Source organism: Notamacropus eugenii, chromosome 2 (assembly GCF_028372415.1).
Source record: "Notamacropus eugenii isolate mMacEug1 chromosome 2, mMacEug1.pri_v2, whole genome shotgun sequence".
NCBI lineage: Eukaryota > Metazoa > Chordata > Mammalia > Diprotodontia > Macropodidae > Notamacropus > Notamacropus eugenii.
Window position 1 is genome coordinate 257,435,938 of NC_092873.1, and position 288,358 is coordinate 257,724,295.

At 36.0% G+C, this 288,358-nt stretch overlaps 1 protein-coding gene and 1 long non-coding RNA gene across 12 annotated transcripts; one reads left to right on the plus strand and one right to left on the minus strand.

Annotated features, from left to right (window-relative positions):
- The first annotated feature begins 27,145 nt into the window (after nt 1-27,145).
- QKI (QKI, KH domain containing RNA binding) lies at nt 27,146-238,269 on the plus strand. 11 transcript variants are annotated; one of them, XM_072637713.1, is made up of 8 exons: nt 27,146-28,611; nt 87,732-87,874; nt 121,517-121,633; nt 153,556-153,699; nt 201,815-201,902; nt 203,260-203,553; nt 206,507-206,581; nt 237,847-238,264. In XM_072637713.1, exons 1-8 carry the CDS (start codon nt 28,470-28,472, stop codon nt 237,867-237,869), a joined length of 1,026 nt encoding a protein of 341 aa, XP_072493814.1. In that variant the 5' UTR covers nt 27,146-28,469; the 3' UTR covers nt 237,870-238,264. The 11 variants fall into 11 exon arrangements, with proteins under 11 accessions (XP_072493814.1, XP_072493822.1, XP_072493823.1 ...); XM_072637716.1 differs by having other exon boundaries at nt 27,617-28,611; nt 203,281-203,553; XM_072637714.1 differs by lacking the exon at nt 237,847-238,264 and adding an exon at nt 210,530-216,712 and having other exon boundaries at nt 27,621-28,611.
- Nucleotides 221,968-233,920, minus strand: LOC140522371 (uncharacterized). The gene is made up of 2 exons (XR_011973319.1): nt 233,682-233,920; nt 221,968-223,733 (listed from the first exon to the last, which is right to left on the minus strand). It is a non-coding gene; the product is annotated as an uncharacterized lncRNA (long non-coding RNA).
- Nucleotides 238,270-288,358: the final 50,089 nt, after the last annotated feature.

Genomic DNA, 288,358 nt, shown 5'->3' on the forward strand with positions numbered 1-288,358 from the left:
TTAAAAACATAAACATTATACTATATTTGCAGATCTGCATAGGGAGGGGATGCAGCTCTGCAGTGGTTTTCTCATGAGATCTGGTCCCAAGTATGTGAGTAGTCTGACTCCTGTATATGTTTGCACATCTATATTATATCTACGTGCATAATACTTATATGTATATTAACTCTACGAATGGATATTATGGTATCTTGTTTTGCTCCCACAAAAGTTATTGGGAGATAATCAAGAGCTATGGGGAAGTTTGTTTATTTTATTTTACTAAGACAATGACCATCCTGGGTCAGGGGGACTAAGAAGGTTAGACTGGAAAAAGTGGTTCAAGTCTGAGGGATCATACCCCTAGTCACAAGTATTTTCATGACCACGCCTACACAATCTGCATAAAGAAGGAATGTAGGAATTTGAGGGATTTGACTAACCCTAACTCTAACAGGAAGGACAGAACTATATAACCTCACTCCTGCTTCTGTAACAGTATGGGTGTTCCTAGTGAGCACCACACTGCTTTCTTGAGAGAAGAGTAATAAATGTATTCCACTGTTCACTCTGTTTCTGAGTTCTTTCAGTGAGAAGGGCTTTGCTGCATTAAGCGCTTTTCTGGATCTTCCTAAGGGCATGCTACCAGGGAAGCAGTGGACACAGAAGCTAGTCCAGGCTAACTCCCTGACCCTGCCTAGGAAGTCCTGTGATCCTTACAACTGGGTTTCTCACATTAACTTTGGGTGCAGACCTTGATTTTTTTTATTGTAGGGAGTTCCCTACACTGCACATGCAAATACACATATACATATATGTGTATAGCTATACGTCTATATAGACATATTACCTATAATAGATACAGATACACACACACACACACAAACACACACACAAGAAGTTACCTATAGGTGATTCTAAATTATAATAAAACAAAACAAAACTCAACCAGAATTGGTTCCTTTTTGGTAGGGGGCTGGCACATTTTGGGTACTAAATTCTACTTTTATGACAAAAAAATGACTTTGCAGATATTCTTTTAATGTCTTCCCTCATTTCTGGGGTGGAGAGAATGCTGCAAGGAATTCTTTCTCTTCAGTGTGTGTGTGTGCGCGCGCGCGTGCGTGCGGGTGTGTGTGTGTGTGTGTGTGTGTGTGTGTGTGTGTGTGTGTGTGTGTGTAAACTCTGCCCTTCTTGATCTTTTCAGAGCAAGATGGAGAGAAACAAGTTAAATATAACTTAAATCTACAGTTCATAAATATGAATAAAATCTAGAGTTAAATCTTACTACCCATTTAAAGATCTACAAAGGAACCTAAATGGCACTGCTGAATATATTTTTTTTCTTTTTAATAGAAAAACTACAATTTTTAAACCTTATGCTCTAGTGCAAAGATGTGAGAGTTTTAAGCAAGGCCTTCTATATCTCTGTATTCACTAGACAATAAAAAGGGAGGGGAGAGGAGAGAGATTGGAAGGATGACTGTTTCTGACAATGTGATATTAAAGCCGTTAATATGTCTGCAAGTCCATTCCGGTATGCTAATATAATATATTATTGCGTCTATTAAAGAATCATAAAGGTTGCCTATATTTAAAGAAGATTTACATTCCAAACCACATTTGCTAGAATTCCATTTATGCACATTTCAGGCCAAATTTCCCTTAAAATAGAATTTAGCCAGGCTAATGAAAAAGTAACTAAAAACCACTAAAAAATACAAATGGAGGGGGAGGGGAGAAAAAAATAGATGCATTCAGTGCCATAAAGCCTTTAACAACTTTTCCCATGATAAATAATCTGTAAGAAAGGTATATTTCTAAAGCATTGTTCTAAAAAAGAATTCTGGGTTCCATTTGTTAGCCCTTGGTCCCCAGATAAACTATTTCTGCATAATATTGGATCTCTGTCCTCAATTCTTTTCATCAGTGAAAAGAGTCAAGCAGCTCACACGCTGTGGGCCAGCTCTCATTTTTCAATTACCATGCTTTATTTCAAATTTGTTCTGACTTGAAACAAGAGTTACATTTGCAGCTCCGGAAAGCAAAGATGAAACTTTGTTCCTTCTTTTGTGCGGAGCTGTACAATTTATTTTTCTCTTGGCAACAGATTTTAAATCTCTCTGCCTTTCTCACTCTTTTTCTTCTTTTTCATGGGAACTGTTTGGTGAGTGCCGACACTCTGGCTGACAAAGCTTTGTGGGTTTTTTCCTTTGCCTGGTTTCTGTGTCTGTGTGTGCAGGCATGCATTCATTAACGTAATTCCTCAACATCCAACAAGGGCGCATCATAAACCAGGGAGAAGAAAAGACTCATAAATATTTAGATCCTCCACCTACCTTCCAAACTCTAGAGAAAAAGAGTATTTAGTAAGAACTGGTCTGAGTTCATCTACATGTGAATGGAGAAGCAGGACAAAAGGATGAAAAGGTGATGGAAACTCGAATACAAACCCTATAGTCTCCAGGGGGTCATTCATCTTGTTCTTGTCAATACAATCTCAGTCTTACTGCTTGGCTGTTTTCTGCGCATGACCAAACAGGGCAGTTTTTCAAAGACTATATGTATGCTTTCTTCTATCATGTAATCTTTTTAGAGGATGAGAAAAATGCTTTCAATTTTAGATTTAACTGACTTGGTCCATCTTCTTAGCTACTGTTTCTGTACTTAGCGAATTATATAAATTTAGATGATATAAAAGTATAAGGAAGATCACATTTTCTCATGCTGATATCTTATAGGAATGTTTTCTTGAAGCTGAGATTCCTAAACTTTCATTTCAAGGGGAGATGATAGGAATGAGAAATCCTAGAAATAAAATAAGAATAGAAAAGGTTTTTTCTAAGTCTGCTTTCACTGATGTCTGACTAGCACCAGGAATACAAACACTGTGTTCAACAGTTCTTTGGGGAGAGAAAACTGAGTGGTATAGTCTTATTTAGCAAGGATTGGGAGGAAAAATTAAACATATTTTCATAATTCCCCACTTTAATAATATAAGGATTTGTTAATCACCTACATATGGTCTTAAATGTTGATGTTTTTTGCAGAATTCATCTTAATAAATGCTAAATGAGTGAATAGATAGATATGAAAACTTTAAAACAAATGCTTGGTTGTATTTTACAATGCTTTCATGCAATAAAAACATGCATCTCATGAAGAAATATTCTACAAAATAATTAGAGATATGCAGCATTCTACAACAGAACTGATAAACCCGTTGAGACAAAAACTTGAGTTTTCTCAGTGAGAAGAAACTATATGAATACTTGCATTAAATTGATGCAAGGTTTTTAACCTTGAGGTTTTAATGAAGATCTAACAACTATTGCTGTTATAACGAAGTGGTTCTTTAATCACAAAGGCCATTTGCAGACCTAAGATAAGTGTGTACATATGCATGTTTACATAAATATGTACTAACTGCAATGTTATCAATAACATTCTGGTAATACAAATTAAATTAAGAGGAAAAACGTCGATAAGCACAGGAGGGAAAATCCCAAATCCTATCCAATGGCCTATTTATTTCAAGCTAAATTTGATACAGTACAATTGTAACATAAAAGAAGAATTTGGACAGTCCCTTGGAGTTTGTTGTAGAATTGGAGACACATTTTTTTAGTTTTATATAAGAGTAAATACCATGAGACAAATGTTATCTGTGAAACTATATGACAGTGACATCCTTCTGGTTTTTCTAGTAACTTAACCTTTTGGCCCAAGATATATATATCATAATGCTCTAGCATTGAAATAAGATTTTGTATATTGCCTCATTACAATGCTATTTGAATTAAGTTAAGGAAGCAAGATTACAAGTTTTATGAATTTCCTATATAGGAATTTGAGAGATATAGATACTCTGTTGTGATACTCTTTTCAGCATAAAAGATATAAGGTTCTCCATATTAACAGAAGGATGAATATTAATTCCTTCCCACTCAGTTGAGCAATTTGTTAGAGCCTACCAGATTATGGAAGCTTGTTTTGCATCTGAGGATCAAGATAGAGAAAGTAAAGTCAGAATTAACTAGCATGTGATTATTTCCCTAGCTCTCCCTGTGGACCTCATATCTGATTCATGAAGGAGAAGAAAGGCTATTGTACTACTGTTGTTGGCCTATTACACCAATTGCTCTTGCACTTGTGGGTGGCTGCTAGAGATAATCGCGTGAGGCTGTATTCTTATTATACCTCATGAGCACCCTTCAATATTCTTCTAATGAACAATAAGTTAGTAAGAACAATTAGCTCTTATCAAAGAAATCCACTAAACTAACATAGTAAAAAGAATGTCTACAAAATATTGCCGCCATAAACCTGGGGCACATCTTCCCACAAATATATACAGCATTCATGGGAAGAACAGGTTCCAACTGACGGGGATGAAGGGTGGGGGAAGAAGAATGTGGGGAACAGAAAGTTTTGGAGAAAGAAACTTACCTAATGGAAAGTAGTTACTCAGATGACCAAGTTATGGGGTCTACCCTGATCTTAGCCTTAAAGGGGCTTTTGAGAAGAGGCAGGAAATCATTGTAAGCAAGAAGATTCCAGAGAGAAACCATTACAAGTTGACAGGTATAGGGCTAGCCCAGAAATAATGATGTGCCTGACCTGAGGATAATGGATGCAGTTAGAGCAATGATAACCACCACCATAACCCCCATGAAAGTTAGGAAACATTTTCCTAAAAGCTATTAAAACTCTCATCAAGATTTAATTGTCTCAGGAAACACCAGCTAAGCCATTGATTTAGCTTTATAGTAGTCTGGGTTTGCAAAACAAACAAAAAACTATGAGAAACTAATGTTCATCACTTGGGCATAGGACCAACAGCATGAACAACCTTGGGAAATTGTGTTCAGCTCAATCAGTGCTTCTTCCTGGATGAGTTTCTCCTCCCTAATCTGAATGTCCTTTCCTTACTATGACTAAGTAAAGTTTTTGTCAATTGATGGATGGATTACGAATCTTGGTTATTCCAATATAGAAACTAAATTACTAGACCCAGTTCATGATGATGGGTCTGGTCTGGGTGAGACTTACATACTAGATAACATTGAATTGCTGAATCAATCTAGAACCAAGGGAAGAATCCCCATCCCCATCCCCAACCCCACTATTCCCTTTTCAGGGGCAAGTTTAATGTACTCCCTACTTTGATCTATCCAAGCCATGATGCTTCAAAGATAGCTGGGGTGGAGGCCACCCATGGAAGTTTCAGTCTTTTTCTAAATGTTGACTTTTCACTTTTAAGTCTAAAATATGACCTAGCCTGTTGGCCAACAAAACACAAAACTGTTATCTTTCAAATAATGTGGAAATACATGTATGAAAAACTGAGAAGAAAGACTCTCTTTTTGGAGATGAGAGATGTTTCCAGCTAGAGTCAGACTGGTGACTAAGGCCAACAGAAGCAAAGTTGATAGACTAGTGTTTTACTTTCATAAACTCATAGAAATATATGGGACCATTCCTAGATTTGTTTTCTGTCCCTTTGTGAGAGAAATTAGGAACTCACAAAGCCCATAGGCAGGGATTGAGTAGCTTCTTTTTATCTTAAAGATCTGGGCAGTTTGTCATTTTTGCAAAATACCAATGGTGCCTCCAAAGAAACTGACCTCTGGAAAAGGAAGGAGGAAAGGAAGTCAAAATACACTGCACAATGCAAGTATGTATGTAATAGCTTAATAGAAAGGGCTTCAAGTAAGCATGTAACACTATTCTGGCAAATAATGCCACCGTGCCTAAACTCATTCACAAATTTCTTAACAGCTGGACGTTAGAAGAAAATGATAGACACATCTAGAAATCAATGTTCAAAACATTCAAACAGAAAGTAACACATTTCCCCAGGGTGTTCTCTGAAGAAAGGGAAGTTTATGAGGTAGGGTCTATGCATCACTGCATCACTGGATGCAGGGTTTTGAACAATTTTCTTGTGGAAGTATTGAAACTCACCCCCATCTCAATTACTGTGATCACAGAAGACCCAGGCACTTCCAGTGTTGAGAAATTTGCCTATAATTATACCATAATCTATGACTAAGTTATTGATCTATTGGAGAGGATTATAGGGTTTGGGCCATTGGATGAAGGCAGATGATACCATACAGGAAACATTCTGTGATTATTAAAAGAATAAGACATGCCTATGGACCCATGTACAAAAACAACAGTCATTCATTCCAGCAGTGAATCAGTTCAGCAGTGAAGGATTCCAGAGTTGGAACCAGACTCCTGAGCCAAAATTGCTCTTGGGGTAAGCTCTCCCTCTCTTTCCACCATTGACTATGTTATATTATCAGAGAGACTGAACCAGTAGCAGAAAGTGCATCTCCCTAAGATTACAGAGACTAAGACCAATAGGAGGCAAGACATTCAGCCAAGAGCAGAACGACACACCAAGAACAAATAGATGCTAAAAGACAGTGACCAGAGGAGGAAGGTAGGTCCTTGGACCAGAAATCAATGTAGACTAAGACTTCCAAGCCAGAAATCGTGAGTGATCCCTTTGCCACATATGTATCCCATACCTTGTGCCTGATTACCATGTCTCAGCTCATTCCTCTCATGAACCTGGATTTATTTGTGAGAGATTGTGCCACAGGCTTTTCGGAGAATTGTTTAGTACTGATGGAGTCCTAATAGAGCTGCCCCCAGCCCCAAGAGTCTAACTGCATTATAGGCCCACTGTACCTACCTATCCTCCACACCAATATCCTAGCTTCTTCATACAGGCCTCACTGCTCACAAGAACAATAGGTGTGTCCTTGAAACTCATAGTTCTCATGCAGACAGCAGGTCTGCCTCTGCCATTGCCTCTACCCAGCTATGACCCCCAGACCCATTCCTACAGAAACAGGTATTCTCTTATATTCAATCACAGTCACATCATCCATCAAGTCCAAGACAGGACCACAATACCTAACTATCTATCTTGACCAGACAGGACCACAATAGCTCGCCAATTGGAGGGCGGCATGGCCAGAATGTTTAACCACCAAACCATGAATGGGACCCTTCCTCCATTACTTAATCCCTTAACAAACTCCTCATGCCTTTTTAATATTAATCATATTCCTATATTCTACGTAAGTTTCTGTTACATAGTTGCATCTTTGCCTCCTCCTTCTGAAGTTGCTGGTTCCTCTTGGAACTTAGCCCGCTTAATGAGAGGTATCAATCTCAATAAATGCCTATATCTGGATTAGAGGTGGACTGACTCTGAATTCTTTGAGATGGTTCCACCCCAACACATTATGAAATCTCAACAATTGTCAGTGTCCCTGGATTTCAACCTCAGCAGTTTTTGACTGGTCCCAGTAGTACCACCTGTTCTTACTGTTGCTCATTTAGTTGTTTTAGCCATGTCTGACTCTTTGTGACCCATTTGGGGTTTTTTTGGCAAAGATACTAGAGTGCTTTGCCATTTCCTTCTCTAGCTCATTTTAGAAATGAAGAAACAGGCTAACAGATGACTTGTCCAACGTCACATAGCTAATATCCGAGGTCAGATTTGCATACTTGATTGCAGGCCCAGAGTTATAGCCGCTATACCATCTCGCTATCCCATTCTAACTCCACTATCTTAAATATCTTGGTTAAGTGATAATTGTATCTTTTCACTGATTGTTACTGGAAAACACAGTGGTGTTCATGAATGACACTATTTAAAATCTGACCCTCTCATAGAGATTCCTAAAAACCCTACAAGTAGCAGCCAACCATCCTCTGGCAGCCCTAATTTGTGAGTGTAAGTGCCTAGTTGGGGGAGTTGACTCAGAAGGATGAGTACTCTTAAAAGCTAGACATGCACCTTTTATACCATTTAAACTACCCCCCCCCCCCAATATCCCCCTCAATTAAAAAAAAATCTTAAGAAACTATGTATCTAATCAAGCAAGATGTTCTCAGACCTGGTAGATTATAACAACTATCCTGGTCCTAAATTTTAACATGATTAGTATGTTTTTGTAGAATTATAAATGGGAGGCAGCTAAGTGGCACAGTGGATGGAACACTGACCCTGCAGTCAGGAGGATTTGAGTTCAAATCCAGTCTCAGAAATTTGACACTTACTAGTTGTGACCCTGGATAAGTCACTTAACCCTCTTTGCCAAACCCATACACAAAATTGTAAATGGGCCCTAAATAAAAAGTGAAATAGCTCTCATGGCCAGTTTTTGAATCTAATCAACACCTTGTTGGTCCTCCTGATGTGAAAGGGAGCTAGCTATATGTTGGAAATTAAAGTTTTGGAAGAGAGAAAATCATTCCTCCTTCCTTCTCAAGGGCAATTGTCTCTGGAGTCTTTCAGGGTTGGATTTATCCAATACTTCATTGACTGATATTGAAACGCAAAAGTCCCAATTGGTTGAATGCATACATGCATATATCCAGAGGTGTGTTTGATTTAGCCAATCGTGAGACATTTCTTGAATGGCATCATCTGTTTCCATCCAGTGACCCAAAGCCATGAGCCTTTCAAACTGATTAAGGACTCAGTCAGACCTATTTTACTTTTCATCGGTTCCAATGCAATGTTTGAGACTTCTGTGATTACATTAATTGTGACTGAAATGGAAATTCCAACCACTATATGTATGAAGATCAAGGCTGAGATGACGGCGCTAACACAAAAGATAAATAATAATTATAAATTTCAAATTGTGCACACTGTATAAGGAAAAGAAAGTTACATTAAAATATCAGCAAAGTGTCACAACCAGAAAGGTCAATTCTGTTCTTATTAAAGGAGTTTCTTCTAGAAGACACACAGGCCACTTAGTAACTGTTGCTGTTTCCCTTCCAGCCTAAGGTCTTTCTTTTCCTTATCTCACTAAAGGGGACATGCCCTGGCAATTTCTTAAACAGGTCTATTCAATGAATGTGTGTTTCCTCACCCTAAGTGAGTACCTGCATAGACCTTGACCTAAAGGGGCCCAGGTCTCCCAGTGCATCCTGGGCCATCTCCAGTCATCCTGAGGAATATCTGGTCACTGGATTCAGATGGCTCTGGAGGAGAAGTGAGGCTGGTGACCTGCACAGCCTTCCCTCACTCAAGACAAACTCAAGCGCAAGTCATGTCATCATATGGTATGGTCTTCTTCGGCAGTGAAGGATGAACACAACACAGGCCACAGTATATCCAACGATGTTAAATATACATAAACTAAGTACATTAAGCAAATGCTCTAACAATAAGCTACCATATAAAAGTAATTATTACTTCTTAGACTTGAGGACGCTGCTACTTCCTCTCTCTAATATTAGGCAAGTCACTTCCACCCACCTGGGCTTCAGTTTTGTTAGTTACAAAGTAAGGGGATTAGAACAGATGACAATCCCTTCTACTCTAAAACCTAAGCTGGTTTGAATGGAGAAGTTGAATGGGAGAAAATGCTAGTTTTGACAATGACTAAAAATAAAATGGAAGGAAGGCATCAGGTAAGCTTTTACTCCACTGAGGACTGGCAGGGGGTGTGTGTATGTGGGATGGGGAAAGGGGGAGAGGAACTCTCTGAGAGGGAGCTACAGCAAGGGTATGGTCTGTACTATTAAGGAGACTGAATTCAGAGGCTATGACTCTACTTTGAAGAAAGCTCCTGGGATGGGGGAAGGGAAAGCTGAATTTCCATCATTAGACTGAAGTCATTGTACTACAATTCCATTTTGCTTATAATTTGTGTAAAAAGTTACAGAGGAAAATAAAATCAAAACCTTGATTATCAATCTTGCTCTAACTTGAGTTTAAACTTCATTTCAAGTTCCCCCAAGGACAAAGTGATGTATTATTGCGTCTTTTGTTTTTTCCCATAACATGAGACCATATAATGCTAATATATCACTGCATTTCTACCAGATGTAATGGAAGGGGGTGTTGATGGGAGGGTGTGATCTATTATATATGCATGTAAAATATGTCAACTGTGAAACCATATTGGGAGTTATAGCATTACTTATTTAAAATTTCTTTCTCTTCCTTTTCTCTGCTCCCACAAAATATCCAGGAAAATGTTAACATAGGATATAGAAGTCACTCATTCTCCCCACCCTGGACTTCTTAAAGCCAGGTCTCTTTTAAAGGTTAGAGGTGCAGCCTAGAGTAGACAGGTCTGGGTTTGGATGGGAGGGATCTGCCATTTGTTCTGGGCCAATATCAACTTGGCATATATTTTTGGGAAGTTGGGGAGGAAAATAGGCCACTATGAGGGATCACACATACTACAAAGTACTTAGAGCAGTATTCTTCAGGAGATAAGAATATTGGATTCATCAGAAAGATCTGGGTTCCCCTTTCATAGATATAATACCTTAGGCAAATCATTAAACTTATATGTGTCTTGGCCATCTCCTTAGGACTTTTCTGCTCCACCTTCCATCCCTGAAGGTAATCAATAAATTAAAATAAAGTAATTACACTAATTTTCAATGAACCATATGTTAAAGAAGTCTTATTATGATTATTTTTTGATAGCCATATATCATATAAGTGTGTATGTCCTTTCTTCAGTGAGCTAGAATGAGTTCTTTCAAAGCAGGGACCATTTTGTTTACTTCTTTTACATTCTTTATGGTATAAAGTGGAGTGCTAAACTCATATGGTGTTAAATAAATGATCCTTGAAAGGATATGAAACCAAATGTGATTCCTGAACACAACATGTGTATGAAGGTCAGAGATATCCTTTGGAGAATCTTACCTGACATTGGCTTGATAGAAACCATGACTGTTAAGAAAACTCCTTGGATTCTTCATCAGAATTAGAGTATATTATCATGGAGTATATTTCATTTATATATGAACCTAAAGACTTGTGAATTAGGAAATCTTTTGACCTTAGAAATATTGTAGTCAAATGATAAATTATGCCCATTACCTCATATACACACAGGCTTCTTGAAAACAGAGGTATATTTTTCTTATAAATGGTATTAAATATATTGGCTTCTTTGAGTAGATTTTAGATTAATATGCTTAGACAACTTTATTAAGTCATGGCAACTGCTTCCACACCATAGTCACACAGAAAAGTCATGTATGCACCCAGATAGAAAATGGATTTAAAGCAGTAAGAGACTTTAGAGATATCATTATTATTTACTTCAGTGTCTCCCATTCCATGGGCTTTAGAAGGTCTTCAGTTATTATAAGGAGTATCTCAATTAATATGTGCACCAAGCATTAGCATGTTGACCTTTAAATCCAACAAAATATGCAGAATGACTCATTTAATAGATGCTATAGACAGAATAAATGTGCATCTATGTATTTATATATATATGTATGTATGTGTGTATATATATATGCATATATATGTATACACACACACACACATAAACGCATTGTCATTTTGATTTTTATTTAGGTCCAACAAGAAATACAAGGTGACTCTGCATAACGGATTGTAGATAAAGTATTTTGCACATATATACATATATATTGATTCATATCTGTGATTTAATAATTTTTCAAATGTATATACAGAGTACTGTGAGTAAACTGAGACCCAGGGGGAATGAAATGACTAGACAAGATTGTAAGGGCGGATTAAATATTAGAGCCAGGATTTGAACTTAAGTTTCATATTCAGTACTCTTTCCACTATGTCACCAACCCCATCCCACCCCCACCTCCCTGCCACCCCATATCTCTGATAGGGGTGGGGTTATGCTTTTGTAAGATTATTGGAGTCTGGGAACAATTAAAATCTTGGAAGATGAAAAAAAAAGGGAAAAAGGTGAGGAGGTGGGGAAGGTACCTTTGATGGGAATGGATCTGAAACCCTAAAAAGAAAAGACCATGTCTTTGGGATCTGGACCCCCAAAAGGAAAAACCCATGGACTTTCCCACATTCCATCTAGACCTCTTCTCTGTTCCCAGACTACTTGGTCACTCCTTGATCACATCCAGATCTTCCCACAGTTTTCTGTATAAAAGAAAGATCAATCTTGCCTCCATTAAAGTGCTTAGATTCCAAATGGCCCACTTGCATTGGTGTTACAAATGCTCAGATTCTTAAAGTCTGGGTGCATTTTCAAAATCTCATCCACCCCAACCCATGTTCTAATAAACCTTGTCTCTGACTGAAAGAAGGCTTGGGGTTAATTCATTTGAGGCAGGACCCATGTTGTTTGCCTGTGAATTTTAGAGTTCCCAATATAGACCTTAATACCTTGAGTTCCAGGGTCTGCACATAGCCTCTAGATCCAAAGGAAAAAGGCCCCAGAAAGGAAGTCTCAAGAAAAATGTACCAGAAGTTGTCCTAAAAGGCCTAATTATCCCCAGAGTTCCAAAGGTTTCGAGTTCCCTCTTCTCAAACAAAGAAGACAAAAAGGGAAGGCTAACTTCTGTTTTCCAGTTTTATATTGCCTTCAGTTTTCACACTGCTTTCTAATCTTTTGTAGTTCTGGCTCACATTAGATCTTTAACTTCTTCAGAGTTAAAATGATAGACACTCTCTAAATAAGACACTTTCAGGGGTGAGAAAGTTTGGATCAAAGGACGGCACTTGAGGACCTAGAGGGCCCTAGGTTCCCCACCCCTGCTCTAAGTGTTAGAATATATAACCTCTGGGGAAGGGGAAGACCACAGAGAACTGCAGTTTCTTAATCACTTTACTTAAGGATGTGGAAAGGGAAAGATGAATTAACTTCAGTATGATCGAATTTCTAAAAGGATTACATCTCTTTCTTGTTATATCCATGCTTACCTCTTGAGGTGACTAGAGAGGAAGAGAGGGGGTACAGGTCATGACCAGGATTTCATCTCCTATACCCGATGGGTTTAGCAAAAAGGAATGGCTTATATTTAAAGTTTTTAAAGCTTCCCTCTCAAGAAGCACATCAAGTAGGCAGGGCTAGTACTATTAACCTCTCTGGAGGTGAATAGGATCTTCCTTCAAAGGTCCTTTGTAGCTGATTTGAATATTCGCATAACTCAGAATAGTTTAGTCATTCACATCTACTCTTGGAACAATATTGCTGTTACTGTATACAATGTTATCTTAGTTCTACTAATTTTATTCTTCATTATTTCAGGCAAGTCTTTTCATGTTTTTCTAAAATCAGCCTGTGCTCATTATTTCTTACAGCACAGTAATATTCCATCACATTATACACCTCAACTTATTTATCCATTCCCCAATTGATGAACATCCCCTCAATTTCTAGTTTTTTGCCATCACAAAAGAACTGGTACAAATATTTTAGAACCTAGGGGTTTTTTTCTTCTTTTTCCCTGATCTCTTTGGGAAATAGAAATAATAGCAGTATTAGTTCTATAGTAGTAAGAGTTTTATAACTCTTTGGCCATAATTCCAGATTGCTCTCCAAAATGGATCACTCCATAGTTCCACCAACTGTGTATTAGTGTCCAAATTTTCCACATGCCCTCCAATATTTGTCATTTCTCCCTTCTATCATTTTAGGCAGTCTGATAGTGTACAAAATGGTTATCTCAAAGTTGTTTTAATTTGCATTTCTCTAATCAATAATGATCTAAAGCATTTTTATATGACAACATATTTGATTTATTCCTCTAAAAACTGCCTATTCATATCCTTTATCAACTGGGGAATGACTCATATTTTTATAGATTTGACAAAGTTCTCTACATATTTGAGATATGAGGTTTTTACCTGAGAAACTGTCTATAAAATCACTCCCTCCCCACCCCCCCCCCCCGCCAATTTTCTGCTTTCCTTCTAATCTTGGTTACAATGGTTTTATTCGTACAAAAATTTCAAGTTCTCTATTTTATATCTCACAATGCTCTTTCTTGTTTATTCATAAATTCTTCCCCATGGGTAAACATGGTATTTCCCTTTATGTCTAGGTTGCATATCCATTTTTTGTTGCGTATCCATTTTGACCTTACCTTGGTAAAAGTGGTATAAGATATTGGTCAATACCGAGTTTCTACTAGACTGTTTTTCAGTTTTGCAACAACTTTTTACCAATGAATTCTTACCTTAACGCTTAAATCTTTAACCTTATCAATCACAAGATTACTATAATAATTTACTATTGCATATTATGTATTTATTCTATTCCACTGACTCACCATGCTATTTGTTAGCCAGGACCAGATAATTTTGATAATTACTGCCTTATAATACAGTTTAAGATCTGGCACTGTTAGACTTTCTTCCTTTACATTTTCCCCCCATTAATTTCTTTGATGTTTTTGAACTTTTTTGAACATTCTTACAAATTAATTTTATTATTTTTTTCTAGATCAATAAAGTAATGTTTGGTAACTTACTTAGAATAGCTCTGAATAAGCAGATTTACGTAGAATTCTCATTTTTATTATAATGGTTTAGCCCACCTATGAAGAATTAATATTTCTCCAGTTATTTGAATTTGACTTTGTTTTATAATTACATTTATATAGTTTCTGGGTTTGTCTTGGCAGATATACTCCCAGGTATTTTATATTTATTTTTTATTTTATTTTTAAATAATATTTATTTTTCCCCAATTATAAAAGCATTTTAAAACATTCAACAAAAAATTTTGAGTTCAAATTCTCTCCCTCCCTTCCTTTCCCCATCCTTGAGACAGTAAAGCAATCAACTGTAGGCTATGCAAGTGCAATCATGTAAAATGTGTTTCCACATTAGTTATTTTGTGAAAGAAAATTTGAACCCAGCTCCCAAGAAAAAAGAAAAAAGTGAAAAATTGTATACTTCAGTCTGTATTCAGACTCCATCAGTTTTTTCTCTGCATTTGTTATTGTGAGTTCTTTGGGATCATTCACAGTTGTTCATCATACAGTATTGCTCATTCTATTCTTCTTCAGTATATGCAAATTCTTCCAGGTTTTTCAGAAACCATCCTGCTCATCATCTTTATAGCACAATTGTATTCTATTTTACTTTCAACTCTGTTTGAGATCGTGATTGTTACCCCTGCTTTTTTTCCACATCAGTTGAAGCATAATAAATTCTACCCCAGCCCTTTATTTTTACTTTATGTATTTCTCATTTTTAAATGTGTTTCTTGTAAACATAATGTTGGCTTCTGGTTTTTTATCCATTCTGCTATCCATTTCTGTTTTATGAGTGAGTTCATCCCATTTTTATTCACAATTATAACTAGTGGTTGTTTATTTCCCTTCCTGCAATTTTTCTTGTTTATACTTTTCTCACTTTTTACATAATCCCCACCCCTTAGAAACCTAATTTGCCTCTGACCATTGTCTTACTACTTCATGCACCCTTCTAAAAGTTTCTCCCTTATTCTATCTCATTGTTCTATTTCTTAATCCCCACACTTTTCTAAGAGTCCCTCCCTTATCCCATCCTCTTGCCTTACTATTTCTCTGTAAGAATAGTTGTATGCCCTACCAAATGTATGTTATTCCCTCATTAACCCAGTTCTGATGAGAATAAGTTTCTTGCACTACCTGCCCTCCATACTTTGAGGCATTATTTGAGTTATTTATAGGGGAGTTTTAGAGAGCTATGTAGTTTCCTGCCTTATTCTTCCATCTTCTTGGAATCTTAAATTAGGCATACCCTGTCTTCTTTGAATTTGATGCCCATCCCAGTCAGGACTGGTTTGTTAGCACTTGGAATAGAAAGAGATGATCATCATCAGTTAGCACGGGATCATTAATAAGTCACATCATCCTTGACTTAATTCAAATTTTTTGGAGCTGGTTTTTAGGCTAGCATATGAGGGTAAAGCCAGAGATACAGAAGAACTGTATTTTAGCAGAGACCTTGAAACAGTCTCTTATTATGTCCTAGTAGATAAGATGAGGTGTGAGCATAGAGAGTATAGTGAGGTATACTCATGGCTATTTGAATGTAAGGTAGAATCTTGATGAATGAATTATTACCATCCTGGAAATTGATATTAAAAGGACTACTTTGATTTATTTAGGTCATTGTTCTGTATGTAACTTATAATGTTAAGAGAATGAGATCCATATTTATGTACTGTTATCAGGGGGAAGGGTAAGAATGTGGAACAAGACATGCTGTGCATTTGGGCAAGCCACTTGTAAAGGAAAGTGAAGAGTACAGTCTGGAGTATGAGAGGAAGATCCTCATTTTCCCTAGCCTTGAGCAGCTTACCTAGAATAGGGAACTATTCTTCCACAGTTGTTTCTTGTACTCCTCAGCTGGAAGCAGGATTTAGGCACAATGCTGAGGTCTCAGGTCAGTCTGAGATGAAATATTATCATACAATTTGAAAGCCAGAAAGAGTCTGAGCAATCAACTAATCAAATCCCTTTACTTTATGGATAAGGATCACTGAAATTTACAGAGGTAGACAGTATGATCCAGGTATGTATGACTAACTTCCTGAGGGCAGGGACTATTTAATTTTTTGTCTTTATATTCCTAGAGCCTAGAACAGTACACTACACAAAACAGGTATTTAATAAATGGTTACTGAACTGAATGTGTCAAGGAATTCAGGCTTCCTGACTTCCCTGGTCAGTGCTCCGTCTACAAAACCCACTCCTTGTAGATTATTTACATATACACTGCACAAACAAATGCAACAGTGCATTTGTCCCTTTGTATCCTCATGTCAAAATTCCTGCGAAGGTGCAAAAAGCTGGCAAAACCCCTGCCTTCCCCCTTCCTTCTCCACTTTAGATAAATACAGATAAACATACACTGCTTCTAAACCATAAATCATAGCTTGATATGCACTATATGTTTGCTGCAAAAATTCAGGACTGCTACTCGTAAAAAAACAAACTAGCAAATGCTTAACCAGTTTTATGGGATTTTGATCTGTTACATTGTTTAGATTCAAGAGAACAATGCCTTTTTATAGGATTTTGAAATTCTGTATATAGGGGTCCGCTAAGGTATCATTATGATTTTATACTTTTAAAATGAATAAAGATAATATAGGAATTATTTGTTAGTAGCACTGAGTGCCAAGTATATGAGAATAGATACACGAGGTACCATTCTTCATCATATTCTTAATCGTCTATATTGAGACTCTTAGAAGTATAGGTCTTTCTGCTGTATGTTTTGGTTTTGTGTCTTTTTTTCACATTAGAAATTATTTAATATCATTAAAAAATAACATGAGAATTAAAGGACCTGGGTGGAACTGTTTCACTGTATAAAATTCGGTTTTCTGTGAATCAGGCATTGTGACCTGAGTAAATGTTGAAACACAGTTGACTAGAGATGGTAAAGTCTGGGTCTAATATTTGACTAGTGTGGCATATATATAAATGGGCCACCACTCTCTCTCCATCACTTTAAGTTACCACCCAGAGGAGAGAGGCTGTAGGAAGAAACGGGTGATAGTGTTACAAACAGGCCAGTTGGTAAAGAGGCTGAAGGCTCGGAGCTGAGTGGAACGGATAAAGCTGACAGCCAGCATTGCTTCAAACTCCCTCTGATACTACTTTCCATCTTTTCATCCTTTACTTCTTACCTTAAATACCTTTTGACTTTTATTGCCTCCCATTTTCCCCTTTACTCCTTCAAATCTCCACCTGGCCAGAAAAAAAGGAGCTAGTCCTTGGGAAAGCCACATCCTATGGCTGTCCCTGCTTCCTTTTGCATTTTCACACCACCACTGAAATCTAGTCTCACACTCTAAATATAGGGCACACATTGCAAAACTGCTACACAAAAAATAAGTGCTACTCATTTTACTATGCTACATTTTATTTCCATGTTAAAATGATGCTTACTACCAATAAGCCAAGTAACAAATACTAGAAATCAATGTCAGTTAATCAAGTTGTCTGATCCAGACCTATAAAACTTAATGAAAGCAAACTTTTACAGAGAGAGTGAGACTGAGTAATTAAAAATAGGTGAAGACTGACAGAAACAAATTATGTGGTATCAGTAATACTTGTGTAGTTCATATAAGGGGAAACATCTAGGTACACAGATCTGGGGACAAAAATCATTTGCATCTATAAGTCCTGGCATAATTTTTAAGACACATCACATCACTTTTTTTTTCAAGCTTTTGAATAAACTTGTATTTTATTCACCACAATAAGATCTATGCATATCAGAAAAATACTAAAATGTATAGGTAAGACATTGATTCCTACTATAGAAGTTATATTTGCTTATTTCTTATACCAAATATAATGAGATGGCTGGTGCTGCTTTGCATTTTATTTTGGAGCTAAATAAAGATTAAATGGCAATACTTGGTACGCATGTGAATTTTCTTTTAACAAAATAGATTTTATATAAATCTTTTATTTTTTATATCAACTATGTTTCCCACTGCCTCTTCCCATTACCGATTCTAGAAGAGCTATCCCTTAAAGTAAGTAAGAAAAAAATAAAAATAAGTTCAGCAAACTAACCACCACATAGGAAATGTCTGACATTAGTACTGCATATCTATGGTATCTTCTACATTTTCTTTGGGTTGAGGTTTGGTCATTATCATTTTGAAGCATTGTTTCAATTTTCATCATTCTTTCCAATTACATCATTGGAGTTGTCAAGTATATGGTGTGTTCTTCAAATCAGTTCTCATAGATTTTTTCATGCTTTTCTGTATATGTCTTATCATAAAACACATCAATATTCTATTACATTGTTACATCCCTTTATAAGTAACATTTCATACTATCAATCAATAAATACATTAAGAGTTGATCACAGTCTTCCAGGAGCTTGCAGTCTAGTTGGAAAGAAAGGCATTAAACCATGAATATCTGCAATATTGCAGTGAACAGATGGGCTCATCATTGTGGGTATGCTGTTTAAAAATTGCAGTTCCTCTATGCCATCTCATCCTATACAACTCATTTGTCTCCTCCCTTAAGACCATGAGGATGTGTATGCCATGTGTTGTAAACCTTCTTGCTTGTTTGTTTGAACATTATGTGGGTACCAGTTCAGCTCTTCCTGTTATCTTTAGCTTCTGAATATCTCTTTCATGACTTCTTGTGTGCAAGTTGTCATATAATGTGACCTATTTTTGCCCACTGCACTTCTCTCTATTGCCCTTTGAGTCAACCAGAACATTGTGTCACAAGTGGGACTTGAATCAAGGAGTCTTCATGACTAAAGTTCAATGTCCAAATACATACTCCCTCTATAGTGTAATAAAAAGAATAGTAAAGAATGCCAAAAATTCCTTTATATATTCAAATAAAATGACATCATTTTCTTAGGATAACAATATTTGAAACTTAATTTCTAAAGTACAAATTCTATTTTGAAACTTGAAATGTCTGAGGCCTTAGTTCAGGGATCTTATAGGTAGGTGTTTCAGTTTAAGAACTCATACCATTTAATGTGCTATCAAAAAGTAATGACTTAAAACACTAAATGTTAATGACAGATCTGGTTTAAATATTATTGTAACATAGGTTCCCTCAGTAAAAGAAATTTAACTGAGGTAAATTAAGGGTACTGAATTAGTTGTGAAGAGGAAAATAGGGCTATGTGGGCAAAAATTTTAAAAAGCCTTCATTAATCCAGGAAAATTGAATAAAACATTTTATATTCAGAAGGAGGTTATACTTTGGAAGGACAGAAATCATTATGTCAAATAATGGGGCAAAAGTACTGTTAATAGAAAGAACTTGGCTTTGAATCCTCAGTTCTGCAACTTACACCATATGTGTGACCATAGGCAAGTAATTTCATCTTTCTGGGCCTCAATATTCTAAGCTGTAAAAAGATCACATGATTTATTACAACTAGAATCAAGTCAAGGAATTATTAAGCATTATGGGTCAGGCATTGTGCTAAGTACTGGGAATACAATGAACATTCTTTTATTCTCAAATCTATTAAGCATTTTTCTGAATCCATATTAGCAACTGAGAATTTTACAGAGTTCAATCATATTTTGTGCTGCCTGTTTTTTGTTTTTGTTTTTCAACCACAGCATGTTCCCTTTCCTTTAGACCTTCTTGAGGTCACGGATTTTTTTTTTAATTTTCAAATATCACAATGGTTCATATATATTAAGTGCTTAATAAATATCTAACAAGAATAACACAGAAAAACATATGATAAGATTTGGGTCCACATCAGTAGAGGGAGTAGCCTCACTGATGAAGTAAAAGGATTCACCAAAAGATTTAATTTCTGCATTATTTTTGATGATAAAGTGCTACTAAGAAAAAAATGCCAAATTTTGGTATTTTTGTTTCTTTTTTTCAATACTATAAATTATGTCCTAAGACTTGCTTTGCTCATGCTATTTATTTTATGTAAAGGTCTCTTTTGAAGTAGCTGGTGGTACCATGAATAGCATACTGGGCTTGAAGTCAGGAAGACCTGAGTTCAAAGTTGACTTCAGACATTTCCTAGTTGCATGACCCTGATCAAGTTACTTAGTCCTTGCCTCAGATTCCTCAATTGCAAAATGGGATAATATATAAGTGACTGGGTTGTTGTGATTGGCACAAAGTAAGGACTGAATAAATGCTTATTTTCCTCCTCCTATTCCCCTAAAGGAATCAGGGATTTCCTATTTATAAAAAGATAAAGAGTGAAGCTTTTGTTATTTTAATTCAGTTACTTCAGGTTCACAAAAATGGAATACCAATGGGCTATGTTAGCAAAAAATAAGCTTCTAACGGAAAATCTTGTACTGCTAAGGGCTGGAAGTCACTGAAGCAATTCATAACTACAAGTGAACTCACTCCATCGATAGCAGTATCCTCAGACAATGACATAGGCTGGTCCTTGCCCAAGTCTGGAATAAAGTAATGTATACAGACTGATAAAGATAAGGAAGTGGACAAATTCAAAATTTTCACCTTGGTTTGCTTTTCTTGAAAAAGCTATGCATGAGAGTTGGTTACAGCTTTTTGGTCATCTTGAAGGTAGAATCAGGGAGCAGCTAGGTGGTGAAGCAGATAGAGCAGCAAATCTGAGCTCAGACACTTGACACTTACTAATTCTGTGACCCTTGGCAAGTTACTCAACCCTCCTGATTGCCTCTACAATCAGACTGACAAGTTGGTTGGATGTTCAGAAATTACTTTTTAACATGGCTGAAAAACATGGCATAACTGACTCAAAAAATATCAATTCATGGGCTGTATCTAGATCTACACATGGCTTTTATTCATGGAGGAACTGAAAATATTTGCTATGACCTTTTACTTTCTTAGTGTACTAAATACAAGAAATGAAGTGGGAAGGTTAATGGCATATATAAAAGGAGGGCCAATGCAAATATTCTGTGCCAGATTAATTTCTTTTTAATTTTAGTGATTTGAAAAAATAATTTGCAGTGCTTGAAAATATTGATTTGTGCATATAAATCATACATATGATTTTAGCATTTGTAGTGGGTGTTCAAGAAACTAGATTGATCTTAATGACCAACTCAATTTTGGATTAAAAAAAACTATTTTATATAATAAAACCTCTTCCCCACAAGCATAAAAAAATTATTTACTAAATCGGGAATGAAAATAAAATGCAAGCAAGGATTTCTATTAGTTTCTTTATGTATTTGATATCCATTACAGTTGATGAAATATTTTATTTCACATCTTCTTGACCACCAAATCAGGAACTGATGAAATGCTACTAATTCAACAAAAAGGGGATCTTATTTTCTAAAATACAATTTAGGGCATTTTGTTTATCCTCAGAAAGGAGGTTAATATGAACTAAAATCACAGTTTAACATAACAGGTTGAACTACCAAAGTATTCTTTTGCTTTTCTCTTCTCTTTGTAATAATGTAATATTTTAATGTGTGGTCATCAGGAAAGAAATGGTGACTCATACTCATGGTAAATTCTTTATACACTGCATCAAAGGTGGTAGTATCTGTTTTTTATTCTTTACAACGTATACTGATCCAATGAGACCCCTGAAGCAGGAAAGGACCTAGAAATCACCTAATCTAATATCCTCATACAGATATGGATATTGTGGCCTAGAGAATGGGTTTATGAGAGAAATTAAACCCAAGGTCACAAAACTCAGTGTCAGAACTAGACTTTAGAAACCAAATCTCCTATTAGTACATATTTCTCTCAATTTAATAATCATTTTATTAGGCCTCAACGATATGCCAGGAACTCTGCTAGTCAATGGGGATACAAAATACAAGAAACAGTCCATATCTTCAAAGAGCTTCAATTCTCCTGAGAAGAAACATCAAGCAGACAGATATGAAAATGATATGAATTCTAAGTAATTTGGGGGGTGAGGAGGGATATCAACCACTAGTACAAAGTAAAAGATCTCTGGTAGTACACTACACTTGAGTTGAAGGGGATCAGGGATTTTGAGAGGGAGAGCATTACAGGAGTGGGAAATGGAATATCATGTACATAGAACTAATTGGCTGCAGCGTAGCATAAGTATAATGTGAACTCACTCTAGAAAACTGGGCTGGAGACAAACTGCGAAGAGCTTACTTGCATGCTTAACAGAGAAGTTTGTCTTTTATCCTAAAGGGTTAAAGAAGCCACTAAGTTTCTTGAATGACAAAGTCAGACTTGGAATATCAGTTTGATAGTTTTGTGGAAGATGAATTGGAGGCAAGGAGATGAATTTGAAGACTATTAGAATATTCCAAATAAGAGGTGAGAAGGGCCAGAACAAGGAGTCAGAGGTAAGAGATTTTGTGGTAGAAGAATATACTCAGCACTTGACTACTTAGTTATGGGAGGAGGAGTAACGTGGAAGAGAGTAAATAGTTGAGGATGACTCCAAAGTTGCCAACATTGATTATTATCTTTAGGTTCCACAGGACATAGTTTTGTATAACCTCAAATCAATCAACATTCGTGTAACATCAACCAATCAACAAACATTTCCTTAAACACCTATGTGCCAGGTGCTAGGTAACCTGGATGCAAATGCAGAGATTAGTACCTGCCCTAAATGGTGGCAAATCTTAACTCTCTGAAGGTGGATTTTTTTTTTTACACAACTCAAGGTCATTCAGTGCCCAGTCTCAGAATTCATAAGACATCAAGTAGTCTGGCTGGTTTTCAGTTAAAAAAATGTAAAGTAATGATTACCCTTTCTAGGCTGACTCAGCCTAGAAACTGTCTGAAGACAATTCTCAAATAGGGGTCTAGTTCTCCTGAATGACTCATCTTTTTGAGATTTACCCTGTATGGCAGACTTTGAGAATGGCAACGGTAGCATTACTTCATAGTCATATCTTCAGTTGTTATTCACATAGATGGTAGTAAGTTATGCTGGTTGGTTAGGATTTGCAATAGTCCAGAGGTGATGAGTTGTGCCTTGGATAAAGACCAACTGGAAGTCCTTCATGAATATCCTACAAGAAAACTGTAGCTGGCAAGGCACTAGGAAAAGGTTAGTAAAATTGCAACAGCAGTGAGCTGGAATCTGGGTTCTATTTCCACATCTGCTGCTCACTTGACTAGGACCTGGGGCAAGTCACCTCACCTGTCTGGGGTTTAGTTTCCTCTTCTGCAAAATGAAAGGATTGGGTAGATGATCTCTTTAAGTCCTTTCCAGTTCCAATATGCTATGAGTTGGTATCTTTGACTTCTCCTTGATGCACAGCTTTTATACATAGAAAGCTCAATCAATATTTGTTAAATAAATGATAACCCTTAGTCATTTCCCCCTAAAACATAAATAACCAATATTAACTAATGTTAGACACCTTAAAAAAATCTCTCACTAAGACATCAACCACCTATCAACTAAACTTGGAAATGTGGAAGAATACAACAAAAGAAAACACATTAAAATTCTAGCATTGAGAGGGTCATATTTTTTCTTATGTTACAGTGGTAGTACTTGAGGATGAATGGCAAGAATAAGAATAGTAACTGGATCTGCAATTTCATTTGAATAAGAGAACTTCTTATGAGGGAACTCTTACCAGTGCAAGTTGTTACTTTATCAGCCATGAATAGTCTTACAGTTGCCAGGAACTTTCAGAGGTAGAGTGATTTGCCCATGGTCTTATGGTTAAAGCTGGAAATTGAACTCAGGTCTTCCTGTATCCAAGGCCAACTCTGGTAAGGCACAATAGTTCTCAATTTTAAGAAGGGTGATAAAGTAATTTGTTACTAGATAAAATAATTTATCATCAATAATTAACTTCCTATCCTAATCCTGCTAGACTAGGATCAGCATACAGAAGCTAAATATAAATGAAGGTTTGGCTTATAAACTCACAACTTTTTGATCAAAAACTGTAACTGTGCATCCAGAGAAAGAACAATGGAATGGGAATGCAGAATGGAGCAAAATATTTTCTCTGTGTTATATTTTATTTTGTTTTTTCTCATGGTTTCTCCCATTTGTTTTGATTCTTCTAAGCAACATGACTAATATGAAAATGTATTTAATAAGAATGTATGTGTAGAACCCATATAAGATTGCATGCCATCTTGAGGAGGGAAGGGAGAAAATTTAAAACTTAAGAAAGTGATTGTTAAAAACAAATAATTTAATTAAAATATATTTTGATAACTGGTTTTCAATATTAAACAAAAAACTATAACTGGATCATTTGGCCCAAATCTTAACTGGGTTATTAAAAAGGTGGTATTATTATTATTATCTGCTTTCAAAGATATCTACAAGTCTTTAAAAATTGGGGGAAAGATTAAGTATTTGAAAATCAAATTTAACTAGTTTACCAAGCTGATTTCAGCAAATAAAATAGCTTGATTAAAAAACAAACCAACTACAGACTTTTAAAGGGAAAACACATCAACAGAATAGTCAAGAAAGTAGACAAATTTGAAATGCAATTCATTTGATACTTATTACCCAAAATTTAAATGTGAAAGTACCTTGTGATTTTCAAATTTAATTGAAATAAATGTTACAGTTCAAATGTTACATAATGAACATTATGTGAAATAATACATGCTAACACTATAAGAAGACCAAGTAATTCATCCAAATTAAATGTAACTCTGGAATGGTCAATTTAAAGTCTCTATTTTATTTTTTAAATACTATGTAAACTAAAAGTGATTTGTAATAAAACATAGTTTCAAATTAAGATACCTTTCCTATGATACCTAACCTAGAAGCAGAAAGAGAACTTCAACATTATATTCTATGTCCTTTTGTTCAAATATACTTGAAAATGTTTAAAATCTGTGGAATTTTATAATAGGAGTTCAGACAGCCCCTTGTTCTGTTGCAGTTATCTTTGAGAGGTTTGTAAATATAAAATGCTGTTTTGCAATTCAAAATCCCTACCACGCTTTACTGGATTATCTCAGTGGCACTTTTTATTACTAAATGCTGATGCCATTATAAAACAATAAATTCCAACCACTGTATTTACAATGCCATAACATTCCATTTATTATATAACTGCTGTACTGATACTTTTGTATGCTACATTATTGACTTTCAGAGTAACGGAAAAATGCACAGATCTCTCTTCTCCCTAAAGAAGGACTTCCTTACTGCCTGGACAAGATGATATTAAGTAGTAATGATACTGTGTGAATCGCAACAAAGATCTTTTCTTCCATCCACCATTGTTTCCTACGCAGTTTGCCTATTTATTGTCATTTTAAACTTATGCTATGCTCAGCCTAGTGGGTGTGTGCACACGTGTAGAGGGATTGCTCGTCTACCAGTAACCTCTATTCTTAATTTTTATTCTTTTTTGCACTTCAGCTTTGGGATGAAGAGAAAGTGAGCAAAAACCGCCAAACAAACCCCTAAGTAATCCAAATGTAAAAACCAAATTGGCGGGGCTTCATAAAGGCAGCGAATGCCAGGGCAGAGACCACAACCAAGAAAGGCTCACGAGTAAACAATTTATTTGCACAGAGGATGAATACGTCGCAGTACAAAACGCTAGTTACGAGTGCGTGGAGGAAACGAGTCAGCTTCTCCCTCTCCGTCCCCGGGAGGGTCCCAGGGCCGGCGGGACTGGGGTCCGGGGCTGGGAGAGGGAAGCTGCAGCACGACAGACGGCCTGACGCAACCAGAGTCAAGAGCCGGACAAGGGAGTGGGAGCAGCGGGACGCTCAGAGCCTAACTGGCCTCTCGGTGAGAGGCTGGGGCAGGGAGCCGAAGGGGGGGGTCGGGTCCAAGGTGCGCCGGGCCCCGGCCTGGACTGCGGAGGGTCGGCCCAGGCGAACCCCACCCCAAGCAGCCAGCAGTTTAGCCAGAACCGTTTACCCTCCGATCCCAGTCAAGAGACGAAACGATCCCCGCGAGCTTCAGCCAGGCACGAGCACCTGCCCGAGACACCCGAGTCAGCGGAGAGACCGACTCCACTCACCTCATCCCACGCAGGCGCATAAATTAGAGAGCCCCACCCCATTCTCTCCCATCCTACACACCCCCACTCCCTTAGTTTTCTCCAACTCGGACAGTAGGAGGGGCCGAGCAAGACCCCACGAAAGGGGCGTGACCAACCAGCTACCAAATCCTTTCCTCAGTAGCCGTCGGCTCCTTGCTGCGCACGCGCCTTCGGACCTTACAGTGACGTGCGCAGACCACGTGACGCCCACCCCGACGGGCCCCCAGCGAAGCAAGGGGAGTGTTTCTTTTGAGGAGAGACGAAAATTTTTTTTAAAGTATAATAAAAACAGGACGCCGACTAGCGAGCTCGTGCACGCGCTTAGCTAGGCTGGGGGAGGAGGGGCAGGGCGACGACGCTGGCGCGGCGGATTCCGCAGGAAATTCCTCCGTCGGAGTGCGCGAGACGCCCCCCTGCACTACGCGACCACAAAGGTCTACGCTCGCAAGTCCGGGGTGTCCACAAATAGCTTAACGCGCGCGCGCGAGGCAGAGAGCGCGCCAAAGGCTAGGAAGCAGGCCTGCGGGCGGGCTGGGACGAGTGTCAAGCGAGAGACGTGGGAGCGGCGTTTACGCCGTGTGGAGAAAGGGCACTCACAAATAAATGTGAGGAACCTATAAGATGCTGACAAATGCCACCCCCCTCCAACCCCCGTGCACTCTGCCCAGCGGGAAAACACATAGCTTCTTACTCCTACATGCACACTTCCCTGTTGTTCATGCCGGGCGGGCGCAGGAGTGGGCCCAGTTCGCAGCGGCCTCGGGGGAGAGCTTCGGCACTACCCGACAGACGGCTAGACGGACGGGTTGAGAGGGCCGGGGCGGTACCGGCACTTTCATTTTTTTCGTTAGGAAACACCCCGCTGCACAGCGTACAGAAGGCGACGTACCTCTTTCACCCAATCTGCACTACCCCCCTCGTCCCTGTCCCCGCGTGGAGGAAGGGGGGACGCGGCGAGGCTTGCGTGTGTGGGGGAACCCCGCCTCCCCCTCCCGAGTTCCGCGCCTCGCGCTCGGACCCCCAGGCTCGACCTCGGCGGGGCTGCGCCGCGTGCCCTTCCCTCTCCCCTTCTTTCCTTCCCTCCCTCTCCCCAATCCCCTTCCCACCCCAAATTCCTCTTTTTCTACCCCTCCCATCCCCCGGGGGAGAGGGAGGCGCTGATTACAACTCTGAGGCCCAGAACAGAGAGGGCAGAAAGGGGTGAGCCGGAGGGCGAGAGGGAAGGGAGGAGCGGGAGCGTGAGGGTGTAGGGAAAACGCAGACCGAGTCTCGGATTAACGGCCGCTTTCCCCTCCCCCTCCCTTCTCCCCTTCGCCCCGCCCCGCCCGGGTCTCCTCGCCGCTCCCCCTCCCCTTCCTCCCCCTCCCCTCGAGTGTCTTTCCCCCCCCTTCCTCCTCCCCCTCCCCTCCCCTTCCTCTCTCCCCTCCCCCTGCCGTCGCCGCCGCCGCCGCCGCTGCTGCTGCCGCCGCTGCTGGCAGCACCGCCTGAACTGAAGCGAACTCCACAGCCAAGTGAGTGAGGAGGAGGAAGAGGAGGAGAAGGAGGAGGAGGAGGAGGAGGAAGGGGAGGAGGAGGAGGAGCGGGAGAGTCAGTGCGCGGCGGCGGCAGCGGCAGAGGCGGCAGCGTCGGGGACCAGCCCAGAGAGACCCCGAGCCCGCGGCAGAGGCGGCGGCGGAGCAGGCAGCAGCAGCCGGAGAGGAACACCAAGCGAGCAGCCCCAGCGGCGGCGGCGGCAGCGGCAGCGGCAGCAACCACAAGCCCGGCGGTAGCGGCGGCGGCGGCAGCCGCTCCTCCTCCTCCTCCCAGCGAAAGCGGTTCCCCCAGCGCCCAGAGCGGGGCCCCGCGGAGATAACCCCTCCTCCCCCCGACCCCGCCGGCACTCGGGAGGGGACGGGCTGAGCTGGGCAGCGGAGGCAGCCCCGGGAGCGGCGAGCGGAGGGAGGAGGAGGAGGACGAGGACCAGGCGGCTCCGGGACCCGCGTCGTGGGAGCAGCGGCCGCGGGAGGCAAAAGTGCCTGCGGGGGGTGGGGGGGGCAGAGCGGGCGGTTCGGTTTCCTGCGCTGTGGGGACAGTCGGCTTCCCCCCCTGCCCCCCGTCTCTTCCTCCCCTTCCTCCCGTCCCCTTCCTTCCCCGCAGCGGGCGAAGATTGCAGACCCTCCCGGAGCAGCCCCCGGCTTCTTGGGGCTCGCCCCCCCGCCCCCGGCGCCCCCCTTTTCTTCCGTGGCGGCGGGCGGTGTGAGCTGCGGGGCTTGGAATATGGTCGGGGAAATGGAAACGAAGGAGAAGCCCAAGCCGACCCCCGATTACCTGATGCAGCTGATGAACGACAAGAAGCTCATGAGCAGCCTGCCCAACTTCTGCGGGATCTTCAACCACCTCGAGCGGCTGCTGGACGAAGGTAAAAGGCTCCCCAGCCTCCAGTCCTAGTGCCTGGCATTGGCCTCGGGGGCACCCCCCCCCCCCGGGGCCGGGGGGCGACTTGGGAGAGCGCGGCGTCCGGCCGAGGCCCAGGGCCCGCCTGCCCCGAGGAGCTTGGCTGGAGCGGCGTGGAGGCAGCTTTTGGGAGGGCGGGGTCCCCGGAGAGCCGGGCGGCGGGGCCTGACGGAGCGGGCTGGGCTCGGGAAGCGCCTGCGGAGCTTTGGCAAACTTGGTTTGGCGGACCAGGGGGGTCGCTCCCCGCCCTTGCCAGGGAGTCCGCGCCCCCCACCTCCCCCTTCTTTTGGGGAAGGGAAAAGCGCAGGGCTGCCGACCCCGTCAGACCCCTCACTCGGCCGCCCTCGCGACTTGGAGTCTGAGTGTTAGAAAAGAGCGAAAGCGAGCAGCGTGCCCTTAGAGCCGGAGCCCTTGATCCCCAGAAAGCGGCCGCTCGTGGCCCCTCGGCCGCCGAGCTCTTGCCCTCCCTCCCAGTCTTTTCGGAGCCGATTCTTCTGCCCGCTCCTCCCCTCGCCTTCCTCTGCCTTGTGGAATTCCGTTTAGTCTGAGGAGCTCGCAAATGTTCCGAGAGAAGTTGCCCAGCGGGCTTTCTTTGTTTATACTCGCACATAAACGCCACCGGACAGGGGCTAATTTGACTGAAGGGAGGACAAAGTGACCACTGAGCATTGTGTCCTTTTTGATTTGAGGAAGCGAAACCCATCCGAGTTTAACTTCACTTTTTGGGGGGGGGGGAGACTGCCGGACGAGAGGTGAAGATGACGTGCCCGGAGGCGTTGGGCAGCCGCGGGCAGCTTGGGGGCCGAAGCCGGAGTTAGGGACCCGGAGAAGGGCGCTGGCGAGCGCCACTTGGGAGCTTTGGTTTGTCTGGTGGAGGGTTAGGGTCAAGAGGAGAGAAGGGCAGTGTGGGGTGCCGTGTGGAAACCGAGAAGCAGGCGTTGGTGGGGAAGAAACTTGACCAGTTATTTAGAGATGACTGAAAATCAGATAACATCGGGGAAGGCTGGCTTTTTCAGGAATATCTCGGAAATGTTTCATAAATATCTCAGGTTTATCTAAATTTATATAAAGTATCCTACTAAGGAGTGGGTTGGGGGGAGCGGCTGGGGAGGAAACCCCGTCAGTTCTGAGTGTCACTAAAGAACAAAAGACCGGAAATGTCTGGTGATAAAAATGGGTAAAGAAGAATCTGAAAGGCCTCCGTAGTTCAGGAAATCATGGAATTACAATCCATTCTAATAACTCAGGGTTTTTTTGTTTAAATTTTTTAAAAAGCCGACATTCTAATCGGCCTTTTTCATGTAAATAGAAGCATTTTATCTATGAATGTTTCGAAGTACCGGAAAAGTTAAACTGTCCCTTTAAGTATTTCTGCTTTTTCCTATTTGTGTTGGCAGTTGAGTGGAAGAATTGTGGAGGCAGAAAACTTTCTGGAATGTCCCAAAAAAAAAAAGTTTCAGAACTCTTAAATTGAGTCTTTCCAAATGTGAGCACTAAGGGGCGCTAGTTATTTTTTTTCTTGAGGAATGATAACTGCGGAATTGATAAAATTTTCAATAATCTTTTTTCTAAATTGATTTGTTGAACTTTTGAAAATCCACTACGCATGTACATGTAAATGTTTCATATAGATAGTTGGTAAAAGATTTTATGAAAACTCAAACACTTTTGGTACGAATTAAAATAGTCTGTTGAGATTTTGACCTGGCAAATTGAAAGATTAAGTTTGCGATTTCAGGAATGGATTTTCTGGCAGTGGTGCATATTTTACACGAGCTATAGTTTAGGAGGAATCAAGTACCTCATGGCAGTTAAAGAGATGTAAAAAGAAATAAAAATAATCTAAGACAAAGTCATGCCAGTATTTTGTGATTCCTAGCTAGTGATTTCATGTTAAACATTCAAACTCAATTTATAACCTTTAAAACGGAATATTGAACACAATTACTCAAGGAATATTTCTGAAAACATTCTATATTGTGCCTAACAGGAAAAAACCCGAAAATGCTAATAGAACTTGCATTTTAATGAGTTTAGAATCAAAACTCAAAAGCTTTCCTTCAATCTATTAAGCCTTTAATCTTTGCTGAATCATAAGCAATACAATTAACTATTGCTTGTTAACCCTCTTTAAATCTGAAAAAAAAAGTTTGGGTACTGAAAATAAACTCAGAGAAACAAAGTTTACCTTTTCTTCTTCCATTTTTCCTGAGTTGAGAATGGTAACAAACACTGGGTTTTTTCTTTTAATTTTAAAGGTTGAATACCACGAATTTATCTTTAAAAATGATCTTCCTTTCCAATGTTTACTAAAATAGTAATCCTCACATTTAATCCTAAGATATCACTTTGAATATATTGTGAGTTACAATTTCTTCAGATCCCCAATGTAAAGATTTCATTTACATGGTAACTAGGATGTTTGAAATGGACAGCGTAATATCTAGGAAGTTAAATTGTTTTTTATCAGTCCAGCCCAAATCTGCCAGAAAGGGGGCTTTTCTTTAATGTGGAATGAACACTTTCTTGCAGTTGTTGGAAATGGTAAACTTAACCTGAATCTAAATTTATTTTTTTTCTGAGTGGAAATTGATAAGTTCATATACTATGCATATCAATCTTAACTACTTCTGAAGTACTTAAAATTTTTTTTTCTGCCAAAATACTTAATTGCAACTTTAGGCAGTTCTTGTTTCTTTTGATGTGTTTTTTAAATTGTTTCAAACAAATTATATTTTGTCAAGACTCTGTGGTTAGAATTTATTCCTACCTTTGTTCCCAAAACAAATTTTTCATATGCAGAATGCTTTTTTGTTTTTGTTGAGTTTTATAAATAAATATACTAGTTGAGGAGTATTGTGTGATTTTTCTTGACTTGTATAGAAAAATCTTGCAATAGAGCACTAAACATTTTAATTTTTAATCTTAAAATTCCTATGAATATTTTAAGATTGCTTAGCTGTTTTGACAGTATATATATTTAATAATAGTCACTCAATTATATAACTAATTATGGAAAACGACACCCTTAAGAAAAACTTACAAGTTTATTTTGCATTAATTTATATTTTTTTATATTGTTTATAAAATACTATGTAGAATTTGGATACCTGGCAATTTATTCATAAATAGTACTGTTGAAACTTAGTGGTCAGATTGATTCAACCTAGAGGTGCAATGTATGGCTTCAAGGAGGATGAATTTTCAAATTACTATACACTGAAAATTATTTGGGTCTAAGTATATTTGGAACAGCTATAAAATTAGAAAAATAATGTGTATGTCTTGTTGGCCGAGTCATTGATGTAGTTTTCAAGTGGAAAGGGAATGTATCAGTCCATTAGGAACACTAATTGGTGATAAAATTTAAAACATTTACTTTTGTGTGGAAGACCTTGAAAACAATGAAAACATGCTAATATAAAGTTTTATATTAATGAACTGTATTGGAGAGCAACATCAGATTGGCGGAATAAAACATAGAAAAGAGGCAACTATTGACTTTTGTTTATAGAGGGCAAAGGAAAAGCCACTAATTGACAACTAATTTTTTATCCATCATGCTATTTTGGTGAGTTAAAAACTGCTGACAACCATAGAAAAAACCATTTACATATGATAGGAAATGTATAGCCTCTAATAATCTTCTAATATTTGATTATTTGAAAGTGTTTATGCACTTATGTGTCATAAGAGTACATAGAAGAGTACATAGAAGGAAAGAAATAGAATCAACTTAATTCTAATTTTTTAAGTGTCTTTTATATGTAAAGTGATATAAGTATTGGGGGGCATAAAGACAAATGATAAAATCCATCCTATACTAGACTTATTTGAACATTGTTTAATTTTTATTTATCAGTGTTTTTCAAATTGAATATCCTTCTGACTTAGTATACCAGTTTGAATTGAATTTTTTTCCCCATTGAAAAGAAGTGAACACAATTTGTACTTGAGTGGTGTTCTCAGTTTCCATTTAATTTGTATTTTAATGTTCCATTGATAGTGCTTCCTTTTTAAATATTTGAATTGCACTGTCATATAATTCATCAAAACTATTTTAAGTTGTTAATGCATCTTATCACAATTACACTTGGTATTTAATCAAGTAATTCTTAGTATTATAAATGATGGTTATGTAATACAACAATATTTTAATCCTCTTGAAATTCTATTAAGAGACATTGCTATCCACCTCCATGTAACCATTACACAAAATTTTGGTTGTTAGTATTCAAGGGATTTATTTATGTATGTATATACGTATATATACACACATGTGCTTTCATGTATATATATATATACATAAGCTCTCAGAAGAGAAAAATGAAAATCAAAGGCATGGGAATCTACTTTTGCACTTGAAAATAATAACTTGTGATAAAGATGTAACTGAAGTTAAAAAATCTTTTTAGGAACTAAGATTTTGTTTTTATACAAAAAAACTTTAAAAATTATAGTAAGAGGAAGAATAGTAACCTATTAAGTTGTAAAAAAATGATATTTTCCTTGTTACCCAGGAGGTGTCAGCAGCTGTATAGAAAGTGATAATGGAAAGCGAAATGCTTTGACAGAATTTTTTTGATCTTAGAGGTTATGTTAATTCAAAATATTTGAAATTAAAGTTTTTAACTCCCCCATGTAAAACAAAAACTGCATGTAGACTACCCATATGAACTAGTGAGACTGAATTAGGATATCTGCCTTCCTATTGATGAACTTAAGTGATTGTTACTTTGAGGGACTAGTAAAAATTGATCACCCTATATTTACATAACATAATTGGAATAATAGCAAAGGAATAGGGTCACTTATAGGTGAGAAGATTGGTTTTTTTGCAATATGACGTAAAGAATAATGATCTGCATTAAAAATAGTCACTAATTTCACCTGTAAAGGATTTTTGGTGCTTGTCTTTTGGCTGATAGGGTTGACATCTGAAGCTGACTATGTACAACAGGAATTTACTACAGAAATAGATTTTAACAAAAAATGCCCTCTTCTAACCTAATTAAACATAATTCAGAAATTTCTTATTGTGGTCACCATATCTTCTTGCCTCATAACTTATTTTCATATCTTCATTTTTAAAGAGATCTACCCCAGTGGAGTTCATATTATTATTGAATGATGAAAAATGTCTTTTATGTAAAGAAAAAACCAACGAAATAAACAGGTTAAGTATTTTGTGACATGATGATTTGATCAGTGAATTTCAAGGGACAGTATTAGATAAGCTGAATTTGTGGTTTAGTCTAGTTCATTCATTCATTCATTTACTTCAGAAAAACTGACTTGGTGCATCTACAATGCAAAAGCTTCCCCATTGGGTGGGCATCAGAGAATGTAGTTAAATTGTATTTGGTTTTATTAATGCATGACTAATATTTTTTAAACCAATTAATTATGTAACTTTCTGCTAATGAATGGCATGTGGGTTGTTTTGGAAAATTTTCATTTTGAAGGATAAGGAAGGAGACTTCTCACATTTTAAAATTTACATAACTGCAGACAGTCTCACTAATGGAACAATGACGGATTATGGACCTCGATTCTTTTTGAATATGAATGTGTGTGCAAATTAAAAAAAAAAATTGAGTCTTTAGGGAATATTTATACCACCAGTAAAACAGCTTATGATTTTCATCTCCATAAGTAACTTTCAATTAGTAGAAACTAATTATTTTCCAATGTAAATCTCTCTATATCAGTAACCAAAAATATGTTGGTTACAACTAGCTGGTTTATCTATGTTCAAATTTGACCTTTTTTTTTTTTTTTTTTAATAAGTAGAAAACAAGAAATAGTATTCTGGCTCAATCAGATGCTGATGAATTGTACAGGAAATTCTTCACAGTAGTTAAATAACATGTTTCTTTGGGTGCTCACTATATTGGCCAAAATGAATTCTAAAACAATATTAGTTTAGTTTGGTTTTCTGTATTTCTATAGGATATTTTGTTTAAAATGTTAATTTTAACAGATGTATTATTTTTAGGAAAATTCTGAAATGACATTAAATATTTCAGACTTTTTGAGAGTTCAATTTATATACATTGTTGCTGGCAGTGAAGAATGGTGACAATACTGTTCTGGAAGTTGGGGCATTCTATCTTAAAAAAATGGCCCAGAAAAGGCGCCAATGTAATCTTATCACCTAATTTTGTTCGTTGAAAATATGCTTACTTCATGAAACTTTTTTAAAAAAATTCAGAACCCACTCCACTTTAATCAGTTTTGAGTTTTTGAGTGCCTATTGCATATTTGTTACAGAGCTAAGAAGCAAAATAGTTTCTGTTGTCAAAAAATTTGTTTAGATAAAGTAAGTTAATTTGGTACAAGTTTTATATTCCAGATAGTAAACCAGCCTGTCTCAAAGTAGGAGTAATGAACTCCCAGAGTTGGCATAGAGCTTGACTTTCCCTGGCTTTTTGGGTTACGTGGCTGTAAAACAATCTGATCTATAACATGGGCTTCATACCAGGTCCCTGTAGTCTTCATGTAGAATGAGTTAAGGTGCATTTCAAATGTGTTGAGTTTAGAAGTTAGATGTTCAGTTTCACAGGCATTCTTTACCTAAAGTGTAAAAGACACTATGCTATGTTCATGGAATACAAAGATAAAAATGAAATAGTCCTTGACTTTCAGGGTGCTAGAAATTGCTTCTACAGGGAAATTTAAGGACATGACATATACATAGAGAAATCAATATGAAGTGTTCTAAGGGAGAGGATATTAAGAAACTAAGATAGGAAATCAGGAAAGTCTTCTTAGAGGACGTGGAACCTCACCCTGAGCATGGAAAGAAGGTAGTGGTGATAAAGTTTATTCCAGGTTTGCTTGGAGAGCTTGTGTGATGATATGAAGTTGGAATGCCAAATTCAGGGAACAACCAATAGATTAGTTTGTCTTCAATATCTTGTGTGTGAAGGAGAATAGTATGAAATAAGTCTGGAAAAGGTAGGTAGGAACCAGATTATGGAGGACTTTAAATGCCATATGTGCAACTCCGCATATTTCTTCTTTCCTTCTAGAGGTAGTAGGGCTACACTGATTGGGGGAGTGATATCCTCAGGCCTTTAGAAAACTTGTTAATTGGCGAACAGATTGGAGGACTATTTAAGATATTTCATTAATTCATGGGAGAGCTAAAAAGGGTCTGAATTAGGATGATAGTAGTGTTAATGTAGAAAAGGGGACAAATGTGAGAGATGTTGTAGAGTTATGGTTAGTAAGATTTGGCAACTGGTCTCTGGATTGGGAGAGAGGAAGAAGGAAGAATGAAGGACAATGAGGTATAGAACAAGGGCTACTGAAAGGATGATGTTGCTCTCAGTGGAGATTTTCAAGTTGTTCAGCCATTTTTGACCCTATATGGAGTTTTCTTGGCAAAGATACAGGAGTGATTTACCATTTTCTTCTTTAGCCTATTTTACAGAAGAGGAGACTGAGTCAAAATAGGATTAAGTGCCTTGCCCAGAATCACATAGTATCTGAGACAAGATTTGAACTCTCCAGGTTGGTACTCTGTCCACTGTACCACCTAGCTACCCCTTTCAGCAGAGATAAGAAAATGTACATGATTGGGGAATTTAGATAGGAAGATTAGGGTTCTTTTTTTTTTTTTTTCTTCCACTTTTCAATTTGAGATGCTGGACATGGAGGTATGGGCTTGGAGTCAGAGGACCTGAGTTTGAATCCAGTTAGCCTAGTTTATATTCTATGCTTCTCTTTCTTCTGTAAAATCCACCTACTTCACAGGGTGGTTGTGAGGAAGGAAAGCTCTTTATGACCTTTAGCCTCTCATGTCAGTGAGTTAGTAGCCTTTTTTTCCCCCGATTTTCTGACCTTAAGTCTTTGTCCAGTGGATGATAAGTAAAATATTCCAGTGTGCTAGGAGAATTTACTATTGTTGTTGGAAATGCAAAAATACAAATTATTTGTTTCATAAGTTTGATTTAATCGGATTTTTTTAATTGGATTTTGATATTTTAAAAAAAAATATCATGTGTATTTGTTAATGGAAGTTTTTTATCAGACATGAAAATTTTTTGGTTTGAATTTTTCTTTAGTAAGTATGGAGAGAAATGTGGGGAGAGAAATCTGATAGGATGAATGGTGCTAAAGGCAGTGTTGCAAAATGGAAATAACATGTAACTGGGAGTCGAGTACTAAGTTCCAGTTGTTGTGCTTCTCTCCCTCCCCCCCCCTCCCCCAAGTTAATAGTGATTTAGTCTTGGGCAAGTCACTTTAACCTGAGGGTCAGTTTATTCACTCATAAAATGTGAGTGCATACTTCATAGGATTATTTATACCCCAGAAAAAATGTTTTCAGAAATGCTTTGAATACTATAAAACATAATTTAAAAGTAAGGTAGTTTTATGATGATTAATAATCAGTTATTGTGAGAATGAGGAAAGGTAGAGGAAAGGCATGGTATTTTTGAAGGGCTAATTTGACTTACAGCCAGAAAACTTTGTTTAAGATCCTTGTACCAGCACTGCTTAAATTCTCTGGTACTTAGTTTCCTCATCTTAAACGATGGGCTTGTATCTATCTGTGATGTCATTTTTTTACCTTTGATTTGAGAGATCATTATTGTCCTGATTTTTTGAAAGTAGCATTTTGTTCGGTCTCTTCTCAAAATTGAAAGGAAAAATTGTGAATTACACAAACTTTTAAAAACAGATTTCTCTAACCTGAATTACGTAACAAATCTAAACTCCAAAGATACAATTATTTTTTAAAAACTTGATTTGTTTAAAAGCATTGGTTCAAAATTCAGCTGTGAACTGTAGAAAGTCATGTTGGCTTTAACAAATCTCAGAGGAAATAAATAGATTGCACTATTTAATTGAAATGTATACTAACCTGCAGTTTAGTATACTTGTTGAAAATTTTTTCTCTAAAAGTCTTTTAATATTTTTTTAATAAAAATCTTTAAAAATACTTTTATTTGGTTCCCTTTCTTCCATAGTAGTTTAGGTAAAAAATTATTTGAGGGGTCTTGATTCTCGTAAATAAAAACATTTCTAGGAAATGCAAATTAGGATTATTTGCTTTACAAAAGGCTTCAGCTAAGAATTCCTTTAACATCTTGTTGTGTCCTATCTCTCCCACCCCGTTTGCAAGACTAATTGATTTTAACTATTTTTTTAGTAACATCTATTCCATAAAAAATCCCCTGCTGGGGTATCCATTACTTCACATGTGTAGAAAGTTAATTTGTTTCTATTTAGAAATGGTGCTTTATACATTTATCAGGGTATGATTCTTGCTTATTGTCTCTCGTATTTTGAGAAGTTTGATGTTAGTCAATACAATAGAATGTTTTAATTTGGCCGTTTGACGTAGATTAGAATTTGGTATTTGTCTTGGCCTCTCTTGGACTCCATTTAAACATGTTTAATTAAAGTACTCTAGTAATGGTAGTTCACTATGAGCCTTAGTTTCCTTGTCTACAAAATGGAAATGATATTTGGGTAGCTAGATGGAACACTGGATAGAGAGCACTGGATCTGAAGTCAGGAAGATTTCAAACGCAGCCTTGGACATTTCCTAGCTGTGTGACCCTGGGCAAGTCATTTAACTTCTGCCTCATTTTCCTCATCTGTAAAATAGCAGCTACCTCACAAGGTCATTGTAAAGATCAAATAACATAATATTTGTAAAGTGCTTAGCAAATTGCTTGGTACATAGCAGGTGCTTAATAAATTCTTGTTTGGTGCTTAATAGATTCTTGTTTACTTCATCATCTACTTTATGGGCTTTTTTGCTGTCAAGGGTTTTGTAAACCTTAAAGCACTATACGTATGTTAGTAATTAATAATAAAGATAAAATTGTATAGTGTTTTATAGACTTATATTTTCCTTACAGGAAGCCTCTGAAGAAAGATATGGTTATATTATCCCTTTTTTCCCAATGAGGAAACTGAGGCTCAGTGGTTCATTTACTCAGAGTTTTTCAACTTAGTTGAGTTGTGACTCAAATCCAGGTATTTTTGACTTTTAGTTGAGGACTCTCTTCCATGCTATCTCTAAAAATAGTTTTACTTGTAAAGTGGTTCCATGTCATGGCATCCAAAGTCAGGGTTATAAATAACATCTAGGGATCATAGGATTTAAAGCTGGATAAAAGTAGCGGTCATATAGTCCATCGCCTTCATTTTGTAAATAAAATGAAGCCAGAATAATTAGCCCAAGGTTGGAGTTAGTAGCAGAGAAGGGGATTCAAACCCAGGTCTTCTGAAGTTCAGTACTTTTAATGCTACATTGCCATCTAATGTAGGGTTGCAAACTTTTGTATACAAAGGGGGACTGGTAGTGAAACTCCCTGTATACTCCTTAGGTATGTATGTGTCTGCATGTGTGTGTGACAGACACACACATACCTATATATGCTGCTAATGGCAAAACAGGCTATTTAGTATAGAGTACTGAAGGGGTGCGGATAGCAAAGTGCTATGCTGCCAGACTTTAGAAATATCAGTATGATAGCAGTAGTATCTGGTGGTCTATGCTGTTTTAATTTCGACTGGGTCTGACTTAGTGACAGATCATTGACTAGTTGACATCGGCATTCTCTGAAACTAATTTTGTAGTTTATAATGTTTTAGAAAACTTTATATATAATAATTGTTAAGTTTTAAGACTAGAAACCAAATAACATTATAGTATAAAACCTTGATCTTCATAAACTCTTATCTGAAGAGTTGTAGGGACTTTAAGCTATTCTATAAAAGATAAATAGAAGTGTTATTGAAATATGAGACAGCTACTTTGATGGAAGTGGAAAAACAACTTTTTGAATTATATGGGGAAAATTAAAGTTACTTTATGAAGTAAAGCCAATGACTTGATAATTCTTTAATATAGAATGCTCCAAGAGAAAGATTCACCTTAGGCTTCTGAGTGTCTGTGTATCACATTTTTGCTCATTCATTATAATACAGTAGGGAAACCGAAGGATAGAGTCTTGGGTATTGTTTACACTCAGATAATATAGTATATTAAACCTAGCCTGTATTTTATGTACTTATTACTTGTTATTATCTAGTTATTTATGTATTGATTATTCATGAGGAAACTTAGTTACAGATGGACAGTTTAATGCCCATTTAGACTGCTAGGTTGTGTAGAGTTTTAATATTGTTAAGTGTCTGAAGTCCAAAGGTATACTTGCATCAGCCTCAGATTAACATAGGATGAATAACAGAGCAATTTGTCAGCTAGGCAGCCCTGAAAAGTGTCAGCAAGAAGACTGATAATGATGAATTGGATCGAAATGGGTGCTGCAGTAGATAGCTGCTAGATCCCATTTCTGAGGCCAAAACCTTCAGGAATGACATCTGATGTGTAGGTATTTGCACAGTAATTAAATGAGGAACTATAGTTCTTTGCTTGCCTGAATAGAACAGTAACATATACGTTTTACCATGTAAGAGTTTACAAATGTTTAGTAGCATAAAGTAGCAGATAAACAACATACAATGTTTACAACAGGAAGGAATTTTCACTTTGGGAAGCCATGTCTGCATCCAGTGTTGGGTAAATTGGCACTATGTACTTGTCATATTTGAAATCTCCAAATTTTAAAAACTTAAATTAGTAGTGTTTTTGGATAATAGCTGTAGCCATGGGGCTTATCATTGCAAAAGTTTCAGTTAAATATTTTTTGTATCTTTTGCACTACCTACATTTTCCAATGTATCCACACAACTCTAACCACCCTTCCCCCCACCCCAGACCTTAAGAGTCTTCCATTATAACAAAGAAGAAAAAGGAAGAGTGAAACTAATCTATGCATCTAAAAAACCTGATTTTCACATGTAGTGTTTCATATCCTAGTTTCTTGCCTCTGCAGAGAAGTCAGAGGAGAGATGTGGGAAAGGTAAGATGCCTTATCATATGTCTTCTTTGGGGTTGCATTTGCCTTTTGTAATTTTTTTCAACCTTCACTGATACTATATTTAATCAGTAACATACATAGTCATCGGAAGTTTATGCAGAAAAGATTCAAGGATATTTGTACTGATTGGTTTTTTCAGCCACCTAAAGTCTTACTGTCCTGTCTTCTCAGAAGTTAAACATCATATTTGTTAATACCAGGGAAACCAGACCTACCTGTAACTGTAGGTTGGGTTCTGACAATCATCCAGTCAACAATCATTTATTTAGTGTCTGCTATGTACCAGACACTGTGCTAAGTTCCGGGAAACAGAAAATGGCAACAACAAACTCCCGTAGAGAAACCAAAACCCATCACACCAATCCCTGCTCTCAAGGAGCTCATAGTCTAATACTTGGGGTGCCTGTTGACCCTTCTGGTTATAGGTAGTGCTGTTTGATAACAAGAAGGCATTTGATCATTGTGATTTTGCATCTTGAGACCAACATAGAGTCCACTCCAAAAAAAATAGCACATCATCTGGTCAACAATCAAGTAAAATTCTTGTTTTGCTTTTTTTGTCCACAGAGAACTCATGAATCCATCTGTGAAGGTATAGATTAATTGAGAACTAGGTCAGCAGAGGGAAGCATTCACACATGTGGCCACCCTCTTTGGTGTGATAATTTTTGAACAGGGTCATTGTTATTGTATTTTCCTGCCTTTGTATAGTACTTCATACTGATGTCCTTTGAGACTGGTTATAGGCCACTTCCCTCTTCTGTTTTCTTTTCTCCCCATAGCCCATGGACTTGATCCCTTCTCTTAGTCCATGGACTCGATCCCTTAGTTTGCTGGTAGTGCTTATTCTGTCATCTCAGTTTCTCTTGTAAGTCCCCAGGAAAATGGTATTACAAATTATCAATCTTATCCCCTACTGTATCTCATAAGAACATCTTTCTCCTTTTAAAAGTGTTTTCTTTGGCTTTTTAAGTTAGTAATTATAGGGAAATGCTTAGCTAAGTAACAGAATAATGTCAAAGTTAAAAAGTGCAAGATACCAAATCCCATAGTAGTTGGTATTACAGGTCTCTTTTGGAAGGAAAGATGTGAATGAAACCCTCTTGGTCTTTCTGGACTCCTCTTATGACTCGTTTTTCCTATTCTTTTCCTTGTTTTAAAAGGACAAAGAAGGAAAAGCTTTGATTTAGTGAGCAGAGATTTATTATCCTTATCAAAATGTAGCCACTTAAGTGCATAGCTTGAGTGTTTACTCCTTGTCATCCCAGCCCTGTGTAGGTTAGAGGTGAGAACGATCTATTCAGGCTCCTAATCTGAAACATTGATGTAGTACCTGGTGAGTTTCTTAGTACCCTCCAAAACCCTGTCTCCCTCTGTTATGGATTGGATTGCCAGCGCAACCCGGAAGGCCATGGGCTTTGTTGTCCCTTGTATTCTGTTGTGGTTGTGGCACTTGTACCCTATACTACAATTTTTGCCTTATGTGACTGAGAGATCATCTCCTCTTCTGTATTTTGAATTTTCTTGCATTTACCTTTTAGTTAGTCTCCTTTGCCTTTTTGGGGGTTTTAGCTTCAGTTCTACCATTTTATTTGGATGTTTGGTTAGGGAAGCACTTCCTTAACCTAGCCATGAAGGTGCTTAATTTGGGTTTCATACCATATTGCAAGTGACCTTGACTTTGCTTCCTATATTTCTCTGGGAAATTTTATGGCTTCAGCTCCTGGAACTTCTGACTCATCGTAATCCTGCAGCATTTTTAAAAAGTGCCTGCTATATGCTAAGTACCTAACTAGTATAGTGGGAGATAAGAAAGACAAAAGCCAAACAGGGGACAGGGGTTTAGTTATATACTAAGGCACTAGCATCTGGAGGGATCAGGAAAGGCTTTCTGTAGAAAGTTGTGCTTGAGCTGAGTTTTGAAGAACTCTGGATTATAAGAAGCAAAAGTGAAGAAGTACATTTCAGGCCAGTGTGATAAAGTACAGAGATGAAGAACATTGTGAAAAACATTTTTAAAAGAATAGTTTGATTAGGCACGAAGGAGAGTAATGTATCATAAGGTTGGAGAGGGAGGTCAAAGCCAAGTTATGAAAATCTTTAAATGCCAAGGAGAGGAGTTCACGCTGAATTCTTCTTTGAGGTGATATGGCATAGGATCCTCCTAGAGTTTGAGTTGGGAGTTGGCATAGTTACATCTTTGCTTTAGAAAAAAATCACTTTTGCAGCTTGGTAGAGGATAGATTGGAGAGGAGAGAGTCAAGGTGGGGGAAGGAACTAGGAACATATGGTAGTAGTCTAGAAAAGAGAGGATGAGACTTCAAACTAAGCTGTATGAATAGGATAGGGATATATAGGAAAGATACCATAGGGATAGAAATGACAAGATTTGGCATCTGCTTGGATATGTAGGGTGAGGTTGAATGAGGAGTCTTCAGTATAAAAAAAATAGAAAATTTGAGGTGGGGGTAAGATAAGGCAGGTGTGCAGCTAGTGAAGTACTTAATTGTTCGAGTATAGAAGGTACAGTCGTCTATATTTTTTAGTATAATGGAGTTGGAGGAAGCTCCCAGATGGATATTTAGTGTATTAATGAATTTTATTTATGCCAAAATCTCTTACCTGGTTCATCCTGTGTCTAATAACCTTTAATGGCAAATACCTAAAGTTCCAGTAGATGGGGTTGTTAATTCATGAAAGGGAATTTTTTCATGAGTAAAATGAATTATACTCCCTATTTTTCAGAATAGAAAGGCAGCATTTCTCTGAAAAGTAAGGGACAGGTCTTCTCCAGAAGTGACTGTGAGTTTATTAATTTATATGATGCTCAGGATAGTACAATTATAGTCTCTTTTATTAACTTTAGTAGTTTTAAGTGCACTTATGGTACAGTGGAATGTGTCCTATGTTTTGACCTAGGACTCAGGTGACCTGAATTGTAGTTTCAGATGTCAAGATATGACTGATTCTGGGCAATTTACTCAGTTTCCCTGGTGTGTGTGTGTGTATTAGAGTTTGAAGGGATTTTTAGAAAGTCCCTTAATCTAACCCCTTCATTTTTACACATGAGGAAACTGAGGTCTAGAGAAAGGAAGTGACTTGATATGCTGATTATGATTAGTAGGTAGCCAAGTTGGGAACTTGAACCTAGGTCATATGACTTCAAATCTAACATTCTTTTCATGATGTCATATGATCTTGATGGCTTCTTTTAGTTCTAAATTTTTAGATTTCCTTGATCCTAAGAGGAAAAACCAAGGTTTTAAGTATCACAGAATCCTACTTCAACCCATACCTGTACAAGAATTTACTCTATAAAATATCTTTCTTACCCTGACCCTCAAGTGATCACTTAGCCATGTTAAAGACTTTTTGTAAGGTTGAAAACCTATTTCCAGGTGGTACATTGGATACTTCTAATCATCAGGCTGTTTAATCTTTTTATCCTATTTATATTGATACTTTCTTGCTTTTATGTCAGTTTCTTTTCCAAATATTATACAAGGAATCAATTTAGAAAAAACAGGCTGATGGAGGAGCATTATCTGTATCTGAACGTGTACATGTGTACATGTGTGTATATATATATATGTCTCACTTCTGTAAATGGAGAGAGAGGAGGCTCATTTTCTCAGTTCTTATCCAAAGTCATTCAGTCTTGGTCTTTAGAAAGCATGACACTCACAGTTTTCTTTTTACTTCATTGTCATGATGTGTATCGTTTTCCCTGACTACTGACTTTATTCTGCATCAGTTCTTCGTAGTGAAAATTTATTATATCTCAGTATGTACTCAATTGACAGGTACTGTGTTAGCCACTGAGAAATATAAAACAGGAAAAAATTTGTACTTTCAAGGAACTTACATTCAAATGGGGGAAATAGAAAGTTCATGTATAAGTATGTATAGAATAACTCAAAAGAAGAGAAGTAGTACATAAAGTTCATTGCAAAAAACTTGGGAAGGGAAGTGTACTAGCAGATTTGGAGCTTTGGAGAAGCTTCAAGGTAGAAGAAAATGGTGCTTTAGCTGATCTAACTTATTTTGTTATGATTATGTAGTGCAGTTTGTTTAGCCGTTCTTCAGTCGGTGGGCACAGTTCTTTGGTAATACAAAAAGTGCTACTACAAATATTTTGGTGCATAATTTAATCTTTCTTTTCTGTCCTTGTCCTCTTTGGGGAAATATGTCTGGCAGTGAGTGTGATATGGATTAAAATGTAGGGACATCTTAATCACCTTTTAAAAGTGTAATGGCTTTCTACAATGGTGGGAACAACTCACAGCTCCACCAATGGTGTTACAGTACCTGTCTTTCAAAATGGACTCTATTTTTTTGTCATTTTTACCAATTTTCTAGGGGTGAGATGAAACCTCAGAGTTCTGTGGGTTTGCACCCATTCCTTCTCCTTCCATATCAGATTGAAATGTGTTTGATTTGAAATTTGTTTTGAAGAGAGTATGCTTTCAGTCTGTCTAGTTATATTAATGCTATTACTAGTACATAAGTTTTAAAGTTTTTTGAGATTTAAACTTACCCCGCAACAACTCTCTGAAGGTAAATAGTCGTTAATAGTATTTTCCTTTTATATATGTGGAAACTCAGACTCAAAAAGATTAAATGACTGGTCAGTATCTGGATAGCTAATAAAACAGTATTCAAACCTGGGTCTCCTAATTCAAAAGTTGAATAAATGCTTTTTGTTCTGTACAGCAAGCTTATATTAGACTTGAAGTTTTTTGCTACATATGGAGTTAATTTGTTGGACATTGTTGCACTGTTACTAATGTGGTGATGAAGTGTTTTTATTAAATATTTTTCTATGTTATGTTTATAACATATATTCTCTCATTGAAGTGAAATTTGAAAATGTTACTTTTTGTGGTAGTTTGCTAACTTGAAATGAGGAAAATTCTCCTTCAGGGTTGTTGAGGGAGGAGTAATAGTAATGAATCCAGTGACTTTTTCAATCTTTAACATTCTTGGCATCTGTACTAATTTAAAGTGTTGACCACCCTCTCTGGAGTTTCCTAACATTGCTCTCTTTTGACTTTCCTTCATTTTCAGACTTTTCTTTATCAGTCTCATTTAGCTGCATATTCTCTCTCTATATCTTGCTGCTGTAAGTGACCACTAAAACTCTGTCCTAGTCCTGTCTCCTTACACTCAATGTGTGATCTCATCTTCCCTTGGGTTCAGTGATCAGCTGTATATAAAGCAGCCCCAGTCTTCTGTTTTGAATTTCATTCCTGTATCACCAGCTGCCTCTTAGACATTTTTCAAATTGGACATCTCTAAAGCATCAGACTCTGTCAAAGGCATTACCATCCTTTTAGACACTCATTGATTCTTCTCTGTCACCCTATATATAGCTGATAAGATGTTAACTCTCTTGTTTCTGTCTTTGTAATATCTTTTGAACCCATCTCCTTTGCATTACTAAGCCAGCTACCATGCTCATTCAGGCCCTCATCATTTCTCACCTGAATTATTCGGACAATATAGAAATCACTGTTAAGGTAAATAGAAGAGGGAGGTAATAGTCTAATATGAAGAATGAATGACTTAAAGATCCTGATCCTGTAACCTGATGATCATTTCCCCCTTTTCTGTTTACAACATTTTCATGAACTCTTGAGGTAGAGGGCATAGAAGAACACTAACCTCTTCCAGTATTGCTCATTACAACTGCCGTAGTCAGTGGAAGTCTGATTGCTCCTTATCCCAACAATACAGAAAATTAACCTCTCTTCCTCATTGACGCCCCCTGTTTCATTCTCTAGAAGTATACCAAAATTCCTAAAACAGAAATCTTACCATGCCCCTCAGCTGTCATTTCTAGGATCAAATACAAACTCCTCTGTTTAACATTTAAAGCCTCTTTCAGTCTGTCTCCAACCTCTCTCCAGTCTTCTCATATAAATATTATATTTCTGAACATTCTACAGTCTATCCAAAGTGACCTTTTTGCTGATCTTTACACAAGATACTCCATCTCCTCCTCCTATACTTTGCAGAGGCTGTCCTCCCATTCTTGGATGCATTTTCACCTCTTAAAATAGTAGTTTCTTTCAAAGCTCAGCTAACATACCACCTCCTGCATAGACCTTTCCTATCCCATTTCTTCCCCCCAACTCTGAGAGCCTCTCCTGAACAAATTTTCTTCTTTTTATAGTATTCCTATATGTGTTTGTTGTTCTCCCTGACAAAATATAAGCTCCCTAAGGGCGGAAAATTACGTTTTTTTTTAAGTTTAATTCTTGTTTAAAAATTATTTTTTGTTTTCAGCATTCACTTATGTAAGATTTTTGAAGTTTAAATTTTCTCACCTTCCTTCTTCCTCCTCCCCAAGACTGTGTGCAATGTGATTTAGGTTCTACATATACATTGATATTAAACATTTTCACATTAGTCATGTTGTAAAGAAGAATTAGAACTAATGGGAGGAACTATGAGAAGGAAGAAACAAAACAAAATAACAAAAAAAGAGCAAATACTATGTTTCCATCTGCATTCAGACTCCAGAGTTCTATCTCTGGTTGTGGATAGCATTTTTCATCATGGGTCTTCTTGGAGGAATTACTTGTTTTTTGTCTTAGCAGCATAGTGTTTGACTCTTAGTAGATACTTGAGAAAATGCTTTGTGATTGATTGACAACAAATTCTAAGCATAAAAAGATGATTCATCAAGTGAGCGTGATGAAATTACATTATTATTTCCCCTAAATACTAGGGAAGATCCATACTTAAATGATAAAGAAGAAAAGGAGTTACCACAGCATTTTTTATTGGTCCTTAATGCAATTTCTTATTTGAAGACAGTCTTAAAAGAAAAGGCAAGTTTAAAAAAAAACAAAACTTGGGGCTGGAATAGTTTTTCCCTCCCATTTTATGCGGTGTTTTTGAGTATTAAAATGTTTTTCTTTCTAGCAATCTTTAAAATGCATATTTAAAATATGCTGATTTTTTAATATGATTTCATTGATACTAGATAGTTTCAGAAGTTTGGTATTCTTATTGTGAAAAGCATTGAGCTGCTAAGTAATTGGAGCTGGAGCTTGGAAGTAACATACTGTTTGCACTAAAGTTCAGTTGAAATCAATTTGCCAGGCTGCATTGCAGTGGAAAAGTAGTTGATTCAAATGTGACATGCGTTGTATTTAACTCTGTTAGAGTGGTTAATGGTATATTACTAATAGAATCAGCATTCATACTTCATCTATAGATAAAAGCACTGCTCTTGGTGTTATGACAGATACAAAACATAGAGGCTCTATCTCTAAGGACTTTGTGATTTAGTTGAGATAAAATATGTGTTTGAGAAGTTACAGTGTAAGGCAGTATAGGATAAAAATTAATTAAAATGGAATTCACATTCTAAAGGAGTTTAGCTGAGACCTTTTTGGTTGTGGCTATTAAAGTATTTTTCGTGGAGAAATTGATGGTTTGATTTGGAAAGTCAGATGGGTGAGAGAAGGGAGGAGGAGTGGTGGGTGGTAAGAAAGGAAGTAGAATGTAAGTAAGCTTCTTGAAAGCAGGTACTTTTTCATTTTGTCTTTGTAGCATGTGAGTGAGAGGGAAGCAACAAGCATTTATTTAGCACCTATTATGTTCCAGGCACTATGCTAATAATAAAAATTTTAGAAATACCTCATTTAATCCTCACAACAATCTTGTGAGATAGGTTCTCTTATTTTCCTCACTATCCATTTGAGGAAACTGAAGGCAGACAGGTTGAGTGACTTACCCAAGATCACATAGCTAGTATCCAAGGCCAAATTTGAACTCGGTTCTTCTTGGCTCCAGGCTCATACTCTGTCCACTGTGCCATGTAGCTTCCTTACTTAGCTCCTAGTAGGCACTACATATATTATTGTCAGATTGGATTGGGAAGGGTATGTAAATTTGAGGAAGAAGGGTATGTAAAATTTGGGAAAGAACATAATCAAAGGTTAGGATGTGGGTATGAGCATAGAATATTGGGAGTTGGAAGGATAGTAAAACCATATAATCTGGCTAGGCTAGGTTGAAAATTCATGTAAGGGGAAGTATGGTTTGAGATGAACCTGCAAAAGTAGAATGGAACCATATTGTAGAGAGCTTCAAATGCTGGCAGTTTTATTTCTGTGGGAAAATAGAGATCCACTGATTGCTTCTTGTATGTTGGATGAAAAGCAGGATGATTAATTTACAGGAAGACTTGATGCAGAGTGATCTATTAGCTGGCTATTATAATAGTTTAAGTCTCATTGTTGGTGTGAGTAAAAACCTGAGCTGGGATTGTAGAAATGGGAAGGAAGAAGAAACACATGTGAAGCATTGTAAAGGAATAATAAACTGGACTTGGTGACTGATTGCTCACTTTTCCCTTGTCTGTCATAGCCAAAAAAATTTTCAGGTTTTAAAGCTGGGCGACTAAAGAATGGTTCGTTAACGTAGGGTAGTTTGGAAGGATAGTCACTTTTGCTTGGATGCTGATGACTTCATAAAGAGGAAATAGGTAACAAGCAGTAGGAAGTGCCTGCTAGAGAAAGATTTGGAATTAATTTCTTCTCTATATATGAAGACTTACTTATAAGTGCATCTTATATGGTAGCTAAAATTAATAATCTAGTTACCCGTAATTGTTTAAGTGAATAACAAAGTAGAATTCCAGTCCACAATCATTTATGGAATGTTTTCTACGTATCAGAAACCATGTTAAATCCTAGTGAAAAGAAGAAGAGCAAAAACAGTCTTGAATTTCCCAAGGAGTTGCCATTCTAATAGGGGAGAGAACAGGTAAATAATATTTTTATGCAAAATATGTAGGTTGTAAATGGAAAGCAGTTTAAGGGGGAAAGGAATGGCATGGAGGAGAAAGGGAACCAAGAAGAGTTTCCTGTAGAATATGGGTTTTGAGCTGAGCATTCAAGGAAGCCAGGGAAGCTCGGAGTTGACAGTGAGGAGGGGAGAGCATTTTAGGCATGGGAGACAGACAGTACAGTAAATACATGGAATTGGAAGACTGTCTTGTGCGGAACAGCAAGTTGGATTTGAACCCAGGTCCTCTGGTATTATAGCTGGCTGTGGAGCCAGGAATACTTGAGTTTAAATACCAGTTCTTGCACATAATTACTCTGGGACTCTGGGCAAGTCATTTAACCCTTCAGCACACTAGGCAATTTTAAAAAATTAACACTTTTATTTCATTAACTGTTTCCCAATTACATACAAAAAAATTTATTGGTAATATTCATTTCTTAAAATTTTTAGTTCCAGATTTGCTCCCTCTTGCCCATCTACCCCAATATGACATTGATTATACATGTGAAGTCAATGCAAAACACATTTCCATATTAACAACATTACTAAAGAAAACACAAAAAACAAGAAAAATTCAAAAAAAGCATAATCTGCACTTGGAGTCCCATCTGTTCTCTCTCTGGCGGTGGTTAGCAATTTTCATCATGGGTCCTTTGGAATTGTCTTGGATTATTGTCTTGCTCAGAGTAGCTGAGTCATCATTATGATACTGCTGTTACTGTGTACAGTGTTCTCTTGGTTGTGCTTACTTCACTTTTCATGAGTTTATGTAAGTCTTTCCAGGTTTTTTCTGAAACCATTCTGCTTGTCATTTCTTATTAGCACAGTAGTATTTCATCGGTTATATACTACGACTTGTTTAGCCATTCCCCAATTGATGGGCATCCCCTCAGTTTCCAGTTCTTTAGGCAATTCTTTTAACCTTTTTTAAAAATTACTTTTTAACGTTGTGGACCCCAGTGGAAATCTTGTCATGTCTTTGGATGCTTTCTCAGATTATTTTTAAATGCATAAAATAAAACACAAAATTAGAACCAATTAACTTGAAATTTAGTTGTCAGAATGGTTTTTTAAGTTGAACCCCAAACCGTAAGTTAGAGAAGATGCCAGATTGAATTTGTAGTGGGATTTTGCTCATCTGGGAGTTCACTATAATAATAAAATTACAAGTCTTAACACTCCACATTTCATTCCACTGCACCACTACTGGATGATTTGTAACCTAAGAATTCTTGGTGTAGGTTTTGGTCTGGACTTGTGATTTTATTGGTGTAGGAAATGTCTGATAATGAAACCCTGACCCTTTCAGATCTGTCTTTTTGCAATATGTCGTTTTAAATACTTGCTTTGGGATATTACAGAGATTAGGAGATGTTCCCAGGGCTCACTTTCCATTCTTTGATCTGCTGCCTCTGGTGGTAGTTAGGAGGAGAGAAATATGGGAGTGGGGGAAACTGCTTGGCTGGACAGCAGGGGGAAAAGGAGAAAAAAGTGAACAGTGGAATTTGGGGGCCATATTTATGGTCCAGTGAGGCAGCTTGGCATCATTGATGGAAGGTCTCTTTGGGAGTCGCAAATAAGTAGAGTATTTGTGAAGCACCTCTTTGTGCATTCTGCCTTATGTTGTGGAGATATAAAGGAAAGTGAAAACATTTCTACCTTCAGGGATCTTCTATTAGAGAAGACAACATGTTCTTACACAAACAAGTTTATATAAAATATGAGTCATGGAACAATGGTGTGACTTCCTTGATAGAGGGAATTCTTGTGGAGGAACTTTTTTCACCCACTGCAGCTGAGTACCTTCTCTACAAATGGTTAGTAGAGCAGAGGTGTCAAACTTATGGGCATGTGGTGAGTGCACCCCCAAGTTATTTACAGCAGATGGATTATAGCAAAATTACTAAACATTTTTCCATTTTAAACCTCATTTTCTCCTAAAGAGGAAAGTAAATAGGTAGGAATTCTTTATTATAATATTGTCATTTTGGTGTTGGGTAGAAAGTATTTTTTAATTAAAACACAATCAAAAAGGTACTGCAAAAGGCTAATAATGTTACCCTTACCTAGTTGGGTCAGGCAGTAGAATTCCACCAGAAATGGAACTGATAAAAAAGAAGAAAAAATATTGGTTTATCAAGCTTTAATAACATTTCTCCAAGAAGAGCCTCAAACTTCTGTAGAGTTGAGTAGAAGCCTGTGTAATGGGTTGCTGTTCATTCATACTTTTTTTATTGCTGTTTTGAAAACCACTGATCTTGTCATTTTTCATTATAGACTTTATTTTCAGTTCCCTTTTAATTTTTGCTATCTATTGAACACTTCAGATTTATAATATTATAGAACAGGACAACTTGTTGACTTGTGCTGAATAAAATTAGAAGAAAAACAAGTTTTTCCTGTTCCTATTTATCCAATACAGCGTCTGATATTTATAAACTCTTTAAGACCAGGCTAGATAATAAGCATTTATTAAGCCCTGTGTGCCTAGAACTGATCTAATAAGCCTTGGGGTTTATCGAAAAGAAAGACAGTCATTTCACATTCTAGTGGAAGAAGACCACTCATAAAAGGGAGCTGAGGTAGGTAGGAATGGGGGGAGGGGAAGAAGTTGCCTGGACGAGGTGGACAAAGTACTTGCAGAACCTGGAGCATCTGAAATCCAGATATCTGGGGAGGGAAGCATGGCCAACCTGAGGAGGGATCCCAAAGCAATTTACCAGTGGAAGAAGGATTCCTCTTCCCTACTTGTTGGTTTCCCCGTATTCTAGGTTGTAAAGGCATCTGAGTGATAGTGATAAATATCCTGTTTAGAAGCACCTCTAGGAGGGGGTAAAAGAAAAAGCTTAGTTGAACTTCTGTAATAAGAGTGTTGTTGTGTTTGTCCTTTGTTTTCAGAGAGGGCCATGATGTCAGGGAGATCATGACATGTCTTGCAGTTGACTTTGATTTGAGTTAGGGAGGGCTGTGTGAGGTCACCAGCCTCACTTTCTTCACCAGAGGCATCTGGGTCCAGTGGCCAGATATTCAGCAGGAGGACTGGAGATGGTCCAGAATGGAGTGGGAGATCCTGGCCTTTCCAGATACTCAATTAGAGTGAGGTAATTATTCAGGGAATAGGCGTCTTTCAAGGGATGGCCCCTTTAATTAGGGAAAAAGAAAAAAAAATCTAGCTTGGAGGGGAAGACCCTTAAGGTTGTTCCAAAGAGAAAGAGTTACCATTGACATTCATTCTAAGCCAGGAGGGCCCAAAATACAGCCATTAAGTGGGGATTGGGCAGAGTAAGGCCTGTTTGTATTTACCTAGTTATTTCATATTGCTTATTATAATTTTTAAGATACCCCACCCTTGGTCTTATTGAAATTCCATTGTTTTCTGATCACTTCCTAAATTTTTGGATATCATGTTGAATTCTAACATCATCTTTGTTGATATTAGACATTTTGTCATTAATTGTTAAAGTTAATGTGCATCCTTTCTTTAGTCATTCAGGATTGGTTATTATTGAAAATAGTATGAATGACTTAGGGCTCAAGACCATCCCCTCAAGGACGGAGCCAAATTCACACATTGCTGGCTACCCAGTGATAACTTTTAGAATGAGCTAATAATCGATACAAACTAATTTATGGAGCCTTTCTCAGGGATTTCTGACTTCAGGTCCAGCACTCTATCCACTACACCATCCCCTTGAGAGAAGGGGCTGTTTTGCGATTATCTTATATGTGCTGCATTAATATTTTTGCAGATGGGATTTTTAAAAATTATATAAAGCTGCTGTGATTAATAAAATAAAAAATTTATAAAAGCATTGATATGGAGCTTAGCACAGTGTCTGACCTAGAATCGGGAAGACCTGGGTTAAAATCTAACCGTAGATATTTACTAGCTGTGTGACTTTGGTCAAGTCATTTAACCTGTGTTTGCCTCAGTTTCCTTATCTGTAAAACCAGCACCTAATTCCCCAGCATTGTAAAGATCAAATGAGATAATAATTGAAAAGTTCTTAGCACAGTGCCTGGAATATAGTAGGTGTTATATAAATAATGGCTCTTATTTTGGGTGGTAGTAGTAGTAGCAGTAGTAGTAGTAGTAGTAGTGGGAAGAGGTACTTAATAAATGGTTATCCACTATTTTCTGTATTTTCTGTAGTAGACTAAGCAATAGATAAATGTAAATCAACTGGCAAGAGGTTTTTGTATTTTAAAGAGGTCTTTATATTCAAATATTGGTGGATCCAGTATATACCCCTCTCCCACCCCTCTTTTAAACAGATGAAGAAATTAAGGAACAGAGGTAATTTGTTATAAGCTTATAGGCGGTAAGTAGTAGAGCTGGATTTTTTTACTCTGGTCCTGACTTCAAAGCTTTCTTAACATTAAAAAGCAAAAGTTTGAGAAATCACTTTTGTAGACGTGCCTATGTGTTAGCGATTACTGGAATTCAGAGAAGAGTTAATGGAAAAAATAATAGTGTGTGATGTCAGTAGGATGACTGGGCTTGAACCCCTGCTCTTGCTTAGTTTCTTTCTTGGTTCTTGGGCAAACTATCTGCCTGGAGCTTATTTTCTTCATCCTTAATGATCAGCTGGTTTGGCTAGTTAAAACTCTTTTTAGCCCAGAATTCTGTAATCTGGGTCATAAAACAGTTTGGAGAGAGAATATAGCTTGACACAGTGGGGTTTATTTGCTGAGCAGAATGGTGGGTAGATACTGCCATATAATGGGAAATATTTAGATAGTTCTGGTTGAGTTCAATTATAGACCCAACATTTAATGGTAAAAGTAGGAATTGAAGTAGTTTCCTTTTTTAACAAAGATTTCTTCAGAATTCTGGATTTGGAATTAGAGAGCCCTGGTTTACCATTTTCTTCTGAGATAACTGGACCAACTAGTTAAGGGTCCTCCTTCTGGTTCTATATTCTGTAATCCTATGTCAAGTTTATTCAGCACTTATTATGTGCCAAGCATTATGCTAAGTGGTAGGGATACGGAATAAGGTGAAACAAACAAATACAAACTAAACCAACAAAGTCCCTGCTCCCAAGTAGCTCTGAGAGACAAGATAGATGCAAATAACTATATACAAATAAGGTACATACTGCATAAATTGGAGATAATCAACAGCAGGAATGTACTAGAAGTAAGAAAGACTTCTTTTAAAAGATGGGCTTTGAGCCGAAACTTGAAGGAAGCCAGGGAAACCAGCAGTCGGAGATGAGATAGAAGAGAATTCTAGGTATGGAGGACAGTCAGTGAAAAAGAAAGGAGTGTCCAGAGAGTTGGAGTGTTTGAGGAACAGTAAGGAGGCTAGTGTCATTGTATCTCAGAGTATTCTTTTGTTAGGAGGAAGGTTAAAGAAGACTGAAAAGAAGGTGTGTTAGGTTTTGAAGAGCTCTTAACCCCAAATAGAAAGTTTAATATTTGATCCTGGAGGTGTAATAGGTTTATAGTTTCTGAGAGTTAATCAAGTGTGGGTAAAATGCACAGGAGATGTTTTTTTATTGCTTGACATCCCATCTGCAAAAGCTTTTCTGATATGAGATATAGGAATGTACTTTATCTAAGGTCAGCTATGATAGTTTGTAGTATGCCTCAACATAATTCCCCTTTATATAACTAAGCAAAATACTTATCTTTTTATTTTTACCTTTATATATTTTCTTATTCAGGAACTAACTTTAGAGTCGGACTTAGAATCTGAGTTCAAGGTCTTCCTTTGATCTATCCTGGCTTTATAAAGACCAAGAATTAGGCACTTAACCTCTTGGTGACCCCAGGTTGTTCTCTCAGACTATAGACTATAAAATCTGTAGTTGCCAATCTGCTTTGATAGATGTATTTTATTCACCTAGATAACCATGAAATCATGGGTTCAAACAAAAAAAATTTTTTTTTTTACTTGTGTTTGGTTATAAGTCATTCCTCCGACCTACTGATTTAATTGTCCTGTTTTGTTATCCTAACAAAAATGAGGTCATTTTTGACCTGGTTTTATTCGTTGTGAATCCTTCCTAGTTCCTTGTGCTTTCTTTCTTTTTTTTTTCATGTGCTCAGAAACCATGAGTTTAATAATCTCACTTTCATATTGTTTACTTTATACTTTTAGGAATCTACCTTATTCTTCTCGGAGTACTAGAAGAATTTTCTACTTCATCTTCTAATATGTACCCTGTTCTCCTTTGATTGTTTATAGAATTCTGACCATATAGTTTTTGCTTCTACTCTCCAAATTCTTTCAGTACCCTGAAGCAGAGAACCTGTCTGTGTCTGGGAATTTGAACTTATTAAAAGTATCTAGGTCCTTACCTATCTTGGGCTTTGATTATTTTATAGTCAGACTTTACAATACAGACTCCAGTATATTAGACTTAGAATGTGAGCTGTAACACCTTAGCCCTGAAAAGTACTTTGTATGCTTTTCTTTTTAGCTGACTTCTTCATATTTTTTGATAAGTATAAATATTTGTGAAAAAATTATATTAGTTGAATTTTGAACTACTCTGAACTTTCTTAAGAGATTTTTTATTTTGTTGGTTTGAGAATTCCCTACACTGATGAAGTCTTGTGCCCCTTTTATGACTTAATAGACTTATCATCAGGAATTGTGACCAAACATAACTGAACTTTGCCAGTCTGGTGATTCACCTGTAGTTAGGTGGGGCAGTGGGTAGAGCTCTGGTCCTGCAATAAGGAAGACCTGAGTTCAGACAGGGCCTGAGACATTTAATAGCAGAGAGATACTGGGCAAATCACCTAACTCTTGTTTGCTTCTGTTTCCTCATCTGTAAAATGAAAACATAGCATCTATAACTTTGGGTTATTGTGAGGATCAAATGAGATAATATTTGGGTTTTTTTTTTAAATTTAATTTTACTATTTTTTAAATGTTTTACAATCACTGCCATAAAATTAAGATTTTATCCCCCCCCCACCTACCCCCCTCTCTCCCCATGACAGCATACAATTCTGCACAGGTTCTACATATACTTTCATATTGAGTACGTTTTCACTATAGTCATGCTATGTAGTCGAACTAAAATAAATGGAAGAAATCATATAACAAATCAAAACATAATACACAAAAACACACACACACACAAACATGATCTGCTACATTCTGCGAATGACTTCCATATTTCTTTCCCTGAGTGTGGAAGGCACTTTGCCTTAGAGAACCACCATTGGGATTTTTTTTTTTTTTAATAAGTTCTTGTGTTATTATGAAATTCCAAGTCTACCGGAAAAAACTCTCACACACTGGGGTCGTTGCTGTGCACAAAGTTCTCCTGGTTCTGCTCCTTTCACTCAGCATCAGATCATATAAGTCCTTCCAGGCCTCTCTGAAATCTTCTTGTTCATCATTTCTTATGGCACAATAGTACTCCATTACATTCATATACCATAATTTATTCAGCCATTCCCCAATTGATGGGCATCCCCTTGACTTCCAGTTTTTGGCAACTACAAAGAATGTTGCTATAAATATTTTTGTACATGTGGGACCCTTTCCCATTTTTATGATCTCTTGGGGATACAGTCCTAGTAGCAATATTGCTGGGTCAAAGGGTATGTACATTTTTGTAGCCCTTTGGGCATAGTTCCAAATTGCTCTCCAGAATGGTTGGATGAGCTTACAGCTCCACCAACAACGAATTAGTGTTCCAACTCTCCCACATCCTCTCCAGCATTTATCATTTTCTTGTTCTGTCATGTTTGCCAATCTTATAGGTGTGATGTGGTACCTCAGAGTTGTTTTGATTTGCATCTCTCTAATCAATAATGATTCAGAGCATTTTTTCATATGATTATAGATATCTTTAATTTCTTCCTCTGAAAATTGCCTGTTCATATCCTTTGACCATTTATCAATTGGGGAACGACTTGTATTGTTATACATTTGAGCCAGTTCTCTGTATATTCTAGAAATGAGGCCTTTATCCCCAAGCTTAGCCGTAAAAATTCTTTCCCAATTTACTACATCCCTCCAAATTTTGGTTGCATTGGGTTTGGTTGTGCAAAACCTTTTCAGTTTAATGTAATCAAAATTATCCATCTTGTATTTCATAATGCTTTCTATCTCTTCTTTAGTAAAAAATTCTTCCCTTCTCCACAAATCTGATAAATACACTATTCCTTGTTCTTCTAGTTTATTCATGGTATCAATCTTTATACCTAAATCATGTACCCATTTGGACTTTATTCTTGTGTAGGGTGTCAGGCATGGGTCTATGCCTAATTTCCACCATACTGTTATCCAGTTTTCCCAGCAATTTTTGTCGAACAGTGAGTTCTTATCCCAGAAGCTGGGGTCCTTGGATTTATCAAACAGGAGGTTGCTATATTCCTTGCCTACTGTGTCTTGAGTGCCAAGTCTATTCCACTTGTCTACCTCTCTGTTTCTTAGCCAATACCAAGTGGTTTTGATAATTGCTGCTTTATAGTAGGAGATAATATTTATTATTAACTTAGCATAGTACCTGACACACAATAAGTTCTATGTAAATATTAGCTATTAGTATTAATGAACTTGTCCAGGCCACAAAACAAAGTTATGGTCCATTCTTAGGCTCATATTTGAAAGCCTTTTCAACTGGGTAGAATGAGTGTGAGCTAGATTTTTGCCAGATTATGTAAGTCATCCATAAAAGAGCTACCTAACACAGCCTTTGAACATTCCATGTCACTAGTCTATCTGTTACATGTCTCACAGTACATGAACAACTCACTTCTTTTTCTGATCATACATTCTGGCCATTTTTGAAAATGTAATTTTTAAAAAAAATTTTTATAGAAGCCCATTTTTTGTAAAATACTGCAGTATTTAAGCCTGTCTTATGTTTCCATTACCCTTTTACTCAACTATGATTTTGTATAAACACATAAATTACTGATTTTCCATTTTTCATGACTGTCACTGGAATAGTATTGGCATTAAAAAAGATGGATTTTTGTGTCATGTAACAGAATAAGGTTGTTGGGGGGAGGGGGAGCTGTACAAGAAGATTCACATTCAATCTAGCCTATTCTCATATTCAGTTTTTGACCTGGTACCTTATTCCTGTTCAAGATCAGATGTCAGATGAAAGTTTACAAAGCTGATTTACATATATGTACCTATATATACACATGTATATATTAGTAAAAGATTTTTTGTGTCATGGCTAGAAAAATTTGAAGATTATAGTTCAATTAGATGGTCTCAGAACTGGTGGGATGGCCAGATTCAAATAATAGTTGTTAATAGTCTTGTGTCATTTTAGCAGGAAGGGTCTTTATTAATTGTGATAGAGATCAGTACTTACTTCTGTGTTGCCCTTTTTTTTTATAAACAATGACTTGGATAAAATCATAGACAACAGTAATTATCCAATTTGACACAGGGTTTATAAGGATAAATAACTGTAAGGGGCAGAGTCAAGATCCAAAAAGATCTTGAAAGGTTGGGATATTGGATCAAATCTAAGAAGATGAAATTCAATAAGATAAATGTAAAATCTTTCCATTGGTTTCAAAAATCAACTTTACATATTTAGCTAGGCGAGGAATATGGGAAAAGACATTTCATTTGGGGGAGAGATAGGTGTTATGAGGATTGATGTGATGTTGAACAGAAAAAAGTTGCTACAACTGTGCCCTTGCCAGGGTATTTGTTATCTGTGAGTGGAATTACAGTTGATTGTGGACATTGCCCTTGATGTAGGTAAAGAATAGTCAACTTTATCCTAGAATATGATGGGGAGCCCTCTAAAGTCTTTGTTCAAATTGTTAGTGCTAAACTCAAAGAAGGGTTGTTATGGGGCTCAAATAACATGGTATATATGTAAAGTGCTTTATAAGCCTCAAGTATTGTATGTCAGCTATTATCTGAAAACAATTTTAGTATGATTAATCAGGAGTATGGGTAGTCTGGTTTGGGAAAGGCAAAAAAAAACCCTTAGTGATACAGTTTTAAAGTACGTCAGCTGTGAGTTTCAAGTCTGAATTTGTAGCATTGTTTAAAAAACAATGCATATCTTATAATTTTTCTAATTTTATCACCACAATAACCATGTAAGAAAAGTACTATAGACTTTATTCTCCATATTTTTATAGATGTGGAAATTGCCCCTCTTGAGAGTTTTAAGCAACTTGCCACACAATTTGGAATTCCTGAAGGCAGGGTTGCCATTCTAGTCCTAACTGAGTCTAGCGCAATTTCCAGTATTTATGTATTTCCAGTACACACACTGCAAAAAAGGAATAACAAAACTTGATGACTGGAATTAAAGATGACTCATATTTTGAACTTTTTGATTTCGGAAGAATAATACCAATTGTAAGTTAGGAGAAGGAGCTAGCTGGACAGAAACTATTTTGGTTTTGTAGTTTTTGAGTTATGAGTTTTGAAATGATTTTGGAATTTAGATAGTTGGAGATAGGGGACTAGGTTCAGTGGAAAAAGTCAGAAATGGAGAAATTTGCTTCAGTTGAATACAGGTGATGGTTTAAGCTGTGACATTTGATAAATTTTCCAAGGGAATATAAACAAAGAAAAAGCTTGAGGATTGAATACTTGAGAATTCTCACAAGGCTGAGAAGGAAGAAGCAGGAGGAAAAATAGCTAATAAATGATACAGAAGGGGCAATCAAAGCTATGAATAAGGAATATACACAGAGTTCTGAGGTCTAAAAGAAAAGATTTTTTTCATGGGATATGTTATTATTCGTAGTGTTAAATGAACTAGAACATAGACTGTAAAAGGGTCTTTGGGAGTAAAGTTTCCTTACAGGCAATAGAAGAGTCAGATTTGGAAGATATTAAAGAATGAATGAATAATGAGGAAGTAAATATAGACCAAATAGAAGAAATTGATATAGTTCAGAGGTGGAGAACCTGCAGCCTCGGAGACCCTCTTCGTCCTCAAGTAAAGCCCATTGACTGAATCCATAAAACTTCTAGGGTCTAGAATGTGGCCTCGAGGCTTCAAGTTCCCCACCCCTGGTATTTTTGTTAATGAAATAAAGAAAAGGTGTAGGAGAGGATAATCATTCTTCTTTAAGGAAAAAACAGGACAACCCTCCTCAACTCAACCCAGTGGCACTCCTCACTCCCTTTGGAAAAAAGCTGGGAACCAATGGGAGAAATTCAATTCAGCAAACATTTAAGTATCTCCTCAGTTAAAAAAAAAAAAAAAGCAAACAGTTTCTTCTAGGGGTTTACTCTCTAGATGAGTAGAGAGCCAAAAGATTACAACAGAGACTACATTGTAGACAGTGATAATGCTACAACTGTGACTTATGATTATAGCTACTGATGACTACAACTATTATTGGCTACTATGACTGCTGCTGCTATAACAACGATGACTAGAACTACCATGACTATTACCTACTTTTTTTGCCCTGTTTCCACACTTTGTTTTATCATTTACTTCATTGCTCTTTATTTTAAAATTTATTTTTGACAGTGTTTTTTTTTAAAAAACATTTTGAGTTCTAAAATCTCCCTCTCTGTGGTCCCCCCACCATTTCTTACTTCCACTTCATATTCATAAAGGATACTATTTAGGTCATACTAGTAAGGTTTGATGGTTTTCCCTGCTTTCTTCAGTTTGTCTGAATTTTACAATGAGAAGCTCTTGATATGAGCCACAGGCAGTCCTAGATGAATCATACAGAACTGCATCTTTGGCTTCAAAATATACAATCGATATGTCTCCAACATTGACCTTCTGGTTATTCCATATTTAGAGTTGTTTTTCGAGTTGTTGGAAAAGAGTGCTTACTGTGACCAATGAGTTATCTCAACAAAACTGGTTTTCAGTGAGGAGAAGAACTAGAGACCAAATTGCCAACATTTTACTGTATTATGGAAAAAGCAAGGGAATGCCAGAAAAAGTCTTCTTCTGTTTCAGTGACTACATTACAGTCTTTGACTGTGTGGATCACAGCAAAATGTAGAAAATCCTCAAAGAGATGGGAGTACCAAATCATCTTATTTTCTCCTGAGAAGTCTTGTAGGTAGGCCAAGAAGCCTTTGGCCTTTGGTTAGAACCAAACACGAACAACTGAGTGGTTTAAGACTGGGAAAGGAGTACAACAAGGCTGCATATTGTCATTTATTTAATTCATATGTGGAGTACGTTATGCTGAATGCCAGACTGGACAAATCTAAAACTAGAATTAAGATTTCTGGGAGAATTATCACAATCTCACAAATGCAGTTGATACCACCCTGATGGTAGAAAGTGAAGACTTTAAAGAAGTTTCTTGATGAGAGTGAAAGAGGAGAGTGTTAAAGCTGGCTTGAAGCTTAAAAAAATTACCATCTTGGCAACTGGTCCTATCACTTCCTGGCAAATAGAGGGAAGAGAAACGGCAACATTGTGAGATTGTATGTTCTTGGACTCAAGGATCACTGGAGATAGCAACTGGAGCCATGAAAGACTCTTGCTCCTTAAAAGAAAAGCTTTGGTAAATCTGGACAACATACTAAAAAGCAAAGATATCACCTTACCAACAAAGGTCTGTATAGTCAAAGCTTTGGTTTTGCCTGTAGTCACATATGGTTGTGAGAGTTGGACTATAAGGAAAGCTGAGTAATGCACTTTCAAATTGTGATGCAGGGGAAGACTTTTGAGAAGTCTCTTGGACAACAAGAAGATCAAATCAGTCAATATTTAATGAAATTTGAAATAGGCTATTCACTGGAAGATGAAATACTAAAGCTGAAATGTAAATACTTTGGCTACATGGTAGAAAGATGGGACTCACTGGAAAAGATTCTGATATTGGGAAAGATTGAAATCAAAAGGAAAAGGAGATGGCAGAGAATGCAAACAAAACACCCCTAGGGTAAAAAACGTTGCATGGGTAAAAATTCTTGTTGTCACAATTACATGATAATATAACAATAATTATATTTTGATATTTTTGGTATTTATAATATATATAGCATAGTAATATAGAACATAATATATAATATAAAATAACAGTATAACAACAATACAATTTTGTTATTCAGGATATGCAAAATTTATTTTTTTATACACACACATCTATACACATCATAAGCTGTTCTCTAGTAGATAAGGTGGTAAAAGTATTTGAACAATTTTCTTTTTTTTGAGTGGTGAAAAAAATTTTACATCTTTTTCAATATTGTTCTAATATTATTTGTTTCAATTTGATTTGCTTTGCAATTTTATATATTTTATTTTATACATTTAAAACACATTGAGAGAGAGGTCTAGGATACACACACACACACACACACACACACACACACACACACTCTCTCTCTCTCAGAATAAGAAAACCTCTGACTAGAGTAAAAAACTTTCATCAAACTGGACAAATATTTTATAGATTTGTACAAGGACATGAACAAGAAACACACTGCATAAGGATTACAGTCCACTTCAGGGTAGACAATATATGTGACATCCAGAGAAATATTACACATAGACACAAATATTGATTCCTTTCCTCTAATCTTTTACTTTTCATATGTTGTGTTCTGTTTTTGCATTTCATTATAGTCATTTCTTAGAAATAGATATTAAGTTCCTTTAAGGCAGGAGCCAAATCACATTTATCTGAATTTCTCTCATATAGTCTTTCATAGTACTAACTATATATATGTAGCAGGTATTCCATAAATATTTGTTAATTGAGTTTTCTCTTTTTGTCAAAAAAAAGTTGTAAAAACATGTTAGAAGTTAAGACTAGCAATTTTGGGGGGACTGATTAGATTTTGTCAGATTCTTCATGATTCCACTTGTGGTTGTCTTAGCAAAGATACTGAAATGTTTTGCCATTTCCTTCTCCAGTTCATTTTACAGATGAGGAAACAGAGACAAATAGGGTTATATGACTTGCCCAGGCTCACACAGCTACTAAGTGTCTGAGGTTGAATATGAACTCAGGTCCTCCTCATTCCATGACCAGCACTATGCCACCTAGCTGCCCAAGACTAACAATTATCAGAGATAAAAAAGATTTTTTTTTCATTAATCTGCTATTCTTGCTACATGACTACTAATCCATCAGTGAGGTATACATTTTCTTTTTTTTTTTTAAATTGAACTATTTTATTTGTTTTCAGTGTTTGCAAATCACTTCCATATATCTTAGATTTTTTCCACTCCCTTCTCCTTATTCCCCCCTCTCTTCCCACTCCCTCTCTGAGATAGCATGCAATCTTATATAGGTTCTATATGTACATTCCTATTAAATACATGTTATATAGAATAATTAAAATGAATGGGAGAAACCATAAAACAAAACATAATACAAAAGAAAATGGTCTGTATCTACCTGGGATTCAGTTCTATAATTCTTTCTCTGGATGTGGAAGGCATTTTGCCTCAAGAGTCCATTGGAAATTTTTTAAGTCCATGCATTTCAATGAAATACCAAGTCTGCTTGAAAAATTCCTCACACACTGTGGTTGTTGCTGTGTACAAAGTTCTCCTGGTTCTGCTCCTTTCACTCAGTATCAGTTGATATAAGTCTTTCCAGGATTCTCTGAAGTCTTCCTGCTCATCATTTCTTATAGCACAAATAGTATTCCATTACATTCATATTCCACAACTTGCTCAGCTATTCCCCAATTTATGGGCATTTCCTTGATTTCTAGTTCTTGACCACCATAAAAAGAGCTGCTATAAATATTTTTGTACATGTGGGAACCTTTCTCATTTCTGTGATCTCTTTGGGATATAATGCCAGAAGCAATATTGCTGGGTCAAAGGGTATGCACATTTTTGTAGCCTTTTGGACATAGTTCCAAATTGCTCTCCAGAATGGTTGGATCAACTCACAGCTCCACCAACAATGAATTAGTGTTCCAGCTCTCCCACATCTTCTCCAACATTTATCATCAGCCTTTTTTGTCATGTTTGTCATCATCCAATCTGATAGGTGTGATGTGGTACCTCAGAGTTGTTTTGATTTGTATCTCTCTAATCAATAGTGATTTAGAGCATTTTTTCATATGTTTATAGATAGCTTTAATTTCTTCCTCTGAAAGTTCTCTGTTCATATCCTTTGACCATTTATCAATTGGGTAATGACTTGTATTCTTGTACATTTGACTCAGTTCTCTCTATATTTTAGAAATGAAGCCTTTATCACAGACACTAGTTGCAAAAATTCTTTCCCATTTTTCTGCTTCCCTCCTAATCTTGGTTGCATTGGGTTTGTTTGTACAAAAACTTTTCAATTTAATGTAATCAAAAGTATCCATTTTGTACTTCATAATTGAACAATTTTCAAAAAGAATTATAAACTATTAACCATGTGAAAGAATGATCCAAATCACTAATAATAAGTGAAATATAAATCCAAATGTCTCTGAGGATCAACCCCTATATGCTGCCAGCTGGCAAAGATGACATAATATGGAAATACTCAATTTTGGAGGGGTATAGGAAGATAGTCACACCAACGCATTGTTGATGGATCTGTGAATCAGTGCAATCGTTTTGGATGCAAATAAAAGTACTAAAATGTTCATACATCTTTTGACCCAGAGATTCCCTTGCCAGGTTATTATACTCTAGCAAAAGTAAGTAGATAGATCTCAATTTATTGGGGAATGGATAAAATTTTGGGGCATGAAATGAAAAGGCCCCCCCATACAGATGAATAGTAGACACCACGCACCAGGCTAGTCAAACATCACTGCATTGTTGACCACTTAGTGCTCTCAAAGCTTGATGGAGAAGACCATTTGGTTCAGGATTCTGAACCCAAGAACCTTAGGAATAGCAATACTGTAGTCCATTAATTTCAGCTATAATCCTTGAAAGCAACTCCTGTGGCAGTGCAGTCTTGAAATAACTTCTACAATTTCACAGGCATAATTAAACAAGTCCTAGAAATGAAAATCTGCCACCAAAGTTGTCCTTGTTGGTGTTTATGATTCATAAGGTCATATCAGCTTCTTAAGTTGAAGCACTTATGAATAGAAGTTACATTAAGGAGGAATTGCCATCTTTTGCTACTGCATGCTATTGGGTTTTTACCTCTGACTTGCAATTGAAACAATACATAAATCTTGTCTCCCATATTAGCTTCTTGAGAGAAGAGACCTTTCTATTTGTATCCCCAGCCCTTTGCATAGGGATTTGCACATTTAATAAATGCTTCATTCATTCATGAATATGATGGAATATTACTGTGTTGTAAGAAATAACAGATGTGGTGAATATTGGGAAGTATGAAAAGATCTGCATGAAGAAATGCAGAGTGAGCTAAGAGCTAAGAAAACAATGTACTTAATGACTACTACAATGTAAATGGAATGAACTACCCACTAAAAAAATTGAAGGTGAATATTATAAAATTATGAAGAACAAGCATAGCTTTGTAAAAGAAAAATACAGAGGTGGGAGATCTAAAGTGTTGCTTATCACGTATCTATTAAGACTTTTTTTATGCATTGATAAGGCTGCCAGAATTTATAGTAATGTCAAAATACAAAAAAAGACATCAAGAAAAAATAAGTGAAAACAGCAAAAATAACTTGCCCCGGGGTTACACAGTTAGTAACTAGCAGAGGCTTAGATTTAAATGTAGGCTGAGATATGAACCAATGTCTTGTGACTACAAATCCCACATTGACTACATTATTGTGGATATTTTTTTTCTAATGGTTTAGCTTTTCATTGGTAAGGTACATTGGGTTGAACAAATGCTGTTTTTCTAAAGGAGTCTATTGCTTTATATAATGAGTGATATAAGAGAAATGGTTATGAGGTAATTATTTCCTTACATTTTGAGTGGAAGAATAATTTAGTATTTCTTACTGTTAAGTACTCATAAATATGTTTGCCCTCGTCATATCTTTGCTGGCAGAGTTGTTGTGAGGATAAAATGAGATAATATTTGAAAATAATTACCCCAATGCCTGGCACATAATAAGTACTATTTAAATGTTTGATTTTCTTCTTCATCATCTTCACCCATAATTTTTAACCTTAGGTGAATGGTATTGACCATTCTTGGTACTATTACATTTTTTCTTAGCCTAAAGAAACTACTTGATCATGCTACATTTATGACTAGCTTCAAGATTTTTGCTGTCTTTATCCCTTTGCCTAGATTCCGCAATTATACCAGTATTGCAATTTAACAATTTGTTAGGAAGGAGCTGCTTGGAAATTCCATACATGTAGTATATCATAAAGTCCAATTGGAAAATTCCTGAGATTCTCGCTTAATCTTTTTTAAGGCAAGTATAGTTCCTTATCACCAAATTTACTAGGAATAGAAGATATTTATATTTATTTCTTGCTGTTGTGGGGAAGGGAGGACTATAACCAAGAACATGGCAAAACACTTTGAAAAAAAAGTATGTATGAAGGGACTTTTGGATGTCCTAAACAGTGATTTTCATAACTTTCATGAAAATAATACATGATTTATGAATTATTGAAGTAATTTTAAGTTTAATAAATTTATTATGCCTTGCTTGGTGTATCTCCAAAAATGCTCTCTATTTTTCTTACGAAAATCCTGTTTCTCAGTAAGCAAGGTGAAGTCAGGTAGAAGCCTTCTATAAACATATCAGTAGTATACTTCATCCTTTTTTTCTCCTATTGGAGCTTTTCCCAGATGTTTAACGTTAAACTATAAAACAAACCCAGCACTTTCAATACTGTAATGAGTAAAAAGAGTTCAATCTCTGTCAAAATGATTATTTTTATTTTTTGTTGAAATATGGAAATCTGGAATATAATGATTGCTGAAATCTATGTTTTGGCAGCTCAGGTGGTGTCAGTAATCATTGTCTTTTTGTTCTTGTTGTTACATGATTTTTGTTTATGGAGCTTGTAAAACAATAATATGTTTAGGCTTTTATCCTAAAACTTCAAATAAAAGATACTACTACTTGTGAAAAATTTAGTTTCTTTAATAAAGGTGCGTGATTTTAGATGATTCTTCCATGAGTGATAGGTCTCCATATCAGGCTGGAGAAGCTAATGTCTGAATGGATGGGATGGTTGCTTTAGAACAATACTGCTGTTAGCAATGAAAAATGCCTTCCTTACAATTCTTGTGCAGTAGGCCATGGAGTGCAACACATTTTTGTAATAAAGGTGATGAATTTAATCGCAAACTGGCAGCCAAATGGAAATTGCAGACCTTGATACTGGGAGAAAATTGCCTATAAAGCAACTCTTGAGAGAGCAGGCTTTAAATTTATCCACCCATTTCGACATTGAGGAGAACATAGGAATCACAGGGTATTTTGCTTGGCCTGCTTAAGTTCAGATGAATGACACTTCACTCTTATTTAAGAACTGGAGATAGAGATAGTTGCTTTAAAAAATGACGTTGTTATTTAAGTTCTACCCATAAAATCTTTAAAAATTCATTCTTATATTTTATTGAATTTTCTAGAGTTATTTGTACCTTTCCCTGCATCAGATCCTAATATGCATAGGAATCTGCAATCTCTTATTTTTCATAGTGTGGGTTCATAGCCTCAATGCAATTTGGGTGAGGGACAAAACACTTAACAAGTGAAGGGTACCAATAATGCAGTAGATAGCTAATAAAATATTACTTTGTTAGGTTTTTGTGCTTTTGAAAAGGATGTTAATGTTAACATTTAATCATTGGATGAGGAAAAAAGAAATGTTTCACAACAAGAGTTAAACTTGACTATTATGGAGGGAGATCTTGATTTACGTTGACCTTTTAGACCTATATAATATCTTATGATAGCCTGTCATTTCTTAGAAATATATTGAAGTCCTTTATCTTGATCCTGGATTTTGGCTGTCATGGCTGATAAGAGGCCTCTGTTTCATCATCTATAAAATCAGGAGGTTGGACTATATGCCCTATAAGGCTACTTCTATCTACAAAGCGGGGTAACTTAATGTTGGGAAATCTTTCCATTAGCAGCTAAAGTGATCTGGTATCAAATGAGATGAAGCTTAGAGAATTTTTTAGGGACAACCAAAATCATCAGATCCTCTAGCATTAATTGGAATAGCCAAGATTATCAAAGCTTAGCCTTAATGGAAATTGTTTTAATACTTTGACATTTAAAATTGAGCACAAATACCTTTCTAAAGGTCTTGTAAAACAAATTATAGGAATAATGACATTAGCTATTTGAATGTAAAGGTCTTGAGGACAATTTAATAGGTTGGTACAATTACTATATCAAAATGATTACTTCTTGAGGGAGTTCTCTTGACATAAAATGTTCTCTTTTGCTAGGCATTGAGTTATCTTGTTAATTGTGTTGCCCTGGCACATACAAAGTGGGGTGTTATGTTCTACTATGGTTGTCATCATCATCATCATTATTGTATCCTTAGCACTTAACAGTACCTGGCGTGTAATAGGCACTTAATAAATGTTTGAGTTAGTGACTGACTGTAGCATTCTATAGAATAGTTTGTTCTGCTATACCATAGAAATTTCATTAGATTCAACTGACAAAAGTTTAACACAAACAATAAGCAATCCTGTTTTCTTGGGCTACTACAGTCGTTATATTCTCTTTGAATGGTTAGTTAATTCACTTAGTAGGACAGCTATTGGAACAGTTAATTTGGATATTTGAACCTCCACTGTTTTAACAACTCACAAGTTTCATATTACTTAGCCACAGAGCGCATAGCTTTGGCTTTGTTTTGTCTCTTTAGATCTAGCTGCAGGATCCTCCAGCAGTGGTTTTGTTCTCTTGGGAGAATCTGTGTAGTTACAGATATCAGTTCTCACTGGGCTTAACCCTGACTGGAGCTCTGGAATCAGGAAATTATCCACAGGGTTGTTAATATCCCATTTCTCAGGACTACCTGAGAATGGTGATTGTCTTAAGCTCAGGGAAGATGGCAGAAGGCAAACAGAGCCTCTCAGCCTTGCTCAGACAAATGCCAATTACTTTTGCCAAGTGCTTGTGGCTGCCATTGCCATTGGCAGGCAGAAATGGGAAAAACATCCCACTCTCTTGGTGGGAAGTGCAAGAAATGAGGAGAGAAGCAGAATCAGTATATGTAAACTATTACTGGTTTGCATATATATATATATTTATACAGTAAACCATTGGAAATATTACAGCGTTATCTAAGTAGTGGTGGTAGTAGTTGTAATTGAGCGTGTCATCTTCTTAGAGACCAAAGAGTGATCTCTTTTCTGATTTGATTACTAGACATTTTGGGTACACACCTCTAGTTCAAGGAAACAGAACAATTAGGACTTACTCAGGCAAATGTATCTCAGCAAGAATTTAGTGTCCCAGCTATAAAACAATCATTCTGCTTTTTCCTACCTGTAAATCAATTTCCAGTCATCAATTCATCTGCAGAGAAGCTCTGTCCCCTTCCTTTTTTTCTACCTTTCTTTTTCTCTTTTCCTTCTCATTTCCTTTCCTTGTCCCTTTTTGATTTCTGGTTTTTTACTCTGTTTTTCCTTCCCTCTCTGACTTGGAGTCAGGTTAACTTGAGTTCAAATTGTGCATCACACATCTAGTTCTTGAATATCTTGATAGGTAGATTTTAATATAACTAATTTCCTTTGTTTTTATATTCCGTCTTTCCAATTTAAAAACAATATTTTGGGAAAAAAAAAAGTTCTATAGGCTTCACCAGACTGCCATAGTGGTCCATGAAACAAAAAACTTCATAATAACCCCTGTTATAGGAAAAAAAGAGAACAGTAGTCAGTTGAAAACACTGACCAGCAAGATTGACTTTGAAAGTAACATCAAATTTCTTAATATGTACTTAAAAAACAATCTATTCATAACATATTTAGTCCTTCCAAGTGAAATCTATTTTTCTGTTCTACTTTGTACCTCAACATGTTGGTTGTACAATTATCTTTATTTTGTTATCTATTATTGCTCTCCTTCCCCTTTCCCCTTCTGCACATTTCTCTAACCCCCTGCTTCCCCAAATCCCCTAAAACTAAAAAGCAAAACACTGTGGTATGCACAGTCAAGCAAAAACAAATCTTCATGTTTATTGGCCACATCCAAAAATGTGTCTCCTCATTTTGCATCTTGAATTAGTTTTTCTTTCTGCAGGTGAGTAGTGTATCTTAATTACCATTTCTTTGGAAATATCATTGGTCTTTGCATTGATCACAGGTTTTACTTTCAGACTTTGCTTTTTACAGTTTTGTTGCTATTTTATACATTGTTCTTCTGGTTCTTTGCATAAGTTCATACAAAGCTTCCTAGATTTCTCTGAAGCTGTCTTTTTTGTTACCATCAATCCTTGACTAATTGATGGGCACCCACTTCTACAAACAGTTTAAGTAGTTTTGCACATATATGTCCTTTTTCTCCTTTGATTTTTTTTGGGGAAGGTGGTGTTGCAGGCCCAACTTGTATATGACATGACCTTTTTATATCTAGGTTTTGGAGTTAATTTTGCTGTATGGTGTTAGATATTGATTGAAAGTTTTCTGCTTTCCAGTTTCTCCTTACAATTTTTGTTGAATAGTGAATCCTTGCCCTAAAAATTGAGGTTTTTCCCTTACCAACTTCTGTGCTCAGTGTCTTCTGAATTGGGAAAAAGGAAGGGAATAAGCATTTACTTAAATTTACTGTGTTGTGTGCCAGACACTCTGCTAGTAATTTTACAGATTGTTTCTCATTGGATTGTGTTTCACTGATTCTTTTTTTTTTAAGCCACTCATTTTGACGATTCTTTCTAGAATAGTTTCTATATCTGACAGTGGTAGGCCCTCTTCCCAGTTTCCCTATTTTTCTTGAGTATCTTGACCTTTTCTTTCCTCCCGATGAATTTTCCTATTATTTTGTCTAGCTCTCTAAAGTAATTCTTTGGTAGTTAGATTGGTATGTCCTTGAATAAATAATACACTTAGGCGATGTTTTCAATTAGTATCTCCACTTATTTAAATCTGTCTTTATTTCTGAAAGGTGTTCTATAGTTGTATTCATAGTTGGCTGTATGCATCTTGGTAGGTGAATTTCTACTTATGTTACACATTCTACAGTTATTTTAATGGAACTTCTCTATTTCTTCCTGCTGAATGATTTTGGTAATACAGGGGTAAAAAACCAACCCCGAATTATGTGCTTAATTTTATAGCTTGATATTTTGTCAAAGTTACTGATTTTTTTCGCTTAATTTTTTAGTTGACTATATAGAGTTCTCAGTGTAGACCATCATATCTCCAAAAAGTGATAATTGGTGGTGAGAAGTATTATTCCTTTACTCTTAATCTTATTGTTTATTTCCATGTGTGTACATTACTGATCCCTGGTTTTAGAAAAATACTATCTCACTGATTTTATTTTTATTTTATTGCTGTAACCTCTTTATGAATATTTTATTCCCTATTTTGTGTTAATGTTCATTACGTATGTTATTAGTCTAGAATTTTCCCCTTGTGCTTTGTCTCTGCCTGTTTTAGGTCTCAATACCATATTTGTATCTTAGAGGGAATTTGGTGTAAGATCCCTTACTTTTATAGTACACCTGAGTTTTTATTTTTAACTATGTACTGAAGTTTGTCTTTTTTATCTGACTTGCTTGAAATGCCATTTGTTTTTCTAAGGATCTTGCAGGGTAAGTTACTTTTGGTTGTAGACCTTTATATTTTGCATTTTTGATACTGTATTTCAAAGCTTTTGTGTCCTTAATAGTAGTAACTGCCTATACTTGTGAGCGTTTTCTTGGTACTTGATATCTTTACTCACTGTTTGCAATATTTTTCTTTAACCTGGAAGCTCTGGATTTTGATTGACTATGCTATTTCATAGAGTTTTCATGTGAGGATTTCTTTTGGAAAGTGACTAGATTCTTCCTAGTTTCCCCTTACCCTTTGATTTAATAGTTCTAGGTAGTTTTCATTTATAATTTCTTAAAATATGATACCTATTAGAATGATGGTGATGATTCTCAACTTCTTTCATCAACCTGTTTTCCAGGATAGTTATTTTTGATAGTAGATACCTTACATTTTCTTCTGTTGTTTTTTTCCCTCTCAGTAGTTTGATTTTGTTCTAATATTTCCTGATGTCTCATAGTGCTGTTGAGTTCCTTTTACTCCATTCTAACTTACATGGGTAACACTCTCTTCTTAACTGTTTGTTACCCTTCTAGTTCTTTCCTTTGGAGCTCGTATTTTTGCTTATAATTTTATGTTTTATCTAAAGAGATACTTATTTTGTTGTTAAAGAGATTAAAGAATTATAAGGAAAAATAAGAAATAAAGATTTCTTCCCAGTAATTTTGCAGTCCTTGTGGCTCAGCCAATCCTCCTCCCCTTCTGAAGCCCCACTTTACATTGTTATGGAATTACTTTCTTCTGGGTCCCTCATAATATGCCTTCAAAATGTTCAGTGTCTTAGACTGTTTACTTATCTCCAGCCTCAGCACTGGATGCAGGGCTTTGTATCAGGGGTATACTCTTATCTTTTTACACATTATTGGATGAGTTGGTCATGTTCCTGTTTAGTACTGATATAATAGCTAATAATGATAATAATAAGCAACTAGTGTTTATGTGGTCACTACTATGTGCCAGGCACAGTGCTAAGCACTTTGCAGAGACTGCATCTGTTGCTAAAACAGCTGTAGGAAATAGGAGTTGTCAGTATCTACATTTTGTTGTTAAGGAAACTGAGGGTAATAGAGGTTAAGTGACTTTCCCAAGGTCACACAATTATTAAGTGTCAGGACAGATTAGAACTAATTTCTAACTGCATTCTCAGCATTCTTATCTCACTGTTCTATCTGGCAGTTCTGTTGTTGTTCTGTCTTTTCAGTCATGTCCAACTCTTCATAAAAATTCTGGGGTTTTCTTGACAAAGATGCTGGTTTGCTGTTTCCTTCTCTAGTTCATTTTACAGATGAGGAACCTAAGGTAAACAGGGTGAAGTGACTTCCCCAGGGCCACACAGTAAGTCTCTGAGGTCAGATTTGAACTTAGATTTTCCTGACTCCAGGCCCAGCACTCTATCTACTGTGCCACCTACCTAGCTGCCCTAGTGGATAGTAGTTATCTGAGCCTCAGCCACTGACTTCTACCTTCCTGTTGTTTCAGAGCTTAGAGTGCTGACAGATTTCAGTCTCCCTCCATCATTCGTGTTCAGAGTGCTAAACGTTCATGCCTTTCCTGAGTTTCTGAGATTGATGGGGGTCTGGGCCCTAGTCAGAGCAGTCAGAATACTTGACATTTCTTCTATTTCCTGATCTCTAAGTACTTATTCTAGACTTCCTACCTTCTAAAACAAGAGTATTGGGGACTTATACTCTATGAACATCAAGACCAGAGTGCTGCTTGCCTCCAGTCCTTGGTGTAGGGTCTGTCCAGGTTGCTCTGAGCTTCATGCCTCTGAGATTGAGAATGCTTTATAGCCTTCACCTATTTCTCCATCATCTCTGGTTGAATTGATGGGCTGTCGTGGTGGGGAGCGTTTCTGCTTGCTTCTGGCTTACTTTTTTCAGCTCTGGGCTTGGTAAAGGTGCTGTACTTTAGTTTCTCTTTGGGAATTATTTAGTGTGGTGACATGTGCCTGCTAGAAAGCTAGGTTTGAAGAATGACATTATAAATTGGTTAAATATAACTTGCAATACACAAGAAGGAAGGATGGACCTTGGTTTTGTAGTGCGGAGACTTGAGGTCCTGTGTAGGTTCTCTGCCTACTTACCAAGGTAGTAGCTGGAAGACCTTCAGTCATTCACTTCTGTGGGCCTTAGATTTCAAATCAGTTATAAAATATGGTGAGTTTGGTCTCTAAGTTCTTCTTAATAATAGCATTTTGTGATAATACTAGATTTTCTAAATCTAGTTTTGGATTTTATCGACTTGACAAACTTCCTTGTAAAGCACCTTTTTTTTTTTTTTAACACAAAGGCATTAAAGTGAAAAATTAGTTTTAAGAAATCGAGATAATATGTTAGCCATGCTAAAGTAACACTCATAGGTATTGTAATATAAAGATATTTGAAGGTATTGTAATATAAAGCTTTTGTTCTTTTTCTTGAATGCCACTAAAATCTAGATTCTTATTTTTTGTAATCTAAGAGAAACTATAACTCAGTTTATTTTCATTTCTACTTAGTTCCCTACATGTTTTGTTATAAAGTTGTCTTGAATATTGTATAGTGGATTACTTAATACGGCTTTTAAAAAAATTCTTAGCTTTTTTTACATGTAGGTATTTTTTAGTACACCTATGATTCTTAGTTTACATTTACACTTTTGTTTAATGTTGATATTCAGATAAACCTGCCTTGCATACATACATGGTTTAGATTTCTCTCAGTGGATTTAAATACTAACTGGATTAGATGAGAATTGTTGAAAATTTCAGTAATTATTTTAGTTGTTGGTGTTTTTTTACAGACTTTTAAGCATGAATATTAATCTTTTACAGAAGCTATATCTAACTCCACCTCTGTTATCCCCATCAACTTATCTGTGTAAATGTCTAATAGTCCTCAATCTTTTTTTTTGTTTGTTCTTGAAACATAATGCCTGGTACATAGTAGTTTTCTAATAAATGCTTTTTTTGATTGGATTGGCATTAAAAAGTTTGTCTTTTGTCTCTGAGAGAAATTGGGGCTCAGGAAAATAGCTGGTTTTCTCAAAAGCGGTGGAGCCTATACATAGAGTAAAAATAAAGGGTTGTAAAATTTGTTATGGTTCAGCTGATGCAAAAAAAAGGAATAAACATGATCTCAACCAAAGTTAAAGCTGAAATAGATTTAATTAAAAGGGATAATAAACTACATTATGATAAAAGGTACCATAGATAATGAAGTAATATCAATACAAAACTTATATGCCTGAAATGCTATATTATTCAGATTTTTGAAGGAAAAGCTAAATGAATTAAAGGTAGAAATAGGTAACAAAAGTATAATAGTAAGGTACTTCAACTCTCCCCTCTTAGAACTAGATCAATCTAACCAAAAAATAAGAAGTCAAGGAGATGAATAAAATCTTAGTTTGAGCTAAATGTAATAGATACCTGGAGAGAACTGAACAAGAATAGAAAGAAATAAACCCTTTTCTCAGCAGTATGTGGTACCTTTACAAAAATTGACCATATGTTAGGGCAGGAAATCTTTATTCTTTAGTTAAATGTAGAAAAGCAGAAATGTTTTGTTATTTTCTATTCAGATAATAATGTAATAAAAATTGTATTTAGTAGGGGACCTTGAAACAGTTTAAGGAAGGAGTGGACTACAGAACAAGTCATAGGAACAAATAATTTTATTAAACAGAATGCAAATGTAGGAAAAACTATGGAATTCAGCAAAAGCAGTAATCAGAGGAAAATTTATATCCCTAAATGCTTACATCATAAAATACAGCAGACCAATGAATTGGGTATGCAATTTTAAAAAACTAGAAATAGAACAAATTAAGAATCCTCATTTAAATACCAAATTGAAAATCCTAAAAATTAAAGGTGTGATAAATAAAATTAACTGTAAGAAAATCATTGAATTAATAAATAAAACTAAGCAATGGTTTTAAGAAAAAATCAGAGTAGGAAGCCAAATCACTAGTATAAAAAATGAAAAGGGTGAATATACCACTATAGACAATGAAATCAAAACAGTTACTAGGAGTTATTTTGCCCGCTTATATGCCAATAAATTTAACAATTTAAATGAAATGGGGAAATATTTTAAAAAATAAACTATACATCAACAGAAGAGGAAATAAAGTATCTAAAAAAACCTACTTTAGAAAAAGAAATTAAACAGGTTATAAATGAGCTTCCTAAGAAAAAAGCATCAGGACTAGATGGATTTACAAGTGAATTCTGCTTTAACTACTTTAAAGATCAACTAATTCCAACATTAAATAATTTGGAATGATAGTTTTACCAAACTCTTGTTATGATAGAAATATGTTGTAGATACCTAAACCAGGGAAAGCAAAAACAGAAAGAAAATTATAAACCATTTTCACTAATATGGGCATAATGGAATGTGGATATAAAAATCCTAAATAAAATACTAGCAAGGAGACTACAATATACCACAAAGATTATACATTGTGACCACGTGGGATTCAAACCAGGACTGCAGGGATGCTTTAAAAGAAACTGTTAACATAATGTAACTGATTATATCAGTAGCAAAATTAGCAAAAATCATAGAATTATCAGTAGGTAAAGAGAAAACTTTTGATAAAGTACAGTGCTTGTTCCTTTTAAAAACACTTAAAAATATAAATTAATTTTTTTCTTCAAGTGATAAGCATCTGCACGAAACCATCAGCAAGCATTATTTGTAATGAAGATAAGCTAGGAGCCTTCCCAAGTAATATTTGGAGTGGAACAAGGATGTCCATTTTCGCTAAGTTATTTAATATTATATTAGAAATGCTAGCAATAGCAATAATAGAAGAAAAAGAAATTGAAGGAATCAGAATGATCACTGAGGAAATAAAACTATCTTTTTTTTTTTTTTTGTGGAGGTTGTGATGATATACTTGGAAAATCCTAGAGATTCAACTAAAAAGCTAGTTGAAACAATTTTAGTGAAGTAGCGGGCTATAAAATAAACCCACATAAGTCATCAGCATTTCTCTACATTACTAATAAAACTCTGCAACAGATAGTAAGAAATAACCCATTTAAAATAATTGTAGATAGCATAAAGTACCTGGGAGTACTTTACAAACCCAGGAACTAAATCAACATAAGTATAAAATAACTTTTATACAAATAGTGTCATATTTAAACAATTGGAGAAATATTTGTTCATGAATGGGCAGAGCCATTATAATAAAAATGACAATTCTACCTAAATTAACCTACTTATTCCATTGCCAACCCAATTAAATGATCGAATTTTGTTTTATTGAGCTAAAAAAAAAATAACAATGTATTTGGAAGAACAAAAGGCCAAGAATATCAAAGGAATTAAATGAAAAAAAAAGGAAAGGAAGGAAGTTTAGTAGTGCCAAATCTTAAACAGTTTTCTAAGGTTGTAATTATCAAAACTACCCCACACTGACTAAGAAATACAAAGGTGGATCAGTGGAATAGAGTAGACATATAATATACTGTAGTAAATGATAGTAGTAATCTTGTGTTTGATTTAAGCTCATAGAATAAGAATATATTATTGGGTTAAAAAATTGTTGGAAAGCAGCCTAGCAGAAATTGCATATATATATTTGCAAATAGCCCAAGCAACTATTTATTAAGATAAGGTCAAAGTGGATACATGACCTAAAAGTATAAAGGGAGATATCATTAGTAAATTAGAACTTGGAACATATTACCTTTCAGGCTTATGGGTAGGAGGAGAATTTATGAATGAACAAAAGGATAAAGAGCATTGTGAGATAAAGAAAAAAATGTTCTAAGATATTCTACATCATTATTGATTAGAAAAATGCAAATTGAAACTTTTGAGATTTCATCTCACACCTATGTTGGAAGGCATATGAAAAAATTGGGGCACTGATACACTGTGGAAATGTGAACAGATGTAATCATTTTGGAGAGTGATCTGGAATTAAGCTCAAAGAGTTATAAAACTGCATATACCCTTTGACCCAGCAATACCACCATTAGGTTTGTTTCCCAAGGTGATTAGGGAAAAATGAAAAGAACTTGTATGTTCTAAAATATTTATAGTAGCTCTCTTCATGGTAACAAAGAACTGGAAATCAAGGGCATGCCCATAAATTGAGGAGTGGCTAAACAAATTGTGCTGTATGTTTGGGATGGAATACTACTGTGTAGCAAGAAATGATGAGCAAGGGTTGTTTTTGGAGAAACTTGGAAAGACCTTCATGAAATAATGAAAAGTGAAATGAGCAGAACCAAGAGAATATTGTATACAGTGATAGCAATATTGTTCAAAGAGTAAATGTGAATGACTTAAGTTATTCTGAGTATTATAAATACTCAAATCAACTGCAAAAGACCTATGAAGGAACATGCTGTTCAACTCCAGAGAAAGAACTATCTATCTGTGTCAAATGTTAGTCTTCTTTACTGTGGGATTAGAAGGAAGGGAAAGAGACAGTTTGAAACTTAAAATGTAATTTAAGAAAAGTAATTTAGCCTACTCTTCTGACTAATGCTGAGCAGACACCATTCTTAGTGTCTGTGTAAGATAAATTGTATAAAGACCCAGATATTTATATGTACGTCTATTGATAGAGAAGCACTTGAGCTTTTTCTTACAACTACCTATGATAGTGTAGATATAATATGCATCCTTCATCCCCTTTTTTCCTGTGGGTATGGTTAGGTCAAAATGAATCTATGGTCCAGGTCTCTGCAGTATTCCTGGTTTTGATGAAATCAACACAGTGTCAATTGCAAGTAGAAACATCTTTAAAAAAGGAGTTTTTAAGGTGGGAGTATGTCATGGAACTGGGGTTTAGTGGTTAGGTTTTAGAGGGTCTCTGAGCCTAGATAGGGGAGAAAATTAGTTTTATTTTTAGTAACCTCTAACTGAAATATATGAATATAAATAACAAACCCTTACCCTGAAAAGGGATATATGAATTTTACCAGACTGCCAAAAAAGATCCCAAGACACGGGATGAAGAACTTTTGATCTGTACATTGGGAATCCTTATCTTGGACCATTCCCCATTATAATGTTTATTAGCATACGTCTTCTTGTTTTATACTTCGATTGGTACAAATCAGTAGTTTGTCCCAGAAGTTTATCCCAGTGCTATTTTTCAAGAACCTTCATATAATTCTGACTTACGTTGGAGACTCTTTGTTGGAAGAGAGCCTTGATCTAAATATAGTTTTTTAGTGGTTTTTTTAATACCACAGGGTTTCATTTAAAAGATTCCTGTCATTCACTTCCTCCAATAGTAAGTGCATTTGTTGGTCCTTGTACAATTTTTTCCCTTTCGAGTACCACCAACCAAGTTAACTGTTTATAGATGGTCTAAGAATTATGATATGTAAACATTTTTCCTCCTAGTTTGATGTTTTTACATGGAGTTGAGGACCTTAGTGTTATTTTAATGGGTTTAATGAGTTGAATGGGTTGCGTTTTAATCCCATTGTTTTACAAAGTTAAAAACAAAATCCCTTATTCTACTAATCTAGGCCCTCCACGATTTGGCTGCAACAGATCAACCTTTGTGTTGGGAGTAAGAGCCTGATCCTTTCCTCCATGCAAATTAGACTAATTTGAAAGTCCTGAAAGATGACAAAGTGCCCCGCCCCCCCATTTGATTGGTCCAGGAGATCAAGGCTCAAATCTGAACACGTGCTAGAGTGTCCTTGTCAGCTAAGGAAATAAAAAGTCCCACGTGTGTGTAATGAGGACCTTTCAGAGGTGGCCTAAGTTGACCTAAGATCCCATGATGTGTTGCTAACTCTGCCTACTCTGATCAGAGGTCATAAAAAGTAGGATAGGTAGAGGTGTGGCAGCTGCATCTAACCAAACTAAGCATTGAAGCTAAGTGTCGCCTTGTTCTTATTGAATATCCTTTTAATGCTGTACTAGGTAGACCTCTTTTGAGTGATTCATTTCTTTCAACATGAAATAACCAAGTACCTTCCTGAACCAGGCCTACTCATCACAACATTACTTTCTTTTTGTATACTGTAGATTCTAGCCAGACTGGAGAGTTGGCTGTTTCTGTTTCCTTGGAACAGACTACATATCCCTATCTTTTGAAATCCTTTCTTTTCTGAGGCCCAGTTCATGTGATGACTTCTTTATGATGATTTCTAGGTAATTCCTTTCCTCACCAAATGTCTCATTCCTCTCTCTTTTTTTTCCCTATGGTGAACTTGTAGTTATTTTAGTAGATTTCTTATTCTATTAGACTGTTCAGATTCTTGGAAGTTGTCAACTGTCTTTTTCATCTGTGTAGCACTTGCACCTTGCATGGTGCCTTGAATAGAGTATTGATATTTAGTAAATGCTTGTTGAATTATGTTATGGAAATTTTGCTTAGGAAAATAAATAAAATTGATGGTGCTCTCATTTTGTACAAGATTGACATAGCCTCCTTTCAGAGACTAATGCACAAACACTAGGCAAAGTTAAATTTTCTGTATAGTTGTGGTGTTCACACACACACACACACACACACACTATAAATACAAGTATTTTGCTTTTTAGCACACTTACCTTGCCTTTGAATATGAGATATGGAGAATGAACAGCTATATTATGTACAAGTGGAATTTAATAAAATAGAGCTGAATATTTCCTAGTTCTTAGGAGTTGTAACTAAGAGTGTATCTGCATGGAAATAAGTGCAGGAACTTGGTGGGTTTTTTTTTAATTAAGAAAAATACAGTAAAAATAAGGATTATTTTATTTATGCCAAATTGATTTTTAATAATATTTTAGGGAGACTTCTTTTCTATAAAAGGTTCTTTTTTCCCCCCCATGTTTATTTCCCTTGGGTGTTGGGCACAGTGTATTATTTATTATTACACATTTTCTGAAGGCGTTGTGTGAATCAGGACTTGTGGTTTCATTGATACAGGAAATTGCTATGCTGTCTTTGGCCCTTGAATTTCTTATTCCAGTGTCTCTTTATCATTCTTGCCTTAACAAACTTCTACCCTGGTTTACTACTTACTATCCATCTCCTTTGTTCATTCTTATGTTCCTGAATGGAACCAGAGGAAGTCATGCAACCCTGCTGATGGGCCATTACAAATTTTTGTGGTATCTAGTCTCAACTAGACCCTCAGTGCATTAAGACAGTTCTAGTACTCCTTTCTAATCAATTTTTCTGTCTTGCTCATCTCCATAGGCATTCCAAGCCTTGCCTGTTCTCCTCAAGCCTCTCATGTCAGCTTTCCCCCATCATCTTTTAGCAGAGTGCCTTTGCATTCTACTTTTGAGAGGCCAGTGGATCTTTCTCCCTTATATTCCCTCTTTCAGGGAATAAACTTGAAATGTACTTTGTACCCTACAAACCGCTTCCTATAGTTTCTGCCTTTAGGCCTAATAGGTTCTTAAATATAAAATGAGGGAAATTAGGAACTACAAAAAAAAAAAGTGCATTAGATATCTCCATGGTTATCAGTCACATAAATTGACCTTACATTCATTTATAAGGGGGCGTCTATGTGGTGTGGTGGATAGAGCACAGGCCTGGAGTCAGAAAGACTGGAGTTGCACAGGAAAGGCGTAATTTTCATCATAAAGCAGACATAAAAATCAGGTAGATCACATGTGTATTTCAGTACCCTTTGTGGTGTTATATGTTTTTAAACCTTGAAACAGGGCATATGGGTAGTGCAGTGAACCTAGAGTCAGTCAGACATCTTCATGAGTTCAATTCCAGCTTCAGATACTGACTAGCTTTTATCACCCTAGGCAAGTCACTTAACCTTATTTGCCTCAGTTTTCTCATTTGTAAAATGAGTTGAAGGAAGTGGCAAACCACTTCAGTATCTTTGCCAAGAAAATCTCCAAAGAGGGGTCACAAAAACTCAAACAACTGAAACGACTGAACAAGAGCAGTATTTATTTATAAACTTAGTGGAATGACACTGAGTTTGTAAGTGCTCCTTATAAGAGGTCAGCATGATGCAATGGAGAGATCGTTGACTTGGGAATTAAGAGAACTAGGTTCCTAAATCTTTCCCCTTCTACTTCACTAAATTTCCTTGAGGCTTAAGACAAGATGAACTCTTATCTCTATTTGACTATTTTTCTCTTGTTTCCCTTGTTACTCCCTTACTTTATCCTTATCCCTCAGTGCTGGCTACTATTTCTAGTCACATTGTATCTGAAACTATGTTTCCAAGATATAATTCCGCATTGAGACCCAGTTTCTTAATTCTGATCCTATTCAGTTTCCTTGAGGCTAGGAACAGATGAATCTCCTTTCTCTATTTGATGGTTATCCTTTTCTGACTTTATTTTTCACTTGTGTCCCTGTAACATATCATTTCCTATACTTACCCTCGTTTTTAAATGCTCGCTTGTTACATTCCTTCTGGATTTCTGTAATGACCTGAACTTAGAATTTAAATTCTTAGAATTTAGTATTTTGTAGTGTAGGTACGCATGCATGGTTACATGTATCGTCCTTTTATGACTGAGCTTTATGAACACATAAATTCATGTCTTAAACTTACAGGCAGGCTGGCCAGCTATGGAGTTCTAGAGACTTCAGTGATTCTGACCTTTTTTAAAGTTCTAGTTTTTTGCCTGTCCTGGACCTTAGCTAAGGCCACCTAATCATCACTTTGGCCTTGAAAGGGCCACAAGTTATTAGTTCTTCTACCTGCCCTGTGTGCCGACTTAAAATGATCTAGTCTAGGGGCCCTCCCAGTGAATTTGCTAGCTATTTGTGGTGTGTGGGTTTTGGGGTTTTGAGGGAGAAGGAGTTGTCTCCTGATCTTCAACCTCAATACTTGGAAAGTAGAGGGATTCCCTGAATCACCAGTAAAATGCTTCTGACACTGAAATATCTGGTACTGCAGTTACTTAATAAATGCCTATTGATTGACTGAGGAAATCCTAAGTATGAGCCACTAAGGAACAAGCAAATATTTTTAAGAAAAGCAACAAAACTGTCAGCATCTAGGATCCAAAAGCTATCCCTGATTTTAAGTCAGTGTGTGAGTCAGTGCACAAAGTACCATAGTTTAGAAGTTCCCAACCAAATTTTTTTAGCCAATTATCTTCTCAATGTTATGTGGGGGTTTTTTTGTTTCTTTTGGAATTTGGTAATTCAAGAAAAAAACAATCTAAAGGTTCAGCGTTAGGGAAGTGGCTAAATGAAATGCAGCAAAATAATATTTTGGTCCTGTTTAGCTTAGAGAAGAGTAAACTTGGCAGAGAGGATACAGTGTCTTTGATATTTCAAGGTGTAATATTGGGAGAGGGAATAGATTTGTTATGTTTGCTCTTTGTGTAGCCCTTTAGCTACAAGGTGTTTTTCAATCATATCTGACTCTTCATGATCCCATTTGGGTTTTTATTTTTGTTTGTTTGTTTTGTTTTGTTTTTTGGCCAAGATACTGGAATGGTCTGCCGTTTCCTTCTCCAGGTCATTTTACAGGTGAGGAAACTGTGGCAAACAGCAAGTAAGAATTAGAGGCCCAGATTTGATTAAAGAAAATGAGTCTCCTAACTCAGGCCCAGCACTCTTATCTACTGCACCACCTAGCAATCCTTTTTTCTAAATGTACTTTCCTACATTGTACATGTGTACAGATAGGTACAGTGTATTTTTAATTGTCAAGTACCTCATAATAGATGGCATTTAGTAGACCAGGATCGTAATAGTCATTTACATAATGTTTTCTGTGTTGCAAAATGCGGAATACACTCAAATTTGATCCTCATCACAACTCTTAAGAGGTAGGTCTTATAGGTGTTGTTTTCTTTTATGAAGTAGTCCTTATCCTGTTTTCAAGAAGTTTATATTCCGCCAGGCGCATTGGCAAGGAGGGCAGCACAGTTTTTGGCAAGGGGTATATTAGGAAAGACTTCATGAATAATGTTGAATTTGAGTTGAGTTGCTTGTGATTTCTCCCCTAATTATTCCTCCATGGGATTCAGACTGGACTGGATTGATTAGTTTATGAAGAGACTTGAGACAGAGGAGACAAAATAGGAAGACAGGAGAACTGTGATGAAGAACTGAATTTAGAGTGGTGTCTGGTAAGTGTGTCATATTTGAAGAATGTGGAGATTGAAATGACAAGCATAATTGATTATTCTATGTGGACTAAGGAGAATGAGCACAGGGTTTGCAAAGATGGAGAAATAATAGATACCACCTTGATTGAAGATTATTAGCCGTATGTGTCTGTATTCAGATCGGAATGGGGAAGCTTTGGCTATTCTCATTCATATGGTTTTTAGATCCTGATTATAGTGTTATTCTCAAAGTCCCAAGCAGTTCTCTCCCAGGTCCTACCAAGCTTTTGAGTAAAGGTTTTTAGTACAGGTTTCATTATGCAATACATGCCTACTGGGTGCATTTTTTGGAGACATCATCTTTCAAAGGTATTATATACTGTAAGAAGTAGAAGGATTATAATATGAGAGTATACTGAGAACACTGAAGATGAAAAAGTTCTGATAGACTGTCATGTCATGATTCATAGTCACTAGAATATAATGCTCTTTGAGGGGGAGCTTTATCTTTATTTTGTTATCCTTACATCATCTAATCTGATTACATGGTAGGTACTCAATAAATTTGGTGAATGATTGAAGTTATTTCTGTTCTTGTCCTAAATCCATTCATTGAGTAATGAATACCATTGTTTCTTTATAGTATCCCTCTTTCTCTAAGGCTATGCAGTTCTTTTTGTTAATAAAATCATGTGAACTCTAGTATTGATTTTATTATTCCTGAATTTTTATATGAGGAAACTAAAGTCCATTGAGGTGAAGTATTTTTTTTTACATCATTGGCACCAGCAATTATGTTTTGGTCTTTCTTTATCCTCCAGATCTAGCTTTTTTTTTTTTTTTTTTTTACCCCTACTTCACCTTTTGCGTTGAGAATTGTAGACAAAAGGATTTGAAGCTAGGTGGTGCTTTGGGTAGAGTACTGAACAGTGAGTGAGACAGACTTGAATTCAAATTCTGAGTTAGACACTTCCTAGCTGTGTAAAACCTCAGCCAAGTCACTTAACCTCTCTCTGTCTCAATTTCCTTAATTGAAAAATGGATAGATTTTTGAATATGAGAGCATTTGACAGCAGCAGATGATTTTATGTGGAGTGTAGTTTAAGAATTTGAATTTGAATTGGATGGCCTTGAGTTCATCTTTCATGAGTGTGGAAAAGTTGGGGCAGAGCATGTGAGTAATACACAGAATACAGAAATAACAGTAAAATAAAAGGATAGACAACCAGAATTAAAGCCTGGTGATACAGATTGATATAAATTTGCATGGTAGAGGGCTGAGGAGGTCTACTACTTTATAATGTTAACGTGCTCAAGCTAGATAGAGGAGGCAAGTGAAGCGAAAAGAAATGGGAATGGGAAACCTGGCATGAGGGAAGTCTGAGTGTGAAAGAGACTCATTTCAGTTAAGGGGAATATGAAAGTTGAAAGGAAAGGGGTTGTGGTTGTGGTTGAGGGCAAATCAGAGTTCAGTTTTGTCTCCTGTGTATGCTCCTAACTGGACTTAATCCACCATGTGAAAGAAACCTTCACAGCTGAAGTTCTGCCCAACCTGAAAGCTCCCTGGGTTTCTTATACTGAAAGTACCCTGTCTCTGATTGGCATCTCCCAGTATCTCCATTTTGAGGAGGATGCCCAGCCCAGCCTTGTCTTCATTCCTCTCTGAAGTTGAATGCTTTACCCAAAGGACTTTTTCTGTCATATCCTGAGGGAGGGTTCTTTCCATTTCTTTCCCCTTCCCTTACCTTCAGCTGTCCTTTGTGTGTAGTTCTACCCTGGAGGGGTAGAGGTGGGAGTGGGGTGGGGGGGGGGGAGGGGAGGCCCACCTCACTCCACATTGTAGACTCTAGGGTAGTTAGGTAGTCTGACCCTGGAGTCAGGAAGACCTGAGTTAAAAATCTGACCTATGACAGTTGCTGGGCAAGTAACTTAACTCTTCCCCCCCCCTCCCGCACCCCAAAGAAAAAAGAAAAAGGGTAAGTTCTTTGAGGACAGAAACTGTCTTCTGTCTGTCTCATAGTAAGCACTTAATAGATGCTTACTCAATGGTTGACTTCAGGGTTTTTTTTTTTTTTTGAAGTATAACACTTCCAAATCAATTCTTTTATGGCATAGTTGAAGGAAAGAGAATTGGAGGTAAAGAGTTTGAAGAAATGAGTATGTTAATTAGATGGCTCCATATTGGATCTTGTATATTCACCTCTACATTAGTATTTTTGCTTTTATCTTTTTGATGCTTTTGTGGGATAACCACAGCTACATATACATGTGTACAGGTAAAAAATTCAGTTTTAGCAATTTTAGAACATCTGCATCTAATTATATTTTAAGTGTTGTCTAAAACAGGGTCTCTTAAACTTTTTCCACTTGTGACTCCTTCAGGATCATATGGGGTCGTGACCCACAGTTTAATATATATAAATATGTAATATTTAAGTTCTATAATACAAATTTTAGTTTTGCAAAAAAAAAAAAAGTTGTTAGCTTAATGAAACAGATTTTAAATTATTGAAAAATTTAAAATGTCATAAAATATGTAATGGTTATTGTTCTCAGTACTATTATTATTAGAACTCATTTCATGTTAATGTATACTTCGTTTTTAAGCTTCTCTTGCATGGTTTTAGATTCCATGATCTTTCTCTTGGAATTCTTATCTTCCAAATAAAGTTGGCTTTATGAATTGTGAATTCCTTGCAAGAACAGGAGCTATTGATATGTTATGTAATTTTTAATTCATTGAATAACCAGATTAATAAAGTAGTGTTGTTTTTATAAGACCTGGAAACAGATCATTTAATTTAAGTTCTACCTTTGCTAGATGAGAAAACTAAGGCCTAATTTAGTGAAGTAGAAATGACTGGAACCCAGGTATTCTAAATTGTAGTCCAGTGTTATTTCTACACAAACTATCCTCCTGTATTCTGGGTTGTGCAGATAATTTTGTACAGAATTAATCTTGAAGATATTTTGCTAAATGGATTTCTTTGTGCTCACACATTGCACACAGTCATTCATACCAGAATGATGAAACTTCATGAAACAGAACCAACTTAGTTATCACATGAGCTGATTTATAGAAGTACTGAGAAAGCCTTGTAATGAGGTAGACTCATTTATAATGCTATCCCCATTGCAATCTCAAGGGTATTATTGAAATAATATATTAATAGTTCTGCCCATAAACTTAGTATTGTTATTCCATTTAAAACATGTTCAGAGTATAGTGCTATTGAATAAGATAAAGCCTTACCCGCTCTCCACCAGCTGATTGGCTTAATTTCTGATTTCCCAAAAGGCTACTCTATTTATCGAATTTTGCTAGAATCAGGCATTGTTGATAGTTTTTATATTCTAACAACTCTGAAAGACTGAAGAAGACTGTTAGTGGAAGCGGCTTTTGTTAAAGAGGTGATGTACTAGAGGTACAGAATGAGAGGAGCCTATCCAGACTTGCCCTATGTGTTGATTTGTTTTAGTTAATTGAATTTATTTATTAAAAGAAGAACATCTTTGGGTGTGGGGAGGGGAAGGGTGAATTAGTGGTTAAGTAAAGAAGGACAAAAGAAGATAACAAAGGCACTGCTAATAGGATGGTATTTTGTTATTACCTTGTGAAATTTAATATTAAATATTAAAAAATATAAATTGTATATAACAAGTTGATATATGTCTATATATAAACATGCTGCGTTGGTTGTGTTGACAATGGTTAAATTTGTTAAAATTAAATACATTTTTCTTTAACTAGCAAATATTTTGGTCACTGATAAATGTTTTTATTGTTTTATTTTTACCCTTAACAGAAATTAGCAGAGTACGAAAAGACATGTATAATGACACGTTAAATGGGAGTACAGAGAAAAGGAGTGCAGAGCTCCCCGATGCTGTGGGACCTATCGTTCAGTTGCAAGAGAAGCTCTATGTGCCTGTAAAAGAATACCCTGATGTAAGTAGCAACTTGTCTATTGCATCATCTTCTCAGTTTGATTTCCTTGTGGGGAGATAACACTATCAAGAAACTTACCACTATGCCACAATTATATTCAATATCCATATAAGCTTTGGAGAATAGAAATGTGGATGGTTTGAAATGGTAGTTAATGAAAGATTTTTTAATTTACCTTTATAATTTCATTTTTCTTTATTTTGGTTATACATGTGTCTGATGTTTTAGACATTTATGTCATACCAAATAAGGGAGTCACATTTTGGAGAAATGATTTACAACTAGGAATAGTTGGGAATAAATCTTTTCTTTTCTTCTTGCTCAGTTCTTAATTCTGTCTTGCCACCCGCTTAGTCTCGTAGATAGAAAGTTTTTTTTTTATTTATTTACTTGTTTTCAATTTTCAACAGTCACTTTCATAAGTTTAAAATTTTCTCCCCCTCCTTCCTCAAGATGACCTGGGTTCTACGCATACATTCTTATTAAACACAGAATAGAAATCATTTCCTTACATTTAGACAATTTTTTTTTTTTTTGTCTAAAGAGAGTTGAAATGGAGAGTTGGAATATTTGGTTTTTTTCTGTGTGTAAAGTCAGACAAAGGAATTGATTTTATTTGTGAATACCTGAATATGGAATATGTAAGTTCTTAACAGATCAGTACCAATTACATCACTGAACCAGAAAGCAAATCTTTTCCCAGTACAGATGATCTGAAATTGTTTTGTGAATATTTTAAAGTGTGAAGATGGTGCATGACTTCTGGCAAGAAATTCACAGACTTCCTTTTCAGGATGACTTTGAATGGATACAAAATTTGTGGTAAAAAATTTGAGCAATGTGCCTTAAGATAACCCTTAGAAGTAATCATTAGCTAATTTAAGAATGGTACAACTTGATCATCAAATGTATTTAATATCTGTGAAGGAATATGAAAAAATATTTCATGTTTAGTTCATGTAAAAGGATATAAAAAATTTTAGAACATTTATCCTTTGAAGTAATCCCTACAATGACAGAATAGCAGGCATTACTTCAAGGAAAATATGTTTTAAGAGTTTCTGTGGAAATGTGATCTTGTGAGTTTTACTGAAATTTTAATATTTTTGACATCTTAATTTAGCTATCTATTATGGACAGTTAGGTGGGACAGTGTGCTAAGCCTGGAGTCAGGAGGACCTGAATTCAAATTCAGCCTTAGATACTTTCTAATTGTGTGACGCTGGACAAGTCACTTAAACTGTGTTTGCCTTAATTTCCTTATTTGTAATATGAAAATGATAATAATACCTACTTCCAGTGCTGTTGTGAGGCTCAAATGAGATGATATTTGTATAGAGCTTAATACAGTGCTTGGCACATAGCACTACATAAAATCTAGCTGTAATTTTTATTAGACATTTGTGATAACTTGGCCCAATTTAATTGTGCTCAAAATTTTAACCTTTCATTCTTGAAAATTGCGGTAAAAGAGACTAATAAATACATACATACATACATACATACATACAAGAGCTAAAATGAGGTCTGTATGGTAGTGTAGCTATGAAGGAGAGGTACTAGAATCAATCAGTATTTGAGGTAAGAATGAAAGAAGTTTTTGTGAAACCCCAGTTGTAGATGTGGGGACTAAAAAATAAGAGAAGCCCTATAAAATTGTTTTGAGCACTTTACCGCTTTCAACTTAAATTTAAGATTGTGAAACTTGATCATGTTACATTCAGTGTATAAAAAATGTAAGTTGTCACAATTCTTCTTAATAAAAAAGGGGGTCATTCTATGAATTATTACTTCTTAATGAGACAGACAAGAGTCAAAGATTGTTCTAAGGTTTCCCATCTATTAAGTTATTCAGCCACCTAAAGTTTCCTTCACTCCTTCTACCCCTTTCAATACTGTTGATAAAGTTTTGGAAGATGACATCTGAAATTGTATCTTGCAGCTTTGAGATTTTGAGATGTGAAATTAGTGTCATGGAATCTAAATTAGAAAGGGTGAAGGAGGAGGTGGTAAAATTCTGTAAGTAAAATAAGAATGGGGAATGAGAAGAGACATTGATTGGGAAGGCAGTGTAGTTGTTGTAATAGTAGAAAAAGCATTGAATTTAGAGTCAGAGAATAATCTGGGTTTGAATCCCATTTATGTGATAGTACACAAGGCACTTGACTTCTTTGGGATCCAGTTCCTCATCTTATGCGTTGAATGGACTGGACAAGCTCTGAACAGCTTTTCCAACTCTAAATCAGTAATCCTGTGATAACATTGAAGAGAGTAGTTTCATTAGATTTGACCGGATTTCTAGAAGCTCAATTGCCTGTCATTGAAGACTGAAGAGATAGTCAAGGAGTTTATTCTTCCTTGAGTTTTCATAGAGAAGAGAATGATAGCTTCAGAAGTTAGGCATTCTAATCATTTATTTGTTCTGTAAGAGTAGTTTTTCAAAGATGAAAAGATACATATAGAAAGCTATGTACATTTTTTTTTTTTAATTGTGAGCCAGCAGAGGAGACTCTTGGGGAAACAGCAGTTGATATCATTCAAAAGGTAAATCAGGTTCTAGAGTTCTTTGGGACTACAGACAAGAGAGGGTGGTTGAGACCTGGCTGGGACTGAGAAATGCATTCAAGGATTTTGTGCTGGTAGGAGGCATCAGTCATCTTTGTCCTCTTCTCTAACCCCTAAATTTTTTGGAACTATCCTGTGAAAGCTATCCTGGTGTACTAGGGCTAGACCAGATTCTCCTCATTTTTGACAAGAGGGAAGATTAAGAAAAGAGTCACCACCAGGGGGGCGGAGCCAAGATGGCGGAGTAGAAAGACGCACATACACATAGCTCCGAACCCACAACCCACAGAACGGCTAGAGGGGACCAACTCACGGTGAATTCTGCATCCAGAGGCCACGGAATATTGGAGTGAGGGAGATTTCTGTTCCGGAGAGACCTGCAAACCTCTCACGGGGGGAACTTCGTGCCGTGGACTGGGCGCCGGGACTGGGAGCTGAGTGAAGCCCTGCAGCAGCCGCGACACTGTGAGGAAAAGATCCGAGCGGGCTACAGAGACGGGATCTCCAGTGGCCACGCGGGTCCCTCCACCCACAGAGGGACCTGCAAACCTCTCACAAAAGGTCCGTCGCGCTGCAGACGCGGAGCCCAGCCCAGACCTGCGGCGGCCGGGGCTCTGAGAGGTACAGATCCGAGCAGGCTTCAGGGATGGGATCTCCAGCGGCGGCACAAGCCCCCCCACCCACAGGTGACGAGGGTCGGTGAGAGAGTCTCTTTGGTGGGTCGAGAGGGGAGTGGGGTGCCCCCATGGCTCAGGCCCCCCGGGAGATAGAAGCTGAGAGGCGGCTGCAGACAGGGGCTCCCCAAGCAGGCGGGAGCCTGGATCCATTGTGGAAGGTCTGTGCATAAACCCCCTGAGGGAACTGTGCCTGAGAGGCGGCCCTGCCCCGACCTGACCACCTGAACTTAATTCTCACACTGAATAGCAGCCCTGCCACCGCCAAAAGCCCTAAGGCGGGAAGCAGCATTTGAATCTCAGTCCCCAAACGCTGGCTGGGAGGATCAGGAGGTGAGGTGGGTGTGAGGAGAATATTCAGAGGTCAAGCCACTGGCTGGGGAGAATGCCCAGAAAAGGGAAAAGAAATAAAACTATTGAAGGGTACTTTCTCGGAAAAAAGACAATTCCTCCCTTCCTTTCTGATGAGGAAGAACAATGCTTACCATCAGGCAAAGACACAGAAATCAAGGCTTCTGTGCCCCAGCCCACCCAATGGGCTCAGGCCATGGAAGAGCTCAAAAAGAATTTTGAAAATCAAGTTAGAGAGGTGGAGGAAAAACTGGGAAGAGAAATGAGAGGGATGAAAGAGAAGCATGAAAAGCAGATCAGCTCCCTGCTAAAGGAGAACCAAAAAAATGTTGAAGAAATTAACACCTTGAAAACTAGCCTAACTCAATTGGCAAAAGAGGTTCAAAAGGCCAATGAGAAGAATGCTTTCAAAAGCAGAATTAGCCAAATGGAAAAGGAGATTCAAAAGCTCACTGAAGAAAATAGATCTTTCAAAACTGGAATGGCACAGATGGAGGCTAATGACTTTATGCAAAACCAAGAAATCACAGATCAAAGAGAGAAGAATGGAAAAATGGAAGATAATGTGAAATATCTCATTGGAAAAACAACAGACCTGGAAAATAGATCCAGGAGAGATAATTTAAAAATTATGGGACTACCTGAAAGCCATGATCAAAAGAAGAGCCTAGACATCATCTTTCATGAAATTATCAAGGAAAACTGCCCTGAGATTCTAGAACCAGAGGGCAAAATAAATATTCAAGGAATCCACAGAACACCGCCTGAAAGAGATCCAAAAAGAGAAACTCCTAGGAACATTGTGGCCAAATTCCAGAATTCCCAGGTGAAAGAGAAAATATTGCAAGCAGCTAGAAAGAAACAATTCAAGTATTGTGGAAATACAATCAGGATAACACAAGATCTAGCAGCTTCTACGTTAAGGGATTGAAGGGAATGGAATGGGATATTCCAGAAGTCAAAGGAACTAGGACTAAAACCAAGAATCACCTACCCAGCAAAACTGAGTATAATACTTCAGGAGAAAAAATGGTCTTTCAATGAAATAGAGGATTTTCAAATTTTCTTGATGAAAAGACCAGAGCTGAAAAGAAAATTTGACTTTCTAACACAAGAATGAAGAGAACCATGAAAAGGTGAACAGCAAAGAGAAGTCATAAGGGACTTACTAAAGTTGAACTGTTTACATTCCTACATGGAAAGACAATATTTGTAACTCTTGAAACATTTCAGTATCTGGGTACTGGGTGGGAGTACGCACACACACACATGCACACACGCACACATACATAGAGACAGAGTGCACAGAGTGAATTGAAGAGGATGGGATCATATCTTAAAAAAAAAATGAAATCAAGCAGTGAGAGAGAAATATTGGGAAGAGAAAGGGAGAAGTTGAATGGGGCAAATTATCTCTCATAAAAGAGGCAAGCAAAAGACTTATTAGTGGAGGGATAAAGAGGGGAGGCAAGAGAAAAACATGAGGTCTACTCTCATCACATTCCACGAAAGGAAAGAATAAAATGCACACTCATTTTGATAGGAAAACCTATCTCATAATACAGGAGAGTGGGGGACAGGGGCACAAGCAGGGTCGGGGGGAGGATGGAAGGGAGGGCATGGGGAGGAGAATGCAATCCGAGGTCAACACTCATGGGGAGGGAAAGGATCATAAGAGAATAGAAGTAATGGGGGACAGGATAGGATGGAGGGAAATATAGTTAGTCCTATACAACACAACTAGTATGGGAATCATTTGCAAAACTACACAGATTTGGCCTATATTGAATTGCTTGTCTTCCAAGGGGAAGGGGTGGATAGGGAGGGAGCTAAAGAAGTTGGAACTCAAAGTGTTAGGACCAAATGTAATGTTCTTACCACTGGGAAATAAGAAATACAGGTTAAGGGGTTAAGAAAGCTATCTGGCCCTACAGGACAAAAGAGAAGACAGAGACAAGGGCAGGGAGGGAGGATAGAGGAGAGAGCAGATTGGACACAGGGGCAACTAGAATGCTTGGGTTTGGGGGGGGGAGAGGGGATAAAAGGGGAGAAAATTTGTAACCCAAAATTTTGTGAAAATAAATGTTAAAAGTTAAATAAAAATTAAAAAAAAGAAAAGAAAAGAGTCACCACCTAGGGAAAAGTTTTTGCCATTATAAATTGGAATTCAATTAATTTTCTAATGCTATTACTGTACTTTGATTTTACCAGCAATAAACTTTAAGTATGAGATAGTGTATATAAAACATTTAACAAACCTTAAAGTGCTATCAGCACCATCATCACTGTTATATAGCATTTTTGTAGCCTTTTCTGGGAACATAAAAATTGTTTATATTAATTTTGAGCATCAATCAATTGATGAATGACCTTTTGGAAAATAGTTTCTAGTAACTTGATAATTATTGGGAATTTCAAATCATCAATTATTATTATTGGCAAGTATATGCTATATAACTAGAAAAGACATTAGAGATTGAAAAGGGAAGGAAAGGAAAAGTAATAAACATTTATAGAGAGTCTACTATGTTCCACTATGCTAAACATTTTATAAATATTTTCTCATTATATCCTTACAACAACTTAGCAAGGTGTAGGTGCTTATTACCCCCATTTTACAGTTGAAGAAGCTAAGGCAAACAGTTTAAATGACTTGCCTAGGATTGCATGACTAGTGAATATCTCAGGCTGGATTAGAAAGAAGGTCCTTCTGGCTTTAGTGCTATATCTACTCTGCCTGAGGCCTAGAGAGAATAACTGACTTATCCAGTCACTAAGTAATGTTGCAGAGCCATGGTCTGAATCTAGAGTTGTGTGATTTCAAATCTGATTTCTGAAAAATCCATAACACCATACTGTCACTTTTAATCTGTTATTTTAATAGTATAATTGAATTGAGGCTGTAAAACTTTGAACAACAATCCCGTAAGTTCTGCAAATAGAATGAATTCCCTCAGTAGGGGAAGAGGTGGGAATAAGCATTCATATGGAGCCTACTATGTGCCACTATGCCATGTAATTTACAAATATTTCACTTAGTTGTCCTAACAACACTGTGAGATGTGCTAGTATTATTATTATTGTTCTACAGTTGGGGAAACTGAGGCAATCTGGTTAAGTGTTTTGTAGTTAATATAGTTAAGTGTCTGAGGCCAGATTTGAATTAAAGTCTTGTCTCCCCATAGTATTCATTTTGCCATTAGCTTCCTCAGAAAGAAAGAACTTCTCTCTAATTGGAGTTATTAAAATAAAGGCTGAATGACCACTTGTTGGGTATGATGTAGAAGGGATTCTTGATTATGTTTCATTTATCTAGATAGCCTTGGAAATTCCTTGGTCTCTGTGACAGAACTGAATCATAGCTCAGTCATCCACAAAATTGCATAGGTTGAGAACCCTTAGAAATCAAATTCAAAGCAGATTCATAACAGGTAGGTTAATTTATAAAATGTAATATTCATGTGAGTCATATAGAACCTTTGATTTGGAAAGGAACTTAGAATTAGTAAGTTTTCTCAATACAAGAATTTCTTTCTTGCATTTCTGGTTGGACTATTCAGCCTCTTCCAAGATGTTTCACTCTTTAGAATCCATTCAACAAATAAATAAAATTAAAAGTCACCAATAAGTAAATGTTATATTGTTATTTCATCTTCACTGGAGTTTAGATAAAAAACAGTTCTAAGATAAGACATTGTCTTTCTGGAGGGTTTTTTTTTTTTAATAGTAGATGAAATGCTTTTTTTTAATTTAAATATTTAAAAATTAGATATAAGCTCATCTTTTAAAAAAAAAAATTCACTGAAAGAATCCTTGGATCAACTCCCATTCCGGAACAAGATTTGAAGATTGATGCATACCTCAGCTTGGTCCCATGTAACCATTCTTGAAGGTTTTTATATTTTGAAAGTTTTTTTGTCCCACACAATAATCTTAAGATTATTTCAGTTGGTTACTACAATGACCACTAAAAAACTTATTAATGTATCCATATTATGTCAAGCAGATTGAGGGCAATGGTTTTGTCTAAGATCTGGTACAGTGTATTTATTGAGTCCTCAAGGATCTTTTGAGGCACATAATTATAGTATGTAGATGTGTTGAGATTTTATGAAATATAATTCTATTCTTGGATGGTTTTGATTTCTTCTGCTAGGTTTATTTATTTTTCATACATGTTAAATTTTCACAATCTATAGTGAAATTCTTATAGTTTTTACTGTTTCCTGTCATCTAAATTAAGTTCATGTTCCTTAAAGATATGCCCTTTCTGTAGTTGATGATGGAAATGATGTAGAGTTGAATCACTATTACAGATTTGCTTCTGTAAAACAAATTAATGGATTTATTTGGTTTAACTATTTGTTTACATGCTTGTGACATCTTGGTTAACTTCATATGGATATTGGCCATGGAAGGCTTACCTTTCACTTTAAATCTTGTATCTTAGGTCTTTATTAGAAACCAGTTGGAAGTAAAACAATTTTCATAATTTTTGGACACATCTAATGGTGTGTACCTATTGTATACCTTTACTGCTTCTTGATGAAATACCTCCTTTTTCCAGAATTTTTTCTGTATTAAATGTGTTCTTTTTGATGAACAAGTATTAATTTTTCTCATTTTATTAGGATTATGAACTGCTGTTTATGAATATTACACATCATTTCCATTACCATAATCTTTTTATCTTTTCTTGATGGATTTCAGATAGAAATGGTCCGTGGATGTGTTAGGGTCTTGCTGTTTTATGTTTACTTTTCAAATGAAGTGTTTTTTTTGTAGTGAAATAAAAGGATATCAGGATGTAAGCTCATCCTCCCTGAAAACTTTCTTAGTAAAACTTGAGGAGTAAATAGGATAATAAGGTCATTACATGCCTCTTTCAGTTCCCACATGATTTTGTTTTCCGTTAGACTATGTATATTTTGAAAATTTTTGTTCCATATAACTTAGAGACTATGAACATTTGGTATAGTAGTATCTATTAAAAATACTGTTCTTAAGGATTTGGATCAATTTTGCATTTAGTTAATAGTGATAATGTTCTTGTTCCACTACAGCTTTTCATTGAGTTCTTAGATACTTTAAGGTATAATTGTAGATACTAGCAGTGTGACCTTGGGAAAGTCACTTCAACTCTGTCCCAGTTTTCTCATCTGTACAATGGAAATAATAACAATATGTCCCTCACAGAAATCAATTTGAATTTTACACACACACACACACACACACACACACACTTGCAGACATCTATCTGTGTTTTCATGTGCAAATAAATCAACAAGTATTTTATGAAATGCCCATTTAGGGGTTAGGCACTGGGAATATGTACAGATAGTGAAAGTGTTTTCTTGCAGCTTTCTTTACATTATGTATCTTGGTAGGAGTTCAGTAGGTGCAAAATTTTTGCAGCCTTGAGTCATATTGCACAGTTTCTGCCAATTCTTTCCATAATCTTATTGGTCACTAAGTCTTAGCTTCATAAGGATAACATTTTGGGGGGGAGGAAGTGGAGGGGGTTGGGGAGGGGGTGTGAGACAGTGAACTGGTTCTGAATTGCGTCATACACCTTTCGTTTTTGACAAATCCTCATGACTCACCCACTCACTCTTTGGCAACATGGTATTGACTGTGTTCACGTGGATACATGAAAAACCTAACCCTGTGCACCTGTAACTATTGTTCATTCACCATCTAATCTTCTATTTTAAGAATTTTAATTTTTAGAATCTTTATTCATTTTGGCAGGGAGCTAAAATCTTTATGTAATTGCGTTGTGCTTCTTTAAAATTGTTTAGGTGTTTTTCAAACCTGTTATGGTCTGATTTTCAGTTTGATCAGTATACCTTAAGATTAGTATTGCATAAGACTTACTTAATGTGTGTTTTTATCATTTAACTTCGATTTCAGAATGTCATTCATCACCTTCAGCCATAGCCTAGTCCTTGATTGCCTTTATGTTTGATGCATTAAAGAATTTGTACATGTACCTTCATCCATTGGTTCACTGCTGCCTCTGGATTCATGCTTGAAGTCCTTTAATCACTCTTTTCTTGGTGTACGTTGCAGATTTTATACTCATCAAATTTATGTTTTCATGTCATATCATTGAAGAAGATGTCAATGAGAGGAAAATGCTATTTGATATTTTTCAGTGGAAAAAATTTTTCAGCCATATAGATCATGTAGATAGTAAGAAATTTATATTTGAATCCTTTGATTTAGAAACTATACTTAGTTCTTTTTAGGAGAGATGCTACTGAGATTTAACCATAAGCAGAGCCATGATCAATTTGATATCTTTTTGAAAAATGTCATGTTTGGTATCATTTGTTCTTAATATTATGTTGGTGATATATTTTAAATAGAGAACAGTTTTCTATGTGTATATTCAACATTCTTGCTGTACTCAATTCGTTTTATATAATTGTAATACATGAATAAGACATGCATCAAAGACTTTGTGATAGTCCATAAAGGTAATGTTATAGTGTTTTTGGGTGATTTTTTCAGTTGTTACATAACAGAATTATGTTATCCTGTATATATCTGAGATTTTTTGGTATAGTTCTTTTTGCTAAAAAGTAAAATATTTTTAAAATAAAATTGTTTTTGTTTATTTTTGTTGTTTTTTGTTTTGGTGAGGCAATTGGCATTCACACTAGTCCGTGTCAAGTGTCTAAGGCTGAAATTGAATTCAGGTCCCTCTGACTCCAGGACCAGTGCTCTTTCTACTGCGCCACTGAGCTGCCTTTGTTACCCAAATTTTGGCAATAAATTTGTGATGCCTTTTGAAAAGAGAGTTTATTCATCTGTGTGTAAGCTCATGAAGTTGTTGTTGCCATCATTGTCACTTAAGGGTAATGTGTTGCTTGGAAATTTATCAATTAGGGTCCAACTTACATTAGTTGGGGAAAATTTCCAGGATGAAGTAGGCTTAGGTACAAGTATTAGAGTATTAGGGGGAAGGGTGTTCATGATTCAGTTGTCTTCTCACTATAGAACTTAACTCAGAATCTGTGGTCTTCTTTCTGGGGTACATTCCTTTGCTTGGTGGCCTCCCTTCTCCACTTGATGAATTTCACCCTCTCCCTTCCCCCCCCCCAGCCTCCTAAGCTTGACATCCTTCATTCCTTTCATTGGCTCAGCATCTAACTCTCCAAACTTCACCATCATTTTCCCTTCCTCCACCTTATAGTCTTTACTTAATTAAGATTTTAAGCTCCTTGAAAGCAAGGACTCTTTCTGCTTGTCTTCGTATTCTCAGCACTTACCGCAGTGTGTGGCATGTATAAATGTTTCATAAATAGTGGTGGCTGCTTGTTGCTGATTCTCTTATTGCTGTTTGTTGAGCAAAGATGCAGAGGTGGTCAAGGGAGTGTCTTTAGATTTCATAGAATCACAGAATTGTAGGATTGGGAGGGACGTGAGTGTTCATCTAGTCCAGCCTATACCTTAAAAAGAAACTCCATCCATTTCAATACACCTAACAAGTAGTATCCTAAATGGTCTTGTTAATCAGCATCCTATTTAATTACTGTATTGTGACATCCCTGATGATTTGAAATATATCTAATGTGGCAATGAGGCCAAGTTTTGGATCAGACCCCTGAATGAATTTGGATCAGTTTATCATTAATTATATATTAAAACCACAAATGTGCAGCTCTCATTTTGAGAAAGGCCCTTCCTAAGTAGAAGAAAAATTTATTTATATTCTAGTTTATTGCAATTCTTTTTTCTTTTACAAAGCAGTAATTTTATTTGCAGTATAAACATTTGTAACCAATTTGCTTGTTAAATAGGGTTTTTTTTCCAATTAAAATTTTTTTTAGTTCCAAAATCTCTCCCTTTGCCCTGACCCCCAACCATTAAGAAGGCAAGAATTATGCTACTATTATGATTATGATGTCATGCAAAACGTTTCCACATTAGCAAGATTGGGGGGAGGAGCAAGAAAGATAAAGAAAGTGAAAAAAAATGCTTTCATATGCAGTCATCTTTTTTTTTTCTGGAGATGGATAGCATTTTTCATCATGAGTCCTTTGGAATTATGGGTAATTATATTAATCAGAGAAGCTGTCTTTCACAGTTGATTTTTATTAAATTTTTGCTAGTACTGTGCACAGTGTTCTCATTGTTCTCTTCCTTTTGTATCAGTTACACAGAAGACTGTGTAAGTCTTCTCAGGTTTTTCTGAAATCATCCCCTTCATCATTTTTTATAGCACAGTAATATTCCACCATAATCATAGACCACAACTTATTCAGCCATTCCCCAATTTATGAGCAGCTCTGCAGTGTCCAAATCTTTGCCACCACACACACATGCACACACAGCTGCTATAAATGTTTTTTGTACATTTAATTTTCCTTTTTCTTTGTTCTCTTCCAAATGCAGATCTTGTGTTGACATTGCTGGGTCAAAGGTTATGCAGTTGTTTTTTTTTTTATAACCCTTTAGGTAGAGTTCCAAATTTTTAAACAGGTTTTTGTTTCCTCTTCAGAACCTCTCTGGGAAGCCTTCCCGGTGTTAACTTTTTCCACCTCACTGACTTGATTCTTACAGTTTTTTCCCAATGTCACACCTTGTATGTGATGACATTTTCATTTCATGGGTTCAGTTTCCCTCCTCTTTGTCAGAAATAGTTTCTATAAGTGATCCATTGCCTGATTTTTCAAAGCACAACTAGATTAATTTCTTATTTTTAATATTTGTGATTTGCCCAACATTTGATATGTTTAAGCATGTGGTCATAGAAATCACTTGAAGAACCAGAATATGATTTTTAAAAAATAAAATAAAACTCCCAACACATTAATTTTTTTAGTAATCCTTTGAACATTTAATCAGAGACACTTTTTGATACCTTTAGCTGTAATCGTTTGGAAAAACCCATCATTTTCTGATTTGTTATTTGTACTTTATTTTAATACATTCATAATAAGAACTTTATCTTTAATGTAAAGTTTTATAAAGGCAAATGGAAACAACATACCTTAATTCATATCTTGTGGGAGAAGCCTGTGATTTTTATTTAAAATAAAATATAGCATTGACAAATAGCAGGAGTCACATATTGTGACTATGTCTTTTAAGCCCTATCCTTTGAAATTAACATACCACTTTGCAGACTTATAATTGTCGAGCCAAAGAGAAGGTCTGCACTTAAATAGGGGGTTAATGAATGTTTTTTTCTCTCTTCTTTTGGCCTTTAGAGTTGCACTTAGCTTAGGCTGTTTGAAATGATTTTCTCTGAAAGTGTTGTGACATTGTTTTAATTGAATGAAGCTGCAGAACTGGCATGATAAATCAACACAGAATGAATTCTAATGCCATGCAAACGATATTAACTTGGAAATTGGTTGCAGTAGACAAAGCAGCTGCTGTGATTAATTTTTTTTTCATTCCCTGCTTAAACCATTTTAAAAAAGATGACCTTGACAGTTTCTATTGTGATAATATTAGAATCTTAGTGGTATGTATTTTTTTAAGAACTGATTCTTTATTGGTCCTTCAGCAGCATGTACTACTTCTTTTTTGAATTTGTAAAATTACTTTTTAATGCCACATACTTTGTTTTTTTATGGTAATTTCTTAGGGTAATTCTGATTATATGACTTGTATCATCTCATAGTTTTCTCTGTTTTTCCTCATCCAAAATGCTTTTTCTATAGGATCTTAATATTTTGACATAAAAAGGAGTATCATTAAGTTTTAGTATGTGTTTTTGGGGCAAAGGATTTTAGATCAGAGAGAGATACGTATGTATTCCTTTCTCTACAAAGCATTTATTTTACCACTTTTGCATTATACCATGTACTTATACATTTGTTTTCTAGACAATCTATTGTAGCATATGCTTCCACATATCGGACTTTTTTACTATTTCCTAAAATTGATAAATGAATGTCATATCTCATTACAACAAACAACATTACAAAATGATGTCTTTATAGGAGAACCTTTACCAAGCCTCAGCTGATATTATTTGAAGCTTTATTTATTGCAACAAAATTCAATATAAGCAATTCCCTGACTTACAAAGCTGAATTCAGCTTAGCAATACAGCAAGTGTTTATGAAATCCTGTGTTGCCCTGTGGTTAAAATCATCACTCCTTCCTCCTGCCATCAGTTCTTATGGGTGGTAAAACAAGGAAACTTGCATGGTCATTTCTTTAGTCCTCATTTTGTAGCTTTGGAAACTCTTAATTGTATTGTTTTCATACTGCCTACCCTTGGTTTTTTAGCCATCACATGATCCTCTTTCTTTCTCTGCTGACTTTCCATATTTTCTCATGTGATTTAATTAGTAAGATCTGATCAAGAAATTGATAGAATCTACTCACCTTATTCTCTGTAAAGACTTTGGTGGGCCAGCTGCAGTCATTTTCAATGTGGTCTTTTGTAGCTGCTTAAGAGTACTGCAATACTATATGAAAATGTGTTCAGTGAAATGATTCTTATCACAAAGGTGACCCTGCCAGATCTTTTATTTTGCCTTTTTGGGCTATTGATGATTTTGGAGTGGAGATCAAAGAGAAATTGGTGCTTTACATATAATCTGTGAATCAGCTGCATAGAATAGTAATTAAGCCTGTGGGAATTAATGAGATTATTAAGTGAGATTATATGGAGAGAGAAACAAAAGGAATTGGGACAGGACTTTTGGAATCATCCACAGGTAAGACTCAATAGTGATATGGAAGATGAGGTAGCAAAGGAAACTGAGGAAGCAGGTAGGAGAGAGTAGTATCACGAAAACTTGTAGTGGGGTATGAATCTACTCATTTGACCAAACAACAATCTTTTATTAAGTGCCTACAAAAAATGAAATAGTCCCCACTTTCAAGGAGCTTATATTCTATTGGGAGATGAAAAATATTTGCAGAATAAATATAAATGCAAAATAGTGAAATATAAAGTAGCTGGGAACAGGAGAAGATACTAGTTGTATAAGATCAGGAAACACTTTGTGTATAAAGTGGTAATTGAGCAACATCTTAAAGGAATAAGGAGGTTCTTTTAGACAGTGGTGAAGGATGTAGGCCATTCCTGGAAGGCCAGTGCAAAGACATGGGGGAAAGAGATGAAGATCCTGGAAAGAAAGAAGTTGAATCTCATTCAAGGACTTTTTTCTGTTTTATCCTGAAGGCAAATTGGGAACCACTGAAATTGATAAAATAGGGAAGTAATATTGTCAAATTTACACTGAAGAAAAACCATGGGCTCTAGAGGTAGGACAGCCCATCAGGAAGTTTTTCAAAACCTGTAAAGAAAGAAGAGGATAAGGAAACTATGGTGGTGATAGTTGCATGAGGAGAGAGAAAGCATGGAAAATGTTACATGCATAGAAATGTCAAGATTGCTTGATAACTAATTAGATATTGGGAGGTGAGGAAAAGTGAGGAGTAAAATGTAACCCTAAGTTTGCAAACCTGAGAAGTTGGAAGGATACTGGCTCTTTCAACAAAAATAGAAACTTTCAGGCTGAGGGGTGGGTTTAAGGGGCAAATGAGGTTTTTTTTTTTTTGTTTTTTTTTTAAAGATATATTGAGTTTAAGTTCATGTTACTTCTGGAAATCTTTCATTGATAAGAATTTGTGTTTCAAAATTGCTGACAGTGTTGTTACTCATATATTCATTGTTTTGGTTCTTGTCTCTTCAATCTTAACCAGTTCCTACAAGTTTTTCAAGATTTTACGGAAACTGTTCTTTTCATCAGAAGTGTTAACCATAGGAAACAAAATAAAATGTATTTGAGAAACATTTAACAATAAATAAAATACGATAGAACATAGATAATGTTGTGGTTTTCTAAGTCAGTGTGCAACCTGCAGGAATCCTTATGTACTCCTATTTGCATTTGAGTTTGATACCTCTTTTCATCATTTCTTATGTGCAATAATAATCCTTTTTTTCATATATTTATTCCATTTTATTCATATACTATTGGGGACTCATTTTGTTTCTAGTTCTTTGCTACAACAAGGACCTGCTCTTAATATTCTTGTATTATTAGTCTTTTTTTCACCTTCTTTGAAATCTTTGGGGTATAGCTCTTATAATGGTAATTCCAGTTCAAAGGATGTGCCCTTAGGTGACCTGAGGACAAATTTCAAATTGCTTTCTAGAATAGTTAAACCAGTTTACATCTGTGTGAACCTATGTGCCTGGCTACCCATAGTGCTTCCAATTGTAATTTTCCTTTTTTTTTTGGTAATTTTTATGATCTTTAATGTGAATTTTAAACTTAGAGTTGTGTTAATTGTTTAATTATCAGTGATTTGGAGCCTAGCCTGATAGACTGATTTTTTTTTTTCCCCTTTGGAAAGCTGCCTATTCATATCATTTTATCTTTTGTGGAATCCAAAATAATTTTCCTTAGGCACTGGTCATGATTGCTTCTTGTCGTTGCTAGTATTAAATATAAACCCCTCTGTTTAGCTTTTAAAACTGCAAAACATGACTCCCGCATACCTTTTCAGCCTCAGTAGAAATTAGTTCTCTTCCTATAATCTGATATAACCAGACTTTGTATGTTCCTCACATAACATTTCTATCTCCTCTCTTGGTGCCTTTGTACTCACTGTTGTTTTTCTTTTCCTTTCTAATTAAATTTATGTATTTTCAGTTTTCAACATTCATTTACACAAAATTTTGAATTTCAAATTTTCTCCCCATCTTCCCCCTTTACCTTCCCCAGGACAGCATGTATTCTGATTACCCTTTCCTCCAATCTGCCCTCCCTTCTATCAATGTCCCCCCACTCCCATTCCCTTTTCTTCTCTTCTGTTTTCCTGTAGGGCAAGAAAGATTTCTAGACCTTATTGCCTTATATATCTTATTTCCTAGTTGCATGTAAAAACAATTTCTAACATTCATTTTTTCCACATTCTTTCCCTTCCCCCCCCTCCACCCACCCTCATTGAGAGGGCAAGCAATTTGATATAGGTTATACATGTGTAGTGATGCAAAACAGTTCCATAACAGTCATGTAAAAAACTAACTACATTTCCCTCTATCCTGTCCTATCTTTCATTTATTCTGTTCTTTCCTTTGACCTGGCCCCCTACAAAAGTGTTTGCTTCCAATTACCCCTTCCCCCAATCTCTGTGCCTTCTATTAGCTCTCCTTCCCCCCGCTTTCATGTAGGGTAATTGAGTGTGTATGTTACTCCCTCCTGAAGCCAAATCCAGTGAAAATAAGGCCCACCTTCCCCTTCTTCCCCTCCATTGTAAAAGTTTTTTTTCTTCTTTTATGTGCGATGATTTACTACATTCTACCTCTCCCTTTCTCTTTGTCCCAGTACATTTCTCTCAACACAAAAAATATCTTTTTTAGATATCATCCCTTCATATTCAGCTCACCCTGTGTCCTCTCTCTCTCTTTAGATCTAGATATATGTGTATATATATGTGTATGTATATGTATATGTGTGTGTGTATGTATATATGTATATTCTCCTTTCAACTACCCTAATACTGAGACAGGTGTGAGTTACAACTATTCCTACATTTTTCCATGTAGGAATGAACAGTTCAACTTTCAAAGTCCCTTATGGTTTCTCTTTCCCGTTCATGCTTCACTTGATTCTTATGTTTGAAAGCCAGTTTTTGTATTCAGCTCTGGTCTTTTCAACAAAAATGTTTGGAAGTCCTCTATTTCATTGAAATTCCATTTTTTCACCTGAAGTATTATACTCAGTTTTGCTGGGTAGGTGATTCTTGGTTTTAGTCCTACCTCCTTTAAACTTTGGAATATCATATTCCAAGTTCTCTGATCCCTTAGAGAAGCTCCTAAATCCTGTGTTATGCTGATTGTGTTTCCACAATACTTGAATTGTTTTTCTGGCTGCTTGTAATATTTTTTCTTTGACCTGGGAACTCTGAAATTTAGCTACAATATTCCTAGGAATTTTCCTTTTGGGATCTCTTTCAGGAGGTGATCAGTGGATTTTTTCCATTTCTATTTTACCCTCTGGTTCTAGAATATCAGAACAGTTTTCTTTGATAATTTCTTGAAAGGTGAAATCTAGGCTGTTTTTCATAATGACTGTGAGGTCGTTCAATAATTTTAAAAATATTTCTTCTGGATCCATTTTCCAGGTCAGTTGTTTTTCCAGAGATATTTCCCATTGTCTTCTCTATTTTTTTTTAATCTTTTGGTTTTGTTTTATAATTTCTTGATTTCTCAAAATCATTAGCTTCCATTTGCTCCATTCTAATTCTTAAGGAATTATTTTCTTCAGTGAGCTTTTGGACCTCTTTTTGGCACATTCTGCTTTTGTAAAAGCAAGCAGCCTGACGTCCACAGGAGGGCCTGCTATCACAAGTTCTTTGATCTGCTTTCTTCTTGAAAGCAACTTTCAAGGGGTCACCTTAATCAAGCCCATGCATCATTCACATATTTTAGGGGAAAAAGTCAACATCCTGAACTTCAGAGAAAATACAGAGAAATCAAAATCAATAGACATGACTTCCAACTGTCTGAAATAAGCAATACATGTGTTACAGATGAGCAGACAGATCCAGCTGTCTGAACATACATGGAAAAAAGCACAACATCTGGGTTTTCAAAGCCAGGGGCCTCCTTAGCTGTTTCTGAGTCTTATTTGGCCAGACATTTCCAATGAGTAAACCACCAAAGTAAAACCTCACCTCAGAGTACATCACAATCCTTGAGGACCAGCACCTCCTTAGGAAAGTAGCAAAAGGCGTGGGCCTTCCTATAAATCTTATCTAATCAAACTCCCCTTAATGGGCAGGCCCATTAATGGGTGGGGAAGATCTCATTAAGAAGCAAAATTATATTAATAATAAGCAAAAATGCATTATCAATACAACTTTTTAAGGCATTATTCTCCTCATTGGCTTTTTGGACCTCTTTTGCCATTTGGGTTAGTCTAATTTTAAAGGTGTTATTTTCTTCAGCATTTTTTGCATCTCCTTTAGCAAACTTTGACTTTTTTTTTTTATTAAATTACTCTCATTTCTCTTCCTAGTTTTGCCTCTACTTTTCTTACTGATTTTCAAAATCTTTTTTGAACTCTTCCATAGCCTGAGACTAATTCATATTTTTCTTGGAGGCTTTGGATGCAGGAGATTTGAGTTTGCTGTCTTCTTCAGGTTATGTTTTGATCTTCCTCGTAACCAGTGATGTAAGAAAATACCTCTTCACTGAGAAAGTAAGAATCTATAGTCTGTTTTTTCCCCCGTTTGCTCATTTTCCCAGCCAATTACTTGACTTTTGAACTCTTTGTTAAGTGGAGGGCTCCAGAAAGAGCCTCTGCTTTGGCATTGCCTGCTGCTATAGCACATATAGCTCCTATCTCAGCCAAGTGAGAGCCAGAAAAAGTTGGCCTTCCTCTTGACCTTCAAAAACTGTCTTTGGCATTTGTGGATTGAGAAGTCTGGAAATTGCCCTAGCTGCCAGCAATTCAGTCCCCTCAGGACTGCTCTGCCCAGTCTGTGTGGATGCAGCCTACTGTAATGATTGAGTAGAGAAATGACTGGGTCAAATCTGTGTTCAGTTACTGAGAATAAATGGATTGCCTTACTATAGGGCAATTAACAAACTCATTTGTTGCTTAATTTGGTAACATAATTTTGGGTATCAAGGTTGTGCAGTGAATAGCATACCATGTCTGGAGTCAAGAAGATTCATCTTCCTGAGTCAGACACTTAACTAGACGTGTGACCTAGGTAAGTCATATAATCCTCAGTTTCCTCATCTGTAAAATGAATTGGAGAAGGAAATGGCAAACTATTCCAGCATCCTTGCCAGGAAAACCCCAAACAGGGTTGCAAAGAAGCAGACACAACTGAAGACTGAACAAACTTAATATTTATGGTGTACTGAGTCAGCACAGTTTGTGTAGCTTCCTTTGATTTAGTTCATCACGGTCAAAATAGGAATGAGGAGGCTGATTTGAAAGTATATAGGGCCTTGAGTTTGGCAATGGATGAATGGTTAGTAGGTGTGACCTGGATGAAGATCCACCAAAGGGGACTGAGAAGGAATTGTCAAACGGGAAAATCAGAAGAGAGCATTATATCAGGAAAACCTAGAGAGTACAGAGTATTTAGGAAAAGAGTGGTTGACAGTGTCTGAGACTGTAGAGGTTAAAAAACATTAGTATTGAGAAAAAAGGCAATTAGACTGGGCAATTAAGATATCATTGGTAATTTTGGAGAGCGCAGTTTCTGTTGAATGATGAGGTGAAGCCAGTCTATGGAGTAATTTAGTGAGAGGAGAGGAAGTAGAGATGGGTAACAGGGAAGAATCCAAAAGTTTATTCAGAGTGGAGAAATTTGCTGGAAAAGATGAGATGGAATGGGGGATCCAGGTTGAATCTAGTAGAGGGGTTTGTCTTTGCAAGGAGAATGAGCACTTCTTTGTTTGAAAAAGGGGTATATAGGAGGAGCTAGTGGGGGAAGATTTCCAAGTAATTGGGAGATGAGGGTAGAAAAGAAAGCTCTTTGGAAATGACTTTGGTGTTGTGGGATTTTTTTGTTTATTTGATTTTGGTTCTTTTGAAGTATGAGATGACCTCAGATTAGAGGATGGGGGGGTAGAAGATGCTTAAATAGGAATGAAAAAATATGGAATAGTGAATGAATTTTTCTTTTTATTAAAATTGACTTGTACTAAATATGCATGTCAGGCAAAACAAATTGTGTTTGTCAATGCATTAGTCTTATTGTTATTTTATAAATTGTTCTTCTGGTTCAGCTTACTTCACTTTGTATTGGTTCATGCAGGCTGTCCCAGGTTTCTCTGAAACCTCCCTTCAGTTCTTATGGAACCATACTGTTCCTTTCCATTTACATGTAACTTATTCATCCATTTCCCCCTCAACAATTGTCATTTTCTTTCTTTTTTTTTTTTTAAAGTCTTCACCAATCTGATAGATGTGAAATAGAATCTGAGTTGCTTGAATTTGCATTTATTCAATTATTAATGATTGGGAGCTTTAGAAATATGTTTGCTCTTAATTTGGATTTCTTGGAGAATTGCCTATTCATATCCTTTGAAGGAAAAGATAGTCCCTTATCTCAAGTAGTTACTGATCTTGATGAGGGAGAAATTCAAAACAATTGTGTGCAAACATGATATATGTTTGTATGTATCTCATGGTTCCTCAACTTACTTATTGAGGATAAAATAAAAATAATCAACAGAGGAAAGGGGCTGATATTAAGGATGGTTCTTGTGAAACAGATTTTTAGGTTGCACTTGAAGGAAACCAGGAGACACAGTCGATGAGGGAGGGATTTCCAAGACATTAGGGGAAAATATAGAGTTGGGTGTGTTTTATATTTATTCAGAAACAACAAGGCAGCCAGGGACATTGTACTGAAGAACACCTGAGTGTGAAATTTAAGAAGACTAGAACATTGGGGACAGCAGGATTTTGAACCACCAGATGATTTTATGTTTGATCCTGAATGTCATAGGGAACCACTAGAGTTTAATGATTAGAGAATGACATTGTCAGTCTATGCTGTACAGGAAGACCACTTTGTTAGCTGAGTTGAAGTCTCACTGCAGTGACTAGAGAATTGTCTGTCAGTGAAACCAGTCAGGAGACTTTACAGTAATCTGGTCTTCAGGTCAGGAAGGCCTACTTTATGGTGTTGGCAGTGTCAGTAAAAAAAAAAGGAGTATATGTGAGAGATGTTACAAATGTTAAAAAAAAAAAAATCACAGTACTTAACAACAGATTTTTGGATATAAGTGTTGTGATAGAGTCAAATATGAAACTTAGATTGTGAGACTTAGTAAACATCAAGGATAGTAGTACCCCTGACAATAATTGGGGACTTAGGGCTTGAGAAGAAAGATGAGTTCAGTTTGGGATATGTTGACTTGAAGATGTTCATGGTACTACATCCAGTTTGAGATGTCCACTAAGCAGTTGGAGATGCAAGACTGGAGACCAGCAGAGAAGTTAGGGCTAAATGAGTAGATTTGAGAACCATAAGCCTAGAGATGATAATTGATTCCATGGGGGCTAATGAGCTAGTGAAGAGGACATAATACAGAGCCCTAGGGGATTTTCACCATTAGTAGACATGATCTAGATCACCCACAACCCCTTCAAACTTCTTAATTCATGGGCTGCAACCCCATATAGGTCCTAGATAAAGAAATAATTGTGAGCAGAATGAAACAGGGAATGGAAATAGTTTGACAGATGGGAAGAGAACCAGAGGGGAGCACTGACAGGAAGAGAGTATTAAAGAGAGGAAGAGAGTGCTCCATAGAATCAGAAGCTTCAGAGGGGTCAAGGAGGGTTAACTCATTAGATTTAGCAATTAAGAGATCTTTAGTGACTTTGAAGAGAGATTTGAATGATGAGGGCATGATCTCAATGATGAGACTGAAGAGAGTTTCATCCAGTTAGAGGAGAGGAAGTAGAGATAATAAGATGACCTTTTCAAGGAATTTAGACTGAAAAGGAAGCAGAAGATAGAAGACAGTAGCCAGTGGAGATGAGTGGACCAGCTGTAGGATTTTTGAGAATGAGGCCTTTTTGTAGGTAGTAGGGAAGCAGCCAGTAGAACAGGAACAATTGAAGATAAATGAATGAGTAGGGATGATGAAGGAGACAATCTTCTGGAGAAAACAGGATGTAATGAGGTCCTTTTGCTTATAGAGAGATTGACCTTGGCAAGGAGAAGGCCTCTTAATGTGAAACTGGTAAAGGAGTAGATAATGGAAGTAAGGAACAGAGAAAAAGAAGGTGCTCTCAGTAAATGGCCTTAAATGAGACATGGTTCTCAGCTGGCAGTGGGTGGGTGGGGAAGGATTGAGGAGGGATGAAAAGGTTTGGAAAAGCAATTTTGGTGAGTTGGATTCACTTAGGGAGTAAGATTGCTTTGCTGCAGTGTGGGCTTAGTTGAGAATATGTAACATAAATTAGTATTGGATCTGGTCAGCAGGGGTTGGGTTTTTTTTGTTTGTTTGGTTGGTTTTTTGGTAGCTTTTGGCAGCACATGAGAAGAAGCAAAGATAGCAGATGGTCAGAATGATCTAAAGCTGATCCTTGGTAGTGCAAGATGTTTAGTAGGATAAATGGCAAGCTACTTAAGTAGAGTTGAAGTGATTCGCAACGAGGTCTTTCTAAGAAAGGAAGGGGAGAGTAGCCATTGCCGGCTTGGGAAGGAACTCTAAGGGGTTGAAGAGGGAATATGGTATTAAGAATAAGGTTTGGAGTGTCAAGATAAAGAGAGAGGTGGAATGACAGCACATTGTGATCAGGGAATTTCAGTGTTCGTGAAGATGGAAGTGGCGCATTTGTTATTTGTAGGTGTTGGCAGGATCAGGGATATGATCATGTCTGTTGCTGGGGTGGATTGGAGTAGGTACTGGAAAATAAGTTGAGGAATTACGAGATTATGCTGTTAGAGGACATTTGAAATATATGTGTTGAAGGTCCCCCAGTATGAGGACAGAAGTCGGGTAGGAGAGACTTTTATTATTTTTTATGACCTTTTTTATCTGTTAGGTTTTCATCTGCAATAGGATAAGATTGTGGTTTCTTTTTAGCAGATCTGGACAGTTTTCATTTATAATTTCTCGAGATGTACCCAGGCATTTTGGGCATCATGATTTTTCATTAGTATGTTACCTTCTCTGCCCTGTTTCCAACACTTGCTTATTTCTTATGGAATCATGGATATTTGTTTTCTGCTGTTGGGTCCATTCATGTTTGAAGGAGTTTAATTTTTGAGTAAATTTAATACCTTTCATTCTAAGGTATTAATTCTGCTCACAATTATTTCCCTCCTAGCTGCCATTTCATTATCCTTCTGTTTTGTATTTATGTTGTATTCCAGAAGTCTTAGTTTTAAAGCTGTTGCTTAAAAGACTTTTAAGGATACCCTGTGTCATTTCATTTCTTCCAGTTCCTCCTGTATGGCATAGACATTTTTTCTGAGGCTCTCCTTGTTTGACTTGTTAGCATATGACTTTTTTGGTGTTTACTACTGGGACTTAAGTGATTCCATAAGATTTCTAGATTGTTTAAGTCCCAGTGGTAAAACTTTTTCTTCTGTTTACTCATAATCTAATCCTTGGTTTCTTGACTTGGAGTGTGACTTGAATCACATTTTGAAGTAGACAGGGACTTTTTCATCCTGGTTTTGGTAGCTAAGAATAAGCTTCACTTGCAGGAATTGTTGGGTTTGGACTTAGTCTCCTATTGACTTGATTTATGTTTTCAGCCTTGGTTCCATCTCCTTCGAGCTTATAGTTGTTTTCATTTTCTTTAACATTGCTTCTTCTGTTGTATTTTTAGAGCTTTACTTTGGAGTATTTGGGATGGGGATCCGAACTCAGATCTTAACATACCACCATCTTTCCCACCATCCCCCCATTCAGTGCTATATGAAATATGTCTTTTAGAAATTAGCATCTAGGTAACTTGTTGCATTAACAGGTATTTTCTTTAAAAAATACCTTTAAAAAATACTGTTGGCTCTTTTGAAAGTAAACATAAAATAAATGATTATGGAAGAGAGCTTATAGTTAATGACCTCACCTTTTTATATATAAACATTCTCAGCTTGCGGGGAGGAGGTGGTGGCGGAGAGGTGGTGATGATGAGAGGTTTGAGGAAGAATGGAAAGGTTTTGAAGGATAGGTTAGTGAATTGATAAAGAAGGTATAGTAAAATTGCATAGCAGCAGTGAAGGCCCAGTTGTAGTGAACCTAGTTAGATCAGTTGTGTGATTTTTCTTCATTTTCATTCATCATTCTGTTACTTTCATGTATTGATTTGTTTAGCCATTCTACAATTGATGGGTAGGCATCCTACTAGTATGTACTTTTTTGTCACCACAAAAAGATTTACTATAAATATTTTTGTTCCTATTTGTTCTTCTTTGATCTTTTTGGAGTATATACTGAGTAGTAGTATCATTGGGTCAAAGAATATACATATTTAGTAACTTGGGGCATAGTTCCAAGTTGTTTTTCAGAAAGGTTGAGCTATTTTGTTAAAAAATGTCTTCTTATTCAGAGCAAGCTGCCAATTCATGATGTCATCCCTGAGTTGAATTTTCTTCACTTTTTAAATGGATCTATTTGTATACTTTTTTCCATTAGTACAGATTATAACTGTTCAACACAGTACTTTATGCAATATTCTTTTTGTTTTCATGACAAGTTTTTCATGCAGAATGTACCCGATGCACTGGAGCCATTCCTGAGTCTTTTAATGTTTTGTAACTAACATGTTAACTCTTAGACTCTGTTGCTTCCTCTGTATGATCTGCTTGCCTCCATATTTGGTCATATATTTGAAAGCATCTTATTGTACTACATGAATTGTAAACCATTGTTGATAATAAAATGTGGCCTATTTATACCCAATCAAGTGCCTTCTCATTACCCTTTCTGTTGCTTGCCATTTTTCTATGATTATGAGGTTCAGTGATTTGCAGCATCACCAGGATAATATTGGTGGTATTGAAAAACTGAATTTTTAGTCAGAGAACTTGGATACAGTTCTTTGGTCTGTTACTTCTTTCTTGTATGACCGTGGACAAGACATAGCACATCTTAATGCTTTAGGTCCCTTACCTTTAATAAAGTTTTATTAGAAAATTCTTAAAGGCCATTTCTGACTATAAGTTAGGTAATTCTCATACTGGCTTTTGATTTGCTTTACAGCCTGGAATCATTTATAGTGTGGTACAGTTTCCTAAATGCGTTTCATTTTGATTTCTTCTTCCATCCTGGACCCCCTTCATTGCTCATGTACAAGTGCCTGTCTAAAATGAACTCAATGGGTTGTTTTTATAAAATCTTTTATTGAAACTTTTTTTTTACATTACTCTTTTTTTTTTTTATGTTCTCAACAAATAAGCAATTCAGTCTGTAAAGGGCAGAAAGGAGGGATTACATATGAAATGACTTTAGTTACATATATTTGGATTTTTTTTGTAAAGTATAATGTAATTCCCTAGTAAACAAAACTGCTCTTTGTTTGTTCTGTTTTGGATTTCTCTCTTAAAAAGATTTCTTTGATGTTCTTTAGTAATTTTTTTTTTTGCATCATTCTTGTTGTCTACAACTTCCCCTCATCTCCCACTAGAATAGTTCACTTTTAATAAAATATAGTCAAATACTATCACATTGGTCATGCCTTAAAATACATGTATCATTCTGGTCTTTTGACTCTGCCAAAAGATAGGAAGTGTATTACCTCATCAAGCTTCTTGAAGTCATGATTGAACACTGCATTGGTCAGAATATTTTTCCTCTACATTATTGAATTCATTTTACAAATTATTATGGTTAGGTTTACTTTACATCAGTTCATTCAAGTCTTTTCCCAGGTTTCTTTGAATTTATCATAACCTTTTAAAAAAATCCTTTACCACAATTAGTTCAGCTAATTGATGGGCACCCATTTTGTTTTTTGTTTCTAATTCTTTGCTGCAACAATAACTGTGGCTGTATGCACATATGTTTTATGGTTATGCATATATATGTATGGGGGCATCTAGGTGGTGCAGTGGCCAGAGTACCAGGCCTGGAGTCAGAAAGACTTATCTTCTTGAGTTCAAAGCTGGCCTTAAATGCTTACACAGGTAGACCCTGGGCAAGTCACTTTGCCCTGTTTGCCTCAGTTTTCTCGTCTGTAAATTGAGCTGGAGAAGGAAATGGTAAACCACTCGAATATCTTTGCCAAGAAAACCCCAAATGGGGTCACAAAGAGGTGGACACAACGGAAGAGACTGAACAGTAACAAAATATACTTATACCTAAGCACATACACACAAATAGATCTTTTTTTTACTTGTATGTATGAATTCCCCCGGTCCCCGTCGTCCCCCCCCCCCCCCCCTTTTTTTTTTTTTTTTTTTTGGCCTTTGACTTCTTTGGCTCATATATGTAGTAAATGGATCTCTGGGACCATGGGTTTGCAATTTAGTTCCAAGTTGCTTTCTAAAATGGTTGGATCAGTTCACAAATTCAGCAGAGTGGTTTAGTATGACTTTAACAACTGACATTTTCTTTAATCTTGGCCAATCTGATAGATAGGAGGTAGACACTCAGAATTGTTTTAATTTTGTTTTTTTTTAATTCGTGATTTAGATCTTGATAGTTTTGCATTTCTTCTTTTGGAAATAATTTATTCATTACATTTGGCCATTTATCTGTTGAGGAATGTTTTTTTCTATATCTGTATCAATTTTCAGTACATTTTGAATATCACACTTGTATCAGAGAAATTTGTTTCCCTTTTAACTCTAAATGCATGGATTTAATGATGTAAAACCATACATTTCATATAATCAAAATTTGCCATTTTATCCTTTATGATTATATCTGTCTTTTCTATTGTTAAAAAATCTTGTGCCATCTATACTAATGTGATTTTGCAAAGACTTGTCTCTGTGGATCCTCCTATGGTATTGTGCCACCCAGAGTAAGTAAGTAGAAGGGAAGCTTACACTATTAGCCATCTGTGTAGTCACAGTTAATCATTGCTCATTGTGTAAATCATCCCCCTGTTTATTTCACTCTGTGTAAGTTCATACATATCTTCCCAAGATTCCCTGAAGGATTCATGGTTGCTAATTAAGGGAGAATAATATTCTGTTATATTCTTATTTTATTTTCAGGTAATCCCACACAATTTAGTGCCATCCCCTTTGTTTCTAGGTCTTTGATACTTAGCAAAGGTACACACGTGCGTGTCTGTGTCTGTGTGTGTAACCTTTATGCTTTATGGGTTGCCTTTCCACATCTATATTCTGTAAAATAGATATTCTTTATAAAATTTAAGATCTCTGAGGGATTATTTACATTTTTTTTCTATTTCTTCTGTGCCTTAATAATAAATACTTGTGAATTGGTTTGTTTGCTTTGTTTCTAAGGTAAACAACTAGGCCAGTGTGGGTTTTGGATAGTCATGGATTCATAGAGGAGGCTCTATCATCTTTCTGTCAGTAGGCAATCCTACAGTTTCCAGTATGGCTGTGGCAAATACTTTAGGGAAGCATTTTGATGCTTGTAATCAGAAAATTGTTGAACCAAGTGATCCCTCTAATTGTATAGCAGTTATGTAAATTTTAAAGTGTATGTGTGTGTATATATGTTTATGTATATATGCACATTTGTATCTATAGATATAGATATAAATATATTGGGAGTCCAGGACACTTGAGTTCCAAATTTGCCTCTGATTTTTAGTGACTTTGTGACAAAGGATAAATCACTTAACTTCCTTTCTTAAAAGAAAATGTGGATAATAACACTTAATGCTATCTTCCTCACCAGATTATTCTGAGGTTCAAATGAGAGAAGCCCTCCAAAGCATTTTGCAAGCTTTAAAGAGCTATTGTAAATGGCATTTATTATTAATTATTGTCTTTTTTGCTGTCAATCAAAGCTTTCTGTTCTGTAGATCTCTCATTTGTGTTATTTTTTTTAAAATGTCTGCTATAAAGGAGAATCTTTGAAAGAAAACCTGCCTGATCTCTTCTAATATTTTCATCAAGAATATCAGGAAATGTTAAATAATATAAAAAAGTAGGCATTTGAGTTGGTCACATTTTAATAATAATTTTATGACCTGTTCTTTCAGAATTTTTTACTCTTTGATGTACTTTGACATTGGTTTCAGTGCTCTTAAAATTGTGCTCCTTATGGTTATTTTCATATATATTTGATCATGCTATTTATACTTCCTAACTTTACTGTCTTTAGTGCTGTTGATACTTTTTCCTGTAGTACCTTGTATACTGAGATAATAGCATTGAATTTCAGTAGTTGCGTTATTGCTAATGGGAAAATAGATCACCTTTGGTAATGCTTGTCTGTTACTTTTTACATACTATTTGTTCTGGTTATTTTTGAAATTGTCAGAATGATTAGGCTTAACTAAGGTCTCATGCTTTAATGTTTGTTTGTTTTCTTTACTCTTTTTTGAGGTTAAGGTATTCAAAATAAGTGAATATGCCTTTCTTAAGCCCCTGCTATCTGCAGTACAAACTGTGTGGTGCACTGTGCTAAGTGATAGAGTTACAGAAAAAAGATAAAAGGTAGTCCTTGCCTTCAAGGAGTTCACAATCTAACGAGAATAGTCTTAATTTGCTTTCTTCCATCCCTTTTTGTACATGAACTCGTGCTCAAAACTATTGTTCTTCACTGGTATCTTTCCGCTTGGAGAGGAAGGTCCAGTGTTGATTAGATGAGAAGATTTTTTAGAGGATTTTTGCCTCCTTGAGATTATTAAGCATTTTAGAATCTTAAATAATAAGCTAAAAACAAGTCAACTCAGTGTCTATAGTTTCAGTTGTGATCATATTCTTTCTTAATTTAATATTTATTTTGATCATTGCAGTGTTGATGATCTTTCTTTACATAAAAAGAGTATTTTGAAATGATTTCCCCAATTGGTAAGTTGTCTGTTAAAGCACATTTACTTGTTTGAAGTTATATTGAATGTGGCTATCATACCAACCTAGCTACATTCATCCTTAGGTCAATTCACCCTTAATTTTGCCATTAGGTAAATGCTCTGGCTGTGACTTTACATGAAATAAACATTCAAAATGGCTCTTATCATTCTGTGACTTCTTTCCCATTCTACAGTTATAGTGGTATAGAAAACAATTAATTATACTAAAGATCACAGTTTTAAATCACCTACAAAATTAACTATTGCTCTCAATGTAGCCTTCATTGTCCTACCAATACATTTTTATAGGCACAATTGAATCCTTTAGCAATCTCACTTGAAATTAATTCAGAAGAAATAAGAAAAGTTGCCGCTTACTGGATGATACTTACAGTCGATTTGGTGAGGAGAGTAGTTTGGGAGTTGTTACGCTAGTGGTGTTGGGAGAGGCAGCCTCTTGTAGAGACAAGAGCTCTGTACTTGGAATCAGAGGGACCTGAGTTTGAAACTACCTATAAACACTATGTGTATTGTGTGGCCATAGGTAGATTACTTAACCTCCCAGCTTCAACTTGCTTTGTATACCTTACAGGGTTGTTTTTAATATTAAATGATATGTAAGTACTTTTACATATCTAAAAGTGTTAGAGGGATTGGGAAAGGGGGAGATAAGAGATAGGAGGATATAAAGAGAAGTCAAAAGCTGTGATTTCCTTGTTATAGGGAACTACCCATGAGAAAGCAAATGTTTTCTGCCAGTGCTGTTTCATGCTGGCTCTGCATCTTACAATCTTAGAAATCTTCCTTAAAGCACTGACAAGTTTCCTGTCTTGCCTTGAGTTACATACCAGTGTGTGAAATATTGGACTTGGAACTCATCTTCCAGGTTACAGAGATTTGGAATCCATGAAGTTTGCTTTCTCACCCATTATTATTTAAAGGACGTCACCCATTATTATTTTTTATTGGCTTTATAGTGTGTCCATGGTCAAGGGAAAAAATCCCACCTTACATTTACAGTGAACATAAAGAGATTTCCATAAACCTAGCCTCTGTACTTGTACTTTCTGTACTTGTAACTTATAGAACAATGTGTTATAGGCAGTGGGGAAAAAACAGAAATTACATGAAGATTCTCTACAGTAAGTGAATATATGCCTTAATACAATGAATTAATTCATAGTACTCTAAGAATAATGATGTTTATAGTGCTTCATAATTTGCTGAGTTCTTTACCTGTTTTATATTATTTCAGAATTACCTTGGATAATATTTAGGACACAAATTGTTATCTCCATTACCATATGAGATAATTGAGGCTTATAGAGGTTAAGTTTCTTTCTAAAGGTCAGTTTGATTCTTTGGATCTTCCATGTTGTCATTTTGAGTACTTCTTCTAATGGTGGGGATTGAAAACCAAGCCCAGGTCTTTTCATTTGTTCTCATTTTGTACGTGTCCCCTCCACAGGGAGAGAATACATATCATATATCATATCATATTATATTCTTTTTAGTTACATTAAACATTACTTATGTTAAACAGTGAACGCCTATGTTCTTTATACCTTTCAGTCGTGTGACTCTAAATGTTCTGTTGTTGGATATCATTTGGAAAAGCCTACTTATTTCTTTCTTGTTTTAATTAATGAAAACCCTACTGCATGCTGATTTTTTTTCTCTCTTAATTTTTGTTAAGATGGGAATGTGATCATTATGTTTCAGTAGATATTGACATCTTTATGATCACTTTTTGTTAATAATATGTAAGATTATCTCTTTTGATGATCCTCTTTTTCCTGTATTGCCCTCAGAATTGTACTGCTTCCAACATTGACCTCCTTTTTTTAGTCCATCTGCTCTTCACATTAGGGACTGTTCTGTGGTGACTCTGACGTTACTGATGGACTTGCTCATGTGGGTCACACAGACTATAAATATCTGTGCCATAACTTGAACCCATACTTTCTAATTCCAAATTTAGTTAACTGCATTGCACATCTCCTCTTTTATTGTTCCTAAAGAGAAATAAGGTTACATAGAATTTTTTTTAATATCAAAATAGAATAAATTACAACTATTAACTTTTTTTTGTCTATTGTTAACCATTTTTCCCCTCAAATTTCATTACCATTGTTTTTCAGTTTAATAGCTTACCCTTTTAAATTTTTATCCTTTTTGACAAATCTCTTACATTGGGGTGTTTTCAGTTCATTAGTATTTTTATGGGCTTTCTATTACTTGTTATAAAAGCACCAAACAAAAAATTGTACGTAGGTTCAAAAAGCTAATAATCTACTCTGGATATATAGACTACTACATATGCACTGATAAGTGCAAGATAATTTAATTTGAGGCTTCATTAAGCAGTAATACTCTAGAAGATCAGGAAAGGAAGACTGTATAGATAGTGGTTAACGAGTTGAGCCTTGAAGGAAATTAGGATTCTAAAAGGCAAGGACAAAGAAGGGAATGCATTCTAAACATGTTGGGATAGCCTTTGCAAAGACATGGAGGCAATACATAACATGACAAATTTGAAGAGTAGTGAAGAGGCCAGTTTGACTGGAATGTAGACTGTGGATAGGAATAATGTCTTAAATAATAAATCTATAAAGGAAGATGAAGCCTGACTGAAGGCATTTAAATAGCAGGAGTTTATCTTTCTTAAGGTAATAGTGAGCCATTCAAGGTGTTGCATAGTCTGAACAGCATTTTAGAAAATTACTTTGATAGTGCTGTGGAGAATGGATAGAAGAGATAATACTCTATAAGCAGTAAATAAAATTATGTTGTTGCTGTACTTTTTTGGGGAATGGAGGCTGTCTGGGTTGTGACTTGCCCAGTTAGTAAGTGTCTGAGGCTGTATTTGAGCTCAGGTCCTCCAAACTTCAGGGCTGGTGCTCTATGTGCTATGCTACCTAGCTGTCTCTGTTGCTGTACTTTGGAAGAAAAATGATGATTGGGGTAGTGGCCATGTAAGAAGAGTAAATGAAACTGATATGAAAGACAGATACAGAAAATGGACAAGAGTTGTATCTTTTGAATATGTTTGGGGGTGGGGAGGATGGAGTTAGTAGAATGGAGAGTAAATGATAACTCCTATAAGCCTGAGTGATGAGAAGGATGGTTGGTATCCTCAGAAATAAGTATGGAGAGACACGTTCAAGGAGGAACACCTTAAATTCTGTTTGGGGTATTTTAATTTTGAAATGGCTGAAGGATAGTCATAGAGGTGCTTAACTGGTAGATGACGAGGGACTAGAATTCAAGAGAAAGATTAGGACAAGATACATGGAGGGAGAAGTCTTTTGCATGAAGATAATCAGTGTGACAGGTGTGTGTGTCTTTTAGTGTGCTCGCTAGCCATGATAAGTGAGATTGAAGTGAGTAATTTTTGAGAATGTGAGAGATGTAGAATTGTTTGTAGGCAGTGGGTAGGAAACCTTTTCGTAGGGAAAGAAAAATTACAATTGGGTAGGGCGTTAAAAGTGAGTACAATACACCAAAGCAAATGGGGGATTGGGATCAAAGCTGCATGTAGGAGTTGCTGTGAAATGATGAGGGCAGAAGTTCTCTGTGAATAGCTCAATTTTTAAAGTAGGAGTCTAGTGTTCTCCGCTGAGAGAGGGAAGAATGAATGCCTTGGTTTGAAATAGCTGCTCTGATGTGTAAGGAAAGCACACCTAATAGAGAAGTGCAAAAAAATTGCTTTGCCTAACGTGAAGGCCCCGTTGTGATAATACAATAAATTTGTTGTGAAACAAATCAAATCCCACACCCCCTTTTGTGTATGTGTGTATGTGTGTGTGTGTGTGTGTGTGTGTGTGTGTGTGTGTGTGTAATATATACATACATGCATACATGTACTGTGCACCAGCAGTCAATATGGTCCTTATTTCTTTTGGAAAAATTTATGCTTTAAAAATTAGCTGTAGTTTTGAAATGACTTCCTATAACCTTATAACTCTTACTACTTGATACTTATTCCCATTTTCTTCCTGTATAATTTTATGTTGCCATTCCTTCTTCTGGGTGCATATTTCCAGCATCACTTTCCTGGTTCGATGTGCCCTTAAGAGTAATCCTCTATGACGCCTTCTTTGGCTATTACCTACCCAATAACCTCTCAGTAATTTATTGTACTCACTATTGCCCTGTGCAGTGCTGTAAAGTACTTAACTATAGTCTGCCTTAAGTGCCCCAGTTAGAATGTCAGCTCCTTCAGGACAGGGAATGTATCCTGTGTTTGTTTTCTATTGCCCCATTGTTGATTATTAGAACACGACACCAGTACTACAAGTATCTGTGATTTCTGTGATGCTACTACCCTTCAATACTAATTGTAACCTTTGCATCATTACTTACTAAATGTTCTTCTGTGAAAAAAAGAATTAGAGAAATACAGTAGAATCTTTGTTATCTTAGTCATGAACTGAAGGGATTTTTCAAGGTCAAAAATGATTTCCTTGTTCAATTTTCTGACAGGGTAAAAGGAAGAATCATAAGGATTTTAAGATAAAGTTATTTTGCATTGTTCCTAATCATTACTTTATAGTAAAATCCTAACTAGTTTTGTGAGTAAGATACAAAGACAAAAGGGTAACTGGATAATTTCTGTATTGCAGTTTAACTTTGTTGGAAGAATCCTTGGGCCCAGAGGACTAACAGCCAAACAGCTGGAGGCAGAAACAGGATGCAAAATAATGGTCCGAGGAAAAGGGTCAATGAGGGATAAAAAAAAGGTAAGTCTTTGAAAAGGGATGTAAATGAGGAACGTGTACACACGTGCACTCCTACCTTTTTTACTTTTGACCTTTTCTGAATGATAGTTGATTGCACATTGCTTTTATAAGGTGTTTAAAAATTAGTCAATAAAAGGTAAAATATTTTGAAGTGATAATCATTTTTTCAATATGATCATATTCTTATGATCATAAGAACCTTCCAGATTAAATGTTTATTTTTTCTATTAGCCATAGACAACATAATTTTCACTGTCATCCTATTTACTTAACTTTGGTATTTAAGTTAGCAATTGCAAACCTGGAGAATTAGTCAGGATGTTATGTGTATGTCTAAAAAATGTGGAGTTGAGAGTCTGAGACATTACTTTTCTGCTGCCAAGGCTGGCATGAGAAAAACTATGTGGTTTTGGATAGCTTATCAAAGCACTTTGTATACAGTCCCATGGATATACAATAAAAAAAACAGTTACCCAGATGCAAGTCCTTCTATTTGTCACTTAGTACTTGTCATTGAGAATACTAAAGGATTTACCTTTAGGGTGATTGAGAAGATAGTGATTTCAAGGCCTTACAGTATTATTTTAAAAGTGAGTTATTCTTTACTTTTCAATCTCATTGAATGTTTCCTTTTATCTCCATGTTTATTTTTTACTGCATTTTGATCAGTGTTATCTAGGAAGCTCAAGGGCAAGTAATTGAAAATAAAAAGTGTTATATGGTCTTCCAAGAACAGTGATACATGTACAAAAACTCAGAATTAGCTGGGTATAAGAAGGAAATGTAAACAAAATAGCATTTATTTTTTAAGATTGTATTAGGGTCAAGTGGATAGAACTGTTACTGGGAAGTTAGAGATGGGAACTAATTGATATAGAAAGAAAGCAGCATGGTTCACCTCAGTTCTTGCCTTGCTTCTGTTTTCCTTGCTAAGGGCAATAATCTTTGGACTGAGAAGGTGAAAACAAATTTGGCTAATATAGGGAGTTAATACCTAAAACAGGTAAAGAGATGAGATAATAAGTATTTATGGGGGGTTCAAGTCACCTGATCCAGGAGAACTATGTACTAAAAATATTGATAGATGTGATTACCAAGCTACTAGTATTAGGAATTAGAGAAGGGCAAATTCGAATGTAACATTCGAAAAGGAAAAGAATCAGGTCAGCAACTCAATGAATCTCTGCAACTCTCGGCTAAGGAATCTGACTTTGATTCTTGGCAAAATTCCAAATTTAGTAGATAAAACAAATGATTTGGAGTTTGAATGGATCTTAGATATCGACTGTTTAAACCAATTCATTTTATAGGTGAGAAAACCTGAGGGTAGATAGGTTGTTAAATGCTTAAGGTCATATCAAAAGTAAATAGCATAGTTGGATTTTGAATCTAGTTCACTTAACTCCAAAGCCTGTGCTCTTTCTGGTACACCATGCTGTTATCCTGAATACGGTCATGTCTCTCCTCAAAATGCCTTTAAAAGTTTTACAGTGAATTCCTTTACATCCTTTAAGACTCAGCTTAAAGTGGGGATTAGAACTGTTCTAAGTAGCCTTCCTTAACATCCTCAAACTAGTGGTGCTCCTTTCTAAAAGTTTTTCATTATACATATAGTTTTATTTTAAAAGAAATGCAGCTTTGTTGTTAAGAATACCCTACAGCCCCTTCATGTCATAGTAAACAGGTTCATGAAGTACTGTGGCCACAGAAAAAGGTTGTATCACCTTGAGGCCAACTTTGTAGACAGAAGATTCTCTAAATCTGGCTAGGCTGGTTCTTATATAACATCCCATGGCTAGATAGTTATTTGAATTCTTCCTACTTTTATACTTCTCTGGAATAGCTTTTGAGAACTTAATGTCACCTCTACATCATAATGATAGAATGGAGCAGACGTGGGAGAAGGGAGTGTGTTTGCATGCTGTGCGTGCCCGTGAGCGCATGCCTCCCTATATTATCTCTTCAAACTTTTGATTTTCAACTACAGGAAAATAATATTAAGTTGTATTTCTTAGATTCCTTATTGAAAGATAGGTTTATTCTAATGATGAAAGCAAAGTTCTTGAACGTTTACACATAGTAAAAGTATACAGTATATGTATGAAGAAAGATATTATTTTTTCAAAAATTGAAGACTGACAAATTATTGTCGTGTGATATATTTTAAGACACGATTTTTCTATTTTGGTACCTTTTTTGTACACTTTTAAGTATTCTCTTTTGGAATGAGTGTGGTCTTTACTTATTTGTTGTAGACTCGCTGTTGGGTTTCAGAAAAATCTATTATTTTGTAAATGACATTTAATACACAGTGCAAGAGTTTAATATTAAGTTACTTAAAGAATCCGTGATTTCTTCTGTCATCCTCCCTATGATACACTTTGCAATACTTTTATTGCAAATTATTGTGGTGAAGAAATATTACTTATTTGTGGTTATCTTAGGTGAAGATTCCTTCTGAACTTAGCTATATTAATTTCTGAATTCTTATTCAAAACCTTTCCAGTTTGTTATTACTAGGTAAGGATCATTACTGTGCAGACATTATGATAGAACTTTAATGGAAGCCATAGATGTAATAAAAATGTAGATTACATTTTAATTTGTGTCAAAATATTGCCTCTTTTTACATAGCTATTTGCACTTGTCTACCCCTTACGTTCCTTTGGTATCCCTAGCACTTAATTGGGAAGGTAAGTGGTACAATAGCACTGGGCCTGGTGTCAGGAACACCTGAGTTCAAATTCAGCCTTAGACACAAGGTAAACGATCCTGGATAAATCATTTAACTCTTGCCTCAGTTTTCTCATCTGTAAAACGACCAAACTCCTTTAGCATCTTTGACAAGAACACCCCAAATGGAGTCAAGAAGAGTTGAACACTACTGAAAGGACCAAACAACAACTTAAAACTTAACGCTGTACCTGGCACTCAGTAGTCATTTAAATGCTGGTTAATCTACTGAGTCTTTAGACTTTTGAATCTTTTCTCATTTTTATTTTTGTTTTTGACCTAAATTCCAAGCTTGAACGTTTCAAAACAAAACAACAAAGTGAATCTGTGTGCATGTTTGTGACAGAATAATGCCTTCTACAACTTAAAACTTAGTCATCACAATTCTTAGCCAAGTCACCTTGGTTCATACTTTAGTAAATATAGTTGCAAATTTTGTTGTGCATTATAAACATTATAAATAGAGCCAAAGATATAGGATTCTGCCATTAGTTGTTTGGATACCATTCTGGAAAAGAAACTTTAAAAGATAGATGTGAAGGAGAAAAAGTGCTTTTTTAAAGTGAGGCCAGATAATTGAAGCATGGCTCAAGAGTGACAAAGGAAATACAATTGTGAATTTGCCTAAAACTTAAGGCAACCAGAACATTAGTCTTAATTTATTGACAAAGTATCTTAATTAATATTAATAATAGTTATTAAAATTGTGTCAGTGCAGTTATGTGAGGAAGAGATTATGAAGATAATTTTGACCAACACCCGGCTATCTTATTTTTTTAAGTACATTGAAAACTTGAGAAATGTATAAATCTTAAATACACTGAGTCCTTGAGAAGAAACTATAATTCCTGTGCATTTGTTCACCTTTGCTCTTATTTTTAGAGTTTACCTAGTAAAGTATCACTAATAGCTTTTATATTGTTATTGTTACACTCATTAATTCTATATTGTGTACACTTTAATTATTAAAAATTATTAAATTCATGATGAAAATGTGAATGTCTAATCCAGAGGCTTTTAACCTGGGGTCTATGAATTTGTTTTTTGAAAAGATGTTTTGAAAACTATTAACACAAAGGGAGCGGCAAGTTTCTTTTGTAGTACCATTGTATTTTATTTCATCTCCTTTAAAAACATTCTCAGAAGTCCATAATACGCTTTATCAGACTGCTGTGCATGACACAAAAAAGTTTAACAACCTAGCAGATAAATTCAGTTTAGCAAGTATTTATTGATCAGCTTTATTATACCAAGCATTGTGCTTTGAAACAAAATGACTTAGTAAGAAATCTATATCTATTTAAATAAAAGTTGAGAGATCATTTTATGAAAGTAGTGGTATAATAAAATATTAAAACTAATAAATTTATTTCATTTTACACTTGTGATTGTATTTATAAAGAAACATTTCCTAGAGGAAGTCCTTTCCTCTCCTCAATTTATCTATATCCCAGTCTTTACAATACCATGTCAAGGCCAACCTCTGAGGCATTTTCCATCCCTTATAGATTCTAATTCCTTTTGAATTCATAGCAGTCTGTTACATTTTCTAGGAAATCAGCATGTTCTCCTTTTTATTAATATTTATCTTTTTAAGTGTACATGCTGTCTCCTTAATTAGATTAAAAGTTCATTAAGCTTTGAATTATACTTTTGAATTATACTTTTTGTATCCCTTATAGTGCCTTGCACCATAGCAGGCATTGTAAATATTTGTCCCTTAAAAAAATTTTTTTGCACAGCAGTTCTCAAACATGTTAGCTTCTGGATACCTTTATATTCTTAAAAATCATTGAGCACCTCTCAGGAATAAAGTCCCAAGACTAGCCTCTTATTCACTGCCCTCCCAAGTCCTGTTCCTTACCTGTAATTCCAGAGTTATCCTCATTCCTCTACTATGGAACTTGGAATTTAGCCAAACCAAACTGTTGTGTTTGTCTTTTCTCCCATTGCTAATGATTTATACCCTTAAAGACACAAAAGAGAGGTCATATAAAGCTGCATTCTCTAATCTTTCCCTGCTCAAAGTTCCTATATTTCTTTGTACCTCCCTAAATTTATATATTTTTTTATTATACTTATGTCACTTTTCAGTGGTTTTATTTTTTTCAATTACATATTTTAAAACAATCTTCCTTAAAATACTATAATGTCCTTGAATATAGAGATTGTATTTATGCCTCCCATATCAACTAGCAGAGAAGTTAATCTCTTGTCCAATTCTGCTCTGCAAATTCCTTTACATTTTAAAACCTGCTTTCTCTCTGTTTTTACACATATTAATTTCCCCTTTATTACAGAGATTTTGAGCTAAATGTTTTAACAATTGTCTGCCTATTAAAAGTTTTTTGTTATGCCTGTCTTGATCTTTAAGACAAAGTAGGACATGCATAATTTAGGTTTTGATATTTAGCCTGGGTATTCAATAATTGGCTATTTCTTAGCTCCCTCAGATAAATTATAGATATTAATTCAGTTTTATGTGTTAAATAGGAAGATACAGGTCTGTTCAAATCATGATGAATTGTCTGTAAATGTAGGAGACATAACTGCTGAAAGAGATGAGGAAAATATTGTTAACAGTTCCTGTGGCAGGTCGTTGTGACTCACGCACACTATTTTTAAGATCATAATATTGGTCACTCTTTAAATTCACTGTGACTTGTTCTCTCAGTGCTTTTTCTTAGATATTTTTTTCACTACTCTAGTATAATTTATTAGGAAAGAAGTGTTTTCTTTAGTTTGGGACTAACTCGTAGCAAAGTCCTTTCTGTATTTCTTATTACTATACCTTTTTGAATGAAATTGAGAATGAATCTATTTTTAATTCAACTTTTTGAAATGTTATTGTTTAATGAAATTGCAGGGTACTTCTAAATTTATTGACGATTATGTAAGACTATGTTCAAAGATAAGAACAATGAGAAATACCCTCTTTTGCTTATGACTATCACATAAATATAGGGTACATCTGGAAATACTGGTTTTAGATACTTTTTGAAGAATTGGAATACGATTAAAACTTGTATTTAAATTCTCAAAAACTTTAAAAGATATATTTGTCTAAAATTGGAAATGTTTCATATAAAAATGTACTTTTATGTCATCTTTAATTGTACTTTTCCTTTCTAGGACTATTCTAAGCTTTCTACAGCTAACTTCTATATTATATATAGAAGTTCTCTTGTAAATTGTTGAACTAAGCAAAATCACTCTGCTGGTGGGTGTGAGATTTAAATATATCGTTATAATCTTGAAGGAAGGTTTTGGTTCAGGAATTTGCAGTGTTCTTGTGGAACAATTTAAAAATGCAGGTGAATTTCACTTAAAACTACTATGCACAGTCAAAATTAGAACCTAGATTGAGGACAAGGTTTTTTACATTTTGCTATTTCCAAAGCCTTTTCCTTTTGAATAGGATTTACTGAAGCTATCAGTGCAATAAAATCACAGGTCCAGTCCCTGCCTTTTATTTTTTGTTTCCTTGTGTTTTTGTTCTGAATATATTCCTTGCACTCCCCCAACCAGTAACCCGTCCACTTTAATGAAAGGGAATTAAATTACAGGAAAATAAAGAATTCAGAAAAACTAACCAGCAAATTAGTGTTGTCTTACTACTTAAGTAATATTCCATATTCTTAGCTGTCTTCCTAGGCATGTGATACAGGCAAGGGAATCATTTTCTCCACTCTTTTTCAGAGTCATTATCATATTATTATATCACATTATGCAATATGAATTTTAAGAGCAGAGGGCAAAGGTTTTCCTTTTATTATTGAGATGGTCATAACATGCTTTTCCTCGTACTGCTTCCTTTACTCCCTATCACTTTTATGTCTTCCAATTCTTTTTTTAATTTAAGGTGTGGTAAAGCAGAAAAATTGCTAGCTTCCATGTCAAAGGACTCAGATTTAAATCCTGCTGTCATGTATTACAGGAATATAGTGTGAATATAGTCATTTAACTTCCCTGTATCTCAGTTTACTCATCCATAAAACAGGTCAGATTAGATGACTTCTAAGGTGCCTTCTAACTCTGTGATCCTATATATCTTCCTGTGTGTCATTTCTGATAATACAATAAATATTCCATTACAAACGTGTAACAATTTGTTTAATAATTCACTTCAATGGGAAGTCTTTATTAAAGATCTAATGTTAATTCATTCCAATTTTATTAACTTTGAGAATTCTTAATTATACAAAAGAGATGGGGTAAAAATCCACATTACTCTTAAGGGGGGCATGGGATTGGAATTAACCATGGATGTATTTCTCTCTAGTTGGAAAGTCAACAATCTGAGTGCATCACTGTGAATTACAGAATTGGATTATATGCTTATAGACCAGCAAGGCAGATGTTCCATATATTTGACTGAGAAATAGAATAGATGGCACTTAGGAAAATGCATAATTCTTTAAAGTATCCCAAGTTGTTTCCCATTACTAAAAGCTACACTTTAAACAAAAGAGTTATCCTGGTGTCTGGAGAAAATGAGGAAGAAGGCCTTCACCAAGTTGAGTGTTAGGAGGACATGAACAGAAGTTGCTGGGGAAAGACTTACTTTTCATCATCAAAGGAAACATAAAAATCAAGTAGATCACATGTGTATTTGAGTATTCCTTGTCATATTATGTAGTTTTAAACCTTGGAACAGTGCAGCTAGGGGGTGCAGTGCTGGACTCATTTTCCTGAGTTCAAATCTCAGCCTTGGTCACTTACTAATTGTGTCATCCTTTGCAAGTCACTTAACCCTATTTGCCACATTTTCCTCCTCTTTAAAATAAACTGGGGAAGGGAATGGCCAAGCATTTCAGGATCTCTGCCAAGAAAATCCCGAGTGGAGTGACAAAGAGTCAGACACTACTAAACAACAACAAAAGAACAACCCACCTTGCAACACCCCAATCTCCATTGTTGTGGAAGCAACGGAAAGGTGTACTATGATCTGTAAGCCTGTGTACAATTAGTGAGGTAAGGGATATTTTAAAGAAAAATATGTACCGCTTAGCAGGTTGGACCAGTCAGACTGGTCTAAGACTCAAGTGCTGCACTTGAAAGGACTTAGAAGTAGTCCTCCAAAAAAAGTTGTATAGTTTTTCTGTGTTGGCTTAATAAAAGAATATGGACAAAAACTTCATACAGCGAGAAATTGTGCAGTGAAGGAATACCTACACCATTGATTTTTGTTTTTCAGTCATTTCCAACACTTAGTGACCCCATTTGGCATTTTCTTGGCAAAAAGGTACTCAAATGGTTCATCATTTCCTTCTTCAACTGATTTTATAGATGTAAAACAGATGCAAAAGGGGCTAATTGACTTTCTGAGGGTCACAAGTGTCTGAGGTCAGATTTGAACTCAGGAAGACTTAGGTGCTCTATCTACTATGCTACCTAGCTGTCCACATCACTGATTACCATGCTTCTTTACCATATATAACATTGACAGATTCCATTTGTAATTTATAGAAGCTTCAAATAACATTTTTTTCCTGTGCTATTTTCAACCTTTAAAAAGAATTATCCACAGTGGGTAATAATATGAAAATAAAGATCATATGTATTTATATATACTGCAAATGTAGAACATATCAGAGTAGATCTCTATAGAGGAAAAATGTTATTAGTGGTGATATTAGAAATTTAGTAAAAACCTGAGAATGTAGAAATTTGCTCCTACTTTTTAGAAAGTAAATATATTAAAATAATGGCTTTGAAAAGGAGAATGTAATCAAAAATGATTGGAAAACCTTCGTTTCATCCTTGAATTAATTTATTCAAAGTAACTTGTAAAACTTAAAACTAATTTACTCTGTTGTAGATCTAATACTAGGATTGGTTAATTATCCATCTATATCTAATGAAATGAGCTGTGATTTTTATTGAAAAGGGAGAATCCATTTTTATCACTAGTTTCTATTAATGAGCCTTTTAAAACTGTCTTGATTAGATTTTAGTCTGTTTAGTTAAGGAATATTAAAGCACCTTGTAGTTGTTATTGACTATAACAGATTTTGTTTTTAAAAGTTTTAATCTTCTCATCTGACAGAAATCAGTGGTTGAATGTTACTTATTTTATTTTTGTATAATTACACTGTCAACTGATTTTTTTCTTCTAAATTTTTTATTAAGGAATTTTCATTGGAAAAGATTTTCTTAATCATCAAGGATGACAAAAATCGAGCATTTTCATATAGTCCACAAGCCATTTTATTTTCAACAATTTCATTGAGTAGTCATGTTGTTTTTCCCATTTTTGTCTAGAGCCCTGAAAAATACTGCTTTTAAAGCAGTATTCTTGTTGATCTTTCATGGTGATATGACATATTTCATACTTTTATTTCTATTTGTAAGGTAGGAAATTATCTTTATTACTTTCCATATGCATGCAAAACTTTGAATGTGTTTGTCTATATATTTCATTTGAAAATTACTCTTCATCAATTAAATCTTTTGTTTTTCCAAATACAAGATGAAATTTGTGATTAAGTATTTTTTTATGTATTTAGATTTTACCATATAATATACTCAGCAATACAGAGAAACACTGATATAGTCATACTACTTAAAAAGCAACTTATACCTAGGATTTGTTATTTGAAGTTTCCCTTGGCACCCAGTTGTGTTCATGTGCTGTTCCATTTCTTATCACCTGACATATGACATGTCATTTAAAGTAATGCAGTCATATTAGTCAATGGCATTGAAATTGTTGTATTGAGTTGTGGTTGTGGCTTATGTATTCCAAGTCTCTCTCCTTGACTTAAGGGTACCTAATTTACAAACATGTAAATCAGACCTGCACAACTTGGTAGTAGGTGGAGGCCAAAATTAAAATAGGCTAAACTTCTTTGGCCATACATAGGTTAGAATAGAGACAGACTGACATGGTTGGTTGCCACAGGTCACATGAAAAACAGTAGAGTGTGGAGTGGCAACCCTACATTTTTCTCAGGCTCCCTGAAATCCTTTGGCATGCTGCTTACCTATGTTATTCCTGTATTGTGCAGGCCTGATGTAAATCCACGTTTTCTTCTTAGTTCTTACTGATGCTCAGGGTCACAACCAAGCCCTTGTCACGTGAAATAAATTGTGTTTTTTCTGCTTCTGCGTTTACCCATACATTTCATATATGTCTTTTCTCTTTACTTATATACCCACAACCCTAGTTCAGGCCCTCATAAAGTATTTACAAATGAGAAAACTGAGGTTTAGTGACTTGCCCGAAGTCACACAGTGTGAGGCTGAATTTGAACTCAGGGAACTTGAGTATTCTGTACTCCAGGCCTGGCAACCTCTCCATTTTGCCACCTAGCTACCTAAGATGCTCTCTGAGAAGAGATTTGAGTTCAGTTCTTCCTGATTCCTAGACTGTGTTCTGTCACCAGATTACTTGGAACTATCAAAAAATTCAGTATGAGAACCCAGTGAGATTTTTTTTTTTTAAGCATAGAAATGACATTAAAGAAAAAATGAACATCACTGTATAGACCATGACACCTTTCCATCTGTCTTATAGCTGAATGCCTACATGCCTTGTCTTCCCCATTAATTAGAATGTGAGCTCCTTGAAAGTGGGGACTGTACTGCTTTTCTGGTTTCATCCCTAGTGCTTCAGATAACATTCCCTCTAAATTTCCTATGATTCATTAATCATGACTCTTGAGTCTAAGCATTTTAGTTAGGATCATAAGTTCTTAGATTTAGAGCTGTAGATCTACTCATGTTCCAGATAACAAAGCTAATTCTCAAGAGTTGAAAGTACTTGCTCAAGGTCACCAAGGTATTAAGTGGCAGTGGCAGGATTAGGTCCCAACTCCTGACTTCATACCCAGCCGTCTTGTATTGCACTAGTTAACTAACTAGTAGTTTGCTTAACCATAGTAACGTTAAACAAGTCAGTTTGATTTGCAGTAACAAGTTTAAAGAAAAGTTTGAACAGACTTTGAAACTAACAGGCCAAATTGTGATCAGTAGCAAATTGAAATGGCCTTAATTTCCTGCTATTGGCTAGTATTTAAGGGAATGTTATTTTCTTTTGCAAATATCTCTACAAAGAATAGCATTCATCGACTTTAGCCTGATTCCTGGTAATGAAAGCTGGCTCAGGATAAATATTTTTGTAGGTAAGAATAAACGGTCTTCTGGGGGGGAAATTCTGATTGCGATTATAGCAGAAAACATTAATTCAGAAACTAAATGGATCTCCCCTGTGAAAGTTAGCCTTATTAAATATTCATTATTAATTTTCTATATTATGCTGGTATATTTGAACAGTATCATTTTATTTCACACAAAAGACTTTGGGATATGTTTCTTTCAATTTGCCAAGAAGGCAATGTAACACTTGACCAGAAACAAATAATATCAAAATTCTCCTGATAATCCTGTCCCTTATATTTCTCATAAGACATATACTTCTAAGAGTTTTTCAGGGTTGTGTGTTTTTAAAAAAGAAGGCATGTTTTAGCTGGAGCTGTTTTCTAGACAATAGCTGTTTAATGAACTGCTTATGTGTATAGTAGAAGAGAATGGGCCTGATTGCTCACAATCTGAAGTTTGAAAATGCATTTTTCCGATCTCATCCATTTGCATATCTAATTGCTATGTAATCAAAACTAAGTGAACTGTAGCTACTTGAAACTATAAAATGAAAGGCAATCATCTTTACAGGGGGAAAAACCCACTTACATGCACACTAGCCTCAATATTAGCATTATATTCTGCTTGTTTTTAATTACAGGTGTCTGACTGAGCAGTAAATTTATGCTTGTGTATTAAAGAAGTGAATGTGACCCTGAAACATCAGCTTTGCTTTGTTGTACCAGAGCACAGGGATTGAAAGAAGTTAGCTGAGTTGTGTATTTTGGTGATAAGGAATTGTGCCAGGATGGCTGTTAATAATTACCTTCTTTGTTTGATATGGAAAATAGTGGTTCCATACTTTTCTTCTTACCAGTGACAGTGCTCAATTAAAACTTGCCTTAAACAGTGATAATATTCTCGTTTATCTGCTCAGGAACATGTGAGGTGAAGAAAACACAGGTGTCTCCCCCCTCTTGTTGTGTTGTGTCCCCCCGTCCTCCTCCTTCCCCTTGCAAGCAAGCATCCTTGTTTTCAGTCAGTCCTGTGAGAGTAAAAAATTGTTAACCATAGGGTATGTGTTTTATGCTTTAGTAGCTGTTAAATATTTTTTAAAATTATTTTTATTGTTATTCCTGTTTCAGAAAATTACTCTTATATAAAAAGAGAGGAGTGGGAGAGAAAAAATTCTTTAGAGTAGTTTTTGGAAGCTCTATAGGGACTGATTATCACCTAGATAATCTACAGGCCCACTCAAAAGGTTCACTTAGCTTTTCTGATACCACATGGAGTTTGTGAATTATTGAAAATGCTAACAAGTTTTTGAGTCATTTTAGAGCCAAAGAGCTATGTGATACCTCATTATTTTTTTTTCTATGTATAAAATTGTGTATATACCATCATTTATTTTTGATTTCTGAATACCTAACCCATAGTGATTGACTCAAAAGTAGAATGAGTGAATAAAATGTTCAGACACTTTCAGAGTTTAATACTGTCACTTTAAAGAATGCCCAATTTTAATGCATTCATTGACATATAAATTACTTTAAATTAAGTGAGAAAATATGGAAAGTATTTTATAAACCTTACAATCAACAAAGTAAATAGAACACTGAATTTGGAGTCTGGAACATATAAGTTCAAATCCTGCCTTAGGTACTCCTATAACTCTAAATAAATCACTTAACCACTCTCTTGGCCTCAGTTTCCCCATCTGTAAAAGACAGAGAAAATAACAGCACCAGCTTCAGAGTAGTTTTGAAGACCAAATGAGTTAATCTGTAAAATGCTAAATAAATGATAAGCATTATGATTTATGAAAATTTCAGAATTTTGACAACCATCTTCCACTCGATAAAAATAATTCAGCATTTTTAAGGTATTCCATTTATAATTTGGATATATTGACAGCTATTGTCTAATTCAGGTAAATATTTTTTGATATAAAGTAAAATCTCAGCAAAATTAGCATTTTTGCCTCTCTTCTAGTCCTGCCATGCATGCTGTGGTGTTTAACATGTTCACAGTTTTAAAAATCAATTTTTAGCCATAGAATTAAGAGTCATCTAGCTTAAACATTTACTTTGAAAAATCCAGAAATCCCAGAATGAGAAACATGGGTAGATGTGGCGGGCATGTGTGTGTATAATGTCATAAACCTGGATGCATATGAATGAAAGCAAAATTAGTTAATTTTAGAGGGAGAAGGAAAATCAGAAAGCTCAAACTCAGTTATCTACATGAAGAAAGTTAGAAATAGTGACTTTTTTATGGTCCTATAACTAATAAGTGTAAAACCTAGGATGGAGTTCCATGACTTTTCACTCCAACTCAAATGTTCCTTTCATCAATTACCTTCCTGTCAGTAGGTGAGGAAGTAAGTGATTGTTTCTGATTTAGCTAAACTTTTAATAGGCAAGATCCCTTATTTATAAGTACTTAACATTTTATTTTTTCAAATGAACATCTTTTTCCCTTCAGTATGAACATTAGGGATCAAGATAGTAAATGTTTAAGTGGTCAGTACATTTTGTAAAACGTAATCAAGCTATATTTCTTCTTCAGTCTCTCATAAATTAATGGCCCTATTAGTATGAACTACACAGATAAACGTGAGTACGGAAATTCAGACTAGTTTTGGCAGTCAGTAGGGAGAAAATGACTCATTAAAAATTAATAAAACTTAAAAAGTCTTTCCAATTTCACAATTTTACCTGTGGCAGGGGAAGGGGGACTTTTATAGCTCTTCCTCCACCCCCTTCCCCAATCTGCCAGGTTTGTCACTTTAATCAGGGATTAAAATCTATTTATATCTGTCGGACTCTTAAATTCTCTAAGAGCAGGTGGTAGAGGGGTGGATTTACAAACAGGTCAGATACCCATCCCACAAGAACAAGTGGTGTCCAGAGAGAGAATCTGAAAGCTTTTCCACTTTCTTTTGTGGGAAGTGCTAAAAATGGAAATTTTTATTCTAGCAGTGGTTAGAATTTTTTTGCAGGACTGATAGTGAATTGGGTAGGAAGTGTCTTACAGAAATCCAAGTCAATTATCATATTACCTAAATCATTCATGTTTTAAGAGTTGTTTTACACCCTACCACCATTAATTCTCCTTATAACTTCAGTTGGCTTTTATTGATTTCTAATTTAAAAAGAAAAATAGATTCTTTTGAATAATTCATTATTATGGGCCATCAGATCTTTCCTTATATCTCAGCCTACAAATATTGTTGTATAATCTTTCTGGTAAAAACTTTTTTGAGAGGGAGTGGTTATGTACGCCTTAGAAGTATTTTTATATGCAACAGTAGGAGCTAGTCATAATTGATTTTGATACTATGCTTGAATTATTTTGATAGTCAAAATATACCCAGGGATAATTTTTTTTAAAAGAAAAGAGGATTTTACTGACTTAATTATTTGGTGTTTTAAATGGTAAATGTGATTTATTCCCCTTCATTTTTTACATTTTATGGCATATTTATTTTAGTGTCATTAATATCAAAGTTACTTTAATAGTTACTTTTTAATTTACTTTAATACATAAGTGTCATAACTTTACAGTTATTTTCCCTAAATTCCTTTTGTTCATTCATACTGCTTCCTTTTTTTCTCTTGTGTGGTCATAATGTAAATCAATAGTGACCAGAGAATCATAGAATGAGAGATGGAAGGAAATGTAAAGGCCATCTATGTAGCCAATTTGCTATAGGGGAAGAAACCTGGGCAAAGAGAAGTCAACTAACCTGCCTGGGATCACACTATTCAAAATAATTCCAAAGTACAGTCCCATATTCGCTGTATTACTGTTCCTTTTCCCTCAATTCTGGTAATGAGAATTAACATCATCTTCAGATATTAATAATGAAGATCATTCATATTTTGAACTTGTCATGAAGAATTGAGTATTAGTGAGGGTATGTGCCTGTATGAAAATATAAGATCTTATCTATGTTGTAAATTGCTGTCTTTTTTACTTTTTTCCATATCCCTTTTCTTCTTTTTGCTGAAATTTTATGATCCTTTATTGATACTCTTTTTCAAATCTGTTACTTCCAACCAATCTACTTACTTCCTCCCTTCAAGTAAAAGCCCTTTCTTAAAACAGTATATGTGTATAAAAGCCTCATCTCATTCCACATAAATGTGTGTGCGTGCAAATCAAGATAAGAGTAGTGTATAACAATAAATATGTGATTCCCTTTCTAATTCTATCAATTCTTTAACTGTAAGTGGATAATATGTATCATTATTCTTTATAAATCTTCATAATCCAGTGATTTTAGTCAAGATCCGGAGGTCTTTTCATAGTTTTATTTTTTTTTCTTCCTCACATTATTTTGATTATTATATAAGTTCTTATTCTGGTCATTTCACTCTTCATCACATCACACAAAATTTATATCCTATTCCTCTTCTATTACATTTTATATTATCTATTGAAAGTCTTGTCAGATTTCTTCATATTCTACATACTTAGGAGTCTCATGGCATTATAGTGAGTGCATTATTGCATGTTCCACAAGCACATCCCTGTTTCTGTACGTTGATTGTTTTTCATTATTCTTTTTTTTTTTTAAAAAATTGCATATAGTGCTACAGAAGGATGACCTCCAACAGTCAACTTTAGTAGTTCTTCACTAAATCATCCTAATACAAGTATCAGAATGTAATTTACTTTTGTTGTAATATATCATATCAGCCTAAAATGTTTTTTGACTTACAGCAATTTTTTTGTAAGTTACAGTTTTCCTTTCTTTTATATTTTCTTATTGCTTGTTTAAGAGAAACTACTTAAAATATCTTATGATAAAATCAATTATATATATATATAATATCCTTATAAAATTAATTTATAATAAACTGAACTAGAGTTTCATGAACTAGGTTTCTTTTCTCCCCTCTCCCCAATTATTAAGAAAAATAGATTCCAGGAGAATATAATGTCAAGGATTAATTTAAATTTTTTTTTTTTTTTTTAGGATATAGCCTTGTACTACCTGCACTACCTACCTCCAGCAATTTTTCAGTGATCACCTGATCTAGGGCAAAATTTCTATCCATTAAAATGAGATTAAAAAAACATATATAACCAGGTATATGGTAACATTTTAAGTAATGAGAGGAATAAAGATGGTAATGATTAATTTAGGTTTAAGTAGAAAATTCTGTTAAGCAAAACAATCCAGTCCCAGAATAGTTACAGTAATCAAGGTTACATTTCACTATGGCTTAGTGACTAAAATGTTCATGCCACAAGGGTGGATGAATGTAAGCCAACAAATTAGTCTTATAACTTTACCAAGGTGAAAGCAGTATAATTTATTACAGTATGTAGTTTCTTGTAAGTGATCAATAGGTGGTCTAAATTAAAATAAGGAGAACATTTTGTATAATATGTTACAATCTTATTTATCCAACATAGTATTTAGGAATTTTCTGTATGATAGATTTTATAGTTTGAATAGTTTCTTTCATGTAATAGACCAATTTTCACATGGTTTATCAGTAGCTTCATCTTTTAAATACCATAGCAAGCAATGAGTTGGCTTGCTTATAAATTACAGAAACTCAAATTCCAGAATCAGAAGATCACTGTGGCCATCCATTTCCACTTGAAATACTTGAAAAAAAATTCCTTCTACAGCATTCAGAAAACATAGTCGACCAACTTTTGCCTGAAGACCTCCAACTAATAGGAAACTATTAATTTCTGAAACTATGCATTTTCAGTGTTGGACCTTGGGAAAGTTTTATCAAAAAGGTTTTAAACGTTATCCAGAACTACTTTAAGGTACTCTAGAAGAGCCAACATGTTTTAGCAAAAAGAGCTTTGAATTTAGAGACAGAAGACCTGGGATTCAAATCCTGATTCTTGTTCATTTTTAATATGATCTTAGGCAAATCACTTCCTCACTTTTTCCTCATTTATAAAGTGAAATTGTACTAGATAATATGTAAGATCCCTCCTAGCTCTGTTAATTAGTAGTTCTTCTAATGGAGTTAAAAATAACCCAGTGTTTGTCATTTATAGGTTCTTTTAACCTATTATTGTGACACGGTTATATCCAAATGTTATGTAATATTGTAAATAAAATATTCAAATGATATGACTTACGATTATTTGTCTAATTTGTCACTTGTGAAAATACAGCAGAAGATATTTTCTTTCCAATTCATTGCACATTTGGAGATAAGTTAAAATGGAACAAGAGCTTATCGTTTAATAGAATGATGTAACAGACGTAAGTAATTAAAATGTAAGGTGATATTTAAGTTCATAACAGATGTGCATACAAAATTGTGTATGGGGTTCAAGGGGAAAGTTATGGGTAATTAAACTTTTTTTTTTCAGATTTATAAATCAAGGCTCAGAAGTTGTGACTTGTTTCAAGGTCACACAGGATCATAGATATCAAGTTGGAAGGGACCTTAGAGGCCCTGGGGCTTGAAGAGATTTTGACTTGCTCAAGTCACACAAGTAGGAATTAGGAACCAAATTCAAGCCCAGGTCCTTTGATTCCAAATCCATTGATAAGTATAATACTACTAAGCTAGGACTCAAATTAATTTCTTCTGATTTCATGTTAGGTTTTTTTCTCCACTTCACTCTATAGCATCTCTTGATAGCTGTATGATTATAGATTCTTAAATATAGAGATGTGACAGTGTGTAGAGCTAGGGGCTATGCTTCTGACTTGAGTGGAGTAGGGTACCTCTCCATATGCACAGACACGAAGAGGTTCACCTGTCTTGCTCTTTTATTCTTAGAATTTGACTAGGGCATTGAGAGATTAAAGTGCCTCTTTCAGGGTCACATGACCCAGGATCACCTGCCTTTGAAGTGAGTTCTCTCTTCATTACAGTTTGCTGTTATAGTGACAGAGAATAGAATTGAAATTTATTTTTAAAAATTTAGGGAGGGAATCAAACTGTGCTTTATCTTTCATCATCAATGTTAACAGCCTAAAACATACAGCTTTGTTATGCATATAACACATAAGGTTTCTACAGCCTTGTGAATGTGTTGTGAATGTAGCATCATGGAGAGAGTGCTGGACTTGAAATCAGAAATACTTACGATCAAGTTCTTCATCTTACAGTTTAGTAGTCAATAAATGTTTATTAAGTGGTCACTCTGTGCTGAACACTGGGTTTACAAAAGAGGCAGAAAAACCCCAGTCCTTTTCCTCAAGGAGCTAACACAGTCTAATGACATTTCAGGATACTTAGCTACATTGTCCTGGGTGAGTCATTTAACCTCTATAGTCTTCATCTGCAAAAAAAGAGGGGATTCAGTTAGATGTCCTCTTAAGTCCCTTAATGCTTTATCAAGTTTACCAGATCTATCCCTTGATAAAAATCTGATTTGTTGATAAGTACCATTTTTCATCATGTATATCTTACAGGATATTATAATATCATTCAATCACTTTATTAAGTACTTAATTATGCCAGGGATTGTGCTAAGTCCCAAGGATCTAAAAAAAGAAAAAATAATTTCAGTGCCCTCAAAGAGCTTACAGCCTACTATATAGACATTATAAAATGGTGGATAAACTCAGAGGGATGGTACTAGGATTGTCAGAAAGTTTAAAGTGATATCAGGAAAGGTCTGTGCAGAGTTTGGGATTGGAGCTGAGTTCTAAGGGAAGCCAGAAGGTAGAAGTGAAGTGAGGAGAGGAGAAGACCACTGATGGAGGACAGCCAGGGAATCAGAAGATGGATCAAGGAACTTGGACAATGTATATGGATCGTAAAGTGTAAAAAGACGAGAAAGGTAGGAATGTTGAACCAGAACATTTTATATTTGGTCTTGAGGTAATGAGGAGCCATTAAATATTTTTGGGCTTCAGATCTGTGCTTTAGAAAAATAACTTGGGTAGCTCAGTGGAAGATGGCTTGGAGTAGGAAGATATTTGAAACAGAGCAGACCAAAGAGCATTGTAAAAGTCCTGGTTGTGAGAGGTGATAAAACATGCCTTAGAATTGTTATGTATAAAGGGCATAAGACTATGAGCTTGGTACAGTATTAGGAAATTAACCCCCATAGTAGTTTTTTAGGTTTTTTTGTTTTGTTTTATCTTAAAGTTCCAAAACCTTTTTCCTGTAAGTCAATTCAAAAGATCTGTTTTTATTTGGCACAGACAGAAATATAGTTAAATTATAGTTTCAAAATGAGCCATGAATGAATGAATTACGATATTTTCTTTCCCATTTTATAATGATCAGATATTTTCCAAAGTGTGAGAATTACTTACTGAACCAGGAGTCATTATCTTCTTTCTTTATCTCTAAACCTTTTCTTGACCAGTTAGTATGGTCCTGCCATTCATTATAAACATTACTGCATCCTTGAAGCTTGGGACTGAGATTGTGTTGTCCCTAATGATGTTAGCTTTTTAGAATTAAGTTTCACTTGTTCCTGATGCAATTATAGATCCTCTATAAACAGATAACTCTCTTTATCTCCCTCCTTCAGCACCTCCCCTGCCTTCTCCTAGAGGGGGAATTTCTTCGTTTGGGGGTTTCCTGCACCAAAGAAATCCTTCCCCTGTATCTCATCCATTTCCTTTTCCCTTGTGTGCAGAAGCTTAGTAGGTTTATCAATACATAGTGTAGACTTTTTTAGAGCTGAATTGGACTTTAAGAGATCATTTAAATCATTTGATTTTACAGATGAGAAAACTTGGATTCAGAAAGGCTTAAATAACTTTCCCACAATCTAACTGGCAGAATTGGGGCTCGAACCCAACTATTTTGACCTGGTCCTACAGTACTCTTTCCATTACATCAAAAACCACGATAGAATAAACAAAGGCCATAATCCCTTCCTCTCTGCCAGGGTTTCTTAGAAAGCACCCCTGACACATGAAAAATCTTAAAGTATTAAACAATAGAATGGAAAAGAAAATATCTTGAACAATAATACAAAACAAATAAGTTATCCTAGGTGAATAAGTTATGCAATTGCAAAGATAGTTTAGTGCTACTTTATAAATGAGAATTTGGATGCTCTGTAAAAATGAGAGGTCATCTTTATGCCATTATGTTTTAGTATTTAGGAAAAAATGTCATGTTCCTCTGTCAGAATTTAGAATTGATGAAGCAAGAAGTATACATACATATGTGACAAAAGGGCATTATGAAATTTATTGGATAGAAATGTCATGTTCATTTCTGTGTTTTGGAAAATTATTCAAAATGAAAAATTTTAGTTAAAACTATAAATAATTACAACATTTTTATATCTAATTCTAGTGGTAGTTTTCCCTTCAAAGGAAAATTCAGTCAGAAGTAGCATAATGTAAGAATCGTCCTATGAAAATTTCAAACAAAATTTCTGAGTTCCTTAAATGTTAAAAGATTTTGGCTAATTTCTGTCATAAGTTAGTTATTTTATATAAATAGTAATGCTGTGGGGGAAGTGGGACAATTTCTATTGTAATTATGAACATTCACTATCTTGAAATTGTTTCTAAGAAGACCATCTAATCTGAAAAGATTCATATATTTGATAATTTTTTGTCTTATGTACATTATGGAAAATAAAAACAAAGTCAGTACTTTGTCATAGAATTCCTTTGTTATTCAACAGTCAGCAATGAAAATGTTGGGGTTTTGTTTGTTTTCTTCATACCATCTGGATGCTTAAGTAAAGGTTTCATTAGGAAAGGAATCTTCAATCCTGTTATGCTTTAACACACTGGAAAACAGTTTCTGCATACATTTAATGCATTAGAGTTCGGGTGGGATTTATTTATTTTTTTTTAGAGTAGAAACTTCCTCCATAAATGCAAATTGACCATTCATTTCTAAACTATATAACTATTACAACCTAATAATTTGCTGTTACTAAGTTGCCTGGGCCCTTCAGAGGTTAATTGACTAGCCCAGAGTTTGTTTAAGTCATCAGTAGGACTAAAATGTGTCTATGCCATTCCTGACTTATATGAATCTTCTCTGTCTCCCTGTCATAATATCTCTTTTTGCAAAATAATTTTCAGTTATAAAAATTCTCTGCATCAAGAAATTACAGCGATCTGGGAGCTTTTTTGTGTGTATGTTTTTTGAAGGGAAGAGGTAAAAAAAGTATGAGAAGTTTTCTATTACTGTATAGTTTTCCTTGGACAGCTTGCTAACTCAGCCTAGCCTTTATAAAGGAAAACTTGAGGATTTTAGAAAATTTCACTGTCAAGCATGATGCCTTATACATCGGCATTTAACAAATGTTTGCGAATTGATTGAGATTATATCAATTACACTTGCATCAAGCATGTACTTAAAATTAATTTTAAAATGAGAACTAAACTTTTTGCAAATGTTCTATCAAGTGCTATCAGTATTGCTTGATGTATTACATATTAATACTACATATTGCTATATTAATGTTAATTCATATTAATATATTACTATTATTTGATAAACATGTATTGGTACATAAAAGAAGATAATTATGAGATAAAATTTGTAAAGCACTTAGCAAACTGCCCAGCAGATACACATAATCTATCTCTCTCTGTCCTCTCTCATTTATAAGAATTGTTTAAGGTATAAGTGGCAGAAACCAGAAGAAACCTGAACAAAAAATGAAAAATACCCTATGTATATATTTTTTTAAATTTTGTTTTTAACGTAATCAGTAACAACAATAATAATAGCTAGCATTTTGTATAATATGTACTGTGTGCAGGCACTATGCCAAACCCTTTACAAATACTTTGATCTTCACAACAAACCTGGGAGACAGATGCTATTCTCCCCATTTACAGATGAGGAAATTGAGACAGTTAAGTGATTTGCCTAGGTTCACACTGTTGATAAATGTCTGAGTCTGGATTTCAGTCCTCCTGACTCCAGACCCAGGGCTCTATCCACTGTGCTCCTAATTGTTCTCTTTGCTTCTAGTTTTTGCAATTCATTTGTCCATAGAACTGTCATAATCAACAATAATAATCAAAAAAAGAGTACTAAGGACCCAATCTGACGATCTTTCTCTCTTCTTGGGAATCTTTAGTGAACTTTGCTTTTGCTTCTTAGGATTAAATAAAGACTACTCAGTTTGGTGTTGATGGCCCTTCTCTTTGGCCCCAATCTGTCTTTCTGGACTTTGCACATGGCTTCATTTTGTTTGGTATTAAAACTGTCCTACTTATTTTCCCTTAATTTGCCAGAGGCAGACTCACATTGATGACTTTTAACTGCTAGTCATCTCAACCTCTGAGAATCTGTAAGGTTACTTGAGAGTTTTTTCATTTGCTACCTTTTTGAGTAAGTTTTATATAATTACCTCAGTTATTAATATTTTTGCTCTCCAATAAAATGTAATCTCCCTATGAGGAAAACTTTTTTTGTTTGTCTTTGTTACTTCAGGGAAGCCCTTATTGCTGGTTGCATTTAATTTGATTTTTGTTTTTTTATTTTATTTTATTTTTGATTTTAATTTTATTTTAATTTGATTAGACTATAGGCAGAACTATATTACAGCAAGTTTTATCATCAGTATGTAGATTACAAAGGATATCTCCTTTCTGGTGCCTGTACCATATTTGTTATGAGGTCAATGCGCGCGCGTGCGTGCGTGCGTGCGTGCGTGTGTGTGTGTGTGTATTTATCTTAACAATAGATAGGAAATTATTATTCTTTTATTTTCCTTTTTTGTAAATTTTTAAAATTTTAATCTTAAATACAAAATGAGAAAGGGAAAAAAATGGCATGTAGACCATAAGAGAGAATTCAACATAAAACAATAGCTTTCTATGTCAGGAAAACTTAATATAATAAATACTGTATATTGTTTTCAAAGTCACCCAGTTTTTCTTTGCTTTTTTGTTGGTTCTTTTGGTTTTTTTGCTATGTACTTTTTACTTCACTTTTTTTTACCCTCCTTCTCCCCTACCCAACCTAAAGAAGGCTACAATTAAGCATGGATATATGTACATATACATAGATATCTTTAAACATCTACAATTTATATGTACTTATGTAGTCTCATACACATATGTGTAAGACCATACTGTGCTTATTTCCTCCTATTATCTGTTTCTCTGAAGATGGATAGCATTTCATTCATAAGTCCAATCTTTCCATGTTTTTCTAAATCAATCAACTCATCATTTTCTATAACACAGCAATATTTCAATCCAGTCACATCCTATCTGAGAGATTGTTTATGAAAGTTTTTTCCCCTCAGTTTTTTGCATTCCTTCTATTCTTGGCTACATGGTTTTTATTTATACAAGAAAATTTTAATTTAAAACAATTGAAACTCTTTGTACCCTCAAAACGGGTTTGATGGTGCTGAATTTACATCCTTTACAACATTTTTCCCCCCGATTTTCTTTGAAGTGCCCGACCTTTTGTTCTTTCAAATGAATTGTTACTTTTTCTAACTCGGTGAAATTATTTTTTTAGTAATTTAGTTGAGATGACATTGAATAGATGGATTAGTTAGGTAAAATTGTCATTAAAAATTATATTGGCTTAACCTACCTGTGAATAGTAAATATTTCTTCAGTTATTTAGAACTGAATTTATTTGCATAAAAAGTATTTTATATTCATATAGTTCCTAGGTCTATTTTGACAGGTATTTAGTCAATGTTTTATCGTGTCTAGGTATTTTAAATGGTCTAAAACAATATTGCTGACAGTGCAGTTTTTCTGTTTTTCACTTTTTATGAACTCCACTTTAACTTTAATTTTATCTGAGATCATGAAACTGTCCCTGCATTTTTTACATACCAAATTTGACTCCTGTTCTTTATTTTATCTTTGTGTGCATCACACTCATTTTTATAATATTTCCTAAAAGCAGCATAATGTTGAATTCAAAATTTTAATCTGTTACCCATTTCCATTTTATGGGTAAGTTCATCCCAATCAAATTCTAAGGTATAATTACTTACCTCTTCTGTATTTTCCTCCTTCCTGTTTTTCTTCACTATTCTTCTCATACTATTTACACTATCCCTCCTCACAGCTCTGCTTAACCTACCCAGCCCTTGTCTTCTCCCCCATCCTATCACCTTGCCTTCTTATTTCTTTCTTAATTTAGAAGACTTTTAATACCCTTTTCTCTCCTTCTCTCTCCTCTCTCTCTCTCCCTCTCCCTCTCCCTCTCTCTCCCCCCCCCATACATACCTAGCTAGCTATACAATTTCCCACTTTAGCCCTGAAAGTGATTATTTTCAGTGTCATAGGATCACAAATGTAGAGCTAAGAGACCATAGAAATCCATCTAAGCCAGTTTCCTAATTTTACAGATAAGGATACTGAGGTCCATTGACGCTCGCACAATAATAAAAGCTAACTGTCCATTTGACTATGTTTTCTGTAATACCTATTCCATAGTCATCAGATTTGCTTCCATCTTAAATCTTTTGTTTTTTCTTTCCATTTTCTGACTCTCACTGAGACCTGGCTCTTCCTAATAACACACCTTGCTCTGCCTGCCCTTTGCAGTGCCAGCACAAATGATAACCTTCACTCATTCCCCCCAGCTCACTGACCACTGGCAGGGAGTTTGATTAGTCCTTGTTTACTGAAGCCGTTTCCAGGTTCTCCCTCTATTAACCACCATCACTCAGTAATCTCATCTCTTTTAAGTATCATTCACTCCATATGTCATTGCTATTGTCCACTTACCTCTAGGACTTTCTGCTTTCTTCTCTGGGGAGTTCAATACCTTGCTCAATCTTTTCCTCCTCAACTCCTGCCCCTAAACTAGTAGACTTCTGCACACATATTGGCACTACTTTATGCAGCTACCCTCACAATTCCTCAGCTTTTCATCTGCCATCATTATCATCCCTCCTCCCTTGATCCCTAGGAAAAGCTCATAATGCACCTCTGCTGCCACCTTCCTAGTTTTACACTTTAAATTCCTCCCATACCCCCATGTAATACTAAACCTGGTGACACTGGCCTTTCTGCTGTTCCAGAAACAAGATACTCTATCTCCTGAATTCAGGCATTTTCACTTACTGTCCTTCATGCATGGGATGCTCTTCCATCTCATCTCTACCTAGCTTTCTTCAAGTTCCAGATAAAATTTCATCTTCTATAGGAAACCTTTTCTGATCTCCTTTAATGCTAATACATTAATACATTCCCTATTATCTTCTATTTATCCTGTATGTAGCTTGTTTGTACATAGATATTTGCATGTGGTCTCTTCATTAAATTGTGAGGTCCTTGAGAGTAGTAACTTTAGTTTTTCTTTCTCTCCTTCACATTTAGCAGAGGACTTGGAATATAGTAAAGTAGGTCCTTAATGAATGTTTATTAATTTACAGAGTGAATTATTTATTGTCACCCAAGTCAAAAAGCTAGTAATTGATTAAATTAGTTAATAAATTGATTAATAGTAAATTGGTAATTTGATTCCAGTTCCTCTCATTTAAAGTCATGGATTGCTTCAATCAATTCCCCAACAAACATTTATCAAATGAGTATTATGTGCCAGGTTATCCTAAAAGTTTGAGATACAAAGAAGGGCAAAACTAGTCCCTATCCTCAACCATCTCATAATATAATGGAAGAGACAAGCACAAAAATAACTAGGTCCATACTAGATATATTCATAGTAGATGGACGGTAATCTCAGAAGGAAAGGCATCAACAGTTGACATTGGGGGAAGTCTAGGAAAGATCTCCTGCAGAATGTGAGTTAAATATTGAAAGAAACCCAGGAAAATAAATGGTGAGGTTAGGGAGGGGAGAATATTCCTGGTATGGGGCATAGCCAGTGCAAATACGTAAAAATCCAGTTGATTTCAGTTAAAGTTAAGGAATTTGGTGGTAATAAACTGACCTAAGTGTATAGGATATTTTATTTGCAGTTATGAGTCATCATTTAATTGTCCTGTTATTTAGCCAAATAGAAACCAGTAGGGATTAACACATATTCTGAAATTGTGAACATAGATGTTCATAGTTCAGGCAAGCCTATTCAGTTTGAAACTGCATTTCTATCTTTGTCCAGCCATGAATAAATCATAATACTTTTCCACTTCAATATATCAACAACTGTATCTTATGGCATGTTTTAAGGGTATTATCAATATTTCCATCTGAGCATAATGTTTTAATTATGCCAGTTATCTATATATATTATGTATGTATGTATGTTTGTATGTTACACTTGATAGCCTTATAAAATGTTGAAAATTCTTCCTGAATTTTAGCTTCCTCTTGAGAATGCTTAAAATAATTTCTGATGAAGAAACTATAAGCTTTTCTTCATATCTCCTCTTAATTTTGAATGATTACTATTATTTTTGACAGTTATAGTTGAATTCTTAGGTCATGACAGTATTGTATAAAGATTAAAATAAAATGGAGAAGCAATCATTTATTTAAAGCAAGCATTAGTCTTTGCAACATTTTGGGAAATGTGGAGAGAATACTTATAGAAAGTAGCGCAAGTAGAGTTTTAACCACACAGGATATTTTTTAGCTACTTTGTTAGTAATAGTTTAGTGATTTTTTTTAACAATTCATAGAGCAATTTCAGCAACATGTTAAAAATTGGATTTGCAATTATATTAGCCTTCTAAATTTTTTTCCACTTCAAGTTAGGAATCACTGAAAAAGAGAAGCTATTCTAATACTTATTTTATCATACTCTAATCAGTGACTAAACTGTTTTTCATGCATAGAAGTTATCGTCAGTATGTCGAATTTTTTTTGTTGTTATAAAATCTTCTGAACATGAGTGCCCTTTTAGGGAGGAATTTTTGAAGTGTTACTTACATCAACTTTTTCACCTACATTTATTTATAAATCAAGTATGAATTAAGCAGCTACAAGTTGTGCTTAGCACATAAAGACCTCACAAATGAAAGCAGAAATATTTATATCATTTATTGAATTTAATAAAAACATTTAATAAAAGACTATTAAAGAATGACTAAAATTAGAAGCTAAATAAGTCCATCCTCAGGAATTTGGGGTTCAAAGAACAAATTAAAGAATAGATCATTTCATCAAAGAAAATAGTAACAGTAAAACTACATGCCAAAATCTTTGAAATATTGCCAAAATAATCCTTAGAAGAAAATGCATACTGCAACAAAGTTAAAGAGTTAGACATACAATTAAAAAACAAGAAAGAAAACTAACAAATTTATGAACCCTAAACACCAAATTCTCTAAGTTCAAAACAGTTTATCAAAATTGAAAAAAAAAAAAAAAAAGACAGATTGGAGCTGGGTTTTTTCTTAACCAAAACTAAAACAATAGGTAAACCATTAGCTAATATGTTAAAAACAAGGAAAAATGGTAGGTTATAGTAACATAATGGTTTGTTCTAATACAAATTAAAATGTGATCATTTCTGAAGAGAAACAAAGCACAATAGAAATAAGAAGAGGTTCGTGTATTTAGGATGACTGAGTATGGCTATGAAACATCTCCATCTTTTTTCTTTTTGACATTACCTATGATTTATTTGATGCAGAGAGGTCCAGGGGAAGAACTTTCTCAGCTAAAGCAGGTCTATCCCCTCCCTGTGAGAGTTGCATGGGGCACTGAGAGATTAAATGATTATGCTCAGCATCACAGAATTGTTTGTGTAGGAGGCCGTATTGGGTCTGTTACTCTTGGTTTTAGCTCTCTACCGCTATGCCAAACTTAATCTTTTTTTAATCTGTTAACTGTGAGTTCATAGTATCCAAATATTGATTACTTCAGTGAATGAATAGAAAAGGCATTTATTAAACACTTAATATGTACCGATTACAGTTGTGCTAAGTGCTGGAGATAGAAATAGAAAAGCAAGACTGACTCTGAAGGAGCTACAATTCTAAAATGTAAGGAAACTCACACAGGATGTTCTAGTCTTAAATCAGATGGAAAGGTCTAGCGTGCCTTAGAGTGGGGTGGAAATGCATCTTCCTCCATGTCATTTCCTTTGATAAAACCATATCCATTTCTGATGAGGAGGCATTGACAGTATCAGGAACTTGAGTGAGAAATTTCTCTTCTGGGTCTTAGTCTTTACTGCTGAGGAGAGAAGGAGGAATAGTACTTGCAGAGGCAAATACCAGCTTCCATTTCTGTAAAAGTATTTCCCTGGGTAATGACAATGAGCTGGAGCTCTAGGGAAGTATACAGTTTCTGGAACTTATAGGCTTACCTGTGTATCATTGGCATTTTGTCAGTGATTGGTATTGGTGAGTTTTGAGGATTTGTCTGCTTCTCCACAGGGGATGCCTTGTGAAATGATGACTACAGAACACTATTGACCACCCTTTTCTCCTTGATAATTTTTTTTTCTAAGTTTTTGAGGCAGTATTCTTTCATGGTTTTCCTACATATCTAACCCCTACTTCTCAGTAGCTTTTCATCTAAGTCATGCCTAACAACTGGCCTGGACCCTCTTCTCTTCTCCTTCTGTACTATTTCATTTGGTGATCTCATCTCCCATGTATTCAATCATCATCTCTATGCTGATGATTCTCAGGTCTCTTTATCCATAATTCTAATCTCTCTGCTGACCTCAAGTCTCTCATCTCCAAGAGCTCATTAGGCATTTTGAACTGGGTGTTCTGTAAAACTAAACATGTCTCCCTTTTCCCTAAAACAACCTTACTTCTTCCCCTACCACCCATCCCCACACCCATTTTCTTGTTGTGTCAAGGGACCCACTCCCAGTCTTGCAGGCTCACATCTTAGGTGCCATCCTTGATTCTTCACTCTCACATATCCAATCTCTTGCCAAGGCCTGCTAATTTCTCCTTTGCAACATTTCTCAAATGTGATCTCTTCCTTCCTGATACTGCCACCATCGTTTTGAACCCTCATTTTCTCATGCTTAGGCTATTGATATAGTGACTGTCACTAGTCTCTTTCCACTCCATTCCAATGTTTATTTAACCACCAAAGTGATTGATCAGATCCAACTGTGCCATCCTTCACTACTCAAAAAACCCCAGCAACTCTATAATCTCCAAGTTTAAGTATAAAACCTTCTGTTTGTCATTCAAAGTTCGTTAAAACCTAGGCACACTCTCTTCCTTCCCCAACTTTTTATGTCATACCCTTGATACTCATGGTCCATACAGTGACACTGACCTTGTTTTTTCACAAAGAAGGTACTCAGTCTCTCAGTTTCCAGGCATTGTTATTGGATATCCTTCATGCCTAGAATGTTTTCTCTCTCTCCTTCATCTCTGCCTCCTGACTTCCTTCAATCCTAGTTAAAATTACACAGTTAAAAAAAAGTGAGCCTACCTTTTTCCCCTTTAATTCTCTTGCCTTTTCTCCGAAGATTATTTCCTATTTATCCTACTTAGAGTTTGTGCACGATTGTTTGTATGTTGTCTTCATTATTATTGTGGGCTCCTATAGGGCAGGAACTGTCTTTTACCTTTCTTTGTATCCCTAGTACTCAATCCAGTGTTTGACATGAAACGGACAATTAAAAAATGCTTATTTACTAACAATTATCTAAGGAGGGTTGCTGTTCCTGAGGCTTTGGGGCACACAGGCCCTATTGTTTCCTTCTTTGTTTTGATAGGAAGTAGTGGTTGTTGTTAATCTGAGTATGCTCCTCTTCTCCTTCCCCCTTTCATTACACAACACACATCCCCCCAGCTCCCATCAGGATTCCTTGTTACCCTAGCCAGTTTGAACTGCTTATTCCTGCGGTAGTATCTGATGTTACTTGTAAAGATGACATGACCCTTCTCTGCAAGGGTTGCTTCCCCTGGATAATTGCTATCAGGGCCAGCCTGGAAGACTTAACTGTGGTTTGAACCCTTTAGGAGAGAATTTTGAATCAAAACATAATTTAAAGTAATTATTTCAATTCATTGTTCCTGATCAATGAAAGAAATGGTCCTCCAAAATTATTCTAAAGCTCATTAGTGAGAATTGGAGGTGGCTGGTATGCATAGTGCTAAATAATAATATTTCCAATATAAGTGGTAAAGGATTGACTAGACCTAACTATAGAAGGAAGATGTTGCATATATGTCCCCCTTAACTGAGCTGAATATTAGTCTAAGTAGTAGGTTTTTTTGGCGAGGGAAAAGGGATGTCTACAATTTTCCCAGGATGTGTAAAAATATACATAAAATAATTATTATATCCATTATGCCTCACAATATTTTATCTATTGAGTCACCACAGTTGAGATGTTTAGAGAAGAATATCAAATGAATCAAAGGATGAAAAATAACTTTTTAAGTTAAAGACGTTACATTTTACTGAGAGAAGAAAGAGCAAAGGGCATGACCTAATTGCTTTCTTAAATAGAGAGGTCTAAGTATACGGTTAACACTGGAGTAAGCTACCAAGATAGGTAAATGGATGCTCTATTTATTAATAGCTTTAAGATGAAATTATCTGTTTAACCTAGATTCTGTTTAATAGAATTTTTTTCTGTTTAATTCCTTGTGGCCTTTTCTTCAGGATAGGCCTATCTGTGTATTAGTTTGTATTAATTAGCTGTTAGTAGAATTTTTTAGAAAGTTAAATACTTAATGGACATTGCTCTGGTAAAATATCTAAGGTGGGTTGACATGATCATTGTATTAATTGTGATAGTTATAACCTGACACTAGTGTTTTCTGGTGCCTTTTTGAAAGAATTATTATATGTGATGAGTAGTATCAATGTGATACAATCCTGATTTATATATTCAGTCAACAAACATTCATTGTTTACTATGTGCCAGGCATTGCTGCAAACAGCAATATTTTGAAGGCTATTTTAAATGCCTGTGATTTTTAAATATTAATAAGTTGTCTGGTTGTCATGTTTTAAAAACTTGGCCTGGTAATTTGATCCTTCAATTGGGACAGTTGAACTGTGAGATGATATTGTGTGGGGGAAATGGTCACATTCCTTAAATCTTTTTGCTCAGCCCTTAAAACTCATTGTAACCTCATCAAAAAGCTGCTACTAGTCACCTTGTTCTGTTTCAGCTTTAAGTTATCTTAAAATAGAAATTCCTAGTCATTCTTTTGAAAGAATGGCAGTCTCTGTTCCACAGTATCAGAACATTCCCCAACACTGAAAGCATTAGACAGAAGCTAGCTTGTGTGAGATTTATGTTAGTGGTAGATGATTGAATTATTAGATCCTCAAGTTCTCATAGTTTTTAAGTTTCTACAATTTTAGTTTCTAAGAAGTGGGATTGGAGGATCAGAGGGCTGTAGTGTATTGCTTGAGGCTATATATGTTTGTCTTTATAACAAACATTAAATTTCAGATACTCTCTGGGAACAGTTGTCATGAGAGTATTCCTTGGATTAAATCACCACTGTAGCAGTTGTACCTAGGGTCAAAAAGATAGATAGCAAAATGGTGGTATATACCACTCCATACTGACATTTCACAGTATACGCATACCCTACCCAGTTGACTTTGTAGCTAATGAGGCTCAAATCCCTGTGCTGAGAATATGGAATAGTTGCTTTCTCATCTCATCAGTATGGCTCTTTATATATGTACTCAATATACTCATCTATTATATCCTTTAAAAGCTTTGGATAGAAGAAAAATGTAAGCAGATGATTTTTTTCCCCCTTCATCAAAACTAAGGGTATCAGTTGTCTTTCAGGGGGTTTTTTGGTAGGTAAAAGATTTTCTTTTTCTCTTTGTCAATATGCCAAGGACCCATGATTTTGTCACTCTGGAGCTCCAATCTTTGCCCATTACAATGGATTGTAATTTACAGTCTTTGAAAGTTTTTTCTGTCTCAAGTTAAATGACTTGACCAGGATCATACAACTAATAAATATTAAAGGTAGGATTTGGATCAAGGTCTCCCTAACTCCAGAGTCTATCATTCTGTCTAGAAAAACTCACTGGCCTTGTAACAGCATATTATTACTACACTTTGCAATATATAAAATTACCATTTTCACTTATCCTCCTGTGGTTATCTAGGCTAGTTTTTGAACAGCAGAGTAGACTTTTCCAGGATGGTAGACCTTGACATAATTTATTCTCACTGTTTTAACTCCTCAAGCCATGATTTCTATGTCGGTGGTACAACAAAACAGGATTTTGCAGAAGGTGGAATAATGTGTTTATGGTATTGATATCAGCTAAGTCACAGATCTGTGTAAGTATTATTATTTTTTTTTTTTAGGAGGAACAAAATAGAGGCAAACCAAATTGGGAGCACCTAAATGAAGATTTACACGTACTAATCACTGTGGAAGATGCTCAGAATAGAGCAGAGATCAAACTGAAGAGAGCTGTTGAAGAAGTAAAAAAATTATTGGTACCTGCAGTAAGTAATAGTTTTTAGATATTTCTTGTAGAATCTTTCTGTTTGATTCCTGAGCTATCAATTTCTAGTCCACTTAATGTTGGTAAAATGGAATTGCATTTTGATATTCCTCCAATTTTGTGCAATATTTATGGAGAAACGTTGATTTCTTTGTTAGGGAAGGTAAAGGAGATTTATGTTTCGTTAAGGGTATTTTATTTATCAGATCACATAAGCATTGGGTACACTTTATACCTAAAAAGGTTGGTTTAATTAACTATGACTGTCTTAAAATTGCCTAACCTTTCACTCTTTTCTTCTCTAAGGGATACCTGAATTTTATTCATTGGGGAGGGCAGAAATGGACAGAATAGATGACAGCTTTTTAGATAACTGTATTAAATGATTTCAGACTGCTTAGTAATAGATGAAGACTATAGCAACATTTTATTCAAACATATTAAATATTGTACTTTTAGAGGAGTAAATTACTGTAAATGGGTAACTGCAGAACTACAATTGCACATATTTGAATAAAAATTGTCTTCTCACTTTCACCTTGAGTATTGAAGTCAGTATAAATTGTGCGGACAATTTTTATCAGTTGTTATCTTGGAGTATCTTATGTAAGCCCTTTAAATATAACTTCTTACCATTTGTATAAGTGAATAAACATCTTTGCTTTAAAGAAGGTTAAGGAATAGTAATCTTGATACACATCTGAGTCTTTATTTACACTGTTCAATAGATAAATAGCTGTCAGTTCTTATATTTATTAAAGAATAAAGAATTTTTCTTCACCTGAATTTAATTAGCCTGATGACTAATTCGTTCATTGAATTTTTTTGAGTCTAGTGGTTATTTATTTATTTTGGGGATTTAGGGTTTGTTGTCCTCTACTCAGAATGGCAGAGCAGAGATGAGGTGTGCATATCAGGACCGTTATTGCATGATGATAACTTTTTTTCCAATGATGGTCTTTCTGAGGCATAAGTCTGAGAAGTCCAAGAATAGCATATTCAAGTAGGAAATATGTAGTGGGAGTTGGGGGACATGAAATCCCAAGCTGTCACTTAAGGAGGTGGTTTACACTGGCCTATCCTCATTTTCTTCCTGGTTTTGCTACGTTGTGACTTCTCTGACTTTTTCCCATGATTCCACATTGGGCCCTTGCCCTCTCTGTTCCCCTTCTCCCTGCTTTTCAGCTTGTTTTCTATGTTGTCTTCCCTGATAGAACATAAGTTCCCTGAGGGCAGGGTTTTTTTTTTTTTTTTTTTTTTGTATATTTGTATCGTCATCACTTAGCACAGTGTAAATATTTAATAGGTGTTTATTGACTATTTGGGCACCTGTTTGCATAGCAGTATGATAGGCATTTTGTAGATACAAAGCATTTTGGAGACTTAAGAATTATAGTTTTGACTCTTACTGTAGCTTATGCCAGAAAAATGTTAATGCCAACCAGTGTAGCTATTAAGTTGCTACAGTTTGTTGATTGAAAAAATGATTGCACATAGCTATTATAAATTCAGTAAATTACAAATGAATTTATATTTATTAAATGACAATTATATCTATATAAATCATATTTGAAAAATATTCTCCTGTCCTTTGTGTGAAAAATAGCTTGGGTGTGAGATATTTATTTAGACTACTAAATACAGTTTTGCTTATATAACTGTCAGTACGTAAATTTGCAGGTCCTTATGTTAATTCCAAAGCCCACAGATTAGCAACCACTTGGTTAGATCAGGTTGTTCATTTGTGTCCAACTCTTCGTGACCACATTTGGGATTTTCTTGGCCAGATACTCGAATGATTTGTTATTTTCTTCTCCAACTCATTTTTTATATTTGAGGAATTGAGGTATACAGTGTTAAGTGACTAAGGCTGGATTTGAATTCAGGAATCCTAACTCCAGGCCCAGTGCTCGTATCTGTTGTGGCACCTCGCTGCCCATAGAGCAGATTATTATAATCAAAAATCCCTTTGACTTGTAGTCTTAGAATAACATTATGATTCCTACTCTTTAGTATACTATAATCTTTTTAATGACGCAGGCCAGTAAAACAAACTTGAAACCTTTGACTCATCTCTCTTCTTTCTATCTTTCCTTTATCTGGGCAGTTTCCAAGTTTTTCTTTGAAATACCCTCAAAAAGAGCCATTCCTTTCTCTCCATTCCCAGTCTCACTAATCTGATAATAATCACTAGATATTTATAGCAGTTTTTCAATTTTCAGAAAGATTACAAATTTTAACTTATGCATGAAATACATTCTTTATGTAGGTAACATTGTTTGATGCTATAGGGAAATTCAGAATTTAGACAAAGATATTCTGTCTTCATTGAGTTTACGGTCTAGTTCGGAAATATGGTATGTACAGATAACACGTGTAATGTATGGCATCTGTTCAGGAATGGTAAAATCCTTGTGCTATGTGAAGTCAACAGCAACTTCCAGGTGAAGGTGTTTTAAACAAGATACAGGTTACATGATATAATAAATTGCTGCTCTTGGAGTCAGGAAGACTGACTGTCATGGTCACTAGCTGTTTGAGGTGCTGTTTAGGAGCATAAGTAAATTGACATGGAGAGTTTACCCAAAAGGCAGTGAATAGTTACATGTGGGTATATGAAGAGCCTGTAACATCTTACCAGCCAAGAATTATGCCACAGAATCAGAATAAAGAACATTCTGAGAGAGATGTGTAATCAGCATAATAGGTTGTCTAAAGTAGTGGATGACCCCAAGTGCTTCAGGCAATGTGAAAAAAAGAAGATCCCTGAGCATGTTAGATGGGCTCCCTTTGCAGAATTTGTTATTGGAAATGGATTATTGTGAATGGGATATGATCCATATTGTTGGGAGCCATTAAGTTTGACAAAGAGCTTCATATGTATTAGCTGATTAGATCCTCAGAGCCATTCTGTGAGTCAAGTGCTGTCATTTCCACCCCTTTCTTACAGATGAGTAAACTGAGGCTCACAGAGATGAAGTGATTTGTGTGTGATTGCTTAGCTCATCAGTGTCAGGGCAGAATTGGAACCCAGGTGGGCTATCATCCTTAGTGGACATGAGGCTCATTCATGTTATGAGTGTTGATGTTGTAGTGAAGTCTGTTTGGAATGTTTTAGTGATATTAGTGTAGCCTGATAATGTCATATGGACATATCCATATATGGAGTCTGCTTTTACTTTAATAAACATTTATTAACATCTGATAATTTTCTATTTTTATTCATTTCTTCACTGATTTCCTCAACACATCCCATGCTGCTGGAATAGGGCAGTGACTTCAGGGAACTTAAAGCTAGGGAAAGGAGATGGATACTATTTTATCCATAAAGTCAGAGGTGTTGCCACCACCATCATGGGAAAGTCTTCCAACTGCCTTTTCCTTCCCAATTCCAAATGTACCCTTTTGGCTGAGATTTCTTTTCCTTAGCAGGGCAGCTTTTGAAAGGTTTTTGAGAGACAGGGCAGTATGGATAGTATCATCACTTTAAAACTAAAGGGATTTTAGAGTTTATCTAGTTCAACCCTTTGTTTATTAAATAAAGATTGTTGGGGGATGGGGGGAAAGCAATACCAGTTTCTAATCACTACCTCTTCTCTCACAATTATTAGAAGTTTATTGAGACCCTCCTTTATTTAATATTACTGTGACATTCTTTTTTAAGAGGCTGCCAAATTTGCTGCTGGGATGTGAACTGATTTCTAATGCCTTACTAAAAGGAAATTTATATAGAGAAAAGTAGTACTTTTTTTCCCTGAGACATCATTTGGGCCATCCCCAAACCCACTTTTCCAGCCTCCTTTAAATTACTCATTGTTGACTGAATCTATCAATAATAGCTACCATTTATATAACACGTTAAGGTTTGTGTAGCACTTTACATATATTGCATCATTTGATCCTGACAACTATCCTACAGTGTAAGTACTATTATTCTCTTTTTGGAGATGAGGAAACAGGTCTGAGAGAGTGTTAGGGTCATACAATATTTACATCAAGGTTGGTTTTAAATTACATTAAATTACATTAGGGTTGGTTCAGGCTACATACAGTTTAAATGGAAGGTGATGTTTGCCTTCTCAGAGGACCATGACATCTTGAAGATGAAGTCATGACTTGCAAATGAATTGAATTTAAGTGAGGGAGGGTTGTGCAAAGCCACCACCCTCACTTTCTCCTCCAGAGCTATCTAGGTCCAGTGGCCAGATACAGATTCAGGATGACTGAGGATGGCCTTTTTAAGCTAGGGTCTTCAACAGGTCTCAGTTTGACTGAGATGATGCCCAATCAGTGATTAAAGCTAGGTAAGAAATGAGGCAGAGAATGACCTCTTTATCTAATTAGGAAAAAAAAATGGAAGGGGAAGACCCTCAGGATTTCTAGTCAAAAGAGAGAAACAATTGCAGCACCAAAAGTGTCAATGCCCTAGGCAACACTCTGAGACTTTAAGTTGCAGAGTAGTTGCCAAACCTGTCTTTGGAGACAGTTTCCTCACGAGCTGAGTTCCCATGACCAAAATAAACAAGTACAGCCTCTGCAGTAGGTCTGTATCTTGTTTTCTAGATTCTGCTGTCCTCATCAGTTCATACAAGTTTTCCCATGTTTTTTGAATATTTCATTATAGCCATGTAATTAATCCAGCCATTCCCAATCTTTGGGCACCTGCTTTTTTTCTTGTTTTTGTTACCACAGAGATTGCTACTAAAAATATTTTAGTGTGGAGAGGAACCATCTCTCAACGCTGTGGAGTTAATGACTAGCAGTGGGTCTATGGAATAAAAGAATATAAGTATTTCTACTATTTTTTAAAACATAATTCCTGCTAGTTTTCTGAAATGACCTGAACAGTTCACTCATTACTTTACCAATATGTTCACATTTCCAGATTCCCTCCAACATTGACACTTTATATACTTTTCAAAAATTTATGCCAATTTTCTAGGTGTGAGGTGAAATCCCAGTTACTTTGATTTGTCTTACTTAGTGATTTGGAGCAGTCTTTCATGTGACTCATAAATTAGTTATGTGGCTAATAATAGTTAATTCATATCCACTTAAACATTGGGGAATAACTTGTTTTACATATTTGTATTAATTCCCTGTGTATCGTAGATAATAGAACTTCATCCAGAATATTTGTTACAATGACTCCCTGTACCTTATCTACATTTCCCTTTCTCATTCTTTCTGCATATGTTTATGTAAAAACTTTCAAATTTATTCATAATAAAAATTACTATTCTGTCTTTTTTGATTCTCTATGTTCCTTGCTTGGTTAAGACCTCTCCATGTTTCGAAGGCCAAATAAAGTACCAGATTGTCTTTGTTTCATGTTGCAATTTTTAAAAAATGCTATGGAGATATTTTGGTTTTGCATCACTGAAATTTTCCCATGTATCTATCCCTCCAATATTTTCTCCCAGAGAGCTATCTCACATAATTTTTTTAAAAAATGCATTAAAGAAAAATGAGTAAAAATGATCAAGATAATGAAAAAATTTTGAAACTGTAAGTTAATTTTCCATAATGTCTCGGTTGTAAGAAGGAGGAAAGAACTTGAAATATTTTCTCATATCTTTTACCCATGGCTGTCCTTGTTTTTGCAACATTTATTTTTGTTTTGTGACATTTAGTCTTGGTATTTACATTATTGTTATCATAATGCATACATTTTCTTCTGAATCTACTTACTTCATTTTGCATCAGCTCATGTAATTCTTTCCATCCTTTTCTGTTTTCATCACATTTGTCATTTCTTACACAGTAATCTTCCTCTACTACTTGTAATGTACTACTTTTTTTTAAGCCATTGCCCAAATCTGTGAAGAATCTGTACTTTGTTTCCAGTTCCACAAAAAAAAAAATGCTGGTACAAATATTTTAATGTTTATGGGGCCTTTCTTTTTATTAATTACCACTTTATGGTATATCCCTAGTAGTGGAATCTTTTTGTCAGAGTATAGGTGTTTAAGTCATGCTGTTTGCATGATTTGGAATTATTTTCTAAATATTTAATCTTAATTCACACTTCCTCCAATAGTGTATTGGTGTGTCTGCCATCTTTCCACAATATCTTGATTGACTCTTCTCATCTTTTATGTTGCCATTATGCTGGTAAAACCCATCAGCATTGTTTTCATTTATACTTCTCTTAATATTAGTTATCTGGAGATTGTTAATATTTTGGGTTTTTTGTTTGGTTTTTTTTTTTTTTTTAGAATTGTTTATTTATATTCTTTGCCTAGCATTTGTGACCTTTAATATTAGTTTGTTGTATCTATTTTGAGATTATTTTGGAATATGGTATAACATGTCCATCTAAATCTTATTTCTGCCAAATTGCTTCCTAGTCTTCCTGACAGTTCATTTTGAGCAGTGAATTTTCCCACAGGGGATTTTCCTGCATGTAGAATGTAATCGTATTTGGAGCAGAAATTATTTAATTATTTATTCTTATCTCCATGATGTCTAGAAACATAATAGAAACTTAATAATTAACTTGTTGACTGATTAATTGAGTTTACAGAAGACTGAAAGTTGTTTCTGATTCTTCCTTAATCTGTTAGAAAAAAATAAACAGCACTTTGTATTTTCAATGGGGTTATGTTATCATTTTAAAAATTCCTTATTAATCCCATAAATATGGATTTCTGTACAGTGTGTTTCTTTTTAAACAGCACACAGGAACTTACTCCAACCAGGTGAAGAGATGATTAGATATATTCTTAGATTCTACTCAAAAGCCAATAATTAAATGCTAGGGGAAAATTAGTTTGTTTTTTTTCTTTAATTGAGGAATGTCTTGCATTTCTGATGAAATCTAAATCTGCCTTGTGATATCATGGTTTTCCTTGTGATCAGTTCTGAAAACAGAATATTGACAAATGATAGTATAATTTTCTGGAGTTTCTATCTGGGGATAGAAAGGATACTGTATTATTTTCACTGACATATTTAGAAGTGATGAGCCTTCACTAAATATATTAAAGTACTATCTGTACTTCACAACATTGTTATGTGATGTGAGCATTAAAAAAATAATGCTAAGTAAAACTTGTTAATGTTTTGTTTTTGTTTAGTTGTGTGAATCTCAGGTGTACAATTGTCTTTAAAGCTTTAAATTCATCACAGGAACTTTATCAGTTGGGGTTATTTTGTTGTTGTTCCTAACAATCTTTTATTTCTTTTTCAATAGTTAGAAAAGAAATAATTTAACATTTTTTCTCTTGCAGAAATTAATGGAATTCTGCTTAGCTAGAGATTATTGAGAATCCTAATTATTGTGTTTAAGGGGGGGGCGTTATACCTCCATCAGATTCAGTTTTAGATTTCAACCTTTTCTTTCTTCCCTTTTAGAGAGCATGCAAGTATATATAGTGAAGTGTAATAGGAGTTTTCATCTCAGTTATTTAAACCCTAAAAATTACTTTTTTGACTTTACTCATTCAGCATAACTCAGAGTAGGGTCCTTTGAAAAGGATTTGGCTGTAATGACTAGGAAATGAACTAACCATGGTTCTGTTTCCTCTCTTAGTTATTGGTTGAGAGGAATGAGATAGACCTGATATATGCAAAGGTATTTAGAATGAGAATGGACCTGAGCAGTTACTTTTTATTAAACAAAATAAAATAGAGAAAAGTTAAATGATGTCTCCAGCTCCAATATTTTTTTTTCTACTTCCCCATATGCTATATAAGGAACACATTGGACAGAAATCCCTCTTTACTCCAAAATAGTATTGTTTTATCAGTTTGTTTCTTATAACAAAATAGCATTGTTTATATCAGTTCTTCACTGAAATAATCAGATGTGGGGGCCCTTTCTTAAAAAACACACGCACAGAAAAGAAAGAAGAGGAAACTTAGACATAGAGGTGTGTACGAATTTTCCTGTGCCAGTGGGTTAATATCAGCCTGGCTCCTGCCCAGTTTCCTTACACCATACCTAGCACAAATGGATGGGACAAATTGTACTGACTGCACATTACTCTTTATTATGCTTGCAGGGGCAGCAAAGAAGAGATAAAAAGGAAACAAATTTTGCAACAAACCAAATCTATTTCTATGCCTGAATTCACATTATCTGAGGTACAGTTACATGTAGCTGCTATGCTAATAATATACATATAAAGACCAAAGTAAGGATGTGAGCAGGAAAACAACATTATACAACCTCAGAAATAAATGCTGTCCTGTCAATCAGGCAGGATACCAGAAAGCCACTATTAATACTATGGAGAAAAAACCCCAAAATATTCTTTTTCCTTTGGCTAGTCACTTGGGTCTTTTTGTACTCTTAGCACCTAACTTTCAGGGTTGTGAGGATCAAATGACATAAAAATTGTAAAATACTTTGCACAGTACCTGGCAATTATATAAATTTTAGCTATTATTTGGTGAATCACAATATGACAAGCTTTTTGTGTTAGTTTAATGATGAAAAATAATATATTAGTTCTTTATTATTAAAGTATTTAAAAAAGTATTTAGTCAATTAAGTGCTGAAGTCCGTGCAGTAAAATGTATTGAATTTTCCAGTATTTGCATAGGACTGTAGAACTTAAAATTAAACACAAACATGCGCGCGTGCGCACACGCACACACACACACACACACACACACACACTTTCAGTGACTTTTGTTGGGTGGTTTCTTATTTGTATTTTGAACTGCTTAATCTTAGTGTAAGTCTATTTTTTAGAAAGTTATTTGACTCATTTTATATACTTCAGAATGAGTTGAATAAAAGATATTTAAGTAGAATACTATTTTAACTAGCTTTGTAATACCAAAACAGCTAATTCTTTTTAGAGTACTGTGCTTTATGATTAGGGCAGATTATGAATTAGAGGGTAATTTTGTTTTTATAAAGCATTTTTTAATCTGCTATTTGGGACTTAATTTTGTTTTTATAAAACATTATACATATGCAAAAAAATTGAGATAGGAAGGGAGGAAGGGCTATACAAAGAAGATGTTTAAATCAGCCTCCATAACAGTGAAAACTGATTGTATATGAAATAAAAAATTGTATGTAGCCTATACTATATAGTTTTAACTGCATCTGAATACAGCCATCTTAATAAAATCTGCTATAATTTTGTTTTATAAAATAAATTTGTACTTCTCTTATGTTTTCATATCATCTGTATTTCCCATTGTATCTCTTTCCCTATCCCAGACAAAAATCTCTTTGTAATCAAGAAGATAAAAGAAGAAAAATTCAACAAAACTAACCATTATATTGAAACAGTCAAGCCAAAGGGCAAATGGATTCTTCTTATATACCCCCTTTTTTCAGGACAAGTTTATTATAATTTCACAATATTTGGGTTTTTTCTTGAACTAGAAGCCTATAAATGTGTCTCTTACTCTGGAAGTACATGGTAGACACCAGTCCTTTGCTATTGAATATTATATATTCCTTTTTTCTTAATAAATAATCTCATTCCTAGTCTGGGTATCTCCCAGATCCACATAGATAGTAAGTAGCCATACTCATTTCCTGATCTAATGGAAAATATTCTCTCATCATTGTCTTGGCTTTTCTTCATATTTGCAGAGGACACAGAAAAATCACCTCCTGGCCTTGTCACCTTAGCCCTTCTATACTTTTAATAATCTTAAAACTCTGCCTTTCTAGTCTTCTCTTGCTCTTTACTCTCTTCTATACACTGTTATCCAACTACCTGCTCTTTTTAGAGACAATACTCCCATCTTTTAACTCCTTGCCTCTTACTGTACCAGAAATGTGCTTCCTCTTCGCTTCCACTTCTTTCATTCTTCAAGATTTAACTCATATCCAACTTGTAAAAAATTCCCAATCCTCTTTGTACTAGTAGTACCTTCCTGCAGGATACAGTTTATATATATTTATCCAGATGTTGTGTCTCTCAACAGAATGTGAATTCTTTGAGATCATAGACTATAAGTTTTGTTTTACATTTCCAGTGTTTAACACATAGTAGATACTTACATTTTTATTAAAAGACCTGTAAATTTACATACCAATATCACCTAGGAGCCAAATCCTTTCTATCTTCCAACAAACTTCTCCATCTCTTCAAATCCCTACTTTCATCTAGTGTCTGTCTCTGCATTTTAACTTTACCATAGCTTTAATGTCCTTCCAAATTCTCACATCTGGGGATATGTTACTCTCAGGAGAAAACTACTCAATTCTGCTATTTTCTCTAGTGTTTTAGTGTTTTATTCATTTCTAAGCATCATGGCTTAAGAGGGACATCCCCAAACTGGAAAGCATTGAGAGGAGGAGAACCTTGAGTCTGTGACATAAAGATAGTTCAAAAGAATTGCGCATATCTAGTCTATAGAAAAGAAGGTTCAAATGGGTCATGACTATCATATTCAGGTATTTTAAGAATTGTCATGTGGAAGAGAGATTAGGTGGGTTTTTTTGTTGTTGTATTTTGGCCAAGAGTAAGGGCTCAGAAGGTGTGGGTGGAAGTTGCAAATGATCAAATTTAGCAAATTCTACCTAATATTTAAAGAACAATGTGTCTCAATACAGTTCCTTCAATGCCAAAAATACAATTTTGATAACTAAAGTAGGAAGACCAAAAAAGAGAAAGAAAACTAGAGGCCAATTTCGCTAATGGATATCGATTCAAAAAAATTTTAATGCAATAAACTAGCATGGAAACGACAGCAATATATTACTAAGATCATACACAATGACCAGTTGGGATTTGTGCCAGGAATGCAGTGCTGGTTTAATATTAGGAAAACTAAAAGTATTACTGACCATGTCAGTAACAAAAATTATATGTAATTATATGTTGTAATCATCAATATATACAGAAAAAAAGCTTTTGACAAAATACAACTCATTTCTATTAAAAATGTTAGAAACCATAGGAATAAGTGGAGCATTTCTTAAACTAAGTAGTATCTACCTAAAACCAAGAGTAAGCATTATCTATAACAATGATAAATTAGAAACCTTACTATTAATACCAGGGTGAAGCAAGGATGTCTATTTTCACCAGTGTTACTCAGTATTATACTAGAAATGGTAACTGTAGCAATAAGATAAGAAAAAGAAATTGAAGGAATAAGAGTAGGCATCAAGGGAACAAAATTATCAAAACTCTCAGCAGACAATATAATATACTTAAAGAACCCTAGAGAATCAACTAAAAGCTAATTGCAACAATTAACAACTTTAGCAAAGCTGCAGGATATAACCCACACAGATCTATGTAATATCAACAAAACCCTACAGGAAGAAATAGAGAAATTCCATTTAAAATAACTACAGATAGTAGAAAATTCTTGGGAATCTACATGTCAAGATATATTTAAGAACTATATGAACACAACTACAAAACACTTTAAACACAAAGACATCTAAACAATTGAAGAAGTATTAATTGCTTGTGGGTAGGCTGAGTCATAATAAAAATGCCAGCTGTACCAACATTAATGTACTTATTCAGTGCTATCCTAATCCAGCTTCCAAAGAATTATTTGGTAGAGCTAGAAAAAATAACATAATTCACAAAAATAAGAGCCATTCTCAAATTGATGAATGGGCTATTTTCAAGTGAAGAAATCAAAGTTGTCTATAATCATATGAAAAAATTCTCTAAATTACTACTGATTAGGGAAATGCAGATTAAAAAGACTCTGAAGTACCACCTCACACCTATCAGATTGGCTAATAGGACAAAAAAGACAAATGATGAATGCAGGAGATGTGGGAAAGTTAGGGCACTAATGCACTGTTGGTGGAGTTGTAAACTGATCTAACCATTCTGGGGAGCTAGGAAGGAACTAGTTAGAACTGTTCCCAAAAGGCTTATAAATCTGTGCATGCCCTGTGACCCAGCAGTACCACTACTAGTTCTGTATCCCAGAGTGATCAAAGAAAAGGGAAAATATGCTAAATGCACAAAGATACAGAAAATGCTCTTTTTGTGGTGGCAAAGAATTAGAAATTGAGAGGATGCCATCAATTGGAGAATGCCTGAAAGTTGTGGTATATGATTGTGATAGACTACAGCTGTTTTGTAAGAAACAATGAAGGGAAACCTGGAAAGACCTTTATGAACTAATGCAAAGTGAAGTGAGCCAGAGCCAGGAGAACATTGTACAGTAGTAGTAATATTATATCAATGATCATTTGTGATAGACTTGGCTACTCTGATCAATGCAGTGATCCATGAGAATTCCAAAGGATTTGTGATGAAAAATGCTGTTTACCTCCAGAGAGAGATCCAATGAATTCTGCATATTAATTAAAGCATATTAGTTTTCACTTTATGTTTCTTGTTGCTTTTTCAGAGAGGGAAGGGGAAGACTTATTCTTTATCAAGGAAGTGATATGGTTAGAGCTCTTTGTTTTAGGGAGTATCTATTTGGCAAGTATATGGAAGGTGGTTTGGAATGAGGGGGTGTTGATTCCTAGGAGATCAATTTAAGGGATTAATGTTATAGGTCAGATTAGATCTGGTACATATATGAGTTAGAATGGTGTCTAGATGAATGGAGAGAAAGAAATAAGCAATATTGTCAGTGTAGAATGAATGAGATTTGGAGACTGGATTGTATATTAAGGAAGAATGAGGAGTTGAGGGTGATTCTAAGGTAACATACCTGAGTGACCACAAAGATGCCAGTACCATCTACAGAAAGAGAAATTATGATTTCAGAATTTGTGGTGAAAGATGATTAATTCTGTTTTGGATATGTTTCACTTGAGATTTAGGGAGATGTCTAGTCAGAGGAGTCCAGTACTCAGTGATACAGAATGGGTTCAAGAGAAAGATATATCTGAATATGTGGAGCTGTGAGACACCAGCATCAAGTGCAATTCCAGTAGAGCTGAAGAGTCTAGAGCAGGGGTGGGGAATCTGCGGCCTCAGGGCCACGTGTGGCTCTTTTATTAAGGGGAACCCTTGAATGTCTGCAGAAAGATTGTGAATGAGTGGCCAGTCAGGTAGAAGTAAAACCAAGAGAAAACAAGGTCATGAAAGCTTAGGGAGGAGAGGCTATCCAGGAGAAGGAGGAGGAGAAGACTGTCAACAATATGAGATGCCTGAAGATGCCAATATGAGAGTCCTGAAGGAAGAGGACTGGGGGGCAAAAAAGGCCAGCAACCATGTCACATGATCTTAGTTACCTTGGAGAAAGAAATTTCAGTTCTCTTAAGGTCACACAATTGGTGTACCAAAGCAGGACTTGACCTCATTTCTTCATGATTGGGGCTTTCTTTCCATTAGGAAATGGCTGCTTCTGACTTATTTACATTAAATGTAATAAACATAACAATAATAATAATAATTGGCATTTATATAATGATTTAAGATTTGCAGAGCTCTTATCCATACTATCTCACTTGATCCTCACATCAATCCTATCAGTTATTATTATACCCATTTTACTGATGAGGAAACAGGATGAGAGAAGTTAAATGACTTGCCCAAGGTTACACAACTAGAAGTCTGAGGCAGGATTTAAACTCAGGTCCTTGTAAGTCCATGTTCAGTTTTCTATCCACTATGCTGATTAAATCCCTACAGACCTGTAAAATGAAAGTTATTTTTAGTATCAGTATAAAATGAGTTGCTTGTTATTGAGTCATTAGATCAAATCATTGAGAATTTATTAAGTCGGGTGCTTTGCTAGATGCTTGGGATATTTAGATAAAAACAAACCTGTCCCTTTAGTAAGCTTGCATTCTATGCTTAAGGAAAATTTAGTTCTGAGTAAATACCCATCAAAAGCTTTATTTTTCTCTCACCTTTTTGTATGTACACATGTTGATCTATTTGTGGATATGTCATAAGGACCTGTCTGTCTAGCAGATTTGTTTTTTCTACTTTGGATATCATTTTGTGCATCTTTACTGAAAAGGCAATGTACAATGTAAAGTCTGAATTTCAAGGAAGTGAAATTCTATATTTAAACTTCATTTGCTTACATGTTCTACCTAAAGTGGGCGATGAACTTCAAGTACTGTCTTCTACATGAAGGCTTTCCTGTTCTCCCAGTTATCATTTTCTTCCCAGACTTCCTCATTTAGTTACTTTGTGTGTATTTTACTTTCTGTTTATTTTATATGTATATATTATATATTGTACATATGTATGATATATTTCATGTATATATATATACACATATATATATAATGTATGTATACATACTTGTCTCAATAGAAACTTCTTGCAAACAGGGACTGTGTTTTTTTTCTTTGTGTATTGTATCCCCAGAACATCCTACAGTGCCTCCCACAAAGTGAGTACTTAACAAATGATCCAACTAATTGATTGACTTCTAAGATAATCAAAGTTAGGAAGGAAGATGGAAACCCCACCCAATGGCCTTTAGATAATTGGTAAAGATGAGGTTTTAATAATATTTTTTTTTAAGGGTGATAGTGTGCTGTGAACATGCCACTGGGTTCTTGAATGCTTTAGCAGTGGTGAGCAAGGGCTGTAAGGTTATACCAGGCAACTAACTTATTGAGCTACTCAGATTCTACTAACTCAGTAAAATCACCGGCAAACCAAACTTTGTGACTCGGACCATTCTGGCTAATTGTGAAGGGGCTTCTCACAAATAAGGATGGTCACTAAATAATGATTAAATTATACGTGTGTGTGTTAGATTAAGTTGTTATTTTAGTGCATTAAGATTTCTAAAGTGTTTCCCTTTACAACACTCCAATTGCACAATTATTTTTAGAAAGAAAACCACTGGGAGGTGCCATGGTGGAACTGTGAATTAAATGAAAGTTTTGCCTTTAAAGTACATTGTAAACCTATTCACCAGGTAGGCTTGTTTTCTTACATTAACAATAACCTATCTGTAATCCAGTAATCTTCACCTGTAAATATATGTATAAGCATTAACATTAAATACACCCCCTTAGGGAAACACTTGGTTGCTCTTTCTTCATTTTTTTTTTTTTTTTAGTGTTGCTATGGATTTTTAATGTTTCTTCCTAGCTGAAAATATTTTTCATAAATATCACTTTGGATGGATAGAAATATTGGTGCATTTCCCCATGATCATTTTGTAGAATTTCACCACAAAATGATATTTTGCTATTTTAATAATAATCTTATGTGGGTTTATTTTTTTGCCCTTGCAGTGAGATGATATTTTTTTAAAATTGAGCTTGCATTTCTGAAGATTTCACATGAAGTATAATCACATATTTATTTGAAGTTTTATGGCAAACAGCAATTGAGTTAGCACCATAGGGGCCTTAACTAAGAAATCTGATATGATGAATTAGTTTGCCATTGACCAATTAGGACTTTTCTTTAGTTGAGAGCTATTTAATTTTTATTTGTCACTATTTTACTGTTTATTTCTTCTTAATCTCTTCAGAGTGAACCGTGGCTTGAAATGGTAAGCTTTCTTTCAAAACAATGATTAAAATATAGATATTCAAGATGGATAATACTTTATCATTTCAGTAAAAGTTTTTGCACCACTGTATATTTCAGATCACAGACTTGCACATATATATCCTGGTGTCCAATCTATTGGTTCAGCAGACAGTGTTGAGTACTCAGGGTTACTTTATGTTACATAACTTCTTCCCCTTTATGCAAAGTCCTTGGATAGATTACCTGAACTCATTACTACTACCTTCCTTAACTGCTTCCTCATTCACTTACAGTGTGACCCAACAACTTCATTGAGAGTGTTTTCTCCCAAGTTGCCAATTCTTAACTACTTCTCTTGTTTCATTCCTCTTGATTTGTGGAGGCTAGGTTCTTGTTCTCCCTGTCTTATTATGCCTTCTCTAGTCTCTTTTGTCGTATGTTCATTCTTTTCATATGTACTTAGTGCTGACAGTACTAAGACTGTTATGTGTACCCTTTTCTTGTCTGTCATCACTCTCGAGTTATTTCTTTAGGTGTCATGATTCAAGTATCTATGCATATCACTCCCAAATACATTATCTTGAGGCCTACTGTTTTTTCTTGTTAAATTTTTTTTCTTTTAAATAGTATTTTGTTTTTTTCCAACTACATGTAAAGGCAATTTTAATATTCATTTTTACATAAAAGTTTTGAGTTCCAAATTTTCTTTCTCTTTTCCCCTCTTCCTAAGACGATAAGCACTTTGATATCAGTTATGGTTGTGCAGTCATGTAAAACATATTTCCTGATTTGTCTTGTTTTGGCAGAAGAAACAGAACAAAGGGGAAAAAAACACAAAAAAAATAAAGTAAAAATAATATGCTTCAGTCTGCATTCAGATTTCATCAGCTCTTTCTCTGGACATGGGTAGCATTTTCCATCATGAGTCTTTTGGACTTGTCTTGAATCATTGTATTGTTGAAAAGAGCTAAGTTAATCATACTTGATCATCAAACAGTGTTGTTGTTATTGTGTACAGTGTTCTCCTGATTCTGCTCACTTTATTTTGTATCAGTGCATACCTTTTCAGTTTTTCTGAAATCTCTCTGTTCATCATTTCTTATAGCATAATATTATTCCATTACATTCATATACTGTCACTTGGTTAGCCATTCCCCAGTTGGTGGGCATCCTCTCAGTTTACAATTCTTTGCCACCACAAAAAGATCTGCTATAAACAGTATCTGTAGGTCCTCTTCTCTTTTTTATGATTTCTTAGGGATATAGACCTACTACTGATATTGCTGGATCAAAGGGCATGTACAATTTGATTGCCCTTTTGGACATAGTTTTAATTTGCTCTCCAGAGTGGTTGTATCGGTTCAGAACTCCACCAACAATGCATTATTTTTTTCCCCATATCATCTCTAGCATTCATCATTTGTCTTTTTTGTCATTTTAGCCAATCTGATAGGTATAACGTGACACCTTGGAGCATTTTTTCATATGTCCATAGATGCTTTGATTTCTTCATCTGAAAACTGCCTGTTAATCTCCTTTGACTTTTTATCAATTGGGGAATGACTTGTATTTTTATAAATTTTACTTTGTTCTCTGTGTATTTGATAATTGAGGCCTTTATCAGAGACATTTGCTGTATAAAAATTATTTCCTAGCTTTCTGCTTTCCTTCTAATCTTAATTGCATTGATTGTGTTTGTGTAGAAGCTTTTAAATTTAATATAATCAAAATTATACATTTTACATCTCATAATGAGGCCTAATATTTCTCCTGAACTCTAGTCTTTTATCATCACTTGTCTGCTGAATATTTCCATTTGGATGACTCCTAGAGCTCTGAAATTTATTATATTTCCTCCAAAACCCATCCCTCTTCACTCAGGTTCGCACCTTTGAATCATCCCTAACTCCTGTATCCTATTAGTTGCTTGACTCACATGATAAACATTCTAGCCAAGAGTCTTATGACCTCCTATCCAAACCCTGAGTGTGTAAGTAATTTCACACAGGGAAAGATTTTTGCAGATAAGAGAGGGACATATAAATGATGTAAAAATAAAAGTTATCTGCAAAAATCCTTTCCTGTGTGTAATTACACACTGAGGGTCCAGGCCCTTGCAAAGTCTTTAACACATTTTTAAAGACTTAGTGAACCTGTGGAGCCCATGTATCTACAAAGGAAGAAGGAGAAGATGTCTTTGGAGCCAAATTTGGCCTTTATTATGTCACAAGATACTATTTATATTGATATACTCACTGGGTATATTGTTTTCCTGGCTATGCTCACTTTAATTTGAATCACTACATTTAAATCTATGCTTCTCTGCATTCTTCATGTTCACCATTCTTCTAATATGCTATTATTGCATTACGTGCATGCACAATAATTGTTTTAGCCAGTCAGAGAACGACTGTGGACCATCTACATTGTTTCCCATTCTTCTCATCTATAAATGTTTTCATGTACATGGAGGGCCCACATCCCCATTTTTTAGATGATAGTCACTGAGCTCCTTAGCTTATATACCTAGCAACAAGCAACTCTGACTCAAAGGATGTGCACATTTTAGCCACTTTTATTTTCATTTTTCCAAATTGCTTTTCAGAGTGGTGGTCCCAATTAACTACTCTACCCAAAAAGTGTATTAATGTACCTGTATTTCCACAGACCTTCAACATTGGCTTTTCATATTTTGCAATCTTTGCCAATTTGCTGGATGTGAAGTTCTGATTTACATTTCTCTCATTTGTAATGATTCAGGGAGAATCATGTAGTTATATCTTTGATGACTCCTATCTATTGGAAAGTGAATTATGGTTTTATGTATTTCTGTAATTTGTTTTGGATATCAGACCGTCATCAGAGAGTTGATTATTCCCTCCCAGTCACCCACTTCCTTTATCCTAAATGCATTTTTTGTCTTACAGTTTTTCAGTTGTATACAATCCAAATGATCTTTTTTTCTTTATTACTTTCCTCTGACCCTTGTTTGTGGTTCAAAATTTGTCCTGTGAAAGGAGTATGATCTGTCCCTCCTCCACCACCCCCCTTTCTTTCTCTCTGTCTCCTCCTACCTCCTTATAATATCAATATATTGGATCATATATACATTTTTATTTAATTTTGAAATAAAGTATAAGATGTTGGACAAAGCCTAAATCTTCCCAGATTGGTCTAGTTTTCCCAGACATTTTTACCAAATAGAGCATTCTTTCTGGGATAATCTGTTATCAGGTTTATCAAATAACTTAATTATTGAGGTCAGGTATTTCTGATTCTCTTGTCCAACCTGTTTCATTGATCTAATATTCTATCTCTTAATAAGTCTTGTGGTTTTGATGATTATTGATCTCTAAAATACAAGGTATTCCTAAAGTCTCAGTTTAAACTTTGCTTAAACTTTAACATCTCTGGGCTTCCTTCTTTGTAAACTGAAGGATTCTCTTAGCATTGCTAAGCCTTCTTCAGACTCTAAACTTCTTTGAGTTGGGCTCATACATCTATCTATGTACACGTATTTAGTTCTATTTTTGTCTTGGTTTATTTTCCATGACTTAGACTGTTGAAGCAAGCAAAAAAAGACCAAAAGGGAAGTGGATTTTCCTTTGCCTTTATTTGTTCACAAATTGAAAAAACATAGGGATAGATGGAATAAAGTAGCAAGAAAGTAAATTGATGATATCTGGAAGTAGGCAGAAACTTGAAATGTTATCAGAGGTTCAAATAAAATCCTGGTCACAAAGAACATAAAAATAAAATATTTAAAGATATAAATAAAAATTAAAAGCCCAAATTTAAAAGGAAATTATAGTTTTTAATAGAGAAGGCTTTAGGGAAATGAACCTAAATTTAGTCAAGTCAAAATTTGATCAATCTTCAAAGTAGGCTTTGTGGTATATAAGAGTGAACATTTTTCAAATCTCTGTAGATATTGGTAAAACGTAACAAGACACAACAAAACAAAACACGACAAGAATCTGGTAACAGCTGCATCTAAACATTTAGGTTTGTAGGTAATGTGTTACAAGGCACAGAATGGTATGTATCTACCTTGGTGCAGTCGGAAAAGAGAGTGAAGAAAAATGTGAAAAATTTTCTTCATTCAAAATTACCTATTAATAGCTTTATATAAGAAAATGATAAAATTATTACTTTACTAGTCAGATCATTATATCTTTACAACCTAATTTTGTAGCAACAATGTGAAATACTCTTCCTTGCATTGATCTTTGGATTAATTGAAGTTGGAAACAGTAAGCTTTATTAAGTATAAAAAGAGTAAAATTAAATATTTCAATGAAAAATCATTTTCATAAATTAAAAATTCCTTTCTTATAAGGAAGTTTAATGTTCTTAATAATAATTTTGATGTTATAGCTTACAGTTAAAACTGTAAAACAGCTTTATGGCCTTTTTTCTAACTTGTTTACTTCATGTCATGTGTACATTAGACCTCCCAATTATCAAAGAGGTCTTTAAATACTAAACAGAGAAATTTGTATATTTCATCTTTGAAGCAACATGAAACTCAGTTTCATGAGTAGAGGTATAGTGTTAGTTAAATTAAAATTTATGAATATTTGTGTAGAAGATGGACTGGGAAGGGAGAGAAACTGGAGAAAAAACTATTAGGAGCTTAATGTAGTCTAAGCAAGATGTTATGAGAGTCTGATCTAGGGTGATGGTTATGTGAAAAGAAAGAATGTAGCAAGACCTCATAATTGAGATGAAATATTTAAATCGAGGGGGAAAGAATCAAGGATAAATCCAGGGTTGGAAGCCTGGTTAACTAGAAGGTTGATTCTTTCTCGAGCAATATAAAAATTTTTGTGAAGAGGAATATTTTTTGGAGGAAAGACGAGTTTTGTTTTAGATGTGTTGATTTTATTTTTCTGTAGGATATCCACATTAGTGATGATGTATATCATGCAGTTGGCAATGTGGAGCTAGAGCTTTAATTAGAGATATTTCATGATTCTGGGCATAGAAAATGATATTATGCAGTAGAGAATATGGATAGCATTTTTTTCCCTTTTGACAGTCTTTTATAAGTTCACAGGTCCAACATGATATATTAAGTCCTCTGCATTAGAAGGAATTGTCTCTAAATATTCTGAATTACGGTGCTGTCACTTTTGAAATGCAGATGAAATGAAGATCATGTTGGTATCTACCCTGTTTTCTTTTTAATTCTCTTTTGGACTAATTGGGGCACACCCCTCCGTAGTTTGCTAGTATGGAGAACCTCTAAACTACATTTTCATGTATTGTTGTAGAAATTTAATTGATATAAAATAGAAATACCAGATCTTTCACCTAAATTAAATTTTTTGCCACTTTCTGTTCTTGTGTTAGAAAAGTGTTAATTACTGTCTCCTTCTTGTAGTTGCCTCAACCTAGGAAAAATAATCAACCAAATGTGTATTGATTTTATTGAATGTATTGAGTATAGCTTACCTTCAGTTGCTAGAAATTGAGAGCATTACAATGCATCTGACCAGCATAGATTTAAAGTGTTTAATTTCACTGAAATTTAAAGAATTTAACAGAACCTATATTAGTTCACATCTTTAGCCTACTTGATGTGCTTGTCAGTTAACCTCTCCTTACACTCTGTCTAAAGCACAAGTCTGAACATGACACCTCACCCTCCCACCACCACCTCTCTGACATCTATTCAATAAATTCCATCAGCATTTATGTTCATCACATATGTTCCTTGAGAATTTAAAGTCTTTTATAATCTGCCCTCCCCCATACTCCTACCCCTACCAATTTTTCAGTCTTCATATAACTTACCCTAACCCAGGTATATTCTACAATCTGGCAACACCAGCATCCTTGTTTCACCAGCAAGACAGTCCATCTCCCAACTCTGGGCTGGATTGTCCCCCATGCCTAAAATGCCCTTCTTCCTCATCTCTTCCTTGAGACTTCTTTCAAGTCCCACCTTGTCTATGCTTTCCAGTCTAGATTGTGATCTCCTTGAGAGCAAGGACTGTCTGTTGTGTTTCTTTGTATCCTGGCACTTATCATCTTGTCTAGCATATATAATAGGAGCATTCTGACTGACCAGTAATAGAGCTCTTAGTGCTATAACTGATTCCTTAACACAATTAAAAGAGACAGAAAAATTTTGTTCATCCTCTTTAAATTTTGTGAAAGTAGGTATACATACATTTCAGGAGTCTTTAAAAATGAGGTTCTTCATTTGTCAAGAGACTTGGTTTTTTGAGGGTGTGTTTTTAATATTTTGATAACTGTTTCAGTAGAATTCATTTTCTTTGTAATCCTATGTGTTTTACTTTATGCATTTATAAACATTCTGAGAAAGATTCCCTGGGGGTTCTCTGCCTGCGGAAAACATTCATAATGCAAGAAGAGGTCAAGAACTACCTCTGCCTCGAATAACAAGGCAAGGTCAAGCCCAGTTCCCAACAGGAGAGAAAGAGAAGCAGAAGCTCTGAAAGGCTTTGTTGTTGTGTTCGTCCTTCATTTTCGAAGAAGACGATGCCATCAGAGAAGTGATTACTTTGTTTTCAGTGAGGAAGGGCTGTGCAAGGTCACCAGCCTCACTTTCTCCTCCTGAACCATTCTGAAAGGTTTTATATGTGTCCTGAATGAACTGGTTTAAAAGATCTTTTTTAAAATACTTTTTAATACTTTTTTTCCCCAGGTAGTCTTTAAGCACCTTTATCTGAGGCAAGGTTTGACAGGACTCATAATAAACATTATGCATACAGAGTTAAAGCCAAAATATTATGTTAATCTTTGGTGAAATGAAAACCATTTATAACTAATTTACAAAGATAAAAATTCAATTTAAATCTAAAGTAATAAATTCAAATAATTTTATGTAAATTCTATTTCCTGAAACAAAATATAGTTTTCTGTACAGTTGTGAAGGAAACAAGTCTTAATATTCTATAGGATAGCCTAGATCAACTCATTCACATTAACAGTACAAGAAGCTTTCTCTACAGTAAGGTCTATACCTCCGCAAGGAAGGACCAGCTTCTCTAAAACCCATAATTTATGAGTTTATTCAAACCTGCCAAATTGCTTTAAGTAAACGCCTCTTACATTTGAAAATTCCCATGGCAACTCATTTAGTTTGGCTGGCAGGCAGACCCAAATTCAATCCTTTTATCCTCCAGCTAAACCATTACAATGATAATTCTGCCCTGACACTCTGAAGAGATTGCTAATTACTGTACTTTTGGTCCCTAGACAGATTTCCCATTCAGATTAAAATGGTTGTGCATGGCAGACAACTGTAGCAACATATTTCTATACATGAGAGGGATGCAGTCTCACATTATTGCTCCATCACTGTACCCTCTCAGTTCATCAGCCAGTTTCTTATAACTTCACCCAGTCCAAAGAAAACATTTTAAAATAAGGCTGAGAATATAGAAGGTTATGATAACTTTAAGTTGAAGATCAAATTCTGTAGTTAAAAAGCACAGTGCCATCAATAATTCCAAACTCTTATGCCTATTTACTCATTTCTCTTTAAAGCTAAATCAGTATTTTTTTTTAAAGCATCTGCTTTATGAATAGCCTACTATGTGTTGGACATTTATTCAAGTAGCTACATTTCATGCTAACAAAAATTTACTACATAATTAATTGTAACTCAGATCAGAGTAGTACTATCCACTAGTGGTGCCTTATCTCTTGGAGTTCATAAGGTCAAAGATTTAGAAGTTGGCTATCCAAACCCCCTCACTCTACAAATGAAGAAACAGACTTATAGAGGTGACATGATTTACTCATGTTTCCACAGATATAGTGCAAGAACTAGAATTCAAACCCAGGTCTTGACTCCACAATAAATTTCTTTTCACTATACCATGTTGCTTCTTTATGAAACTTGATTTTTTTATCTTATACATTCCTTCCCACAACTTTCTCTTTCTTTTAAATTCTTTTTGTCTTTTTAAGTGTTTTAATTTTGAAAAATTTACCAATTGAGTCTTGTCCCTTGAAGAGAAAAAGTACTAGATAAAGATAACCCACAGACAGTTGTAATTAGGGACACTGGTTGTGATGGGGAAACAGAGATCAGGATAGTCTTGACTTTACTCAAAGAACAGAACCCCAGGCCCTGCCTCTTAACTCTCTATATGCCTGTGCATCTTCTACCCCCAACTAGGTGAAGAAATTTTTAGTTATGCCTTTGAGAACTAATATGAGTTTTCTGTCTCCATGTTAGCAGAGTTGACATATTCCTAAATTGCAGAAAAGGGAAAGAAGTGAACTAGATATAGTCCATTTCAGTCCTAATATCCTGTGATTCTTTTTTGAGGGCAAGCTTGGTAACAGGTGGCTAATTGTTTCATCATTTTATCACTTTACTCACAAGATTTTATCTTTCCCACGTTCATAGTTCCTTGGCTTTGCTATATTGTGTGTTCTTCAAATAATATGGGATTTAAGATCTTCCCCACCCATAATAGGCCTCATATAGAGCCTAGTAAGGGAAGCTTGCTTAGGAGGAGGCTTGCTTGTAGGAAGGCCTTCACACCTTTTGGTAATTAGGCACTGAAGCAAGTGGGTTGTGAAGCCTTCTGGCTCTCTATATATCCTGAAATTAGCATTTTGCTTCAGGACTCACTTATTGGAAGAGTTTTCCTGTGATTTGGCCAGGCAAGCCTCTGGGTAGCTCTTAAGGAGCCACTTCTCCCACTGACTCCTCACCCCCTACCCCTGTTGATCTCTGATGTATGTATGTATGTATGTATGTATGTATGTATGTATGTATGTATGTATGTGTATGTGTATATTGCTTATGGTCAGACAGTTAGATGTCCGTCTGTTGGTCTTTATGCTATTTTCTCTGTTTGTAATTTGTTTGTATTTTCTCTGAAGTTCACAGTGCTGACTTTTTCCCCTGAACTAAGTGAATGATACATGTGTTTGATTAAAGTAAGATGACCCCTTTAAAGTTGCTCTCCATTAAGAAAAGTGGAGAACCTGTATTAGCAGGTCATCCTGGGTATGCTAGAATGCTTGCCTTTACAGATGATTTCTGAATGTTTTTAAGTAATGCTCAATTATAAATACAAAGTACCTTCTTGAATGTTACATACATATAAGACTAATACCTTCATGTCACTTTTGCTCAAAAATCAAAAGGAGTAAGCTAGACTTTTTTTTTTTTGGTCATATGTAGAAAGAAATTTGTAAATTGAGATCCAAGTTTAATATTTTTTCACTGAGTGCTCATCGTTGTTACGATTCTGAATTTTCATAATCACATTTAAATTTCTCTGATAATTAGGGATTATTTGAAAAGTATGCATTTCTTAGTGTGCCAGATTTGATAATATACCCTACCTTAGGGAAAAAAACCAAACTGTTGCATTGAGTAATATGTTAACCTTGGATTTATAGAAACTACACCTCAGTTTACACAACTTAGGTGGTAATATTTATTTAACAGTTTTCATAGTATATTCCTCAAAACATACCACTGTTCTTCCAGGCTCCCAGCTTCATAACCTTGATATTATTCTCACTTTCTAAAATCCTTCTTCTCAATCTGTTGTACTGACTAAGTGTTCCTTTGCCATTGTTCTATTTTTTCTGTACATAGTCATAAATGTACTTGTCTTCCCCATCAGAATGAACTTTTTGTGACTGCTCTTATCACCATTCATTGTACCTGTACTCCCAACTCCTAATTAGTCAACAAGCATTTATTAAGCATGAGCTGTGTACTAAATACTACGTGCTAACTACATGATACATCAAGAAGCACTGTACTTAGCACTGAGAAACAAAAAAGGCCAAAGTCAGTCCTTGCCCTTAAGAAGCTCGCATTATAAAGGAGGAGACAATAAGCAAACAACTAGGTACAAAGAATAAATTGGAAATAATTCCCAAAGTGAGGTACTAAAATTTAAGGAGGAATCGGAAAAGCTTCTTGCAGAAAGTGGTATTTTAACTGATAATTGACAGAGGCCAGGAGGCAAAAATGAGGAAGGAGATGATTCTAGGCTTGCGGAACAGCTAGTGAAAAATGCCTAGAGTCAGGAGATGGAATATCTTATTCTTGAGTCAACCAAGAGGACATTATCACTGGATCATAAAGAATGTGAGGGTAAGGTATAATAAGAAGATTGTAAAGGTAGTAGGGGACCAGGTCATGAAGAGTTGTGAATGCCAAGCAGAGGATTGTATATCTTATACAGGAGGTAATTTGGAGTCACTGCAGTTTATTGAATGGCAGATAACATTGTCAGACTTGTACTTTAGGAAGATCAATAACCATTGAGTGGAGGATGAGTTTGAGTAGGGAAAACCTTGAGGTGGACAAACAAATCAGCAGACAAGTTGCAGTAGTTTTCACTGAGAGGAGATGAGGGCCTGCGCCAAGGGGATCAAAGTATCAGAGGACAGAAGGGGGCTGTTCGAAGGATATTACAAAGGTGAAGTCAGTAAGCTCTGGAAACAGATTGGATACGGGGAGTTAGAGATAGTGAGGAGTCGTGCCTAAGAATGATGTGGAAATTGTGAGCCTTGTAGTTTGGAAGATTGTGGTGCCCTCAGCAGTAAAAGGGAAATTTGGAATGGCACAGGGCTTTTTCAGAGGGGGGTGGTGGTGGTGGATAATGAGTTTTGGATATGATGGCTATAGGGTGTCTTATTCAGGAGAAACAAGGTGATGACTGAACATGAGACAGCTAGGTGGCTCAGTGGATAGAACATTGGTCCTGGAGTGAAGAAGACATGAATTCAAATCCAGCCTCAGAATCTTACTAGCTATATGACCCTGTGCAAATCACTTAACTTCTTTTTTGCCTTAATCCATTGGAGAAGGAAATGGCAAACCATTGCAGTATCTTTGCCAAAAAAAAAATCAAAAACACATAACACATCATCAAGAGTTATGTCACACCTGAATGACTGAACAACACCAACAGGTAGATTTAGAATCATCAGCATAGAGATGATAATTGCCAGGTGAAACAGTATGAAAGGAAAAGAGAAGAGGACCTAGGGCAGAGTCCTAGAAGAGTCTCACCCTTAATTGGGAGCTTGGCAAAGATCCAGCAAGAAAACCTGAGACATGCAGGAAGCTAGAACAAAGAGAAAGCAGTGTCACAGAAACCAAGAAAGAAGAAACTGGAGGAGAATAAGATGATCAAGTGGAGAACATAATAAATAATAAGTACATATTGATAGGTTGGATGGGAAAACTGAGGTCCATAGGAATTAAGTGACTATAACAAGATCACAGCTAGTAAGGGACAGAGCTACAATTCAAACTTCTAACTCCAGATCCAGTGCTAGTGAATAAATCATGTCCAGAGAATATTTAGGGAGCTTTTTTGATATTGTATGAGGGAGCCAGGGACAGCCAAGATTAGCAAGCTAGATAAAGATCCAACAAAGGAGACTGAGAGAGCATTTAGTCTTGTGGGAAGAGAACCAGGAGAGAGCAGGGACTTGGAAATCTAGAGAGAAGAAAGTAAATAACAAAAGAAGGCAATGGAAAGTGTCAAAGGTTACAAAGAGATTAAGAAGGATGAAGATTAAGAAAAGGTCATTAGATTTGCCATTTAAGAGATCTTTAATAACTTTGGAGAGAGCAGTTTTGACTGAATGATGAGGTCGGAAGCCAAACTATAGGAAGTTAAAATTAGAGGAAAGGAAGTAATGGCATCCCTCTGAAGAAGCTTAGCCACAGAAGGCAGGAGAAATAAGAAATGATAGTGCAAATGGACAGATGAAGTGAGGATTTTTCAGGAATGAGATGGATATTGATAGGTTTGTAGGAAACAGGGAAGCAGCCACTAGACAAATAAAGATTGAAGATAAATGAGGAAGTGAGGATTATTGTGGGAATTAGTTGGAGAAAATGGGAGGGAATGGAATGACAAGTACATGTACATACACACCTTGGCAAGGAGAAGGCGCCACCTCTTGATGTGAGGTAGGGGTAAATAAGAAGACTATTGCAAAAGAGATTAGGATGTGATATGAAATGAGGGGAAAAGAGAGAACTCTCCAAAAATGGCCTCGATATTTTCGTTTTGATACAGGATTCTTAGCTGAGATAAAAAGGGAAAGCCTTGGGAGTCGTAAAGAGGAACGAAAAGGTTTGGAGGAGCCTCTGTAGTAAGATAGTAAGTTAATTAGCGACATATAAGAGGATGTCCTTGAGGCATTGAGGGCTTATTTGAGATTATGTTATGAAAATTTGTGATTTTTTTGTTAATTTTTTTTTTCACTTTAGTTTCATTGAGCTTGTTTATAAGAACAAAGGCAGCAGGTATTGGGAGTATTCCAAGACTGATGCTTTGCTGAGCAAGATCAGTGATACCATAGATGTATAAGCTCCTACAGAGTAAAATGAATAGGGTCAAATGGTTTCATCAAGTATTCAAGTTGAAGAAAGGACGGGGTGATGGCCTGGGAGATACCTGAAAGGCCAAAGGGTTGGAAGATAAATTGTGGATGAAGAACAGGTTTGGGATTGCAAGACAAAGGGATAGGTGACATGATGAAAGATTGTGCAGTCAAGGGAATTTTAGAGTTCATGAGCATAGAACATCCCTTTCTTCTGTATCAGTAAGGTACAAAATGAATATAATGAAAGTTTGCACATTCAATTTGTCATTGTCCTGTTTCATTTTTACAATTTTAGATGGCATGAATACTTAAAAAATTTAAATTATTTGATACAACTTGTCAAAAAAAATTAACATTTTTGTAAATAGCATCTTCAGGATATGTTATTTTGAGCAGTTTAGGCAATTTGTCAGATATGGTCAGTGTTGGTTAATTTGGCTGAATTTTTTTCTTTCATTTTTTTTTTTTTTATAAGGGAGAGCTGATAGAAATGGTATATGGAGGTGTGGAAGACAAGGATGTGTTCATAGGAATGCAAGGCATCAATTACAAACAATTTAGGCTGTTAATGAACTGCCTCTTTATTGGGAATTTGTAAAATTTGTAAAAAATAGCTGTAGGCATTAAAGACAGGGTGATTTACACATTCCAGAGAGAGAGGGGTACATAAGCTTTTGTGTTTGGAGTGTATATTTTCTCCTCTGCCTTTTGATGCTTTGTACTGTTACACCAAGTGGCACCAGTGAGTTGTAAACTGCTTAAGATAACTGTTGAATGTAATGCCATGTTATTTTCATGTATGGTATTTAATTCAAGAAAAAATGAATTTGAATGATTTCACAGTGTTTTTAGGTTTATTCAATCATTTTCATACATCCCTTTAATTTGTTTGCATGCGCTACTGATGGTTGGTGAGTAGAATTGTGATCCTTATGTGATAGATTGTTATTAATCTCCTTGCTTTACATTGCAATATTTAGTAATTAAATTGAAAAATATATCAAGACAAACAAGTCTCTCCAAATTTAAGTACATTGCATTTTGTCACAAAAACTTTTGTTTCCTTGCTAATACTGCAATATCTAAACATTTAAAGTTAGAATTTTTTTCTCACAATAACTGTATACACAGAATTAACAATTATTTCTAATCATGTATATAGTTCAGTAATAATGGAAGGAAACTTTCGTTAAATTTCAACCTCATTGCTTTGCAATGGCAGCGAAGAGACTCTGATTTCTCTAAGTTTGTGCCTTCATAACACAAGCTTGTCCCAATACTTGAACTGCAACTACTTTAAAAATGGACATAGGGACCAGACTATTAAGTACAAAAACTATAATTACCAGAAGGGATGCCACCAGATAATTCGGTAGTAGTTCTTTGAGCTGCAAGGGTATAGAATATCTACACTCATGAAATCATAGACCTTTTCATAATAAAGAAATGTAAAGGAAAATGAGTATGGTTCAAGCAGTTTCATTACATTGCTCATAAAATATATTTCATGTAAATTACAGTGTTAATATTTTTTTAGGTATTGTTGAGCTGTTTTAACGTGTCAAAAATCAAAGTTCATAGTCATTGCCACATGAAAAGATTTACATATCTAGAACAGGATTTGCTAATGTATCAGTAAATTATACAGTTATTTGAAATAGTTTCAGAATTGTACTTTTTAAAATTGTTAAAGCAGTTTATTTTTCAGTAAATCCCTGTTATCTGGAGTACTACATATTTAAAGGTTAAAGTCTACAAAGGTCACAGTTCCAAAACCAGGTAGAATTGTTAGCAACGTTTTGAATTTGATATGAGATAGTATAGTCAGGGGGGAGCTCTAAATGGAAGTCTGGAGACCAGGGTTTTAGTATTAGCTTTCCCATTTACTGTGTAGTCATTGTCAGCTTAGGTTGAGTTCAAGTTTTGAAAATGACAGTCAAATCAGATCATTGTTTCATTTATCTCTTAAGTTTTTTATATCCTTCCCTCTTTAAGATATTGTGAAACTTGATCTCTCAGTGCCCTCAGAATGGTGTCATCCCTCTCTAGCTGAGACCTCTTCTGTGCAGTCTTGGGCTGGTCTGTTTTGCCTCTTGTTGGTTTCTGTAGTATCATTTCTACTTAGTAATGCAGTTTCATTGAGAACTATGGTATTAGAGTCCACATTTCATTTGTAAGTACAGTCTAAGTATGATCTGTTTTAATTGGATCTCTTGCTAATAAACTTGTAAAAAGTTTTTGTCTCCTTCCCTCTTGCTGTTTTTAAGATATTTTTTATCACCTTCTACCATACACCTCTGTAAGATTTACAGATGAATTTATGATAAGGGTATAAGAATTGTTATGTCCAGTATCCTGTTTACAACTATTCCTTCAGTGTCTAGCATAATATTTACATATTACTATGGTAATGTTTTTAGAATGAATAGATAAATAACTTATCTGAAACTTTCCATAGAAAATGCTATATTTAAATATAGGTAAAAATAAATTAGCCAATACCAATATGTTAAACAAGTATGATTATCATTCAGTAAACTCTGTTGTTGAATCAATCAGGTTAATCTGTTGTAAATTTTAAACAAATAAGAATTAGTATAGATTTCCCATAATAGACAAGCAAAGTTGATTCCTGTGTTCATTCAGCAAATATTAAACACCTTCTATGTGCAGATTACTGTTCTTCAGGTTGGGGTGATTAAAGTTTTTAGGATACTGTTCTGCTGGAACTTGTCTGGCTGTAGACACAATTAACTGCAATAAAAGATAATAGAACACATTAGAAATTAGAAATGTTTTTCTAGTGAGGAGATAATTATTGACTCTAGGAATCCATGAAAAAATAGATACATTTCAACTTATTTTGTTAGATATCTATGTTAAACTATGTTTTTCATTGTAAGTAAATATATTCTGAGGGATATCTTACCTTTGTAATATACTGTAACATAGTAATTAGGGATAAAGGAACCTTTTAAAGAAATATTGTAAGAAAAACTATTCCTAAGAAAAATATTCACTCTCAAGAGTAAAACTCCTAGCTCAACTAAAACTTTGTTATTCATCCAGTTGTGATAACTAAACCTTAGTGTTTTTCCTTTTTTATGGAAAAACTTTAATGTCTTTACTTGTTGCATGTGAGGTATCAAGCCATCAATTCTTTTTTCTCAACCTTTTCCATTACTACCAGAAATAATCACCTAGCTTCTATAATCAAGAAAAACAAATTGCTTCTTTTGTTTTCTTGTCATTCTGTTTTCATTGCTTTTTCAGTTGAGCTCCCTGTCTTATCTTCCTATCCTTCCTCATCAGTGCCTTTTCTACTACTGACCTCGCAGATTAAAGCAGCTTGCTTGGGACTCAGTTATCTGCAAAGTGGTCCCCTTCTCCCCATAGATAGATAGCCTCTTATAACCAAAACTCTTTCTGAATTTTTCAGTTTGCCTCTTTTGTTAATTTACTATCTCATTTATTTAGACATTTAGGTCTTGGTGCATAGATTAAGTTTATTTTTGTATAGATTCATTGTTTATTGAAAGTATGAGAAGTGATGGTAGAGAAGTCATTTCCAGACTTTTAGTCAAGCACTGATCTACTTAATTTCTGAGATATCCTTTTAATTTTTAATGTCTGTTTCTACATTATCTGTTAACCTGAAGTTCTTTGAATTAACCATGTTTTAATGTTTTTTCTTTTTTCCTAATTCCTTAATTCAGATTAGTTTTCTCTTTTCACAGTCTGATCTGTGCAGTTTGTTTTCATCTGTTGCTTCAGCTTTCCCTATTTATAGGAAGCCCTAAGGGTTACTGTTACTCTATAAAACATTGATGCAGTTATATCACTAGTGCAATGAGCTGGCAATGGAAGTTAAAACTCTTGTGAAAATCTGTCTTCTTTGATATCACTCTTTGAAAGCCAATATGGCAGAATGCATAGAGGCCCAGAAGACAGATGCATCACAGTGGAGAAGTCAATAACTTTTTAATGCATTAGGTAACTATAAAATTGTAAACTCCTAGCAATATTTTCCTCATGTGCAGTGGAAAAAGTAGTTTCTACACCAGAAATTTCCTACACATATGCAAACACTGGTTAAAAACAAACAAAAAATGTTTTTGTTGTAACAAAGAAAAAGCTCTTAAAAAACTCTTTAAAAAGAGTTGTAACCAATGAGGTACTGTAGACATAACAAAAGTACTTGCTCCTAAAGCAAAAATCCTCACAATTTTAAAAAAAATGCTGTTTTGTGCATCTTATTGATAAAAGTAGAATAAATGAATTTAAAGCTTAACTAAACTGGTCCTTTGTTGTTAGCAGTTGTGACCATGAAGATAATATGGAAATAGCATTCCTGGTTTGTTTCAACTCATAAACAACATTTTTCTTCTCATTATCTTGTTTTACACAGTGTATTAAGTGAAAAAAACAGAAGCCTAAATTGTTACTGGTAGATGTGGTATCATTATTTAATTGAGGAATATGTCAAATATAGTCATGGGAAATGTAAAAAGATTGTCTAAGTTGGATTTGTGTTTTTTTTTCTCCTTTGTGTATTTTGAACGTTTTGACCCATGAATTTGTCAAAGGAAACAGCCTGGTCTTTTAAGTATGTCATTTAAAATGAGGGCTTGTTTCAAAGAAGATAAGCAGACTCTGTTGCCTGTAAGTACTAATGATGCTAATTCATCTTTGCTTGTACATTGATACTTAAAAGAAAATTGAGAAATAACTAAACTCTCTGTGATCTACTCCATACCATGGCTATGTAATGGTATTTAACTCTTAAATGATTTTTAAAAAATATTTGTGAGTTTTGTTCATTTTCACCTTTGTTTTGTTTTTAGAGACTGAGTCTCCCTGTCTCACTCAGGCTGGAGTACAGGCCTGTTCCCATCACTTACTGGCATGTAGACTTTGATAATGTTTGACCTGAGCTGTGCTAATTTGCTCAACTTTATGGAGCCTGGTTATCTCTTGCTCCTGGGGACTCCCCATATTAGTGCAGAGTCACTGGATTCACTTTGCCATGTGACATCTCTGAACTGCCAAGCTCAAGCAATTCACCAGCTTCATCCTCTTTCTGTATTAGGGATTATAGCTATGTACCACAACTCCTGCCTTAAGTGTACAGAAATTTACAGTTTTGAAAAGTCAGATGATCACACAAAACATTAATTACTATAATAGGTTTGAGACAGATTTGAGTTCAGTAGAATTAAATATTTAAATATGAAATGCACAGCCTCAATAATCATCATGTAGCACTTGAATGTTTGCAAATCACTGCATATTATCTCTTTCAAACCCTACATACAACTATGTGAGGTAGGTGTTACTATCTACATTTTGTAGATTTTCTTAACCCCAAGGATTATGTTCTTAATAAGTCCCTAAGGCAGGAGCTGAATTTGGATCTTTCTGACTCAGGGATGTTTTGTGGTAGCTCTTGATGTTGTATTTTTATTTAATTTCTGTGCTGTTACTTTATTTTTTTCCTGTCTTTTCCCAAGTCCTGAAATATTTAATTGAAGAAAAATACCATGTCTTATATTTCTGCCCTAGCATATTTTTATATGGTATTTGCACGTAATAACCAGTCAGCATTTGTTGATTGATGGATCTCAGAATCTCTTAATTGAAAGGCATCTCTGAAGCCACTACAATACATGTTCCAAAAAATAATCCTATTTATCAACCCACAACTGATTTAGCTTTAGCTTGAAGACCTTTAGGAAAGGGAAATGCTCCTTTTCCCTGGGGGAGCCCATTCCACTTTTGGATACTTATTTTGGGAAGGATAAGGTGTTTTTGTTGGTGAATTGGGGGGGGGGCGGGCAGTATGTACATTGAGCTTAAATTTGCTTCTTTACTTTCCATCCACTGTTTCTAATTCTTCCATCCCAGGCCAAGCAAAACAAGTCTAATCCATGTTCTGCATGGCCATCTTTCAAATTCTTGGACTAACATTTTTCTTCTTTGTCTTCTCATCTTAGTGCACATCCTATAGAGTTCTTGTTATAAACTCTTATCTCACTCAACTGGTTCATAAAATGGAATGCTTGGAAATGAAACATGGTGTTCTAGGTTTGTCAGAACACCATGAGACAATCAATTCTGGATTCTGTGGCTTTTAATTAAGCCTGAGGTTTCATTAGCTTATCATGGTTGCTGTATAACATTGCTGACTGATATGCAGTTTACAAACTGCTAAGATTTCCATTTTTAAGACATTCTGCTAGTCACACTGCCAGAGGAAAATAAAGTGTTGCATATCTGAGATTTGAACTAAATAAAACTCATTTCAAAACCAGTGTTCTTTTCATTATACCATTATCCTTCCCAATTTATTTTGTGAATGGCAATGTAAAATGTTGGTTGTCTTCAATGTTATCATATTAGACTTGGCACTCTTTAGAGTATGTCAGAATCTGTTGAATTCAGACTCTGACAATCCTATATATTGATGATCCCTCCTCTTTTTGTGTCATCTAAAAATGTGATAAGCATACCATCAGTACATTTTCTTTTTTTCTTCTTCTTTTCTGTATTCTATCATTACCCACTAACTTGCCCTCTCTTTTAACCAATGATTGTGTTTGTTTTGAAACCATCAGACTCTGGCCATGTCTGCAGATACATTGTTCTGCACCTCTAGTCCATCACTTTCTTTCTGTTGAAGTTTTACAAAGTCATTCTTGGTCACTGCACTAATCGGGAGTTCAGTGATCTTTCAAAGTTATTTGAATCATAATGCAAGTTGTTCTGCTCATTTTGCTGTGCATAAATTCATGCGTGTCTTAAAAAATTTCTCTGATTTCATCACATTTATCATTTGTTATACTGCAGTGATTATTATAGTAATATTCATATACCATCATTTATTTGGCAGCTTCCCACATTGATGGTCACCCACTTTGTTTCTTTGCTTCAGCAAAAAGTGGAGGTTATTTGTGCATGTGTGTGTGTGTGTGTGTGTGTGTACATACACATGTATACATTTATATTCCCTTTGTCTTTTATCCTTTCTTCATAACATTACAGGCAGCTCTAAAGATTATATACTTTACAGTGACTTTTTGTATTCCATCTATACCTTTATCCAAGTTAGTGATTAAAACATTAATCAACACAGGGATGTAGCCAGATCTTTTGGGAGAAGTGAATGGGAATGGTTAAAGGCACATAATAAAAACAAAAATGAATAACTAGAAAACCATAATTCTGTCAACAAGAGAGTCTGTATTGGGGGAGAGTTGGAAAAAATTTATTTCACCAAAGGGCTAGACAGTTGGTATAGTTTAAATCCCTAAGTTATGAAGTTTACGTTTGATATGACAAACAGGGATCCAATTAAATATTCTTTACAAAGTGAAATAACAAAATTATAATTAAGGAAAATGGTGTTGTATTTATAGAGCACAGAGAAGATTATAGCAATGGAGACTAGATATGAGAGTGAAATAACATGGTAGATTTGAAAAGTGGAAGAGACAGGAAGAATCTAATCTAAGAACCATCATAATCTATAAATGAATTTATAGCATTCAGCTGTGCCTGTTATATGAACGGCAAGGATGACAAAAGTGATTTTTGTTTTCAAGCTGAAACTGGAAGAATTTTTGCTGTTCATTTAATTAAATCCATGAAAATTAAGCATTAAAGAAAAAAACCCTTTTAGGATTAGATAGTGCTGTCAGACCAATGAGATTGCTTTCAAATAACAGAAGAAAAGAACTTTTCATTGTTACATTAGGCCTTGATCGCAGTACCTTGGCATTTGTTATAAAATGATAATTTGCAAGATATATTTATATGTATATATAGTAGTCATCTGCATGTCAGTGGTATTAAATATTCTAATCTAAAAATTGGAAGGGAATTATGAACTCAGCAGTCTGTACACTAGATATTCTGTATATATACTTTTCATCACATTACTGTTTCCACATTTTTTCTTTTTTCTACATAGTAGCCTTGTGAGACACCTTGTGAGAAAGTGAGAATCCATGAATATTGGGTGACACTTTTGTATTTGAAATCTTGTAAGGCAGTGTTGTCAAAGTAAAATAGAAACTGAAGCAATCAAACTGTACATAAGAATCCTTATAGGTCACATATCAACTTAGAAAATTGTGTATTGATATTATCTATATTGTTTTTACTTTTTGTTAACATTTTGCAATTACATTTTAATGTTATTTGGGCCCATTCTCAAGTGTTGCAGGCTATTTGCAGGCCATAAGTTTAATGTCCTCTGTTGAAGAATACAGAGCACTCCAGGGGAGAGTCTTCATTCTAAGGAGCTCATGGTCCAGTCTAATAAATAAAGCATCAACCTACAAAAATTAAAGGAATAAAATACAAAATTATAAGAGAGGATACACAGCAGTACATGACAGATGGCTAAAAGAGTTTTATTGAATTCAAAAGGGGGAAGGATTCTGTGAGAATAGTGGAGAGCTGCTTTTAAAACATACCTTTTTTACAACAAGGAATATCCATATTTACGTAGCACCTTAAAGTTTATAAAGTATTGAATATACTCTGTCTCCTATACTCTGTCTCACATAAGCTTCATAGTAACCCAGGGAGAGTGATACTAAAGTACTGTTAGCACCTTTTTTGTAGGTGAGGAAAAGAGACCTCACAGAGGTTAGTAACTTGCCTATGGCCACCCATTAGCTTTCCCTGAGATGGCACAGTCCCTAACATTATATTCATTTTCAAATATACATTTCTCTTCCTCCCCTATCCAGTGAAACATTCCTTAAGGCATTTTAAAAGAGAGAAAAATGTTGTTCAGCAGAACAAACCAACTTAGCAAACATTTCTGATACAGTGTTTCAAACTCATGTTCACTTCTACAATTAAGGAAGATAAGGGTACATTTTGTCAGCTTCTTTCCTGAACCAAACTGTTAATTGTAATCACACAGCATTCAGTTTTATCTTATTTATATAAACTACATCATTGTAAGCATTTTATACATGGTTTTCCAGGTTCTACTTACAGCTTAGTTTGTAGAAATCTTTCCATGCTTCTCTGAATTCTTCACATTAGTAATTTTTCATAGCACAATAATGCTCTATTATTCATATACCAAAATTTATTTAGGTATTCTCCAGATGGTGGGCATTCAACCTTTTCTCCCCAAGTACTTTGCTAACACAACAGGCTCTAGTATGTGAGAAGTTTTGTTCTATCTTTGACCTCCTTATGGTATGACTTGGCACTGGATTCACTGGTTCAAAGAAGTAGACATTTTTGTCACTTTTTAACACTAATTGGTCTAGAGATTTTCTGAAGACATTTTAGCTAAGGAAATTGATTGGTTCCAATACCACATCAAGAACACAGGCATTTGGGGAGGATAATGTAGACGAGTAGGTTTACTGGTGTGGATTTGGGGTAGATTTGGGAGAAAACCTCCACATTACTTTGACTGTGTCTAAAAATGTGTGCCTGTCTTTTAAGCTGTCAGTGGCATGTTTGTTGCATTATCAGTACTCTACATGTTCTCTTAGTTCAGTACATTTCTCTTCCCATCATTTAATACAAATCTTCACCAAATTCTTTGAAACAATCCATTTTGTCCTTCTTCTTGTGATGCAAATAACGTTTCATTGCATGTATATACCATCACATATTTAGCCATTCCTAGGAGATGTGCATTCCCTTAGTTTCTAATTGTTTTTTTATTTTATTTTTTATTTTTAGATTACGACAGTCATTTCCACAAAATTTTGAGTTCCAATTTTTCTCCCCATCTCTCCCCTTCCCCTACCCCATAACACCTTGCATTCTGATTACCCCTTCCCTCAATGTACCCTCCCCTCTATCACACCCCACCCTTCCCTTATCCTCATCTTTTCTCTTTTATTGTAGGGCAAGATAGATTTCTATACCCCATTACCTGTATTTCTTATTTCCCAGTTATATGCAATAACAATTCTCAACATTCATTTCTAATACTTTGAATTCCAACTTCTCTCCCTTCCTTCCTCCCCACCCATCCCCACTGAGAAGGCAAGCAATTCAATACAGGCTATATATATGTGTCGTTTTGCAAAAGACTTCCATAATAGTCATGTTGTATAAGACTAACTGTATTTCCCTCCATCCTACCCTGTCCCCCCTTTATTCTGTTCTCTCATTTGACCTTGTCCCTTCCCAAAAGTGTTTGCTTCTATACTCCCTTCCCCCGTTTGCCCTCCCTTCTATCATCCCCTTCATCCCACTTGTGCCCTTCTCCCCTACTTTCCTGTAGTGTAAGATACATTTTCATACCAAATTTAGTGAGCATGTTATTCCCTCCTTAAGCCATATGTGAAGAATGTAAGCTTCACTTTTTCCCTTCTCACCTCCTCCCTTTTCTCTTCCATTGAAAAAGATTTTTTTTCTCTTTTATGATTTTTTGCCCTATTTGATTTTATGATAATTTGCCGCATTCCATTTCTCCCTTTCTCATCCCTTAATTTTATTTTTTTATAGATATCATCCCTTCTGATTCAACTCAACCTATGCTTTCTTTGTGTGTGTGTGTATGTATAATTCCCTCCACCTATTCAAATACTGAGAAAATTCTCAAAAGTTACAAATCTTTCCATGGAGGAATGTAAACAGTTCAGCTTTACAAAGTCCTTTATGATTTCTCTTTCGTGTTTACCTTTTCATGCTTCTCTTGATTCTTGTGTTTGAAAGTCAAATTTTCTCTTCAGTTCTGGCCTTTTCATCAAGAATGCTTGAAAGTCCTTTATATCGTTGAATGACCACTTTTTCTCCTTGAAGTATTATACTCAGTTTTTATGGGTAGGTGATTTTTGGTTTTAATCCCAGTTATTTTGACTTCTGGAATATCATATTCCAAGCCCTTTGGTCCCTTAATGTAGAAGCTGCTAGATCCTGTGTTATCCTGATTGTATTTCCACAATACTTGAATTATTTCTTTCTAGCTGCTTGCAATATTTTCTCCTTGCCCTGGGAACTCTCAAATTTGTCCATAATAGGGGTTTCTTTTTTCGAGTCTCTTTCAGGAGGTGATTGGTGGATTCTTTCAATATATATTTTGCCTTCTTGTTCTACAATATCAGGGCAGTTTTCCTTGATAATTTCAAGAAAGATAATGTCTAGGCTCTTTTTTGATCATGGCTTTCAGGTAGCCCCAATAATTTTTAAATTGTCTCTCCTGAAACTATTTTCCAAGTCTGTTGTTTTTCCAATGAGATATTCCACACTATCTTCTATTTTTTCATTCTTTTGGTTTTGTTCTGTAACTTATTGGTTTATCATATGGTCATTAGCTTCCCTCAGCTCCACTCTCATTTTTAAAGAACTATTTGCTTCAGTGAGCTTTTGAACCTCCTTTTCCATTTGACTGATTCTGCTTTTTAAAGCCTTCTTCTCCTCGTTGGCTTTTTGGATCTCTTTTTCTAATTGAGTTAGCCTATTCTTAAAGGTGTTTCTTTCTTCAGCATTTTTTTGGGTCTCCTTTAGCAGGCTGTTGACTCGCTTTTCAAGCTCTTCCATGGCCTGAGCCCATTGCATATTCATTTTGGAGGTACTGGAGGCAGAAGCCTTGACTTCCTCTGACAGTATGCATTGTTCTTCCTCATCCGAAAGGATGGAAGGAAATACCTGTTCACCAAGATAGTAATCTTTTATGGTCTTATTTTTTTTTTCTCTTTTTTGGGCATTTTCCCAGCCAGTTACTTGACTTCTGAAACCTTTGCCAGGAGGAGAGTTGTAGTGCCCCTCCTCACTCCAGGACCGTGCCCATGAGATTCAGATCAGTTGCTCAGTTCCCCCCTTAGTTTCTAATTGTTACCAGAATTGTTACCAAAAAGAAAAATTATTACCAAAATTGTTACCAAAAAGTAATATATCTTTCACCAGAGACTTTTTAGGTTTTTTTTAATTTTAGTTGTCATAGCTTCAGCAATTAATATATTATACATATTTCAACTTTATAATGTTTGTATGGTTGTTAAAATATTTTTTCTTGTGTGCTAAGAGATCTTGAAAAAAGATATTTATTTTGACAATCTGTGAAATGAAGTTGTTGTATGTACTAAATAATTAATATTTTTGTTTTTAGTTCCTGTGAACCTACATTTATTTTAACCTTCAAAATATTAAAACTCCGTTGTTATAAAAAAAATTATAGTCTACCACCATTAACTATGTCTCATAGTTATTGTTTATTAAACTCTGAAATATTTGCATGCCTCACTTAAATACTATAGTATGTCATAGGAGAGGTACTTTCAAGGGAAATATATAATGAAAATTTCTAAATTGAATTATATTTTTTTCATGAATTTGAAAAACTTAGTATTTGGGTCAAGTAGGCTGGCTACACAGAAGCAATTCTAATATACATACTAATCCAACAAAAACCTGACATTCCTAACAGACCCAACAATGATTAAGAAAGTCATTGAAAAAATGCAGTAAATTACTTTTTCCTCCATAGAACTTCACAAAACATCTAGGTAGACACTCTCTGGGAATTTTTAAATTTGAATATGGACCTTGCAGGGGTCTGGCTGGAGGCGTCAGGCATCCCCAGAGAAAGGCCCAGGGTGGTCAGAAATTTCCAAGATTGCTGGAAACCCACAGCAAGGGACTTGAAAGCCCACCATAAGCAACAGCAATTAATACACATGCATTGCTCAGACCCAGACATACCTAGACTCCCAAGTCCCTAGCACTGACTTTTAGTTTCATGAGGACCCCTAAAGATATCCACTTTTAATCTCAAAGATCCACTTGGGAAGAAGAAGGACTAAGCCCAGGAGGTATTGTTTAGCACAGGAACTAGAGTGACCAAGTCCAAGAAAATGTACAACCAGCCACTCCTCTCCCCGTGTCACTAAAACACAGTAAGAGGTAGAACCTGACCCTGGCACATTCAGGAACTAAAGCTGTATAGATGAATAAAACAAATCATGATCTAAACAGTTTGAAGAATTGTTATGAATTTAGATATTATCACATATCCAGCGAAGGAGTTCATGAGCTCACCTCCCTTCTAGAATTATTTTCTATTTGTATACGTATTTATGTATATTAAAATTTAATCCTGATTTATCTGTTATCATTATTCATTCTGATCTTCCTGTTAGACAGAATTACTAAGTGTTCCATGTGTTCCTTTAGGATTGATCTTACATATTGCTAAATTGTATTGCCTTTAGCTAGCATAGACCTCTTTTTTGTGTTTGTATACTTGGTCTAGTCAACTTGTTATTTTTTTTTTAAATGCCATTTCTACTCCTTGATTCAACACCTATACATGTGAGATTTGGGCTTATTAACCACTTTTTTGTCATTTATAGAAAAAAATATATCACTTTAAGACTACTTACTGAACATTGCCATTTTTATTTTGTTTTGTGCTTCTACCAGTTTCATACTTTATACTGAGAACTATTACTGAGTTGAAAGATTGAGTTGTTTTCATTTTGGGTTTAGTCAAAAGTAAACATATAGTATTGTGATTATTGGTCCTTGCATATATTCAGTGAATAAATAGTTCATTCCTTCTAACTATGTTTAATCATCTGCAACCAGTTTTTACTCTGTATTCCTACCACCCAAATCTCATGAATTGGTAGAGGAATATATATAACCCATAATTTCTTAGTAGAAAACTTGATTGCTCTCTCTTATTTTTAAACAGCATTAGTTGTACAGTTTAAACTGTATATTTATATCATCATCTTTACCACTAATCACTGTGTGCCCAGCGAAACAAATTTTAATATAAAAGGTGCAGTAAAGTGGCATAGTGGATAGAGTACCAGGCTTGGAAGGTTCCTCTTCTTGAGTTCAACTCCAGCTCAGAAATTTACTGGTAGTATTACACTGGACAAGTCAACTTAACCTCTGTCTCAGTTTCCTCATCTGTAAAATGAGCTGGAGAAGGAGATGGCAAATCACTGCAATATTTTTGCCAAGAAAACTCCAAAAGGGGTCACAAAGAGATGGTCATGACTGAAAAATGACTAAACAACAACAGAATTGTGAGAAAATGTTTTTTATAGGGTTCCTTTAATACTAGTGTTAGAATAAGATTGGAATTTCCTAGAAGTCATTTGATCATAGCCAGAAGAAATTAAGATGAAAAATGATTTCTTATGTTATAGGTGCTGAATTCAGGGGTACCTTACTCTTAGACAATACATTAGATTAACATAAGATATTTTCCATTTAAGTGCAACTTTTTGTGAACATAAACTACATAAAAGCAAGTTCTAACTAGACCTATTATTGAGAATGTTTATACTTTATGAGGAAACATTGTCCCCCAAGTATTTCTCATCTTTTTTCTTTTGTATCTGCTTGTTCATTCAGATTCTGCCAATAACATTTCTGAAATTGGTTCCTAATTTTCTTATGATAAAACTGATAGGGAAATCCCTTGCATATTATTTTAACCTTTCGTATTCATTCAGTTGTCTTATAAGTTTCTGTATGAGGAATCAGGTTTCCAAAGCAACGGTATAATTTAAAGTGTCTTATTAATCTGCATCTTACAGTTTGCATTAGACGTATGTGAATCTATAAGAATATACAAGATAAAACAGTCCAGGCTTTTACTAAACATTGCAAAATCTGTCTTTAAGAGACCTTATTGATATTTATTTAAAGCTACCTGTGATCTTGCAAATGAGTGGGCTTTTATTGCCAGTGTGATGCAGGTAGGGTCTCTTCAGAGATTACTTTGGTATTTCTGTTGCAACATCAACAAAGTGCCTACAGGAATGCCCAGAGAGAGCTGGGCTAGAATGCATTAGGCTTCATTGTTTCATTGTTAATTCTGATGAAGAGAAGACAGGTCAAATAAAATAAAAGGACTAAAGTCTATTTCACTATATTATGATTTTTAAAATAAAACATATATTATTTGTCAGATTGCTCAAAAATGTTCTCTTTCAAGATTTGAAAGAACTGACACTTTAGTGTAAATTGAGTTGCACGTTGTCAAATAATACTGATAATGGACACCATTGAAAAAGACAGTTTCTTAGGGCTAGAAGTAATTATTTTGTATAATAAACGTTGCCATCTGGGAAATAAAATTCTTATGTTTCAGAGAAATTTAATTTTGGAGGTGGGGTAGCATACAGAAAGGGCAGGAGAATGCAAAATAAAAATTTCACATTTCAGTGTCTGAGATACTTATAACCCTAAGTTCACATTAATTAACATTTTAAAAAATATACTTAATTGCAATTTCTAAATCATTAACTTCTTTTGATATTTAGTGTTTCTAATAATAACATTCTGTGCAGAGTCTATATAAGATTTATATTTATTCCTTAGAGAACTTATTGTTGCATTAAAGAAAAAACCTTTTTTAAAATCTCATAACCATGTCCTTACTTTTAAACACTTCAAGTCTTTCACCTTTCAGACCAAAATTGTATTAGTGTATATATATGTATATATATATACATATAATAAAATATATGTATATATATGTGTGTGTGTGTATATATATATATATATATATATATATACATATATATATATATATATATAATGAAACATTTTGTTAGCAGTAAGAAAGAGTAGATAGAATGTCATGTTTGAGGAGCGGCCAGCAAGCCAGTATTGCTGGATGAGAGGGAGAGTATATTTTGAAAAGAATAGATGGGGCCAATTTATAAAGAGCCTTGTATCTCAAATGGGACATTGGGGTTATATTTATCCTATAGGTAATAGAGGTCCCCTGGAGCTCCTTGAGCAATGAATGTGAAATGGTCTGACTTATGCTTTAGAAATATCCAGCTAAGTGGAGTTTTGAAGTAGAGAGAGATTTGAGGCATGGAGATCAGTTTGAATGCTATTGTGATAGTCTGGGAAAGAGGTGATAGGACCCTGAACTAGGGTTTTGGCTATGAGAGACCTTTTTGAAGGTAGAAACAACAAAATTTGGCAAAAGATTAATAAGAGTAAAACTGAGGAGTCAAGGATGACACCAAGGTTGCAGTTCTGAAAGGTAACGAAGTTCAGAAGTGAGGAGTATTGAGGGTTGTTATAATATAATGACTTCAATTAAAGATACCCCCACACACACACGTTTTGAGGTATCAGTGAGACCTCTAATTCTAGATATCTTTGAGGCAGATAGTGATGTGTGGCTGTAGCTGAAAAGAGGGTGTGTGTGTGTGTGTGTGTCTGTGTCTGTGTCTGTGTGTGTCTCTGTGTGTGTCTGTGTTTGTATCCCTATGTGAAAAATCTTCTGAATGGAGATAGTAATTATCCTCCTGGGAGCCAGTAAGATTAAGTGAGATGATTCAGAGAGAATGGAGGGTCCAGAGATAGAGCTTTGGAGGACATATATGATTAGCAGATATGAACTAAAGGAAGATCAGTAAAAGAGTATCAGACAAATCACAGTAGAATGGAAGAAAATAGTGTCACTAAAACCTACAGAGGAAAGAGTATCCAGCGTGATTAGCAGAATGAGATGTTGCAGAGAGAGCCAGGACAATCAAATTTGAGAAAATGCCATTAGCTGTGGCAATTAAAAGATCAATACTACCTTTGGAGAAAGTTTCAACTAAATTGACATCATTTGAAGCCAGATTTCAGAGTGCTAGAAAAGAGTGAGAATAAACAAAGGTACTGAGTATACATGGCTTTCAATGGGGCAGCTATGGGGTTTGGTGGATAAGAATCTAGGTCCTGGAGTGAGGAAGATCTCTAGCCTCAGACACTTACTAGGCAGGTGGCCCTCAACAAGTCACTTAACACCTGTTAGCTCAGTTTCCTCAACTGTAAAATGGGGGTAATAGTAGCACCTGCTTCCCAGGGTTATTGTGAGAGTATCAAATGAGATGATAATTGTAAAGTGCTTAGCACAACACCTAGCACCTGATAAGTGCTACCATAAATATTTGCTGTTATGTCAGGAAGAGAATTCATGAAGGGCAGGAGAGATACAAGATGATAGTTAACAGCAATGGTAGGATCTAATTATGTGGGGTTTTTTTGTTTTCAAGAATAGGGAGATAAGAGTATATATAGAGAGGTGCCAAAAGAAAGGGAGAGAGAGAGAAAAGATGATAGTGGGGGCAATCTTCTTGATAAGTTGGTGATAGAATTTGTTACATGTAGAGGGATTGACTTTAATAATAAGAGCAATGCAACTCTTTATCTGAATGAAGGAGATAGTGGGAGAAAGCAGGTGAATGATATGAGGAAAATCAGAGGAGACTTGCAGCAAATAGCCTCATTTTTTTTTCCATTGAAGTATGAAGTGAAATCTTTAGTTAAGAAGATGGTTGGGAAGGGGACCTTTGACAAGGACCCCTAACAAGTTTGAAACAGTCTTTTAACTTTTGCTGATTTTGGGAGAAATCAAATATTTGACTTTTGAAACAGTGAGGATCTAGTTGAGATTAGATAAAAATAAATTTGTAGTGATCCCATACAGTATAATTCCTTGATTCCCTCTTGGTCCATTTAGCCACACATGAATAGAAGGTAATTGGTTAGAAGTAATCCAAGGTGGGGTTAGCATGACTTGTTTAACAACAGGATAAAGAAAGGGTGGAGGAGGATGATTGTCAAGTTGGAGTGATTCACCAATGGGTTGAGATTGGAAAGAGTTAAAAGTATAGGGAGCGTAGAAGTTATGACCTGGAAAAGAACTAAAGGATAGAAGGAATTGAGGCGGGCTACTATGAGGATGAAGATCAGTGTTAAACATCAAAAGACACAGGAAAAGAGAGAAATAACAAAAAAAAATTTTGATTATAGAACAAGGAAGTGAAGTTGATACCAAGGTAAAAGATATGAACATATATGTGAGAAGCTGAGTTAGAGTAGGGCTGTCATGTAAATTTAGTGGATTGAGAGATTTGGATTAGATTTATTTTTACAGTGGTTTCATTATAATGAAGCAGGTAATAACATTTCACTTAACTTATTAAAGCATTTTTTAAAAGTAGTGGGTTTTTTTGTTTTGTTTTGGTTTTTTTTTTTTGTTTTTTGTTTTTTGTTTTTTTTTACTGTTTCTACAACAAAGCTTTTAAATATTGTACATTAATGGAGACTAATCCCATGTTAACTTGAGGCATAACCTCATCAAGTTAAGTGAAAGGTGCTTTTTTTATCTAATAAAGATTCTATGATAAGATTGAATTCTTGAGAATAGACAACAGAGTACTGTTGTAGGAAAAAAGACCCAGTTGATTTTTTAAATAACAGTAAAGCATTCCAACAGAAAATAGAAAACCAGCCTAGATATCACGAACCCTATAGAACCTTTGTTAGAATTAGTTGGTAAAACATACACTGAACATTATGTTTATGACAGTCTTTTCTCACTTTTTGTCCCTTCTTCTAGCCTACCAGATAAAAGTAGTGGATAATTTTAATATGACATATAATGGATTTTATTTTCCAATAGTATTCATGCACAAGAAAGGTCTGGTATATATATTCTCTCTGGTTCTCTTCAATCCCTTACCTGAATTAAGAAGAACAAATAATATTTTTTAATATGTTTTTATATTTTGTTGCTTCAAATTATACTCTACAGATAATGAGTCCTTGGTATTAGGGGATAGCTAGATTATACTCCCAAGTATTTCTACTTGGTGCCTTATTGCATCCCATCTTTAAGGAGAAATAGAGAACAGCCTTCACGACAGATGAGAGAGGGAACATTCACCTTGAATCTACTTCTTGAGTTTGACTTGTTCAATTAGGTCCCTGAACCTGGATTGATTAGCCATTATGGCATATAGTTTTAAGATTTGCTTGAAATTTTGGAGGCTCAAAAAGTATAATCTTTCATTATATAATTAGGATTTTTCCTAAACTTTCATGTCATTGAGTCTATAAATACTCAAGAATTATTAAGTAAAATTTGGAGGCAAGAAGGACTTGAGTTCAAGTCCTGCCTAAAGCATTACCTAGCTTTGTGACACTGGGCAATTTATTTAGCAACTCTGTTTGCTTCACTTTTCTCATTTGCAAAAATGAAGATAATAATAGCACTTCCTTCCCAAGATTGTTGTGAGATCACATGAAATAATGTAAGTAGTGTTTTGCAAAGCTTTAAAGTGCTAAATAAATGAATGCTACTCATTATTATTATATAAGTATTATTCAATAAGTATTCTACTATGTGTAAAATGGGTATTTTAGGAAATGTAAAGATTATTGACATAATCTCTGACCTAAGAATAATCTAGTGGGGGGAGGAAGGGAGAGGGGAAATAGAATTCAGTATACCTTGTGGTATAAGAAAGGTTAAAAACACCACAACCACAGAAATTTTGTGACCTTAACCAAGTCATGTCACCTCTGGCCTTTGTGCTCATCCATAAAGTGTGAGTAGTTTGGATTCCATGATCTAAAGTTCCTTCTAGGTCTAAGTCTATATATAAGTCTCATTATGACTTGCTGCTGAGGGGAACAGGGAATAATATGCAAAAAGGACATTGACATGTGTTTTGGGTGCCTCAAGTAGTCTAACTCGATTGGCCTATAGTAAGAGTATAAATGGGTAGAAAGTCTGGAAAGCTAAGTTGGGTTGAGGGTATGAAGGATTTTGAATTCTTGGTTTTATTTGGAAGGTAGTGTGGATTCCTCGAGTGTTTTAAAGCAGAATAGTAAGAGAAACAGGTCTTTGTTTTAGAAAAATTATTCTGGTAGTGCTATGGGAAATAGATTAGAAGGGAGAGAGACTTGGGTCTGGAACATCCATTACAAAAGCTATTTTAGTAGTTCTCAGAAGAGGTAATGAACTAAGGTGGTGGCAGGGCAGATGCAAGAGGAATGCAGCAACAGGAAAGAAAAGAATGATGATGCATTTAACAAATGATTGGGGGTGGGGAGGAGTATTTCAGTGAAACCAAAAATTAAATATTTCTCTTTTATTTGGGTAAACTTGAAGCCTTTGATAAGCAAATTGAATTTTGATTTCTGATATTTATAGACATTCAACTGGGCCTTTTTATTAAGCAAATGAAAGCAAAAAATGTTTATCACAACATTTTAATTTCTTTCTATAGGTTGGAATTGATCATTCTTTTTCTGAGTCTCTTGATAATATTTGCCTTTGTACATATAGACTAAAATGATGCCAAAGAAAATAACACTGTATGTGAGTTTAATGTTGTCATTTATCTCATCAAAGTAAATCTTTAAAAAAGAACATTAAGAAATTGAACTTTGCTGTAGTGTAGAGGATCTACTTCTTTTGTATTAGTACGCATTTGTTCTAAACCCCTGGTATCCAGTAGAACACAGCATATCTTTATTGACAATCAATGTTTATCTGTCAAAAGTGTATTCACAAATTATTCTAATGAACTAAATGCTCTATTTTTAAATAATAAATGCTTTTTTTATTTTTCACCTATGTAGGCAGAAGGAGAAGACAGCCTTAAGAAGATGCAGCTGATGGAACTTGCAATTCTGAATGGCACCTACAGAGATGCCAACATTAAATCACGTAAGGATTAGACTAGCCCAGTATAATAGCTGTTTCTGCTGTTTTTGTCAACAAACCTTTCTCCTTTTAGCAGGAGTACATATGAACATAACGATCTATTGAAGTAATTGTGCACTTGGTATAGAGTCAACACTACTATTTTTAATCCTTTCACAAATTAAGGACATTCTATTTGCATTATTATGCCAACATGCCTTCAGTTATGGTGTTTTCGAATATATTTTTGTTGCTTTCCTCGTAAGTTCAAGCTCTAAACTTGAATTCCTACTTCATAAATAAGTACCAATTTGACTTTAATTTATAAACCATGCATACACATATGCACACATACATGTATATGCACACGTAATGTATTTCCAACTTCATAGATAATAAATTTTGTCTAAATGATGCTATCTATATGTTAAATTCTTTCCTGTCATCTTGCTTGCATGTTTTCTGTTCAATCTTTTTTTTGGCTATTTCATGTAAGAGCTCACAGAGATGAGTGGTGTGATACCTTTTCATTCACATTTTCCTTTTTATGTCTTTGAGCATGTTATAAGAATATTTAATTTTCATTTGAAAATGATCATCGAATTTCATAGTGATGGTATGTGGTATATAGGCTAAGTATATACACAAATAGGAGTTTTATGGTTTCATATGACAAAACAAAAGAGCTAAAAAAATCTATTAAACGAGTATAATGTAGTCTGAAAGTAACTGTGGTTTACAGAAAAATTTACTTGAATTTACCTCTGAAAGGGTTAGAATAATATTAATAGAAGTACAATAAGGATATATTTTAGATTACTTCTCCAAAGAAGTAGTCAGCTATTGCAACTGCTAGAAATTCTATCTACTGAGAGCTTGGCTTACTTCAGCCTGAAGAAAGCCAGTCTTTCTCCAAGTTGAATCCTAGGCTGATATTTAAAAATACTTACACATAACTGTATTTCTATAAGTTCTTAATTACAAGATATTTTTCACATTATAGATATGTAATAGTGTTTCCTTTTGCCCTCCTGCATGCATCTTAGTCTCATGAAGTCTTTAAAAACATAGGTAAATTAAAAATATGTGAACTAAAAAGAAGCTTTTGTGCTCTATAACCTGTTAGTCTAGCTTACTTTTTTTGATGGCTTTTTTATTTTTGCATGTTTACTCTTAATCTCACTGGGAAAGGGTAAGCTATTTGTGCATTTGATTGGTGTGCTTTGGCACTTTGTGTGATCAGCGCATGTACTAATGATTTCCTTTTATTTTTCTTCCTTCCTGCTTTTTTCCTTTCTTTTCCCCATTCCCCTTCATTCTTTCCATATTTTGTACTGCTGTCTCTATACTTCCTTCTAAATTTCTTTGCTTACTGTAGCAGCCCTTGCCTTTTCTCTTGCAGCAACAGCCCAGGCTCCAAGGATTATTACTGGGCCTGCGCCTGTTCTCCCACCAGCTGCCCTGCGTACTCCTACGCCAGCTGGCCCTACCATAATGCCTTTGATCAGACAAATACAGACCGCTGTCATGCCAAACGGAACTCCTCATCCAACTGCTGCAATAGTTCCTCCAGGACCTGAGGCTGGTTTAATTTACACACCCTACGAGTACCCTTACACACTGGCACCAGCTACGTCAATCCTTGAGTATCCTATTGAACCTAGTGGTGTATTAGGTAAGTTTCTCTCCTGAATTGATTAGCTTAGCTCTGGATCATTTTACAAAAGATTATATTCCATTATTTCCCAACGTGTAACTTTGAAAATATTAATAACAGGTTAAATGAAGATTTCATTAAAAGCTTCCATTTCAAAAGAGCATTTACTGTGTTTTCAGCTCTATCCAATTTAAGTTCTGCTTTTTGGATAATTATAGTATAATTTTTCAAAATTGCTCTCTATATTTGATTTAAACTGATCACATCATATGCATTTTGAACAAATTTTAGAATTGCTATTTTTTTCCTTAAAGTTTGTTACATTACATATCATTTCCTTTGGAAATTTTTATGTAGTTTTGTAAACCATTTATAAAATGAAAATCTTTTGTAATATATTTTATCTTAAATTTATTTTTTAACATTTTAAAGAAGAATGATCGGATAATTATCAGAAATTCTGTTCTTCTAAAAGATCCATAGATTTCTCTTTTTTTTTTTTGTATGAAGTCCTTGCCAACACTGAAAAGTAAATGCTACTTTTAATTGCTGTAGTACTATATAGAACTGAGTAAAAGCTATGTCCGTAACCCCTGAATGACACTTCTAAACAAAAATAAAAATTGTATTAATTACACTTGGTTAAAAACTGCAAGACGTGAAACAAAAAGTGATGTGCTCAGAGACATTACTGATACCTTTTTTTTATAGAGTGGATTGAAATGCCAGTCATGCCTGATATTTCAGCCCATTGACTTGCTGGATGAAGGACTAGAATACAGCAGCTGTTATAGCACGACCAGTCAATGTGGAACAAACTCTTTGAATGCAACCCTTTTGTTTTACCAAACAGAATCTGAATAATATTTCATTGTGTTTTTTTTTCCCTTTTCCTTTTTGAATTGTATATGACCATGGTGCTGCATGCCTGCTGTTGATTTACAGGAAACTGATCTTAAAAAATTTTTTTCAGCATTAGTATTGATAACAAAATTCTGAAAGTCTCTAATGATCACTGAAAACTCAGATTCAGTCATTAGCTTGTTAAGACAAATTTATTGCTAAATATGTGAAGACAAGATGCTCTGTATGTTATCTGTGTGTACGTGCACAAATGTGCCTTTTATTTCAGAAATTTTTTTTATTGTATGTATGTTTTCAATTCATTACTAAATTATTGTATAAAATAACTGCTCAGAATCACACCACAGCACTGTTCATAAGAGGCTTATTTCTACTGCACATTTCTTGAAGCATTTTTAAAATAACCTATAACATTTAACCCTTTTAAAGTTTTCTTTTATTAATATCTTGTCCTGTAATCCCATGCATGTTCTTTTCTACCCAGAACTCCTCTCTGCTGGCACCCACAGCATCTGTTAATTAAAAAAAAAAAAATCTTTGCTCATGTGGGCTTTCCTGCAGGAGTGTAGCTCTTAGACACCCACTTTGTCCTAGCAGTTAAGAAAGATAGACATGATTAGTTCATGTAGAATTTACTTTCATGTGACTAGGTCATCTAAAGTAAAGAAATTATAACAAAACATTTTACTGCTTAGAAATAGCAAAGAACAGTGTAGTAAATACTGTGTCTGAATTTAGAGCAAATTGCACAGTGTTCTTTTGGAAAGGTTATTTGGGGGCGGGGATAGGAGTTTGGGGTTGGTTGTTTTGGTTGTTTTCATTGTAAGCAAAACTTAAACCAATTGTTTACTTTGTTAAAAGGTGTTCTCACCTGATTGGCGTACATCCAGTAAATAAGAGTAAGGATTCAATAAAAACATTAAATGAAAACTTAAATATAAGTTAATTTGAAATTACTTGTTTTCGATCATACTTTGCCATCTAAGCAGTAAAACTTATTGGAGAGAAACAGTAAACTTTTAAAAATACTGCTCAGTTTTAACCCATATGCACACAGATAACATGCATGTATATCAATTTTCACATTAAAATACTTTAAAAGTAAGCAGTGCCCTTCAAAACAGATGCAGACATGTGTGTTGGTGGTAGTGAGGAGATTGGTAGTAGCATCACATCAGATCTTCATTGATGACTAATTTTTAATTCCCTTCCTTTTATCTTTAGGTATGGCTTTCCCAACGAAAGGCTAAGAAATTCAAGAACGGTCTTAACTGAACCCTCATCAGATCTGAATTTAACAAATGCTTAGTTTCAGCAGCCTTGGAGGAAAAAAAAAAAGCTTAGCCTAGCAGTCAGTGACTTACTTGCACTTTTTGCACATAGATATAAAATAAAATCATGCTAATTAATTTGGTTTAGTCTGTACTATGAAAAAGTAGCTGTAATTTATAAAGGAGTGTATAGTAGTAAACTGACTGCTAAGTGTTCTATACTGTTTGCTTTACTAATCACCTAATTCATTGCAGTTCATACTTATTGACTCAGAAGTTTAAAACCACAATCTGTAGGCTTTAAGAATTGCTTTTAAACTTTTCTAAGTGGTAGTAACTGGAAGTGGTCTTAAGGTTAGCAAATAATTGTCAGTATTAAATATGGCATTATTTAATTAGTCCTGCTCCAAGAAAGGCACTTCAGTGAATATGTGACTAGTAAAGCTTAAATATGCTTGGGTCTAATAGATTTCATGAAATACTGTAATTTGGGAATCATAAGTGAATGGATAAAACAGGTTAAGGCCAGAATGTTTGAAATGAATGCAATATTAGTATACACAGATATATTCTACATATTATGATTAAGTTTTTAAAACTACTGTGCCTTAACTTGTTTCTTTCTTTCCTGAAATGAATTTTTGTAGTAAATGAACATCCATTTTGATAAACCTGCTGTTAATGTTTGTTTTTGGGTTGTGGGGGTTTTTTTGGTTGTTTTGTAGTTTTGTTTTTGTTCTTGGGTTGTTTTTTTTGTGATGTTTTGTGTTTTACCTTTTTTTTTTTTTTTTAATGAATGTCTTCTAACTTTGTCTTGGTAATTGCAATTTAACTAGGTGCGGTGGCTACTAAAGTTCGAAGGCACGATATGCGTGTCCATCCTTACCAAAGGATTGTGACCGCAGACCGAGGTTAGTTTAGTTATGCAGTTCTTGTGTATAAGAAATGGGTTGGGTATACATGAAATTTGCAACGCCATGCCAGAGAAGTGTAATTATAGGTGTTTTTTTTTTCTGTGCACTTCTGCTTTCCCCACAAATCTAAATACATTTGTAATTTTAAAGACATTTTTATAGTTGTTTTGGCTCCTCCCATCTTTAAACATACTGAATCATGTAGGACTGTCTGATGTGAAATGGTTTATAATATCCAGCAATACATAAATGAATCATCCTTAGTTTTTAACATTTTGATACACACACACTCCAATTTTTTTTTTTTAATCCACATTTAATTGAGTCAAGTATCTGTGTGGTGTTGCAAAATAAAATGGATGGATGGGTGCTTTAATGATGGAGAGGTAAAGGATCTTGATTCCTTCCAAGTACTTCTGGAGAAAACTGAAGATTTAGTTTTCATTTCCTTTTTTAATAAAAATATTCGAGCCACTGCATAACCATGAGGAAGTAGTTTTTAAGTACCTAACTGAAGTCAGCAAAATAAGGACTGTGAAGATTACTACGTAAGGTAGTTGGATTTATATGAATCAGTAAAAGCAGTTTTCTTTTACTTTTTCATTCTCTTGCTAAAATGGATCCTTTTACATCTATCATTTGCTGCTAAAATACATTATCTGAAGGTAAAATAACTTTTGAAGTTCTGCAGTGAAAATAGATCTAGTTATTTGGATATCCCTGTTGACTAAACTTTGGAGAATAAGTCTTCATTTTTCTCCTTTTCACCATTATAATTTGCCACCTATAGGTACCCTTGAACCCTTGCATAAATTGTAAAGTTGATTGAGAAGTGTTGTTTTCGGTTTATTGACATTGGATTACTTTTCTGAAGTTTTCTCTCTGCAAAATAAGATCCCCAAACAAAATAACAAAATATTTTCTTCAGGCTTCTCTAATGGGGCACATTTGCTGCCTTACAATTCAGTTAGTCAGAAGTCTTTCTTATCAGTGGCAAACAGGGACAAGGGCCTACACTTCAACTTTGTTTTCTGTGAACTTATGAAGACCTACCTGCCTTACATGGTCACCATCCATTCTGTGATGTATTCCACTAACTTGGACAGAGCCATTGTCCTTACCAGAATAGTATGATTTTCCAAAGATAAATGGTAAAAATATTTATTTAACCTCTTATACTTTAAAGGGCCTTGTATACAAGTTACACATAATCATTTCATAAGAGAAATGCAGCAAGATCTCAGTAGTGAACTGACCATCCATGAATATAACTAGAGGCCATTTTCTATAAAGTGTGTAATAATTTTAAAAACCACGCACACATTTCTGCTTACATCAAAACAAAGCCTTCTTGGTAAAACAGTGTGACCTTTATTTTTCTCTTCAACGAAAATAGATAGTTTGGCTATTTTGGAGCTTTATTCTTATTGTTAGAAAACGTTTCATGTAGGATATAAAATGTTTTTAAAATAATTTTTCAACTGTAAGAACACTATTTCTATGTATGCTTCAGTTTTTTTTTCCTTGTACTTGTGTTTTAAAACAGTACTGGCATACATGATATTCCTGAACCTTGAAGTGGTTAATGAACAGATTAAAGGAAAATTACAATGTTATTTGGGAATTGTCAACACATTCCATGTATAGCTGTTTTGTAATTATGTATGTGTTGATTAGTTTTGTTACTGATTTAATTCAAAATGCAATGTCAGCAAACCGAAATACTAATATTTAATAGCAATACTTGTACACCACTGTTGTGTCACTATAAACATGTCAGTCATTGGGTCTAAGGATTATATCTAAAATAACTCAAATTATTTTGTGATACTACTGTACACTGGGTATTTGGGGTTTTTTTTGGGGGGGCGTCTTTTGTTTTTAATTCAATGTATAGGTTTAGAGGTAGTTATAAGCATTACATAAAATGCAAAGAAACTCAGCCCCTGGACACGTCAAACTGTGTTATCCTTTATAAGTATGCCGTTTTGAATTGGTGGAGGTTTGACTAGTACAATTTTACTAAGAATAAGACCCAACTATAAATAAAACAAACCTGAATTTGATTCCTGTAACAAGCTGACTGACTTTTAATTGTAAGGAATTGTAAATGGTTTTGCACACTTGATAAACCTGTGTGTACTGTAGAAGGCCAGGGACTTGGCAGAGGATGTATCCCAGGTGTACTGGTATCATGAATTGGTAGCTTGTTTTGGTTATATACTCCAAAAAAAATAATACCAAGAACTTTTCTGATGTTTTTACAGAAAATCTTCACTTAATTTATATAAAATAATACCATATAATCAAAATTTTAATCTGTATCAAGAAATGCTTTAAAATTCTGTATTTCTAGAATCTCTGTAAAGTGGTAAAATTGTGCCACATTAAATATTTATTTTTTGTTATTGTTCTTGGAACAGCCGTTTTTAATTTAAACAATCCCAATTTACAGAATTCTGAAGAATTTCAGGGAAGATGTGGTCACATTGAAGTTAGTGTAACAATTTTAATGTTTATAAATTGTATCCTAAATGGTAGACCATAGAAACCATTTTAATTATATGAAGGTAAATCAGCCCATTATTTAAGTCATTTAAACTTATCTGTGAACATTATACCTACTGGATTTCATTTTATGAAACGGCACAGATCTGACTTTGCACTGAAGATATTTCTCACTTTCATCTCCTCTGCCGAAGTCATAATGGCAACAGTACAAAATACTCTATCAAACCTCAGAATTTGTTAGATTTTAATTAAGCTGTTGAATAAGTCTTAAAAAAAAATCATACTACTGTTAAAGTGGACCAAGTTTGTTGAAGCAGAATGTGATAGAGGATGATTAAGGAAGGAAGAGCTCAAGGACATTGGGAATGATAACTTTTCCACTTGAGAATTTTTTATGTTTTACTGTAATTTTGTTTTTGTTTTGTTATTTTGCAAAAGAAAATAGTATTTACAGGTGGCTTCTTTTAAAATATAAAAATATAAAGCAGGAATGTATATGAAATGTCAGATTCTATTGTATTTGCAGAGTATTAGCTTTGAAATTGAATAAAGAGAGCTGTTTGTAGTTTTAAAATGCCATATTAGTATCAATTAGAAATTTCCTCTATTTTTTGATGTATCTAGAGCTTTTTAAGTATAGAATTTAAAATGGCAGGACTTTACAGTGTTTACATGCAAGTGCATTTTATAAGTGTTCTATATGTGTAAAATAGTATTTTCAACTGGAAAGTACTGGCTTGAGCACAAGGCTTGGCCTTTTCCTGGTTCCCATGATGATGCCTACACTGCTAGACTACAGTTTAGTACTGCTTTGTATCATGAGGCCAAGAATTTCCATGTTGTTTGTAAATAGAATAATTGAAAAGCAATAAAAATTTTATTGAACAAAAGAAACCTTGTTTGGCCCAGAGTTTATGTTTAAAATGTTTATAGAAATTTTAAATTCTTTAAATTCATTTCTTTTAACCACCAGTTATTAATAATCACATCCATCATTAATAGTCGCTTTAATGCTTGCACTTGGGAAAGTACTAATGCTTAATAGCAGTCAGACACTGATAACTGCACTGACTGTTTCAAAATTCTTTTACCAAGTTCCGAAACCTATTCATTGTTTTTGTTTTTCAATTTCCTTCATTGACTGCTACTAACCATTAGTTGTTAGTTGTATTTATTTCTATTTTCTCTTGTTAACCAGTTTTGTGGGAGTGGGCTCTTTTTCACATGTTCAAATCATGATATAAGATGGTCATGATTTTATTGCATTCTGTAGATGGTGTCAATCAGTTTGTCAGAATTAAACATGCTTGTTTTTTTTTTTAATTAGTTGTGATTAGTTTTTCATGTTGTCATTAAGCCGTCACTAGCTGAAACTAATCTCTTCTCTATCTTTTCTTTCTTTTTTTGTTTTGTTTTTTGTTTCTAACCACCCAGCCGCCACCGGCAACTAACCTATGACCTTCTGACCTCTGAACTCTTCACCCAATGATGACCTGACCATGCCTGCCTGCTGATCAGTTAACTGGTAATCGCCTTTGCTTGCCTGTCATCAGTGCAGCGAGCTGAGGCACTTGTCCGTTCGTCTTACCATCTAACCAAACAAAAGACAAAGAAATTGTTGTCCTCCAACTCCGCTTTTTTCCCCCCTGTTTGGGTGAAAGTGGTTCTAGAACCTGCACTGAATAGTAGTAAAGCAATAAGGTCCAATCCATCCCTCAGCACTGATCATCCTTTAGCGTTCCGCCCTAAACGAACGGTAAGAAGGCCTCTCTTAAGAAATGGAGACAGATGGCCCTTAACTACTCGATGACAGAGGCAGTTACTGTGAGAGACTTCTAGGAATCCTTTTCTTCTCATAGGGAAGTCAAAGCGCGCTCTCTCTCTCTCTCTCTCTCTCTCTCTCTCTCTCTCTCTCTCTCCCTCTCTCTCTCTCTGAATGTACTGTGCGATGATGCATCATGCATGAACCTTTGGTCAGGGATGTCATTGGTGAAGGGATTTCAAAAAGTATTCAAAATTTGACCTGCTGTTTAGCCACTACAGTGCCCTCAAAGGGCAGAAGTTGCAGCCTTTTTTTATATTGCCTGCCAAATTTGATGTAGTCAAAGAAAGTGTGCCATGAAAGAAAAATTAACAAGGAATTTTGAAAACTAATGCAAAGAACAAAACTGCAACACTGTTTTTTAAAAAAGAAAAAAAAAATCTGAGTTAAAATTACCGAGCCTGTATTTTACACCTCCTTAAAAGATTACATGAGAACAAGGTACATGCATTATGTGTCACATTACTGGGCAAACTGTTCAAATATTTTTTTTAAACCTCCCTGTATAGAAAAATCATTAAGGATGTAAAAGCCATGCTTGCCTATTTGCTGTATACATGTAATGAAATTGTAGATAAAGTGTAGTGCATTGAAACAAATGAACAAAAAAAGTAGATACTTTTACTATACAAGGGTGCTGGTGCAGAAAAAAAATATATATTTTTGGAAATGTAGCATTTTATACTTTCAAGTGTTATAAAAAAAAGAAAAAAAGAACAAAGAAACCCTTTATTTCATTAAATGATTTTTTCTGGTGGTTGTCAAGAAACAAAAGACCAAAAGAGCCTTTTTGTCTTTCTTTTTTATTTTTTAAGTATTGGAATAAGTCTAAAGAAAAGAAAGTGCCTTATTTTCCTTCATGGTCATTTAGTCAAGTGTCTCGTAAAATCAACTCCTCCCTCTGATAACAAGTGAATGCATGCTGCTCCGCCCAGTGTGTGAGTAGGGGGGGGGGGGAAGACACATGAGTTGATGGTTTGGATTAGAAGATATTTGCTATGTTACCTTGATGCAATTTGCCAAATCTGATACTGTGAAAAAAAAATTTGATAACTTTTCTATCTTATGCCAGACTGCTCATTCATTTTTAGAACATTTTCATTCTTTTAAAATCATAAGTACTTTTGTTTCATGCACTTGCTCAACTCAAACCCAAAGGATCTGAGACAAAAACTGTGTTATTCTCTTTCTCACTATCAGATTTAAAAAAGTAAATAGAATGCTGTTTTGTTTTAAGGGGATGAGTTACATTCTTTTTCACTGAAATAGTAGTGACCTATAGAAGACTTCGCTAATTTCACAAAATAAAGCTTTGTGAATTTTACCAATTTTTAGCCCAAAAGTTACTTAAAACTTATACAAAATTTTATAGAAACTTCTACCTGCCATGTCAGATAATTTCTATAACTTTTTCATTAGTTCTAACTTCCTTTGCTTTTGACTTTTAAAAGAATGTTAGAAATTAGCATTAATTTGCATATAAAGGCTCAACTATGTATCCGTTTAAGCTTCCATAATACATGTGAAGTTCAAACAGTTGGCCTTGTGTAATAGTTGAAGCAATTTGTGCACAAAGCTGATTTCTAAATACTTGCATGATTATTCATTTTTTTTTTTAACAACTCAGTACCAGACATGGCAAATTATCAAGTGACATTGTGTTCCCCAACTTATCAACTCATTCCCTCTTACATACCTTCACAGCTTTGAAGTCAAAGGTCAGCAGTAAAGCTCAGTAAGCACCTGCATGGTGACCTCATCCATCACCTTGTCTCACTTGGAAATGGTTTTCAGTTTATTTACTATGCAATAGACATTCATCCCTTATATTCACCTAGCTTTTGTTTAATGTGCCACTGCTTTGTCTTCCTGTTACATATGCAATATTTTGATTTCTTTACAATATATGCTGTGCCATTTTGATTTTTATTTTGGTTGGTTGAATAAACTCGCGACACTCAAAACATCTGAGGAGAGATTTGCTAAAATGATACCAGTATTTGTTCCAGTTTCATCTCAACCATGATAAACCTGGACATTTTAGATGTTTATCAAAGGTCTTTTATTGGGAAGAAAGTAAGTGTATGAAATACATGTGTGACATTTATGAGTAACGTTTGCTCTAAACAAACTTTTGAAAACTTAGTTGACAAAATTTTGGATCAACTAAAAAGAAGCATGACTTTTGAAATCTCTGAATGCCTTGGTTCTCAGTATTATCATTCTTTATTGAATTTATTTCTTATTAAAATATGTAGTTTTAAGACTTTTTTTCTGACAGTATTATGTAATTTTTTTTAGAGTGGGTAGATGGGAGTGTCGCTTGTATGCTACCGTACAGCTGACATGTATTTTGTCTATTCTTTATTATCTTAGTAGTTTCATGCTATGTATGTATCATAACCAACCTATTGCCTATGAGAAACATGTAAGATAATGTATTTACAGCCATTGTTACAAGTTTATAATGTATTTTTCTATCTTGTTTTATATGTATGTTATATAACATTCAAAAAAATTTTTTTCCTGATTGAGAAAAGGATACAAAATGCAAAACCCACAATTTTGATAACTGAAAATTGCCAATTGTTTTGCAGTACTTTATTATATTGAGAGTGTTGTCTTTCTTGGGCTTTTAGTTAGCTACTGAATGAATACATTAGACACATTCGGGTTTTAGTTGGGATTTTACATAGCTTGCATTTTAATTCTTTGGTTCTTTGCTGTTTCTATTAACCCATAGCATTATTTTAATAAATGTTATAATACCAACCTACTAACTCTGGACTATGTCTGTTTATTAACCTATACATGTTTAATTAAAATCAATAAACGAATAAAGACGGAAGAATGTAAAGTCTTGAGTTACTGGACTAACCCTGAAGAACGTGACCACAGATAACACAGCGTGACTTGTTTTTTTATGTTGTTTGTCAGCTGACAATTCTGCACACTACTGTTAAGTTGGCTTTGGTTATTCTGGCCTTTTCCCTTGGGGGTAGATGCCAGTAGAGATGGGAACAAAGGAGTATCTACTGGAGGCATTCTTCTTGTAGAATCTTGCCACTTGCCTTTCAGCATCTGCATTACTAATTCCACACTTTCTTATTTTTCCTCCTCCAAAATAATCACTGTCCGCTCACAGCGAAAGAGCAAAGAAGCTCATTGTGATGATATATACCAAGAGAAACCAGTTTGATTCTTTGTTGAACCATTTCCTCTAGCTTTTCTGTAAGGAGCAGGTAATTGTTAAGGTCTACACTAAAAGCAAAGAATCTGGTTATTTCTTAGAATTTTCCTAATACTTGTAAAAAAGTTGATTTGATATTTTTCCTTTGTAAAGTTTATGCATTAGCTCAGGGGACTACAACCTAAGTAAAGCCAAAGGTTAGCTTGATTGTTTCTCATGAGGTGATTGACAGATATATAAAAACAGCAAACAATCTTTTGGACACCACCATTGGTGTTACCTCATATTTTCTTTCCCTTCCATGTCCGTCCCTTGCCCCCCAACAACCCTTTAGATAATTTTTAAAACATGGAATTGAAGTGGGGGGAGAACTAGCACTTGTAAGTTGCATTTGGTGAATTGTCCATGTACAGATTTTAGGAATTGTAAGAATTATAGCTACTTTAACTTTTATCCAAGTTACAGTCTCATTAAAGTCAATTAGATTTACGCACATAAAATTATCAGTTACATTCAGTGAGACCACTGTTTAACCATAGAGTTTTTATGTGCATCATTTTATTTCACAGATTTTGGTTGCTTTCCTTTTCTGTGAAAACATTGTATCTTTTTAGATGATAAAATTCTAAAGGTGAATAATTGCATTTGTAAAAGCAGATTTATTTCTGCGGTTGTAATCCATTAACCTTCCAAGTTCTAAACAGGATTTTTTTTTTGCCTGGGGGAGTTTGGGGGAAGTATTTAGGGAGTAGTTGGTAGCCTAGATTGATGGACTAGATAGGCTGTGTCTCTATGGTTAAAACAGCCTATTGGATCAGTTAACATCTGAGTTCTTTAATGAAACAGATTTAAATGGTTATATTTTATATTAATTATAAAAGATGCATTCATTAATTCATTGGTATTTTTCCTTTTTAACTGGTTGTAAAACACGGTTCTAATTTGCTGCTGTTTATAAAAGATCTTAATGTCCTTTTCATCCCGTACACATTGTTTCTGGAAGTTTAGTTGTAGAACTTGATTTACAAGTTAACTTTCTGGGGTAGTACCTTGTCACATACTTTGAAGGGTTTCCATGAACTTAATATATGCATACTCTGGAACCCCCTCATGCAGTCTCATCTCACCTTCAGCTAATGGTACTTAAGATCTAATTACTGTGATCGAGCTGGTTTATAGGTACAGCAGCAATGATTCCTTATGGCTGAGTTTTGCTGTTCCTTGTTGGCAAGAGATTGTCATATTGCCAAAAATCTCAACTTTCAAGGTGAAATTCTGGCAGCATTTGTTGTAAACCTTTTTGTGGGGGAAGCTCTAATGGGCATTTAAAAAAAAAATGAAACATTTTCTAAATCTCATTTTTAAAAATTCAGTTTAGGATAGTAGTAGAATGTTATAGTATGCAAAACTGACAATTTGAGATAAAATAAATGGTAATAAAAACATTAGTTATCAGTTTGACAAGTGAGGTGGAACCTCAGAACTTTCAGCTAAGAACCTTATTATGCTTAATTAGAAATGAATTTTTGTTTTTTCTTATGATAGACAAATGTCAGGAAATATGTAAAGTGACTATATTCATATAAACTACAGTATAGCAACTTCACTTATAGTAGTTTTAAAGATATGTAATTTAAACTATCTGTGCATGAAACCAAAATTTGTGTACATACTATTTATAGTCAATTTTTAAATAGTTTGTTAGTATTTTAGTAGAACAATGTATACTTAGTGTTTCACATTAAAGACAGTAAGCTTTCAGTAACCTGCCCTATAAACTTTTTGGATTGTTTGGTAGAGTGTTTTATCAAATGTCTTTCTCAGCATATATGTAGCCAACTTTGAGGGATCACATATAATATGCTAATTTTCTCTTACAAAATTCTCTCTTTAACAAAAACTTTTATTTTGAAATGGAAATTTTCTTAACTTGATATAATTAATTCTGTATAACACCATGGAACAATTTTTAAAACATTCCTATGGTGCACACATTTAAACATTTTAACTAGCATGCTTCTTTTTGATGTCAAAAAGGCCTGTTATCAAGATAGTATTATTGTTCACAAAACCATGTACATACTTGGTACTCAATGCTGAATCAAACTGGTTAACCTAAGCACAGTGCTCTCTTTTCTGTTTCTACTGCACTAATTGCCAGTGAAAGTTTTCACTAAAAATCGGTGGGTGGTAAGTGCAGCAGTTTTCTCAGTTCCTCATTGCTGACTGTTCTTCTGTGGAAAAAAATCAACTCCCAGGGCAAAAGTTAACTTACACCTAAAAAGTGCTACAAGTAATTATTTCATATTACCAAATATATTTTATGATCTGTGTCATAGCAACTTATGTGAAACATTTAGAGTTTTGTTTATGGAAAATGTATATGGTGGTGGGAAATGAATATTCCCAATACACATGTGAATGGAGAGTAATATATGATATGGCTGTACCTAATGATGTGCAATAAACCAACTGGAACAGGTGCATGTGCTTTATCCTCAAAAGCTGGTTGCAGCTAAAATGCTGCAGTTAGTTTTATTTACTGAAAAAATAATTTTTAATGTATCTGAATGTCAGAATAAAGATTGCACATTTTAACTTTTAATTTGCATTAATGCTTTTAGCAATACTTGAAAGAGAACTTAGTTCCGAGATCTTAGAACTCAGTATTAACAGAAAGAATTACTGTAATCTTTGCTGTGATTTCAGTGACTAGAAAAGGAAATGAGTAAATAAACACTACAAATGGCTTAAGTTGAACTTGTTCACCCACAGGAGTACGATTGTTTTGAATCCTTTGTTAAAGAAATCTAGATATAGCTTTTCCTGCAAGGAAGAAGCAGATTGTACCTTGGTCTCTTAAGTAGTATAAATGGTGAACTTAATAGCACCATTATCCAGCTCAAGCCTTAAAGACAATTAACGTGAAAAAGGGGAGAAAAGGGGATACTATTTAGTGATTTTTACAGGGTGGAGAGAGGAGAGGCAAGAGCTCCGCTTTGCCATGTAAGTTTCCAAACAGGCTTTCTTTTAGTATTTAATTTCTATTTTAATTTACCAAACAGTTTTCTTTGTTGTTTTTTTAGGTACTGTCTCCCTCCCATTATTTACTACTCACATAACATTTGATCCATGTTTTCTTTTACTCATTATCATGGTCATTATTCTTCATGACAGATATGATTGTAGGAGAGCTCTAACCCTCTTTACTATTGATAGCAGATAATGTGAAGCCAGGCTTTTAACATTTGGATTACCACGGAAAAACATCACAATTTTTAAAAAATTTAATAAAATGAAATAATGTGCCATCCTGACTGATAGGAATTATACTTAAATTTAAAAGTTTGTCTGAATTTTTCTTCCTAAAATACATTTTTATAATTAACTTTTTGTGATCTGGCAAGCAAGCTAGTTGAAAAACTACAGATTAAACTATTTCAAATTTTAATACCTGGACACTTAAAAATTATTTAAAAGGTGACCCAAAATTTAAAAATAAAATACTAAGAGTAATGGAGTTTCCTTCAAACATTTTTATGAAAATATTATCTTAATTAAAATTAAGCCTATTTGAGCTAAAATTACAACTTTTATAAAGTGATGCAACATATCTAGCTGTATATATACATCCTTAGAAAAAAACCTTAACTTTTATTTCATAAATTTAGGGACTGGATATTTTAAAATAAAACTAATGAAACTTACTCTCTCACATGGATTCTTTAGTTGGTGGTTAAAAAAATTGAGTGAGGATAATAATGTATCAGTCTGAATAAACAACTATAAAAATAATTTAAATTGCTGTTGCAAAATTTTAATTCTATTAATGTAATGTGCATACAAAAGAAGCTTTATCTTGTTGATGCATCTTGTAGAAACAAAACTCATTTTTTGTTGGAGTAAAATTCAAAACTCAATTTTTCCCATAGTGCTTGGTAATCAAACACACCATTTTTGTGGTATATCTTTTAATAACTTTTGCACAGGCTTTTTCTAATGTCTGAAATGCTCTGTGCTTCTCCCTCCTTACCTCTGCCTCTTAAGAATTTTTTCTTCCTGATTCACATTTCCTTCGCCTACTAACCTTCTCCAAAATTACAATGTATTTGTTTCATATGTACTTTATATGTACCTGTTGTCTTTCTCTGATAGAATGTGAGCTCCCTGAGGTCAGAGACTTCTATTTTCTCAGTCTCTAGTACCTAGGATGATACCTGGGCACATGTTAGGTGAATGATAAATGCTTGTCAATTGATATACTTGAATGTCACTTCCTATCTGCCTTTCAGATTTCTCAAGGCATGTTATCTGGATCTCTCTTCGATTCATCATCCCCATTCTTGACAGTTTCAAGCGTTTTGGTAGGAGAGCCTTAATCACATATTTTTATATCTCCATTACCTAGCACTCTGCTTTGTCCATAGTAAAAGACATTTCAATATTTGTTTACTTGGACAAAATGGTGTTTTTGTGAGCTGAAAGACTTAAGTGAAGGACAGAGAGCATATTAAGCATAGATTATAAACCATGTAAAGGATCAGAGTAAGGAGTGGAATTAAGTATTTAACTGCTTACTATGCTTCTAATGCTTTGGAAGCATGGTAGAAGAAAGGAAATTTGAAAATGAAAGTATTTTAGGACAACAGGAATCCTTAGGTAATAATTGGTCCAAGCTATTTATTTACCAGTGAGAAAATCGATTGCCAGAGAGGTGAGATGATTTGTCCAAATCAAAGTTAAGATCCAGGACTCAGGTTTCTTCTATTTCTGTTGCACCACAATTTTTGGTCCCTGCCATCAAGAAGTTGACCACCTTACTGGACATAATACACATAAGTGAAATAGTACAGAATTATTAACTTTATCATTCAGCCATATAAGAAGGCAGGATTTGGAAAGCAATGTAGATCTATTGAAGTGAGAAACAGAACTAGACTTTGAAGAAAAGATAATATTTGAATAAGGGGATGCAAGTTGCAAGAGGGAAGGCATTTTTTTTACCGATCATTGAAGAATCCTCAGAGTGTTAAAAACACAGAGACCAGAAAAATAAGCAAAATACTTCTGTTGGCGAGGGAGAGCCAGACTTTGAAGGGAAAGCTAAACAGATTTTCCTGAGAAGATGGGATGACCTTTGAAGCCTTTCTAACATCTTCACTGCTTAATACACCATCATGGTACTCAAATGTTTAAGGAGTCATAAGAAACACTTGGAGGCAATGGCAAAAGAAAGTAGTTATTTAATATTAGTTGACATAGACCACCCATGTATTTCCATGATACGTTTAGATAGGAGCCCAAAGCATGAGTAAGTAGCCATTGAACCAAAATTAGGGAGTACAAAAACCGTTCATGGGAAACTCCCATTGTATATAAATTCCCACACTTCAAAACTGCAAATTTCCTATTAAGACTCCTTAACCTGTGCTGTGGGGAGAGGAGAGGGAAATGAAAAATAGGTGTAATACAAAGTAGTCTAAGTTAAAACACTTGGATTTCACACTAGCTTATATTTCTGAGTGCTTTGCATGGCTAATCCTTATATTAATTGTGTGTTCTTGTGGGAACATAAGAGTGCTGTTGAAAGTGGTACATGCTGTGAGATGGAGCCATATACCAACTTTCTGAGAATTTGAAAATGAATTCAACATTGTGACCTATTTTGGCTTATTTCCACCCAACAAGCATTGTCTGCTATGGTGTTCTAGGGATACAAAGACCTTGTTCTTGATTCATTATAATTTTTAACAAAGTTGAATTCAAACTTAGACTGTGGAGGTCTCTGAGCATTACCATCAGTTGTTCTTAACTTCTGTTAACAATGGAGAACCACTGATGCCTTTGGAGAAACAGCTTATAAAAGCCATTGTCAAGGCAGTTACTTGGGCAGCACTGAAAGATGTATTGAAGAGAGGTATAAGAAATGCAAGACCAGTTAGAGTATATGCCACCACTTTTAATGTTTCTTAAAGATCCTGAAAAATTTATCATTCAGGTTCACTTTTTTTCTGATTATCAAGTTTTAAACCCAAATGATTAGAAAGATGGTAATGTCATCATTAATAAGAAAGTATTTTTGAATGGATAGGTTTGGAGTGAAATACTGTAAAAATTGAAGCATCAATGTTTTATAGTCATGTTTCCAGCAGTATTTGATCTGTCCAACTGCTTTTCCTAATGTCATTTATGTCTTTTCCATTTTCTCACATGGTATAGTGAGTGCTGAGATATTAAGTCCAGATATGGGAATTACACTTCCTCTATAATGCAAAATGATCATAGAAAGGTTGTAGAAATCTTTCTTATTTACATTTGTTGCTCTCCCAGTCTCATCTATAAATGCCTTCAACAGGATCTGGCTTATTTAAGTTTTTTGTCCCTCCGTTTTCATTTTATTTTTTTCCTTTTATGGCTTTTTACTATTTTGTGAAACAATACCACAACTTTTTTTTTTTAACCAGTCTCCTTTATATTTTGTAAATAAGCCTGTAATCTAGCTGAACTGTCTTGCTTTTGGTTTCTTTGTGATGTTCTCATTGGCTAATTTGTCAAAAGGAAAAAAAAATTCTCTGAAGTGTCAGTGTCTTTAATCTATATAATAGGCTTTAGTCAAGAGCTTTTATTTAAACAGTCTACTTTTTATGATTTGTTAGTACATAGTATCTCTCCATATTTACCATTTATTCTAACTTAACACTGATTTTGAACTTTTCTTCTACCAATTGATGGTCTGACTGTCATTAAGAAGTCATTTTTATTTTATGAGTCTCAGTAATTAAAGAATTCACGTGGGTGCCAACATGCTTGTTATGAACTTCTATACTTAAATAAGTGGTTCCTCAGACAGCATATTCATTCATAGCTGTTCCAGGTTGATAGAGCCTTCAGGACTTATGCTCTAGCAGTATGTCCTCGAAAAATCCAGGGTTATGGCTAAATCCAGGGAGACTTTGGAGCACAACTTAGGCACTAAGTTTGGTGCCTAAAATTGCAAATCTAACAAAAACAATTTCTCTCAAAATTCCTTTTTTTTTTTTTTTTTATCAATAAGTACATCAGTACTTAATTAGGAAATACAGTTTATCTCTAGGATCCTTGTTCTTTCAAATGACTTCAATGAATCCTATTGAAAATGCTTTCAAGAAATAGTCATTTATAACCCTTTTTGTTGTTTAAACTTCAAGTTTTCACAATTCATAATCAGTGTCTACGTGGTTGAGTCCTCAAAAATGCTTCTCCATGAAATCCATGGGGAATTCATGTTAGTTTGTATTTAAAGATAAAACTATTTGTGAAAGGTCACAAATTGAGGGCCCTAGAGGTAATTACTCTCTATCCATCAAATAGTAAAAACCAGCAGGAGTCTATGAGCTTTCTCTTCACAATTACACCATGAATTCATTCTCCCAAAAAGCATTCTAAATACTTACTATTTGGATAAATGTCATCTGCCTAATCCCCTGCCTAGTCTGTAAGTATCACAAGCAAATAAGGTCTAGATACCTTTTTAGTTTGGGTTTAGTCATATTAATGAAGTTTTTTAATACTGGACTTTTCTGTGTATGATCTCTACATGCAAGGTGTGAATTAATATAGAATTAGTTTCTTACATCATTTACAAGAATAGAAAATAAGCTCTGTAACACAATCTTTTAATGGAGGGGATGGGGATTACCAAAGGATGGCAAAACATTAACATAAAATTATAAAATATATCAAGTATTAGCTACATTATTTTCTTTGAGAAATAACATTTTAAAATACATTAATCCCTGGAATTCCCAGTGATGAAAAGGTGAGACTCTGGTGCAAGTGGTTCTTAATCAGGGATCTATAAAACATTTCTAGGCATCCATGTACTTGAAACTTTAAACATTTTAATTGAAAAGTTAAAAATGGATTCAACAGCCACTTCATTCACAAAATTCAAACACCCCCTTTATTCATCCTGCCTTGGAAGTTCTATTCTTATTTTAAAAGCTGTAAAGCTGTATGGTGGGGGAGGCAGCATGGTACATGTTCATTGGAGTTCACATAGATCCAAAAAGCCATACTAGGCTAGGTCACTTAGGCCCATCCCCCACCCCCAATTCCTCATTTTTGTTGACATCCTATACATTTTATTTTAGGTGTTTAAAAGTATTTTTCTGAGAAAGGGTTCATAAACTTTACTGGGCTGCCAGAGAAGTCCATTTTTAAAAATTTGGAATCCCTGCCCTGGAGAATTAAGTTGCAGTTATTTTTAAGATAGTTTTCAAAATTAATTTTTGGTGACCATTTCTCTTTTTTTTTTTTTTGTAAATTAACACTGACACTTTGCAAATGAAATGTTTTGTAAAATGTAAACCCAAGGGTTTTCTAAAAATCTACTTTATCTTTGATGTTTTCAACATTCCCTATTTGTGTGAGGATAGTTACATTTTAAGTGTAAAGCATTTCATCTTGATAGTACTGCATTCAGAAAAACTCCATATTCTCTTAATAATGATGATGTCATATATTCTTAGTGTACTATATACATACATATATCTTATAGGAAGTAATACCCTAATCAGAAAATACTTCTAATCTCTCACTTGAACTCCAACACACTTCTACATGAGATTTTCCTCTCCTTTTTATGTCAGCTCCTTAGATCCCATCTGAAATGGCTACTACTCTTATTATCACTAAAATATGCCTAGCTTCTGTAATCTAAACAGGAAATTTTCATCTTGAGATGAGACAGAAGTTTGAGTATTCATTAATTAAGAGGAATATAATCTTGTAAAAGCATGGAATTGGTTAATTCATGAAGTTTGGAGTCAGCACAAAAATTTCTTTTTCTGCCCCCAGTCTAGTTCCTGTCCAGACTTTGGTTGAGGGACGGCATTTCCCTGTGTGACTTCTTTAAAGATTTTTTTCCCTTGGGCTTGAGCTAACTTCATCTGACATTATGTTTGTGTTTCTTATAGTTTTCTGGCTTAGAAAGAAGATATCATTAGCTATAGGCCTTAGTAGAGCACCTTCTGAGAGATTTAGAATTATCTTGGCTCAGAAGCTTCATTTTTTTACTTTTATCATTTTCCTGGCATCCAGTCTCTAGGATGAAATGCCATGATCTATGACCTTGGTACCTGTTTCCTTACCTTACCCCTTTTCTACGTCTTCTGACACTGTCCTTCTGTTTTGGCATTTGTTTTCCCCTTTTATCATCAATGCACTCCAGACCACAAGAACATATTTTTCAGAGTATGTTCAAAAGGAGAAACAAGTAGCAAGTGCATAGAAATCCCAAGAATAAGGTCACAGATAATGAAGAGTATGAGTAAATGAAAACTATAGTTACCCAAAATTGCCAACATATTATTTAACTGAGGTTCCCTAGGCCTCAATAATAATAGCATAGCTCTGGAGGCCATCTGCCAGGAAGCTTCAGGTTTTTTATGCTCTGTAGCAAAACATGGCACTTAGGCCCTCATGAACATCTTGAAGACATCATTGAGTGCTTTAGACTTCTTAGCTTTTCGGCCCCTTGCTTAGAGAATCAGGAAGCCTTCTGTGTGCTGGTAAGTTTTGGGCACTGCGTCCATTATCCTAACAAATTGTCCATCTTCCTTCTCAGGAAAAATTTAATTCTTCACCTAAAGGGGAAAAAAAATGATTCAACAACCTATTCCCAAAGTTCAAACCCCTCACCCTCTCTTTTTTACATCCCACCTTGGTAATTCTTTTAGAATTAAAGCTATGTTTTAGGAAGCATGGCATTTGTTCACTGGAGGCAGGCCATGGATTCAAAAACCACCATTGGCACTGCTACCTACCTGATCTTGAGCCAAGTCACAACCTCTTTCCGGCTAAATTTCCTCATCTGGAAAATGAGGGCGCTAGTTAGATCCCTTGTAGGTCCTATATAAATATTAAATTGGAGAAGCCTGAAACATGCAGCTAGCCATTTGTTAAGGTTTTCTTTTCCTATTGAAACTTTACCTCCTTTTCTAACTAGCGTAGACTGACCCTGTCTGTGTGATCCATGTGATTACTATAATTATCTCGTGACTGAGATTTAAATAGAACCTGCAATCAGATTAAACACGTTTTTAAAATTTCTTTTTCCTCTTTCAAAGCTATAACTCGTTAGATCATAAGGTCATAATAAGGATTAGGCCCAACAGATCTGTTATCTTTTTTTTTTTTCTAATTTAATCGTAGAATCCTGTTCACTCAGAGCTTGTTCTTAGTTTAGTTCTAGGTTTTGCTACCTGATGTTTTATTATTATTATTAGCAAATACAGCACTAGTCACCTTATTATGCCTATCTTCTCCAAAGTCAAGCAACATCTGAGCCTAGCTATTAGGTGATTGCGATTGAAAAAGCAAAATATATCTGGTCTCTTATACGTGCCCTGGGGTCTGCATAAAGAAACAGGTACTTTCTTAATGCTGACAATGCTGCTGCCCAAATGGGGAGTGTCCACCAAGCCTACAGAATTTGCTGCAAGTATAGCCAGCACTAACCTCATAAAAAGGCAGTACAAGAAGGGTAAGAATTCCCTGTACACTTCGGCAAAATAACATGAAGACCAGAAGCAGAGTGCCTGCTGTGATCAAAGCCAATTTTGGGTGGATAGGAGTAGGGGGGAGATCAAGACCTCCAACAAAAAAGATTATATAGAGGCTTGAACATATTGAGCACAGCAGCAGTTAATAGGGTGCTGTCCATTAGAAGATGTAAGCAACGTGAACTGGGAAGAGGCAAGAAGAGAAAGGGTGAGGTGATCCAGTTCTAGCCATCTTTTTAAAAAAATTTTCATAATTAAAATGTTGAAGCTTTTATATACATATATACATATATATGTATATATATTTTGGGAGGGAAAAATAGCATGATTAAACCACACAATACTATGTGAAGTTTTTTCCATGAAGGAAAAGCTAAGATCATGTTTGAAGATGTGACAATATATATATAATTGTTAAGATGCTGAATCAAATTAAAATGTGAATCATACAGATGTATTCTAGTAAATTTTAGCTCAAATCTCATCATTCAGAAAGTCCAACTGGGAATTTCTGCCAAGGCTTAGCTAGTACTTGCCAAGACTATTGTTAAATCAGTTACTGATTATGGGTTGAGACAAACTCAGGGTAAGATATAGGGCTACAAAGTAATAAAGATAGGGACAGTTTATAGTCTTAATTCATAGGACTTAACCAGAGTGGCATACTTCACCATAGACATCATCACCTTTTCTGGGTTGCTGTACTTCAAAGTATTATCTTAATGAAGTGGCTACTTCCCATAAGTAATTGGGTCAAATAATCCTCTGTGGAGAACTACTTAATGGTGACTAAAATGACTGGTAGAGGGTCAATAAGGAGGATGGCTTGTTAATTGAGAGTACTGCTAATCATGTTAACTCTTTTACAAGGGGTGGTGGGAATAAAAGCTGATTTTTTCAAAAAGATACCATATAATAAAAAAATACTTGTTTGGAGGCCGATGACCCTCTTATAATATTTATGTTGCAGTTATTGTAGTTTTATACCAGTAGTAGTCTGAACTCTGAGGGCAGAAAAATGTCTTAAACAGTAGCACTTTTCTCTACTGTCTAACAAAATGCTTCTCTCACAGAAGATGCTCAATAAATTTTGGAATTTAAAAAAAATTTAAATAGGAAGGGGAGATAGAACGTATGTAGTTTAGGTCTCTTATTTTGTAGATATTTTATATGGACATTTCCATATATACATTTGTGTATGTATAATGTATGTGTACGAGTTAAAGTCACAGTTTCAGTTCAGTCGAATTCCCAATCTCTATCTCACACAAATAGTAGTGATTTGTAACTAGGTCCTCTAACTAAATCTATTCTTTCTCGTGTACCTTATTAATAGCTTCTAACTCCTATTTTTGCTCAGGTCAGAGGTTTAATTTAGGGAGGAAACATTTGGGAAAACTGAGGAAAACTTTGTAGGATAGCAATCATCATATGTAACTATTGGAACAAATTTTGTTTCCTTTTAGAAGCAGGATATAGGAAATCCTATATAAAAGGATTAGAGAGTAGACTCTAAAAGATAAGAAGGTAGTTGGCGAGACAACACAAAGAAAAGTTTCACAGAAGAATTTAGATTGGAGGGGTGGGTCAAATTGGTGAAATAGGTTGAAGCAAGGCTAAATTGGAGGTGGATGTGATGGTGGATTTTTGAGATTAAGGAAAGGAATTGGAGTTGGCTTGTCAAGTTATGAATAAATGATAATATTCTGCAAAATCTCTAATGGTCTTTCCTAAAATTTCATCCTTATTGGCTTCTTTTACCCATTTGACATTGCTGACCATCCTCTCTTCCTAAGAATTCTTTTTTTCTGGGTTTTTATGCTGCTGTGCCTTTTTGTCCCCTTCCTTTTCATGTGGCTGCTCTGATTGCTTGTTGGCCATGTTATCTATATCATGACTCTTACCTCTGGATGGACCCTCAAGGCTGGCTTAGGTCTTTTTTCAATTAATCATTGAATGAATGAATGAATGAAAATGCCTTTGTTAAACTTTCATTACATGCCAGACACTTTGCCTTGAGGGTCCACTTTCTGGAGCATAGGCGTAGTAGTCTCCAGTATTTTTGCCAAAAACAAAACAAAAAAACCCAGATTGGGTCATCAAGAGTTGGACACAACTAAGTATAAACAAAAATAACTTTTTCTCTTATCTTTCTGGAATATGGGCCCAGTAGTGATAACATGTTTTCCAAGGTAGTGTTTATATTAAAGCCAGGAGGACAACGGGGCATGTGTACACCAGGCATGAAGATGGCCAAAGTGCATTGTCTTGGATATAGGAATGCTTGGATATGGTGAACTCTTACTAGTCTGAAGCACTGGACTTCCAGGAAGAAGCTGGGGTGCCAAGTGAGGGGTGGAGGATGGAGTGTCCACATGTGGTATGAAGATGGTCATGGTACCACCTTCTCTTTTACTTAATGATCTCATCAGTTTCCACAAGTTTATCATTTTTACACATCCAGCCCTAGTCTCCTAGTCCTATATCACCAATTTCAACCCTGGTTGTTTTGGGTGTTTCTGAAACTCACCATATTCAAAACTATTCTAGAATATGCTGAGAGGTATGTTTCCCAGAAAAAGAGGTAATAAGTTTCACCCTCCTAGTCAGATCATACATGAAATACTGTGTTCAGCTCTGAAGATGGCATTTAAGGATCTACTGGAGTGATTGATAGATTAGATAGATAGAACTTTCATTAACTATTTTAATGTGCCATCTATACTGGGATTCAAACAGGCTTACAGGAATGCAGAAGACAAAACATAATGGTGGGATAGAAAGGGATGGGAACTATCCTGGTGGAATGATTTGGAACTGGTGGCTAGGAAATGAGTTGGAGGCTTGAGTCTGGGAAAGATAAAATAAAAGCTGATCTTTTCAAGCCCAAGATGGTTCCCTGAATGGATTCCAAATTTCTATTGGGGAGGAGATAAGGTTGAAGGCCAGAGAAGAACCAGCATGGTTTGGAGCTTGTGGCTGGTTCTACTCTGACCTTCATCCTTATCCCCTCCCCAATGGAAATTTGTGAGGCCTTTTGCCTATCTCCTCCACTTTAGGCCTCCCAGTCTAACCCAGACTGTACAATCGGATACTTAAATACTGCCTTATATTATTATCTGTTTGACTTGTCTACACATACTTTATGGTTTATAAATTTCTTGAGGGCAGAGAACATGTCTGCTGCCTATTCTATATCCCCCAAAACACTGTGCTAACAAAGTTGAGGCTGTAGTAAGTACTTAACTGATGCATACAAAAATGACTTTGTAATGTTGTAATATCCTATCTCCCATGAGGATGATAATATTCTAGGGCTTTGAAATCCTATGTTATTGAATATTATCCTGCACCAGACTGGGGAAAGATTCAAATCCACATTCCAATTTAGTTCTACAAACATTATGTTCTGGTTATGTGACAGTCACTATCCTAGGAACAGGAAACACAAAGATTATATATACACATGTATGTGTGCCCTGGGGAGGGGAGAGTCAGAGGATAGATGTAACATATACAAATGAGTATAATACAAGGTATGAAGTGATGAGCACAAAGGAGAGGCCTATGCCAAGCATGGTAAGTGAGGGCTCCACCAAAGTTTCACAGATAAGGTGGTATTTGAGTTGAAACTGGATTCTAAAGGCAAAGATGAGGGAGGAATGTGTTTCAATAAACTCCAGCAAATTAGAACAGTCCAATTCCTTCCTCTTGCATACTCAAGGGAGAAAGGTGGTAGGTTGAAAGTAGAGCATGGTTGTACTATAATCAAATATCCACAGAAAGTGCCTGATTTTCCACACTTCTTGAGTCTGAGATATTACTTGCTAACTTTGTGTTCCCTAAAAAACTTCTAAATGCTATTCCAGTGCTAGTCCTCCCTGACTCCTCAAAGGCAAGAAAGCTCTACTGAGAATTTGGAAAAAGACAAGGATCTTCTAATCTATACTATTATGAAACTCATATGAAAATATCTATATAATTGTCCTCTTTGTACCTTCTGAGGGAGGGTGAGCAAACATAGTAGTGACCTAGTTAAAGATGGAAGCTCCACTCAAGTCCTATTGACTGGAAAATTATGGAATTTTAGTGAAGCACCTATGGGGCATCCTCAGTGGGTTTCACTGACAAGCCACTGTAAAATGTGGATGGATAATAATAGCACCTACTCTCTGGAGTTGTTGTGAAGATAAGATGAGATGTTATATTACTTTAGTTTCAAGGTGTTTTGTAGGTCTTCCTATAGCAAGTTAAAACAGCTCACAGGCCTCCACTGATATGTTTACTTCCAATAATCAACCCAATGACAATTTAGAATGATGTTATTTAATGAAGTAACAGCAGGAAAAATAGTAATAAAAATCCCCCCACACCTCAATTAACAAAGGGGTATGCTTTCCCATAAATGCACATACTATTAGTGGAAAGAGTGAACACATAGGAACCCATTTAAAGACACACAGAAACATGACTGAAATACACATGGGGAAGGACCTCTAGTGTCTCCAGTACTGCAGGGTCATTCATGTTCTGGAGGTATCATTGAACTGTTTCCCTTGGGCTTGCTCCCTGCTGGTCTCATGTGGCACATAGCATCTTCTTCATGTAACTGCTAGGTTCCCATGAGTGCTACTGATGGCTGCTCCCTTGGTCTCAAAGTCTGCTGGTTGCTTTTACTGATAATAGAACTTTCCTGTGCTCTCTGGTTTTTCAGCATTTTTATCCGTGGCTTGGATAAAAAGGCATAGATGTCAAACTTAACAAATGTGATGATGACATAAAACTGGAAGAATGACTCACTTTGGTTGTCAGAGTTTGGATTAAAAAAAAACTACAGAATATTGAATCAACTCTAAAAAAATGAAACGTACTTCAGTATTCTAAGAATCAAGGATGTAATCAGTATCAATAACCCCTCTACAGATCACACTCGTCTACAATTGCTAAATGTCCTTTGAGCATTGCAACGGCCAACAAATTCATTACCCTTGAGCTAACCTAGTGATGAGTCTTGCTGGACTTAGCTTGATTAGTTCTCAGACAACAAACCCACTGTTGATTATCACTGGACCAGTACAATATGCCTTTCTAGCTTGATAGGAACTTTCAGTGCTTTGCTTTGATGGCAAAATTTTGAGGACTCAAGGTCATTTCTCTATTATTATGAGGCATTAGAATGGATCCATTTAATGGATGAAGATAAAATTAAAAGTCTTATACTTCGGTTCAAGTACAAGACAGAATAGGTATGACCAGGTATCAATTTGTTTGATTAATCTGGGAGGGGGGGTCTTATCAGATTTGATATGTCAACAATATAGTAAAGTAGCCAAAAAAAGCAAACGTGATTCTAGACTATGTTACAGAAACATGGCATCTATGACCAGGAAGCCCTATTGTACATTGTCCTAGACAATATATCTATATCTGGAAGCCGCATTCTATATCATGTCAGTGATAAACCTGGAAGAAATCCAAGTGATGGCAGCAGTGAAGGAGAGAGAAAGGGAATAAGCAGTTATATTATAAGCAGCTACTACGTACCAAAGGGGCAGCTAGAGGGCTCAATGGGTAGAAGACTGGGCTTGGGGTCAAGACGACCAGCTTCAAATCCAGCTTCAGACACTCACCAGCTTTTGACCCTGAGCAAATCATTTAACCCATTTGCCACTGGAGAAGGAAATGGCAAACCACTCTAGTTTCTTTGCCAAGCAAACCTATGAATAGTATGGTCTATAGAGTCGCAAAGAATCAGACAACTGAATGACTGAACAGCAATGAATTACGTACCAGGCACTGTGCTAAGTGCTTTCCACAAACATCATCTCATTTGATTTTCAAAGTAGGTGCTATTATTATCCCCATTTTATAGTTGAAGAAACTGAGGCAGACAAAGTGAAGTGACGTGCTGGGGGTCATACAGCCAGTGAGTGTCTGAGATCAGATTTGAAGTCAGGTCGTCCTAATTCCAGACCCAATACTCTACCTACTGGGCCACCAGATGTTTCTGGGGCCACAAGATCAGGTGATATGAGGATCAATTGATAGAAGATTTAGAGACTCAGTACCCAGTGGAGGTCTTCAAGAAAAGTCTGAAAATACATTTTTTTAAGGCATGCTATAGAATTCAAAAGTTGTTAAAGACCTCCTTAACAACTTAACCTCCCAGTTGTTGAATTTCCTCTACTCCAATGACCGTTTTTTCCCCCAGCTTGCTTCAGCCTCATACCCGATATGGCCTTACATTAATATTAGCTAAATGCTTTAAGATTTGCAAAGCACTGTACAAAAAGGCCCCTCCCAAAACCTTAAACCTACTGCACTCTGAAACTGGACTCCATTGGGGCTCTGCCTGCGGGCTCCTCCGGACCCTCCTAGCTTGGCAGTGATTATCAATAGTAACTGTTGCTGTTTCCCACCCAGCCAGATGTCTTTCTTTTCTTTACCTCATTAAAGGGGCCATGCCCTGGCTACTTCTCAAACAGGCCTATTTAACAAATGGGCATTGCCCCATCAAAGTCTAGTGGCAAAACAAAAGAGGAGGCAACTGACGAAGACCTTGGAGTTTTCAAAGTCTGACCAAGTTCTAAGCCATCTTTGTCTGCTTCAGCTGCCTTCATGGCTGTTGAAACAAATTGTTCTCATCCATTCCACTGAATGCTTGAGGCCTGTCAATTACACTCAACCTGGGTTAGCCTATGTGCCAAAATTTCTTTACTGGGGTGCAGTCACTGCATGTACTACAGCTTATTGGAGCCACCGGTGAGTGTTGGGTAAAGGTGGACACCAAAGGTGGATGAGCAAGCCAGAAAAGGGCTCACAGCAGTCCTTCCTGAACATCCTATCCACCCTCTAATATTTGCTGCTTTAATGTCTCACTCTCCTTGACAGTCTTATTTACTGAATCTCCCGATACTCCTAATTTTTGAATGTTCATCCTGGGGTAACCCCCTTTTGGTGTTCCGTTATTTCAGTTGTGTCTGACTCTGTGACTATGTTTGGGGTTTTCTTGACAAAATTTTTTGGAGTGGCTTGCCATTTTCTTCTCCAACTCATTTTACAAATGAGGAAACTGAGGCAAACAAGGTTAAATTACTTGCCCATGGTCACAGCTAGTAAATGTCTGAGGCCAGATTTGAACCCAAGAAGAGGAGTCTTCCTAATTCCAGACTTGGCATTCTATCCACTGCACCACCTAGCTGCCCTGGGGTAACCCTACTATATGTTATTTCCAGATGTACTGCTGCTGTTAGCAAAAAAACAAAAAACAAAAAAAAAACAAAAAAAAAATTACTTATTAAGCTAATTTCATCATCTACAAATATCTCATCCTCTATAAATTTATGAGATATAACTCTACTTGAGCTCCATAGACAATAGTTAAATTAGCTTTCTACTTCACTCAGAAGATTGAAACCAGCCTCCCCAAATGTCAACTATGACCCTTCCTATGGAAGATATGGTAGTACAGTGGGAAGAATACTATCTTGGGAGGTAGAGGACCTGTGTTCAAATCCCAATGTTTGGGTAAGTCCCTTCACTTCCCTGGGCTTCATCTATAATTTGAGGTAGTTGGACCTCATGACCTTTGAGGTCCTTTCCAGCATCAGCCAAAGCATCCTCTGATGTATGCTTCCTCAGCCTCTTCTCTTTTTTCTCCAGACATCCTAAGCATTCCTTATTCTTTCTATTTTACTTTTAGTCACAAAAGAGATCCAAATTACTCACAAGACTAATTCCTCTATTTATAATCTGGACCACACTTCTATTGCCTCCTCTAGGACTATTTACTTTCTCCTTTACCACTGGCTGCTCCCATTGGCAGACAAACATGCTTAGACTTCCCCCATCTTTAAAAATAAAATAAAAATAAAAAAATCTGTCTGTGGGAAAAGGGTTGGGGGAGGGAAAGAAATAGCATTTCTATTGAATACACAGCCAGGCACTATGCGAAGCACTTTTTTTTTTTTAAAACAGATATTGTCCCCTTTGGCCCTTCTAGCTCACCCAGCTGCAATCATATCTTTTTCCTCTCTCCCATTAAACTTCTTTTAAAACAAAAAACATGTTTAGATAGAATGTCTTCACCTGCTCAAGCCCATGCTGTTACGTTTCCATCCCCTCTACACTAGGATAACTATTTTCTCTAAATTCACTGTGTGCTAAGTCCAGTGGTAGTTTTACAATCCAAATCTTTAACCTCTATGAATCTTGACCATTTTCGTCCTCTTTACTGGATATATTATATACCCTTAGCTTCAGAGAAACTACATTCTCCTTATTCTATTTCCCTAATCACTCTGTCTCCACAATTTTCCCATTATTCTCTGGACCTCTTAATGTGAATGTGTAGTAGCGAGCACCCTGACGCATCCAGAATGGACTGCTAGCACAGGTTCTTAGATCTGCTTTTCTAATAGGAAAGCAATTTTTGAGGGGTTAACAATCTTCTTTAATCACATATACCAGCAAAGAAATAAAGACTGACCGGGCTTTTGTCTGACCATAAGCAATACTTTTGTCACAGATCAACAGATAGATCCAACTGTCTGATTGTTACATACATGCATAGTTACCAAAGAGAGAAGCACCAACATCTGAGTTTTCAAAAGTGGGGGCTTCTTAATGGCTACCCAAAGTCTCATCTGGTACATGAACCTTCTTCCAAACAGTAAGCCCCAAAGCAAAATCTTACCTCGTCGTATATAGACACTTCAGAGCTGGAGGGTATCACAACCCTTGTGAGCCAGTGCCTCATTAGAAATTAAGCAAAGGCGTGGGCCTTCCTAAAAGACAAACCTCCCCTAATCTAACTTCCCTTCATGGGCTCCACAATGAGGCCTACTAATGGGCAGGGGAAATTTTTAATTCATTACAGAATGCTCCCCAAGATTCTCTGAATAGCCAGCAGAGTTTAGGACCCCATTCTTCAAGGCCCAGCTCCTATTTCACTTAAGGCTTAACCACACACTGTTCTAGCTACTGAAACTCTCCTACAAGCTCACTGATGCGGCATAATCATAATTCTACCTTCATCATCCTCAGGGCTTCTGTACCCTGCACAGTTAGAATAGATCTTCCTCATTCACCTTTAGAAAACTCCATTTGCTATTGGTTCAAGTTCTTGACCCATTGCATCACAATTGCATGGCAATATGGTAACTGCCATGGCAGCAGACCCTTCATCTGAAGACGTTATGCAAAACTGAACTATGCTCAACAAGACCCATTGTACATTTAGACCATTACTCTGCATTCTATCCAATGGGATGGAGGGGTGGGGGGAACAAAAAAGGTCATATCCTTGACTGAAAAATTGCCATTTGTCCATACCTGCTGATGCTGTGATTGGCTGTATCAACAAACCATTTTGACCTATTCTAGGAGTTGAAGTGTTCCATTCACCGAAACTCCACTCCAAATTTGTTTCACAAGTTAGCACCAGAAGTGGGATGTCTGACACACTGGCCCAGATGGCATTTTGGAGGAAGAAATCCCTAGGGGGAAAAAAGGAACCTGGAGCTCCATGGGACTGGGAAAAGTTCCTTGAAGAGACAAGGAATCTAATCCAGTTAAGTTGGAAAAAAATGTTCACTGATTGTAGGACTTAGTCCCCTGGACCTCAACAAGTCTGAAACCTTGGTTAAGGGAACATTGAAGAAGGAAAATAACCCAACAAGAATGATGGGCATCATTCCATGGGTCTTTTTAACAGCAAGATAAGTCTTCCATTAAGCCAAGCAGCAAAGTAAAAAGACCCCTATATATCCTCTCTGCCTATGAAAATGAAAATTAAGACTAAAGATTAGAAGGATCAAACTGGAGTGAGTTACATCATGGAGAGGTCAGCTAGCCTTTGGAAGAGTGGCTCATCTGGCTGATAGACAAGAACAGGCAAGTGTAGATGGGCACTGGAAGGACTGACCACGGACCCTTTGTTAAGTAACACCACAGTCTTTTTGATACTTGATGGCAATACCAAGGTTATACACCTATGAGAATGGCTAAAAAGGTATCATTATTGTCATCTATCCCACCTTAGATAACTTTCTTGAGAAAGTCCCTGAAGAAGAAGGGATCAGCCCACTGATGGCAATATTTGTGCTCTGGTGACTATGTCATCCCTGACGATAATACTATTCACTGGCGGATGCTTTTACATCCCTTATGCTCCTACTGTACACAGGAGGTGTTATTTACCAGTGTATGATTAGCCTGGTTACATTCCTCTTTGGGGCTCAGAAGGAACAAAACAGCCGATGCCACTCATAGGAGGTCCTGCCAGTAGACAGAGGAGCTAGGATGAGAAACAATAGAGGAAAGGTCAAGAAGATCTGGCATGTGACTCAGACCTCAGGACACACATACTACAAAAAAACCAGTCCAAATAGAACCAGAAAAAGGAAGGGAATAAGTATATGGTGCCTATTATGTGCCAAGACTGTGCTAAGTGCTTTTTATAAATATAGCATTTGATCCTCACAACTCTACAAGATAAGGGCTATTATCCAACATTTTACAGCTAAGGAAACTGAGGCAAGAGGTTAAAGAATTCACCCAGGATCACACAGCTAATAAATATTATTATTTGATTATAATTTGAATTCAGGTCTCCCTTACTTCAGACCCCACTTTACCATGTCTAGTAAACATAGGGACCAGAAATTAGTACTTCCTTCCAAGACTCCATCCTATAAGGCAATACTCCTTTGGCTGTTGGATTATAGAGCGAATGGGAAAGAAATGGATGGTGTCTCAAATCCAACACTGTAACTGAAATATAAGGATTCAGAGGGAATTCTCTTCGCCACCACTACCCCATCAAGATTTGATAATGAGAACTGGCTCACAAAGAGATTCAGGTAATTAGGCCAGAGAGATCTCCTAAACCAGAAGATCAAGTCCAGGAGGCTCCTGAGAGGGGGCTCTAGGCATGGTCCTTTAGATCAGGTCACAAATATGTCAGCAGTTCCTCTGATGAGGAAGAAGGTGAGGCAGAGGAGCCAGCCCTGCCATGTACATATTCCATTGAAGGGAATTCCATGTAAACAAACACACCCCCTGTCCCACCTTCAGAGCAGGATGAGAACATTGACACCAAAGTCCCTTCCCTCTGCTCTTGCCTCACCCCATTTCAGTTTAGCAAGCTAGATTAGGGATGGGACCTGGCCCCAAGTGTGTACTTGGCAGGGGACTGAAGGCTTTATTGCCGCAGTGCCTGGTTCACATATGGCATAGCCTGTATCAAAAATATTCCAATTCACTGGAGTGCAACAGTAGTTAGGGAACAGATAAGGTTATCTACATTAGCCATAGCATAGGGCAATCTGACCTAGGGATTGAATTCCAGAAAATTCTGGTACTCCAATAGTATGGTCACACCAATGGCAATCTAGTGACTGGATGATTGAGTCATCACCCTTCTAGGGTACCTTACTGCGGAGAAGCATCACCTCTAAGCTCGCTAGTCACATTCTTCATATAACTTACATCTCTGCCTCCAAGAAATGGCCTTTCCCCAAAAAGTTATCCTGAAATGAACAAGCTGACCAGGCCTGTACAAACCAAATGGAATGAGAAAACTATGCAGCAAAGAGTCCGTGAGGCCTGCACATCATCCATGACAATTGGATCCAAGCCTGCAAAGACTGAAATATGTCAGCCTTGAAGTTACATTAAAAAACCCCAACAAAACAGACCTCTGTGTGGAAAAATTTCAGGGGAGGTATGACCATAATGCCCCAGGCAAATTGACTATATAGGACCATTGCTACAACAGAGAAACCTCAGGTATATCATGATGGCTGTGGATACCTATAGTACCTGTAGGATAGCATGCCAATAGCCTACTGAGAGGCAAAATGTATCATCAAAGTCCTAGAAAGATATGACTGCTTCTGACTATATATCCAGGAGTGATGGCTTGGATTTCATACAAGCAATGCTTCAAAAATAGACAAGACATAAGAATCTCATTTGAACATTCTCTGCCCCATATCTTCCACAAGCAGTAGGGAAATGATCAAGAAGGCAAGCCCTAAAGACCCTAAACAAAGGCCAAGTTGGCAGATTCCCCACAGCAGTTTTCACCTTCAGTGTATCAATTCCAAGAAAGAAATAGTTGTGCCTCACTCGATTCTGGGCAAACCCACTATTGGGGCAGAGAAGGAGTGCAGAGAAGACAGAAAGTCAAAACTGAAATTTGTAGTCCATCCAGCGGGTAGTCGTTCCTGGTCACATAAATCCACATTCAGATACTCCTTTTTTTTCTTCCCAAAACACAGGAAATTGGAAGATTATATCAGTAAGCACCCCAATATACATGGTTTGGGTGGGGGCGGCCTGCTATCATAGGTTCTTAGATCTGCATTTATAAAAGGAAAGGCTACTTTTGAGATCAAATAATCACTTTAAGCACTCAACATACAGGAACCCACAGACAGGCTTCCAATTGTCTGACCATTACATACACACGTACATAGTTACCAGAGAGGAAAGCACCAACATCTGGGTTTTCAAAGTCAGGGGGCTGCTTAGCAACTTCCAAGAGTCTCATCTAGCACACAAACCCTCTTCCAAAACCAAGCCCCAAAGCAAAACCTCCCCTCAGAGTATATGTACTCTTTTCAGAGCCAGAGGGCACAACCCCTTTTGACCTGGTGCCTCATTAGCAGTTAGCATCAGGTGTGGGCCTTCATAGGAAACAAACCTCCTTCAATCAAGCCTCCCTCAATAGCCCCACCTGAGGCCTATCAATGGTCTGGGAAGATTTTTTAACTCTCATTACAGAGGTGAACCTTGTTTATGGAGGGTCCTACTAACACTGGGGTTGCAAACACCAGACAAGGTGCCCTGAACCTTCCAACTCATATTATAGTCGTTCTTACTGGACAGGCTTCCATAATATTTTTCCCCCAAGCACCCAATCTGTAGCCAGGGGAACTCATAGGACACATGAAGCAAATTAGACCATTAGAACTTTTTCTTATTCCTCTATCCTCAGAGTAATATGTTGAACAATTTCAGGGGATGATATATGAATTCCCACAGACACTTGTGGACAATGAAATAAGAGGACATGTTCAGATTGGTGGAATGGGAACCACTTGACCCCCAACATCAGGGACAGAAGGAAGAATAGAAGGAAAAGTCATGAACACTGTCTGAATCTTTCTCTGCTTCTGTCTCTCAACAGGGAGCATAGGATCTGACTACTGATGGGAACCTACTGAGATGTGTTACCTTCCTCCTATTCTTCTGCTGGTTAACTCTTGGCAACTGCACCTTCCCATTATCATAAGGACAGGATCAGGGCTTATGATACATCCAGGAACAACTTTGGCCTGTATTTTCCAGGAGACTCTACCACAAAACCAGAATACTCTTGTGAGAGTGAGCCAGCAGTTACTTCAGTAGGATTTAGGCTGCAAGTTATGACTCTACAATGTCAGCCCCCTTCACCTAATGCCAGCTCCTCTAGGGTGGAAAAAAGAGTTTTGGATATAGTCAGTAGATATGGGTGGTTCTGCCATGTGTTCCCCCAAAGCCATACAAAATAATGCAACACAAGCAACAGGATTTGGAGGGGAAATGGGGTTGGGGCAGTGTTCAAAAATGTTACCCAATTAAAAATATAAAATAAAAATAAAATTTTAAAAATGACAAATTTTAAAAAGATAGGATTCTATTAAAAATAGTAGCAGTTTTGCACTTTTGAATGGTTGAAATATACAAATGTTGCAGTAAATAGTGGCTATGTTCTCAGCCTCAGCCTGCTGCTTGAGTGAGTTGAGCAGGCCCCAACCCTGGGTCTTGGGGCAATAGGTCATGGCTAAGTGTGGGGGTGGAGTGAGGAGGTGAGAGTGGGAGTGGGAATGTGGGTGGGGCAAATCATCCCTTCTTCACTCACAGCCCCTACTGCCCCAGAAAATATACAATAAGTAAGGCACTTTACTTTGACAAAGATAAAAAGTTTGCTTGTGGAAGTGGGTGTCAGAAGGATTGCTATTTCTTGCAGAAGAAATTGGGCAAACTTCAATTTCATATTATGCTTAAAATGTTCCCTAATATATCAATTACATTGGAACAAATTTGTATTTCCAAAACATTCATTATAGCAGAACTGACTGTACTTGAATGGCAATGAATGAAAATTCTTATGAGTTTTATGTTGTACCAATGACATCTCTGAAATCTTAAGCAATGACCTAAGTTGGTGTGGCTCCCTCCCCTCATTCATACTTCCTCCTCTGCTTTGGGGAAAATTAGAGGCCAGACTTAACAATGCTATCTTTGTGGGTATGAAACCAAATTCTGTGACTGTTCATCCTCAAACTTGAATGGGGAGGACATGGCTCTGACGGAATGGGAATGTCCTTCCCCAGACACTAGTTTTAATCTGTATTCTCTATTCTGGCAAGTACCTAATGGAATGCTGTATTTCTGTGAAAGTATAACTTTCTGCACACTGGTCCCTTATATGAAGGGCCCTTTGAATCCTAAATACATAGGTCTACACAGAGTCCATAAGTACCACCTTCCAGGGAAGGGCATTTGAGATGCCAGGTTTCATATATTTGTCAGTGCTGGGGATGGAAGCTCAATTCCATGTGGACAGTCTCGGGCAGGTAAAGGTGGGAACTTCTAAATCTTAGAGTTCTCACGAGGCCCCCCATAAACACCAGGGAATTGAGGAGTGAGACTGAGCAATCTCGTGTATTTCCTCCTCTTCCCGTGAGAAACATGATGGGAGAGAGCTCTCCCCGCCCTCGAGATTGTCCCAGATCTGGGCACACCTATTGTTATCTAACAGGCATGGTATTCAGGTGCAAACTATGGGGCTGGAGAGCTTAATTAGGATCAGGAAAGCCTGAAAGCGCTCTTAGCTCGGGAGGGGCCCTGACCGACAGAAGGTCTCTCCTCCCTTTCCCTCTCTCCGCTCTTCCCTCCCTCTCTCTTCACTTACACTTCTGCTTCCAATCTCTTATTATAAGATCTTTGCCTCCTTGGGAGATTCCTCGCTCCCTCCTAAGGAAGAGTTCCCCCTGCACTTGTAACCAGGACCCTGAATAAAAGCTTAACCCTTGTTCGACTCTGGGAGGTCTCTTCTCTCATAGGACTATCCGGTTTGGCCAGCCGAAGACCTGCGAGAGGTAAGGTAAGAAGACTCGGGTAGCCCTCAGGCCTCTAGGCCTGGCATGTCAGGGTCTTTGGAATAAGGGTATATGAAATGGAAGGTACCATCCAACTGGTCTCCCACATTCACAAACTTAAGGTTCCTACTGTCTCTTCCTTTTGCCTAAATGCTTCCATGTAAGCTGCTGCTCTCCTCTCTGCTACATCTCTCTCTTCTTTCTCTTACCTGCTCTAGGTCAGGCCTCATTACTACTCACTTGGCCTACGTGCAATACCTTCCTTAGTGATTTTCCTATCTTTATTTCTCCCTCTTGTTTGTCCTTTAGACTAGTCTTTGATGCCATTTCTTTGACCCAAAATCTTCCATGACTTGAGTTTAAATCCTAGACATGTGATCCTGGACAAGTCACTTAATCTCTTTGAGGCTCAGTATCATCATCTATAAAATAAGGAGGTTCAACTAGATGGTTTCTGCTATTCCTTCTAGCTCTTGATTCAGAAATGCATAAGGGTAGGGACTGAATTCTAAAATTTGCATCTCTCCCAAAGTCTGGCTTTGTACACATTGGCACCATGTGTACATAATGCTCTGTACACAGGAGGCATGTAATAAATGTTTGTACAGAATATCTTCTGGATTCTGAATTGGCTTCTTTCTTTTATACAACTACTTAGGGTATGACCAGTTTCTCATATAATGGTTTCAAGAAGGTACACAGGTGAAATCGGTGTTCAAGTTTTGATTGATTCAGTTAAAAAAAATGTTTTCACCTGGATGAGGCACTAGGGACAAATGGGGTTTCAATCTCACCCTTACAACTCAATGAATTTTGACTTACTAACTTTTTGTAAATTTCTCAATAGCAGAGAAAAATTAAACCATGTAAATCTACACCATTAACCCTGGATATTGCTTGAGCCATGAATAAGCAGACCTACGAAGTGGAAGAAGACCTGGGAAAAGAGCAGAAGATGTTCCCTTTGAGATAATTAGCTTTAGGCAATGCTAAGTGGTACAGTGGTTAGAGTGCCAGGCCTAGCATTAGGAAGCCTCAACTTCCTGAGTTCAAATCTGGCCTAAGAGAGGTACTAGCTGTGTAACTGTGAGCAAGTCACTTAGCCCTTTTTGGCTCTGTTTCCTCATCTGTAAAAAGAGCTGGAGAAGGAAATGGCAAACCACTTCAGTATCTTTGCCAAGAAGAATTTGATTTCCTCAAATCAGGTCATGAAGAGTCATGTATGAGTGAACAATAACAATTTTACTCCCCAGTCCCGTTGTCTTCTCCCAGTCAGTTAAAAGAACTCAAGTGAAGCATTGAAATAAGAAAGTCCCTCTCCTAAGACTGGCTAAGGGAGGAGTAGGGAAAGAGTAGTCCCACCCACATTCCAGATGTGAGAGCTAGCTAGAGGGAGTATCTGGTTGGTTGTATACTAAAAACCCTGTTACAATGGTAAGTAGCACATTCATTTTACTGTGTAAAATCCCTAATGTTTCATATCTGCAAAAAGTCAGCCTAATTTGTCTGTTCTTAAACCTCCTAACCTATATGTTGCCTTTAGTGGAAGATGGCATGTTCTCTGGAACAAGTATTTGCATTTTATTAATGAATCATAATTAACATATTTATGAGTAAAAGAGGGAGAATGTTTTTATTCACAAGTGTCCTTTTGAGAAATAGATTTATACCCCTATGTTTCTTTGACAAACACATTGATAAGAAAACTTGTATGATAAAGGCCCCGGACTGTTCAATTTTTTCATTCAGGGCCTCTGTCTCTCACGCCATTTTTCATGTGTGGTCTGCTCTTGTTCTAGGATATTTTGTGAACATTTGGACTGACTAATTATTTGATCCCTACCTATGACTGAAGTCCTTTGGAAGAAACAACTTAGTTCTTAGTGGGAGATTTCCACTCTAGATTTTAATGAACCTGGATTGACTTCACAAGGCTTCTCCCCCACACCTCCCCACCCCCTTCTTTTTCTTTTCTTTTTCATGACCTGATTCAGATTCACTGTTTAATTGTGTAGGATTTCAGTCCCTTTGAAGTCAGCATCACTTGATCCTCTTTCTGCAGAGTGTGATTCTGTGTGGGCTAAATGGTAGTATAGAATAGTAATGGGTTGAGTTTTCCACCTGCTAGATTAAATGTTTTGTAGGCTGTAATGACTCCCATCCAGCAGAGGCATTCATATTCCATCCTTTGATTCTGAAAATGTTGCTTATCTGAGACTATATCACTAAAATTTCTTTATAGCTAATTGAGGTTTCTTTGAAAGACTGAATTTGTTAGTTTAAACTTCTGTGAAATATCTACTTTTTTAAAACATGCTCTAGATGATTTTAATAGAATCAAAGACTTGAAAATCCTGCTTATTTAGTAGGTAAAGGCCTTTAGTTCATTCATTATTATAAATATAAATGCTTCATTAAAAAATGAAGAAAGAAAGAAAATGAAAAAAAAAGAAATTAAAGATCTGTCCATCACACATCAGGAACTGAGGCAGTTTACTCTAGTAAAGTGTTCTACACTTAGAGTCAGGAAGACCATGATTGGAATCTGACACTGTATAGGTAAACACCCCACATACATAGGAGGTCCTGCTGTCACAGGTTCTTAGATCTGCATTCATAAAAGGAAAGCAACTTTCAAGGCATTCATCACTTTAATCAAGCACATGTATCATTCCTTTAACCAAGCAAATACATCATTCACCTAGTTCAGGGGAGTCAGCACCCCGAACTTCAAAGAAAATACAGAGAAATCAAAGATCAACAGACATGGCCTCCTCTGCCTAAATTCAACAGACAGGTCCAACTGGAGGGAAGCACTAACATCTGGGTTTTCATGCTGGGGGGAGGAGCCTTCTTTAACAGCTTCCCAGAGTCCTCATCTGGCCAAACACTTCCAGTCAGTAAGCCCCAAAGTAAAACCACAATTCAGATTATTTATACCTTTTGTAGAGCCAGAGGGCATCACAACCCTTGGGAACCAGTGCCTCATTAACAAAAGGCTTCAGCTTTTCATCCCACAAATCTTCCGTCAAACTCCCCTTAATGGGCAGGCCCATTAATGGGTGGGGAAGATCTTTAATCACATTAAAATAATTAACAATATAAATACTTATACTGTTTCCAGTTAAAGAAACTCTTGTTTCTGTACTTTGCTCCTAGTAAAGACTCTTGATTGATAAAGGCAAGATTCAATCAGAGGCATTTGATTATACTAAAAAAGAGCAAAAGATCCTATTTTGCTTGGAATCACAGACACTTGTTGGCTGTGCTAGTTCCTTCTCTGAGCCTCAGTTTTCTCATTTGTAAAATGGAAATAATAAATGCTCCTAACTCATAGAGCTGTTGTGAGGATCAAACAAGGTAATACATGTAAAGCACTTTGCAAACCTTAAAGAGTTACCTAAATATAAAAAATAACAAAAAAGTAGAAATAGCACTAGACTGGAAATAAGAAGACCTGAGTTTTAATCCTATATCTGACACTAATTAGTGGCATAAAGAAACCTCAGTTTCTTCAACTAAAAAATGAGGGATAATTCCTAATATAAGTGATTAAAATAAACATCTTTTGACTCAATAATCCTATTATTGGGATTATACCCTTTGAACATTTTCATTAAGAAAAATGAAGGGTGTTATCCATTCTGAGATAACAGAATCACAACCTTTTCTAGTTGGGAGGAACATAAGGGGCCATTTCACCTAACTCTCAACTGAAAAAAAAAATCCCCAGTACACCAACTGGCAAGTTCTTTCCTTAAAGATTTACAATGAGATAGCTCTATTTACTTTTGAAGGACTTTTCTTGTTATATGTTTTTTCCTGACATCAAACTTAAATCTACTCCTTAGAATATTCCATTCATTGTTACTATGATTCTGTCCTATGAAGTCAAAAAGAACAAATCTAGTTCATCTTCCACTTTTCAGCTCTCCACATCCTTGAAGACAGCTATCATATCCTCCTTCAGTCTTCTTAGGTAGCTAGGTGATAAAGGGTACAGTACTAGGCCTGTAGTTAAGAAGACCTGAGTTCAAGTTCAGATTCAGATACTTACTGGTTGTGTGACCTTCAGCAAGTCACTCAGTTTTCTCAATTGTAAAATGGGGATAATATTATAAAATGGGAATATTAATGCTGTTATTAGCACCTATCTCCCAGGATTGTTGTGAGGATCAAATGAGATAATATTTGTAAGGTGTTTAGCACAGTACTTGTCCCATGGTAGGTGTATATAAATGATACCATCATCTTCTTCATCATCATTATCGTTATCATTATTATCTTCTCCAGAATAAACATCTCTATTTCTTTCAACTGATTGTCATATAACAAAGACTTGAGTTCACCATCCTAGGCACCCTTTCCTAAACATTCTCTAACCCTACAATCTTTCTCCTGTTCACCATAATCTTTTAAAAATATTTTTTATTAAATAAATTTTTATTTAATTTTTTGTTTGACTTGATTGTTTGATTAGGGAAGATTTGTGGGAAGGCCCAATATGTGTTTATATAAAAAAATTTTTTTGAGCATCCCCATAATTTCTCCAGGTATCTCTTTCCCACCTCTTAGAGAATCATTGCATAAAACAAATGGTATTTTAAAGACAAAAAGAAAAAGGAACAAAAAAACCCTCAGAATAACTGATCTATACAGTGAAAAAAGTCTGAAAATATGGGCAGTGTACAATGCTTGTGGACCTCCCACCTCTACAAAGGAGTAGGATGGAGGTATCTTCTCATCTCTTCTTCTGAACCATGTTTGCTCTTTATAATTTTGCAGTATTCACCTTTGGTTTGAATTTATAATTGTTCTTTCCATTTACATGATTTTAGTCATTGTATATATTGTTTTCTTGACTCTTTATTTTTCTCTGCATCAGTTTATATAGTTCTTTCCATGTTTCTCTGTATTCATCATATTCTTTATTTCTTGCAGAATAATAATATTCCATTACATTCATGCACCACAATTTGTTTAGCTATTCCCCAATTGATGGCCATCTACTTTGTTTCTAATTCTTTGCTTTCACAAAAAGTGCTGCTATAAATAATTTTGGTATACACAAGGGCTTCCTTTTTATCAGTGGCCTCTTAAGGACACAGACCTAGCAGTGGAGTCTCTTGGTCAAAATGAATGGACATTTTAATCCATTTTGGGGGGTTTATTTCCAAATTGCTTTCCAAAATGGTTGTACTGATTTACAGCTCCACCAACAATGCACTAGTATGACTGTCTTCTCACAATCCCTTCAACATTGACTATTCCCCTTTTTTGTCAACCTTGTTGCTTTGCAGTATGAAGGCTAATCCAGAGGATTGTTCTGATGTGCATTTCTCTTATTTTCCGCATTGGACTGCTCTCTTTTTATCCTAGGTGCATTAATTTTGTTTGTGAAGAAGTTTTTAAGTTTCATGTAATCAAAACTTTACAAAATTTTACATTATGTGAATTGCCTCTGTCCTTTGTTTGGTTAAGAATTCATTTCCTTCCCAAAGCTATTGAGGTATGTAATCTGCTCCTCTTCAATTTTTCTAATAGCAAGCTTGACCTCTACCTTTTGGCTTCCACTGTTCTTTGTTAAGGACATTAAGAGTGTCTTATACTGAATTAAAATCTGCCTCCCTCTATCTTCCAAATGTTGATTTTAGTTCTACACTAAAATGTGAAATATGTCTATTTTGTCTTCTACATGACCACTTCTCAGATATTTGAAGGTTACTATCATGATCTGCTCTCCTAGGCTAAAATGTTAAACATTGTAATAATAACTTATTTTTATTTTACAGAATAATTAAGATTCATATTAGAATGTTAACCATGGTACAAAAAAATTAAATGATAAATTTTAAAAAGACAAAATTATGAGGTCAGATTGGTGGGATCTAAATTCTATGTCAACTTTAAAATACCATCACTATTTTAAAATTAGGCAACAATTAGAATACTGAAGTTCACATTACCACATTAAAAAAATGTAATAGTGATTGGCAGGATTGGGCTTTTACTAGGAGTCTTGGGATTATCATAATAAAAAATAAATCAATTCAATTTGAGTAATTTTTGACTGAGAAATCTTTTAAATATATGTTCTCACTCTTGCTTCCAACTGGAATATAAATGAGCCCCACCATCATTTTTATTTGCTAGCCATCAAGACAAAAAGTACTTCTATAGGGCACAGAGAGAATTAACTAAAGAAAGTTTCGTTGCCAGACCATCAAGGAAATTAGGTTCTAACAAAATGGAAACCACTCATAGATGTACCATATGATTTTATTGAAACCTAGACTTTTGATCTTGAAGAATTATCAGTTGATAAGCATTTATTAAGCCCCTACTGTATCAAGGTTTCATGCTAGGATCTGAAGATTAAAAAAAAACCCAAAATGAAACATTACTTGCTCTCAAAGGGCTTATATTCTACTTGGGGAGATAAGGGTCAGCCTACAGAAAACAGAGTTATTTTTTGGTCCCAGAAGGCAAAGCAAGGGATGATGAAGTAATTAGGGGCATCACAGAGTTGTGAATAGGGAGCTGAACTTGAATACAGGAAGATGTAAGTTCAAATCCCACCTCAGGCACTTCCCAGCTATATAACCATGGGCAACTCACTTAACTCTCTGGCATGGGTGTGCTGGAGTCACCCATATCCCCAACAACTGGCTCCCATGAGAGCCAATTATTAAATTTTCAGTGTGAGTGTTTTTACCTAGGAAATCAGCAAATGTTACCAATCAAGGTTTGGCTTATTGTTTCGTTGATTGTGATGAATGTGAGAACTCCCTCTACCGAAGTAGAAGGAAACCTGTTGATAATTTAGAGTTCTTGCATCACGGAGTCCTTTGGCAATTCAATAAAGCCTGTAGACCTCTCCTTAGAATAATGTTTGAAATGAATAAGATACATGTGGTTATAAAGAAAACCAATAATATGAAATAGTTATCAAAATAAAGATTTTAGGTGAAGAACCCAGCCCATCTTAGAGAGTTGCTTGTTACCCTTAGAGGTTGGGACCTTGGCCCTGGTGTCAGAGGGGAGATCTGAACCCAGCCCTTCCTAACTCCAAGTCAAGAGTCCAGCCTCCTACTCCAGTACTCTTCAACCACTTTCTCAACTGAGAAATTGTTTGTAAAACCCTTTACAAACCTTACATCCTATACCAAACAGACTCTTAAGCAAGAGTTTTCAAGTGTTTTGAAGTTAAGGAACTCTTATTTTTAAAGAAACTGTGGAAGATTTATCCATTCACTTAATAGACATTTATTAAATGTGTGCTGTGCACGATTCATTGTACTTGATGCTGTGGGAATGCAAAAGTAAGCAGCAAAATTTTAATGAGGTATACAACATGAATGTCAATAAAGCAAAATATGTAGGTTTGTAGCCAATTGTCTGCATTTAGGGGGGAGTCTGAAGTAATAATGATGATAACAATATTAAACCTAGGGAATTGAGGTTTTACGGTTTATAGTAAAATTTCTTTCCTTATTTTTAATGATGTCCTTATTCAGGCCACAATAAAACATATATAATTCATTTATATATAATTTTTGTATAATTCACATGTAAAATATGTATAATTCATAATCAGCTACAACATGTTTATTGTCTTGCTTAGTCCTTGATGACACTGGGAGGTAAAGGTATCTTTACAGGGATAATCTATCAATTAACTTGAATTCTATTAAATTTCTACAATGTGCCTGGCACTGTGCTAGGTATTGGGAATAAAAAGACAGGAATGAGATATTCCCTGTTGGAAACTTCTAGGTGAGAAATTGTTCTCTATTCATGCAAGTTGGCACCTTTTCTGCAAATATGAGTCTTTAACAGTCTTAGAAAGTGGCCCAGAGCATAAATGACTGTCTCAAGATCACACAGTCATTAAATGGGCAAGAGAGGCAGAATTTGAATCCAGGTCTTCCTGGGCCAGTTCTCTATCCACTAGGTAACAATGCATTTGGAGTGCAGGGGTGGGGGGTGGGGGGTCAGGAAAGTGACCTTGACACTGGAATGAGATATAAAGGAGATGCAAAATTCTAAGAGGTAGTGGTAAGAAGAACATGGAAGTCAGTGCAACATCACCAAAATGGGCACAGGAGTGCCATGCATGGATAAGGAAACTGGCCTTAGTCTTTCTTGTACCAATATTCTCAGTGCATAGTCCTGAGTAAGAATTTAATAAAATGCGTTTGGTTGATTGATTCACCCTGTACATATGCCTTTATCTCCAAATGTGATCAAGAACTATGCAAGAAAGCAAGCATATTGTAGCTTATACAGGCCGAAAATGGATCAAACGTATAAGGAGGATGGTCCTGCAAAGAAGACTGAAGAGTAGAAGATAGATAGATAGAGAGATAGACAGATAGATAGATTGATTGATTGATAGGATAGACAGAAAGAAAGGTAAATAAGAGAGATAATGTCACAAAATCCCAGAGAGAAGAGAGTATGATGAGGAGAGCATGAGCAACAGTGTCAAGGCTATAGAAAGGCCAAGAAGGACATGGACTGAGGAAAGACAATCTGATTTAGCAGTTAAAAGATAATGGGTAGCTTTGGAGAGAGCAGTTTCAGTTGCATGATGTAATGAGATTGCAATGGATTGAAAACTGAGTGAAAAGAGAGATAGAAGCAACATATCTAGACAGCTTTTCAAAAAATCTCTTTTATTGTGAATTTAACACTCTTCTATGAACACAGACCCTTCAATATGTAAAGAACAATGCTGGTTGTATAAGAAACTGTTCATTTCTGTTACAAATAGTTTGTTTTTTAAATATTTGTGTATACATAGATATGTATGTATATGTAATTTAGAAAAAACATGTTTTTGGAATCTGGCTAAAAAACTGAGTACATTTAGGACAATAACTTCCAGGGCTAGTAGTATCTAATGAGTTGTACTCTGTAGAGAAAGATCCAATAAATAGATAAGGAGATAATGAAGATTTGAGAGTGAGAGGGGATGATTGTGGGGGCAATCCAAGACTTTGGATTGAAGGAATATGTAGAGGGTTTGGTTTTGATAATGGGGGGAGGAAGAGAAGGGGAATAAGTATTTATATGTGCTTACTTACAGGTCAGCTAAGTGACACAGTGGATAGAATGCTGGGACTGAATTCAGAAGATTCATCTTCCCGAGTTCAAATCTGGTCTCAGACACTTAATCAGGGAGGAGAAAACAGGTTGCCTTACTGCAATGAATAAGTATGATAGCTATTATTAATATGGGAGCAGAAAACAGATTAGCCTACTGTGGGGAGATCCCAGTTGAGATTAGATCACATTTGTCATGGACTCAGTTTGGTTTGGGGACTTTCTTCAGCAGCATGTGAGCAGCAGCAGAAGAGATGAATGGTGGAACTAATCCAGATTTGAGCAGTGTTGGGGGAAGGGAACAAGAGATTTAAGAGTATTATATAGAGTAGAGGTGAACTGATTTACTAAAAGGTCAGGACTGAGGAAAGACGAAAGTGCAGACAGTGCAGGAGAGATGGTCTGAGTGCTAGAGGATTGGAGACAATGGAGAAGACCAAGATAAGGTTTAGAAGGAGTAAGGAATAGGGAAATAAAAGATTTTAATATGGAGAGAAGACAAAGGCAAGTGAAAAAACTCAGCAATTCCTAGTACTTAACTCCACTTGCAAAATGCTTCAGGATACTTTGGCAAGCCTCAGGGGAACATAATCTCCAAGAAACCTTGCCTTAAAAAATTTATGCGCCATACTGATTATTGCTTATTTTCTTCCTAGGAATGTGTTTCTGTGAGCTTCTTGAGAGCAGGGATTTGTTTTTGTCAGTCTGTATTTCTAGCACATTATCTGGCACACGGCTGATGCTTAATAATTGCTTTTTGACTTAATTTACTTTTTGTTGGGTTTAAATACACTTTATAATTTTTATTGCATAAATTCTCCAAGGCACACAGTGAATGAAGATCTTCTTTTGTTCCAAAAAGGAGAAGAGTGCAACTCTGTCCTTTTAAAATTTCTTCTTTCTCTTTTTTTAAAGGATGATCCACGTGAAGGACAGCGGCTGTATGAATCTTTCATTATAGCTTACTTTGAAGCAGATATATTGTGTCGAGGGAAGTGGACTTTAATTCAGGAAGATCTGAGTTCAAATCTTGCCCCACACACTTACTAGGAGAATGGCCCTGTTCGAGTCACCTAACTTCTCTCTATGTCTCAATGTCTCCAACTATAAAATGATGGGATCAGATTTTACGGCATTCTATGTTCTTCTGATCCATTTTGTGTTTTCTGTTAGTGTGAACCAAAGGAACAAGGCCAGTTTCTAAATCCTCTTATAGTAATTTTACAAGAGGATAATTATTCGGTTTCTGATAAGTGAAACACAATATAGACAGAAATTAATAATGGTACATGCTTTTATAAAGTGATGTTATCTTTTATAAAGTCACTTCTTAAAGTTTATTTTGATGGAAAGAGCACTGGACTGGACAAGAGACCTGAATCATCATTTTGTCTCAGTCCCCAGCTAACTGGATGACCTTGGCCAAGTCACTTGAGTTCTGTAGATGTCAGCCTCCTCAACTGTAAAATGACGGAGTTGGACCAGATGATCCCTAAGAGTCCCTTTCAGTTTACACATCTAATGATTCTCAGCCACATCACCTAGACACCAGTATGGCTTGCTCACCTTACTTGACACTAGGGTCATGGGGGACTGGCCAAATAAGCCGTGTCCTTATGAACATGCATAGCAAAGAGCTCTCCTTATTCTTACCAGGCTATGTTCAGTGAGGGAATGAGCATAAACCTCTCAGGGCTTCAGTGCTTGACTGGCTGCCTGAAAGAAAAACCTAGCATGGATTCTAGCTCCCTGCTCTCTGGTGAGCCTGCTCTCTTGGTCTTTGGAGGGTCAACCCCAATCACCTTCATCTAAAAGTAGGAGACATACCAGATAGAAAAGCAACAGCAAGTCCATGTTGCAACAGTATTACTGTGGGGAGAGTCTGAGTTCTTTTTCCCCATGGAGGGCTCTCAGCAGTTCTTGTCTCTCCTCTGGGAGACAGCCAGGAAAGAATGAGGACTCAGCTTCATTTTGGCCAATTACTGGTTTTTAAATGCACCCCAAGTCTAACTTAATTTCTTCATCTGTAAAATGAGCTGGAGAAGGAAATGGCAAACCACTCCAGTATCTTTGCCAAGAAAATTCGAAATGGGGTCATAAAGAGTCACACATGACTGAAGCCAGACACTTACTAGCTGTGTGACCTTGGGCTAGTCACTTAAGCCTATTTGCTTCAGTTTTCTCATCTGTAAAATGAGCTGGAGAAGGAAATGGCAAACCATTCCAGTATCTTTGCCAAGAAAACTCCAAATGGGGTCATGAAAGTCGGACATGATTGCAATGACTGAACAACAGGAAGTCTAACTTCATAGCTAATAAAAGAGGTTGGGATCAGTTACAGAATGTTTGCTGTTGTTCCAAAATCCACATGGAGATTTCATCAGCTGAACATGTTGTCCATGCTCATAGGGACTGGGCTCATTAGCCATCCCCAATTACATTAGCATGAATATTCATTTAATCAGAGCTTCTGTTGGTGAAGTTCTTAGCCCTGACCTATGTAGACAGATCATTACAATGTCTTTTTTTGCTTACAACAGAACATGTCAAAGGAACATTATCATTTTATTTTGGTCTGTACTTATGATGTCATCATTATAGGGAACTCCAGCTGAGGGAACTCCTCCTACCAATGCAGATTTACATTAATTCTGCAATTTAGAGTCCAGAGCAGGGGTGGGGAACCTGTAGCCTCATGGCCACATGTGGCCCTCTAGTTCCTCAAGTGTGGCCCTTTGACTGAATCCGAGCTTCACATAAAAAATTCCCTTAATAAAAAAGATTCGTTCTGTAAAACTTGGACTCAATCAAAAGACTACATCCAAGGACCTGGAAGGCCACATGTGGCCTTGAGGTTGCAGATTCCCCACCCCTGGTCTAGAGGTTAAGTAACTTGGCTGAGGCTAGAACTCTAGTACATGACAGAGATGGGAAATGAACCTAGGTCTTTCTGACTCTAAAGCTGGCCCTCCATCCATAACACCACACTGTCTCTCAAATATCCAAATATTAAAGGGACATGATGTGGCAGAAAATGACAAGCCACTTCATTTTCTCCTTAATTTTTTCAATATATCTATCCTTCAAAGGAGCAAGGCTTCCAAAGAAAATCCCATTATCTCTTTATCAGTTCACAAAAACACTCTCGTTGCAAATTACTTTCTCCGGAAATCACTGCCGCTGCTTTTATTATTATTATTATTTTATACCCACACTGCTTTGCAGCCTAGAGGGAACCATCGCTGGAGAAATACACAGTGTGAGTTTAGGAAAGTTTGGTAGGTCAATTGCCCTGTTTCACTGAGGGAGGATGGAAGAAACAAATCCATCTGTACCACTGCTTTTAACTGTGTCTACTTGGTAGGGATTTTCTTCCTTCAAATTGTTTCATCATTTTCTACTGCGACGAGCTCAGGTTGCAGGGATCAGTTTTGAAAGAAATCTCAATTGAACTTAAAGAGGTGGTCAAGGACAAGATGTTATATTGTGCTAACTATCCAAAACCATTCTGTTGTCCAGGTTTTTGTACTGTACGCTTCCATTTTTTCCAAGAATCTTACTCATCAGACTTTGGCAACAAATAGAATTATGGCAGGATGGAATAGTTGGTTGAGTGCTGGACTTGGAGTTAGGAAAATCTAGGTTTGAATCCAACTCAAGCACTTGCTGGATGTTAACCCTGGACAAGTTGTTACTTCATCTGTCTAAGGCTCAGTTTCCTCATCTGTGAAAAGAATATAATAATAGCATTCACTTGACAGGGTTATTAAACCCTAGTTAGACTTAAATAATATGTTTAAAGTTTAAAGTACTGTATACAAACAAACTGCTAGAAATAATACAATAGGTTTTAAAAATGTTACATAGTAGATTTCCTGAGGTATTCCAGGTACTGAGAAACTCAAGGAAGCACCCGAGAGGTTCAGCTGCCACAAATCCCTCTAGATTAATGAATCCAAAGTAAAGGGGATAACAAAGTAACCTGCTCACTCAATCCGACAAATCAAAAAAGAGAAGCAAGAAAGGATAGGCAAAATCACCTAATCAGACAGTTTACAGGTATAAATAATGGCAAAAAAGTTAAAACAAATATGTAATTGCTTTAAAACAATGACAAGAGCCTACAATCAGGGAAGCAAGTTAGAGAAGTAAGGACCTTGATATAATTGGCTCTGTAGACACATAATGAAGGATTAGGAAGGGTCCAGGCTACAAATCAAGTAAGCAAGCATCTATCAAGTGTCTACTACATGGGAATACAAAACATTAAAAATCAGAGATACAAAGAAAGGCAAAAATAGCCCCTTCCCTCAAGGAACTCAGGTTCTACAAGGAGAGAGAATATTCAAACAACTCTGTACAAATAAGATAATAGAGGATAAATTACAGATAATATCAGAGGAGCAGCAAGATGGTGCAATTGATAGAGCATGGGCCCTGGAGTCAGGGAGATCTGAATACAAATTCAGATTCAGACACTTGCTAGCTGTGTGACCCAGGACAAGTTACTTAACCCCTATTTGCTTAGTTCTTCTTCTGTAAAATGGGGACACACTGGAGAAGGAATTAGCAAACTACTCTGATATCTTTACTACGAAAACCACATGGATGAAATTCCATGGGGTCACATAACAACAAATAGCAGAGAGAAGGCATTGGGGGATTGAGAAAGGTTTCTTGAAGAGGGTGATGTTTTAGCTGAGCTACAAACTGTATAGGAAGGCTAGACTAGGCAAACAGAAAGGGATATAGCATTGTGTAAGACAGATAACGCTAGCATGCGCTGAAGAGCCGTTAGCACAGGTTCACTCGATCTGGTCAGACAGGAATCACACTAAGACAGCTTTGGAGGGGTTAATCATCTTACTTTATTCTAGTCTAGTCTTCTTGAAAAAGGGTTGCTGATAATGCGAGCACCAACTCCTACAGCATTCCCTAATCACCCTTCTTGAAGGAGTGAAGATGAGACAACTCCTCCAAACATCTCAATGGGGTCAGTCGAGGCAGGCACAACTTGTGCACTCCCCTGAATCCCCTCAAGCCTCAGCTGAGGCCGAATGAGGCAAATACAGATTCCTCCAAGTCTTGATGGGGGCTGATCATTCAACCCTAAGGGTTCCCAACTCACTTACCAGTGCCCGCTTGCTTTATAGGGCAACAGACAAAGAAGGCATATTGCCAGCAATAGCCTCCCAAGTTTACTTTATCTCACCACAGTTGCAGTGGATATTTACAATTTAAGTGCAAATGTTTATGTTATTTACCATTATATAACACTGTACAAGCATTCACAAGTTGTTTACAAGTCATGAGCCTGGGAAATAGAGATTGTTATAGCCATGAATCCTGAGAACTAAACTACAAGGAAGAAGAACAAAAATCCACCTTACATACATTAAAATCCACCTTACTTACACATTGTGTGACAAATAACATTAACAGCTATAGGGTAAAAATTTTACCAATAAAAATTAACAGAATATTTCTCTGTGAGTTGAAAGCTTTAAGTCATTAAAGTGTGTCTCCTAAATTATAGTCTACATAATCAGGGCAATGAAACCATGCTAGAAATGTTAAATAAGAGGGGAGAAGCTAAAAAATTAGGCCATTTAGCTAAAATTAGGTTAAATTAGAACATAAAACAATCTACCCTTGTTTAGTTCTTTATGATTATTCATTCACATTTACCTTTCTACGTTACCCTTGACTCCTATGTTTGCTTTCCAAAGTTTCTGTACAGAAACTGTATTTCATTAAAGGCCCATTTCCCTCTTGTAGCATCATTCTTGGTTTTCCAGGTAAGATATTCTTGGCTCTTAGCCCCTATTCTTTGCCTCCTGGAATGTTACATTCCAAGTTCTCCACTTCTTTATTGAGATCTTCAACTACCCACATATTAATGAATAGGTTTTAACTGTATGAGGTATGGCATTCACATAATTCCTATTCTGATGGTTCATCATGTGTGAAAGTAACCCAGTATTCCCAAAGTAGGGAGCTACCTCTGGTAATATCTATGTTACTGAATTTTTTTCAGTTTTGATCTTAGCAACTGACTGTGTCTCTCCTAAGCACAAAGAGGCTCATCTCCATTAGACTGACCATGCCAATCTATGAAGCAAGAATACAAAATGTCTCTGAGTTCTGTGTAACTTCTATAATGACAGTGAAAAAGTGATAGAAAAATGGGGCAGAGGCTCTTAAGAATTACAATTATTAGATTGTATTTTATCCTAAACTAACTGTTAGTACTCTAAATGTGAGATCCTTATCCAAAATATCAACAGGTTGACATGTTCCTGGAGGAAGGGGATGGCATAAATAATGACATTGCCATTACAAATGAAGTCAGAAGATAAAAGGAAATTGCTTCTAAATTTAAGGCTGGATCTCCTTGGAGAGAGAAATAAAGATGCTGACACAGTTGGTGTTATCATACTACAAAAATATCATTTCATGAGTAACTGTCATCTCATTTTGTAGTCCTCATGTGCACAAGTAAAAAGATTATCATGAAGATGATTGCAATTCATATATTGTCTATTTCATTGGATAAAGAGGTAGAAAAATCCTTCAGAGAACTCAATAATCAATTCAATATATATCGTTCTATATAAAATTCAATTTACATATAATCCAATATATCTTTATTCTAGTGACTTTGGTACAAAGATGAAGACAGAGGAAGATGATGGAGACAAGGATGGAAAATAAGATTCTAGATTATATAAAAGCATCCTGCCTAAATATCATGAATATCTCTTCAAGAGGAGACTCAGTAGGCATTTGATATCATGAGCATTGAACAATGTCATAAAAAGTGAAATAGACTATATTTTAACCAATAGGAAATGACTGATTGCTAATGTGAATTATTTATGTATCATCTATGTGTAGTCATACCATTGATTTGCTAGGATAAAGATCAAAATCAATACTAACTTGGAAGAAAGAAAAAAGGAGGAGAAAATTCAGCATGCAGCTTAAATTGCTCAAAAGCAAGTTATTCAAGCAAACTAATGACAGGAGAAAATGGGAAATAGAAGAGGGAAAAGTCATTGACACAGACTATTGCCATTTCCTTTGGAAATTTAGCCATTGTAAAACAATCAACACAAAGATTAGGTGAAAAGGTCATAACCATCTCAGCCAGGAAACACCTGTAAAGCCATAGCTACCAAGGACTTAACCGGTTTAAAATGAAATTCAATTATAAAACCTTATTGAGGAAGATAGCAGCAGATCATAAATAGTAGTGCCTCATAAGGCAACATGAAATGCTGGAGGGAAAAATGAGTTTATTGTAGTCTCTATATAAGATCAAATTAAATCAAAATATTCCAAGAGAATTTAAAAATAAAACTGGAATAAAAAACAGTTGAAATAAAGGACAGATATATCAGCATTTTTATAATGCATTATTTTCTTTATCAATATTTAGGCTTTAACTTCCTCATCACTGATGTGCTTCATGAGGAAATGGAAATGATACTAAGGAAAATGAAGATGGAAAGAGGAATTCTCAAAATCAAGAAAATCTGCACTTGGAGGAGAAGAAATTTTGAAGATGTTGAATAATTGATTTTCTAGATATCTGAAATAGGGGAAGAAATCTAATGTGTGGAAAAATCACCAGTATTATTACTACCTAAAAAAGGTGATCCATAGGGTATCAATAACTACTGAAATATGCCTACTTTCTCATCTCCATAATGTCAAGGGACCTAGAGGAAAGGTTTCAGAACATTAGCTGGTTCATTATGAAAGTTTATGGGAAGACTTGGATAAGAGTTTTACTGGATCAAAAGCATGGATGATTTGATCTACACCTCTGGAAGGATCCCATATGCGTACAATCATGTATCTTGTGTCTGTTGAAATTTCAAAGTATAGGATGAAGTTTTTGGCATTTTTACAATTCTCAAAAGAGGGACTATCTTGAACCCAGTGATTTGGACTGGAACTTATAAAGAAGATGTGCTTCAGAGAAACATGTAGCTATGTTGATCATGGTTAAATTCAACATTCTATAGAAGAAGGAAAACCCCTTCTCCAAGCCCCAAACCATCATATGATTACTTTACTTTTAGAAAAGGGAACTCTGATCACGTGTCCATTAATTAAGGGGGGAAATAATAGGAGGGAATAGAAAACTAATAACCAATTGTTGAAATCCAGAGACTATTTTAAGGTACCTCATGGGAAATCCATGCAAACTTAAGAACAGATGCTAAAGCATCAATTCTGCATGACTAATTGATAGAGAACCCATTGTAGGAAAAAGGGAATTTAAAGAAAAATGAAAAGATTGCCCAATTTGGAGAAACAGTCCAGTCCTCAAAGTGTCAGGTAAAAACTAAAAATTAGGTCAATAAAAATCTGAGCATCTTTCAAAGAATTCCAAAAACAAATTCAAATCTTTCATGAGGTAGAGACCAGTGAGATGATCGGTCTATTCAGAACCACAATTACAAAATTGTCCACCTAGAGCAAGTACCATCTACCAGTGCTTGGGCTATGCAACACAAAGCACCTCCTTGGTTGATAGTAGAAGACAGAGACTCCAGGTTTCTGACAGGAAGACACTGGTGAGGAACTTACCAAGGGGAGAGAGAGAGAGAGAGCAAAACATACTTGAGAAGGGGGCAGAGAGGAACTTCTATCTGCTAGCTTCCTATTTTAATCAAAAAGCGTTTATTAAGCACTTAATATATATCAGCCATAAGGTACTCTGCTCTAAGTGTTAGGGATGAAAAGAAAGGCAAAAACTGTCCCTGTCCTTAAAGAACTCACATTCTAATGAGGATATATATAAAAACATTTGTACATATACATATAGGTATATATGTATATACCTATATGTATACACACACATATATGAAAAGCAACGAGAGGGTCAGGCAATAACCACAAGAGGGAACAGGAAATGCTTTAACTAATATTTGTGCTAACTACATGGTAAGTTTTGTTGTCTCTGTATTTCTGAAGGACTCAAGTGCAGCCTGTGCTCTCTAAATTAGCAACAGATAATTTCAGTGCCATGGGGTAAAACTGTGGTCTTCCTGTCCTAGTTATGGTTCTGAATGCAACCTTTTGCAGGTTCCAGACAACTGATTGACATGGGACTTTTCCTTAGAGACTTTCCTATGTCATTATCATAGAAGATTCTTTGATAAATGGATGAGACTTTTCTTCAAGTCTGAGATGAATAATAATAATGTCTAATGCTTCTTCTTCCAGTTGCTTTATTTTTGTAAATTAAAAACAGCGTACTCAAAGGATTTCAGTAGAAAACCAAAATCCACAAACCCCAGAAACCATTATAAATTACTTGCAAGTGGTAATGTAATAATTATTCCATAAATTTGGAAACTGGGCTTAATTAGCCCAATTGAAAATCTCTCCAAAAGCATTGCATCAGGGGAGAAAGAACTGTGATCCACCAAGCAATCAGTAAAATGTCTCTGAGGAAAATCTTATGTCTTGTGTAAAGAAGCAAATGGCAATTTACATATCTATTTTAAATGATCAAATGTACTAAGTAAATGTCCATAAAATCAAGATATTTAATTTTACTGATTGGTCCTTATAGTCATTAGAGTGAACTGCACTGAGATCAGCATAATCTGAATGGTTAATTTTCAGTTCTGTGCTATAGAAGAGAGAGGAAGAAGACCATAATCTCAGTGTAAGGAGGATAGTCTTATTGTCATCTGCCAAATGGTCACTGGGCATACTAAAGAAAAAAAAGCTGAAAAATAAATGGGCAAATATGGGAATAATAAATATCAAGATTACCAAATAAGTCCAAAGGAAATTGTCTGAATTGTCATCAGCAAAGTTTCAATGCAGGGTGGTATAATAATAGCCATAATGATGATGGTGATGATGCCATTTATAGAATGCTTTGTGATTTGCAAAAGACTTTGCATATTTATTTAGATCTTCATAAAAACCCTGGGATGTAGGTACTATTATTATCTCCATTTTACAGATGAAGAAATTGAGACAGATTGAAAATAAGTGATTTGCCCAGGTCCAACAGCTGTTAATTATCTGAGGCCATATTTGAACTCAGATGGCTCCATGGCTTCATGACTCTATCTACTGTGCCACCTACCTAGTATGTTGTCTCAGAAGATCTGGGTTCATATGCTTGATCTTCTACTTACCATCTGTCCACACTTAGCCCATGGGGGTATAAAACTGACCCTGAATTCTAGAAAGTGCTTTCTAGGGAGTATCAACTCAGACAGATTTTAGGCTGACAAGGGTTTGAGTTGTTACTGTCCTGGTACTACCCCTTCTAAGTTTGGAGAGGTTTATCAATAGGTTTACCACAGCTTGATGATTTTTCTTTTTGCCATAGTAATTCTGAGAGATCATCTACTAAGCTACAGAGGTTTTCTGCTGTTCTGTGCCAATGAATACATTCAATGAAAAATTTACAGATTCTTAAAGTATCAACTCCATGGGTTGTTGTGGAGATCAGAAGAGGTTATATAGCTATATAATGCACATAAAGCACTTTGTAAATCTTCGAGTGCTCCATAAATGTTAGTCAGTGAGCCTGGGGGATGTCTACTACAAGCAGGTGAAGGTTTATCTAGTGGAATGGGTGGATGGGAACAATTTGTTCCAATGGTCATGAAGGCAGCTAAAAGCAGGTGTTGTGGAGGGCTTAGAGCTTGATCAGACATTGAAGCTGCAAAGGTCATACACTGCATTCCAGGCCATCACCAGTGGTTCTATCTTTTGTCCTGCCACTAGACTTCAATGAGTCTGGAAGAGAGCGAGGCTGGTGACTTTGTGCAACACTGTCTCACTTAAATCCAATTCATGCACAAGTCAGGCTATCATCCATGACATCATTGTTCCTCTTCAAAAAAATGAAGGATGAATAGCAGCAACAAATGATGATGATGATGATGATGATGATGATGATGATGATGGTAATGATCGTGATGATAATTGATGATGGTGATGATCCTTATCCTTGTCCTGGCTTTGGAGTCAGAGGGACTGGATTGAAAACCCATCTCTTCCTGCACATTGTGACCTTGGCAAATCACTCTACATCCCTGGGTCTTAGCTTCCTCATCTGTAGGAGGAGGGAATTAGACTGAACTAATTTCTGAAATCCTTCCAGTTCTAGACCTGTGATCCTCTTTATGCTCATCCAGCCTATCCAAGCTATAATCTTGGCTGTCCTGGTCTTTCTCTACAATGATTCCAGAAATTTCTTCACTTTGGATACTAACTCTACCCCTGGATTTTATACATCGAAGTACCCTCCACCTTCATCCTTGTTGCAGATCCCTCTGATGGGGTGGTTCCCCCGAAAATCTCCCTTTAAGAAGGAGGCCCAGACGAGCTATGTCTTCATTCTTCTCCAGGCTTCATGCCTGACTCTTCTGTATTTTTTCTACCATGTTATAGTCGGGAGCTTCATTTTTCCAGTCCCCCCTCCCCCCCTTTTCAGTTCCCTTTTATCTGTTGTCTTCCCCCATTTGGATATAAACTCCTTGAGGGCAGGGAATGTTTCTTTCTGCCTTTATTTGTGTCCCCAGAGTTTAGCACAGTGCCTAGCACACAGTCAGCACCTAATCAATGCTTGTTTACTTGAGCCTTCTTTCTCTGCCTGTGATTTTTGTTGTTTTGGCTTCACATTCCAGGAGTGGAATGTGAAAGAGAATTTCTGTTTCTTTTTTGTTGTAATCATACAGAAATTTCTATTAAAATTATATTCATCACTGTGAGATTTCACCTCTGTAAGGGGAAAAACCTGATTGCTGTTGCAACAATGACTATGTTCAACTGATTCGATTGCTTGGACAAATGATCAACAAAGTCAAACCACTAATCAATTCAATTAAAAAAATATACACATAACAATCAAATAGGTTTCTTGACTAAACTGAATGTTTTTTTTTTTTCTGGACTGAACTGACCAGTTATTTGACCAACAATTTGTCAAAACTAACTATGGGGGTCAAAAGAGCCCAACAGTCAGACAAGGTGTTTCTACAGAGAGCCTTAGTCTTTGGGAAAGTTGATATCCCTCGCTTACAGTATAGCAGTATTTAGTTAATAATAATAATGATGACAGTCCAATATCAAAGTTTGGTTAGGGTAAGGTATCAGTAGCAGGCCACTGATCAACACTGCAAAGGACACTAACAAATAAATAACTTGAAGAAATAGATGTTACTGTAATTAAATTAAAAGATAAATCAAGTTGGACTTTTTAAAAAAAAATTAGCACTGTGAAATTATGCCACGGTTCATGTATTGTCTCTGGCAAAAGTGATCACCAGATTTTAAAGTTTCAGAAACATACATTACACACACAGAAAAGATTACAAAAAGATCATGAGAATAAGAAAAATTATATATAGATACTACTGTGTTAAAGTCAAAATATGCCTATTTGGGATTGTGTTATATAGTTGGTAACTATTGGAAGCATGTAGACACATATAATCACTTAAAATCTCTTTTTAGCAGTTTAATTTTGTTTGAGTTTTTTTTTCACTCTCTTTATACTCTGGTTATATATTTGATTACCTGTAGCTGCCAAGGCAAATTAAGATGCCATTTTTATTTGAAAATGAATTTTAAGTTCTGCTGTCTAGCTTATGGTTATATAGACACAACCTTTATTTTTTTCCTGGTCTTTCTCCTTCCTCCCCTCCCCCACATAGTAGTAATTTCCCTCATTTATGTATTTCATAAACTTATACAGCATAATGTCATTGTAATAACCATTAAGTCACTATGAATAAAAATAGACTAGGTTTATAAAGAAATTTCTATGAGAAAGCAAGAGATCCAAAGAAAGTACGCTTGAAAAACTCCTTTTGAGAAAAGTTGAATGTGTACATCCATCCATGCCTCTGGGCATGATGAAGTACTTCATAAGAAAACAGCTCAAAATTAGATTTGATTTTTTTCATATCTCTAGTTCCCTAGCCAGTAACCTGAAAGCAAACCGGGAATTTTCATTTTCAAAACATCTTAAAGAGGCACTCTCTCTAGAGCAGACTGACACCTAGTCCTCAGTCTTTCTGGTTTATTCCAAAACTTATGTTCATTGAGAAGGATTCTCCATTTTCATGGCTGCTAAACCTGAATTTCTAAGATACTTGTCTCTTGCGTAAGAACTGAGATTCTAATTAAGAAAAAGGAAATCTCTTTAAGATGTTCTTACGAGAGAGGAGCATTTTAAACAAAAATAAAGTGAAAGAGATAGATACCTTTTGGAAACAAAACAAACTGTCAAGGGACTGGATATCTCAATACCTTGTTCTGACTTATTAAAATAGAAAGTTTCCAGAATCTAGAATCAAGACAACCTTCTCAGTGAATGACTGGACCAGATCATATTTGTTCCCCTTTAATTAGTTCCTAAAAGGTGAACGAAAGGAGCGTTAGCATTTGGAGTCATAGCACCTGGATTTAAATATCTCTGTTCCTTACTATGTTATCTTGGGCAAATTACTTAATCATTCTGGATCTCAGTAATCTGTAAAATGCTGATGGGCTCTAAGGTCCCTTGATGACCCTCAAACACTTACAATTGGAAAGCATTATAAAAGGGGCAGAGGTAATGTTCAGGTCTTCCTTAATGCTAGGGTCTTCCCTCTAGCTTCCATCACCAGCTTAACCTTGCTTGTACATAGTTGTCTGAATGCTATCTCTACCATTAGACTGTGAACTTCTTGAGGGCAGGGACTGTTTGTTGTTTTGTCATTCATTGGGCCAGCATTTAGCACAGTGCCTGGTACAAGGCAGATGATTAATAAATGTTTGTTGACTTTGTTGAAGTGGGAAAGGCTAGTTCTATGGACTTATAGCATGATGATGGTGGTGGTGATGGTGGTGATGATGATAACTAGCATTCATATAGCCCATTAAAGTTCATGAAGGGCTTCATATATATTATTTCATTTAATCTTTATAACAATCTTGTGAGGTAGAATCTAATGGTAGCAAGTATTTAACGGATACAGTTCACTGTGATCTGCCTAAACATCTCCATGAGTAGCAGAGATCATTGAAGTATTTTCCCTCTTGCTTGGACATATTTAGCCAACTACTTTATTCCATTATATTACTGACACTTGCAGAGAGGCCCCTAAATTTCTGCTTCATTCTTTTTTCTTTCCACTGAGTGAGGTCAAGGGGGATATTTGTTAAGGTTATTGCAAGGTTGGAGGGGGTCCACTCATAGCATCCTTACAGCTTACACTATATGCACTCTGGGGGAAAAATTAAAACCACCTCCAAGTGCAGGATGGGTATAATAGGTGAAGGAAGGTAGGGGACGAGAGGGTGTAATTCTGCCATGTGTTCAGATATTCCAGACTAGTTCAGCACCTTTGTTAAACTTGTGGCTTGACAGGTTATAACCATTGTAATGGAAAATCCTTTCCACACTTAAAAACCCAACCCGAGCCATGCTATCCCCTTCTCCTCAAACTTTCTCCTCCATCTTCAGTTGCCCAATGCCTCTCCCACCCCTTCTTTCTTAAATATTCACTCATACTATTTTGGTGGGAAAAAAAAAATCAAGCCTTTCTCTTCACTATTTCACATCTACACACTCCTCTACATCTTTCCCCAGTGTCTCTTCCTTTATTCTGGTAACTGGGGAAGAGGGCCAAACCAGCAAGTTTACCTATGTCTTTGCCATTAGACTATGCCACCTGGATAGAAATGCAAAGTAAATTTGAGTGTGGAAAATATAGTATAATCCTTCCTCCCAGGCATATTTTAATAGTGATGAAGGACTTCAGATATCCAGATGTCTACAGCAACCATTTGTCTCCCAAAAGCAAAGCAGCCAATAACTTCTTAACTTGGTTTAATGATTATTTCATTTTTCTAAAGGTGGATGGAGGTACCACCAAGGGGGAAATTCTACTCAAGATTGGTTGTCATTAACAATTGCTGCACTGGAAAAGATGAGATGCTTGGTGGGAGAGAAGTAGAATACACTATAGAGAATGAGAGGAAATGCCAGACACAGTTTGACATCCAGCCTAGATTTTTGGAAAACAGATTTCAAAGGGTTCCAAGGAAGGATAAGTAAAATCCTGTGGACTAAAACTCTACCAGCGAAGTCAGTTAAAGAGAAATAGAGGGATGAAAGGACAAAGGAGAAGGGAATTTTATTCTCATGAATGAAATTCTGAAAATGGGAAACAGGGCAGCAGAAAGGGTAACAGCGAGTTGTTTGAATATACTGAAGTGTATGAACATAGAACTAATAAACCAATTTAATATTCTTGAAAGAAAAAGCTAGAAAAGCCAAAGATGCTTAATTCAATAGCATGGCACAATGCTATATGATGAGTAGGATTTGAAGTTTTAACATGCTCGGAATAAATTTACATTGGCAAGGAAAAATAGGAAGAGAAATAGGGAATTTCTTTGACATAGGAGACCTCCAGTTGCGAAATTTCCATTAATGTAGGTTGGCACCTTCTCTGCACCTTATTCCCTTAGAGAGCTGTTTGGAACTCAGAGAGGGTGAATGACTTGCTCCCAGTCAGTCAGCATGTGTCACAAGTGAACTCTCTACCTACTACACACTTCTGAGGAAAGTTAAGGAAATCCAAGTGTAACATTTTTGCTCTGGCTCCCTCTCCCAGAGCCCCTCGGGGTTCCTGAGGGGGAACTCTGAAAGTTTGGGGTAGTCTCTACTGCTTTTGGCTCAAGTTCGCACTAGCTGGACATCCCTAGGTTCCACTTAACCACTTTGCCCCAGATAGCTTTTATAAACATATATACACCAAAAACAGATAAACATTTCCCCCAATACTTTGAGGGTATATTATCCCGTCATCTCTGAAGAGGCAGACTCAAAATTTAGCAGTTTCTATATAACACTGGTCCCACCAGGTTCGTGTCTTTAGGCAATATTGCTGTGAAATGAGTCCTTTCTGTTTTTGTTGGCATGGGTCCAGAAGCTCATTCCAAGAGATTACTTCAGATGGTTGCTTTTTGATCCTTCAATCCTGGGTTGACTACAACACAAAACTTGAACTCTGATTCTCAGATTCCCATGGCTTGCTCTCCTGAAAATATGAAACTTCCAAGGTAGATGATTATACTCCCAGTTACCTGGATGTTGGAGGCAAAGAATTTGCTGCATTCTGCCAAGACTGAAACTAAAGCAAATGAATCAAAGGGAATACAACTGAAGAGGACAGGTCTTTTTGGATGACTACATAGCCAAAACACCTCATCTTCTACTTGTGGTCAGTCAACTGGAACTAGTTCTAGAATGTCTACACATGCTCCACGGTCTTTCCAAGACACTTTCTCAACTTCCACATATTATCAAGTCTTTCCCAGAAAGAAGTTACTGATGTCCTCTACAGAGAGAGAGAAAGTGAGAGAGAGAGAGAGAGAGAGAGAGAGAGAGAGAGAGAGAGAGAGAGAGAGAGAGAGAGAGAGAGAGACACCTTTTAAGACACTGTGCTCCTTACCTAAATACAACAAAACCTCATTGGGGTGGGGAGAGGAGGAAGGAAAATCTAAGAAATTCAGGGTGGATGGTTTGATGATAACTAACAGAAAAGACAAAGCTACTCATTTTCTTTTTTCTGTTTTCTCTGCCATGAAGAATGACATTTGGACCTTAAAGAACAGAGCAGAAATTGCTAATGAAGAACTGATGGGAGATAAGTAAGGTGTAGGGTTTAGCTGCACTTGATTTATTCAAGTGATCTAAGCCAGATGATCTACATCCAGTGGGTACTGAAACAACTAAGGAACAAGTATGATGGTTGGACTATTGTCAGTGATATTTTAATGATTGTAGAGATTGTAGTGCCACCAGACTGAGGCAGGTCAGACATCTCAAAGAAGTGACTTGGAGTTAGATTTCTGTCAAAATTCTGGACATATTAAAGAGATAGTAGATATCTAGAAAAGAAAGCAGTGGTCACCAAGAACAAGCTGTGGCTTGATCAAGAAGAGGTCAATATACCTAACCTTAGTGTACTTTTGAACAGTTTTACCAGACAGGTAGATCAGAGGAATGATGGAGGTACAGTTCGCCATGATTTTAGCAAAGCGTTTGACACTGTCTTTCATACAACTCTTCAGGAGCAGATGGAGCCGTGTGGCTTGGATAACAAGAGTTAGGTAGATTTGGAATTCATTGAGTGACTAGAGAGAAGAAGTATCTGTTAATGATTTAATGTCATCTTTGAAGAAGGATTCTAGTTTAGTGCCTCTGGGAAGCTGTGCTTAGCTAAAAAAAGATCTTGACAAGTTTGAATATTGGACTGAATCATATAAGATGATATTTAATAGAATAAATGTAAAGCCTTGCATTTGACTTCAAGAGATTTAAGTCACAAGTACAAGATGAAGGGGCCATGGTTAGACAAGTTTATCTGAAAAAATTCTGGGAATTTTAGGCATCAGTGTTTCCGGTAAATGTTTAACACCTGACTTTCAATACTATACACACACACACACACACACACACACACACTCTCACAATACACACATGTGTATACACACATACACATATATACACATACACACATATACACATGTATATATATATACACACCGATACATATACATATATTGTGTGTGCATCCATGCATATATCATACTTTAAAGTTTAATTTGCATTATTAACATTTTCTTCATCTTAAGACTATATAATCAATGAAACAATAAATCAAGCCCTAATTTGAAGAGTTTGTTGATTTCTGAGGTATAAATACTCATTTCAAAAATGTAATAATTGGCTCTTGCATGCCAATTTGAGCTGACTCCAACATACTCCTGATTTTAGGGGACTGAAAGCTCATTATGAGTCAACAGTTTGATGTGGCAGCCAAAAAACAAACAAACAAAGAAAACCTAACAACAAAACAAAACAAAACAAAGACCTAATGTGATCTTAGAATTATAAGACAGAATGGCTTCCAAGAAGAGGGCGATTGTTCCTCTGTCCTCTGTCTGGTCCAGAGCACATCTAGACTATTGTATTTAATTCCAGGTGCCACATTTTAGCAAGGACATTGATAAAATGGAGAGTGTCTAAAGGAAAATAATCAGAATGGTAAAGGGCTTTCCTTCCATGCCTTGCGAGGATCGGATTGAAGCAACTGGGTGTATTTAGGAGGAAGAGAGAACATTCAGGGTGGGTTTGGTGACTGTCTTCAAATACTTAAAAGTTCATTCCATGGAAGAGAGCTGAAATTTGATATATTTGGCCCCAGAGGGTGGACAGAAATGGAAGAGAGCTAGAGAAGTGAAGCAGGAAATTTAAACTTTTCCAGTTATAGGTTAGAATAATGACTGCTGAGGTCACTTCCAACTCTATCATTTTACATCAACAATCTCCCATTAGGAAGGGAAGAAACATTTATATAACACCTACTATGTGCTAGGCACTGTGCTTAAAGCTTTTTATAAATAGCATCTCATTTGAATCTCACAACAACACTGTGAGGTAGGTGTTATTATTATCCCCAGAGGCAGCTAGGTGGTGCAGTGGATAGAGCACCAGTGCAGGAGTCAGCAGGACCCGAGTTCAAATCTCACCTCAGACACTTGACACTCACTAGCTGTGTGACCTTGGGCAAGTCACTTAACTCCAATTGCCTCATCCTGGGGTCATCTCCAGTCATCCTGATGAATATCTGGTCACTGGATTCAGATAGCTCTGGAGGAGAAGTGAGGCTGGTGACCTGCACAGCCCTCCCTCACTCAAAGCAAAGTCAAGTGCAAGTCATGTCTTTACTTCTCTGATGGCCAGGGTCTTCTTTGGCAATGAAGGATGAACACACACATTATTATCCCCATTTTACAGTTGAGGAAACTAGGCAAATAGTGGTTAGCTAGGTTCTGAAGCCAGATTTGAACTTGGGTTTTCCTGTTTCCAGGCCCATAGCTCTACACACTGTTCTACCAGTTGGCTTTGTAACTCCTGTTCTGCTCTCTATTAGTTTAGTGGTTGTATTGGTGTCATCCAGTTTTGTATCTCATGGCTCAGATGTTCACTCTACTGACTTCTCTTCTAAGCCTACTGTGTTTTGTCAAAAGTCACTAATTAGAGCACATATTGTATAAAGATTTTTGTCAGAATCGTAGAAATAAATCAAAGCAGACTGATATCAACATTCAGCCTGTACTCCTTTTAATTGCCTGCACCAACCCCTCAGTTGTTAGAGGGAGCAAAAACAGTAGAAGTTCAACTTGCTTTAGGTCCCAGCTGAAAGAGGGCATGGCTTTTACTTGGGCTTTTGACCCCATTGTGCCAGTGTGGATCAAATTGTGTTAAAGTAATTTTTTTGTTTAGGACCCATGATTTCATCTATATAGGGAATTTCTAGGGAGGAAACTCCCTCTACTATGTAGAACAGGATTCTTCACCTGAGGATTGGGAACTTTAAAAATTTTTTTTAATGTTTTTATAACTTCATTTAAAGACAATTGGTATCCTTTGTAATTTTGTTTTCATGCATTCAAAACATTATTCTGAAAGGGGGTCCATATGCTTCACCAGATTGACAAAGATGTCCACGTTGCACAAAAGAGTAAAGAACTCTTGATGTAGAAGGATTCTACATTGTTAGGCAGCTTTAATTATTAGCAAGTTTTTTTTCCCCACGAGTAAGCTGAAATCAGTATTTCTTTAACTTCTACAAATTGATCCTGTGCATCACCACTCAAGGTAGCCATTTCTTTAGAGAGTAATGCTGCTGATTTCAGTAGGAACTTTTTAATTGCAACAAATTTAGGAGAAGGTTTAAGATTATTGGGCATAAAAATAAGCACATTGACCACAAGAAACTGAGTGCAGCAAATGATTTGAACTCCTTTTCAGTGCCTCTCTCCTAGGACTCTGACTCTTTCTGTCATCCTGGTAAGGAACTCTTCAGTCTGACCCTTCAACTGGCTTTCCACACGATCCTTCACCTCTGCTTAATTCCTGGTACTAGCTTCTGATCCCAGCTTAGTTAGTCTGTGTCTTCTGGCTTTTGTCTTCTCTGCTCAGCTACCCATATCATCAGAAATGGCTTTATGAAACTTATTGAATACTTCTGACTTCTCCCCAAGGAAGAACCCTCTGGCTGCAACTTTTCCTCCCTTGCTAATTCTTATTAGATTTCAACCTGTATCATGAACAATTCTTAATCTGAGACTATGGTCGGTATTGTCCCCAAGAAGCTAGGAGAAAAAGCACTACACTAGTTTTATTCCCTAGTACAAGACCCCCAGGAGCAAGGGGCCACCAGGAGAAGTGAACCAGTCAAGGTGAGAGGAAATGTAGCAGGTTAAAGCTTCTGTTGGTCAGCAGTGGTATTGGACCATGAATCACTCCATGCAGCTTAGACAAGATAGGGAAACCCAACTTGAAAAAAAAAAACAGCTTGATTGACATTTGGATATACAGTTATCTCTTCTACATCACAATATTCTGCATTACAGTTTTGATATATTGTAGATATATTGTATAAGAAATTAAATGGGAAGTTTTGGGAGGTTTTACAGAAGCTGCAGACAATACGCAAAGGCTGGCTAATGACACAGAAAAAGTTTAGAAACTCAGAAATGCATAAAATATATGTATCATATTGTATAATATAGCCAATGACCAAACAACCCAATTTTTACAATAAGGTGCTGCAAACACCTCATAAAAGAAAAAGGGAAAACATTCAGACTTCTTCTCTGGTACAAAGGGAGGGCCAAAACATTTTACATGGATTTTCCATATTAAGGGGGTGCTGCTGTCTTAATGCCCACAATGTGGAAGGGATAACTGGGTAAACAGAGTAATTGAACAGACCTGTGGAGGACTTGGCCACTAGGACTTTGGATTATCAGGTTGTTGTCTCTTGTGGATATTAGACAGGAAGTAAAGATGTCATGTTAATGAGCGAGGGTTATTTTAATACTGTGGCAGCTGTTTTAAGATATGTAAATGGTATGAGTGGGTCAAAGGAAATGTTGTAAAGACTGAGGCATGTATAAATCCTTTCTTTATGGAAAAAAAGGAACAGTTAAATAATAAATCAAACCCACAAGCGTTCCATGCCACCATCTACTGGCTTGCAAAGAAGATCCATATGGTATTGAAAAAGAGGATTACATTAGCATTAATGATGATTTTAATGGTGTCTAAGTAATTCGCATGAAATTCCAAGTGCTATTAATTAGAAATGTTGAAAAGGAGAAAGAAGAAATAGAAAGGAAGCCAACCTTTTTCTACTGACATATATATGATGAATTTGGAGAATTATTATCAAGAGTGTAAGATAGAATTGTAGGACTTACATCTAATAGAAAATGTCCCCTCCTTTTACAGATGAGGAAACTGTGACCCAAGGAGATTTACCTAATGCCATAATAGCTAATAAATAGCAGAGGCAGTATAGGAATTCAAGTTCGGTGATAACAAATGCAGTACTCCAGGGCTAGCCTCAGAGATGGGCTTCTGTTCATCATGTGTTCACAATTTTTAAGTAATACTTGGCTGGACAAACCCAAGAGGATTATTTTAAAGAGTAAGGGTACAAAATAAACTACAAATATGTTGTGTGATTGTAATGTTGTAGATGTGGTTATCATTTTCAAGGAAACATAATAAGATATCAGAAAAGTAAGAGCCCTTAGAGCTCTTTTAATCTGGTCCTTTCATAACAATAAGTAGTATTTACATGGCCCTTTAAAGTATGCAAAGCACTTAACATATGTTACCTAACTTGATTCTCACAACAACTCTGTGTTAGGTGCTATTATCATCATCCCTATTTTATACATGAGCATCTATGTGGTACAATGAAGAGAGAACCAGACCTGGAGTCAGGAAGACCTGAATTCAAATTCAGTTTCAGATCCTTACTAGCTGTGTGATGCTGGGCAAGTCACTTCACCCTGTTTGCCTCAGTTTCCTCATCTGTAAAATGAGCTGGAGAAGAAAATGCCAAACCACTTCATTATCCTTGCAAAAAAAAAACCCAAATGGGATCACAAAGAGTTGGACACAACTGAAATAACTAAACAATAATAAATTTTGTACATGAGAGAACTGAGGTCAATGATTTGTCCAGGGTCACTTAGAGGTATGACTTGAAGACAGGTCTTCCTGACTTCAAATCAACACATTGGGTCACTGGCTTCCTCTCGTTTTATAGGTAAGGTGGGGTGACTTGACCCAAATCCAACGGCAATTACTTGTAGAATTAGGACAAGGATTCAGGTCTCCAGATTCCAGTTTCTGGGTTCTAGGCTTTGTGAGTTCTTCTTATTTAGCTGATCTGAGAGCTGCTGTCAGTAGGTTCTAGGGTCATTCACCAGCTGATTTTCTCCTTTGTCCAGTTCTTAGAACAGGGGTTAGTGCTATACCTGAACCAGAAAAAGCTTGGCTATTCAGCTGTTCTTACATACGGGACCATGTTTTCCTTTGCTTGAAGGGAAAAATGTAACTGAGCTGGCATTTGGAGTTAGCACCTGAAGAATATGAGTGAGACTCATGAATTACTCAGTTCCAAATAAGTATGGTATCAAGAATTAACACTGAGGAGTTGCAAGACTTTAGGCAAAGAAAGAACAAGGGAAAGAGATTTATTTTGGTTAATACTGTTTTATGAAGTTAAATATGCATACCTAACACACATTCAGATTGATTCCAAGCTTAATTAGAATTCAAATTTCTCGTGTTGTTTTTAGAAAGAATATTTCATACAGGGGAGAGATTAAGAGTGTTGATGTTAAGCAAAGAGGATATTTAATGTCTTAAAAAAAACCATGCACACCCCCAATAAACAGATTGCAAACAACATTACAGTATTGCCCCTGAGAGCCCAGATGTGTTTTCTTAAAATGTTTCTCCCCTTGTTCCTCCAGTGTGGGTGTGGATGGGAAAAGGGGGTCTAATTAAACTGGAAAGTAGATTAAAATTAACCCTGCTTTTTCTGATAGTGGTTCACCTCAATGGTCCTAGTTTTCACAACTGACAGAGGGGTGGTAGGCAGGTATGTGTATGCTGGAGCCAACTCAGACTGGCTCATAAGCATTTATTAAATTTTTAGTGTGGGTATTTGTACCTCAGAAATGTGCAAATGCTACAATCCAAGGCTTGTTTTATTGTTTTATTGATTGTCTAGACTTAAGAAAGCATGGAGGATTGTTAATAATACAAAATAAACTTTAAAGTGTGCCCTTTTAATATTTTTTTCCTGGGGAGCCAGTTGTTAAATATTTGCCAGCATATCATTCACAGGGGTTGGGGCAATTGGATAGTGAAGTGGATAGAGTGCTCAGCCTGGCGTCTGGAAGTCTCATCTTTGTGGGTTCAAATCTATCCTCAGACACTTATTTAGTGTGGGACTCTGGGCAAATCACTTTACCCTGTTTCCTGTTTCCTTATCTGTAAAATGAGCTGGAGAATGAATGACAAATCACTCCAATATTTCTTCCAAAAAAACCCCAAATAGGGTCAGACCTGATTGAACAACAGCATGTCTTTTGGAGTATACCTATATTTTTGAAAGATGGAGAAATTCTCCCACTCTCCCTGTGCCATTGCCATGACCAATGAATGAGAATAGTGACTCTCTACGTCCACAAATAATGTGTGTGATGCTGGTCATCTGTTTCCTATCAATTCAAGAAACACACATTAAATATCTGCTACATGTATGTGAAGAGGTGGCTAGGTGACACAGTGGATAGAGTGTTGGGCCTGGAGTCAGGTAGACTCATCTTCCTAAGTACCAATCTATCCTTAGACACTTACTAGTTCTGTGACCCTGAGCAAGTCACTTAACCTTGTTTACCTCAGTTTCCTTATTTGTAAAATGGGTTGGAGAAGGACATGGCAAATCAGTGCAGTATCTTTGCCGAGAAAACCCCAAATGGGGTCATGAAGTCAGACACAACTGAAACAAATGAACAACAACAGATATACGTGAAAAGTACTAAATCTAGGCACTGATGGTCCCTGTCCACCAGGAACCAACCATGTAGTAGAAGAAATAAACCACTTTCACAAATAACTCAGTAGAACCAAGACCAGACTACACTATGGTCTAGTTTGGTACCTCTTTTAAAATGTCATTTTACTTGATAGATTCCAGTAGAATTATATTTCCCTTTCTCTTCATTTCTTCCTTCCAAATCCACTTGTTTACAATATTTAGAAATGGCTATGTGCCATTTTAGCCTGATTGGCAGCATTACTAATGATAACCTGAAAGTGAGTGTTAGATGGCCACGCCACCAGCAACATCTTTCACATTTGTGTTATTTGTAAATAGCTTGTGGCATTTAGCTGTGACCTTGCCAGTTTATATATTCAGTATGTGTGTAATGCCTCTCATCATTATCACTGCTGGTAAAAGTGAACTATTGCATTATACTCTGTACCACAGGGCAATTTATCTTCTAGTTGCCCACAGTCTGGCTTCTTGTTATATTCTTTATAATACGATAGCATCTCTGGTTTTCTTTTTCCGCAAGAGTGAAGAGGAAGAGGAAGAGAGCAGTTCAGGGGAAACCCACCAATCAATCAGTAAGTGTTTATTAAGCTAATACAAGGTGTCACGGCTGTGTTAGGATCCTAGAATACAAATACAAAAGATATGTCCTCAAGAAGCTTACATTATAATAGGGAAAATACTACATCCTTGACAGTGGTGTCCAGGAAAGGGAGCTAATATCTTGGCTGACACAGGAATTTTGAGTATCTTCATAGAGCAATATGTACTTAAACTCTTTGTGATGTTAATATTGATCTGATAATTGTTTTCAAAGAAAGAGTAAGAGGTAGAAAGGGGAAGGGATTGGAGGGTGTGTGTTCGACAGCAGGGGGATTGGCAAGATGCTTATGCTGAGTAGACCCTGAAATCTTGATACCTGACTGGATGGTTTCTGAATTGTACTCTGGGACCAGCTGAATAGATATAGTGGGCTAAGGTGAGTTTTCACTCACATATCCATAAATCAGTGATGTCTGGCTCCAGGAAGGAGTCTCAAGGCTGATTAGATAAGCTTTTCTAGAGTGGGGAAGTATGATCTCTGCAGGTCCCACCAATTCTTAATCACCTGGGTGATCAGCTACTGGGTCTCTCTGCCTTCTGGAAGAATAATACACTGCCTAAAATGACTTCTGCTAACATACCTTTTCAAATTGAAGCTTTGAAATGTTCCTATCTTTATTGTATTTGACTGTGGTTCTATTAACTGTTTTTGGCAGATTTTTTTTCTTCCTTTGCCTTCTTCTTGAATGAGTTAGCCCCAAAGTTAGTGTCTTTTGGGACTTAGAAAAAAAATCCAGCCCTGAGTTAGAGTCCAAGTGAGCATCTGTTGAGGATTCTCAGATCTGTATACTAAGATGATTTGTTCAGCTTATTGCCATACCAACTTCAGCCATTTGTTGAAAAAGCAAAGAAATAGCTCAATCCACTACATACACTCCTCTCAGCAAGTTAATATTATCTCTGTGCCTTTAAAAAAATATGGCTTGCTTGAGAATGCATTAGAGCTAAATTATCATTTATGTTTGTCACTGGGGTTGCAAATGCATAATGAGATTCTCAAGTTAATGTTTTGTACAAAGCACTTAGAAAAGCCAGGATGAAATTGGTTTGGAATTCTGATGTGGTGTTTTAATTAAAGATAGTTTCTAATCAAGAGGGGATGAGGGGAGAGAGGTGGAAGGAAAAAGAGCTTATAAGAACACCTTAACTCTTTGTCCAGTCCATTGGCATGACTCTGCCCCAAATTATCCAGCTGTTAAATGTGTGAGACAAGATTTGAACTCAGGATTTGCTGGCTCTAGGTCAAGTGTTCTATCTACTATGTAACCTAATTGCCACAGTGTTTAATAAATGCTTGTTGACTGAATTAAATCGAATTCATATAATAAATGAACAACGCCATAGAGTTCTACTTTATTTTGTAAATGCTTGCACCCCATTCTTTTCAACCTTTCAGCAAACTTTGTTCCCTCTTTTCTCATGATGCAATTACGTACTATTTTAATATTGTAAAGAATTTGGGGAGGAAGGAGAGAAGAGAGAGTTAAAGAGGTGGGGGGAGAGGTAGAGAAAGAGAGAGACAGAGCAACAGAATCAGAGAGATAGAGAGAGAGAAGAAAGAGGAGAGAGGAAAGGAAGAGGATCAGGTGCTCCCAATGCCAGCATGACTTAAAGCAATAATATTAATGGAATGTGTGTTTGTTTTCTGAAAAGAGTTGATAGAAAATTGCAATGTCTAAGCAGGAAACAGTCAACTAATAGCATGATATAAGCTCTCATTTAATTAATGTTATTGCTGTGAAGCCAAATTTAAGCTTGTAAAGTTAATTGAGTAAAACACTGAGAAATAGTCATCTGGTCTCAGGGTCAGAGAGACTAGGTAATTCAGCAGCCTACTAACGTACCTCTCTGAGGAAATGATGATTTATGAGGAAATGCCTTTTCTATTTAAAATGTAAAGTTATTTGTGTGTATGGTATACGTGTGTGCATTGGAAGGCACACTCTGAGACAACATAGGACCACGTTGTTTGGTAATCACCTCTCAGAGTCTACTTTGAATGTTGCAGAATTCTAGAATGACTGTCAGATCTCCTGACCATGCAGACCCTGGGCTGCCCCTTTGTCTGTGTTTTAGCCACTTTGCTGTTAATGAGCACTGCTAGCTATTTTGGCAAAAGGTTCTGTGGAGACTGAAATTGTAGGTGGAAAATTGGTTTTCTATTTTATTTTACAGGATCTTTTCCCTTCCTACTATTCAGTAATGAGAAATGAATGGCCCAAGGAGAAGCACAGGGCCTGGTAATCTGCAAACTACATTATCAATCACTGAATAATTGACGCTAGACTGTTTCAAGCAAGCTAAGCTTTAGAAGAATAACTCCTTTAAAAAAATGTTGCTTGAATTTACTTACTGGCCAAAGACAACTAAATATATATTCCCCCCCACCCTTTTTTAGAGAAGTTTGATATGGGTTCCATTGATAGGTACAAATGATCTACTTGAGGAATTCCTCTCTTCTAGCAATCAAAGAGAATAAAACATGTTTGAAAAAAAGAGAAGAGTTTCAAGATGAAAACAGGGAATAAAAGAGATCTGAAAAAGCAGAATGGAATTTTGATGCGTGCCAGGAGTTACAGGATGGAAGAAAAAGGAGAAAGGGACAAAGGAGCTATGAACAGGGATCTATGTAATAGGTATGAAGCTTTCCCCATAGATGGGGGTAGCAGGGCTCTGTGATGGTGAAGCAGCTGCTTGTCCTCCAAAGAATGATGATGGGAATCCACAGGTGCTGTCGGGAGAGAGAGGACACAGTCATGTTCAGTGCAAGAAGAGATAAATAGTGTTGTTTGGTAACTTCTTGCTGAGGGGTACTGAGACGGCTATTCATCAAACTCCTAGCCACAATAGAGAGGTCTTCTGTCTTCCCAGGGCATATAGAGGAACTATGGGTGATTGCTGAATCCCTCTCCAGAATGGAGGAGAAGGGGAAATGTTGTGCTAGTTTGGGAAAAGGAAACTTCACATTCATCCCTGGTAAAATTCTACAGAGTATGATTAAAGAAATGGTTATGGAGCAGATAAAAAGGAAGCAGAGGTCATGGCATGGCATTATCAGTGACAGGTCATACCCAACTAACTTGATTTTCTTTTTGGAACAATGCTTCTAGACAGGTAGACCGGGGGGATTGATACAGATGTAGTTTATCCTAGACTTCAACAAAGCATTTGACAAAAATCTCTCATTCTATTTCCTGTGTGTGTGTGTGTGTGTGTGTGTGTGTGTGTGTGTGTAATATATAGAGATGGGAGCTGGAACACATCTGGAACTGATTGAATGACTGTGTCCAAAGAAGAGTCATTTAGAATTTGATGTCACCTTGGCAATAAATCTATAGTGGAGTGACCAATAAATCTCTACTTTGTCCTGTGCTAATTAAAAAAAAAAATTATAAGTAATTTGGAAAAAGGCATAGGAGAAAAGGGATAAGCATTTAGGTAGTGCCTACTATGTGCCAGGCACTGTTCTAAGTACTTTACAAGTTTATCTCATTTGATCCTCACAACAACCCTACAAAGTAGGCACTGCTATTATCCCCTTTTTATAGTTGAGGAAACTGAAGCAAACAGAGGTTAAGTGACTTGCCCAGGGTCCCACAGTCTTTAGTAAGTATCTAAGGCTGGATTTGAAATTGTCTTCCTGACTACATTGAAAGGTGTTCTATCCATGGTGCCACTTATCTTCCCCTAAATTCAATGTATGTATAATAAGTATAGTCAGGAGGAGCACACACGCGCACACGTGCACACACACACACACATACACCCCTAAATGGCCTTTGGCTTAGAATATACCCATGGAGCACGTGTGAAGAAGGACTCCTTCCAGGATCACACGTGATGTCCTTCAACTAGTCCCCTCCCAGTGACCCATTTGCTCTGGCCCTTTCAGCCGAGCCCTATGGTGAAAGACATGTACAACCAGTAGTTTCTGGTTGTGTTCCATGTGCTTGGGGGAGCATAATCAGATCTATGTCAGAGAGGACTGACCACCGAGTGAGTATGAACTACCTACTCGGTACACCTTAAAAGGAACAATTCACCTTTTAATGTTATTTCTTCCTTTCTCTTTAGGGAGTGTATGACATTAAATTTTCTTTGGGATTACCTATGGGGGGAGGCATGAGAGGAAGTGTACCCTGCACCATCCCATCAGAAGTGAGACCTGATCACATATGACCACTACAGAGGATAAATTTGAGTAAAAATCTTAGGCCCTAGAAGTCCCTTCTGTGTTTATTTACCTGAACATAGGTGATTAAATACTGATTCTGAGGTAGACTTTTCAGTCTTAGAGAAAATCTTGTGAACTTAAGAGGTTGAAAATTCCAGAGTCATGAAGTTGATGCCAATTGCTATTAGGGAGATAGCCCTGATAGCTACCATGGCACTTTTGGGAGGCAAAAATGCTACCCATCAGTAGGAGGATAAGTACAGCTCAAGGCCTAGAGACTCAACCTCCTGTCTATGGTTTTCTTCTCCTCATAGAAGGCTGTAGCTATAGAAACTCCTCTTGCTGATAGTGAACTCTGGTTGAGGTAGCCAGGAGCCAGCTTTTAGGAGTTCGTGATGTTGCCACCAATGTCTGGGCTATGCATCCATTTCAGTATTACTGTGTGGTAACTGGCACTCAAGCAAAGAAACTCAAGCAGGAGACCCTGCTTGAATGACCACATATTCACTTTTCTAGATAGGTAACAATGCCCATCCCTCCCCCATCATGGCTCATTTCTAGAGAAAATGTTACATGGTACATATTTTGGAGAAAGAAAAGGAGATAGAGGAGAGAGAGGAGAGAAAAAAAGACCCAGAGAGAACAGTTTTTCTTTTTAAATTGTTGCAACACTCCCATTATTGTGGGGTAGGGGGACCAAGTGACCAATGATGGTTTATTGTATCTTTATAAAACACCAAGCTCTTCAGTTCTGAGTAGTCAGAAGATACATGGCCCACTGGAAGTGGAAAGAGCACTGGATATGGAGTATATCTGGGCTAAATACCTACTTCTGCCACTTACTACGTATGTGAATTTGAATGTCACATCAACTTTCAGGGCCTTAGCTTCCTCATCTATAAAATGAGAGGTTTGGACCAGATGACCTATGAGAACACTTCTAGCTCTAAACAGATGAGTCTAAGAACATCTAAGTCATTCAGTATTCAACGTATCAGGAATGCTCTTCTGATTCTGGTTACCTCTACCCTACCTTTTATGTTACATTCACATCCTTTGTATGAATTTTCTCAGATTTTTCTTCTGAGCAGTTCTTATCATGGCTGAGAGCTGAAAGTCCAGGAAAGCTGAGGAAGAGAGAAGAAATTGGCAAAAGGGGAATCAAGCTAGAGGTCTGACATAGATTTCCCAATTTTGTCCAGAGCCCTTCCTGCTGATTAGTCTGAGATTACTGGGCTAACTTGCCCTTTTGAGTGTGTGTTGGCAGGGAGGAGGAGAGAGCAGGTGATGATGGAGGGGAGAGAAAGAGAGAGAGAGAGAGAGAGAGAGAGGCAGGGAGGAAGGGTGAGAAGAAACTGCCAAATGTCAGGGCTTTTTGTACTTTGGGAAGGATGGCCAATACTACTTGGCCCATGGACTTTCCAATATTATTTTTCATATGCATTTACATTTGCATTATCAGATGGTGAACTTTTTGCTGTGAAATTCCAATCATTGGATAACTTCCCTCTGGAACCCTATCAAATCGCACATTTATATATGTTTATTTAAATTATGTTTTATCATTTCCTCTTATTTGTATTAGTTAAAAAGAAAAGACCAAATATGTTATCTTTTTTCAGATATAATCTCCTCGAAGATTACTTAACTTCATGAGTTAATAATAGTCAGTCATCCAGAAAACTAGTTTGCATTTCATTTGGGGGAAAGACTTTTAAAATTAAATATATTCAATAGATGAATTATTCTTCCATCTGATATTTGAATTAGGGAGGAAGCAGTTATTCTGTGCTCAGAACCAGAGCTATTTATTCCATTAGGGGCTTTTATTTTAACAAGCTTAATCATCTTTATATTTTTCTCCTTGGTTTCATCTCCATCCACTCTTTACTGCTTTGTTCACATAAATGCTTCAAATACAATTAAGCTACTGGTGGGTGGTAAGTAGATATTTTCCCTGAGTTTATTCTAATACCAGGTAAAGGACCTGTAGTGAGATTCTCAGTTGTTCTGATGTGTATTTGCTATTATTATTTTTCAAAGCACATCACACATATAAAGAAGAGATAAAGGACCAAAGAGCATAATTTATGAAAGTAGCTGAAGGAGCTATTTGTGTGAGACGTGCAAGTCGGGACCAAGCCAAGTGTTTCTGTGCTCTTTAGCTATGGAATACTTTTCCATCTATAATAGCCATGAAGAAACTTGGGAAAGGAGGTAGTTAGGACAAATCTTTAGGTCCAATCCTTTCTGAAATATCATCCTAGACAATGCCTGAACCAGCTATCGTTCATGTTGATTGTTTATCAATATGAAACACTGCACATTTCCCATAGGACTGCTTCTATGCCGATACATTTGTTTAATTTTTCCGACCTCCATTTGAACCATAATTGATGGGAAAGGCTGCACACTTTCCCCCAAGGGGCATATTGCTTTCTTCTTTGCAAGTGTAACTTCCATTAACATTAATGAGAATTAGCCAGGCGCAAGAAGAGGAGAGAGGCTAGCCCTAAGTGATCAGATTCCCAAAGGACGGATCACTCTGAACTGCTTTCCAGATCTAGACAGAAGGGAGGAAAGTTCAAATATGATTTCCTTTCTCTTCTCTTCAACTTGAGATCAGTGATGGTGGAAGTAAAAGGAAGCCTGTGGGAATAGCTCACAGTATTCCTGGTACCCTGGGGGCTTCAGCAAGGTGGAGGGAAAAGTAGGTCATTCACCCAGACATTAAAGAGACTGTACTCGTCTGGGGCAGCGCAGGAAGAATTCTGAATGAGCCACATTTTGACAAACTTCCAAAATACGTTCCATTTGCTCGTTTCAGGGCCATAGGATGTACAAGGTAAGTTCATTCTGAGTGACGCCCACTAATGACCTCCTGGGAAGTCAGAACCTGGTTGATGTCATTTGCCCTGACTGGACACTTGTCTGATTAATACACCCGTGGACAAGACAGTGCATGGGCATTGCTCTTTGTACCACATCAGTGACATTTCTGCTCTGCCAAGGGACCTAGTCACAGGGCAGCTCTATTTCTGAACATCCAGAGGGCAGAGGGAGATTGTAGGAGGTAGGGAGAAGAGAGGCTGCTGAGAAAATGTCCCGTTCTGATTGGCCAGGGAGGAGGCAGTGGTTTGTCATATATGGAGGGCTTTTGGACACGTAATCACCGTCATAGCTGCCAAATTCAGCCCCTATTCCTGTCTGCTGTAGGTCATTTACCGCCTTGTTCTTGAAATCAACCAGTGCCAATTTAATTCCCCTTCATAGCATTACAGGATCACAGATTTGGAATTGGCAAGGATTTCAGAGACCATTGAGTGAAATTCCCTCATTTAACAAAGGAGGAAACTGATTCCCAGAGAGGTCATACATCTTATCTAAGGTCATACAGGTAGTAAGTAGCAGAGAAGACCTCTGAAAGTAAGTCTTATCTCCAAGTATAGGAAGAAGAAAAGCAACTACTTTTGCTTCCCAGCCTTTGCCCTTTTGGATGAAACACAGGTAGGTTTCCTAGCAATTAAGCCAACTTAGGTTATCCATGTGGACACTGGCAATCACCTTCTTAGCGACCACCATCTTCTGAAAAAGAGCAAGGTTGCCAGCAGATACATAGCAGCAATCCCAATGACCATAGACCTAATTTCTCATGTTTAATAGATCAACCAGTCAATGGATAAGCAACTGTTAAGTCACATGACAGACACTGTGCTAGGTGCTGGACTTAACAAAGACAAAAATCAAACATTCCCATTCCCCAAAAAGCTTCCATTCCATGGGAGGGAGACTACACATACACAGGTTTATGTATACACATATATGTATTATGTATGCATGCCTGTACACATATCACATAGGTATGTAAGCACACACGTTACATGCATATGTATACTTATATATTGAAGAATAAACACACAAAATAGATTCAAATTACTTTTTGATGGAAGGCACTACTATCTGGGGCAGAATAGGATGGAGGGTCTCAGGAAAGGCTTCATGTAGAAGGTTCCACTGGAGCTGAGCATTCTGAAGGAAGTCAGGCCTGAGTTAAGGAGGGAATGCATTCCAGAAATAGGGAACTGCCAGTACAAAGGGATACAGATCAGAGATAGAGCATCAAGTGTGAGTGAAAGAAACCATTACCACTGGGCATCTTTCCCAGCTGTAGTTCATCCTCCATTATTAAAAAATCTCCAGGAAGGAGATAGTCACGTCAAGATGACGATAATTCACATTTACACAAGGTTTTATGTTTATGAGCAGTATGATGTATGGCAAGCATAGAGAGCTGGCCTTAAGGCCCAGAAGATTTGGTTTCACATCCTGCCTCTGATACATCCTGGCTGTGAGATGTTGGACCAATTACTTAACCTCTCAATGTCCTGGGCAACTCTGACTCTAAGTTACAGGGAAGGTGAGAACCTTCATTGGTAAAGGAAATTCTCTGTCTCTTAAGAAAATTTCATGTCTAGTCTTTAGATGGTCCATTTTTAAGGTTTACAGAATACTTTCCTCATAGCAACCCCTTGATGGAAGATGGTAGAAATATTATTTATCCTCATTTTAGAGATGAAGAAAATGAGTGACTTCTCTAGGGCAGCACAACTAGTAAATGATGGTGCTGGAACTAGAACCCAGATCCTTAGATTGCAAGACCAACTTGCTTTTGACTACATTTTGGCAGGAAGGTAGTATGAGCAAAGACCACTGTCACCTCTGTGACCTTGGGCAAGTCACTTCAGTATCTGCCAAGAAAATTCCAAATGTGGTCATGAAGAGTCAGATATGACGGAAACATGACTAAGCCACAACAGCTTCCTTATCTGTAAACTGAGGGGGTGAGTGGACCCAGGTGGCCTCTGAGGTCCCTTCGAACTCTCCGTCTGTGATTCTATGATTAGCAAACACCCCCTTCCAAAGCCTCGTTGCCTTCTCCACTCCTGCTGTGTAGCTGTTGGTTATCTGCTGTCATAGTGGTACGAGAGATGAACGTTGTTTGTTGGGGAATGATCTGATGGCTCAAATGTCATCTGTAAGGGCCACATCATAGGAAGTCATTCTTCTATCTTGGATGACTCCTTACCCTGCATCTGAGGGTCTTCAACAGTTGTTCCTAGAGGTGGGAAGAAAAAGGACTGCTTTAAAAAAAAATAAAAGGCATCTCTGAAAAACATGCTTTTCTCTAGGTTATATAGCAGCTCTTTGGAAACATGTGAAAGTGTAAGTGCATCTAGTGAATTCTGAGGGACTCTAAAGGTCAATTCAATGAGGACTCAAGGGCACTCATCCCCCTTATCAGCAGTAGGAACACAGTCTTAGAGCTGGAAGAAATCTTTGTTCAAAATTGTCATTTTTACAAATGAGGAAACTGAGGCACAAGGAGGTTAAATGATTTGCTCAAAGTCTCACAGGTGGGAAGAGTCAGAGGTGAGATTTGAACCCTGATTTTCTGGTTCCAGATCTTCCATTCTTTCTATTATATCAGACCATTGCCTTTTTTCAGGGTAAGGGATTTATTATGCACACACAAGAGTATTTCATTGGAAGGATTTGGTATAACAGAAAGAACACAAGAACTAGAGCTAGAAAACCGGGTTCAAATTTCACCTCTGACTCTTGGGCTGGTAGTCATTTTCCATTTTGCCCAATGGATCATTCGTTTCTTTGATATGGAAGTTCTTGCCAGTGACATTAATTATATTATATATCATATTATATATTGTATTATATTACATATATTGTATTGTACTATATTATGTTATGTTATATTATATAATATCATATGGTTATATTATATTATAATATTATATTATACTACATGATATGATAGGATATCATATTACAATAGCCCATCCTTTTTATTCTGTGGGATTTGGGTTATATTTTTCTATGAGATTATTAGGAAACATGAGTAAACTACTTTGAGATCTTCCAATGAAAAACTTTGTGTGTGAATAATAAGTCCCTGACCCTGAAAGTAGATATCAAAGGTGACTATAGGAATGTCCTCTCTCCCCTCACCAGCTTCTCTCAAGTACAGTCTAGAGAAGGGGACTTCTCCCTTGTCAGTGATTTTCCTTTGTAAGTGATTTTCACAAATGGTGGCTTGAAGTTTCCTGTGACTTGGAAATGGTTATTGGAGGAAAGCTTAGTGGGCACTCTTCTCTAGCTGGCAGACTTTTGTTCCAATGCCTCATCTACTCCAAACCCAAGTTACTACTTAAGGTGACAATCAAAATAAATAAGAAAATGGTTGGGGTGTGGGAAGAGGTCAGCTCTATCCCCTGTCCTCACCCATCACCTCCTCTTGTCTGACAGCTATAGAGGGACCAATAAGTGATCTATTTGGGTCTTAGTCTTTGCAAGGTATTTTGCACTTCCCCAGAATCTTTCTTCTTGATCATGCCAAGCATGCTCAGGCATTGAGGGATAATAATGGACTTGCAGCTGTACTTTATGTGCTCATAATAAACAGTAGAATCCTCCTGACATAAATTGCTGGAATGGGCAGTGGTGCTCTTTTAACAAGGAGGACTTCAGAGCTGCCCTTTAAGGAGATGAAAGAAGCAAGTCAAACTTGAGCTGCATTATGTTCGCCCTAAAAATAAGTACCCGAGCTGCCTTATTCACTCCACGATCAAAGTTTTTCAAAGCACAACAAATTGTTGGCTGTTCGTTAGGGGTGCTTATATTTCTCTTGGCCCCACCTACTTCTAAGTTTCCTCTTTTTCAGTCTCAGTAACTTGGATTTTACAAGAAAATTGACTGAGAGGGTTGACTAGCTTTGTTTCCCCATCCACCCCGCACCCCGCTCCCAACCCTAAGACACCTGGAAGGGAATTCAAACTTTAAAGAGCGAATTGTCTGAATGAGCTCTTTATAAAACCCAATTTCTGGAACTTGTCAGAGTCCCAAGTGCATCCTTCATCAATTTTAAATGTTTTCAGTGCTTACCATAGGTTACTTGTTTTTTGTTAAATATTTATTGCCAAATTCTGCATTTGCTCTTCAGATAGATGACAGTGTCTCATGGAGGAAGAAAAGGAAAAAAACAAAAATAAAAAACAAACCAAAGTCTTAACTGATACAACCTGGGTTCCTTTCAGGCCCATCTCAGAATTGGAAGAGTCCCTTTGAGGAGACTGTTCATCTTTTCTGTCTGGCAAAAGGTAGTGTTTGTTAGTATAACTGAAAATAGTTCAGCTTAAGGAAAGAAAGATCCAACCAATGAGTTGTTTGGGTAGTATGCTTACCTACAAGATAATTAGTTGATTGACTGAATGATTTATTTCTTTGCTGCTTGTTTCGGATGTGGATAGCTATGTGATAACAATATCAAAAAATGGTGGGAGCTGAGAGTCATCTGTTCTAACCCCCTTGTTTTACAGAGGAGGAAACTGAGGCCCAGAGAGGTTCGGTGACTTATTTGATCAGACAAAGAATTTAGATATTCCTGTCTTTATGTTTCACTCTCTCTCCATTATACCAAACGGCCTTATGCATGCTAGTGACATTTGGTAGAACATTTGTAATTCCAATAGTATTTTTGAAATAGATTTACTTTATTGACCATGTGACTCAAACAGGGAAGTTAATGTATTCATTAGATTTAATTACTCATGCCCTACAAATGTGTCTCACAATTTAAGTTCTGATATCTCTGGCAGTATCTATCTTGTCCCAAAGCATATAACTCCTCTAGCATGACATATTCATCCCAAATGGTCTCTCTACCTTTCTTTTCTCCCCAATCTAATGTATTCTGCAAAAGCTACTATATATCTTTTACTAGGTAGATCTTATCAGATCATGCCCCTTCTTTTCCCAAAGACTTCAAGTGACTCCCCAATGTTTATGCAATAAATCACCAGCTCCTTCATTCCCACTACTCAAGCCTGGCATTAAAACAACTCACTAATCTGTTTCTGACACACATTTCTTATCTTATCTCCCACAACTCTCAAACTGACTGTCTTTGTATTTATTCTATTGCATATTCTCCAACAAAATATAAGCTTCTTGAGGGCAGGGCTGATTACATTTTTGTCTTTGTCTCAGTGTCTTGCACATCGTAGGACCATAAAAGTTTTGTTTAATTGTACATAATTTATATCTTAAAAATTTTTTGTTTGATGTTCTTAAAAAAAAAAAAAGTAGTTATTCCCCAGGACCATACCCCACAAATGAACCCTTTCTTGTAATTGAGAAAAACTGTCAAATTGTTTATGTCTGACACCATACGTCATTTCCCACCTGTATCTATCACCTCTCTGCTATGAGGTATCTCCTATAGATTTTCTAGGATTCTAATGTGTGAGTTATATCTACATGAAGTCTAGACCATCAGCTGCTTTAGTTTAAAAAAAAAAATCAATCTGCTTAGTTTTTTTTTTTTAACTAACTGCTACATCAAATTGTTTGGCATTGCATCAGTGAAACAAATGGCTGTTACCCTCATGTCTTCACTTCTGAGACCATCTTTTTGGCATCACATTCCTGCACATAGTCAGTGTTCTCATGGGGTTACTGCATCAAGTGAGAACAGAACAGCCTGGCTCTAAATGACCACTTTGCCCTGGGGATACAGGACTGTTCTGATAAATGATATAGGGCCAGTGCAGCCCAATGAAAGGGTAAAAACAGCTTCCAAACTAAACCGGAGGAAAATCCAAAGTTTAAGTGAGCCCTATTTATGAACAACTGGAAATTCCAAGTTTGGCCCGACAGTTAACTTGAGTTAGTTAGAACCAGAGCCAGGTTCTCCAAGTTCCCAGTCTTGACATCTTTTCATACTAGTTCACCACCAAAAACTTAGCTGAGGTCAGGAGAATGTTGAGTATATTAAGCCATATGGATAAGTATTATTTTTGTAAAAGGGACAAAATGGGGTATAGGGGAAGAAAGAGAAGCTATGGAATATAGTCTTTCTCTAGTTATCTAATCAAAGTATTAAAAAGGGATTAGTTTTTTATTTTTGAGGAGAGTTTTTAGATTCCAGTATTCCTTCCTTCCTCCCATAAAACAAAAGAATCAGATGAAATGACAGTAAAAACCATAGCAACAAACCTAGGCAGTACTTGACTTCCACCATGTAGAAGAGAGTTGTACAGAGTAATCAAATATATGCAACATGTAGAAAGAAACCCATATATTGACTTAAACGGTAGTATATGCCTAACACTATATAATGCAATAGAGGCCAAAAAAGTCTCACTTTCCTAATCTGTAAAATGGGTATAACCATAGTAACCCAGGGTTGTTGTAAAAATCAAATGAGATAATAGATGACAAATGCTTTGCAAAGCTTAAGGTGTTAGATAAATAAATAAATGCTAGCTATTATTATGACGCATCCATCTATATCAGAGGTCAAATCTAGCCCTTGGCCTGATTTCATACAGTCAGAAATCATTCTTAACTCACCGTTGATACAAAGGCAAACCACAGACTAAATTTGACCCTCTGGCAATCGTTTGCTGATCTATATTTGTGTATCCATCTCTTTATCCATAATTGAGGAAACTAAGATGGCAGAGTGAAGGAGTGCTAGATATGGAGTCAGGAAGACCTGACTTTGAATCCTACCTTAGACACTCACTATGATCCTGAGCAAGTTACTCTTTTCATCCTCAGTTTCCTCAGAAGTAAAATGGTGACAATAATAGCACTTACCTCCCAGATGAGAAGGACCAGGTGAGGTAATGTTTATAAGGCACTTTGCAAACCTTAAAGCTCCATATATTTGTCAGCTCTCCTTATACCAGCACACATTAATTTATGGACTATTGTACCTGCAGAATTGCTATTATTTGCAAAGCACACACTATGACTGTACTTTGTCCTTAAATTTTACTGGACTATTTGAGTAACTGCTTCTGCCTTAGAGGAGACTTGAAGGTAGACAGGAGACAGAGATGAGGAGGGATCACATTTTAGGAATGGAAGGGGGGAGTGCCAGTGGAAATCTTAAGATCTAAAAAGCTTTTGAGATCTTTTTATTGAAAGACACAAAAGAGAACAATCAAATAACAGGTCATAACAGTGAGTGAACATAACAGCTTTTCGGCAGGGGTCATGTTTTTCTGTGCATAGTTATTCACTGTACTTGATACAAAAATAACAGGCAAAAGTAAATTGTCTCATTTCAACTTGGCAAAAAGTTTCTAATATAAATCCATTTCCCTTGCTTTATGGGGGTCTGTCAACTTAATGGATGGTATCATACTTTAATTTTCATTTTGCATTTGGATATTTTACCTGTGATTTTGTATATATGAGGAATGGTCAATTTGGTTCAGCCATAGAGTGAGCGAGATCATTTAGGAGGTCATGACCATAATTCTGGAGAGAGGCAATGAGGGTCTTCAGTAAGGTGAGGGTTAGGATATTGTCTTTGTGGGTGAAAATTAAAAGAAAGAAAGCTTTTATTCTCCCAATCAATAACTTTTCTTTATGTCTTTTAAAAACCATTTGAATAATTTGCCATTCTCCCCTACTACAAAAGAAAAATTGGACCATCAAAGTAACTATCTCTAATGGGTAACGATTTTCACACCTTTGGTCAGTCATCTTCCTACCAGGAGGGGGGAAGCATCTCTGCTTTAATACTTTCTTAAAGATAGTATGCAGAGCACATTTCTTGATGACCCACAGTTATTACAAGCATCTGCTATTATATTGTGAGGG

Excerpts from the sequence above, each read along its gene's own strand:
- QKI (XM_072637712.1), top strand. The coding sequence starts at position 28,470 with ATGGTCGGGGAAATGGAAACGAAGGAGAAGCCCAAGCCGACCCCCGAT. Across the intron at positions 203,554-206,506 it reads TGAACCTAGTGGTGTATTAG|GTGCGGTGGCTACTAAAGTT; the intron begins GTAAGTTTCTCT and ends CAATTTAACTAG. Across the intron at positions 206,582-237,846 it reads GATTGTGACCGCAGACCGAG|GGAGCATAGGATCTGACTAC; the intron begins GTTAGTTTAGTT and ends GTCTCTCAACAG.